Here is a 245000-nt window from a genome sequence, read left to right as displayed (position 1 = left end):
TACTCGAAATCTCCAATGACTGCATTTGAAGGATGACAGACTCATGAACTCGTGCAACATCTTGAAGGACAGTAAGGGTTCCGTCCTGGGCTTTCTCCAAAAACTTCTTTCGGAGTTCCGGATCTCTGCACTTTTCAATCAACTGATCCCGGATAGCCTCATCCACTTTGTCAAACTCACACGAGACAGCTTTTTGTCGAAGGCGGCACACAAATTGATCGATAGTTTCGCTCTGGAGTTGTGCCATTTGTCGGAAACCGTGTCTCTCGAAAGGTACGTTCACTTTTGGCGTAAAATATTTGTCAAGGATGGCTACGCAATTGTCGAAGTTGTTCTGAGCTTCGTCTTCTGGTGCAAGCGTGTAGAAAATTTCTTGCAGTTCCATCCCGCCTGAGTGCAGTAATAGAGCCACTTTTTGCGCTTGATTCGTAATACCTTTCGATGCCACATACAAATGAAAAGCACGTTTCCAGCGTTTCCATCGAACGGAAAGAGTAGTCGGTTCTCCCTTGGGGTCGAAGCAAGGTAAACCACGAACTTCAAGAGTCTTTGGTTCGACGATCGAGCTCGGCGCTGGCGGCGTGTCGCTGGTTTCACCTCTCTCGGTGTCAGGCATGTCGCGAAATTCAATTTAAGGATCCACAAGAACCTTTATCCTGCTTTATCCTCGTCGCCAAATGTGGTGATGGCCAATAAATAAGCAGATTAACACGGATTAAACCTTTTGAAGTGTTTTAATTCACTGCACACGACTTTTACAACACGCCATGCTTTCCGCTCCCCGAGATGCAACTCGAACCTACATTACACCATGTATGCGGCACGAAATGTCTCAATAGCCTAAACACTACACAGATGACCATCTGTGAACATATAGTTACTGTCTCCACAAGAAAGGTTATTAGTTCAAAGACACACACCACAGATAAATACAAGTATAAAAAATAATTTTGCCTAGCCAAACTACATGATGAGCTTGTTCAGTCAAAATAATACAGTCTAAGAAGTTGGTACTCGTAAGCTACTTTGGATGACTTATATTCATAAGAAACTGGAAGAGATGGTACACATTTACCATGGTGAAACAGAGATTCCTCTTATCTGTACTCTTTGAGATAGCTTGGAGAAAAAAAAGGAACTGAATATGTGGCACTTGTTGAACAATTCTTTGTCAAGTTTGAAGGCAGCATAGCTTAAGAGGAAAGATTCCTTGAATTAATACATTAAAGTAGTTTGATATCTTCAAGTACGTATCAGAAAGCCAGTCACTGTCTTTCTTAATCATGAATAAAGGTTGATTCTACAAATGATACCTTAGACCTCTGAAGTTTATAAAATTGATGTAAGTTTAGAAATCAAGATGATATACCTACAAGAGTCTTCTTCTCTACCTTGTTGCGTAACCTGTGCCCGGTTTTTTTTAAACATCTTAAGATATCAGTGATTTTAAGAGAGAAAAAATTTTCTTGTATCTAAAATCTCTTTGAAATTGTCTTTGGTGGGGTGATTCATGATAACAAGATAAGATGTTACTGAAAATATCCCATCATTATAGAATGCTTAAGGCAAGTTGGCCATAAGCCTCAAGCAACTCTTACATCAAAAACAAGTCCACCACACAATCATTCACTTCCTTTCCATCCTCTAAAGTCTCAAGGTCCATTTCCAAATTCTCTATCCTACCCAGAGTGGGTGGCAGTGGAAACACAGCATAACTCTAATGATATGGGGTAATACAACAGTTAATTTAGTTTTACAACTCTTAAAATTTCACTTCTATACCAACTACCTCTACATATTTGAGGATGCTTTTCAAATAGATTGGGCATATAGTAAATGTGCAAAATTTATATGTTGTCCTGGTGGTATAAAAGCAGAAATTTATATGTTGTCCTGGTGGTATAAAAGCATAAATTTACTATTGGAAGAAGAGTTGATATGATTGCATGTGACTATTGCTTTTTAGTGTTTTGCAAAATGTTTTTACCTTTGTGGACAAGAGATTGCTTGTAATTCCCTGCAGTAAAATTAAAGATTATAGTACACATGTTTCACCAAGTACTCCTGATTGCTAATTTCCAATAAAAAAATAGAAATAGACTTTCACGTCGTCCTTACCTCCCGCCATCTTTTTTTTTTTATTATTATTTTTTTAAAAATATTAATGTATTCAAGAAAACCTTCAAAAATCGAGATTTTCATGATTCAAATTACTAGTGAAAATCACTTAAAATATCTTGGATGCGGCCATGTCTCTGCTCAAAATTACTCCATTTCCATAAAGTTTATTTGTTTAGGGGTATATATAGAGGTGATAAAGTCGGTGTGAAGTTATGTATGTATAGCAAGGAAGGAAGTACACTCTTTATTTAAAGAAATATAAGGTTTACGAAACTTCATGTCCTGCAAATAGCTACAATGCTAATCTAGGCAGGACAAGACTTTAACTAAAGGCGTTATTAAATTACATAAGAAAAAAGAAAAGAAGAAATACAAAAACATACAGAAAGAAACACCTTACATATGAATTCAAGTACAAGGGATTTTGTTATTTGAAAAAGACTAAAATTACAACTAGAGGTATATACAATATATCAGGTTAACTTCACAAAATATTCTATTAAAAAATTAACATTGAAATAATTATCTTCATTACCTAGAACATTAAGGAGTAGTGATTTAATTTTTTTTAACGAAAATTAGAAACGTTGAGAGTCTTAACAGAAAGTGGAATAGAATTCCAAATAGACACACCGATTCTAGTAAAAGATTTTTTCATTTTTTCAGTTCTAGAGAATTTGACAGAGAAGCATTCTTTTGCGTATAATCGCGCATTATAAAAATGTTCTGTATTGATTTTCGCAAACTTATCGAGAAGGCTTTTAGGAGCTGTCTTAGCATGAACGTCATACATTAAATAGCTTAACTGTTGAAAGAACAAAGACTGCAAAGGAAGGCAGTTTGATTCAATAAAAAAAGGGATTGCATGGTCTCTGGGTTTAGAAAAATAAATCAAATGCAGAGCACGTTTTTGCAGAACAAGTATCTTATTGAGGTAGGTTTGTGGACAGTTGCCCCATGCACAGATACCATAATTTAAATAAGGAGAAATAAGTGCATGATATAAATTCAAAAGAAGACGTCGTGGAATGTAATGCCTCATGTTAGCAATTATTCCAACCGATCTACTAATTTTGTGACAGATAAAGTCAATATGATGCTTCCATGATAGTTCAGAATCAATCATTATACCCAAATATTTAACAAAGTCCTTCATCTCTAGAGTTACTCTAGTATTTAAAGTTGGATTAAAAATCTTAATTTGAGGAATGAAAGGCATTCTTTTTTGGTAGGGACGAAGAATGACATAATTAGACTTTTTGACGTTGAGCGTTAGTTTGTTAGCATTAAGCCATTCGCTTACTTTCTCAAGTTCATTATTGACAGTTAGTTCAAGAGTACGTAAGTTGTCATTTGCACAAGTTAGACTTGTATCATCTGCGAAAAGATAAAAAGTAAATTCCTTGGAAGATTTATGGATGTCATTAATATATAACAAAAATAACAAGGGTCAAGGTACAGAGCCTTGAGGTACTCCACATACGATCGTTTCAGTTTCAGATATGCATTTGTCTATTTCAATAGACTGTCGGCGATCTGAAAGATATGATCTAAACCAAGAATTTATAACTCCTCTTATTCCATAGTGTTCAAGTTTTGTCAAAAGAATCTCATGGTTAACAGTATCAAATGCTTTCTTAAGATCTATAAAAATTCCACGTGAGTACTTTCTATTGTCCATATTAGAATGTATGGTGTTCACAATATCAAGAATCGCGTGCTGGGTACTATGTTTATTGCGAAAGCCATATTGTAAATCATAAAGAATATCATTCTTGTCTATAAACTTTATCAGTCTACGATATAAAATTTTCTCAAATAAACGATTATAAATTGATAACAAAGAAATAGCCATGGGAAAGAGATATTTTGTATCAGTATTTCGCTCACGATGAAACAGGCAAATGAGAAATGGGGACTATGACTGTGATCTGTTAACATCTTGGGAAGCGTGCTACTGATTCTGGTGAAGACATTCTGGCCTCATATTATATTTGAATACACAATATTAGGGTCACAAAATGTACCTGATGAAATAAATCCAATTTGGAGTGCTGATAAAAGTACACTTGCCAAGCCAGGCGTACGCGGGAAACTACCAGCCAGTGGCTGACTTTATCAGTGATCCATATAGAAAAAGGCAGTAGTGAGTCCAGGGACTCACACAGCCAAAATCCATTGAGTCCCTCACACAGGAGTGTGAGTCCCACACCCATTGTTATATGAGTTGTACCTATGAATAACACACACAATTAAATGAGGTTTGTCTTATATTAGTTACTTTCAGTCTTTGACATACAAATCATGAACAACTTTGAGCAGGTGGCAATCTCAAAATCTAATTCTTAAATCTGAGCTCATAGATCTGCCTGTCCTTCCCTTTGCACCATTTTTCCAGGGCATCATCAAAATTAAATTTAGCTCTCTCTGGGCCAAGTTTGACTCTCATCAATTTGTGCTGGACATCAACTGCTAGACGATTTCTCAATGGAGTCTAGATGTTATTTTGAACTGAAAAGCCCATTTCATAGCCGGCAGTGTGTACAGCAGATGTCAGGGCAAGCTGAGCAAGTGTGACAAGATTTAGGAATGTTGATTAGGTGCCAGAGCTCCCACATACAATCACTTGGGTACTGTTCTGTAACCACCACTTTCTTTAAGAGGTTCCATTCTTCTAAAGCCTTGCCAGAGTTAATCAGAGGTGGGGTTGTTTTCTCCTTCTGGGCACCATTCTCCTTCCACTTTGAGGTCTTAGCTATGTCACAGTGGTCACAGAGGGTTCTAACCTCTTTCTGCCCATACTCTTCAAGTTTTTCAGATGATAATAAGCTTATGGGCCTCATTAATAACACAGCATAGCAGGCCAGTAGGTCATCAGAAGGGAATCTACAACAATAGAAGTACTAATGAATAGACAGTTTCCATCTTGTACAGCAGTACTGTGGCAAATGAAGTGACAAAAGCTGATCAACCAGAGTAAAGTGATCAACCATTCAACTCAGTACATGCTTATTTCAATCTGCTCTTTATCAATGTGAAAGTTATACAGTATAATGAGCATTATGGAAATAAGTCTTTGAAACTTTAAACAATCGCCAAATTACTATATTTACACACTATTACCTATATTTACAACCTATAAATGAAGGTTGCAAAAATCAAACAATTCAGTGTTCTACATTAAATAGCTGAACTTAAACAAACACACAGAAACTGGTAACAGAACACTACAGCAACATGATCATTGATGAAATAATTTTTATTGATAAATGAATGAGATTAGTTGTTACCTTGATCAGTGCCACATCTACATTTTCTTTCTGGAAAAACTGTGAAAGAATAGTTACTGGTGCCATGGCATCCATCTTGAGGTATGTCATTGAAATGAATCTGTCTGTGGCAATCTATACAATAAATCAATAATAATCAATAAATCTATACAATAAATAAAGTGTATTAGTTTGTGAATAATTATAGACATTTTTGTACTCTAGTTTAATCTAAAAAGCAAGAGAACTTGCTTTACGTTTAAGACCAACAGCTTTTGGGTCTTTGTTGCCTGTGCCACCTTCTCCCAGGTAGGTTAGCAAACTGTCAAGGGTTCTGAACACAGCTGTTAATGCATTGAAGTAAGAAAGCCGTTGTACAGAGTGCAGTTCTTTGTAAGTAAGGATGGGATCCTGAAGAATTTCTTGAACTTGTTTTATCTTTGCTGCTCTTTTACTACTGGCCTTAGAGTAGTAAAACAGATCAGTTAAGATTTCTTGATGCTGCTTGAGTCCTGGGATGTCCACAACAGCTTGTGAACTGCAAAGGGCCAATTTGTATGCCACACAGTGGACATTAACAAGAAGGGGATTTTGACGCTTAAGGATTCCAGCGACACCTGCAAAAAGATCAATAATTCATTTGTAATCTTAATATTTCTGGTTTGAAGAAGAGGAAGAAAAAAGCATGGCTGTACATAAATATTGGTAGAATTCCCTTAATAGCACAAAACATACAAGTATACTTCTTGACTTGTATCATTTATAGCTACCTTGAAGTAACTTATGATTGAAATTTTTTTTTATGATTTATGTCGTAATTTTAAATAAAAACTCTCGAACTACCGAGTTATCTCCTATTTTAGCATCACAGAAGAAACCGGGATCCAAGTACCAATAAAGCAAAAATACTTGAAAACAAACCCTTTTCTTTTCCCGTCATAACTGACGCCCCATCTGATCCAAGGCTCATGATTTTCTTCGGCTGAACGCCTCTCTTACCAAACTCCGCCAACACTGCATCTGCTATTCCTTTCCCCATGGCATCGTGACATTATATGTTTGTTACAAAATGAGTGCTTGACTTTATGTCTTCAGATATAATCTGAGTATATATGGAGGTGTCTGTGCTTTCATCAGCCAGGGCAGTTACTATCGGAGATTTTTCCAAGTTTTCTTTCAGTTCGTCATCAATTACATCTGAAAGGCACTGTAAGGTATCATCTGAAGTTGTGTAAGAATTGTAACTGATGTTGGTTTGTTTCAAAATCGCTGTGTCCTCAGGCCCCAAATCATGAAGAAGTTCAAGTAGCGATTTGAATTTTACCAGTGGGATGCTCTCAATACATAGCCACTGTACACATTTAAAAAGCACCAGGACGGCTTTATTCTGCTTTGTTTCGCCTTTCCTTTGGGGTTCCTCGAATCACTTTCTTATCTCAGGGCCTTGGAGAGCCATCTTGTGTTCAAGGAGACCAGCATGCCGATTTAGCATGGTGTTTTGAAAATTTCGGCACTGGGCTTCCTTACTCATTTCGTTCGATTTGCTCACCTCTGAACAAACTTTACAATACATATAATTTCCATGTCAGCTCAAAAAATCTTTGTTCCTTACATTTTGCAGATTTTGTTTGTGCTGATTCTTCATTGTCTTCGCATCATCCTTCTCTATTGCAGTTGCTGCTTCTTGTTCTTGATGATTACTTGCTTCAGGCCATTTTCCAAATGAGAGCTTTGTCTGCCCTCCCAGGGGCTTAAGTTTTTTCTTCGGTGGCATTTAATTTTCAAGAAAAACTTTGTCTGCTTTATGAAAGCAAGCAGGAAGAGACAGAAAGCACGTGTGGAGGTAATCAGAAGTATTGTAAACTTTCTACTTTCTACCCATGAGTGGCTGAATCGACTGGTGAATAAAGAGCCAGTAAGGACAGAAAAGTAATATAGTGAAGTACCTTAATTCCATGAGTTCATTTATCTACACACATAACTCTGCATTAGTGGCACTTGATAATTTTGGAAGTACCGTGTTGGATGCTCCTGTTACACTTTGGCATTTTGGGAACTTATTGAAGTGTTGACAGACACTCTTTCACAGCTACCATTGCCACCTCTGCATTGTTGTCATTCTTAACTATGGGTATGCCTTCTAATCTGTCATCATTTACTGGTGTGATGGAAGGTAATTTAGTGTTAACAACTGAATTGAAAACGTAAATTGGCCACCATAAAGGGTGAAAAAAAAGCTGGCATTTCGAGCGTTAGCCCTTCATTAGTGCAATTGGAGGAATTGTGGGTTGATATGTAGAAAGTGGAGCTACGCTATTGGTTGGAATATGGTAATGAGAAAACATTAGTTGAATGAAAAGTGCTCGTTGATACCGTGGGGATTAAGAGTGCCGATTTGAAGGATAAATTTTTGTTCTAGTGTTTTGCGGCTTTCCAAACTAACCGGGTGTAAGGAAAGGCCACAAACTGCCATATGTTGTTTTGAATGATTAGGGAGATTAAAGCGTCCAGTCACTGCTTTGAATGCGTCCTTGTCATTGGTTTCTATGTTGTGAAGGTGTTCTTGGAATCGGCCACCAAGTCATCTTCCTGTTTTGCCAATCTATAACTTATTGCTATAATTTTTACCATCAAAGATTTTTTCAACTGGGTCATCTTTGCTGTCACCACCACACTTTCCCATTCTTTCGTGCTGTTGAGAATTTCCAAGGTGCTTATTGGGTTTTGCTTAGCGGCAAGTGGTGTGATTTTGGCCTATTGGAAGGAGTATTCCGAGTTGTGAGGTGTTGTCCCATTTTTGTCCAGCAGATATCAACCAAAATTGTTTAAATTAATGATAAAAGCATTAAACTTTGCCACAACACTTATGACCCTAAGACTAACATTTTCTGATATAGGGACAATCCAAATTACCTTCTGGTGAGGAGAACCACGCATGTCAGAAATTTGTTAACATGGAAATGAGGTTAAGAATTAAAAAATCCTCCTTAGCAACATTGCTTGGGGAAATTTGCAACAAAAGCCTTCAAACATAACAACCAAGTCATTTTCTGTCTATTTGTATTCATCTTATGCTATTAAGCTATCCTTTATAATACAGTATATGGTTTGAACCCAAGGGTAATATGTAATATTGTAGTTTGATCGTCCAGGTGAGTGTAGTACTGAGAAGGACTGTTCTTGGTAAGGTGACTGACATTTCGACAACCTGAGCAGAAGTCATCATCAGAGTTAAGTGAAAGGTTGTTGTCAGTCGAATGTACCTAGTCCGGTCAGTTTTTCCATGATGCTATTGGCTGTAAGACTCAAGTGGCAAAGGTCAGTCATGATTGGTCGGTTTGTATCCGTTAGTGAAGTTAGGTCGTTCTGTTTGGTTCATTTGTAATGTTAATGTTGTGATTTCTACCTGTTTCACTGATGTAGGAGGTGTGGCAGTCGGAGCAATTGATCTTATATACTGCTCCTTGTCTGTTCCTCGGTTCGTCTTTGTCTTTGACGATAGTCAGTAACTGATGTAGTGTGGTAATGGGTTTGTGAGCGATGCGGATATTGAATGGTTGTAGGATGTGTGAGATGTTCTCAGATATGCCTTTTATGTATGGTATAGTTGCTGTGGTCACAGGAGTTGCGTTGTTGTTAGCTTCGGTAGTAGTAGTAGGTCTGTGAGTGTTACATTGAATGAAGTCTTCGTTGAAGTTGTTCTCATGAGCTCATTTTACTCTTCAGATTTTCACAGCTCTAACTATGGTAAAGATTTGGTTGTACACATGTACTGTGTCTGGAATACTTTCAAACCAGGCAATTTCATTACCAAGAGGTCCAAAGTTAACTAGTTATAACAATCTTAAAGAGTGCATCCTTATTTCCTCAATGAGTGTGTTAAAGAAGTTGGAGGATGCCCCAGGTTAGTAGAGACTGACTGTGGAACTAAAAATTGTGTTATTGCCAGTTTGGAATCATTCTTCCTTGGGCAAGACCAGGACCAGTTTTCTGGACTCGGAAGCCTTGGATATGGGACCTCAACATCAAACCAACAGATTGAAGCTTGGTGGTCTATCTTTCAAAGATTTAGAAGTGAATGGTGGATTAGTCTGTCTAAAGACTTGGCCGGTTATGTAGCATTTCAGAGTGGTAACCAGAAACATATGTTTTGCTTACAATGTTGTTTCATGGACCTGATTCAAAAGGACCTCAATGAAGTAGCAGAGCTGAGGAACAGTCATACCATCACACCCAACAGGATGGCAGAATGTCCTTAAGGAGTACCAGATGAGATGTACTTTTTGCCTCAGAATTCAGTCGGATAGTTCTTAGTACTTCCTTCCAGTAGCATGAAGGATTCCTTGAGATAAAGTGGACAGAACTTGGCAGCAAATTTCTGACGACAGCATGTGCGCCCATTAGAGATTGCAGATAATTGTCATCAAAATACTTTGTTTCATTATTTGCCAACTCCAAAATTGACCGCGTACTCAGTGCAGTGTGATGGTCTTCATTTCTGAATAAGATGATTGAAACCGCCCTGGCCTCAATTCTCTAAGGGCATCATCCGGATACAAGGTTGCTGCTGCATTGTCAATGGAGAATTGGTTGGCTGCAGCAAATATATTGAATATAATGAGATAAATTTCATTTTATGCAAATATAAATTGAACTTCTCTTTTACAATTCATGTCTTTCAGTGCTGAGAGGAAGTCACCATGCTCCTCAAGGAGTTTGTTTATTCATTTAATCTGAACAGGAGACAACTTGGGAAATCATATATATTCTAGTTAACACTAAACTAGAAAACAGTCTCTATTACAGATACGCAAAGATACTGAGCATGAAATCCGTCAGAAAGCCAAAGCTGTCTTTGATGGAAATTTTCCACTTCCTATTCCACGGGTTTGCAATTCTGCCGATTGAATTCAATTGCTATCGGTAAAATTTTAGCCTCTTATCAGAAACAGAGTAGAAACAGTTTGTTGTTAGTGTGCTAAAGAACAAGTCAACCAGATTTCCAAGTCAGGCGTAAGAAATTGCCCTCAACACGTGAGATCAATTTCTTTGCTCTGCGGGCGTGAAACTTGCGCACAATGCATGAGAGCTAGCAGGTATAATAGTGTATATGAGAAATTTCTTTTCTAGTGTTGAAGTTAACTACAACTCTAGTCTCGGCATCACTTTGTGATCTGTGAAACCACAAGAGGCAAAGTGATCTGTAAAACCACTAGGGGCAAAGTGATCTGTAAAACCACTAGGGGCAAAGTGACAAGTACAGTATACTTTACCTTTACTTAGAATGTATTCAAGATTTGAATGAATGGCTACAGCTAGGTTATATAATACGTATAACTGACAGGCATGCAACTGCTAGTTCATATGATTAGCATTCAAACTTAAGTATGAAATTCATGTCTTTAATTCATTTGGTGCAACTGACCATGACAAATAACCTAAATTTTGTATGATGAAAGACTGTTTCTTAATTTTTTTTAATGCCAAAAAAATGTTACAATGAAATCCACTGTTGGATTATTTTATAAATTACGGCAATGAATTCCATGCAAATCAGAAATGACTCTCGCAATGTTGGGATACTCAACAAACACAATTCATTGTTTTAAAATGAAAAATGTCTATGAAATGGACCTCATCATTCAATAATGTACAACAGAAAACAAATTTCATGGAAATCAGCAATGTCTCTTACAATGTCTCTAGTTGGGATCAAAGCCAATATAAAATTGCTAGTCAAAAAATGTAATAATTAATAACTACAGCAGTAAGCGAGCCTCATGCAAATCCTATTAGAAAATAGTCTATCTACTGAGTATTCAATCATAACATATTAAATCTTCATTCAATCAATTGAATTGTTCACTTTTCCCGGCAGGTTGCAAACCACTTTCTCTTGTGGTTAAAGAACACGTTTTGTTTCTTAGGGCTTGCTTGACTGCAGATGCCTCTCCCCCTTGCTTTACTGGAAAATCTGGAAAAAAAAAAGAAACAAAAGAACTTAACTTACTGGACTTGTGCATGGAAACAAGGTTGTGTAACTTTGGAAAGACTCAGACCACAATAAGTAATTCAAGATCACTTAGATTAAAGGAACTTAAGAATCCTTACTCTGAGTTTTCCTCAGTTTTCTATATGGATGATCTCAAAGAAAGTCTTGGAAACTTGCACATGTTGTTCAACATGTACATTCTGATTCCCAACAGTAATAAAATGACAAAAACACTAAATGCTATGTACTCACCCAAAATGGAGGAAACAATGTCAGCATTTAAGCCCTCTTTGGTATTTGCTCCAGTCAAATTCTTGCCCTCTAGTTCAGAATTTTTATAAAAGCAGCTGAGCAGAAAACATGCTGCTGAAGTTGGGCTGTTTTTACTCTTTGCTGTGTTAATATGATCCACATATAAGTAGACACCTCTACCTTTTGATAACTCAACCACCCAAAAAGGAAACACAAATTTAACTTTAAGGTTTACATGACAATCACGTCCTTTATACTTATCTTGTATCATGTTTTTAATGTTAAATTGAGGTAAGGCTATGGTGAACATTTGAATTTTAAAAGTGCGTGACCACTAAAGCAGTTCAAGTACTTTCAATTGATATCGGTAACCATGTAAGAAATGATTTAAAACTCTAAACAAAATCTCTTCACATTGTATTTGATGGTCAGATATGCCTCTGAAGCTCAAATTATAAAACAGCTATAAACTGAATAACATAAACTTTACAATCGAATTGCCAGGTAGGCCTGAAAGCATTTACCTTGAAGTTTGCTGCCCAAATCTCGGAGACTTACCCAGGTTTAGGGAGCTCTTCATAACAACCATTCACTACAACAAATAAATGGATTACGTTATAGCTTTAGTTACATCATTATTATTGGAAGATTAAACGTAGCAATCAATCTGTGGGTCAGTCTGTTGGACTGTTACCAGGATTGGTCATAAGTATGTAAGCGTGGAAAAATCTTCTCCCCCTCAAAATAATATTCATATCTTAATAGAAGCATCACGATATGAAACAATATGATGCATCATTAAAATACAATTTGCAAGTGTTGTAACCTTACTAAACTGCTTTAAAATGGTTTATTCCCTAATTTCAGAGTTACTGTACCCTTATACAAGTGAGGTAGACTATGAGCAACTGGTACCCATCTTTTCCCCCACAATTAGTCAATCTAATGAGAAGCCAAAGTAAAGGCAGACAAGAAAATGTTCTGCATTCTCTATATTATGATTTAATTTATGAGTGCTAATCATGTTAAAAGTAAGTGAAATTACCTTGAGCCTTGAGTTGAGCAATATCTTGATCTTGTGTGGCTATAATTTCCTTGTACTCCTCGCATTTTTGGCAGCTGTGGTAGAACATGGACCTAGGCTTTTTTCCACCCACAACTGGCCTTGGAGAAAGTTGTGGTTGACTCTGGCTGAAATCCCTGGGTCTTTTTCCACCAACTGTAGCTCTAGGGGTCTGTAAAGCTGATATGGCAGAGTTGGGAGGGGGAGGGGTTGATTTAAAGCTGATTTGTGAGAGTTGGGATGGGGATGAAGGTAAGACGAACATTCAGATATAATATATCTTCCACCAAAGTATTCATCATCCATGGGCTCAGCATTGTCATACTCCACTTCATCAGATTATTGATAAATGGCTGCTTGCTTTCAACATCCAGAATTCTTGCTAAAGGGTTCATTTCTGCAAGTATGTAGTTATCCCTTTCCTTCAAAGCAGCTCTTTCCTTTTCCTCTAAAGCCTTTTCCCTTTCCTTGTTTTCCTTAGCCTTTTGTTATTCTGCTTGTTTCTTCTTTCGTTCTGCTTTCTTTCTTGCAAATTGTTCCACAACAGCTATTTTGTTTTTTGTGGATTCTTCATCCTCCTCCTCACTGCCATCCTTTTTCTTTGTTCTCTTTCCCGTTCTTTTTTTTTTGTTGTTCATTTTGTTGGGGGTTTTTCAATTTCTACGTGACAACTTTTCTTTTCATCACTTCCTCTTTATCACCTGTAAGTTAACACATTTCCAGCCGTCAAAAAGATATCCTCTTACAGTAAAATGAAACTTCAGTTGCAGCCACCAATCACATCACAAGTTTGAAACACAAGAATTTGCATTTGTTTGTGATCTTGTTGCCCCCTCTCTCATCTATTTGTTGCTAGTTTGAAATTATTTTATTAAATCCTATCTACAAAATATACAACTTGCAAGAGGCACACCAAGTACCAGTAGTTTGTCACTATCCCTGTTCCATTGATTTGGGATTACAATATCCAGTTCTCTCCTTAATTACCTTGATCATGACTTTCAAAAAGATTTTGAGAAAATGGACCATGTATCAAAGTAGGTGGCACCATTTCTATCAATGTCATGCCTCCATGCTGAAAACCGAGCCACGAGCATTTAAAAAAAAAACTGGCTCATTTGTTTAGAACTTATTTTGGCAAACCTTTCATTTATCATAAGCATACAACAGCAAATGTATTCTCCATGTATTTCTCATTAGATTACGAGTTTATACCAATGGCCGTTTTTATACTAGAGGACGCATTATCCGTCCAGACGGATAACGCGTCTCTTGTGGTATGCGTCTAGTGTAAAGACGGGACGAATAACAAGACGAACTACGAAAGACGAACGAGATATTCCGCGTGGCGAAAAAAAAAAGAATGGGCACTAGTGTGCCTTGTTTGGCGGTCAAATTTAAAGATGGCGGCCGCGCTTGAACTTCTCAAATTTTTTTCCCGTAAGAGAAAGGCAGAACAAGAGTTTTTAGGTCACCAATATAGGTTAAAGGAAGAAATGGCAAAGAAACGTTTTCGTAGGGAGATGGAGTTCGAAACTGAAGCTTCACAGCCCGCTGTTATGTCAGCAATCGTGATTACAAAAAGCGACAGAAACGAGTGTGGTCCTGATGAGTTGAGGAACGGAAATTGGTGGACAGACGGATATCAAAACTGGGATGAAGAATCTTTCAAGAAAAGGTTAAGGGTGTCTCGAGACACTTTTGAATTTATTCTAAGCGAAATTAAAGACCTTATCGTGAAGGAGCCCACTCATAAAAATATCAGTAATACTGCAAATTTAAGCAACAGTTGTACACGTTATAGGAAAATGATTCTTGTGTAAAAAAATTTTCTTCTAGCAGACTTAAATTTTCTGAAAAAAATAACATACAATGTATGGAAAAAACTATCACAAACAACAGGGCAGATTCAAGGAAAGGTACAGCCATAGCCACTATGAAGCAAACATCCCCACCACTCCCAAAATGCATTATCAGTTGCCTCAGATGTCCAGGATGTCCAGGCTGTCCAGGCTGTCCAAGGAACAATTTAAACATTAAATAAGTTTTGCGTATTCAGATTAATTACTGCTAGGTGCATTATTTTGTGACAACGTACTTTAACAAGTTATATATTTTATATCACAAAAGCAAATAATTTCTGGTGTTATCGCTAAATGGGATATCAGATCAAGAAAGTATAAGGTTATCAATAAAGAGTTTAATTTTGGCTGAAGGTTTTTCGAGTTATTAATTTGACCATTCACTGTACGTTGTAAAATTACAAAGCAAAACACTAAATTTAGGTTGAAAAACACTAAAATACTTACTTACCTTCGCTCTCAAAACGTTTTTCACTTTATTGCTGTGAAAATTTGAGTTTGTGTTTACTACACGCCGATGTTTCTTGTATACTCCAATATGACGACATAAGCTAGTGGCAAAAAAGGTCACGCAAGCAAGCAAAGGCCTGGGCACAAATTCAGTAGGCTTGGCTACTGAGTTGAGCCTGGTTTCTAAGCTCCTTCAGAAAGTGATCCCAAAAAAAATTTTTGCCACTCGCATGAAGCCTCACCCTACTCCGCGTGCTACCCAGTTGGCTTTATGTCTATACAGACTAGCACACGGGTGCACGTTTTTGACCGTTGGATATCTCTTTGGGGTTGCAGAATCAACTGCTCACATCATTTTCCAAGACGTTTGTAAGGCCATTGTGGGATGTTTGTATGACAGATTCGTTTACCTGCCAAGAAATCTACAAGAGTGGAGTCAAGAACTGGAAAATGTTCTGGGAAATTGGGAGATTCCTTGTGTTGGGGCGTGGGATGGGTTTCATGTTTAGGTAAGCACTAAACTTAAGAACTTTTACAGTTACAAGAAGAGGTATTCAGTTACAAACATGGGATTCATTGGTTATAACAAGCGTTTTATGTGGGCTGCGGTGGGCGCCCCAGGATCCACACATGACTCTAGGCTTTTAAGAAGTTGTGGTATTTATTCTGACATCGAATCTGGTCACGTGCTTTCGAACAGGTCTTTGAATCTTGACCCTCATGGGGAGATTCCGTTTACCACTGTGGGTGATTCAGCCTTTCCCAACCATTCCTGGCTTCTAAAACCATACAAAGATGGAACAAGGGTACCTAAGCAAAGGTATTTTAACAGGAGACTTTGCTCTGCAAGGGTAGTTTCTGAACATGCTTATGGAATGTTAAAGGGGCGGTGGAGAATTCTCTACAAAAAGACATAATGTCATTTAGACAACATTTCCCTCATCATCATGACGTGCATTGCTCTCCATAATCTTTGCATCCACCGAAGTGATCCCTGTAACCCCAGGTGGAGACTTCAGGTCAATGAACTCAATCTGATTCGAAATGGAGATGCCCAAGCTGATGATGGAAATACAACAAGAGAAGCCGTTGCCAATTGGTTGTGGGATATCAGAGAGGAAAGAAATGCAGCCCCTTGATTCTGTATTCAAATTAATAACAAAGGCAAAAACTGAGAAACTGAGCTTTAATTGATCCTTAGCAGATTTGATGGAAAACAGGTTTTGTTACATGTAAATAGATTCAAATTTGATATTCAAAATATTTTTCAAACATTTTCCCTTCACAATAGATATAGGAAATAATATTTGTTGATACATTAAGTATGAACCAGAAGTTTTGCTTTCCTTTCATCCATTAGTGTAAAAATTACTGCTATTTCAAGTTATTTTAAGTAATCTGGAAGTAAAATACTCTATGCTAAAGCAACCAAACAACTAGATAAACTGGTAAAAAGGGGGGAGTAGGACAAAACCATAGGGAGGGGGGTCAGGTTTATTTTTTATATGAAAGGGGATGGATTATTCTTGAAGGCAGTATAAAATGACATGTATTTAGGCAAAAATAGGAGGACAAACAACAACAACAAAAATGAACATGAAGTTCTTATATCAACTAAACAAAAACAGCACAAAAGAAATACTTAATTGTCGTTCTCAAAAACCGAGGTTGGTTAAAAGCTTGAGACTACTTAACAGTCTGATATGAATTATTGGCTTGAAATATTATGATGAAAGACTTGAACTGGTATTTTTACCTACTTGACATAAGTTTTTACATCATTTCAAGTCTCTCAATGGTATTTCCAACCAATTCATGACAGTCCAAAGCAAAACAGCCTTGGTTTAAAAGAATAACAAGTATTTTTGCTGCTGTTTTCTGGTTTATTTGTTGTTGGAACTTCTTGTTAACCTCATCCTCATAGAGGGCATACTGGGGTGGGGGTTGGGGGGGGGGGGGAGTCATAGCCTGAAAAATAAAATTTATTTGAGAGGTGAGTCAAAAAGTAAATGAAAAATTTTCAGGGGTGGGTCAAGAATAAAACTTATTGCTTAAAAAAAATTCCCTCCCCCACCCTTTACACAAATAATGACCAGTCCCTAACCAATACATCCAATTCTATAGAAGTGTTATAAAGTCGTAGTTCCGTTAAACTTTGTAACAATGGTTTGTTTCAATTACAGAACAGTAATGATGTTAGTGTCTGGATCACTGGTTACATTTTGGTACCTTTATCACAACTGACAATAAATGGATTACAAGTAAACACAACTGCCTGTAATAACATGTCTGAGGTTTCAAAACGCAAGAGGAAAGCTCATGCCCCCTTAAATTCACAGTATTGCTCAATAAAGATAAGTGTGATAGAGGACCCTGTCTATAGAAAAGAAAAGTCCACCACCAACTCCTCCATAAACATGAGTCCCCCACCCTTAATGGAACTCTTGCTAATACTAACGCATGGATCTTTGATCATTCTGGCTATCCATGTCTAAAATGTGGCTATCTTGGCTACCACTTGCCACTTGATTGGTTGGAGGGGTATGGCTATATGGCATTGGATTGTAATAAGGTACAAGAGGCTGCACAGGCATTGTTTGTTGTTGGAGATGCTGCTGTGCTCCTTGGGGTGGAGGATTTGAATATTTCATGATGATTTGAAGCATCTTTAGCTCATGCTGCCTATTCAATTCGGCTTGCTCTTTCTGAAAAGCAAGAAATTCAGCATGCCTTTCTTTGTCTGCTTCCATCATCTTTTCACAACGCTTTTGCTGTGATTCTCCAAGTGCGTGAAAACTCTTTGCGATCTCATTTATGGCCTGGGACTGACTTCTTACTCGTTTGTTACGACCTAATGGTTTTACGTCCAATGAATTTTTTAAAACTTTCCTTGTAACACCTTCGGTTCCACTCTCACTTGCGGAGGTTAACTCTTCCTCACCATCATCTTCCTGATAACTGCTATGACTTGTTTCTGTCTGCTCTTCGTCACTGTCTGTGTCTGAATTCTCATGAGAAAAAACATCTCTTGCTTTGGAAGCAATTTCCAGGTTACCGTAGGTGTCTGAAAAAATTGGATTTATGATTTTGTACCACTCAGGCTCTTCAATTGGTGACTTACCACTACCTTTCTTGATGCGATCCGTGTATTTACGCCATTGATCTTTTATCCACTTAAATTTCACTCGAAGCTTTTCAACATCAATTCTCAGATGAGTTAAAGCCTTTTTCGATTTAGACTGACGATGTTCTCTGTCATTTTCTTCTTTAAATTCTTCGGAGGATATGCGCTCCTCAAAGGCTTTCTTTATATCCTCGAAGACAGGTTTGTTTGCAGTCTTCTTCAACGCAAGCGTGTCCAGTTTGTAAGCAAACTCGTTTGTTTCGTCTGCCAGAACAAGGGCGAAGTACTTGAGCTCTGTTTCTGTCCATGGTCGACTTCGCTCTTTTGCACTTGACTCCGCCATGTTGTTTTCTTGGGCGGATAACCGCTGGCTTTTTTCCGACACGGTCTCATTTCTTAACGTTATTCGTCCGTTGCCCGTCTTTACACACAAAGACGCATTATGCGTCCAGACGAACTACCTTTCGAAGTGCGTTGTTCAAGACGCACTTCAAATGAAAGTTCGTCTAGACGTATAATGCGTCTTGTGCCCGTCTTTACACGAGAGACGCATAACCGGACGAACTACAAATGTTTGCCCAAGTTCGTCCAGACGGATAATGCGTCTCTAGTATAAAAACGGCCAATGAAACACATATTGAGTGATAATTTATAAGGCCATTTTACTCTTCCGTCTTAGAAAACATTGAAACTTAGAATCTTAGGATGGATGTATTAACCACTCTGCAAAAGCTGTATATTTTTCAGCAGAGTGAGATGGAAATTTTTCCCGTAGCTTAAAAGGTGGCATGCCAAATCACAAGGAAATGTGGCCACAAAGCTAACTCAGAGTTAATTCTTTCAGATTTGCATAGAAAACCAAAATCAAACAACTTAGCTCTGTGTCACAAGATGATAAAAAAATGTGCTCAGACTCACCACTTTTCAAAACAATTGTGGACTAGTAGAAGGTATCCCCATAGTGTGCCTCTTTAATGCCATCCTCCCTTGTTCTGAAGTCGTTGTCAGTTTTGATGTCTAGAGTACCATCATCTACAAACTCAACCAAGTAGTACACTGTACAAGCTGGAAAAAACAAATTGATAGAAAGTGTTACGTTTTAAAAAGAAAGTTAAATAGTATGAACAGAAAGTTTTATTTTAAATATGTGCTCCTAAATCAAATTAAGAGAAAATCAACCGGTGAATGATCACTATATGCTCTTATCTCTTAAGTTCTGAACCCAAGGATTATTAGTTGAAAGTTATTAAATTTTAGCGATAAAATCCTTGTTGTAGGGCAGAAGAGCAATGTAAGCTTGATAATTTATGCATACACATTCTGACGTGCTTCAATTCAGTATGACTATAACAAAGGATAGTAATTCAGAGTTAACCCAAAATGTCTCAAACCTTAATCCTCCAATCATTTGGGAGCCTTTTGCAATCTTCTAGAGTTGGTATTACCTTTCTTTGACACACAATAAATATATAAACACATACTGTAGCTTCTACTGTGGCTGAATAACGTTTAGTTTGGGCCAACTTAACCTTTGATACATGAATTTCGCACTCTTTACTGGGCATCCAGTGTGAAGGGGCATTGTGGGTCATATCGTTATTGGGGCACGTGGGTCATGTTAGTCACTGAGGTCATTCAGGTCAGCAATTGAATGAGCGAACATGGCCGACAACAGTGAGATCGCTATAGGTCCATATTTGAAACATTTATGTGATTCGTCCACATGTAATGTTCCAAGAACTACGAAATATAGATGGAGCAAGAAAGCTAAATTAGTGAGCGAGAGAGAGGAGAGCTACCCAGAGGAAAGAAACCTAAAAAAAGTCACATCGATTTTAGCAACACGACTTTTCAAGAATTGCACCGCTTTTGCCCCCTCACTTTTTGAGTTTGCCCCCGCCAAGCTGAGCTCACCCTAGCCAAGCCTCCAAACCTCTTGTTTAGTAACTCTCTAGCAGACATTTCTCCCACTTGAACTGAAACTGGGGCTGATGTGAGCTCAAGGTGTGGCACTGTCATAGCTTAAACTGGAGCTATGCGACCTTTCCCCACAAGGAATTTACAATGGATGTCACCTCTCATTCTTGACTCTAAGGCGAGTCACCTGACTATAGCCTGTTGCACTGACATCCGAGAAGCTGTGGATCTGTCCTGAGATAACCTTACCAAAGTTCTTGGGCTTGAGACATTGTTCCATAAAGAATTGCTCCAAGTTAGGCAACTGGCTTTTCCACTTCACCCAACGCACACAGAACTCTTGGCTGATTTCATCATCCCAACTCAACTTCAAACGACACAAATCCTGCTATATCTTCTTTCCCACCAACAGAAAAGGTGCAGCTATTCCTAGGGGGTTGTAGATAGAAGATATGTTGGACAAAATCCCTCTTAGTGTTAGCAGTTGTTCTTTTATGTTGATTCTGAAACTGGACATGTCAGACTCGATCCCCCACTGAATGCTAAGGGCCCTCTTGATTCGATAATAGTTGTTGCCTAGTTCCAATGATCTCACTCCATAGGCACATGCTTCTTCTGGAATACTTTCAAGAACGACCTTATTGTTACTGAGGAACTTGGCCAAATTGAACCCTCCATATGCACAAGCACAGTCAACACCATGCATTCTTTCGACAGCTAAGTCTACTGACTCTTCTGAACAAAGACAATTGTTGACATAGAAACTCTTCAGAACATCAGCAGTATCTGCACCAACAATCTTCTCTACGTCATTGGCATCTTTCTGCAACGCGAAGTTTGAGCAACTCAGTGATGAAGACCAGCCAAATAGGTGAACATTCATCTGATACTCCTCAAGATCCTTTGTTAAATCTCCGTCAGGCCACCATAGAAATTGAAGGAAGTCTCCCTGGCTTTCTGGCATCCATCAAACTTAATGGAACATTGATTTAATTGTCACTTGCAGACACAATTCGACCCTAGTGAAATCTGGTCAGAACACATAGGAGTCAGTTCGTCAAGTTTGGCCCTGAAGCAGCTTGTTGTTTAGTGATTTGCCTTTAAATCTGGTGCTGCAGTCGAATGCCACCTGATCTTGTTAGGTTTCTTGGCATGGTAAAAACCATGGTGGGGTATGTACCAAACTTGACCTGTCTTTGCATGCATAAGATGTGACAGTACCTTCTGAGCAAAACCATAGTCTGCGTAAAACTTCTCACTCTTGATAAGACTCTTCCTTAACCAGTGTGCTCTTTGGAGGACTTGCTCCCTGTTGTCAGGAGACCATGGATCATCACTGTGAAGTGGAAGGGAAATCTCATAAAGAAGATCTTCTAAGTGCTGAGTTCCCTGGCAGACTATCTTCAAAAACCTTTCGTCTTTTTGTGAATACTCTTGCTCTTTGTCGTCCATTTGCTCGGTGAAGTCCAGTTCAAACATTTTATTCAGTGTTTGTGGTGTGACCATCTCTCTAACTTTGGTCTCCACCATGAAGTGATGACCGTGGTGTTTCCCCGAACCAACTTCCTTCGCAGCAACTCTACAACAACTTACAACCGGATGCTTTGTACTGCACATGTACAGGGACCCATTATCACCCATCTGGCAAATGTGTTGATTGCAAAGGGACCACCCTTGTCACTCACTAATATACCTGCTGGTTCAAGAGCCTTTGGGCAATTCAAGCCAATCAGAAGACTGATCCTGGCATTGGGCGACTGTGGAGGTAAATCTTCCAGTATGCTTCTAAGATGTTTCCCTATGATGGGCAAGTTCAGGTGTAGGGATGTTTTCGGGCATAGAAAGGTCCTCTTTAGTGAATGTCTTCAGCAACTGCACAGGATGATCACCATTTAAATCAGTCACGACCAATCCATTCAAGACTTTGGAGTTGTGCAACTTCACACTCTTGATGGTCTTCACCATCAGCTGCGTCTCCATACCATTCACCTTTAGCATGGCCGTGATATCACTGAGAATGTAATATATTGCTAGTGAACACGAGGTCAACAACATGGCCGCTTCAACACAACTTTATTCGGCAATGTATTCTGGGTACATACTCAGTAACCCTAGAGGGTACTTAATATATTACACTGCTTTCCCCTTACAAATAAGATATCCTTACAAGTAACACAATAGTAGCTATAACATTCACTACAGGTTCAGTCGGTCAACAGGTTTCCTAATTCTCTCTGATCGCCTCAGAACAACCGGCGATGGTGTGTTTACATTCTCTTCACTAATACTAGAATTAGGCTCATTATCTTTATCTGAAAAAGTGACTGGTGGCTGCGGCACCCCGGATGAAACTTGGCTATTATCTACACTTAGAGTAGGTTGCTCACACAGTTCTGGGACAGGTATGTCCAACTCTCTAGTTTCATGTGGCACCTGATCATGTGCTTTAATTAAATGATCAACATGAACATATCTGGTCTTATAGCCAGTCTTAACTAAATACGTTCTGGGTCCATAGACCTTAACTACCCTTCCCAGAATCCACCTCTCAGTATTGCTACGGGCTTGAGTATTTCTCACTCGAACTATGTCATTCTCTGCAAACAGCCTATCTTGACGACCCTTTAAATCCTTATATTCCTTCTGCTTATTTTGTTTACTCTCTACGGTTTTGGCTAGATCAGGTTTCACTAGAGTTAAACGAGTACGCAGTCTACGTCTCATCAACAGTTCTGCTGGCGTAGCACCTGTGGTGCTGTGTGGGGTGGTACGGTATCTCAAGAGGAAGTCTGCTAGTCTATGTTTGATAGACCTTCCCTTGTTTCCCTCTAGAACTTGTTTGACAAGCGCCTCCTTTACCACCCTGACTGATCTCTCAGCAGCACCATTTGATTGTGGGTGATAAGGAGGAGTTAGGGTATGTTTAATGCCATTTTTATACATAAACTCAGCAAACTCACTTGAAACAAATTGTGGCCCATTATCTGATACCAACTCCTCGGGCAAACCATGTTGGGCAAATATAAGACGCAACTCATTCATGGTTTTCTCTGTGGTGATTGAGGTCATGTGCTTAACCTCTATCCATTTTGAAAAACTATCAACCACCACAAAAAAAAAAATCAATCCCTTTCTGACAAAAATCAACATGAATACGCTGAAAGGGTCGCGTGGCCCATTTCCAGGGTATCAATGGGGCACAAGGTGGAGAGGTCCGCACATCCTGACACACTGAGCATAGTTTAATCTTTTGTTCAATTTCCTCATCCATCTTGGGCCACCAAACACAGGTGCGTGCTATTGCTTTCATTGCACAAATGCCTGGGTGCTCCCAATGCAACTCCTCCAACATCTTTTCCCTAAATACTGGGGGAATGATCACCCTGGAACCCCAGAGAATGCAATTTTGTTCGCAAGAAAGTTCATGTCGACGGGTGTAATAGGGTTTTAAATCTTCATCATAAACCTCTGGCCACCCCACCATGACCCAATCAAGTACCTTGCTTAACCCTGGATCCATCAATGTAGCTTTCCCAATCTCTTTTGCAGTTATGGGGAAATCTTTGTCAATGGCACTTACATTGTAAATCTCACTCTCACTGCCAATCTTAGACTCTTCATGGGGTAATCTAGAAAGGGCGTCACAGTTGCTGTGCTTCTCGGAGCTCCTGTACTCAATGTTATAGTCATATGCTGAAAGGACAAGTGCCCAGCGCTGCATACGGGCAGCTGCAAGTGTGGGTATAGCAGCTTTTGGGCCCAAAATAGCCAACAATGGCTGGTGGTCAGTTACTAAAGTGAACTTTCGTCCATATAGAAACTGATTAAATTTTTTTACCCCGAAAATAATAGACAAGGCCTCCCGTTCAATTTGAGCATAATTTTTCTCACTTGAGCTGAGGGTACGTGACGCATATGCTATTGGCCTTTCTTGACCATCTTCCATTACATGACTAAGCACTGCCCCCAAACCATAACTCGATGCGTCACAAGCTAACTTAAGCTCACGATTTAGATCATAGTGGACCAACAGCGACTCACTGGTGAGGCCCTCCTTGCATGCCTCGAAAGCTTTCTGGCAGTCATCTGTCCATTCCCATTGAATATTTTTCTGCAAAAGCCTATGCAGAGGTGCTAAGGTTGTAGCCAGCCCTGGCAAAAAGGAATGGTAATACTGAACCATGCCCAGGAAGGACCTTAATTCACTCACATTCTTTGGGGCTGGGGCTCTTTTCACTGCACTGATCTTCTCCTCCACCGGTTGCAGGCCTTCGGCACTTATTCTCAGACCTAGATAAACCACTTCAGGTTTCAAAAACTCACATTTTACCAGTTTTAAATGCAAGTTGTATTGGTGTAGCCTGTCCAACACATCAGCAAGTATCTTGAGATTCTCTTGCCAGTCATTGCCCCCTATCAAGATGTCATCTTGTTTACAAGCACATTTTTCAATTCCCTGAAGAATTTGATCCATTTTTGCTTGAAAGATTTTTGGGGATGACTTGACCCCATAGGGCAATTTCTGGTAGGCATAAAGGCCTTTATGAGTGGTAATTGTCAAGTACTCTTGACTTTCTTTGTCAACATTCAGCTGGGCATAGGCATGTGATAGATCAAGCTTACTAAATACCTTAGAGCCAACCAGAGCAGCATACAAATCCTGAGTGGTAGGTAAAACATATTGCTCATCTTCAACTGACTGATTGATAGTGGATTTGTAGTCTCCACATATTCTGACAGTGTTATCAGCCTTTGGCACTACCACAATTGGGCTAGCCCAAAGTGACCTGTCAACTTTCCTAATAACACCATGCTTTTCTAGTTTGTCTAACTCTTTTTCGACTTGCTCTTTTAAAGCGTATGGAACCCTACGCGCTTTCACGAATACAGGTTTTGCATCGCCTCTCATAGTAATATGGGCCTCAAGGCCCGTCATACCTTTGTAACTCTCAGTAAACAATTCGCTATGTTTAGATAGCAACTCATTCAGTTGACTATCAGCACTCCTAGGGTCTCCCTTGGGAACACAAAATATCTCACCCCATTCAAACTTAATGTGCCGCAGCCAGTTTTTACCAAGTAAAGTAGGTTTTGCATCATAATTGGCTACAAGAATGGGTAGAGAGTATGGTTTACCCTTATACACTATGTCACACTGCATTTCCCCTGACACATCTAGTAATTCACCCGTGTATGTCTTAAGTGTTACTTTAGAAGGAGACAGAGGCTTGTCTGCAAACCTCTCTAGATATTCACTTCTACTCATTATTGAGAAATCTGCAGCTGTGTCTAACTCCATCATACACAGTTTACCATTGATTTCCATTTCTACAGTGTACCTATTGCAATTAGGCTTGTGTTGGTCAAGCGAATTCAGAGAATAAATTCCTAATTCCTCATCCTCACACTCATCATTGCCTGATTCTGAAGCCTGTACACTATGAATTTTACCCTTTTTCTTTTAATCCTTACTGCGACAAACAGAAGCTAAATGCCCAATCTTGGAGCACTTGTAGCATTTTGCTGACTTAAATTTACAAGACTGACCTGAATGATTACCCCCACACCTAGGGCATGACAATTGTTCAGTGTTCTTCCTTTCAGTGTTTTTACTTCCTTGTTCTGTCAACTTGTTTACTTGAACAGTTTCACTGCGTGAAGGGTGAAATTCTTGGGTGTTCCTGTCTGCCATCTCCATGGTCTTGGCAATACTGCAAGCCTTTTCGAATGTGAGGTCATCTGTGTTCAGTAGTTTGTTTTGTATCTTCGGATTGTTCAGTCCGCATACGAATCGGTCGCGTAACGCCCGATTGAGGAATTCACCATAATTACAGTGGACCGCCAATCTCTTCAAAGCCAGCACATAATCGCTAACTGATTCTTCGGATTTTTTATTTCGCGTGCCAAAGTGAAAACTTTGTGCGATTTCCAGGGGCTTCGGGTTGTAGTGTTTCTCCAAGACTTCCACAATGTTAGTGAATGATACGTCCTTCGGTTTAGTGGGCGCCAATAAGTTGCTGAGGGTTGTGTATACCTCCGGCCCCACTTCTGTCAGGAAAATGGCACGTTTCCTGTTCGCTACCACAAGGTTGGTGGCGGCGCTTCCCTCTCCTGTTGTCGTTACCATGTTGTTGGCTGTAAAGAACATTTCCATCCTCTCGACGTAGGCACTAAACGTTTCACGTGCGACGTTGAACCCGCCAACACGTCCAAATAATCCACTCGCACTAGTGCTGGCCATCTTCTATGCCACAACACACACAGCGTTGTCCAAAGACCTTGCACTTTTGAATGACGTGGAAAAACGACCGATCCTCGTCGTCAAAATGTAATATATTGCTAGTGAACACGAGGTCAACAACATGGCCGCTTCAACACAACTTTATTCGGCAATGTATTCTGGGTACATACTCAGTAACCCTAGAGGGTACTTAATATATTACAGAGAACAAACAATCTGGTACTACAGGCATTGAGCATGGCGAAAGTGAGGACTTCTCTCCCTTCAGATTTGAGCCTGACTAGAACGATGGGATGGGCAGAAACGGATTCCTCAGTACCTACGGCATTACAGATATTCTCTTCCACTTTCTGTATGGGCATTTGATGCAGAGTCCTTCTGTTGCAGAGGAGGGTGGCTCAGTTGCTTGGGGGCCTCTTCGTTATGGGCAAAGTTGTCATCATGCAGTCCTGTAGGATGTCAACGAGAACACTTCTAACAGGTTTTCCGCTGGACACAACTGTGAGCTCTATGTCCAGGATCGTAACAAGCAAAGCAGAGTGCTTTCTCCTTAAGAAAGTCTTTCCTCTGCAACCAAGATTTCTTTAAGTAATCCTTGCAATCGTGTAAGTCATGACCCTTGCTACAGAGTACACAAAAGCTTGTGGGCTTGTGGGAGCCCATCAGTTAGTCAGCGGTTACATTTGTTGCGTGATTGGAAACGTGATGAGAGATACGAGTACGCTCCCCAAAGGTTTTAACTTGCCAGGGCCTTTCCCTTTGTTGGTACGATCAGGTCTATTAGAGGGACCATCCACGCGATGCAGAGCTTCTCCCGAGAAAATGGATTGGTTGCAATTCCTGCTTCTGCTGGCACAAAGTTTATGAAATTGTCAAAGATGGTGATTGCTCCTCTTGTGGTTCTTGTTTATTTGCTTCTCAGTTCCATCAGTCTTGAGGCGGAAAAGTAAGTTTGGTCACTAAGCTCTGCAGATTATTAGGATGATTGAGAATAGACAGGAAAGTTAGAGTTGACATGGTGCTTTGGCATTGGCTGAGGAAGATAGAAAATCTGTCTAGCCCAAGCTCGTCTCCTGGTCAGATGTACGGCCACTCGTTAATCTTCTTAAGAAAAACGTTCAATTTAATTTTCTCACCGACATCAACACAATCAAATTGCACCCATACAATACCTTGATTGTTTGCCAGTTTGCTGTAGTTGAATAAGTTTGACTGTGTTAGCAGCACCATTTGTCAAGCCATCACGAGTTCTTATGTTAATAGATATGTCTGTCCTTTCACCTACTGCAAGGTTCAATAATGTATGTTTTGTTTGGTTGATTAGGTGGAGCTTCTTTAAGAATTTTTTTCCTGAGAGTGTGAGATTGAGCTCCAATGACAGTGTCATGTGCTTTGATTGAGTACTTAGGACCAGACATAGCATGGTGAACTCTGTCTTTGAAGTTATTTACTTTAGCATTTTGTATGAATAAGCGAGGTGTATCAAGATATTCAGTGCCGTTGGAATCTATTAATCTCTCTTCAAACTTCATAATATCTTGGCAATTATGTTTACCTTCTCTTAATCTAATTAGCATTTGAGCAAACATTTTACTCTCTCTTTGCCTCATAATTTCATGCAATTCAAACATTCTAACATGTTCTTGGCAAAGGTTGGGTGCAAGAATAGAATACTCTGAATTATCTAGGTCTCTAAATATATATCCATCTATTACTGGCTGAAGTTGAAAAAGGTCACCTATAGCAACAATACTCACAGTTACAAAGGGTAAATGACCTCCCTTAATATCTTTACGTCTGTTATTGATTTGAATATTAAACATACTGTTGCCTACCATGGAAATCTCATCGATAAATATCAATCTGACACCACCTACTGTATTTACTGGTGTATAAGTCAACCCCCCACTTTCGCGGTCAAAAATCGGATTTTTCATCATTTCTAGTCAAAGAAGTAAAATTCAGACAGATGGAAATTTCCCAAAAAGTTAATCTCTTATTTCTGAGAATGTATTGAAAACACAGGGAATTCAAAAAACAGCAGAGCAAAACGTAACTGTGCTCTGTGAAGTTTATTAGCACTTGTTTATGCACTTATCAGCGGCTATCCCGGGGGGTTGACCCCAGGGAAGCCCCAGGCATTTGCAAATTCCACCTACCCAGGGCCAATATTCTTCCACAAAAGCTACCACTGTCCCTCCCCTGGGGAGCATAATTTGAAAGGACCCCCAAATTGTAACTTACTTTCCTGCATAATTTTCAATAAAAGTTTAACAATAGTATATACAGTTAGCAAAAATAGCTAGTCCACCTGTTTTCAGCACACAGTGACGTTCAGCTTTATACCTTGTAAGTCATAGAATGACAATTTCAACGCACATACACTTACTTTGTTCTGTGTTTACTATACAGGGCTCTACAGGGCTCAAAGTTAGACATCCCAAGTTGCTTTTTGCCGGTGACTAACTGGAATAAAGTAGCGGCAAATATTGTGTGTTTTACGGCTCTGTCAGTCTCAATTTTGAGCCTTGACAATTTACTTGCAATTGAAACAAACAGATTCTTTTATTTTCTTTCGAAATCTTCACGTAGGGTCCATGGTACCAGATCTCGCATGCTTTGCCTTGTTTCTTGTACATGTTCATGAATCTGTGAAAAAAAAGAATTATTATTCTTTTATCTTGTGGAATAAAGATAACTAATACTGCTATCTTAGTAACTGACTAAGCGAGTGTTATTGCTTGCCCATACTCCTCCTTCTCGCAAAAGCACCAAACATTTTCAACAGTCTCATTTTCACTCTGGCTTCCTGTATTATCGTCAATGTGACAAAAACAAAGTAGAGGGAATGTTCACGCACCTGCCCATAAAATAGTAACGTTAATGACATAAAAAAGGTAATTGAGCACATCAACATAAAATTGAACATAAATAACATTTTCCCTGGGTTGCTTTCTTACAGGAGCACTCTGCGGCTCTTGCCTTTTGTCTGGATACAGTGTTAACGTGCTCGACCCACATGTGAACATTGGTCACTGGCAGACAGCAGTTGTCCGCCAATGCCAGAAGCTCCTCGTTGGTGAATGTTGCATTTTTCTTAGCTTTATCATTACTGGCTTCTTCAATGACACTTTTGGGTACTATTGAGTATTAAGTCTGTGAAGTAATAAACCATGGTCGACCTTGTCAAATGCCGCAGAAAGATTAAGCAATATAAAACAACAGTACAACCACGATCCACAGTACGTAAGATGTCGTCATGAACTCTCAGAAGGGCAGTCTCAGTGTTATGCAATTTCTTGTAAGCAGATTGTAATTTCTCATCAAGCTTGCTGTCATCAATATACTGCACAAGTTGTACCACAACCAATTTCTCAATCAATTTAGAGGCGAATGGAAGGTTAGAAACAGGACGAAAATTCTTAAAATCTTCAGTATCTAAATTAGTCTTCTTTAACAATGGAATAATCAAGGCAGTTTTGAGTGAGTTTGGCATAAGAGCCTCATCTAAGGAATGATTTACAATACCCGTTATGACTGGTAGCAACCTTGGTAAACATTTTGTTAGCACAGAAGCTGGTAGTTGATCGAGAGCACAAGTTTTCACTCTGGAGGATTTAATAAAGTTAGCTATAAGGTCGGTAGTCAAATTTCATCTGTAAACTGTGGCACATAAGGGCAAAGAGTAACAGACCTACGAATGATTGGGGCATGATTGTCGATCATGGATTGAAGAGTGGAGTTGAATTGATCAAAAGCTAATGAAAAGTCATCATTTAGAGGTGATCTAATTAGCACACAGTCTTCCAAGTCAGAGGAGAACTTATACATGTCAATGGCACGTAAACGTTGATTATTCTTGAGAACAATGCCAGCCCGCCACCAGTAGTATGTAATCGAGGGACATGGTGGAAAACATATCCGTCTGGACAAATGTCACAGATGTAATATAAATCCTAGTCGACCCAGACATTTAGACATTTCCTTCAAATTCTATGAGATATCAGCCAACAAACTATCCAGCTAAATTGAGACTCGAAATGCAGGCTGATGCATGGAATAAAGCAAAAGACGCGAATACTGACACAAACAAATCATTTAAAATCGTTGATTCCTTCAATAATAAACAAGTTGATGAGTCACACATTGCGTTCACGTTTTCTGATTTGGAGGGATCTCTACAAAATAGATAGGGTCAAGGCAGAGAAATCCAGGCCATTAATACTTGGAGAGGGGATTGTCGGTGACATATGATCATGTATCACCTTCATTAACATCAAGAGTTTTAGAGGCAAGAAACACTTGCCATGTGTTAGAAAAAGATCACTCAACCGACAGTTAGCACAACAAGTACATCATCCACCTTCCCAATACTAAAAATTGAATCTATTTGAAACTTTCTTTTCATCGCATGACAATTCAATGCAAGACGTTTGCAAAAAAGAAGGAGCAACTCAATTTAAAAATTATGACTACATTAACTTATATAGTATTTAATAAAGTTACCCAAAAACAGGGCCCAATTCAGTATCCGAGTCCGCTGAATACAAGTAGTTTGACAGTATATTTGAGATTGTGATCAGTGTTCGCTGGCTGGATATAGGGTCCGTTTGATACAGGTTTCTTTTTGCATCAAACTGTACCTTGGCACAAGACCTTTATTTCGGGAAAATGCAGACTACTATCACAAATGCATATGATAAGTTAATTGAAACAGAAGAAATAAAATATCGTTTAAAAACACAGAAAGAGAAGAAAAAGAAGACACAACGATTTCTGAGAGAAGTGAATTCTTTTCCTTACCTCCAGTAGAGTTTTACAGTCAGCAAGCGTTTTCCAAATCGGTGCCCCCTATTTCCTCGCTTCGCTTGCTATATTTACCAAAAGTTCCCTGGAGGTTCAGAGATTTACACCCATGGCATCAAATAATACTCACAGTTGAACATAAAAGAAGTATTGATTTAGAGAGGGCAAACCACAGCAAGTGTCAAGGGTAACCGTTTTTATTGCAAACTAATTATAGAATCATTCGAGAACGGCAACACGTGTTACCGTTTTGATTTCATATAAAAATATTTGGATTGGCATTCAAATCCTTCATGTTCTCCTTTTACATGGCACCCGATATGGACCAGTTTAAGATTCTCCCTTGTGAAAAGCAAGCTAAAAAAGTACTTCCAGTTTAATACGCTTTCTTTCAGCGGCCTGGATAATTGCTGGAAAAATCTGTCGCGACTTCTCAATTCTGGAAGAGGTTAAAAATACACAGGGTGAGGCGACAGACCAATTAACAGAAAATGAAGAAAGCAAGATTTGATTCTCCTCAGGAAATAATAACTTGTCCTGCACGTGTGAAGTTAACAATGAGTTAGGCACTCTCGTTTCATTCGCCAGCCACCTATATCTAACGAAATAAAATGTCCGGAAACTTCCCTCAGCAGCTTGGTAAAAAGCCCTTGAAGAAACGGTAACAAACTAATTCAATTAATAGAAAACAATGTCACACGTATAAGCATTTACTTTAGTTTATCGCTACAAAACACACTGATTGTCAACAGTGCCCCTAGTATAAACCTTCTAGGCGCTTTTTCTTAAACAGTTATGCCTTTTGGGTGGATGTCAACCGACGATTACGACGAGTCTGCTCCCAACCTTTGAAGGTGGAGAAGGTGTATTGTCCCAAGTCAACATGCAACGTAATGACCCCTTTTTAAAGCCGTCAGAATGTGGCACATTTCACGAGTGCGGAACCCTTTGTAACTGCAAACTGCGAGGATTTGCGGTTCAGTAAGCATAGGAAGGACATAGTTATCCTCTATGCTCTTCCTCGCCCGACCGTTTTCTGCAAAACTTGCTTTCGTGAGAGACTTTAAGACTGCACGAGTCCCAGGAAGTTCAGACTTAAAAAGAAGGGTGTAAATGTCTGGCATTCCAGACTTCAGGAGACACCTAAGTGCTAGGCCTTGCTTCCACTTGAAATTACGCAGTTTAACATTCAAAAATAAAAATAAAAATAAAATTTTGCTGCGCTCTGATCAACGATAGAGACTATAAGACCTCTTCTTGCCTTAAGTTCGCCTGGAACGGTCACCCCATCACGACCTTCGACTGATTAAAAAATTAGGAAACGTAAAACTTTACACTCAAACTATTATAGTTATCATTGCGGTAGAATTGGGGAGTAAGCTCACACTCGGCTCAAACATTGTAAGAATGTTTTATTGTACTTTCAAAACATGTCTAGCACTAACGGCTATGAAGGGCTGGAAACTGAACACTGAAATTCTTAATTAAAAAAAATTAAAGTAATGGAGAACAATACTTACACATGATCGAGGTTCCACGTACTAAACAGGACTCTGCTCTCCTTGCTACCATATGGATTGATGGTGTGCAGGTGTGAACAAGTTTTTTCATTGTAAGGCCCCTCACAGCTGAACCACCCCTTTTCACAACACAGACGCAGTTGGTCATTAGCAGATCTAGCAAAGTAATCACCAAAATATTGACGCTTTTTTAATTCCTCTTGAAATTGCTTTAGGGTGCTCGATAGGAGAGGCTGAGCTTTCTTTGACGCCTGAATGAAAGATATGTGGCGGTCAATAAATAATATGTACTTAACCATAAGCCCTTTAGAGGCATTAATAAACACACGTGTAAGTTCGTGATTTTATAGCTTGACCAGCATGTAATTTTTCCACTTTATAATGTCGTGATGAGATATTTCTAATCTCCTGAGAGACTTTGATAATCGGAACTTAAAAGAGTTGCGCTGCAAAAACTAATAGCGGCCACACAAATAAGGGTGATTTCAATTTCAGTCAATCTTCTTTCTCCAAACGTTGAGGAGGTCAGCATCTCCACTTTAGGAATTTTCATTGATCCCATTTGTTGAAACTCTATTTAATTTCAGTCAAATTGCTGATCATTCGGACATATTGTAGGGGCTCTGTTGAGGAGGAAGGTGCTGCAACACAACGCCATCTTGGATTTCCGGAGGATAATGCCCTGTTAAAAGGGCAAGGGTGCTCATAGTACCCTTTAGGGATAAAATACTTTACCATCGTAAAACCTTTCAAGTACCTTTAAGGTTTTAAATCGTAAACTGATGACACGAAATCTCAGGGCTCGTACAGTATGATTTCGAGTGAGGGGACTTAGAGGCGAACTCGTAAGCGTCAGCCCTTGAGGGGAAAATTTTGATTTTCACCCCACTTAAATGACGGGAAATGCTTTGAAAAAGCAAACGAGCTATTCAAATTTAACCTTTGCGTGCAGTTTCTGCGCTAAAGAAGTTGATAGGAAACGTTATCCCATCCGTAAATATTACCATCACTGATGTTACTTCTAGAGCAAACAGAAATCTGCGATCAATTTTGTCTAGGCTGTTACGATCGGAAAATACGTTAGATAAGTAGTGAAGATAAGGTCTGTCTCTTCTTCTATATGATTCTTTTAAAAGTATTTCAGGATGATAAGAGAACAAGTATTTCAGTTAATGCCCCTTGTTGCTAGATTTACCGGAGTAAGCTTGCTTATTGCAATACCACTTTATATCATTTTTCCTAGTCCTACCGCTTCTAGCGCTATGTTTACACTGGCGTATTTTGATCCAAAGCGAATGAAAACCGAAAGTCTTATTTCGCTCTCATTCAGTGATTCAGGGCGAGTGAGAGTAGTCCTGAAAACAACTGATGTGGATGAAAATGACCAACGTTTCAAAAACATGAGCGGCTTAAGTTATCGAAATAACAGTCGTAGTCAATGGTAGGAACTTGTAAGGATATGATCAAATGTAACACCTTAGGTTCAAACCATTTTTCTTCTGTTGGTGTTGTGGAGGTTAATGTACTTGTTATACTTTAATCATGGTGGTATTAAATTTCCTTCAACACACCGATTTTCCTAAGAAATCGATACATTTTGGAAGAAACTGAGCTAACTGCGTGTAGTCTAGTTCGTTAATAATCATTTAAAAAATAAAACTTTTTCTAAGAATCTATCTAATGTGGCTTTTAACAGAAGTGAGTAAGTACTTGTACTATCCTTCCATCAAGTGATTTTGAAGGACTGTAAGCAGATGGCAAGCTCATTTGATTTACCCTTCGCCACAATTTTTAGTGATGTAGAGATGACACAAAACCAGTCCAGTCAGTAACTTCCTACATGTACATTATTGAAGTGTGCCATGCATTAGCTTGAGTAAGAAAACAGGGTTATTACTCGTATACAACTGATTCATGTATCTGATTGGAAATAAAAAATTACCCAAGGGGACAATAAACTAAACCCAAAATCCAGAGTCAATTTTACACCCTCCCCGGCCCCAACCCTGCACTTTTGACACCCAGCCTCCCCCCTACCCACAAGGACTGGCTCCCTGGCTAGGCTGCAGCAATGCACTAGCATGAAAACAGCTTAGCTAGGCAGCTAAGTAAGTAAGGAAAGAAAAAGTTGGAATCAAATTGACCAAAGTTCCTAAAATTACCCTTCCCCTACCCCTACCCCTACCCCTACCCCTACCCTTACCCCTACCCCTACCCCTCCCCTGAGCTTTAGAAACAAAGTTGTTAGCCATCAACTTTTTGATAGGTCGTCCCTGGACTGCACCTGGGTACCATCCTTGATATTAAACCCTCAGTAGTTTCATCATCAAGACCACCACCAGCCGTAAAGCAAACACCTAATGAGCAGGTTTTTTCAAATCAAAACAAATTCATATTGCATAATTGCACAGGGAACTTACTTTCTCAAAAGAATCCTTTGCATTGGAAAAGTATTTCCTGACTCTGGATTTTGCAGCACTTCTCATGGCATCTTCTTTGGTGTTGAAGGATTGGCTAAGACCATTAAACCAGGCCTCATCTTCACTACGTTCCTCTGCCTCGATATTATCATCTAGACGATTGACAAGTTCCAACATGACAGTATACATTTCGTTTGACTTAGAACCATGCATAACATCATAAATCTGTTCAATGATCTCATTTCGCCGAGACATAGCTCTGAAAATCTTCTCAGTAGCATTCTTCAGAACAGTCACATCTGAAAATGCAATTAAAGACCATATGGTACAAGGTTCAGCATTGTATTTCAGAAAATTACTTTCGTATCTATAATTTTAAATGCTTGCCCATGTTTAGGAACTTAATTAAGATGGTTTCATACAAGGTTCCCCTACATCTGATTTTTTTTTTGACAATTACAGCACCATCATTGAGAGAATTCTTTGGATTCTAAATTTTATTTAGGTAGTCATTCATTTTACTAAAAAAAGATAATTTTCATAGTGACATTGATAAAAATAATAACACCAAGTAGTAATGATAATAGAACAGAATTCAAGAGTAAAGTTTTAAAAATCAATTATATGTATACAAATGAGAGAGTGAGCAGAAACACTAAATTTCTGAGTACTTTTTTATGCCTGGAGACATATACAGTTTAGGAGTTGGCCTCCAGATTATTAAATCTTACACAGAAAACGAATGAGAAAACAGACATAATAATAATCAGAATGAGGATTAAAGCAAGACACTTGAATCTCCCATTTTAAAACCAAGTAAAAAATCAGTTAATCTCTTGTAAGTTTCTATTCTATAATAAAAGTAGGACCTAATGCACCAGCAGTATGGTATCAAAAAAACAGAATAATTCTTATAAAAACAATCATTAGAGGTGCAATCCTTAAATAAGTTTTTCCGATGTTCTGACCAACATTAAGGCCATCTTTTACATTAACATATTTGCATGTAAACAAGTAGTATGCAGTGCAAGGGTTATTTTCAGTATCAGCATCATGGTAGTATTCAAGTATGGGCTTAGTGTAAATGGGCAGATCTATCCATCTTCTACTGTATTTCTTTACTCAATTCAACCAACAAAGAAAGGCAATTCAAATATTGAACAGTGCGGTCGGTTAAATCTCTCACGGGGGGGAAGGAGTCTCACAAAAAAATTTAAGCAAGAATGAAAAATACCTTTAAATTTCGATTATCGAGTGATACGATTTCTTAGCATAGGGGTGCCCAGTCGAACAAATGGAACAAATCGAATTGAACTCACAGGAATTAGGCACCATTGTCGAACATTTGATGAGACACCCCAGGTGAATTAATAATTATTAGCTTTCTCGGTAAGGGAAGGTCAAAGACTCAAACCGGCTATATCCTGGTGTACCGGTTAACCAAAATATGTCCTAGTGTGCCGGTTGACGAAACTTGCGTGACATTGGTCAATCGAATAATAGCGTGACAGCTAGATAATTTGATAAATAATTAATGCTTTGATAATAAAATGCAATAAAATGCCGGCATTGGTTAATTGTTGGGTTATTTGGGTTATTTGAGTCGTTAGGATCTTTTGGATCAGCTGGGTCATTCGGGCCAGTTGGGTCACTTGGGCCAGTTGGGTCACTTGGGCCAGTTGGGTCACTTGGGCCAGTTGGGTCACTTGGGTCAGTTGGGTCACTTGGGCCACTTGGGCCACTTGGGTCACTTGGGCCACTTGGGCCAGTTGGGTTATCAGTTATCTATAAACCAGGTGAATTTTTAATCGCCGATTTCCCGCCACAATTGCTAAAATACAAACGCTGACCTAGGCGCCTGTTGGTTCATTCTAGCTTTTCCCGCCATCAAAGAAGGTGCTCACAAAAGTTACGTAGTTAGTTTTTCGATATTCGACATATCATGGACACTCAGAGTAATGTCACATCTACTGCGGAACTGGAATCTCAGCAGGGCCAAATTATTCTTTCTATTGAAGAAGTTGTACCCCAACGCCTTCGTCAATGAATGACGGCGTTCGCTTGTAGCAATGGCACAACGAGCGAGATGCTACTTTGTTCAGCTCTGGCGTCTACGAGCTCTTTGCTCGGTCAGACAACACTGAAGCTTTTTGGTTCCTACGAGGAGAAGGCAAACCGTCATCTGATCGCTACTGCCCCTTCTGGAACGGGGAAAACACCAGCGTGCCAGAAAGGATGCGTGGAGCCAATCGTGGTCCATGTCGAGGAGAAAATACAGACCAGCATTGTGATTGATGAAACATCATCAAGCGGCCTATTCAACCATTTCCTGGGAGGTTAGTTTTTATTTGACATTGACAGGAGCTCCTAACATTGATTATTATCTTTTGAGTATAGTAAGCTTCAGCTAATATTATAAGACTTAATGTACCACTGAAAGAAAAAATTCCTGAGAAATAATTTAATTAACAGATTTCACAGATTTTTTAATTGCAAAAATTGCAGATTTGTCAGTTGGTTATGCAACTGAATTTGAGAAATTTTCTTTAACCCTTTAACCCCTAAGAGTGACTGGCATTTAATTTCTCCTCACAATGTCATTCCTGAATCACATGAAGGTCATGAGAAAAAAGGAAATGATCACTAAGTAAAGAAATTCTTGACTGTTAAACAAATTGTCCCTGTCAACACCATATGAAATGTATTAAGAACAGTATGGAGAATATTCCTATCAATGCTAGGGTGTAAAGGATTAAATGATTTTCTAGAAGGACTACTGTGATCAGTATTATTAGGACTATTGTGATCAGCTATGAAATCATTTATCAGCCGAGACTTGTTACAAATAGATCGAGCATTCAAAAGGCAAAAATCCAAAGGTACAATGGTTGATAACTTAGACCGCAGTGGATTGTTTTGTAGTTTGAAGTTTGTATGCAATCTCGACATTCCTGAAGCCATCGATAAACAATCACGACATTCTCTTGCCAAGAACATTATAGAGGTTTTTGCAGAGGTCATTTTTTTTGTCTATTGCATGCTTAATACCACGATATTTGCATCTCGTGGAGTCACTTGGCGAAAAGCTTCATATGTGATGAAGAAATTATACCCGTTGTTTTTTAAACAGCCTTCTACACTAAGCATGCAGTAGCATGAAAAATAAGTTTAATTTTTGAGTCTTGTAATTATGGGGTCAAACAGTGGAATGTAGAAAACTGTTCCTTACGTTCACGGAAGGGATTATTGTTGAATCAGTAAGTGATCCATCTTCTGGCAATGAATACCAATTTGTACTAAAGTAAGCAGCAACAAATTGTTTTCATTCTTTTAAAAAACACCATAAACTACAACAGCTGTTCTCTATTTTAAAACTGTTTTATATGAACCTGGTTTAAGAAACTGAACGAAATGCCTATATATAATCGGAGCAGTTGCGTTACAGAATATTATGACATCATTAGGCAAATATAAACAGTTATGTGAGGGCTATGATCTTTTTAAAACAACAGCAAATGCAATCTGACATAAACTTTGACTGTACTGTCATATAACCGAGCTTTCCACGACAGGTTTTTTTCAAATCAATTTAACCCTAAAACCAAGGAATGCTTTAGTTCATCGGTCAGTGTGTATGGCAATGATAAGTGCAAATTATTTGGCTGGAAGGTTTGGATTTCTTCCAATAATACATTTTCGGTTTACATAGTAATGCTTGTTTTCAATTTTCTTGATCCACTGATTTGTCTTGGATATGTAGACATAATCCTCCTCTTTGTGTCTAAGGCAATACTGGGAGTCAAAATTCTGTCCAGACGTGTCAACAGCTGTCTAGGATTGTGGCCCATTCTTCAGGTCAACTCTGCAACCAGTACACTTTCGAATGTTTCCGCTTATTTAAATGAGCTCAACTGGAGTGCTCTCAGTGGGTCAAACAACTGGCTTCTCTGGTCTTGGATTGGTGATATGTATGAGCTTTACCTTCAATTCATTACCATCAGAAGACTGCACTGAATATTACAACTGCGTACAGTCTGGAGGAATGTCTCTCAGCAATTCTCCCAGGGTTTCCCTCTCTGTGAGTACAACAGATTCTTTTGATTTATTCCTTAGTGGTTTGACCAGGTTTCTTCCCTGCCTGGCGACTTACATTTACCACTGATGCTGCTGTTAAATTACTTGTTTTGTTTTCCAAAAGGTACAAGGTAACAAAGCACTGGAGGTAATGGTTGTCAGCAGCCAATGAATGAGAACATATATGGTGCATCAGACATAGTTTGATGCTCTTCTGGTTTGTAGATTTAATGAATGTAACCGAAGAAGTTACAATTCATAGACCCAACGTTTTGACACTCCTTTCTACTGCCTTCATCAGGGGTGATCTAAACGCTGCATATATGGTGCATCTTTAACTGGAGACATGGGGTGCAACAAACATATTTATCTTGTAAAATTTAAAAAACGATCTCTGGCAGCCAGAGATCGTTTTTTAAATTTTACAAGATGTTTTATCCTGGCTGCGGCCCCTCTATCTTTTCAAACATATTTATGTTCATCAACACACTTTATAACATGTGGCTGACTTCCTGACTCACTGGGAACCATATGGGACTTGTGTCCATGGAAACCTTGATGGATGTTACCATTGAGGATTCTCTCCACTTTGACGTTCGATGCAGATACTTGGTCATCGAGGAACTTTTCAGTTAACCTCTGAAGTTCCCTTGTAAGGGAATCGGTTGGAACTTCATCATCGTCAAGAGGTTTCATTGGAACAACTGAGACATAGTCAAGAAGCTGCCTTCGTTTTGGAGGGACTTAGGGCCCAGAAGTTTGGAGGCATTTTTGCATTGTTGTACTCGTCCTTTAAGACGTATGGACCTGACATTTCTGTAAACGCTTTGCCAATATCGTGATGTTGTTCCATCACAAATCCTTGAATATCATTGACAACCTGTGAGACATCTTTCCTTTTGTTTTCCATCCAGGTTTTCAGGGACGCATTCATTGACTCAGGGCAGTTGTTGTCAAACATGTCTTCCTCTATGCCAACTTCTTGGAGAAGACTTGGTCATCAGTGATGGAAAGCACTTCAGCCTTGTTTTTTCGAAATAGAGAAAGAATTTAGCATCTTGAGACATCTTTTTCTTTCTCCTTTCTTCCAGCTCCAAGTCGTTCCACGTTACTTTAAGTTTAGAGAGATTTAAGTCAAAATCAGCACGGCTGTTACAGTTGACCAGTTCCTCTTGCTGTTTATCAACAAAAAATCTTTGGCAACTGTTCTGTAGAAGCTGTCAGAGAGATGTAGATCAGATTTGATCTTGTGTTCAATGTTCCTGACAATATGTGGTAGACATAGGAATCCAAAAGCAAAGGGAAATTCTAAGTCTAAGGCCTTGATCCATCAGATCCATACGCTTTAAGTGTGTTCCGTAGCTCTAGGCAGGCATTTGTCATCTTTTGGAAAAGTGACTGATAAGTTTCCCGATTTTTTTTTTGGCACAGATCATGACTGGTCCAATCACAACAGGTTTTTTGCCACTTTCATGTGATTGGAGTGGCATATGTCAGTAAGTTGTAGCAACAACATAAAAATTTCCAATGTGAAGCGTCATATAAACACAAAAGGGTGAGTTGATATTATTGTCTTTTGTACAAAATTTGGCAATGTCAGATATCTACTCCTGCATAAAGAGGATAATGGTAGGGCAATTGTCTTCCACAGTTACTCCTCTACTGATCTTGGATTAAGTTTGGATGTTATGTATTTTCCTTGGCGTTCGTTTCTTGGGAGAGATGACTTGGATGATGCCATAAACCCCCCAGGCTTTGTCAGTCCCACGGTCAGTGGCAATACCAGGTCAGGCGGGGAAATCTGACCAACATGTCCCAACACACCGACACTGCACCGGAGTAGATTCTATTAAGCAATGTCTTACAAACAAAGTCAACAAAAGGTCGACATGAAGGGTTTTTTCTTAATTCAATTGATGGAGGGTAAGCCGAATGATAGGATACCCCTTTAAAGGTACTCCGAAAGGGGGAAAAGGAATCTTCCACCTAAACCTTGTGCCGAATCCAACGTAAGACCTGAGTTTGTTGAGGGCTTGGAACAGTGCCTGCTATTTCTTCCCATTGTCCCTCGTGGCTGTGTAACTCCCCAGCACAAAAATGATCTGGATCTCTGAATTGTAATTCAGAAACATTACCAAGGGCATCACCCTGAATGATTCGTCTGAGCCTTTCTTCTGGAAACCTTGGCCCCCACATACTGGCCCCCACATACTGGCCCCTACAGGGTTTCCCCTCCAGTCAGCCCAAGACACTTGTTTGGGAAGTGACTGGGCTACAGCCAGGACCGAGATGTCAAAGGATGGATCAAACTCCCATTTCCACACCAGATCAAAGGAAGCCTAGAAAGGAAAAGGCAGGACAAACAGGTGTGGGTGGAGATTTAATTAACAGCATAAAAGGAAATAAAAGTATAATGAGGGGAAGACTCAAGGGCCAGCAGGTGGTGACAATTGTGACCTAGAATGACCAGGAGGGTATTTTGAGACCGTTTTCGCGATTGTCTTTCGCTGCAGTCCTCAGGGTGGGATTTATCATGAGAAAAGACAGTTCAACAAGCATTTATTCAATCATCAGGCATTTATTCAATTATCAACCATCAAACATTCATTTGATCATCAATTATTCATTTATTCAATCATCAATTATTTAACAAACAGTTTCACTTATCGTTTCCTTGTTTATTATTTGCGTTGCGCGGGGAAGATTCAGCAAGATCCCTCTTCCTCTTAAAACAGGTTGCTCTAGTGTGGCCAAACCTCTGATGGTAATAGCGATGAAAAAATTTATATGGGGCTAGGGTTGCATCGCGATGAGGAGGCCTAGTAAAATTACGCTCTTGGCACCTTCGGGTGTGCTTGTCAACCTTGGCTTCTATTTCTAAAACCTTCTCTTGATCCTTATCCCCCAAAAGGGTGAGAAGATAATCATGGAACTGGCCGTCGGAACTAGAATGGAGCTTTGAACAAAGGGTCTCACAGGCCAATCTTTGGTAGTTGGCTCGATCATGTTTGCTGTCTTGAGCAGCATCCTCTATGGCTTCAATCAGTTCCATTGCCTCGAAACGGGAGAACTCAGCAATAGGACATGCGGACAGGATTCTAACTTTACCCAATAGGCTCTCCAAGGACAGGGTAGTTAGTGACTCTACCCTCTTTTGCAACTCAGTAAACTTCCTCCTAAGAGTCTGAAAAGGATCACGGAAATACATTCAAATATCTGCCAGAGAGCTCAAACAGTCCTTTAAAACCACCACACAAAATTGGTAATAATGACAGTTTAAGAACAATAATATTAATAAATGGATCCTTGCTGTCCAGGTTATGTCTCAAGAGAATGAAACCAGAACAATAATAACCTAAAATGCCATTAATGATCATCACAACATTCTTCGCCGAGAAATCGTAGCACTAAAATTGAAGTAAGTAGTGAACTTTACACCATAAAGACCAAAAACGCCTTTAATCAACTATGAAGCACTAAGCTGAGAAGAACAGGTGGATTCACACGAAACTTTGGTTCTCAATCACGAACTATTAAAGGTGCAGATGCATAGCGCAAAAGTCACATTACTGAGAAAAAAGAATTATACTTCAAAGGAATTATATCACCAAAACATCAATAGTAAAACCCCGAACTCCAAACAAGAATCACTCTGAGCATACTCATCAGTGAACATCCAACATTTCGTTCGCCTGACGAAATAATCATGTCATCTAAAGTACAATCAGAACACTTAGCTCAATTTTTTTTGTTTACAATCCATTGTAAACACACTCATTAGTGATCATCCAATCGCTCTCCAGACGAAAGAATCATGTCACCAAGAGAACAATCAAATACTGAGCTCAAACAATATGCATTTTAAACACACTTTTTAGTGATCGTCAAATCGCTCTCCTGACGAAATAATCATGTCACAAAGAGAACAATCAAAAACCGAGCTCAAACAACATGCACTGTAAACCCACTCATTAGTAATCAACAAATCGCTGTCCTGGCGAAATAATCAGGTCACAAAGAGAGCAATAAAAAGCCGAGCTCAAACAATATGCAATGTAATTAACAAATAGAGAGGCTTTCACTGAGCTCTGTTCTGTTATAAAGCACGCAGGAAGCGGCTAGAGCACGAAAGAAGTGTAGGGAGAAACACGAGACGTAGACGTCTTGTTCCCAGAGAGGACAATCAAAACCGAGCTCAAACAATATGAATTGTAGACACCATTAGTGATCATCAAATCGCTGTCCCGACGAAAGAATCATGTCACTAAGAGAACAATCAAAAACTGAGCTCAAACAATATGCACTGTAAACCCACCCATTATTGATCATCAAATCGCTGTCCCGACGAAACAATCATGTCACTAAGAACAATCAAACATTTAGCTCAAACAATATGCATTGTAGACACCATTAGCAATCATCAAATCGCTCTCCTGACGAGAGAATCATGTTACTAAGAGAACAAATACTGATCTCAAACAATATGCATTGTAAACACACTTATTAGTGATCATCAAATCGCTTCCTGACGAGATAATCATGTCACAAAGAGAACAGTAAAAAACCGAGCTCAAACAATATGTATTGTAGACACTTATTAGTGATCATCAAAACGCTATCCTGACGAAAGAATCGTGTCCCTTAGAGAACAATCAGATACAGAGCTCAAACAATATGCAATGTAAAACCCACTCATTAGTGATCATCATACATACATACATACATACATACAAAACCTTTATTTAAGTGTCTAATCGTTCTAGTGCCTATTGGCACTAATTGGGGACACCTTAAAGACTAAAAAATCTAATTAAAAACTGAATCTTAAAAGCAGGAAAATAACATTATTCAGACTAAGTGCTCCTCTACACTTTAAAACTAATACCCCATTCACACCAGCAAAACATGTTTTGTTAAACTGGTTTTCATTGAATGAAAATTATAAACAGAGAACTGAAAAACTCGATTTTCCATTGGATTCAAGTACTTGCTAACTTGCATTTCCAATGTGCTACATTCAAGTCAAAAATATTCGGTTAAATAGTTTCTATGAAGAAAAAAAAAATTAAACTGTGTTTAACAAAACAACTTTTAAACATGTTTAAGCTTTGGTGTGAATGGGGCATAAGTTACAATTTTACTCAATAGCACTTTGTAGCAGGGTGCTGAATTTACAATGTAATACATGAGCTCGGACACTAAAAATGAATATGTATAAATATGCGTACGTCAAGTTAACTTAAGCATAAGCGACATTCACTCCCACATCCTTCGAGAAATGATGTTACATCCTTCTTACGTATAGTTGTCCTAAAAGTTGCCAAAGTTCCAATATTTCTCTCTTCCTTGCTTAATTTTGACCACAATTGTGGTCCAAGAAATCTAAGAGAATGTCTTCCATAAGTAACACTTTTAAACCGAGGTAAGACAAAATCTGCATTTCTTAGGTTGTATCCCTTATTATTAGTATTCTCACCGTTGATATTAAAAATGTTTGCAATTTCGTTCGTTGTTAATTTGTTTTTAACTTTAAACATCAAAATTAGTATATCCTGCAACCTCCTATTTTGCAAAGTAGTTAATTTAGCTCTTTTTAGTAAGGCGTCATAACTTTCGGCAGTAGTATTATACACTAATCTTAAGGCTCTTTCTTGTAGACGCTCCAATTTACGATAATCAGATGCCGTGCAAAGGTGTAAGGTGTGGCATGATAGCTGATTTGTACAAAAGTAACTTGGCATTTACTGGGATAAGATTTTTAAGCCTTCTTAAAACTCCGATCATACCGGCAACTTTCTTACACACACTACTTAAATGATCTTTAAAGTTCAGGTTTTCGTCTAAGGTTACACCTAGGATCTTGATGGATTGTGACTGTTCAACTTTTTCGCCACTTATATCCAGATCAGCGTTCCTTTCACCTTTTGGATTTCCCAAAACCATAGCTTGGTATTTATCGCAATTGACCTTTAAAAGATTATCTTGATACCATTTAGTCATCTTCTCTCCATTGTCCACCAGTATCTTCTCCACTCTTTTCATTGTTTCATGTGCTACAAAGACCTGATGGTCATCCGCATACATCGAGACATTGGCATCTGATATTACGTTAGGCAAATCGTTCTGGAAAATATTCCACATAAGTGGGCCAAATGTGCTTCCCTGTGGACATCCTCTCTTCATCACAACCCAGTCGCTTATTACAGAACCTATCCTTACTCTATTCTCTCTTCTCTGAAAATATGATCGTATGAGCTGTATGGCTTTGTCAGAGAAATTGTAGGCTTGCAGTTTATTTAAGAGTAATTGAGGGCTAAGAGAGTCAAAAGCCTTGCTCATATCCGATGACAATATACCGACAATTCTCTTGCTGTCTAGTTCTGCTCTCCATGTTTCGGTCAGCCTTATCAGCGTGGTCTCACAGCTATTCTTTATACGATAAGCAGTGATAGCATCACTGAGTCTGTCATCCATAACCTTACTGACTTGTTGGCACAGCAATATTTCATAGACTTTATTTACGCATGACAGCACCGTGATAGGTCTATAGTTTGTATCCCTTTGTTTATCATCCTTCTTAAGTACCGGTATCCATTCTCCACGCTTGAGCTTTGCTATCCATTCTCCATTTCTAATTGCTTGGTTAAAAATCACAGCAAGAGACGAAGCTAACTCAGTGGCGCCTACTTTAAGGATCTTAGGGTCGATCCTGTCATATCCCCTTGACTTATTGGGGTTTAGCTCGCTCATGACTTTTCGCAATTCTTCGCATGTAATTTCGTTAAATTCAAAGTGGTTTTCATGTAAATCTCTCTTGATAGGATTAGTCGAAATATTAAGAAGAGAGTTGTGATTCATGAAATCACTCTCTACACAGTCATTTACGTGGTCCCCTCCAATTCAATCAGCCATAGTAGAGAAAAAATTAGCAAAGTGGTTAGCTACTTTGGTTTGATCCCCCTCCAACACATCCTTAACTTTCAAGCATATACCACCGCTGTTTCCCTGTTTGTTCTTGAAGTCAGTGAATGGTCTAAACGTTCTATAGAACTTTCTTGGATCAGACTTGACATTATCTGATACTTTTTTCCAATACTGCTTAATTGCTTTTCTTCTTTCTTTGGTGGCTTCATTGCGCCACTTCCTCTGCAATTCAAAATTGTCTTGTCGGGTTTTTACTGAATTTCTTTGAGAAGCGTCTTTTAGCTTTGATGGCATTTTTCCACTCTCTCGTCATGTAAGGTACATTATGTGCCCATACTTTTATGTCCCTAGTAGGTAGATGATCATCCACAATCTTATTTAGCAGTGCCTCCCATTACTCGTAATGTTCATCAACAGATTCGAAACTCTCACCCACATGCCAAGGGGCCATTTTCAGATCTTCTTTGAACTTCTCCTCATTAAAGTTCTTATAGCTCCGTACCTTCAGAATTCTGGTCTTGTGTTGCACTGCTCTCTCCTTCAGCGATGCATATACCATATGATGGTCACTAATTTCTGGGTTGTACACACCTCCTTCTCGAAAAAAATCTGGTTGGTTTGTTAGAATAACATCTAGCAGAGTAGAACTGTTCTCTGTGATCCTCGTAGGTTCTTTGATCAGACATTCTAGACCATACACTTCCTCAAGATCACCTAAAATTTTTCCTTCCTTATCTCCTGGTCTGAGCTTAATGAGATTCAAATCTCCCATAATAATAAAGAACTGTTTCTGAAGGGATATCCAAGAACAGATTTCATATAATTCCTTTTCCAGAGCTTTATAGTAGTTCTTCCCAATAGCTTTCGGAGATCTATAGATGCCCATAACGATGACATCCTTACCGCCGAATTTAGATTGGATTGGTAGAACCTCAAATGTTTTAAACACCTTTGGTTGCTATAAACGCTTCGATGGAAGTACAGATGAAAAATATGCTATCAGACATGCCATCAAGTGAAAAAAAAAGGTACTTGAAATAAAACCAACTGTACCACAAGAAAAATTTCCTGATAATCTTTAGATGCATGTTCCCCTTCACAAAACAACCCAGACGGGGAAAAACTAACTCACCCAAATCTGAGCAACTATGGAAACTTATTTGAACAACGGAGCATAAATTTGATCACACAAAAGACAAAAGCACAGAAGAGTCGTTACCAAGAGTTCTCCCTGAGCTAGCGGTTGTGCTGACTGTGCTGGTTGTGCCGGTTGTGCTGGCTGTGCTGGTGGTGCTGGTGGTGCTGGTGGTGCTGGTGGTGCTGGATGTGCCAGTCGTGCTGACTGAATAGGCATTTGTGGATCTGCCATCAGAACTACAGGCAATCTTCTTCACTTGAAATTCGAGGGTTGTAGGATAGGAGTCGTCAGAAGCTCTTCCAGGCGCCTGATCATGTTTGAAGGGCAGAATGCCAGTGAGAGTCATCTTTTATCCCTATTTAACATCCCTAGAAGTTGCCAGACTCAATGGGGTTCGTTAACACAGTTTGTATAGGTAATCACATAATTTCGAGTGCAATTTGGAATAAGTAAGCACGAGTAAATTTTTTTAAAGACTAACAAAATTTGTGGTCTTTGAAAAAATTAACAAGTGCTTGTTTATTCCAAATTGCACGAGAAAAATCATGTGATTACGTGTTAATAATATACATGGAAAAATACGAGATGGCTTGTCATAATTAAACATAAGCAGAGCGCGCGCGTCAAGTGCAAAAATCATTTATTCAAACCTTGCGTTCGGTCAAAACAACCGCTTACGATCAAAATAATAATAAATATTGCAATGATATCTTCACATCTTTAAGGTGCAAAAAAGTTCAAAGTCCGGCTAAACAGTTCAAGGAATTGTTCAGTCTGTGTCCTAATCACTTTCGACGAAATGGAATCGTCGTTTCCGAGGTTTAACCATGTTTGTATTTAATTTCGGCGTGTGATCGCTCGAGCAAAGTGTTAAGCTGGGTCGGCTCGTAATTTTCGATTTCCTCGGCAATTCCCTTCTCTAAACGCCACTTTTTGCAAACCGACAACCAAAAAGCAGTGCTTTTTACAGTGTTTTCGTTGTTTAAGCTGTTTTTCAGCTGCGGTGGCGAAAGAAAGCCTACTTAAAACACCGGCCATCGTTTCGCTCGCAAATTTTCAAATTTTCAAATTTTCAAATTTTGTTGTGACATCCAAGGCTCGCATTTGATTGGCTATCTGTGAGTTTCTTTGATTATTGACCAATCAGAATGTCTGATTTGTTTCTTTCTTTGCACTGAATTAACCCTCTTCTGCACTGAATTAACTCTCTTCTGCACTGAATTAACTCTCTTCTGCACTGAATTACCTGAAAACTGCATTTATCTTAACCAATCAGAACTAAGTAATTTTTCCATGTATATTATTAGAGAAGAAATACCTCTGAGATTAAGTCTCTGTGCTTCATGTCGAGTTCAGTGAATAGCACATAGGAGAATTAACATTTACAGTAGTACTTTTTGAAGATTCAGGCAAATGTTTGTGGCATGAAGTGCCACTTTGATGACGACCTCCTAAGTCGCACCAGGTATTTATTTTGTAGAAAAGGTTGTGGTTATTCATCATAGTAAATAACAACAAAAGCTAAGTTTTTTCGTTTGTCTCATGCTGTAGTCATGTGTGATGTAGACTGCGACATTTCGACTGCTTACTGCTAGTATTCAGGCGATGAGGTCAACTGGTTATGCATGATCTTATAAAGCATGATGCTCTGCTGTGATTAGTTGTTCTTTCAACAGCTCTGATTGGTGCATTTCGATCCTTGCTGTTCGCTCAGTGATTTGCTCCCTCGGCGGTCCGCTGTCGCAGGGCTCTCCTGTTGTTGTGTTTTTTGATTGTGGGCATTCACGCTTCTGGAATTTCTATTCTACTATCCCTGTTGATATTGTTATGGTGAAATTGCTTTTTACAAGTATTCCACTTCAACTGGCACTACAATGTACTGAGACTGCTATCCTACAATCTACCGACCCTCTACCGCTACCGACAGAGGACATTATGGATTTACTAAATTTTTGCCTGATGTCAACTTACTTTCAGTACAAACACTACAAACAGTTACACGGTACAGCTATGGGGTCTCCAGTTTCTGTTGTTGTAGCAGAAATTGTGATGCAGAACATCAAGGAAAGCGCCCTTTCGACTTGCCCACAGACAATACCACTCTGGTTACGCTACGTTGATGATACTTTCGTTGCCGTGCGACTCGACGAAATCAACGCATTCCACCTTAACCACCACCTTAACTAACAAAACACTGACATACAGTTTACTGGAAAGGTCGAAGAAAATGGTGAACTACCTTTTCTAGACTACTTGATAAGCCGTGACGACAATTCACTACGCACAACAGTTTACAGGAACCGACACATACCGACAGATTACTGGACGAGTCATCCTACAACCCGACATCACCCAAAGCCACTACTATCAGGACTCTTACCCGACGAGCACAATTAGTATGTAATACGACAGACAGCTTATCCGATGAGAACAAGTTCCTTAACTGTGTTTTTTCAAAGAACAACTACAACGAAGACTTCATCCAACGTAACACTCACAGCCCTACTACTACTACCAAAGCTAACGACAACGCAACTCCTATGACCACAGCCACTATACCATACATAAAGGGCATATCTCACGCATCCTACAACCATTCAATATCCGCGTCGCTCAAAAACCTATTACCACAGTATGTCAGTTACTGACTAACATCAAAGACGGAGACGAACCGAGGAACAGACAAGGAGCAGTATATAAGATCAATTGCTCTGACTGCCATGCCTCCTACATCAGTGAGACTGGCAGAAACCTCGCAAGTAGACTGACCGAGCACAAACAAGCGACGAGGAAAGGCGATGTTAACAATCACATTGCTGAACATCACCGACTTACGAACCACACTATTGACTGGGACTCTGCACGATGCCTAACCAACAGCACTAACTACTTTCAATGACTGACCCTGGAAAGCTGGTTTACTAACTTGGAACAGACTCCCCTCAACAGGTGTCAACCACTACCGGCACCATACAAGCAACTCATCCACGACATTAACATTACAAATGAACCGAGCAGAAAGACCTAACTTCACTAACAGATCCAAACCGACCAATCACGACTGACCTAGCCACTTGAGTCTTACAGCCAATAACAGCATGGCAAAACTGACCAATCAGTGTGCACAAACCGGACTAAGTACATTCGACTGACAACAACCTCTCACTTGACTCTGATGATGACTTCCGTTCAAGTTGTCGAAATGTCAGTCACCACTACCAACAACAGTCCTTCTCAGGACTACACTCACCCGGACGATCATACTACACTATTACATGAGATCTTAGCGTAGTCTCCGACTAGAAAACAGCGGGTATGCCTTGTTGTTGTAGGCAACAGTGAAGCTGTTCGGACAGACCTTTGAAACAAGGTGAAACCGCACTAGCTTTGAACTCGTTGGCAGGTTCGGCACTGTTGTTTGGTTTTCTGGTCTTGGTAAGTTTCTGCAAGAAAGAAAAAGGATAACCATTAGAAACCAGAACAGATGACAGATGTTTTTTCTCCTCTGAGATGACGGAGGGTTTTGTTACGAGATATTTGGCGCGCTCGTAAAGGCACTTAACAATACCGCGTTTTACTGATTAAGGGTGGTGTGAATCATACACTAAGTATTGATCAGTGTGTGTGCGCTTCTTGTATATGCTGGTGGTGAGGTGGCTGTCAGGTTCTCTTAAAACTGCAGTGACTAGGAAGGCGAGTTTGTTATCTTTCTCTGTCTCCATGGTGAAGTGGATGGAAGGCTGCTGGTTGTTTAAATGCTGTAAGAAGTCATCTATGTTTTCGCGATCCAGGATGGTAAAGATATCATCCACATAGCGTTTCCAGATCCTAGGCTCGTAGGATGATGAAACTCTCCATGAAGAGGTTAGCAATAAAAGTGGAAACTGGACTCCCCGTCAGTGGCGGGGCTCGTAAATCGATCCGTTATATTGGAAGTATGTGGATCTCAATGCGAAGGTCAAAAGGTCAGCGATCTGTGCAGACCTTGGTGTTCAAGGCTTGGGTTGTTCTCGAGTTTCTGCAGTGCGGCTTGTACAGTGGTGTCGATAGAAACATTGGTAAACAGCGATTTTACGTCGAAAGATACCATGATATCGTTGTCTAAGATCGTCTCATTGCTGACAGTGGATACAAAGTGGGCTGAATTGGTCATGGTGTACTCTGACTTTCCTGTTAAAGGAGACAAGATGTTGGCTAAGTAAGCGGATAAATCATATGCAAAGGTGTTTACACACAACACGATAGGTCTTAGTGGTACATCGACCTTATGGATCTTCGGTAAACCGTAGATTCTAGGCGGCTGTTTATGTCGGGGTTTGATCTTGTCGTAAACGGCCTCTGACAGATATCCGCTTTGCTTCAAGATAAGCAGCTTTTCAGACGACTTTCGGGTCAGACGGTCTGTCAGATCTTGGTTGAGGAGCTGGTATGGTCCGTTCTCAATAAGCGTAGACATCTTAGCTCGGTAGGTGTCGGTATCCATGACTATGCCAGTACGCCCTTTGTCCACTGGGAGAACCATGATGGACTCGTCTTCTTTCAGGCTTTTAAGTGCATCTCACATCTCCTTCGTGATGTTAGGCTCTGGTGGTTCCGCCCGTTGAAGGATACCATTAACAGCTCTTCTGACAGCATCCGCTTGTTCGGCATCGAGTTGTCTTATGGCTGCTTCAACCTTGGCGATGATATCTGTGATAGGAATGTTCGCACGAGTTATGACGAAGTTTAGTCCTTTCTTCAGTAGGGCTTTTTCGGCATTGCTAAGGGACCTAGAAGATAAATTAACAACCCAGTTAGCTTTGTCAACATACAGTGTATCAACCGGTGACACAGCCGCCTGTTTTTCTCGAATAAGTTTTTCAAACTTCTGCTTATGTCTGTCTTTAGTGGTGTTGAAGACTCATTGGATGTTGGTCTTAATCTGCTCTAGTATCCTGTTGGCGTTGTTTGTCTAGAGAGCGGATGTTATGCTCTATGCTGTAGATTCTGTATCCTTCTTTGCATCTCCTTTGGCCTTCTGTGTCAGCCTGAGCCATTCCCTTAGGAATCTCGTGGATGCGAATTCAGCGACTCTGCGTGCGCCTTTGGTCGGAACTGGCGGTCAAACTCGTAGATCTTTAGGAACAACGCGGTTCTTGATGCACCTTGTTAGGAAGTTGAGATGGTTAGTGTAGTGTGCGAGCTTGCTCGAGCAATGCTCATGTCAATGAATCAACCTTAGGGCTGTGCGCCCATATATCTGGTTAATTTTGTCGAAAAGGTTGGGGTTATTCATCATGGTAAATAATGATAAAAGCTAAGTTTTTTTCGTTTGTCTCACTAGTCTTTTTCAGGCGGTTTCATCCTTTCTTAATTTAGTTCCATCCTTTCTTAATCTAGCTGGGGGGTATAGAAGGCGGGTTCACATTTTCTTCCGTCCCCTGGAGTAGCGTGTTCACTCAAGTAGAAAATATGAATAATTCAAACAGAGGACAATATAAATATTCAACACCTAATTATCAAAAGATTAGCATTAGAGATCATAGATTTCTTGCGAAGAATATTTTCGGTATGTTAGAGAAGGATGACCAACAAAAGGGGACAGATTTACGAGAGAAACGTACCACATGCTTACCTTTTTCTCCGTCGCCACTTTGGAAGCCGTTCAACGGTACTACCCAGTCCCTGTGGTCTGGAACTTTCATTTTTAAGATGGTGGTGATGTTACAAATCATGTGGGTCTTTTAATGTCATTAGGGACTTTAAGCAATGAGAGTGGGAATGGCGACGGGGACTCCAAAACCCGCAAAAAAGACTCATGATATCTTTGAAAGAAGTTCGAAATCAACTTTTGATTAGCCACGATGATGGTGTGATAAACGATAAGGAACTTCTACTCCTGTACGATTTAAACAGGTCCGATAATGTTGATCTTCCGAACAATTCTTATCCTGGTTTTGACTCCAATGATTTGGAAGACGACGAGTGCCTTTCAGAGTTTCGCTTCTACAGGAACGACTTACTACTTCTGGCTGAAGTATTGGGGATTCCTAAGGTAGTGGAGTGCTATCAAAAAAGTATCTGTACCGGATTGGAGGCTCTTTGCATTTTTCTAAAGAGATGTAGCTATCCTTGTCGATATTCATACATGATAGCTTGTTTTGGGAAGCCTGCTCCAGTGTTTTGCATTATAAACAACTACATGACAGAGCTTTGCAGTGGAATGTAGCGTCCTCAACCCTCATTCACTGGAAATATACAGTAATGCCATAACAGCCAAGGGATCCCCCTTGGATAACTGTTTTGGCTTTATTGATGGGACAGTTAGACCAATAAGCAAGCCTGGCCAAAATCAGCGCGTTTTCTACAATGGTCACAAAAGAGTTCACAGTATAAAATTCCAATCCGTGGCATTACCAAATGGAATTATCGGAAATATGTATGCTGATCTCTCTGCAGCCTCGGCTTTCTCACATATTTCTTCAATTGCTGCATCAAACTCCGAGGGCTCATCAACTGCTATTCCAGTGGCCTTGCTTTCTTCAGCAACCTTTCTTTTGTGTTTGTTTATTAAAACCAGGTTTACATGGTCTCTTACAGACCTCACAGAAACTGAGAAACGGGGCTCAGAAACTGCACTCAGGTTTAAGGGAATTTCTTCCCTCAGTTTCGCTCCCTCTCTACTTTCCTTTGGCTGGCTATATGGATCAACAGTTAGTATTTGTCTTACTAAAAGAAGATTGTGATCTTTCGTCCAGTACATTGGAGTAGTCGACCTTAAACGTAAACAAAGTCGATTCAACTCCCAGTACAAAACAGCTGACTAAACACACTTATCATAGGGTCACCTTTCAACTTTAGAAAAAATAATAACCTGCAGAATACAGGGCAACTTTTCATGGTTTAACAAAGTGATGAAAGTTATTTATAATAGTCTCCTGGGAGTATTTAATGTTTAGATAGCAGAGAAGGCAAAAAAAAAATCATGTTTTCAGCCAATGTAAAAGTGACTTGTTTCACGTCGTGGCCGAACGCTGGACGTCAAACTTTTTCCCACTTGTCATGTGCAGATGATTATTTGGATTTTCCCAGAGAGCCTGCGGTCCCCATCGCTGTCCCTGTTGCCGTCCCTGTTGCCGTTCCTGTTCTCGTTGCTTAAAGTCCCTGTTAGAGACAGCGCGTCACCCAAGCCGAAAATAGACTGGACACTGTAAGGTAATTGGAAGGGAAGTCTGGTTTCGATAAACAACAGCGCCTGTCGCCTAGTGCAGCTTCGCATGGTGAACAAACACAAACTATTTTACATTGAGATATCGGTTTACGTTTTGCTTAAAAAAGCCACTCCTGTTTTCAAAGAAATGACACGTGATTGTTTCATGAGAATTCATCGTGAAATGTAGTTTGCCTTGAGAAAAACATGGAATTGAGCGCTCTAAGAATATCAGAACACTTAGAGTTATGTCAAGACTACCTCACCACATAGTAATAAATAATTACAATTAATTCAAACTTCTAGCGTACTGCATATTTTGAAAACACCTTTGTAAAATAATTATTTTCAGGCTTTGTTTACCGGTTACATTTACTAGGGCATGGTATAATGTGAACTAGCTTACAGCTTTGAATGGGATTCTAATGAAGGAAACTCAAGGACAAATATTTGCAGTGGTTAAATGAAATATGGTTTGGAAAAAGCCATCTGTATACAATCCTGCAAAGGTAAAAGTTAACATCTACTTTAGAGCTCAGTTGATCACACTGCCACTAAGAGTGTTATTGTATAGCTATCACTCCCAAACCCCCATCCCCCATACATTGAAGAGCTTGTGTACCTGGACATGAGACAGATTACTAATTAATTCAATTTGAAACTTGGTATGCAGCATTCGGCAATTACTGACTCAGCAGACATGGCTACAAACATCTTATCCAACCAGTACCAGTGCTTTATTTACCCTACTGAGTGCAATTGGAGAAATGTGTCTAATCCTTCTACGTAGACTGTAATATTGAAGTTTGGTTCATGGCAGTAATTATAGCCACAGTAACTGGCTCTTTGAGATCTTGACTTAGAACTATGGCTGAAATTTTTGCCAGATATGAATCGGGATTATGGGAATAAGGACGTCGAGGATTTGAAATAAGTCAACAACAGCCAAGATCGCTATTCAAGTTTATTACACGAAGCAACATGGTCGACTCACATGGCAGAAGCCCTATAAAACAAAGGATCACGGGAGAAAACGCTTTACATCAAAGCATGATGGGAAACACATTCAAGTGCTATCAAGAAGATACATTTCTTATTCCTTTCACTATGGCAATCACTTGTGATTCAGTATTTACCCTGATTTGTGGTGATGATTTCCCTTTGCCCCAAGTCAGGTGGAGAGTTAACTGTTTGGCTCCCCCCCTGCGACAGTGGCAGACAGGAACACCCTAGTGCTGGCCTGTTTATATTGTTTGCAGATTAAATCAGCAGATAAATTGCTGCCAACTTTGTACAGTTGATGGTTTCCACTTGGCTTTCCTTTGTAATAATCGAGGTATCTAAAGATAAAAAACACAGTTACCAAGATAACTTATTGATAATATGTAAAGCAATCGAACTAGTTAACTTACAATCAAACCCTGAAGACCGTAGAGACTCGACTAGATAAGTTTTTAAATAGTATTTATCACGCATTTTACGCAAGCTACTTGTAGATTTTATTTGTAGTATTTTAAGTTTTCTAAGTAAATGTATTAATGCCTTATTTAGTTAATATTATCAGATTATTATAGCATTGTTTTTGTAGTTATTGTATTATTTTATTTTCTGATTAAAATTGGAGTATTCTTCAAAGAAAGCGTAGTATGCAACGTGGCAGAGTTTGATGCGTGATCATGCATAGAAAGAGGCTGTCTAATTAGTTGGTTGGTGACGACACTTGGAGCTAGTGTTCTAAGGGATCAAATATTACCGAAACCACAAGTCTTTGTAAAACTGTTACAAGGGCTTATATTCAGCACTGAATGGAAGACCGAATTAGTTAAAAAAAGATACACAGAGGACGAAATTTTGTAGTCCATTGATCATCAAAAACCGCGGTCTAAATTGGACTGCACTTGAATGACCCTTCAGGTCAGCTGCTGTCACAAATACGAAGCCTACTTCACATTGATCTCTCGCCTTGAGAAATCTCGATTTAATCCTCAACTTTGTGTGGTTGCGAATAAAGGAGATAGGTTTCCAAAGAAATTTTGGTACTGCGTCGTTAGGAGAGTATAACAGGGTAATTTAATATCATCAATACTGAATTACAATTTTGTGTGGTTGTGTCAGGATGATTGTACGGAAATTGTTGAATTTTTTGCCGGTGTGTTTGATTGATGACTGTTTTGTTCGTAGTGTTCTAAGTTAGCCATCAAATGAAGTTAGCGAGTTTGAAATAGACTTTATCTTAGTAGCGCAACCCTCTCATTGATTTGAGGTGGAATCCCTGTGGAATTCACAACATAAAAACGCGCGACTAGCACTGCTCCAGAAACATCAGTCCAGGACAACCAGCTGATTCAGTGAATAAAAAATATTTTGCGTAGAAAAGTGGGTGAAACTAGAATTTAGTCAACATTTAACGCTCGCCATTGTTCGGTCTAAGCTGGTGAGGTGCTGAAAGAATGTAGACCATATTTGTGGAAAACTGTCTTACTCACCTGGTCGCCGTGATTTCGGGAATTTCCCGTTTTAGGTGCGCCACCATAGCGTCTCCGCAAAGCCTCTGGTCGAACTTGACCTTTTTGTCATCTGGGGTAAGAGTTGGGTTTTGACTTACTTGCGCAGTGTCGTCCACCCAAACGAATGTTCGGTAGGGCTTCGCGCTCGGTAGCCCGCCTGCAATTTTTGAGTCCTGTGAACCAACTTGTGCACTGGGGTCAAAAATTGGCCCGATGGCTCCTATACTGTGATCACGAGACATTTCAAAATTTGTTTGCACAGATGAAACAAGCTGTCACAGGGAGCGAAAAGAACTTCCCCCATTCATCTGAAAAGTAATGTCACTTAAAGAAACGCCCACAGTATCAACATCAACGTCATATCCGAAATGATGATTACTGAAGGTGTGACATTTCCAATTTTTATTTTTTCATAATAGGGTGTATTTAGGATCCAAGGCTTAGTACGAGCTGGTGAACGTTCTTGAGATTTTATGAAATTACATGTCAGTCATTTCAGATTCGATGAATGGATTTTATGAGTAGATTCTTCCGTACTCCAAGTCAGAATTGCGAGTTTGTAACTCCAGGAAATCATTATGTCACTTGCAGTTAATTTCTTACAAAGAGGTGGGGCACAACAGAGAAAAAACTTTTATTTAAATTAATTTCACTGCGGGACGTGTGCTATGAATCATTCACAGGCTCTCTGTTCGAAAACTCGAAGTACAGTTAGCGACTGATAAATTATCGAAAAATTAAAGGGAACTGTAACTGCCCGTCTCTTGGAAGGAAAACCTCTCTTTCAACGCTACGATGTGTGTACTTCAACCTGATGGTTGATGAGGGTGAAGCACCCAAAAAGTCTTCAAACCGGTTGTGCAGAGCAAACAATTGGTCTACGATGTTGTTTTCGATGATACCCTTTACTGCAGTTTATTATACCACTATTTCGATATTTCAACACATTAGGGCAGAATGTGCAACGGTTTTACACGAGAACAAGGCAGAAATACGGACTGAAGGCGGAGCAACCGAAACTTTGGTTGTGTGTTTGTGTGTGTGTGTGTGTTTTTTTTTTTTTCAGGCTCTACTTTTTGAGCAAGAACTTTTAAGCGCATTATTTTTTTTCTTTTATGTGTTGTTTTGTCTTTCGCGTACGCCTTATGCGATCAATTCGATGCTATGATAATGCCGTGCGATACGTTTCGAAAACTATTCGCCAAAATATAAGAAAATGTAATAAAACTTGAAAATATATCCTTTAGTCAATTTATGACAGATAACAAGAGTGCCCCCACGGGACTCAAAATTGGTTTCGTACACAGCTAGGTCGATGCTTTCCCTGTCAGTTGAGTTTCTTACCCACACTAATAAAATATATCTTCCATGTTAAGTATGTTAAAGTAAGGTCGGTATCTTATTTTAAAAAGCATTATTACCTTCGTAACTGAGGGTCTCATTGGGGTGAGGGCTTTACAGATAACGGTTAGAGATTTGGTCATTTTATGGCTCACGGTTAACTTCCTTCCTTTGCGAATAAAAGGAAACAAAATTACCATTGACTTCTTTTTTACGACTAACGGTTAAAAATTGGTAAGTTTTTGTGCCTATCTGCCTTTTTTTGGCCATTTTAAAAGAGCCTCTTAGAAATGTTTTGTTTACGTGCGGTCCATTTTTGATACACCACCACCAAAGGGAGAAAAAAAATCATACATACAGTTGCTGTTATTGTAAAGGTAGTCACAAGTAAGAACAAGAAAACAATAGACTTTTACACCTACCTTGTGTTAAGAAATAATTTAATTGTTTTTGTCAAGAAGTTTACAAGTACACACAACTGAATGAGCCATACTACTTTGTCTGAAATCTCGACAGATATTGTTAAATTACCTTTGCAATTAAACATAGTTGTGTTCCGGAATGGTCTTGTAAGAGTTTTTGCGCTCATCTGCGATATTTTTTGGCCGCGTTAAGAGTCTCACCGATTTACGCCTTTTTTTACATGCCGTGTAAACTATTTTCAAGTTCGCTCCACGTTCCATATGCTTACGGTTAGACTGTTTCCGGTTTAACCACATCTTACGATTACGCCCGACCTACAACGTCAGTTCATTCAAACAACGCTGGAGTATTTCCCACCATAGCAGCTTACAGACCACACTGATTATTCTGCGATTACATGCTAGCGGTGGCTAGCGTAAGGTAAGCTTACGCGTGAACTCATGTGTCAGTAACGTACTGGTTTATTCACAAATATCTCCAAATGTTCAAAGTCCGTACGGCCACGGACCACAAAAATATAACACAGTTGCACAATCCGAGGCACACAGTGAAAACTCACAATCGACACGTTCCTTGTTTACATAAAGGCGATGCGAGTGGTTTTCTGCAAAAAATATAAATGTCCAATGTCTTATATGTTCTTCAAAACGCTTACAAATGTCCACAAATGTCCACTTACCGAACTGTATGGCCTCTCGGTTTAAAATAAACGAAATAAGCTCTGTAAACTCCGTATTTAATAACAAATAAATCTGGCACTTGAAAGCACATGGCGAATACAACAAGATTGCTCGTGTGGTCACGTGACCGCAAAAATGACAAAATCCTACTCAGGGGAGTCGGGAGTGACATCATGCATGCATGTCAGGTTTCTCGGAATGTCAGAAAATTCTCTTGAGTACAGCAACCAAGAAACAGTGACAGCAAATTTAGTCTTTTGATTGGACTCTTAAGCGCGGTGAAATAAAAGGAACCCATAAATTTGAATCTATAGAATTTAGGAAGTCATCAATACTAGCCACTTCCCTAAACCTCGAAAATTTTTTAGGAATATTTCGATTAAGTTTCAAAAGTAATCTAGGATCTGGGACTACCCGAATTCGCTTTGCGATTGTCATAAAAGAGACACAAACCATCTCAGCCAACCTTATTCAAAAGTAAACCTAATCACGTGTTGCTCGCATTTCCCGCGTTTCCAGCAGTTTTCTTGTTTTTCTTTGCGTCCTCTGATTGACTCTCGTGAGTTCCTTTGATTCTTTTTTGCTAAAACTCAGAGCACTCGAAATCCATGTTCTCTTTGTGTTTTAGTGATACCTTGATGCTGGAGCCAATGATTTTGCCTGACTGCGGCCACACGTTCTGCAAAACGTGTATTAGTAGGGTGCAACAAAACCCAACTACCAGCCATTGCCCCCTTTGTAAAAAGCCAATGTGGAGTTCCACACAACGGAAGACAAACTTCACCCTGGAAAAGCTGGTGGAGAAGAATGAGGGGAGCATCGAAGTGGTAGCACAGCACACCTGCCCCGATGCCTTCATATCCTGTTCGAATAGGTCCTGCGAACGCAGTATTTAAGGAAAGGACGAGCCAACCCATAAGGGGGAACACCTCCAACAAGGAAATTCATCTTGAGAAGACTTGCCCAAGGGGAGAAATCCGTTGCCCTCTAAAATGCAGGAAGCGTCCGAGAAGGTCTCTTTGTGGTCTCAAAGCGTTGTACATTATCATTTCAAACTGAACACGAAATTCTCTTGACGTGTGTAAAAGAAAACACTTTGAAGGAGATGGAGTAACACAACAAGAAGCAAGCAGAAAAGTACGTGTCACTGCTGACAGAGAAGAGTGAAAAGCTCTTAGACTTATTTCTTAAAAAGGTAAGGCTGACCGAGGCTAATGCTCCTAAATGTTTTCCCCTTTCGATCTTTAATTGTTACTTAATAGCTAGGGCGCAAGTCACAGATTTTTGAACAGTTGTACAGAACTTTGAACAGATTTCTGCTTTAAAAACCATCAGTCGAGACTGAAAAAGTTGACTGAGTGGATGGTCTTCTGGTTTCCTTTAGAATACGATCTCGCGAGGATGATATAAAAAGATACAACTTAAGGCAGACTTAGAGAAGAGGGGGGGGGGGGGCGAGAAGTGGGAGTGGTCGAACCTTTATTTTCTAACGCTTACAATAATCCCCCAGTGAATTTTTCCTTTCACTGTACTCAGAATGACGCTGATTCGATTTCTAACACAACAGAACACGAATGACTTGACCAAGAGAACATAGCAGTAATGAATACTTCTTCAGCAGTAGTGAAAAAAAAACTAAATAGTGCTCATTGCTGCGATGTTCGCTTTCATATTCACTGCGTGTGTGCGCGAAGATTAAAAACAAAATAAAATTTTAAAAATTTGTTTCAGAATTGTCATCGGGTTGGCAAACCTAGTAATCATTGAGCTGGAGCCAGATCTTCGCCAGTGGGAAGGTGAGACCTTCGGGACTGAGGTTTCCTTGGCAACACTGGAAGGAGAGGCAAAGAGAAACACCGGGTGGTTTTTTATGTAAATATTTATTGAAAGGTTTTCTTTTTCTTTGTAATTTTTCAGTTGTGAAATGAACATGAACACTGCTACCTTAAGTTGAGTGACTCGAGTTATTTTCGAGAATATCGATAATAACTGAATTGCGTCAAAATTCCGCTACTGAAGCTCAAAATTTCAGACAACTGTCGGGGCGTCGCGCCACGAATTGAAAACACCTGTACCGATAAAAAGTTCCGAATCTTGAAAAACAATATCAACATGTAGAGAAAGATGTTTTTCATCTTGTCACGGGCGTGGGCCAAAGAAAAAATTCGGAGTCCCCATGAGGAATCGAACCTCAGACCTTCGCACCACAGAGACTTCCTGGTGAGCGAGGTCTATTACAAAGTTCATTTGACACGGGTCCAGCATACTGTTGGGATCAGCAATGTCGATAGTGTAATGTCTGTAGATAGAAATAAGAGAGTTGGTAAGTTTTGAGCTCGGTAAAGAAATAGATAAAGTATCAAATACAGAAAATCAAAGTATCAAAATATGGAAATGGAGGAAGTATCACATATACATTGACAGCAATTTGAGCAATTCTTGACCATTTATTTTCACAATCTAATTGGGGTTATCGTACCCCTTCTAACTAGTTTAAAACTAAGTCAAAAGTAACGCGTTAGTTAACCATGTGCTACAAAAAAATAACTGACCGCAAATCTGGCTTTTGGGAGGCGTAGAGTATTTCTTTTCTATCTCCGAGGGAATTTTTGGGGAAACGATCCAGCGCGATTTAATCAAATTTGAAAGTTGGAAAAATTGCGCCGATTTGACGGTGCCGTTTATTAGTCGAAAAAGTACACATACACACGCAAACTCTTATTGTTTCGCATTTCATGTCCAATCTAAAGCTTGACATAATATCATCTTACCTTCCGTGTTGCTGTATCAAAAAAGTAAAAAGACGAAGCAGTCCTGAAATTATGGCATCGCTGTCCCACTAGCGATATAACTTGGCGGGATAGTCAGCGCCTCTTGAAAATTAGTTGTTTACAAAGTTTGAGGCTTCACTATTCACTTTTCGTTGAAAAGAAGGTTGTATCTTAGATCTAAGATTTATTCACATGCAGTTAGTACGACAATGGCATGCACGGACGGATAATGTTAGAGGACTTTTTTGCGAAACAAAATAATGATGTCCTTTTCTATACTCGAGTTATCTACATTTGAAACTTTAAGTAAGTGTTTCAGGGCCGTAGCTAGCTTGAGGCAAGACGAGGCGATTTTGGCCCAAGATTGACTTTTCTGAAGAAAAATGCCACGGAAAACGCTTAAAGGAGCATTTCTGAGGCTCTCGATTTCAAAATTTTCTCGGAAGGAGGCCTTGGCTCGTCTTGTTCTGAAGTCTGGCTACGGCCCTGTGGTTTGTTATGTTTTGGAAAGAGTTTTTAATCCAAAAAAATATCTTAAGAGATTGGAGTTTATATTTGCTTCCCTTTTTTCAATTCAGAAAGAAGTGGAAGAAGAGATAGAGAAGGAGCCTCATGAAGTCTGTTTACTTTAGTAAAGCGAGTCACCGAGAGAAAAGATGAACGACTTCCTCACTTCAAGGGATATTTGTCCAATCCGCCATTCTTTAAGAAAACCGTAGGTAGAGGCATCCGAACGGACAAAACGGCATTTCACCCGAAAGGCGCGACAAACTGTTGATGCATGTTAAAATGAAATTATCTCTGAGGACCCGGCCTGAAATGCTACTCTCTTCGCTTATTAAATCAAAGCATGAAGAAACTAATATCGACCTCTCCCTGGTGGATTGTCTCACCAAATGTTATAACAAATGCGACTCACTGGAGCACTCGAAGACAGATTTTGTCCATTTGGCAGACAAAATGACTTTTAAGGATTTGAAGAGAAGGATGCCTAACTTGTCCAGGTACCGCTTTAACATAACTAGGCATCATTTATTGCTCTATGGTCGCGGCTTTTAAGGTTCCTTCTGTTAAAGGCACGAAGATGTATATTGCTCCACAGAAGCTCGATCATTTCTTGTCATTTACCACAAGTACTCACATAATACAAGATCTACCTTTTGGCGAAAAAACATTAAAGCTTTCATCGAATGTTGAATTAAAGATTCCCAATGTGATGAGAAGTCTCATACCTGAGCAAATTGTATAGCAGTATCTTGGCTATTACAAAGATGCCGTGGGTTTCACGCCAATGGGTCGTAGTATATTATGCAAATTTTTCAGTGTATGTTCCGCTTTCACGAGGAAATCCTTGCACGGGTTGGCCTATGTTCCGGCAGCCTGAACCAAGGCTTTTAACGAATAGGAAAACTGAGGTGGTTGACACACTTGAAGCTGACTACGGTAAGGGTTTCACATTTCAGATGTTGAAAGACATGAGGCAAACAGAGAGAAAGACATTCAAGAGCTGACCGAGGAAGTAATGAAGACTTTCGCCCTTCAGCATCCAATCATGTATGATAAATACGACATCTGTGAAATTGTGTGCCAGCCCAAGCTGTCTAAGTTTTCCGTAGGAATGCTACGGGAGATTTGTACCGCACTTGAGCTAGACGTATCTTCAACAACAAGCAGGCGCAAGCAGCCCTTAAATTAGTTGACAAGCAGGGACTAAATGTCTAATGCAAGCCTGCGAAAAGATCTGCGCCCTGCCGGCAAATCTGACGGATTACTAACGTACCTAGCTGAACGAGAAGTGCTTCTTTTTTAGGCTTTCTATAAGAACTAGTCATTTACTACTTAAATTTCTTAACCTGGAACGAAAGATTAGGAGACGAGCACAACAGGGGTTTGTTTACTTTCTTTTTTCCGGTTAAATTTATGTAATTTTTTAGAAGTGGGCGTAAAGTGCTGGTCATACTATCGACAAGCATATGTTAAAAGTGTCATTACGCACCATCTACACTCTATAATATTTATTACCATGTAATTCTGTGATGGCTTTGGACCCAACTCTATTTAAGGGGGATAAATCACTGCTTGTTGATTCTTTTAAAAGCCAATGTTTTAAATATACGATTTCAGTACAATTAACGCTCAAGGGACATGTATGTTGCGCCTTGATGTGAGGTATGCCTTCTCGCACACGAGTCTGCAGTATAATCTGGTGCAATGATTACACTAGGCGTTTCTTGAGTTTAGAGATACGCAGAAATGGTTCTATCACCCGCAAACGTAAACTTTTTCGGACCACTGCCTGGAAAATATAAATGTGGATATGAGAACGTGCTACCTGGTTCGTAGTCTTACTACCGGCACGAATAACTTAACAAGGCATAGCCGCTGGGGAAGAAGTAGCATAAATGTAAATCTGGCGAACGTTGGCTAGTACAAACATTTTAGTGAAAGTTGTGGTTTTCCAGTTTTGACCCTAATACAGCTTCTTTTTAATAAACAAATATTCTAGCAATGTACTTTGCTCTAATCCACATCTGCAGTGATGGGCTATGTCCTTCGCAGATCTTTCGCTTTATCCGCCTAAATCAATGATACAAATACAATGATACTTTTAACTATGATACATATAATTATGGTCGGGTTAAGTGATTGCTTGCTCCTGTTTCTTTTATTTAAAACTCGACCTATATGTTTCATAGTCCAGTGTTCCATTTTTACGGAATTGTCGACTACATTAGACCTCAATTTGAATTCATAAGCGTTATTCCGCTCACGAGAAACATGTTTCATAAATAGCAAAATCCCGCCTTCATTTGTCTGTTCGCAGTTTGGTTAGGAACTTACATTAAAGCAAAGTTCTCTTATGTGAAGTAATTATGTTCTCCTTTTCAACGAAGTTGGGAATGGAGAAACCTCAAATCAAAGCCCCCAAACACGCTTTGTAAGAGTAAGATCAGGAGGCGTTGATTATCCTGTTAAGTTATTTTGCTTTTGTGTGAACGATGCCGTAATTTCAGGACCATAGCCCTCTTCTTTAAAACAGTTACATGGAAGGTAAGAGGATATTATGTTAAATGCGCTGTATGATGGACGTAAAATGCGAAACAATTGAGCTTGCGTGTATATGTGTACTTTTTCGACTGATAAACGGCACCGTAAAATCGGCGCATTTTATCCAACTTTAAAATTTGATAAAATCGCGCTGAATCATTTCCCCAAAAATTCCTTTGGAGAACGAAAGGAACTTCTCTACGCCTACCAAATTCCAGATTTTCAGGCAATTATTTTTGCCGTAGCACATGGTTAAATAACGGGTTACTTTTGACCAATTTTTGAACTAGTAAGAAGTTTATAGGTCGGATAAATTTAATTAGATTGTATAAATAAACGGTCAACATATGCTTTGATATTGGTACTTTTCATCAGTTCAGGTGTTTTCATTATGTGACGCGACGCTCCGAGATTTGACTGAAATTCTCAGCTTCGAGAGCGGCATTTTGCGAAATTCAGTTATTATCGATTTTATAGAAAGTAAATCGATATTCAGCCAAACGAAGTATGCAGTGAGTTGTTTCACTCAAAGGCCTACCTAACTTGAGAATATGAGCCAAATTGATCTTTTGGCTGTTGCCACCATATTATAAAAATGTTCGAGTTTTGGCCACATTTTCTCTTAAATGTACGCACACTATTTGTCCATTGACAAATTTGCGCCTAGAAGATGCAAGTTAGCATGACACACCGCATTTGCTGAATACTTCAACTTCGACAGATAAGTTTTCCTCTTTCTTTAAAAATCTTACCCGATCGAAAGTGTTAGTTGCGTCATCTTAAAGTACAACGATTTGTTAAATCGCTATCGTTCTTTCCAACTAACTCATTAAGTTCTGAGTTGTGATTGGGTGAGTCTATGTGAGTAACCAATGAAAATCTTTAGCGGGTTCGTCTTACACTTAACAGGTTGTGATGGGTGCGTGTAAGGACCGATAAAACCTGAAAACTTGAAAGTTCAGTTATAGAGAGGAGTAGGAAAATGAGCGAAGAAGTAGAGGAGAATGGACCTGTTTTCCTATCATTCAATAACCTTGGCGTAAAGATTAGTAATCGTGAAGTTCTCCAAAATGTGAGCGGGAAGATTCGGCCAGGGGAAATGTTGGCTGTGATGGGCCCCAGTGGTAAGTGGTGACAACCTTTTATACGAGTTGAGTTAAGCGTCGTGGAAATAACAAGTATGTATACATCGACCTAAGGCTGCTTATGTATGTGACTGGTGATCGAGTGCATCGGAACCAGTAGGTTTTACTATTATAACCATTTTTCCATTCGATCATGAGTCGGCAGTTTACAATGATGTGAGCTAGTTTTTCTACTGTATTTTTGTTGTTTTTAGTAAGGCTCATTATAAAGTAGAAGTAAATACTCTTGGAATTTACGACTCGAGGTTGAGAAGAAACTCGATTTTCCTGCTTTTGAGGAGCGCGTTACTTGACTAGACTTAAATTGGAGCGTGTCGAGCGTGTTATGTAATACGGAACGAGGAGAGATTATCTCATAACTGAGTAAATTATGTGTTTATCAATGTAAAGTCCTGGGGTCGACTCGGGGTCATAGCTTAGCACTACCTTACCACTGGAATTTGACTCCAAATGGTATCTTTCGTCACTCATGTGCTGTCCTTGTGTCGAAAATTTCACATGGCCACCATTTTGAAAGGCAAAAAAAATAAGGAATGACTCAATCGCTATCTAGAGGCTACAACTCAGTTTAGGAGCGAAATGCATTAGACAATTTTTCTTCCATGGAGGACAGATCAAGAGAATTTTACCTTATCTCTTTAAAGAGGTGGTGGAAGGTTTGAGAATATTTTGATTTTGGACTTTAGGCAACACGAATATGTTGATTGAAGTGCATGACCTCAGTTCGTTTAAGTTTGTGTTGGGTCCAAAATTTAATATCTCTAGATTTTGATCACCTTTGCAAAAGCTGGGACTCTGCACCCGCTGATTAAACATTCCTGTCTATTTATTCCTCTATCTTTTCTACAAAAATTCAACTTAATCCAGTGGCTGGCCTAAAAGAGTGTTTGGTCCTTGAACTAATAATTCATCCCCTTTGACCCTCTGAGTGGAAGGGGCATAAGCCAGACTGCAAATTCTCGAACTTATCATCTTGTTCTATATTTACTTGGGCAGGTTCTGGCAAAACAACACTGCTGAACACTCTTGCTGGAAGATTGTCTCCTGATGATGGTGAAATTTTTCTTAATGGGACTAAGCTTAACCGGAAACTCAAAAGGAAAATTTGTTATGTCTTACAAGATGATATTTTCTTTGCAAACCTCACCCTGCGAGATACTCTAACAGTAAGAATAATTTAGACAACCTTTTTATTTTCTGTGTAGATACTGAGCCCATGAAGTTACCCTTTTCTGATGAATTTGGATGTTTTGCAATTATGCTGTTGATAAAATTAATTTAATTTGTTATTTTTTCTCAGTTTTCTGCAATGCTCCGTTTACCAGATACCATGTCAAAGGTGCAAAAATTGAATAAGGTATATTACTTCAATTAGATTTAAGTACAGAATTAAATTCTTCATCTTTACTCTGCCACATATTCTTTCTTTGGGTAGATATTGGAAGATCTTTGGGTGTGCATAAGGAATGTAGCTTACCATGTACATGTCCTCTCAAATGATCTGTGATAGGTTTTATTTCTTAGTTTCAATGACCCTTTTTATGTATTTGAAACTCTTCTAAATTGCAGGTGGAAGAAATAGTGGACAACTTAGATGTCAGAAAGTGTTTGGATACAAGTAAGAAAATGTTAACTGTTTTGATGTTGATCTTAAGTGCACTGTAGGTTTCCAACAAAAAGCTTCATGAAGCATTTAAACTATATATGTCTGGACTCCAGTCTTTTACTTTGGTTTAAACTATTTCAGAGATTGGAAGCCCTTTTGAAAGAGGACTCTCTGGAGGTATGCAACATTTGAAATGTTTCCCAGTATTACTTGTATGTACACTTAGTAAGCAATTCAGCTGAAATACAAATAGTGGAAATCTTCAGAACTGTATAATTCATTTTAGTCTGGGTGAGACTTGTCTCTTGGATGTGCAAACATATTGGCAGGTTCCACATGTTTGCTGACTTTCCCAATTAGGTCAAGATTTAGGTCTCTTGAGCAAGGAATTAATTTCATTTATTATATGTTAAGTACCCAAAATGCAGTAACTTAAAATTTCTTATTCACAAACAGAAGACCATGCAATTGTATAGTTGCTTGTTTTGCTAAACTGTGAAGAAATGGCATTGAAAGAACTGAGAAACCAAGCTATTTAAATTATTCAATAAAATTTATTCAATCTGTAGAAGAGTGACACTTGAAGGTCTAGAGTAGCACATACATTCCTATGGTTTATTAATTTCAGTTCATTTTATGGTCCATAGCTCAGCTACAGGAAGTAATATTTTATTTTTAGGGAGCATATGAAGTTATAATTTTTTTCACAATGACAGTTTTTCACCTAGTATTTACACATAGTTAAGATTTCCAAATCGTCATATTCCTTACTACCTTCCAGGTGAGAAAAAGAGAGCAAACATTGGCTGTGAGCTCATAACAAATCCTTCCTTGGTTTTTCTTGATGTGAGTTTTTCTTTTTTTTTAATATACCTTTATCATGCAGTGCCATCTTGGATTGCATGGCTCACCAAATCAAGGCTGGATGGGCATAAGGTATAGGGTTTCACATTACAGTGTTTTGAGTGAAGATTACAAGCAAGCATGACCCATGATCATTGCTGCATTAATATCTTGCAAATGATTTATTGAGATCAAAATGGGTTGCAGCATGTGACAGGTGAGCTGTTAAAAGCACATCTTATTAGCAATCCACTTTCCCTTTCTATTGAAGACTCAGCCAGCAGCTCTTTTATGACTATTGAACCAGATTGAACCGACAAAGTTGAAGAAAGATTAATTCTCACCACTTTTATTTCGTTTGTTGTTATTACAGAAATTAATGCAGCAATGATCGTAGGCCAAGCTTGCTGTAATCTTCACTCAAAACACTGTAATGTAACACAACCCTATACCTTATGCCTGTCCAGTCTTGATTTGGTGCGCCATGCAATCCAAGATGGCAATGTGTGATAAAGGTGTATTTTCTTACAATTTTGATGAAATGTTGTCACAAAAAGGAGATTGATTTCTAATTCGAGATAGGAAATTCTTATTTTTATTTTGCCAGGAACCAACATCTGGGTTAGACTCTAGCAATGCCTTGAACCTTGTTAAGACTCTGAAGAGCTTTGCAGCCAGAGAAAAAAAGACAGTGGTAACCACCATTCACCAGCCATCAAGCCAGATCTTTTACATGTTTGACAAGGTTTTATTGCTATGTGGAGGAAAGGTTAGACTGCAAGAGCTCAGACATCAGAAGTTTGTTATTTGTTTGCACTAGTAACATTTTTGTTATTCAGTGATAGGATTTAATCAAAACAGCTACACAATTTACATTATTAATAAAAACTCGTGGAGATTTTTCTAATGATGTTTATGAATCTTTGTAAATTATGGCTCAAAAAATGTAAATTATAAAATCTTAATTTGTCTATGGAGGTTGAAAAATTTCACCAATAATCCTGAACATTAACCAACTTGTCTGTTATGGAGCTCATGTAAGGAAAACAGGCTCCTTCCCCAACCTCCATGTGAACTATGTTGACTGTGTAGGTACAAGGTATAAGAATTAGTATCCAATCAAATCAAGGTGTTCCTAGATAGACAAATGAAGTGTCTTTGAGAAGATTGGGATTGGAACAGTTAATCATTTTAGACAAAATCTAAAATACTTTATACAATGTACTAGTATTAACAATTACTTGTACAATTCAACATTTTCGGGAGGGTTTTGAGTGTATGTAGCATTCTTACAAACAGTATGAATTAATAAGTATTGCAGCTAAAAGAGAGGCATTTTCTTCTTCAATTTGCTCCACAGACTTGCTTCTTTATTTGTTTGTGTTTTTTTCAACAACAGGTTGCATACTATGGCAAAGCGAACAGAGTTCTTGATTTCTTTGAGAGTATTGGTATGGTTTGTGATGCACATTTCAACCCAGCTGATTTTATATGTAAGTGTATGTTGTACCAAATGATTTATAATGGTTAAATAATTGTGTAGTTCTGCATATTAATTTTATTTTTAGAAACTATTTCCATATTTTTCGATTCAATTGCTCTCTATTCTCCACCAGTGGAAAAGGTGACTGAGGGAGAGAAAGTACAAGAAAGGATTGTCCGAGGTTGGGCTGAAAGGTTGGTGAAGCTGCTTTCATACAAGAGACATATTCAACAACAGATTTCTTTTCTTGACTGTGAACTGGATATCTTATATGTGAATTGTGGTTTAAGAAATGAACATGAAAACAGGTTCAAATTCTGCACAGGCCTGAATTTTTTCAGGTCTTATTTCCATTACTGCTCAAGTAGTGTTCATCATTGCAAAGATCGCTTTCATATCCATTTCATAAACCGCTGCTTACATATATGATTTTAATATATTCACAATCATTTATTCATCACGTTAAGTGTTTTTTTCTAGCCAACATAATGACAGTTGGCTTGTTAGCTCAGTTGGTAGAGTACTTCACCAGTATTGCAGATCAAATCTAGTACAGGTCTTATTTTCACTACTACTCAAGTAATGTTCACTGCTGCAAAGATTGCTTTCATATTCAGATTTCTTTCACCTTGACAGTAGTTTAATTACTTTGCATTGAAATGCTGTACACCATGCAGTTATAATTGAAATAGTTGCATAGTCCTTAAGGCAAAGAAACAGATATTTATATGTGTAACATCAGACAGAAAAGACATCAGAAAAACTCAACAGTGTCAAGTGAGTATAGACCAGGAAGAACTGATGCCTCAAGTCCTACTCCAGAGAGCAATGACGCTGACGAGGCACATGATATAGCAAGTAGAAGCTACAGAAGCTCTGAAAAGTCGCTTGATCAGAATGCTTATCAGAAAGATGGGCAACAAACAGCAATTGAAGAATTACCAAACACAGAAGACACGTCTGGCCATTTTCATCTAGATCTGGTGCATGATAATTCTGAAGTCCTTGAAATAGAAAGTGAGGCATGTTCTGCAGGGAATAGATATGAAGATTTAAGAGCAGAGGTGTCACAGGCCGTCAACCAAAATGTGCTGAACGATTCTCCAAGGCTGGATGGTGAAGCTAAAATCACATCAAAGGAAATGCTGAACATGAAAAAAGAAAATAAAACAGTGAATGGACACGTACCTTCAGGTATTAACGAAGTGCGTTTAGAGGTTTGCGAGAGGATTGACGGTTCAAATCGTTTGGCCTCAAGTCCCAAATCATCTGTATCGAAGACCTTTTGGAAAAGCAGGAGAGGTTCGCTCACTAAATCTTCTGATCTTCTCCCAAAAGTCCACACATTGGCTCGGGTATCCTCGGTAGATTTTCATGTGTCTGTTGTCACATATATGCGTAGTACCTCGAATGATTATTCCAGAATAGATATTGATGATCAAGATGATGAAGATGAAGATTATTCATCGCCATATTCTGATATTTCCACATCATGGCCTACCAGTTTTTGGACACAATTCACAGTTCTCTTGCAAAGAACTTTTAAGCAGTCCAAACCTGACATTCTCTCCAAACTGAATTTCACACAGGTAGGTATGTTCCTTTGATTCCTAAGGGTAAAAGGCCAAAAAAAAAAATTGTACCTCAAGCCTACCAAACAGGCAAAAAAAATTGATTTTCGACGGAGCAGAGGCTTAAGGGCGCGGGAAGCATGAAGAGAAAACCGGAAACTCTACACCTCTTGTTTGGCACTTGAATCTTGTGCTTGCCTCTGACATGGATCCTCCCTCCTGTTACAAAGCTGATAAATTGATAATTGTAAAATTAAACGAGATTTATTTGAAGTCAGGGTTTGACTGAGATTCTACCGTAGCATTTACAGGAATGAGACATGGTGGGATGTGACCTCCTGTCCTACAAATGGTACAGTAACAATCTTAATCAAACAGACAAGTCTCGTTAATTTTACAATTTTATCCGGCATTTGCATTCAATCAGAGTTTGCCTGTCGCCTTTTGCAGCAATTATCCGGCAAATGGTTTCGGAACATTTTGCTAAGGAGCTTAGGAAGTTGTGGGTTTTTTTTTATTATTATTTCCCATTTTGAGCTTTTGACTCGTAAGCTTTTTCAGTTCCGTGAGTTTTCATCTTTGTCCTTCTGCCCGGGTTTATCATGGTCGCTGACTACTTAAGCCTTGAGCAGTTAAATTTCCTCCTTGTCGGAAACGTTTTGCTCTCACGTGGAGCTAGAGAAATCTTTGGCGGGAAGGTCATTTTGCGGTTTCTGACTCCGTCTTCCAGCGCCCTTACCCTTCGAGGAAGGGTTTTCCTCCAATTTATCAAGCCTTTTAGTTATATTTAGTATGCCTGATTAAAGGTGCTTGACATCGGCTGAAGACAGAAATATCAATCTTAATTGTGGGAGGCACGGCTGCCATGATTACTTAATTTTTTTTTCTGTGCCTTTGTCGGAAGTATCTGCATAAACCAGATCTTCAGCTAATAGTTTATCACCGTTAAGGTCCCCACTATCGTCTGTCAGCGGCATGATGCCGTAGAGATGGAAATCTCGACGGAAGGCACGCCTGAGGTAGCAGTGAGTTGCATCCTTGCTATCTGACGTGACCTCCGATTGTACGCAAATACGTGGTAGAATTTAAATAAACGAAAGAAGACTTTTTCTATAAAATGTTATAGCTTGTAAACAAGCCTCCAGTTGGGTTTGAAAACATAAAAAGGAAATGTGAAATGAAGCAGTTGGCCAAGCTAACTGCTTCACTCGCTGAACACTTTCATTTTGCTTTCGAAATGTTATTTCTCTCCATGAAGGAGCAAAGGAGCGCCACCGTACTTTCTTAGCCTAATTCCAATATATGTCAGACCTTTTTTTGAAAGCGCTGAACATTTGATTTTATAACCTTATTTTCAGCATATACTTCTTGCTTCCATAATGGCCCTGATCTGGTTTCAGCTTCCTTACAAAGAGCAGAGTATTGAAGACAGATATGCACTGGTATGTTAATGTTGTTGTTATTGTTGTCATTCATTGCTTAATCTGGGAGAGGTTTTGAATTTGATCATAAAGGAAAATGTTTTGAGGATATATTGATTCCGACAATTGTATCTTTGTTTTCTTTTTTGGCAGCTATTTTTTTGCGTTGTTTACTGGAACTTTACTTCCCTCTTCAGTTCACTGATGTCGTGTGAGTATGTTGCACTCTATTTTTAATGAATAATCATTTTTATCAACTTTAGTTTGACAGTTTGATTCTCTCTGAGGCTGTTTTCTGTCATTTATTTACTTTTCTTGGCTAACTTTCAGTTCCTAATGAAAGAACTGTCGTGAGGAAAGAACGAGCTGCCGGTTATTACAGACTGTCTGCCTACTATTTAGCCAAGTCGTTAAGCGAATTACCGCTGATCTTATGTTACCCGACTCTGTTCATGATCATTGTGTATTGGATGGCGGGACTGAACAGGAGCGAGGCTTTCCTTGGTACACTCTCTGTGGTTTTGTTAACTGCCATCACAGGGCAGGTGAGACGTTTTTCTGGTTCTGTGTGCATGATCATGAGAGGTGTAATAACTAAACAATTAATGCCCCTTGGAATAGTCTGCATGTTCATTCAAATACAGTGCCTAGCCCAGTCTAAACGGGTTTATCTTTCACGGTATGTGGCGGAATAATTTAGCAGCCTAAAAAGAGTACTGAGGTTACCTGCGGATTGACTGGCATCCCGTCAAGATGAAGGAATAGTAATACTTCTAGCTGTAAAATTATGCTAGCTATAAAATGTAGAGAAATTGGGGTACACCTCTGCAGTACAGGCTCCACCCTCGTTTTAGACCTTTAGCTGGTAATGCTCTAGTGAGTTACACGTAGCTTACACGTGTTTCTCTCTGTACTTTCCTAAGTCATGCGTTTGAAACTATAATTGTCTTACTGGCATAGGGTTAGAGTTAAATCATTATTACGACCCGCTATGAAAATCACAACATAAAAAAGTAAAATTAGACAAATGTCTATCATTCTTAATAACAAAGGATTACACTGTCTAACTTTCAGTTCTCTTTCGCTCGTTTATTTTAAGTTTACTTTCTTTCTCTCTTATTTTGTAATGATTCCGTGCAATTGATGCCGCTTTGATGTTCAGTCTGTAGGTTTGTGTATCGGTGCAACAGTAATGGAGTTCAAGAAGTCAATGGTAGTCGCTGCTGTTTATGGCCTGGGTTGTATGTTGCTGGGGGGATTTTACCAGAAAAACATACCGTCTTGGCTATCTTGGTTCCAGTACACTGCTTACATAGCTTATTCGTATGAAGCAGCCCTTAGCATTGAATTCAGCACTTCTCCCACATTTAGGTAAGTTATTACACTTTGTTTTCGTTGTTTCTCTACGGTTACCGTAGTAACACAACAGGCTCTTTGAAAAACCCTGTATGTGTCTATAACTTTAAAAAACGAGTTTGATAATCTGGTTTTTTTATTTTTGAATTGTGATTAATATATCAATATTTATCTTTCTGTGGTTAGATGCAATATTTTTTTTGGAATCAACCGGCGCCAAGTCAGTGTGTGAAGTCGGTGTCGTTGTTATCTTAAAAAAATCTTTCTTACCATGTGCAGATGCCAAGGGGAAGACTCATCATATGCTGGGTGCAGGAACAATGGAACCACTATAGAGGGAATAGAAATTTTGAAAAAACTGAACGTGTCCAGAGGTGTAGGCGAGAATGTAGGCGCGCTTTTGGTGTTTATAGTGGTTTTCAGGATTTTGACATATCTTTCTCTGCGCTATCTTCACAAGCCGAAATGACGAGAAAGTATCTAAGTGTGACTTGGTTAGCCGACGGGTCAATCCGTGGTTACGTAGTGTTGTCTAATTGAAGCTGGGGATGCCTATTGGGAACTTCCATCAACAGAAAAGTGGAGTAATTAAATGAGCCTCTCGTTAATGTAGAGATAGATAATGCAAGTTTAATATCCAAAACTTAAAGAAAATATCATCACAATAATGACTTGAGAAATAAAAGGAAAAGGAAAACATGCCAGGATTGCAGAGGGAGGTTGATCATGGACTAGTTGTATCAGCACCACTGGAAAAGCATGGAAATAGTACTATTTTGATGCAAGTCTTTTGTTAGTCAAAGGTATCGAGTTTCTCAGGGCGATCATCCTTTTAATGTGGATGTGCCAAACCACGTTTTAGCGAGCAGTAGTTTAATTAGATGAGGGAATCACTTTGTGTAGGAATAAAACAAAAGTTTTGTCGTTATTTCTGTCGTTTTATTGTCAAATTTAAAGGATAATAACTTGAACATGGTAACCAACATTTTATTCGTTACAGGTAACTTTCACAAATTAACCTTTTAAGTGACTTTAAACAGTGAATATGTTTTAATATTTAATATACCTTCAAATATGTGCCGTGTTAGTCACCAGACATTAAGTGTCAATAGATTATTTACTGCTTGTAACAAAGTATTCAAGTGAAATTAGTTTTCTAAGGAAACAGGCTTCGGTTTATGTTTCAATAACGGACGTGTTCTTATGAAATCTCAGCTTTCCGTGTGGATTCAAAGTCATCGACTCTTTCCAACTCTAATCCTTCTCGCAGAGCATTGCGGGCTGATATTAGGGCACCCTCGATCCAGCCTCTCAGCGGGTGGTAAGCCCCGCCAACTGGAAACAGATCTTGCCTTGAGAAGGGACGTTTGGACGACTTTATTAAAGGTCAAAGTAAACCATTGAGAGAAGAAAGTTTTGAAAGCTGTTTAGTTCTGTAGCTATGAACTCGCTCGTTTGATTGAGAAAGGAATGAATGAAATTTCCAGATCGATATAATACGTATAGTATAGCAGTAATTTCACATTCCTTAGGTAAATGCTAATTTTATGTCTCTGAATGATTATCAAAATTTAGCAGCAACATTGAAACATCAACTGAGTTAGAGTTGTAAGGGTTACGTTGCACTAAACACTAGGGTCCAGTAGTAGTAGTAGTAGACTTCGTTAGGTTTAAATCATACTTATTCGGAGTGAAAAGAGAGGTGCTAGCCTCTTCAGGTGGGGGAGGCTTAATATTAAGATCTACATCGTATCTCTGCTTCTGTGGACAACGATGTAACCAAAGTTTTACCACTTCATGGTTACAGTAATGTCTTTCTTCACAACCATTGAGTAACATTCCCTTATCAACCTAATTTACATCCTTACAGTGCTTGCATAAATCCATCTTCCCAATATTTGTACATCGACTGCAAAGGAGTTGGAATGTCTACACCAATGGAAAGTCGTTCAAGTGCCTTGGGCATCTCTTGATCCATGTAATCCTTAGAAGAACTCCTCAATAACTTTCCCCATTTCACATGGCAACGTAGCTTCCTGTAACTTATTTGAAGGCAACATTGGAACCGCGTGAGCTAAAGAGAGTGATTCGTTTCTGTTCACTATAAAATTAAAAAGCTGTTAAAATTTATTTTAAATGATGGATGAACGAAACTAAGTCGGAATTCAGTGCTATATTTCTGTTGTTTCAGACTGCAAGTTTTGAAACCTGCAGTCTGAAATGTTGGTTTAATGCTGCTCGGGAGTGAATGCTTAAGGCGACATTTCAAAAGTCTAGCGAAAATCAGCTGAGGGGGCTGAAACCAAGACTTTGCAGAGATGACGAACTTTACGTATAGGGCTAATTTTACTCTTCATTTCTCACGGAAAAGTACCGCTATGAAAAAACAAATCGTCCCACTTAGATGAGGAAGCAATAACATGAAAACAAATGCGACGTACGAGATTGTTTTAGGCGGCAACACATACTTTGTTGCAAGGGTCACATTGATCAAACGATGAGGATAACTTCGTGATAATTATTTCCACGCAAAGCTCGATGGGACAAATATCCAACTCCTAGCACCAACGGTAACTATGGCACTAGAGGCAAGGTCAGTTATAAAAGCCGAAGCATATTACATCCATTTCCTGATCTTTTAATCTTAGGTGACTGCATATCAGACATATCCCATGACTGATTATTAAACGATAAAAGTAGTAATATATCTAATCGAAAAACATTGTAAGGGTTTTCCATATTGATGTTGGAAAATGAATGGAAGTAATATATTAGCATAAGCCATTCAGTAAACATTGTAATAAGCCAGTTGATCATTTCTTATTCCTTTTGACGGTCTTATCTTACAGGTAGAGTTTGGTTACCTTTTCCTTATTTGTACTTGACATGGAGACAGATGTCTTTGCGTAAACTGCGGTTTGCAGCTAGATATCGGTATATTTTCATTACGTTGCTAAGAGATGATTAATTACTAAGAAAATTACTCTACTTTATAAACATCGCGAAGGTATCTACTTAGTGTGCAAACTCCGCTCTGCATAGTTTAGCGTGATTCGCTAGTTAAGTGTAAAAGTATGACGAAGGTTAGAGATCGACAGCTCAGTAAGTGTCACCTTTATAAGCGGTGACCCACACTTTCCTACAGAGATCAGAGCTAGTCCCCGTTGTAATAACTTGAGTAATAAGAGTGAATAAAGAAAGAGACAACAAAACAACGAGTGTTAGAGTTTTACTTCTAACATGATACGAGTTATCGTCGTCATGATAGCCTTACTGGATTTTAATTGAATAAAATCGCAAAAACTTCTCTTTTTCGAAGTATATAATACCCAGAGATATAAATCTAACTAAAACAAGCAAAAACTGAGTGAATAGATAGGTTAGTAGATAAACCAATTTACATGATAATGAAATCACCCATAAAAACATAATTTTCGGAGTTTTTGAATCAGTTACGTATCGGTTTGGCAATGCTAGCGGTACTTACTTGAAAGGCAGAGAAAAGCTCTCGATACCCTTGTTCCTGGAGGTCTCCTACAAAAATTAAAGAAGTAAAGAGTGCGGACCTCTCATGGCCTGGTTCTCTGATTACCTATCAATCACTGACTGCAGATATCTGGAGCTGCGGCGGACTTAAACATTCCACAGCATTCAAGTATTTGGCCGGTTTTATGCTTGAGAAGTATATAATGAATATCTTAAACATGTCGCAACTAAGTTATCTCGGAAACAAGAAATTCTTTCACGAGTGAGACTGTTATTCACAGGAGACTCTGCAAATCGCTTGTATAAATCCATGAATCTACCGCTGCTGGAGTACTGTGACGTCACCAGGCATGGCTGAGGTTATGAGGTTATGAACCAAATCAAAACCGAACGTGCGCAAGAAAAATTAGATAGATTTGTCTAAAAAACAGTTTCATGAATTGTCTGGTGATGCCATCAACGAACAATTAGGATGAAATCCGCTTACCGAGAGACATGAGGGCCACAGATTAAATAGGCAATAAATGCCTTCACTGAGGGGCTGTTCCCGTTTTATTCAAAAGTTATTTTAACATCAGACGCTGATACATTCGAGATCAAGGCACGAGATTCAGCAAGAAACTTTTCATCGATAAAATCGACCCTACAGTTAATGATTCAGGACACTAAGGACCGTTATACGGCTAAAAAATCCATCTTTTATTAACTAATATGTTTAATTATGCTAATGATGAACGGCTGTTTCCATTTCTGAAACGAAAGGCGAAACCAGAAAACAACCAAACTAGAGAGAAAAGTCTGAAAATTCCAGAAGCAGAGTGTTCCTTCATATCAAGAAATGCCGTAGGCGAAAGAAAAGTAGAATTCGTTCACTTTTTTGTTAAAAAGGCCATATTGGCTTGTGAAGGTTTGACAGTCAACTGATTTTTTTCATAACTCAACAGAAGAACTCTTCGGCAAGTTCTTCTTTATTCAAATCGCTGAGTTGTCTGTAAATCCTGTCTGGTGAGGGTAGTATGTTTTGTGGAATTTGTTCTCCGCTTTGATATCTTTTTGCATCCCCTGAAAATTACAAAGTAAGAAATCGAGTAACTGAACTGAGAATGATTGGCCGCCATGGCTAGAGGAGAATGAATTGGTTCAATAGTTGCTTACAAATAATATGCATATAGGAGGAAGAAACGGTGCATATGCATGCTTTACGGTGCCAGAGACTCACTAATTCATGTTATGGATAACCTCTCCTGATACCTCGGGTTGTCAATGCCCAAAAGGAAAGGCCAGAAAGGTCCTCTTTTCTTTTCAGAACTGAGGTAACGTGAAGTTTATGTCGCCCTTATATACAGGGATCTTTAAGCTGAACGTTGCATTGCTCTCTGAGATTCTTACCTTGTGCTCCAGTTGTGTGTGATGCCTTGTGTCCTCGAGATGAGGGGTTTTCAGTCAGGAAAACTCTCTCTGGGGAAGTAGAGGTGAGATCAGATTCAGAATAGCTGTGGTTGCAAAGCCCTTGAGAAAGTTCATCGTTGACAGCATATGAACGTCCCCGACGAGGTGATACGATAAGATCCCTGAACTCTGGCTCATCTAACCTGCGTTGATCGCTGCTGCTTAATACTGATTCGAAGCTCCTAGATTTACCAAGGTGTGGAGAGAAGTCCAATGACAGCTCTTCATCAGCTTTAGTTCTCCGAATGTCAAACAATGCCCCAGTTCTTGGATCAGTACCACGTTGTTTCTTTGTTGAATCGTAGTTTTTTGGCTTTGTTTTCTTTGAAATACTTTCAATACAGCTTGAAAGGGGCGCGTCCAGTGAACCATCGTCCTTCGAAAGTGACTGAGATCGCAGCTTCCGTTCTGGCGCTGATGTCCTCCGAACCCTTTCAATAAACGAACTACTCCTGGGTGAAAATGGCAAGAAAACGGAGGGAGATTTTGATCTATGGTTGTCGGTCAAAATTGGTGATTTCAACGTTGCTGTGTTTATATTGGAGTTCTTGTCAACTCCAAAATGAGTGACTTGGATTGTGTGGATTGGTGAATGTTTGTGTGATTGCTCTTGGTAAAAGCTATTCCTAGAGTTTACATAATTTTTTCCAGTTTTGTCTTCCATTGACTTCATGTGTCCATTTAAATATGTTCCACTTCCGTTGTTACAGTGACTGTTGGGTGTAGTGTCCTCTGTTAATTTCTCTTTGCTTCCTACAGAAAGTATTAAAAAAACACACTAATCAATGAGAAGCGCACAGGATGGGAATTCGCTATTAGTAAAGGTCCCTTACATGATACAGAAACTTTTCCTTCTTCTTCATTCTTCGACCACTGACCACGATTTGACAAGAAATTGTTTGCATATAATCCTTTCTCCAGGCTTATTACTGGGAAACAAGATTTCCATGAAAAATCTAGTTACATGGTTTGATTAGAAGAGATGGAATTGATTAATATTTATTTACTTCTTTTTCGTTGCTCGAAACAAGCGTTCGACTGCAGCCAAAAAAGAAACTCAGCTTGTGACATTTAGCGGTACTATTTTCCATATTGGGTGAAACGGCATATGAGCTAATACCCTTGATTGGGACCAGTCAGGACACTAGAAAATTGCGATATTTTTCAGTTTCATAACTGCACTATGCGCTTTAATAGGGGAGATAAAAATTACACGCTTTCTGGAGCATACTTCGCCTTTTCTAGTTTCCAGTGAATTTGGAACTTTTTTTTCAGTTTCATGTACTTAAAAGGTCAAGTGTAACTCTTTGTGTGTGTTGGTACGGGCACGTTTGTTTTTCAAAATAAAGTTTGTTTTAGAGATGTAGGACGATTCTTCTTTTCCCACTATTGCTTCTCTAAAACAATATTATACGATCTAACGCGTTACTTACCAGAAGCATCTTGATTCCCCCTCTGCTTCTCATCTGAACTAACTTGAATTACACTTTCTGTGCCCATAGACACTGCAATTAGATGGGTTTCATCAGAGGTATTTTTGAGGCCCCTTTCAGTCCTATTACCTTGGTAGTTATCATCAGATCTGGTGATAACTAGATTTCTTTGAACATCAACTGAAGATGCCATTGAGAACTGTTGTGAGTCGGATGTTCCTACGGTATCATTCTGCGCCTCGGTTTCCCCAAGGGCCAGTTCTGCTAATTTTTCCAACTCCACCTCATCTTTGAAAGAGATGCGCTTCTGGGTGAGTCTGGGCCGTTTTTTGGCATGACGTGTGGCAGGAGTATTATCCAGTTCACAAGTAGTATTCATAATTCCAGCCTGTTGATACCCGAAGCTCCCTTCGTATTCATTGCTGTCAGCATCAATTCCAGAATCATTATAGCTGGTAAAAGAGGGCACGTTCCTGATTTTGTCGCTCTCGGTCGGGCTTTTACCTGGTTTATTTTTATCTCCTACATAGCTGGTCCGTGAGCAAGTGGACAATCTTCTGGTGTGTTTCCATGGATCTGAAAATATTGAGATAGGGAAAATATGATAAAAAATTAAAATTGCAGATCTCATGATCGAAAACCTTGTGGGTCGGTGGGGCTGGTCACGTATATGGACGTAAAGAGGAGTTTTGCCTGCAGGTGGTAAACTACGATTGTGTAATGACAGCGATAAAAATGGTTGTCCACTTACGATGGTGTCACGCCACAAGTAGGGGTGGTTTAAACGTTCACGTGTAATATATAGATTTAGCCAAGCTTAAAAGCGGAGCTCGCATTTTTTTTTCCCGCACGTCTCAAGGGCACAACGCCTTGCCCCGGCCAGGACTAGAACCCGGGTCGTCCGACTCGGAGCCCAGTGCACTGACCACAGGACTACTGGACAAAGCCGTGGCGTCGGCGTGCCCGCAGTACAGTTGACCACGCTTGTTAAAAGTAGCGCCTTGTACGGTCGTACATCCAAATTTTTTCGGCTTGATGGGTTACTACTATTTTGTACAATTATGGGGCTACACTCCGCGAGCTCCGCTATAAACCAATCCATTATTCAACAAGAGGTGTCTCTACAGGTCTTTAAGATCTTTGCATGAGGTGGCAAACTTCTCCTAGTTATGAAAGGAGGCACCACCATCAACATCATCAGTGAAATAATGGAACTTTGATTTTTTTATTTCCGAGAGTTTGATTTTCATCGAGATTGCCAGGTTGTTGTGTCACTCCTACGAAATCTACACCGCTGGGAGGCTAAAGAATTTTCATAATTTCTACTTAGCATCAGAGGATGACAGTTTCATAAGACTTTGGAAACGAGACTTACTCGCAGGGCAAACGGTGACAAACACTGAATTCCCGATGACGGAAAGCAGGGTTAGCTTAGAATGTATCGGCTTATTACACTATCTCTGTTTTGTTTTGTGTTCTTCCTTGCTTGTTTTTCCAAGTTACCATCTTAAGATACCTAAACCTTCATATACAACACTAAGGCCAAACACAAAATCGTAGTTGACGTTTCCCCAGCTGGAAGTGGGTGTACATTGTATTTGGCATACCTTTCATGTTATAGCGAAAACCGCAGCAGCAGCGAAGACATGTGCATATAATAAACAAGTATCCTCTCCTGTATGGCTTGCACATAGCTGCACCAATAATTGGGTTTAAAACAGAGTTTAAAACAGCTAACCGCATCGACCAGAAGTGTGCCAAAGGAGGGATTTCAAACCAACCGCTCACGTGTTGAAGAACGACGATCTGATAAGAAAAAGATGATCACTTTTCCATGACGCCCTTACGATGTTCAATCAAAACGACCGCTTAAAATATAATAAACATTTCCACATTACATGAAATTCGAAATTTGCTCATCAAATTCATGCATGAATAACCACTCCCTTAACTAAAGGTACATGTAGAAGTATTTGCGCTCACGTTATTTGTTTTACCAGTGGTTTTGCGTAGGAGATGCTCATAGAGGACAAAATTACATAGCCCCTTTTAGGCTCTCTGTTAGTTTTATATGAGCTCAAGAATCTCTGTGTTGACTTGTTTCCAAACTATTCCAAGCAACATCTAGTCAAAAGTTCACTTAATCCAAACATTGCGGCAGCAATCCCCTTAACGCGAAAACAAGGAAGTATCAATCATAATTTTTAATAATCTTTTACTGAAATCCCCTGTTATTTGTTTTTGTAAAGCATAGTTTCATAATTTTCCCAAAAGCGGACAATCCAAGTTTTGACACAACTTTATCTAACAATCTTGCAGATGGGAGGAGTTTCATCTTTCTATCTAGCGCTATTGTAAAAGTGTTCGTGGGTATCATTAGGATAGGACAAATTGAAATAGAATGGGGTTTAATGATTCCAGAATTATTTTTTGACGATGGTTTTCAAATGTGTAAGTCAAGTTCAATTTATTTCCCGTCTTTGTCTAAGAACATTGCTTTTCAGAAAATGATATGGAATCAAATCGTTGAAGGTAAAACGTAAGTCAAAATATGAGAAAACCTTGAAGATACTGTTCAGGCAGGTTGGCCCGATGTATACCGAACTGGATCGAAGTATCCAGTTCTGATCGATCCTCGGCTAGGTCACTGTGCTGTGTTTATCAGTACACTTTACTCTAACAAGGCCTCTTCATACCTAGGACTACAGATAGGCACTGGCAGCCTGTAGGGTAAAACTGAAAAAGTGCTGGGGGTAAACAGCACTAAATTATTCTGACGCTTCATACAATGCAAAGTGGGACAAGTTCCGGACGTGCGGGCCCTTTCACTCGTGTTTGTTAAAATACCAAGGATTCTTAAATTGGTTTACGTTACTCTCCATATCAGATTAAACATCTAGGATATACATTCATTTACTACAGAGCATCTTCTTTGGGTTATCAGGAAAGCAGAAACCACAGCGCTCCTTTGATAACGCTTTTATTCAAAACGGAGGGAATGCAAACTGTGTATCATTTAACACAATACGGAAGGAAGATCTGTTTTCTGTCATAACAATTGAAACATGAGACAAATGAGACAATTAATGGAACTCGACCTTTCTCACGCAATTTTCTGAGCAAAGATCGGCTTGATGTCGAGCCAATTTTCCAACTGTCACAATTTACCAATAGTCGCTTAGCGAAGGAGACTGAGAAACACGCGACAAATGAGACTATTGAATGGACCTCAACTTTCAACACGCAATATTCTGGGCGAAGTTCAGCTTAGCGTCTTTTACAGGTCACCAACTGTCAGCTAAAATGGCCGATTTATTTTAACACCATTAAGAAATGAAAGGAAAAACATTAAAACAACAGGAACCAATCAGGGTACTTATTACAGAGCAGCGAGTAAGAAAAATATTTGCTATGCAAAAGATGCGAAGGCTGTTAAGGTTACATTAAGGTCTCTGTCAGGTTCTGCGCATAAAACTTCAGCTTCAATAGCCTTTCTGACATTATTATGATTTTCGGTTGCTCTTTTCAACAATAATCAAGCGTATTTAGTTTGGATCTCGCTTTTCCGTTTTCTATACATATTCGCGTTAGGCCACATACGGAAAATAATAGCATGCGAACTATTCTATTTTATTTATAGCAGTTAGCTGTATTTGTCTAGTCAGTCGAAGAACTTGCTTGTTGCCATGCATATTCTCAGAATCCCCGTCGTCAACGATTTCATTTATGATAATAGAACTAGGCCTAGGAGTTCAGTTTGCACATGTGGGGATATAAAATGAAGATACAAAAGGAAGTATATTTTGCCTGAGCAGGTTTACGAAGAACTTCATCGACGAACGGTTTCGAGACATACAGAAAGTGAATGATTGCACCAACAATCGAAAGATGTCGTGTCATATTCGTTTGATTTCTAAAACTTAAAGGATCAATTGATAAACATTGCAAAACCCAGCGAAACCCTAATAACGATTTTACTCTGGAGAAACTCAGAAAATACTAAACATTGCTTTGAAAACTGCTTTCATCGTGAAGAATACATCCATAACAATAGCATAAATCGGGAAGGTTCCTTGAAAACGGTCCAAATCACATGATAGCTAAGGATGTTAATCAAAGGTTAAAAAAATACACAGTCATATACAAACTTACCAAGAAGAGAAGCCACGATACACAGAAGGCCACCATCATAACGATCATAAGACGAGCGAACATTTGGTTCATCTGTTGTCTTTTCTTGTCTGAACCGTCTATGTCATGTGTGGATGTGGACATTCGACGTTGGCGACGCATTAATCCTTTGACGCTATACATGACACGTGTGTAGCAAAATATCACTACAGCTAGCATCGAAAACCCGAGGGCCAGAATAAAGATACTGTAACCCATACTAGCAGGTCTCGTGGAATCGAAGTCAAAATGGCAAAAGCTGCCGTTGCTATAGGACCTCATTTTACCGATCCCTGTCAAAGGCAACATGGAGTGGGCTCCACTGAAGAAGAAGACTCCAATGATTATGTAAATAAGTCGTTTTTCCGGGAGATATTCCTTATACCTAAAAGGCATACACATCGCAACATATCTATCAATAGCCATTATTGTCATCACGAGCATTATTCCACAGTTTAGCGTGAAAGCTGTCCAACCAAAGATCATGCACGACGGCGATCCTTCCTTCATTTCGTTGCCCCTCAAATATGCTACTAGAGTCATGTTTAGTGGAATGAGCGCCTTTAGTAGATCTGCAACGGCCAATGTGAAAATCAAAATATCTGGATTGTATTTCTGTTTGAAGCGGACAATCACAATAATTGCTAGAGTATTTAGCATGATTATCAAAACCTCGAGAACCAACAAGGTGAATCCTTCTGATTTACGAATTTCACTCATTGTGTGATCGCTGGCTGCGCTAATTGCCCTCCGGGATCCAATTCAAATTCTTCGGTGACCAGTAGTAGTAGTAGCTTGTAGTTTTTTCTCCAAGGTAAACATAATATTTGTGTAGTGTGGTTCACATACTCTGTATTCGAGCCCAGCCGGAAATTCTTCGACCGAGTTCTCGACGGCAAAGGATAAACACTCGCCTGATCCAGCGATATGAACCGAAATGTACTACTCTTAGGGTCTTCGGGGCAAGCTCGGCATACCGTATCACTTGTAACGCAAGGCGTCAACCGCGCAATAACTAAATAACAGGGATAGCGTTGCTTTAAGCCGATCCAGAAAAGTCACAGAATGAACGGCTACTTGTCACAAAGAATCAGTGCAAGAGAATATCGCTCTTCATTGTCTGTACAGAAAGACCTTCAATCCGCTGCGGTTAGCGCTGTTAAAAGTATCTGTCTCCCTAAGACGTCCGGACTGTCGTGAAAACATGCATGTGCATCTTCAAAAGGTGTTAATCTCGGTTTTAATGCCTGGTCTTTACTGGCTGCACAGGACGCTAGCTATCGTATTCAAATGAATCACGGCTTGTCCTAAATATTGACTTTCAGTCGAAGAATTTTGTGGTCCTTGACAGTGGTTTGTCATATTTCCGACAGATATTTGTGCAAGAGCAAACAAAGCCCCCGAGGTCTTGACACTGATTGTTATTTCATAATTGGAAAGCCGCCTCGACCATATTTTGAAAGACGTCGCGGTTCTTAGAAATGTAATCTTTAAAATGTTCTTTCGGCCTGTGGAATCACTACTTTTGCTCTATAATCCTCAATCGAATTACTTTCAGGCTCAATGGAGTGGTATTACCTTAATAGGTAGAGAAACTGCGTTAGAAATAAGTCGCGATTACTAGCGTTACCGGAATTCAAAGCGACGAAATGTCATCAAAGTTTAAACATACTAATCATACCTATATTATCCTTTTGATGAGAAACTCAATTTAAAAAGCCTCTAACAGGACCGAATGTATTCCTTCTAATTAGCGTTTGTAACCAAAACAGATTGACCCCAAAGTCTGACTTAAATCTTTCCTGCTTGATTTTTGTATTGTTCTAAATCCCCCCTGATTCACTGCTCCCCGCTGAGACATGAAGATCAAGCAGAGGAATTGCTCTTAAATGCCAAAGTGTTAGTACTTTCCATTTATTTTTAGAGGTTGCAGAACACTGGGTAAAAAAAAATAGGAAGGAATCTTTCACTGTAAATCTTCCTAAATCATCGGTTAAAGCGGCTTCTAATTGTTTTGTATCGAATTCGCTCGTTGTTCGAAAACACGTGTGAAACAATGACTCAATAAGAGGCTCCTACTCTCATGGGTAGGGTCAGATAGATTATGCCGTCGTGATTTCGGACATAATGCTATAATCAGAACATCGAGCATGATGCCGGTATAATGACTAAACTTCTTTAAAATTCCCTAGACTAACAGTTCGACAAGAAAGATATTCTGAGATGTTCTTAGCAAGTTTAACCTTTTGGTGGTCGGGATGAGTGAGGGTTGAGGGCTCCTAAAGCTATTTTTTAATTGCGATCATAAAGAAAATTTTGAGAATAATTTTTGGCATATCGTTTTGTCTTCAGGGGTGACGCTCTAAAGCATAATGCTCAAATTTTCGAGCATGATTTATCTGACCATATTGATGGGCTGGTGACATACGACTAAGTTCTTGCCCTCTATTCTTTCCGCTGTCATAGCGTTTTGCCGGGTATCTCAGGGTACGCCCGTATCTCAGGGTATGCCCGCCCGTACCGTACCCAGAATACCAAGATTTTCGGTATCCCCTCCGGAACACCAAAAGTCGATAATATTGAGAGAAAAAAGAAGACTAGGGAAAGTAACATGGCGTGCATTTCAATATGTCGTGTACATAAAAATTGCTTGCAGACGTCAAAAATTGCCTTCCAAAGCTTATTCTCGCACTCGTGTGTGAAGCGAAGTGTCCATTTAATTTGTGGTGAGATGTCTTAAAAAGACCCATCAGTCAGTAGTTTTAGGTGGGTTTTTTCACATGTAAAATATTTAGGAGGTAAATGGGTATCAGTTAAATGTGCCACAATACAGAAGGACGATTTTGCTCAGTGATAGGTTTTTCAGTCTATTTCACGTTTGTCTTTCACTTGAAACTGAAAAAATGACTGAACACTGGTGCTTTTTTATTAACTCTGGGGCTGTGAACTATCATATATAATTTTTCTGACTTACTTACTATTTGTGTGTGTGAAATATTCTTATTGTTCCACTGACCCTTGCAATGTTGTCAGAAGTTTACCACAAGTAAGAAAAGTGTCTTGGCATTTGTCTTTGGGTGTTAAGAAATCTTGGGTAGAATTGCAAACTTAATTTTGTTACTTTGTTAATCATAAAATAATAATAAATAATAACTGACTCTCAGCTCAGGTCTGTTCTTAGTATGTTCTTAAAATGTTGGTTTATCTCAGCCTGAATGTTCTATATTAAAGGTTCTTATGAAAATATATTGTATTTTACCCATGCAGTTGATTGGAATGGTCAGCAGTTTTTGGTCTTAAATGGACTTGATTGACTAAGTAGTAAAGCACAGTAAAAAAAGGAAGCAATCTTCATTTATATTGTAACATCAGTGAAACATGTTACATGTCAATAGTAAATTTCTTTCACCATTTTTCTCACTTGTAAATTTCTATTATCATTATTACTATATAGGTTATTAGGAACCAACATAATGACCAACTCCCACTTGGCTTCTTAGCTCAGTTGGTTGAGAACTGCATTGGGATTGCAGAGTTTGTGGGTTCAAATCGCGCACAGGCCTGAATTTTTTTAAAGGACTTATTTTCACCACTGCTAAAGTAGAGTTCATTACAGTGAAGATTGCTCTCATATTCATTATTACTTTTGTACCAACTTTGTTAAATACCATATTTTCTTGAATAAGTTTTCGGGGGCTTATTTAAAATTTGACTAAAAAGGGGGGGGGGGGGAGTGCTTATTTGAAGGAGGGCACTTAAAGGCCCATTTCCAACCTTGATGCAATGCAGTCGTTTGCTTTTGTTTTGAACCACCGCTTTTGTTTAATAGCACCTCTGATTGGTCAGTTATTTTTTTACCTTGTCACGTTGTCTCAAAATACCTTCCGTGTTTTCTTCGATGCGCTTGAAGAGCTTGTCAAAATAATTGTGTTTAAAACAGTTCTATACGTTTTAATCCGGTATGGAATTAGATGAATCCATTGATTTAGTAGATTCCGAGGCAGTAAACGCTTATGGATCGGTTGTTGCGAAGAAGGAACACGAAAATCTTTGCGAGCATTTCGAAGAAGTTGAAAATATTGATCCCCCACGTTTTCATTCGATCATCAATTTTTTTAAATTGAAGTTTGCCATCTTAGTAGGACCAAGGGTCAGTTGAAGTTTCCTGCCCGTGGAGAGGAGCTTGCGCTCGTTGGAAAATATTCTACCTTAATTTACAATCCTCAAGCGCTTCTAGAAAGTGAAAAACTTCCAACGTTGTCCGTTTCGCTAACCTTGTACACAGAGTGCGAAGAGATCCAACCGTGACACCAAGAAAACTTTCACCGGACACCACCGCGCACGGTCTTCGAATAACTAAACGTCCGGCAGTCTAATATTTTTCCATATTTCTCTTTGAAAAATACCAATTTCTATTGGAAAATATTTTATCTTCATTTAGAATCCTCAAGTGCTTCTAGAAAGTGAAAAAATTCGAAGGTTGTCCTTTTCGCCGACTCTGTTCACAGAGTGGGAAGAGATCCAAGCGTGACACTTAAAAAAATTTTCCTTCGGATATTCTACCGGACAAAATTCAAAATACAGTAAGGAAACTGTAAAATGACGGACGGCGAATGTATTTACCGTAAAACAGTTGACTATATGTCCAGGATGGCTCTTGAGAAAGACAATTTTAGAGGTTTTCAGCGATCAGAGAATTTCGTGTTATAGGAAGTCGGGCCGAGGCGCGCGTTTCATCAAGATTGGAAATGGGCCTTTAATCAAGAGGAGTACCAATTGAGTTTTTCTTTCAAAGAACTGTAACTTTGTTTTGGCTAAATCTTTAGAAGAAAAATGAAAACTACAACATGATTCACCCAGACGTAAAGTCAATCTTAACATCTTTTGTTTTTTCTAACAAAAGGGGAACTATTATTTGCTTGAAAAACAGGGAAGAAGCCAAGGAGTATGACAACAATGCGATTGGAACTTACAAAATGAAGCATATGCATAGCGCTAACAGTTTGGAGCTTGTTGATCACATTGTGATTGAGCTGTAATTCCTTTCCTTTGAATGCATCCTAATAACTTTATAATCATGGAAATTTCTTGTCCTGAAGGCTAAAGAATGGTCTCGTTGTGCCTTAGAAGTTGACAGCATTTACCAAAAGTGCAGCCATAGGACAAATATTGAAGGAACAGATGAACTACATAGTGGAACTTTGCAAGAACATGGAGATGGAAATAACTGGAACGGAAAAAGCTATTCTACTTTACTGATACCACCGTAGTTGAAGGCCCAAAAGTTACAAATAAACCGGCATTAGAAACAGGTTCTTTTTTTGTATCCTGGCTTATTTGCAAAAGTTAGGAATGAAGGGGCTCTTATTCAAGGGGGGTGCTTATTTGACATTTTGGCCAAGGAGGTGGAAGCTTATATGGGAGAGGGTACTTATTGGAGCATTGACACTTATTCCAGGAAATATAGAACTGGTAAAAAAGTATATTAGGTACTTTCTACCCTTGGAGATCAAATATTGTGAAGGGATGCTCAAATCCCTAAAGAAAAGAACATCACCTCTTAAAATAGAATGTATTTTTTAGTGAGTGCTTGTTCAACAGTTTTTCATGATTGAGTTATACAGAAGACAGCAATCCAGGGTGAAAGGAACACTGACTTGCTTAGCATGCACCTAACCAAGAAGAGATACCCAAATACTCAGTGATATGTGTATTCCTTGGAAGAAGGAAAATCTTCCTGTTTTCACAGACTGCATTCAGTTGGTTTATCATATTTTAAAAGTACATTAAAACTGGGTGCACCAAGATAAAATAAAGAATCAGTAATCTATCCTAAGATAGAAGGAAACCCCTTAATCCCAAGTGATGCAGGCATTCCTACCAACATTTTTCTGACTTCCTGGTATTCTAATTACTAAAAACAACCATTTTTCTCTCTTTACACTGGCACAGTCATGCAAACAGGGAAAAAGGAATCACTGTTTTTCCTCAATGTTGTTTCAAGCAAAATCTTGTATAAAGAAAAAAAGAAATTGTTTTATTTTTATCCTGTGCAGAAGTGAGGTGTACCCAAATCCTCTGTTATATGGGTTAATCCTACCCCAAATATGGAGTATGTCTCAATTTGCATGTTATGTGCTATATTAATTCCTGTTTTGTATAGTAGAGTACAGTTATTTACCTAAAAGATGAAGTAGCCTTACTGGTCCACTCTGGGTCTAAACTTGGATGACTGTGGTATTTTTCACATCTTATGAAGAACATTTTCTGATCCCTGTTTATTTGTATTGTCATAAGAGTGTGATCTAGTGAAGAAAAATTACTACCTGGCCAACCATGAAGATTAAAAGTTGGGAAGGGATAATAGAATCCTTAGTGATGTAAGAATCCCTTCCATTGGTGTAGCTGCTGAGTTCTTGGTTCCCCTGGGTTAGCCATTTCTGTATCATCTTATATTTTTTGATTGTTGTTATTTCCTTTTTCCTTATTTGTGATTTTTTCCCGAGTACCTTTACTTTTTACATTTTATGGCATGCATGTAAATAGGGAGACAATGTTGCTCTTGAAAAAAAGGTTTTTTTTCATCCAAATATGAGCCATGACATGCCTTCTATTATCTGTGCACTGGCTGATTGTATTATTATTTTGTTGTGTTCACTCCTGAACACTGGTAAGCTTCTTACTCTTCTTATTATCTATCAGGGAATAAAAAGCAAGCAGTCAGATTGCAGCATTTGTGATCGGATCTCTTGTAGATTTATATCATACATACATGAATTATCTAATTATAATAAATTTACCGGAGGAGGGAGAATTGTTTACAGAGAAAAAAATGTGATTTGAGGTGTGCCTGTCATTACTTTGAACAGCAGCTGGATTTGCTCACTTGTACTTACCAATATCCTTTATGCAAACCTCATTGTACACTGAACTCTTAACATAAATGTAATTCTTTTTAAATTTGTTGACTTCTAGGAAAAATAAAGCAACATAAATTGGAGATCTCAAACTGCAGGAGAATGCTGTTGTGAGAGTCTCTAACTACAAATTTTCAACGGGGGCCAGAACTAAGTGGGCCTTCAGGCCTTTAAAACTACCCACCTGCTACTTTTTACTATTGATTTGTACAATGTTTTATTAAAACCACTGATGATGTAAATCCTCCAATTTCTGATTTATTTAGAGACATCTTTTGTGAGGATCAGGAATTTGAAACTATACATTAATATACAGTACTTATTTCACTATGACACACAAGAACTAAAACTTGGGAACAGTATCCACTCTTGATTGCAATGCATTCCTTGCCACCCAAGAAGCTAATCCAGGCCTGCAAAAAACTGCCCTTGCCTGTAAAGCAAGTCAAGGTCTGAATTTACTCTACAGAAGGCAAAATCCAGCAGTTTTGTGTTAAGACAACTTTCTTTGCAAGCTGTTAAGTGACTGTAGTTGTCAGGGAATGTTTCCCTGATGCAATGTATTTCACGAGCAAAAACATTTACAAATCAATTTGACGTTACTTTTGCACGACATAATGTTATTTTGACAATCATCTAAGTAATAAGTAAATAATAAGTAATAGGTAATATATTACAATAGATACATTTTCATTCTTGTCAGGGTAGTGGGTCTTGTAATGGACTTCCAACCCTTGAATTGGCCGCACTATTGTTACCACGAGGCTATTGAATTTCATATTAACTGACATCCTATATACACCTCCAAGGGTTAAATATGGATGATTGTTATTTCTACTCTCCTTAACATTCTCTTTGAGATTGTAAGGCGCCTTAAATAAATATGTCAGTGAAAAATTTATGGATAAAATAATTCATTTTTTGAGGAAAACAGCAGTTAATTGTTTATAAGATAGAGGGCAAAGGCGGAGGTGAATAACGCATGCTGTTAGGCACTGGAAGCCATTTTCGGTGTTATGTTCGAGTCAACGAACTGTGAAATGCGCGAATCATGTAACTGAAATTTAATTTTTGCACAACAACGCCAAAGCAATTAAACCAGCTCTACTAAAACAATATTCGCCATGAATGGAATTATAACACGTTCAGGCAAAGTAGCCTTTTAAAATGTTTTCTAAATTTTGGTCATAGCCAGGGGCATGCCCTCTGTCTCAGCCAATCAGCATTTAATAAGTTGTCCTCCACGTTCTACATTTTTTTATCATTAACATATCTTTATGCATTTTGTAGTAATGGAAATGATGATGCTTAATTTTTTAGAAGGAATCTACTCAAGTTAAAGGCCCGGCTGTCGCAACTCTACTAATAACTAATAGTGGACGAGCGTCAAAGGTACTGATTGTAAGGTCATTGTTTCAAATCCTTTCGAAAGTAGTTACATTTTTCTTACTTATTCGAAAATATAATCTTTTTTCTTAATCAGAAGATTCGAAGTGCATTGTCTATATTTCCATGTCAAGCTTTTTTAATTAAAGGTACCGCATCATTAGGACCCTGGAGTTTATTGGTCGCAATCTTGCTCTTCTAGCTTCTATTTGTGTGGCATTGCCTTAGGTGTTCCAATTTATGAGATAAAATTAGTTGTGTTGCACTTCTTTCTAAAAGTTGGCCAAGCAAGGAAGGACTCACAATAACTACAGGTGTAGTGGATTTAAAAATGGCCAGACCTAGTGACATAATATCATCTGGGGAGGCCAGTAGTTCAAGAATAAATTGGAGAAAGGGGGCCTCTCAAGCGAAAGGTTTTATCCTGTTTACAGTTGACATAGAATAAGGGATATGTCCTGAAAAAACTAGACTTAAGCACCCTAAATGTGGGTACGTGTTCTAATTACGTGTCTCAGTTATTGTGCCAGACCCCCACCGTCTTGTTTCGCTTCCCGGCTTAAGTTCCGCGGATTCATGCCATACAGCAGTACCTGTGAGAGCCTGTGTACATGTGGGTTATGAGTCTTTTTCCATTTATGTGTACATTAAAGGTGTACGTGTATTTCTATTCACTTTTTGATTTTATTTTAATGTGGCTATTGGTCATATCGAAAATCGTTTTTGTGCTTCGTGTGGGGCTCCAAATTTCTCTAAGGACAAGAAATGCGCGGAACCACCGCTTAAACAGTCGCACTCCATATTTCCCCAATGAAAAGTACTCTATTACTGTTAGTGATAACTTCAAATCTGATTACTGTCCTCTATGAAGCATGACGAATGGTAATCATCTATCTGTTTTGAATTTTTTCTTCAGAAGATACAACCGAATTCGAACATTCTTCCTTAGTCAGTGTGTCACCATAGCGGCCGTAGACAGGTACCAGCAACGGTAAACACAGAGGCATATCAAGATTAACTCAATGTGGCTAATATGTTCTACGCTTGTTCATTGTAGGACTCATAAACAACGGAATTTTATGGATTAAAGGTGAGATTACTTATGTGTGGCCTTTTCTGTTCCCGTTCTGTACATTAACAAACCCGAAGAACCGAACTTTCAAACAGAGTTATGTCATAATAGATTTTAGCTTTTCCGACATGTTTTACTCACAACGTGTTACTTATGAACGAAGGTTACGCTCCGGGTAAAATGTCGTTCTTTATTTCACAATGTGAGGGAAACAAAAGAGTGACTTAATCACTACACGGAGCAGATCCTGAGGGAGAGTCTTAGCGCCTGCCCAAAATTGTAACTTCTGTAATTTTCTCGGGAGTGGGAAGCCAATTTCTCATCAAAACACAAAGTTAGAGGCTCAGTTGTTGGCCATTAACAGTGAAAGTTAATGGAAAACAACCGACAACTGATCCTTCAATCTTCTACTGGGTGACACGCTTTCTCTTTGATCTTTTCCTTACACAATACGTAGATGTACACTAGGCCTTTGAGCGACATGGAACATCCAGGTGCCGAAATGAATACTGTATGTGTCATTCCAAATTGATTAAATGCGACTTTGATTCAGACAGCCTCATTAACCTTAAAACGAGTATGTATTAGGCTGTCCGAATGACCGTAAAAAAAAATTTACTGATTAGTGAACAACGCCGAGTTGTTAAAGACGGGGTCAGAATATGGCTATGAGACACTATTTTTAAGAAACGAAAAGATTTCCGATATTTGAAATTGTTGGTTTCTGACCTTGTTGACCTTGCGATACCAATATTTCCTCGACCCAGCTACGGAAAGAGCTGAGCTTTGGAGGGAAACAATACGGACTCGCGCAACAGGCAAATGGTGTTTAGGTAACATTTATGACGGTCTCAATGGGGGGAGGGGGGGGGGGTATTTTTATCTGATTTTGATAGATGACGGTACTAAAATTCATAGGGCCTTTTTCAGTTGAATTTTCTGGCTTTTGATGGTTGACTTTTACTGAATAGATGTTTCTGCGATGATTTAGAATCACTATTAAAAGTTGTTCAATAATTTTGAATAAAGGGTGTGGTGTCTTTTCCCGCGTATTTCGTAAAGCTAGAATTATGATAATTTATTTTCTTTGTGTTTTGTTCTCCTAGCAGGGTAAGGTAGGTTAGGTTCATGCGAAAATTAAAACTCGTTGCTTGTTTAACCACTACTTTCCTGAAAGTCGCATTTATTTTCTAAACGGTAGCATAAATGGTTGAATGTATACATGTCAGACGTAGTTTATGAATTAAGATGCGTGTCGATTAGCCCCAAATATAGAGGAAACGTGACTGCAGTTTTCTTCTGATTCGTCTTTACGGGTACACGACGAGGGATAGTTTGCCTTTGATAGAACTTCACGGGGAGTATGTTTCTAAAGAAATGTAATACTTTGTAGAATATTACAAAATAATTTTGTTTTATCAGCTGAGTTGATAGTCGGTTGTGAATATATGGAAGTCATATATTTGAACTGTGGTTAAAGACGTGAATATGAAAGCGATCTTCGTAGTAATGAACACTACTTAAGTAGTAGTGAAAAGAAGGCCTTCTTTTCACTTCTGCTTAAGAAGTGTTCATTACTGGGAAGATCGCTTTCATATTCATGAGTTGATAGTGTAAATCGGCTACTGTAAAGAGTTTCTAATGCTTACGTTTCGAATTTTAGCCCATTATGAGAGCCAAGGGCAACAAAGGGCTAACGCTCGAAGACCAATTTGCATTATCGACTCAGTTGATTAAACCTATTCAGTCCTTTGTCAGACGAAGTGAAGCGTAACAACTATGACCTCTAGCCGTGATTAACTACTATTTTCAAACAATACCTTAGTTGCCGATATTATAGGTGCGAAAAACATCAGCAGAACTCTGCAGTTCCGATTCTTCTAGCCTTGAACATGGTATAGCAAAGTCGATGGTCTCTTTATACAAGAACTCAATCCCGATACAGGCTCGTGAACGAAGCCCATAAGAACCAGAGTCTGTGTTTCACGCCTCCTTGTTTCTTTACTTTCTTCATTTTCTCTTCTTCTAACGTATTCGTCAAAGCGCTACTTACTCAAATATTTGCATAGGCTTCGCACAGGGGTTTACCTGCAGTTTTTCAATTGGCGAGAAATGACACTACCGCATTTGAGGTCGCTTTTTATATCGCGAGAATTCATTGCCACTTCACTCGACCGAAGTGCTGTTCTCGCTCTATTATCCTGGAGACAACTTCCCTTTCTCTGGGAAATGTCACTTATGGTAAAAGTTCCATAAAACGGATTGACTTGAAAGACAAATGCGGAATAATAGGAGGTGAGTGTTCTCCTTGACTGCCCTCTTTGTGATTCCCTTAGAGGGACTCATTCGAGATGCTTTGAAATTACCGGTACTTAGCAAACTGCTATCAAACGTCTTGTTTAAGATGATAAACGACTGGGAGGTTTTCCACTTGGGTGGTGAGAATAATTGACCAATCGATGTTTTGAGCGAATTCTGGTTTTATCTTATGAGACCCTTACCAGACCCTTAAACAAGGCAATAGACTGTTGTGTAATCTGTGTTAGAGTTCCTTATGAGCCACTTCATTTTGTCGATTCTTTCGGCCCGTTGTCTTCTCTTACTTCATTGCTTTCTTTTACTTCTTGCACTTTGTGCGTTTTTGAAGTTCAACAACATTTTGAGCGCCCGGTTTGAACGATATTCTGAGCAGGCAATCCTTTGCACTTTATCCCGAAATCAACGCGTGAAACTGAGCATGACATGAAAATGCTGAATTCTGGGAAGGAATGGTGCCAATTGTCACAGGCGAATAATTAGTTCAACGCGGACTGAATTAATATTGCACTGTCATGTTAGGCGAGTGCCGAGCACAATTTATTCGCCAGTCGAATTTAAGTCAAATCCACTGGATGAAGGTTGTTCAAAAGTCGACATTTTCCTGTAAATAATCAAAGAATTATTCGATTTGGCAAATGGATATTCCAATGTGTGACACAGCAATGCAGTAAGTTGATCCTTATTCTATAGTCTTGACGATCTCGTATTCGACTATAACTCCATATCGCATTTCTTTTTCCTGAAACAAACTCGTGGAATTAAAATTGTTGGAACAGGACAAACCAACATACGGCAATACGAGGGTTAAAATGTGCCTACAACGACATGTTATGCTCCACTTGAGTTAAATCAACGGCCTCTTACGAGCAAGCTCGAGCAAATTTTCTGTCTGATTGATGATAAAAACTAACGAATAAGATATTCTCTTTCACTTACCATTCTTCTTGCATAAAAAGTTAGTGGTTGTGCTTAAGAAAATTTTAGTTTTCTCGAACAGAAACAAACAAGAAATTTATTCCGCATTGGTTTATTCAATATAAGCAGCAGTAACCAAAGTCTCAGGTCATTGTGGCCTAATATTTGCCACAGGAATGTAAATTATCTTTTGAGAATACACCAAATAATCTCTTTGATTTTTTCTGTTACCCTCAAGGAGTAAAGTCGCTGTCGTATGGGACTCAACTCTCCGAAATGTCTGGAAACATTTTTTTTCCCATAAATAAGTCGAGAATTTCCACTTTCGTAAATGCTTTGATTCACTGATGCATGCTTTTACAACTTTACAACTGTCACGGTAAAACGAAAAATTCACGGCAAGTCAAAGTTATCTTACGGCTAACAAAAACAACTAAAGGAAGAACAAAATTTACCCACGACGAAACAACTTTCCGAGTTTAAAAGGAGTTTAGTCAGCGGTTGTCATCTGCATTCAAAATGATACGTTGTGTATTAGATAGCAGTTTATAGAGCCGTTGATTTTAGGTACTTTGTGGTTTGTCTTAGACAACTTCGACCATGTGTTATGATTAGTGTGGCAGTGACTTTAGATCCAAAAGAGAGGTAAATGCTACTATTTTAGATAGGAAAACTCACTCACCACTTATTAAAAGTGAAACCTAACCAACTTTTTTTTTTACTATTTTTATTAATATTACTGTTATTGTTGATATTAGGACATTACTTTTACTATTTAAGTTTGTGTATTAATGATTACTGGCTCTACTGAAGTTTGACAAGAGGAAATGCGGTGTATTCGGCCATGAATAATATTTCACCCGCTGTTCACTAAAAATGCCAATCTCTCTTGTCGAAATTGTATTTCCCATTGATCATAGTTATAGACAAAAGTCAGGGGCATTCATTTGTTGTTCCCCATCGTTCAAACTTTTAATGCTTTGGTTCATTTTGAGGCCGTGATATCTTGTCTCGTGATTTGGCTAATTTATTTGGAAAGACTCCTAGAGAGTTCTGTCGGTTTGTGAGAAACAATAGCACATAAAAACAATAGACATTTAAACCTTTCCTCATGAACAACTTTCGCGTTTTAAGTACCAACGTACGTATGTATGGTTATTTCCTTCACTTCCTTCACTATTCTTATAAAACATGTGGTCTTCGAGTATTGGTTCCATCTCCATGAAAAAAAGTAATAACGCAGAATGAGAAACGCTTTCTACGGCTTCTGAGAGTTCACTTTCTGAAAGACTCGCGGATTTTGCAAATATTTTTTTTTCTCTCTCAGATAATCAATGATGAATGTAGAGAACGCCACGAATCTTACAGAAGGACAAGGACGCCTCCCATCAAAAGGCTCACTGTCTATTCATCAGAAAGCACTTTACCTATTTTGGTTATCAGTTATATCGCTGGCAGTTTTTAGGAAGCTTCTGTTCTTTTTCAAAGTGCCAGCCATTCATACGTTTCGCCTGATAGCTTCTGGTAAGTCTGTCTGTCTGTCTGCCTGCCTGCTTGCCTTGAGTTCTTTCCTCTGTGAGATAATTTCACTTCCCTCGCCTTTTGTGACTTTATAATAAAAGTAAGGGATTTTAAAAATGGCCCAAAATCATTAAGTTGAGCTGATAGGTCCCACACCACTGATTTTTTGCTGAATGTCTCCGTTCACACACAGTTTTGACTAACCATAATTAACTTCATCTGCATCTAATTAAATCTACAAAAGGATATCAAGTATGAAGACCCTTCTGAGAAGCGTTTCCTATAGTTTCTTTCTCAAAGATCTCACTATCTTTTTTCTTATGATTTCCTCCATAAGATAATGAAAACTGTCAGCTTGGATGGGCAGAAAATGGTGACGTACCGCAACAAGCTGTCCAGAGTAAGGAACATCACGCTATTGTGCAGGAGAATGATGTCGGAGCAAAGTCTGCATCACAAGCACCTGGTAGTTCCAGACCGTCAGTGGATCATTTTCTCTACACTGTGGCTGTATTTGGGTTTATTATGTTCTTCTATTATTTGTGCGATGATGAACACTATTTCCCCGTCACTGAACGCACGTACTCACGAGACTTATTTTGGTTTCTAGTCCTCCTACTTTTTGCAGTAAGCGTTGGAATGACGAGGAAGGAGACTACAGACAAGATTTTAAACCGAGAACAGACCGAGGAGTGGAAAGGCTGGATGCAAGTCATGTTTGTGTGGTATCACTACTTCAAGGCTGCAGAGACTTACAATGCCATCAGGGTGTTTATTGCTGCTTACGTTTGGATGACTGGTTTTGGTAAGTTGGTGACTTTTTTCAGTCAGCTACATTACGAATCTTAAGTACATACGTTCTTGAGACACAAAAGGCAGACAAAAAAACTATTCAACCGAAAAAAGAGTTGAATTACTCCTAGCGTGCTTTCTGTGAGATCAAACGATCAGCTGAAATGAGAGCGAAGGAGAAGAAGGAGGAAAAAATTAGGAATTTCCGATAGAAAGAACTCTCAACCACAGCTGGCGTTGAGTCTCAAAAACGTAGGAGTTTTTCAGTTCCCTATTAGAACTTGAAGGGTTGAGGTAAGATAAAAAAACCACTCGGCAAAGTGTAAGAGCACAGGCAGCCCAAGGTCACGTCTTGAGGAAAACTAAACGGTTAATTCATGAAAGTGTCACGCGTTGTGTGACTCGGTGTTAGGAGAGAAGCCGTTGAGAATTTGAACGTTATAAGGAATAGTATTAGGAACGATATATGGTCTATTTACACAGAAGAATATTTCGAAATATGAACATTTTACACGTAAAATCAATAAAATTTATTCATATCTTGTGTGTCCGCGGTGGTTTCTGGCGATTTCTGCCGTTTAAGCTTGTTTTGCCATCACTGTTCTTGTTATAAGTCGTCTTAAAACAGGAATAACAGTGATGGCAAAACAAGCGGTAGATATCACCAGAAAGTGCAACAGATACACAAGATGTGAGTAAGTTCTATTGATTTTACGTGTAAAATGTTCGTACTTAGAAATATTTATCATTGTAAAATGCAAATTTCGTTCCCCATACTATTCCATACAAGGTGTTGAAATTCTCAACGGTTGCTCTTGTAGCTTAACACCATGTCACACAACGCGTGACGCTTTCATGAATTAATCGTTTGCTTTCTCTCGAGAAGTGAGCTTGCGCCGCCTGTGTTGAGAGTGAACTTTGTAGAAATTGTATGCTGGGAGGCGAGTATTGACAAACGAGACAAGTTTGCGATCGGTCTGAAAGCAAACGTAATGAATGAAAACTTTAAGGAGTAAACTAACAATTTTTGAAGAGCTCGAGTATTGTGGGAAGTAACGATCTCATGGAGTGCTTCAGCACAATAAAGGCATAATTCAGGGCTGAATCATACAGCGATATGTAAGGAACATTGCGGCACGTTAGACTGATATTGAATAAAACTAATGGCCTACAGCTTTCGTCTTTGTTTTGATCACGATGTCAGCCTCCTGACTTTCCAGTAATTTTTACTGAATGATTTCGATATCCGTAGATTTTCTTTTCTTTTTGGTATGTTAGATTTGGAATGAAATTTCTCATTTGGAGACTGATGTGGTAAAACGGAAATTTAAAATAAAACCGTCTGCTCGTAAGATTCCAGATTTAAATTAACGCAAAAAAAATTGTCAATACCTGTAGTTAATATTTCATGGTTAATCTCCTTTTCACTTTTCTTTTTGTAAATACATTATGTATCTCTTTCCCTTTAGGTAATTTCTCGTTTTTCTGGGTTAGGAGAGACTTCAGCCTTTACCGAGTGCTCAAGATGCTTTTTCGACTTAATTTCTTGGTGGTAATAACATGTTTGGTGGTACGCAATGAATACATGTTATATTACATCTGTCCAATGCACACGTTTTGGTTCCTATCTGTCTACTGCTTCATGAAACTTCTGAATACTTGGAATGAAGACCCAAAGAAGATGACCGTAAAATTTATGATATATTTCCTTCTTGTCTTTTTAATGTTTGACGTACCAGGTGTCGGAAATGTTGTTTTTAAACCTTTGAGCTTTATTCTTAGCTATGAGAATTCTCTTCACGAATGGATGTTCAGGGCGGGGCTCGACCACTATGCCACTCTCCTGGGCATGCTCTGTGCTTACTTTCATCCCAACTTTGAGCGACTTATGAGATATTTGGACGAAAAGTCGTCTGCCAAACGAATTGCCATACGGTGCGGAATTGCATCCGTTTGCCTCACAGCCTTTGCTCTCTGGGTGCGGTACATCTTTGCACTAGAAAAGTATGAGTATAACAAACTCCACCCATATTTTTCCTTTGTCCCTCTGCTATCATACATTTTCTTACGGAATGTGTTGCCGGTTTTTCGAAAGTACTATTTTTACATGTTTACGTGGCTAGGGAAAGTTACACTAGAAACGTACATCTCTCAACTGCATATTTATCTCCAGGGTAACGCTAAGTTTCAGATCTCATTTTTCCCTGGATACCCACTCCTGAATTTTGCTTTTGCGTCTGTTCTTTACCTTTTCTTGTCATATCAATTGTTTCATCTAACCGTTGATATCAGTTCGTTTCTTATACCCAAGGATTACAACTCTTTGATGAAGACGCTTGCTATTGGAATTGTGTGGTTGACGATGTGCTACTTTGCAGGGTTTAGTCTGACAGGATTGTATTTTTCCTAAAATAATTTGTTCCTTGTTCACTTTGATGGATACCACTCCATATACAATCATTCGCGCGACTCAAACAGAATACACACCAGTATGACCGCAACTAGTCTCTTTGAAAAGAGAATTTATGGCATAAAAGTAAACTGAGTTAAGGGGGCAAATCGTGAACCAAGTTTAAGTCAGTAGTTTAAATTTTCCTTTATTTCATAGATCTCTTATCTAATACATAAAATTTCAAATTTTATTATATAGTTCATTCTTTACAAAATAGTCATTGACCCAATTTTCAAATTTCACTTAATCAAAGGAAATAATATTGTACCTACAGCAGAGTGCCGTTTGAGCGCGCTAAGTACGTTTTATTTCTAACGCTGGGAAATTAAGGAGAATCACGTGTGTTTCAATAAATATATCATATAAATCCATCCAGCCAGTAATCAGGTAGCATTGTAACTTTATATTGACGACTTTTGACTTTATACTTACTCTCATGCATCATCCACATGTACGCTTTGTTTAGAAATTACAATAAAGCATTGAGCCGTGAATTTAATTAAACTGGGGATAAATAATAGCAAAATGACTTAAGAAATTCGAGCCTTAAGGTATACTCGGGTTAAGCAATAAGTGAGATTTTTTTTCAGTTTACCTTCGAGCAAGCATTACCTATTGTCAAATTTGTACATACTTTTTTTTTGGCATACATGCAGAATATTCCGCGCACACGCAAAAGCTTTCATTAAGCATGATATGCATAGTGTGGATTCATAACGAATGCTGATCATATATAACAACCATGAAATAATCAAAGAGACTGAAAACAAAACACCAAAGTGCTATTGTTGTGCACGATGAGCGCCCATTAGGTAAATTTGACAGGTGGGATACTTGGATATTTAAAACATTCTGACATCTCACCATATTTTCTGTTAGTTATACTATAAATTTGCCTGGAGTGTCGGGTGGTACTGTGCAGGCCAATGCTCGTTGTCTCATTTGTTCCACTTATCTCCTACGGAAACAGCGGCAAATTCTTCAAAGTCCTTAAAAAAAGGAAAAACAATAAAGTTGAAGCTTGTGACCGTCAAAATTGCGTTAACTCCTTAATAAATTCCTCAACAAAGTAATTGATGTAAATGAAAAGGATTTAAGGATGAAAAATTTTGCAAAGATGGGGTTGCCGTTTTCTGTGAGTCCATTTAGTTGTGCCCAAGTTTTTTGCTTTGTTCCTTTCGTCCGTACATACTGATGATGTCAAATCTACTGATGATGTCAAATCTTAGGCTTCTCATACACCGCCAATATGGTGCGAAATTCATGGTAGGTCAACGCTAGTTGTTCACCTCTTCACCTCTTTAATAAAGATTCTTAAGAAAATCTTCTGGGTTTTAAGTTCAAGCCATTTTTGGCTTCTGATGTCAGCGTGTGTTCAAGATGCCCGAGCAACACCCCTGAAACTATAGGTGGCTATATCGCAGGAAGTTCACAAGGGCGGATTTATTGATGGGGTTGAAGAGAACGGTGCCCTAAGCTAAACTTTTCAAAGTTAAAAAAAATAATACATACCTTTATCTGCGATAGAGCATTCAACAAGCTGGCACGGTGGTCCTCCAAGCCTTTCTCCGAGTTGACTGATAGCTTTCGCAGTGTAATTTCAGACGCACCCGGCTCCGACGCAGTAGACATTCTATGCCTATCTGTGACTGTTTTCCCGTCTTCCACGTCCTTTTCGTCTTCAGTGGGTATCTCCACGGAAAGGTTGTGAAATGCTACCTTAGAACCTGAAGCGGAGAAGCGCTTCCTCCTTAACTCAGCACTATCAGCTAAGTTAGGTCTCGAAAACGATTGATCGCCTGGTGCGCCTTCTGAGCTTACTGAGATTTTCTTTTCCAAAAATTGTTTCTTTGCAAAGATGGGTGAATCTTTCAAACCCGAGTCTTCCTGTGAACCCTCAGAGGACCAAGAAACTCTACCATGCCTGAAAGGTTCACCTCCACCTATCTTTCGACCGCCGACGGGTGAGATTTTTCTGAGTTCTTTCTCTAGCACAGCTAAGGATACAGCCGTGCTTTGCCTTCGCACGGCTTCCAACGTTTCCTGTGTCCTTGGGACCTCTCTGTCTGACTTATCCTCCGCCGACCCCTGAGAAGACGTGGACTCGGAAGGAGAGTTTTTAAATTCATTGCGTTTTTGTTCTACTTGAATTCTGTTACTCGAGCTTTTGGCGAAAGAGTGCTTCCTCACTGTTTTCGTTTTCATGACGTTAATTGTATCCAATGCTTGCGCTTCGATCTTCTTGTTATCAAGCAAGTCTTTTTCAATTGTCTTCAATTCCCGATTCACTTGTTCAAGTCTCTCCTCAACGCGATGTCTATCCTCAGTGCTCGCTGCCTCATCTTTCCCCAGAAACTTCTTCACAGTGTTTTTCTTTTCTTGTGTCTTATTTATTTTCTTTTTCAACACATCTTTCTCAAGCGTAAGTGAGTTTCGGCGCTTCTTTAATAGCGTTTCCTTTTTCAGAGTTTTGAGTCTTTCTTCCTCTGCAAGTTTCTCAAACTGCTCTATAATCTTATTAGCGCCTAGCTTCGGGGAAGATGGACTAATTTCTGTATTCGCCCCTTGTGTCCTCGACAAAGACAGAGTTCTACGCTTTGTTTCGTCGATCGCTGCTTCTCCACTTGTGGGCTCAGACATCACTCCATCCGGGGTAATAGAAGCAGAACGACGCTCTTTCAAAGCCGCGGCCGCTGACCTCTGCCATGCTCTTTGGGCCTTCTTAACTTTGTCAAATCTCTGTTGCCCTATCTGTTGCATCAACTGCTGATCTTGGAGAAGTTTCAATACGCCATCAAGTGATGTGGGTCTACAAGCGAAAGTACTTGGCTTTGGCAAACCTTCACTAGGACTGTTTGTTGATAATGTTTCTTCGATTTTCTGCGACCCTACCGGAGAGTTAGAGCTGGTCTCTTGAATCTCGTCATTTTTCTGATAAATGTCGGCTGGGGACTGATCTGTCGCACAGAATGAGGAAGTTTGGCCAACATCTCTGGATTTATGTTCTGTTTCAACATTCACTACATCGCTGCGTTCACGTTTAGAGCTGAAAGAGTAGATCGTAATTTGACTTAGTCATTTCAGTCGCAGTTGTCTCTTAGTTGAAGGCCCTAAGGTGCTTAGAAAAGACAAATTTGAGAATGGTGTTCGTCCGATCAAGGAGGAAATATTTTCTATTGACATTACCATTCTCTTGCTGGTTATTTAAAATGCTTTTTAGTTTTGGAAAGGAGACCATTTTAACCCTAACAGAACTTCCAAATAATTTATGCCGTTAATTTGTGAACAAAAAAGGAAGAAATTTTGCTTGGACGGGGAGCTTGCTGATTTCTGCCAACTTTCCCACTCGCTATCTCTGAAAAAGTATGGTTCATACCACCAGTTTTCCATCGTTTCCAATAATTTTACCAGTCAGCCTAATCAGTATAAATTCCTTGTTACTCAGTTCCACTTCGCTCTGAATTACATTAAGGGTCGTCCATATGTGAGTATTTCATTTAGGTACAAACCTTTCAATGGCGTCTGCTTCTTCTGCTACTACCCTCAGCAACCTCATCCAACTTAACATCTCCTTCTCCGAATCAGCGGCAAAACATAAATCTTCTTTTTCTGAAGGAACATTCAGTTCAAAACTAAACTTCTTAGTTTTTTTGCTGCCGCACCGTACTTCGCATTGTCTCAGGGGGATCGATCTCGTTGGCACCATTTCATCAGGTCGTCTGAACAGATGCAGTTTATCCTTCTGTAACACACACCATCGCTTTGTCCACAGCCCTTTACCACTCCTCATAAAAAGACAGGAAGAGTGTTTCACGTTCGCAATAAGTTCCTGAGACACTTGCACATTTGGTACCGTGCGACTGCGACGTTTTCGCTTGCCAGGAAAATGGGCGATGGCTGGTATGGCGTTAGAGATTGAGCGGTGAAGTTTACTTCTGGTCTTTCTCTCTTCCTCCTGTATTGAAGAGAACCAACGCATTTTAGTGCTAAGCTATGTTTATTACTTCCCATAAATTTATTTTGCAGTAGACTGACATTAGACTCGCGATTACAGCTTTTCAAGGTTTCAGCACATAGAGTACCTGCTCTCCTTCGGAAAAGGATCGCCATCTTTCAACTGGCTCAGGTTGCAGCGGTTCATTTCTAGCAGCAGATTCGCTCTCATCACTCTCTGAGTTAGACACGTCACCAGCTGTAGACGGCTGAAAGACAAAAAACATCTTGCTCAGAATAAGGGACTTCGAAAAATAAGAGGCTTTTCCTGATTTACCCGAGGTTCAATAATCGCAAAGCTCATCGAGGTTAAATTTTGATTCCCCACATTACAACTGAATTAACACCTTTTGTCGACCTCTGATACTTCAAGCCACTAACCCGAGGTGATGGATTAAGCGGAGTGTTTGGTCTCACAGGATGACCAGTTGGTGATGTGGGCGCCTCTTCTGTCTTCTGAAACACGTCATCTCTATCGATTGAATCACCCTGGGTTTTACCCAGTAGGCCTCGGTGTGTTCTGTCTTCGTCCGTTGAGCTCCAAGTTAACACTGGTCTTCGGGGATTCTTGGGTGAGTTAACGATGGACCCACTTATTACCTTCTTCCACTCATTGTACTCTGTTTGAAAAGGGTAAGAAAATTTACGTTAGTGTATCGATTAAGAAACTTCGATGCTAACATACAGTTCTACTTAACGTCTTAAAATCATTGTCTTCTCCCTCATTGTTGTTCTTTTGTTTACATCCTGAATTAAATTACTTGCGACCCTTATCAAATCTGCATATAAATGGGCACTAAAAACATAAAAGCAGTTAGTGGCAATCTCGTTCGTGCGATTTCTTCATCCACACCTGATTCGCTTTGGGCTTGCAAAAAGTGTGTTCTCCCAAGAGCTCGACGTATCTCCATGACAAACGGTCGTTGTTGATCGCCCCTATCTTTCACCACACAGTTGCTGAGCTTTAATTTCACCACAACTGAGTCCTCGCTGTCTTTATCATCGTGTATATGTAGAGTATGATTCTCAAGTTTTACCTTAAAAAGACAAACAAATTTAAAAAGAAACAAATGAATAGAAATGTTAATCAAAGAGATCGTTTAAGTGATGAATCCGGCTCACGTCAGTTCGCTCTTCTCGTTTACTGGCAAAGCGGTTCTCAGGACGGGGAGAAGGCGAGACTGAACTCGATAAGTATCGATGGCAAGGTTAATATCGACTCATCGATAATATTACAATATAACAACATATTTGGGCGATTATCGATCAGATCATATGTAATCATATCAATACTAAAAATAAAGGCTTCTTAAATCGCATAGATTTCAAATGACTGCTTTCAATCGTGATAAATTGATGAGGCCATCATCAAAGGTAACATTCTTAAAATGTCGTTAAGCTTCATATATTGCAGCAGGCGGTCTGAAACTGAAATATCACTTGCCTTGCCTTTTTTTCCTAAACGTTCTATTGGCTGCACCTTAAACACGGGTGAAAACTTGGCTCAAACTTTACATTAAAATGTATCTTTCTTCTTTGAAAGAAAGAAGTTTCATACATCAGTTTTCATCAAATTCAAAGTCGATCGATTGCCCTTGGTTATGATTGAGGCATCTTAATTGATCTGAGCTGGATTATTTTAGCTAGTAAGGTCGAATATAGCACCAAAAAGGAAGATCGGAGGAAAAGGTGGGATAGAGGAAGGGCAGGCAAAAGAACTTTTTCCTATATACAGTATATTACCCATGCCGCATATGAGAAAATGTCTACCAGATGGTACGATAAGGCATAATAAACTATTCGGTCAAAGTTACTAAGCCAATATGATAAACAAGTTCAACGGCTACCCATAAAACCCGCCCGTCACACAGCGGCGAAATTAAACAGGACCAATACTATGAGTTTTAGTATTGCACGGAGCTAGTGCAACCGTTAATGAGTCATTGTTGTTTTGATGTTAACAAAATTGCATAACAATAACAGCTGGTTGTCACGTCAATAAAACTTGTGTTAACACATAACTTGTGTTATCTCGTCGATGTTGGGTCGCAGAATTAAACTACAAAACAAACAAAGAAATTCGCTGCTTGTAACCTTATTTGTCAAAGGTCCAAGACTACTTCATGCAAGCTTCAACACTTAACAATGGTAAATTAGCTTTCAAATGCTCCCTCATAATCAACACCTCGATGTTAGATAAATGCGGCTACCAGCGTCTCCACAAAAAAAAAATCAACTCGATAATAAGATGTGGAAAAAAAGAAGCGTTTTATGCCACTAACAATGTATTAAAGAAAATTATGGTAACTGCAAAGATTTAGTCAGTTTGCGAAAGTGTTACAGGTAATGATGAAAAATTTTCAGTTTTCAATTATAGCTTAGATGCAAAGCTTGTGATGATTCAATACCCTCCGTCTCGGCTACTTATACTTTGGTTAAATATGCAGATGCTTAAATGTCACCAACTGTACAAATAAGACTAACATACCCAACATTTAAGCCACGTATCATCTTCAACGCGTTGATTAAGAAAGCCTTCCATGGTATGAGAAGTGGTTACTTCGAGTGTACAGCTTTTATTGGATCTCCGCTCCACAGTTGAAGAACCTGGAATAATAAGATTCCAGTACAATGCAAGGCCTGAATACTTGTAGTCGACAGGATGTCAGTAAAAATCCTTACACGTTTAGCATGGAAATAAATTTCACAAAATATTGTCCTGACAATGAGGGAGTAGTTAATAGTTTACGCCCACAATTTTAAACTCCTGGCAGCACGTAGAAGTGTAAATGACGTTGGACACGATGTTGAATATATTGGGCGAGTGTTGTCGCTAAGTGCTAGGGAGTTTGGTTTTAACGCATCATCAATTCGCACAAAAATTTATGATATTTTGGATCGGTTGAGCGGCCAAACTTTCTTCTCGTTTATGTCAATGTTTTTAAAAATACTCGATTTTCTTCGATTAAAGTTTTAGCCACTTTAGGAGAAGGAACCAAAAGAAAAATCAGTCACAAAACAGTATCAGCAATTTATCTAAATTGTTATGTAAATGTTCGTGTACACATTTTGGGAAGACACCGAAGCCAAAAATAAGGGAAAGACGGTATAATGGCAGTCCACAAGCATACTGAGGAAAGATGAACCGAAAAAGTTGTGACTTCGCCAACACTTTAAATTAAAACAAAATTTTTAATAAAAGGTGAAAACGTTGTGATACAAAGACTAAAATATCAACAAAAATTTTAGTGCTCGGTGCAAACAAACTCGAAATAAGCACATTTAAGATGTCCTTATGCAAGATTAAACCATCTACTCTAAATTCACCCGAAGCCTTGTATGACCTCAATTTCATCGACCTTCTGCCGCCTCCCTATTGTTTTTCAAGGATAATTTTTTTTGAGATCTCAGTGCTTAAGGAAAATATTCAGTTTCATAAGAGTTCTCACTAGGGGATAAAATCGGCTTTTCTGTGGCACCTGTGCAGAAAGGCTGTTCCCTTACTTTGATCAATCGATCAATGTGGTCTACTAAACTCACCTGAATCATTTCCATGTTGTAAGAAAATGAAGCCGCCTTCTACACTACCAACTGTTGTAACATCTGATGCAGGAACGGCTAATTCACCAACGGGAACAGCTTTGGGTTTCGACTTAGTGAGTTTGTGTCCAATTGAACTAAATAGAGACGTCTTCTTGGTGCTAACGGGAGAAGAATCCTTGCTCTCTTTGACTAATTCCTTACTCTCTGGAAGTGAAGAGCTTCCTGGTATAGACCTGTTGGAGAGAGATCTGGGAGACATGCCTGGGGTTTTCTCGGGTGAATCTGAAACGGGACCTGCATGACAAGGAAGGAAAGTGTAATTTTTATTGTAAAGAGCGAACTTTCCCACGGAGATATTATCGCGTCGGACGGGCATACTGATATAATGTGTTTCAAGTGAGAAAAAAAAAACAAAAACATAGCAAAACACGCACACACTCACAAAAACAATTAAAGGCAGAGGAGAAAGCTATCCTAGTACGATACCCCGGATGTACTTTGCCCATAGGTGATTTTCCCGCCGAAAGAGAAGCGCGAAAACACACAATCTGTGTATTTTGTGTTGTTTTTCCGGTAGAAAAACGAAACGGAAGGCAAAATTAGAAGATAAAAGACTTAAACAGTGAGTAAAATTAGTTTATCAAAACAAAGACATTCATAGCTGCTTTATTATCATTATTTTTAACGTATGGTTCAGCGTAACTATAGTTTTTAAGGGATGCCATCTTGTAACAAAAACTAAGAATTCAGCAGTTTAAAGGCGCTCGAAAGTCACTCACTTGGAAAATTCTCAATCGATTTTATTTCGTCATTTAGAACCATTATCCATTCCTCTTGTTCAGCGTCATTTTCTGCGGCGAAAAGCAATTCTTCTTTTTCACCCATCAACACAAATACGTGCTGCTTGTCATCAGGTTCAGTGCCTTCTATCACTGGTTTTACTGATGCACCACGCAGAGGAACCTGGAGCTCAGCAGTTCCTATTCCGAAGTCTTTGTAACAAAATAGAGAAAGCTCTTTGACAACACACCATCGATTTTTCCAATTCATTCCTTTCTTTCGAAGTAGATATCCCGAAAATGTGGTGCTTTGAGAGGAAGTCAACTCACGTGGAGTTTTAATGTCATCTTTACGACCTGCAGGCAACAACAATTAAAAAATAACGAAATGGAATAATTTTATGCACTCACACTCTGGCATGAGTAAGAATTCAAACCACCTCGATATACAGTGCGTATTCGAAGAGTAATCATTGAATACTCTGGTACTCACCTTTCTTAAAGAAAGAGCCTGTTATCCTTGACTTGACACGCGAAGCTTTAGAAGACAATGAATCAGCCAAGGAGCCATGCCTTTTCACTTTTGAGCCTGGACTTTGAAGGTCTGAGACTGACAATGACTTCCCTTCACAACTGCTGACTGATAAAAAACTTCCATCTTGGTGATCTATAGCAGAAGTCATTTTTGACAATTAATGACTTTTTATTTGCAAACAAAAATTAATTTGTCACTGCCCTGTGATAATAAAGACATGCGAAAGATCCGGCACTATGATCTTATGATTTTATTACATTTTTGGAATAGACTGAGTGTATTTTCAACATCTTATATTTACAATAATTGATTGATTGATCTATTCATTTATTGGTTAGTTTAGCTATTTATTCAAGTATGTTTGCTGTTTTTTTCTTTTCAAGAGGAGCCTCCTCGCTAGGGAGCATAAAACCATATTTTCATCAAAATCTGCAAAGGTAAAGTGAATGACCTTGAACTTACCAACTTTGTTGACATTATTAGAAGAGTAAGTCTTGAAAATGCTCTTTTTCTTTTTTCTTCCTTCAGGAGAAACCTCACACCCTTGTATAATGTCTGGTAAAATCTTTGATTTAAAAAAAGTTTTTCAGTGAATGAGAGAGAAACATTGCAAGTCACATATTTTACCTAGAAATTATTGACTGGCAAGATATTCAAATGTAAGCCAATTCCTTTTTTGGCAGAGAAAATAGAATTAATTAAATCAATAGTGCTATTCTCTATCCGTTACCTCTTGCAGTTCCCTAAATGACTCGACATCATCCAATCCTGGTGAGAGATCATTATTCATAACATGCATTTCTTCTTCATCTTCTTCAACACCAGACATTTTCCATGGAGAAAGAGACCCCGTAACAACATTATCATTATTATCACTCCCACTCCTGCAAGGTTCCGAAATTCTGGTTCCCTCAAGGCAAACAGAGACCTTCCTTCTCCGGGTCTGATTCTGCTTTTCAAGTTCTTCAGCACAAGGGTTACTTTTGTTGGGGTCTTTTTCAGACTTGGTCAACTTAAGGTAAGTATCATATGAAATAGCTGGTTGATTCTCTGGTGAGTCTGGACTGCTATCATCCTCTAAAAGTCTTGAAAGGACATAGTTTATCACATATACCCACTCCTGTCTTGAATGATCTTCTGTTGTTGCAAAAGTGATTGTCTCATGAATTCTTGGAACTGATAGAGTAATGGGGAACATTCTGCTTTTCTTTCTATCTGTTGGAATAATTTTTGCTCCCTTAAGGGGAATCTGAAACAACATCTTCGTCTCAGACCTATGTCGAAAACATGTTAAGCATTGGTCATTGATGGAAAACCATCTTTTGTGCCATCCTGGATGTTCTCTAATGTACATCACACCACTATGAAGTTCTCCAAATTCATTTGGTTGAAGGTCAAGTGTCTGAACAGAGTAGTCCACGAAGACATTATCTCCTGTGAAGTAACCTTCTTCATGACCATTCACATCACTTTCCCAGCCATCAAGCACTTCAACTTCTGCACTGCTTGTTTCTGAGATTATTGTGTCTCGAGACCAAGCATCCACTGAATCCAGCATGGGTACTTTGAGAGTATCTTTATGTGATGTTGCATCTGACTGAGGCAATGAAGTACTACATAGAAAGATTCCTCTTTCCTCAGTGCTATCTGTCCTTTTGTGACATGGCAGTATTTCTTCACTTTCCTGCAGGTAATGAGAACTTTATTAAAAAATTGTTACATTTGTCACTCACAAAGCCCAAATTTTTCAATGTTGTATTTCTTTTGGCAGGACTGGCAAGATATTAGAAACTCTGAGAAGTATCTAATGCTAAGATGCAAAATTATGAAAAACTTTGTTAGGACAGGAAACAACACATTTCAGGAAATAGTACAATAATTCAGGTTTAGATTGCATTGTAGTCAAGCAGCACTTCATGAACTTCTTTATCACAATCATAATATTTTGGCTCTGAAATACTTATCATTTAGTATTCTAAAATGTTTTTGGCAAAGTATCAACCAAAATTTCTGTGTAAATTGTCACCTATGTATGGGAAGAACTAAATGTAAACCTGTCAACTTTTCTTGGTCTAGTAATTAATATTTCCCTCACCTAAAACCTGAACTTCCAAAAATTGTTCAAAACAACTTCAGTGCTTCTTTTACTTCTCCCAGCTATGCAATACTTATGACATGACGTTATCAGGTCTAAAATCAGTTCACTGTAAACAAGTTCTGCATATTTTGTGCATGATATAATCAAGGAATAACACTGAATTCAGGTTACTCTTGTAAAAGAAACCAGGATGGTCAAAAGATGAGAACTTAATTCAATCAAAAAATGTGTGGTCTGCTTTTTTAATTAATTTTTCCCTCCTCAAGAAATGCATTGGGATGATAATGTAAATGTAATCTGAACTCACATGCTGGACAAACAGCAAACTAAGTGTTAACCTTTAGGGCAGTAGATGTGAAATGTTAGATGTAGCAATTTAAAACTGTTAACTGATTGTAGAGGTAAGAGGTCAAACATGCTGCTGCATGACACATTAAGATCAGGTATGATGTTGATTGTGGATTGTTGTTTAAATGCAACAAAGGACTATTCTAAGGATTGAGTATATAGTGTGACATCGCTTCTCTTAGTTCTATCCAAATCTATGAAAGATTGCATGAAACCCAACTTGGATTCTTTACAACATGTGTGAAATCAATTATTTTACAGGGATGCATGTTATGTTAAAAATGCATCAAACGTCGCAACCACCATGTCACCCCTCCAACTTTCATACTTGTCAACCTGGCTGAAAAAATAACATTATTATCTATACTGCAACACCCTACATGTATGTACCACTGTTAAAGATTCATGTTGCAGATTAGACTCTTTCAATAAGATGTAACTCAATGTTGACCTCAGCCCGTTAAAAAAAAAAACAACAACAACTGGAGTAAAGTTTAAGATAAGCTTGAAGTCAACATTCCCTTAACTCCCCAATGAAGAAACAATATATGTAAAAGAAACAAATTTTTTTGGATGATGCACATGGAAATCTTGCTAGTTTGTAACATGCTTTCCATTTCGTGAACAGCTCAAATACTTTAACTGTTTAAATTCTTTAAATAAAATCCAACAAAGAATGGAGGGAAGAAAGGTCTTGAATAAGACCGTTTTAAAAATGAATGGTACGATACTTCTTGACAATTACTTAAAAAAAAAAAGAGCCATCACCAGTTGAATACGGTAATTCGCTGAATCGTCTTTTTTCAGACACATTTTTGCATAGAGTGAAAATTTTTGAGTCCAGTCACACCAGAAGAAAAGCGCTTTAATTATAATCAAACTTGAAAAGAAATTGAAAGAGTTTATTACTTTCATCATGAGCACCGTTGAAATGCTTAATCATCCCCTCGAATTAGTCTACTTAAAAAATTCTGTGACAATCCGGTGGACATACTTGACGGAATAGCAATTTAAACATTTCCCCCAGTTTTTAAAGATTCAAAAATCCCAAAAAATTTACGATAATTATAATAATAATTTTAAAAAATTTAAAAAAACCATCAAAAACGAAAACAAGCCAACAATGAAAGATGAAACATCGCGATTATCGCTAATGAGTGATTTGAAATCAATTATCTCTAATCTCAAATTTAATTTTTGAGGCAACCAGCATGGACAAAAGATAGCGGTAAAGCGGAAAAACAAATGTTCTAGAATTGGTCTCCATCTTGGCGTCAAGCGCACTTATAAATGCTTCACAGTCCTTTTGACCTACCCGCTAAAAAATTCCCAGAGTTCCTTTACGGTGGGAAAATAACACCATAATAAAGGATTACCGAGACCTTTTATCAGCAACTAAAACCAATTGTAGTGAAAAGGTCAGGCAATTATGCTAACCACACAAGCAGTTAGGCGGAAAATAGTAACAGCGACAAAGAAGCTAAGAACCAAAGTTAAAACTGCTTCAATGAATTCTAGTTTGGATGAAGTAGCTTCTACATGCGCACTTATCCAAGTTTCTTGATAGCCCGAATGCACAAACTTTTACTTGGGATGTACGACAACGTTCATTTATTTTAACTATTCGATTAATAATGGGGACATATTTTTGCAGGGAAGTGCAAGAGTATGTAATAAATGTCACTGCTTCCTGCGAATACTACTTCACTAATTAGTATACTTCCACCCACTATTACACGATGAAACGTACGCGATCGTTCGAGTATGAAAGACAAAGAACACCAGGTAGTTAACGACTACTTAAGTCTTAGGCCTTTCCCACTTCCTTCCAAGAGTATTATCAACCAAAGCTTGTGGTTTACCGTCCAATGAATTAATTATTTTCCTTCTCAAGAAAGCAATAAATGCACGAAACGGATAATTGTCTTATCACACAGTTGCGGATGCTCTTGATATCGTCAAAGAGATTCGAAATGTCAGTATAAAACCACTACGCACTGACACATGGCTGAGCAAATGCCGAGGAGAGAAAAGATTCAACCATTGTAGCGGACAGAAATAAGAAAAAGAATAATAGAAAAAGATCTGATCATCATTCACATCGTTCCACACGCCCGCGACCGATTAACCATTTAACCGTAGTGGACAATTTAACGCATACTGCCTACTACTTACTCGCACGCGCTTAAATACAAGGCAATATTCACTGCGATCATTATCCCGCAGTTAACAAACACGTTGAAAAGAATAAATAAATACCTTTTCGTCTGGTTCAGCTGTTTCTTCGGGCCAATGCGCTTGCTCTGTGTTGTCGTGCGAGTAACCTTTGTTGAAAACAAGGTCGTCGTCTGACCGTAAAAGTTGCGAATGTTGTTGAGGTGATTCCTTGTCGTTACTTGTCACAGTATTTATTTCATCAGATTGAGGGGCAGATCCGAGGTTTTTAAGAATACTCACAAATTCAAGCCGCAAATTTTCTCCTTTTTCGCTCAGATTTTCCGCCGCTAAAATGTCCTCTAGGAACTCGTGTACTCCAGGTAGAGCAAATTTAATCACTATAAAAGAAAAGGCCCACTAAAATTATAATTGATTTACTAAGCTGAAAAGAATAATTATATCAGACCCTACATTTATAGTCCTAACATATATTGGAAAAATTAAAAAAAAAAAAAAAAAAAGACTCCATCCGAAATGAATGGATTGCAGTGGTGCGCGGGATTCAACAAAGCAAACGAGTGCGAGGAATCTGAAGGGATACGTATCGACGGGTTCTAAAACATCAAAATATCCCTGATCTGCCAAGACTAGCGAACACTACCTGCCAGTTGGTGTTGCTCAGAAAGACCTTTGATAAAATCGTCAACATTCATCTCATTCGCCAAGCATGAAAAATCATTGCTGTGAAACAAACATTGCTGTCCTCCGCAAGGTCGCAATTGAAATAGGAGCCACACAACAAGTTGTACATTTGAGTCTCCTGCGGAATGTACACACGACGGACAGTTCGCCCCACTGTTGTGTTACCGGATATCCTCGGCGCCTCAACCTCTGAGGACAATTGTCTCGAGAATGTGACAATATCTGAGGAGCACTCTTAAGCTCGTATGCTATATATAAAGTCTCTTTTCTGACTTTCCTGATAATGTGTTACAGAGTTAGTGGCCTGCATACATACATTTTCAGCATCATTAATTTCTGCTCATCGGACAGCCACTTTGTTATCTACCTGATGATTGATTTTAGTGCGCATGGCAACGGAGAATTAACAATACAACTGTCAAAGAGTTATCAAGTTTGTATTAACTTGATTATTTGTCTTTCATCTCATTGGACACAAACACAACAGACTTCGGTTACTAATTAAACAGCGCGGGTTGAACTATTATTCAACATGACGACACTGTAGTTACAACGGCTCAAGCGTATGGGAAAAAAAGCAAATAAAGTGATGCTTCCAAATCCTTTCAAAGAGTTATAACATTAAACAAAGCTTTGCACACGACACAAGAAACGATGACTGCGTGCAATTTAAGCCCGCGTGAGGCAGCCTTCCTCTTCGCCTGTGATATCTTGATCTTTTTGCAACACGCACCGTAAAGACTCGAGGACGCTTGGCTTAGAGCGAGAAGCAGTTTTCTTTCATATTTTAATTTTCTGTCAAGGACGTGAGAATGAAGTTTTACCATTGTTAAGGCCGCAAAGTCAATACTGATTTATTGAGCGGAACGGCCATATATCGACGATAAGTAGCCCTACACGTCTGACTAAAAAACCTAAATTCGTAACCTCAACTTCACGGGGTTCTCAAATGCCAATTAGTATCAAAGTGTTTTTTTCTTCGTTACCTATTCATAACAAGAAATTGTAAAGTTTAGCAGGGACTGTTTGGTGCGGTTTGGAACACACTTTTATTCTTTCCGAATTCTTGATGCGCTCTTCTAACGACTTCTGAACCGATAAGCGCTGTCATTAGGGATGAACAAGAAATGCAAAAGTGCCAGAATGAATTTGTGCAATTTATATTAACTATTGAGTTATGTCCTGCGTAAGGAGGACCATATGGCAAGGCAAGGTTACTAATGTAAGATAGCGAGATAGCACAGCATCCTAAGCATTTGCCAAAGCATTTGTTTGTCTCGCTGAGATGTAATCACTTTAGCTGGAATTACTCAGTTCTAAGCTCTTTTGCTCAATAGATAACATCAGATATCAGCTTGAGAACGTCACTTACCGTTAACAAAGACGCGTGGTTCGTTAAAAAGGCTACAAGAAAGATGTGTCTGTATTCTTATCAATCGCACGCTGGGAAACGTCGTTTTTGGACGTATCACAAAGAAAACAACTTCTTGGAGGCAATTAAGTGACGTCAAGACGTCATGCTCGAGTTGAAGGTTTTTATTCCCTCGTAACTCACAAGGGATTTCATTTGAAAAGAAAGCATGTTAGCTGACGCAAAGGTCTATCATATCATTCCTTTTGACTAATCATTGATACCGCCACCGAATTTAGAAGTCTGCAGGAGTTGTAAAAGCCTGTAAGTTTTCGTTGCAGGATTTTGCTTAAGCTTATCATAAAAACTCTTAGTTTTTACTTTAACTCTCTAACATCCTTTCTCTTCTAGAATGTGAGCTATGCCTGCTCTTTTGTCTGTTTCAAATTAAGGAAAGAAAAGGAAGAGAGATCATGTAGCATTGTTATGGTGTTAATTGCAACATTCGTGATCGCCGATGAGACCTCATTCATGCAAGTCAACGACGCGTAGCGTCCGAAATCAGAATTACTGATTTATTTCAATTTCGTTAAAAATATTTCCATTTTTTCGGAAAAAATAGATTACTTTATTTTTTTCTTTGTTTAGATATTCATAACCCAAACATACCAGTGCCAGAGAAACGAACAATTAGTATCTTGTACTCTTAGCAGCGCATAGCAACGTCAAAGCAATGGCTGACTAACATACTGGCCCCAAGGTTGTGATAAGAAAGGTAAATAGTTACAAATCTACGTTATTACTTGATTGTTCACTGCAAAAACATCGGAGCCATTAAATTGTTGATCATAAACTTCTGTTGTCAAGTTCTCTATTTTATCGTATTTCCTTAGACCCCTACACAGTTTTTTTTGTTTATCAACCTTCTGAGTAGAGTAGTTAGTGAAAAAACTTCTCGACGGCGCATTGCAGCCTCTAAAGTTGCCAAGTATGAGTGATCTGTTGAAAACCACAGAGGATGTAATTCCGTAAAGCAGTGATACTTTACAGACTTTTATGTAATGGAGGGGACGAAACTTCTCTCTAACCAAGCACTGGTCCATACCAAGGGTTACATAGCTACGGAGAGGTCTTTTTTTACGCATACGGAAGTAGTTTGCGTCGAACATGACCATTTCAACTAGCTTCCTCCGGTTTGTTTATATGGGGCACTAATGACATTTATCGGGAAATAACATGCAAGGCGGATCTTTTTTCTTGTTTACCCTTGTTTGCTGACAGATTCTTTGTTTCTTACAACCAGAGCTAAGCGAATATCCATTGGCTTGTCATGAGGAACTAATCAAATGAGATCTGACCATGGCAGAGCAAACGGGGCTCATCGGGGGTCAAGACAACTAGTGAGAAAAACTAGAGAGACACCGTGTCTAGTGTACGTGGCGCTTCAGTTCGGCCACGAAAGAAAGATAACTAGTTGATTTCCGGCCACTTGTTGACGTAATGCTTTCGCTTGACTTCGTTTGTTGTGCGCTAATAGATGAAGAGCAAACTATTGCACTAAACATAATCGTGAGTGAATGAAAGGCGGACGGTAACCAACTCCGGATTATTTCGTGAATCACGAACAAATCTTATGCTCGCACTCCGCATTTAGTTCGCTAATCCGCTTATGGCATCCAAGCTAAACGAGCTACATTTTTCGGGGAAGACATTTGGCACCTTTCGTGCTACTTTTGTAGACTACTAAGGATTAAACTGCAGGTTGTCCGAAAACAACGATGGAATTAAGTGTTGCTGTATATTTCAGACAAGTTATATGAAGGGCATAGTACTATATAGATATAAATGAATAAAGAACTCCCTCTTGCTCCGATCGACCTGCTGAGGTAAAGACACTGAAATCAGTATACTCCCTTTCATAATTTTGTTCTTTTATAGCTGAGTTGAGCCCAAGAGCCCCCTTTCTTTACGGTACCGTGACGAACAATAGTCAGTCGGTCGGCTTCTGCTCAAAGACATGTAAATACCACAGCAATGACACAAGATTCGCCTTGGAGTAAACCGACGTTTACTCGCACAAAGGGGTGGTTTAAATAATCCAAAATTATGTCATCACTAGATTCTAACATATTCGACTCGTCATCATAGGACAAACTTTATTGTCTGGTCTTCTGTTAAACGCTAAAATCAAACTCTTGAGATACTTCAAGTCACGACCATTAGTAATGAGTTAAGAATGTAACCCTTGCCCTATTTGCTAAACGGCAGCCCCACGCCAACACGCAATTCAGTCCCACGGCCCGATGTAATGTAGTCAAGGCGGCAGATGGAAAGCCATGTACAAACTTTACATTACGTAATACCTATAAAGGAGGGAAAATTACCCATGGACACGGTTGAAAAAAACATCAGACTAAGGCTTGCCTGAGGTTTTATAAGTCTTTTATAAGTCATACGACTTCCGTGGATTAAGAACAGGAAGTCACTTGCTCTTATTGTAAGCGGGAACGAACGTGCGCCTGCCGATGACGTTATAAATCATTCTTACCAACTTAAAAAAACAAAAAAACTTGTCACGTGCGAAAACTGATACGTGACCCGAGCAGAAACTTCCTTAGGTTTTTCTCTGCTTTCGTTTTCGTTTGATCATTTACCTCTGTGTTTTATCGTTTTAAATTCATTTTAATCTTATGATTTAATAAACCTGAAAATAACATTTCATAGTTCCCCGTCTACAACGTTTTCATCCAACCCTTTCCTGGCGCCTTGTTGTTTCTGTCCATTGTGTGGAAAGTACTTTCAAATTTTTCTTTAGTTTCAGTCTAATAACCATGTTTCCTTTTTGGCTTTAACTCATACATTTTTCCTTTGTGGCCTTTTTTTTCGCTACCTTTCTGGCGTGGAAATTAACGTACAGACCTAGCAGTAATTAACTTTAGTAAGCTCGTTAACCGCTAGTATTTGCTTTCCGAATAAACATGTTATTCTGATCATTTTCCATTGGCTGTTTGAAAAATTGCCGCTCGAATGACCAATCTGGGAATTAAAACTTTTGTTTGCGGCTACTTGATAGTCATCTGCCTGACTTCATCATCGTCTTTCTTCAGGTGAGATAGCTGAGCAAGGCTACAACGCGTTCGCAAAACTGTGAAAACAGTTCCCGAATCGTTTACTTTCGTGAGGAAATGTACGATTAGTGAGCTAATCCTGTACGTTAACATCCTTTTCTGCTTTAACCACATGTTAAACGCGTTAGCTAATCCCTAAAATAAGTGATCACGTTCCTGAAGGGTTCTTCAGAGGTTAATTAAATACAAGAATGCCGACTGATATTGCCTGAAAGGTCAAAATGGATTTTCTCTCTGTTAACCTGATGCTCCATCTATTACGTATACGAGAGTTCTTTTCACGGATTAGCATTTTGTTGAGGCTGGGTCTTGATTGCTGACCCTTGATTGCGAAAAAACAAAACAAAAATAGTCTAAGGAGTGAGTGGCGTGGTGGGTGTGCGCGAAATAAAGCAGTCAATGTTCACTGTCGTATAGTTAAAAATAAAAACCGTAGTGGTCAGCAGTGACCGTGACGTTACCTTTTTTCACAAAAAACGTACCCCGTGAGGTTAGAAACCTTCCATTACGACTGACTTAAGATATTATTGTGGTAGCTGTCGTTATCATTAACACTACATTGCAAGGCACTTTAGTCATCCAATAAGGATGCAGTTGCTTGTTAATGTCACGCTCGAGACGCAACTATCAATTCAAAAAAGTGCACCATACCCTCACGAACTCACTACAAACTTATTATAAATTTGAGGAACCAAGAACTATGAAGCTGTTAGTCTCACCGGAAAGTCCTTACCATCAATAACAGTCAGAATTGCAATTGAAGAGAAGGACGAATACGCATTGTTACAAAGTTCAATTATGAACTTTGCACAGTTAAAAAGAAGACTTGACGGTTCTCGCGTAAATATGGAAAAATCATCTACTCTCTACCATGGCCATGGACATTTAATGTTGTTTCACTGAAAGACTTTTAACAAAGGTACGACTTTACAACTCTGAATCAAATCGATAGTACGTTACGCGAATGGATGATTCACCTTAATAAATGTAATATACGGTCGAGCAGACAACAGTTAAATTATGTTAGTCGGCATACCGTAGAATCCCAATTTTAAGTCCCTCTCGAAGTCTAATCTTGTTTGATTACAGATTGTAATTAATACTACAGCTTTAAATTTTTTTTTCGTTTCGTTTCCTTTTGGTATTAGCTTGCCCCACCCCCTTACTATCCCCTATCACCCCATCAACGTAAGTCACATGGAACGGCCTCTCGGGACAGTGTTTCTTCCGAGGCCTCATAACTGGGATTTTACACTTGCATGACCTGAGCCAATTTACAACTGCATCTACCAGTAATGATCATAATTTGCACCTGCACCAGCGATGGCTTGTTGTCCAAGGCTTTCTGAACAATAAGGTATTTACATTTCACTTTCCTTGACTAAATAAAAAGCATATTGGATGGGCGAAGAAGTGACCAGTTCTCTTTCAGTTTTTGACTGAAAACAGTTTTTTACATTAAAAAGGGAAGACATACATAAAAATCCTCCAAAGTGTTACAGATTTCTTTTTAACACACTCATATCCGTGATTTTCCACAAGCTGTATACATCAGTTGAGATAGTAGTTACTGATGATGAATGCATCATGACGTTCCTTGGAGCACTCTAACGTAAAGTGACTGAGGAGGGCTTCGTAATTCACTTATCGGCAGAGCCAAAGCTTTACCGCAAAAAATATTTCATTGAGCTCGAGGCTGACGTGGAAATGATGTTCTGACCAGAGCTGCAGAGGAAATTGAATTCTAATTTGTTGCTGCGAAGAATCAAACATGGCAATCCGTTATTGATAGGTTACGCTGTCTCTGTCTTACGTTCCAATGAAGACACTCGGCCAGACTTACAAACCAGTCCGCTATCTGATTTTCACTATTTACACACGGCACAGGGTAAATAGACGTCGTAATTTGAATGCTGAAAAGTAAAAACAATGGTGAACTTTGGAAAGAGAGGATAGTTCCTCCTAGCTGAGGTCGTCACTTACGTAAATTTGACAACAAAATTGATCTCTCCTCCTGCTAGCACAAGTCCTGATCGACTGATTTTGCTGCCCTTCGAATGAACGGCTTCACTCAATCCGTATGCGTGCAAAAAAAAATGTACCTCATCTCGATATGCAGTTTCCGTGACACAAGCCTGGAGAGACTTATGAAAAATGGCGTGTCGATTGTCAAACATGGCCAATTTGTGGGAATGACAGCTCAGTTCTTTTTCTCGATACATTCACTGTATATTCTAACTATATTCTGCACAGTAAATCCACGAATTCACCATAGTGTCACTTTATATGAGAGGTGTTAATTTTTTTCGTCCCGAACCTATACCAGATCTTCTAAAAAACATTATCTGTACCCACAGGCAGCCCAAGTATAAGGAGAGGTATTTTTTATTGAGAATTTGACTGTATTTTTTATTCCTAGGAGCGGTCGTAAATATTTCCATACATGACCTTATTTCGCAAGATGATCGATATCATCTCGTAGCTGGAGCTATGGCTGCCTGTGCTGTACTTAGTCTAACAGTGAACAAGTTAGCTGGTGTCTGAAACGATGACTTGAAAAAGACACAACGCATGAAGACAAAGATGAATCTTTACCTGTCTCCCACGTGAAGTTCTTGTCGCTGTCTTCCATCAAATGAGGTCCAAGCTGAACTTCTGCTCTCTGAACTGACTACAATCTATAGTTGCATAGAGAAAGAGAAAAAGCAATTCTTGAGTCTAACATTGCTTACTTACAAAACAGAAGCTTTTGTTTTTTAACTGCTCGTTCGTTTGTCTCATTTAAGTTTTCCAATTTTATAAGCTCTTTATACCTTAAGTTCTACTCCCGCCGGGAGGATGATGGGCCTGAATGAGAGAGAGTGCGGACAGACAGGAGTAACTAAGATTCCGGCCACGCTGGGGTGAACCATCGAGGCTCCTGCAGCTACTGCATATGCTGTACTGCCAGTTGGGGTGGAGACGATAAGACCTGCAAAAATCAAGGTTATTAACAACGTACATGTCACGGTCATGGGAATGAATTCTCAAGGATCAACTGCAAGTTGATAATCTAATCAGCGTGATTCCTTTGAAAGCTTTTGGAAATTAGTATGCAATACACCTTTGTACACTGACGATCTGAGAAAATAAATGACAGAACAGGATGAGTGTGAAGGAATAGCATCTTACCGTCTCCTTGTACGGATGTGATGTGGTGGTCATTGCAATATATTTCTAAGTTTGTGAGGTACGAAGACGGACCACGGTCAACGACCACCTCGTTCAATACCTGTTGGGCAAAATCACATGTACCTATCATTAAAAAATAATTCAAGAAAGTAGTATACCAAAAAAATAAAACTGGACTAAAAAGTTAAAGGAATTCACAGAAGACGGAAACGATTAAAATCCGAATACTGATGGTCAGCACTCTAATGTAAGACTGCAGTAAAACATCCACATGCACGACAAGTGGATTAAGAACCTTCAGGCAAATGTGATGAATAAAGTACCCATTAAAGAGGAACTACTTCAGCCTACTATAATTGAACAGGTTCTTTATTAAAAAATAATAGTAAGTATCAACGTTAGAAAACAGTGGCTTTTGACATTTATTCCATAATCTCGATTTAATCACCAAAAATACTACCTCACTCCTACATGCACAAGCCCCATCTGGTTTGAGAGTGCCCCCTCTTAGTACAGGTGGAATCAAACAATGAATTCTCAAAGCCTGTACACTATTACGCAGGTCTTAATTGCTTTTTTTTTAAATTGCTTTGTCTTTTTCTGCGTGTTTGTTTGTTTTAATTTTTTTTTTACGACAAGCTTAAGGCAAACTGTCATAAAACTCTTAACAAAAATGCTGGGCTCAGAGAAGAACATTCGTTATTTTAAACCCCTAATTAGGTAATTAAGCCTTTTTGCGGAGAGTCGAAATCTACAACAACAACTAAGCAGCTCCTAAACCATGAGTCAGTAATATGCTACAGATGGACAAACCAAGTGACGTGTCTTTTCCTTGTCACGCTTGATAAAGTCACACTGGAGTCTGCTTCTTAGAGTTAAGCCCGCACGACCTGTAAAATTCTCTACGTTAACAATATATCAAAAGCAATTAGAAATGCGAGTAGCTTAAGGACTATTCTCTCCGTGTAATGTTCCCTCATCATACTGATGTTCCCCTAAGGAGAGAAAACAATGCTACCATGGTACAATGAATTGCCTCTGAGTTCCCTTCCATCACGGCCAATTCCAGGCATGAAAGCTTGAGTCAATTTGAGTATATTTTAAAGAAAAGCTTGTTCTTCCTGGAGCCCCTCTTAGGGCCACAAGAAGTCAAACTCACCTTCTAAGATTTTGGTTATTTTATCTCGAAAATCTTGAAATCTAAACGACGTGAGAAATCCCAAAGAACCAAGATGAAATGCCATAACAGGAGGGCAGCTGGACTGTAAAAAGCAAAATGGCACTTGAGTTGTACTTTGGCTTTTAGTCTGCTCTTATCATTTACATGGGTTACAGAGACTTTGCTGTTAGGACTCTCTTCCCACCCACAGAAGTCACCTACAAGACTGACAGTCAGCTGTACCGTCATTAAAAAGCGTTTTGACACGATTTTCAAGAGTTCAGTCTGAGGAGTGGTTGTCATTTGGTATTCTAGATAAACCGAACGGTTGCTTATTGTGTCCCCTTCATAGCAATATTTTTGGCTCGTCACTGATCAAAGCACGCGAAGAGAGCTATTCCTTTAATTATCTTTAAAGCCCTACTCAAGACTCGGACGAGGGCTGTGATGCAGCGCACTTTTACTGGATCTAACATTGCACCAGTCTCTTCACTCAGGCGGTTCACCCATACATTTACTTCTTTGCACAATCTGGAGAGCAATTCATGCTTTCTTGGTCCACTATGTTTCAAGTTGGAAAGACACAAACGATCTTGTAATCCACAAACATCTTTAGCAATAATCGAAAATTTATCAAATACCATCGACTACCGACACAAACTATTTGGATACTCACCTGAAACAAAGATGAAGCATGCAAAAGTGTTCCATCCCCTCCCATGCAGATGACAAAGTCGATTTTATCATCTAACTGGTCGCCTGAAGAGTTATCAACAGAAAAGAAATCAAACACGCGGTTATGCGTGATCAAATCACCGCATGTAATGAAAGTAAAGGTGCTCGTCTTTCTTCATCCGCAGACGATGAGAGAATATCTATTGCTTGGTGATAAATGGCTTATTTAGCATCTTTTGTTTGAAAAAAAGATGCTTAAACCAACAAAACGTTCAGGTTCGATTCAGTTTGTATGCATACTTTCATTCATATAGATAGGCAAGACAACTTACCCTCTTTAAAAATGCACATTTTCGATCTCACACATGTAAATTTTTCGTCTTTGCGTACTAGTAGATCCCGTACAGCAGATTCTTCAGCGTAAATAACCATTTTTCTCTCCTATGAAATTATCAATAGAAGATAGAAAAGGTATTCAACATCCAAAATGATGTTTATTTCATACATAGTGAGATTTACACTGTGAAGTTCGTTCGTGTCTCCGATTGGACGAACGATGTATGTCACAGTTGTTCGCCTCCAATCTTTGAATTGAAATGTGAAAAAAAACTCAGTAAGTACGAAATAAAAACATCATACCATGGAAAATGCTTGAACGATTTTTATTCACGAGTTGCGATGCATCAAAAACTCACTCGTTCTCCGCGCTCCGTCGTTCGTTTTTTCGATGCATCGCAACTCGTGAATAAAAATCATTCGTGCGCACTTTCCATGGAATAATCTCTATATAAACTGTATATACTCCATTTGGCGCTAATTTAATGCTAGAGTATTTTTCCGCGAACAACCGTGCAGAGAAGAAAACGTTTGGGAGAGCGAACGTCGTTGAAAACTGCTGCTAAGCCTCGAGGAAACAGCCGATTATGTCCAAGGACAAATATAAACGGATTATTTCAAGCCAATTGGGCGCTAACGTGTTTGTTATCCCTAAAATCTAATTGGCAATAAATGTACACATGTTTGTCTCGTCCTCTGTATACCAACAGGAAAACATTCTCCCAACTTGAGTCCATTTTTGTAAAGAAGACATTTACTACACTGAATCCTTAGTTTACGGAAAATTGGGGGATATCAACAAATATTCTCCAGTTTTAGCAAAGATTTATATTCACCTCAGACGTGACATACCATAACATGCTGGTTCTCTAAAACATAGTACAATCAACTTTGGCCTCACCTCTGTGAGCCATCGGGTGAGTTCCTTAAAGCTTTCCGTCACCTCCTGATCCATTAGTTTTTTTATTACTAGCACATTCTGGGGTGGCTTGGCCCAGGCCAAGAAGTGCTCCGAGGGGTCTACATGGCTGCTATAGCAGGAATATGGAGGAACGAAGTTGCATTTGGTTAAACATATTTAATCTGAGAGAAGACTGACATGACCCAGACGTCAATAGTAGTACTACCTCATCTACACCATGGTCTGATTTGAGACAAAAGGAAGTTTGATGGTTTGTTTGAGATTTCTCCTGGATTTCAAGCAAATATTTAGCTTTAAGCCCACCACAAAGTCGTTCGTCATTACGTGATTAAGTTAAGAACATGCAAAGGCTATTATATATCTTCGTCTATAAAAAAGGTTTAACCCAGTTTCATTTGCAATACAGTTTCAGGAGGTCCGTCATCATAAAACCTCACCACTAGAATATTGTTAGTGAGAAAGCAAGTTTCAACGATAAGATATTCACGTTTGTGTTAACTAATGACCACCCAGCACAACGTAGATATTCCACCTGTGGTATTCGAAGAAGACAAAAACGCGGTTACCTGCCTGGAAGCGAGAATATTTCCGAAAATACAAGTATATCCTAAGGACCGATCCGACCCTAAAATCAGTACTGAACCTGTATTTCCAAGAAACTATTAATCTGCGTAAATGACGTCGGAAAATAAATTAAAAACCCAACAGGACACGGAACAGTTCAAACTTGGGGCTTTACTTTTGATGGGAAATTGCCTGAGCTAATGTGTCCAACATACTAACCATTGGCACTAAAACTAACAAGAAAACTAAAGAACTATTAGAAAGGGTTATTTATTAGCTAAAGCACATTTATTCAGTGAACGAAAAATAAATCGCTGCAGGTGAGAGCTATGTTTACGAAACGTCAAGGGCTATTCAAGAGAGGCTGAGAATAGATGTGTAAGGTTTCATTCAAACTTCAAACGACCGCACCCACGCAAGCCTTTATAACTTAAACAATTAGTTTAACGGTTAGAGTGTAGCAGATTTGCGTGTCTTGTGTTTGTCCTTCTTTGTTCTTTTCATAAATATCACGTCATTAAACGTCATTGATTTGAGTTACCACAAGCAACGACATAAAAAGACGAAATGAAAAAAAAAAAAAAAAAAAACCGACTTAAAAACATTTAAAACAAACGAGAACGAACAATATTGACAACACCCTTGATTGACAACTATTACTTTGGTTATAGCAAACAAAAAATCGTAACCGTGACGAAAGTAGTTCAACATGCGGCCTTCATTAGCATAGTCACTGAGATTGTTATTGTTTTCTCGACAAAATATCTTGTTTGTGTATCTAAAACAATGAGGAAAAAGTTTTGTACAGTCTCCAAAAAATTAAGAAGATAATTTCGTTTATTTAAATAAAAATCTATATTTGTATGTTCAATTGAGCCCTTTTATTATTTGGCGCTAGTGGGGATTTCAAAAACGTGTCAGACTAGTTACAGAACTACTTATGCATTAGAGACAGAAGTTGAGAAGATATTTTACCAGTTTGTGGAAGCCTCCTTTGAATTTCTTTGATTCTGGTCACTTGGAAACGGCTCAAACTGATTAGTCGGCTTCAAGTTGAATTTCCCATTTATCCATTTGCGATCCCGATGGTCATTTTTCCTCTGCAATTTCTTTGCCGAAATAGCCTTCATAACACATGAACAGGGGAAGACAAAACCATTCAGAGACGATGATTCCATAACGCGGAAAACTATCTCAATCGACACGAAACATGAATTTTAACAAAGCTTGTTTCCGTTTTGTAACACGACGTCAAATATCACTCGGCGTAAAGAACGACGTTCGGCCGGCTTCTGATGAGCTGTGTGTGACGATCACTCGCCAAAACGTGAGGAGCAAATGACGCCCGATAATGTGTGTTGTTATGAATATTATCAAATTAAATTAACATCATTGTACAAGCTAGTGAAGAACCAAGCTTTTATCAATTAAGAGATCAAGCTAAAAATCAATACTCCAGATTTAACCCGAGGTTCTGAATACGCACATACAAGACGTATGTTCTACGGGTTCTACGCAAATTCAACAAGAAATATACTGATAAGGCAAGTCGTTCAAATTGATTTCCAGAGACAATCGTGACAGTGGTCTAAACACTGACAAGTGGATAATTGTAAATTGACTGGCAAAGCGAAACGTTTAAAATTTCGCAATCCTTTAGGATTTATGAGGACTATTTCATAAAAAAAATAGAGCACTAAGTTGACCATAACTGAACATTCTCTAAGGTCATGTTCATTACGCAAGCACACTTCTCTACAATCCAATGGAACATAAATGAAAGTAGGCTTTTTTATAATTCAGTATGAGCTATGGAGAAGCAATAATTCAAAATTTAGGACGCAATATGCCGAAATATCACACCTGGGGTCTCTTGGTAAAAACCTAAAAATAGTGATAACAAAACGAGAGGACACGAACCGAGGACTTGGTGGGAAGAAGTTTTGAAAATCAAAGCCAATATCATTTACCAAACATATATCATGTTTGAAATGAGCAATAATGATTTTTACATAACAAGCGATATTCCCAGAATGCTATTTGCTATTCTGCCGCTACACCAGTACGAAGAACAAAAACAACTAACAGAAAAAGATGTGAAAGTAGCATTAAAAAAAATCATTTTCAAATATCATCACCACAGAAGGTAAGGAACAAATACTACGAAGAGCAAAAGCAAAATGATTTTGGTACTCGTTTGTCAGTCGCAGAGAATCCAATGACGTCAAAGTGACTAAAATAAGAATGACTTATCGACTGATTAGCAGAGGAAAGATGAAGGTAAAATTTCCGAACAGCCCTATACTACATTACACATTCAGTTCTTGGATCTAGAAAACAATGAAAAGAACAATACATTTCCTTTGGGAAAACAGATTTGTTTTACAATAGTATCTCAGGGGCTGTACGGAAATTTTACCGAGATGAATAACATAGGAGCGACTCTTACAGGTAGGATGTCAGATGATAACGAAGTTTACAGCCCAGTTGTTTCTAGGCATGCTCTTGGGCCTAAAGGGACTAGGTTACGTAGTGAGCCTGCGTGAACACTTAAAGGCGTCAAATCTCTATTGTTCCCATCGTTATTAAAAAGAAGCAAAGCACGTCGGTGTAAAAACCGACAATCACGTGGTGTTTTTGTCACGTACTGTTGAGAATGATGCGAGGAAATTAAAATTCAAAATGTGGCAATTCTCGCTCTCTCTCTTAATGAAGTTATGTTCCGACTGTCTCGGGCAAGAATAAGAAATATAAGCAAACTCTCAAACACTTTGTGGTCTACGTAAATACAATGTAAAATACAATGTAAAATTTTTTAAATTGAAATTCAAGCACTTCAACATTGCATTTGATTTAATATGCTGTAGTATTTAATACATTTACCCACGAATTGCTTTTGTATTTTGGGGTAAAAAACAGCAAGTGTTTTGATATCGTAAAAGTGAAACGGAACCTTGCATGTAAAGCAGGAGAGAAATCAAAATACAACGTCTTCGCAAAAAATTTGTAATGAGTTGATAAAATTCCGCTTACAATAATGGGTAAGCGATGTCATTGTGTGCCACAATAGGCAAAATACATCTTTTACACGAGTCTATTGATGCCCCTGTTGTTTTTGGTTAATGGATAAAGTTATTCTTTATAAAAAAAACGTCTGACTAACTTTCTTTGCATGTGCTTTAACGATTTTTCATAAGATCAAGATAATTCAACACCATTCTCCTTATAGGAATTTCGAATGCAAACAACCGCCAAGAGCTAGTCATATATATATCAACCAAGAATCATTTACCTCGTACATGTCCAATAATACATCGCTAAGAGGCTTACAATCACGAACGCCCGTCTTCCTAACTCGGAGCCAATTCGGCGGATCAAGATCCTAGCGAAGTACAACTAGTTTTTCACATGATAAAAAAATGGGTACAATATACTCGTTCATGATTCAAATTACGCAGAGCAAATCTATATCGAACCAATCAGTAGGAAACAATACTTATGAAAACTGATAACGAAATGACTAAACGAAGATAAAATTTTCGGTTGAAAGTGTTAAATAACTTTTGGTTCCATATTTGCTATGTATATGGAGTATAATTTAGCCGTAAAAAATTCACGGGGACAGCGGTGCTTTTTTTTTTTCCCGGTAAGGACAATGACGATTCAAAAATGATTCACTGAACCTCCCATTCCATTTACAATGCCACGATGTCGAAACTTTGAAAAGGTTTACCACACTGTTTTAATCAATATTGTTTCAAATGTTCGGCAATTAATTTTGAAAATAAGTTGTGGTCGACAGAGATAAAACCAAAACTTTCGACGCCAACATACCTCCTAAAACATCGTGGAAGTTTTTTAGAAAATAAAACACTCTCACTTTCGATGGAGGAAATTCAAACACTCTTGATCAATAAGTAAGATAGTGCAAACTATTGACCAAAAATTGGCAACAAACTAACTTCTCCAAAGAGGACGTCCGAAAAGGTATCTTCGATTACGAGTTGTTGGATTGCGGGACTAACATACGGAGGGTGGCAATCAAAGTGTGCCGCATCTACCACAGGCATCTCATGCTCACGCCACGAAAAAAGCGTAAAATATTTACAAAGAAAGCGTCAACCGTTGTGTAAGTCTGTGGGTGACCTTCCAATCGACATAGTGTTTAGGTTAAGTAATCTATTGCATAACTTGCACCTGTTACAAAAAGTCATGTACTGGTGAAACAGGAAGACGAATACGTGACCGATTCCATGAACACTTTCGCGAAGCAGAAAGAAATGACAAGGATGCATCCAAACCAGTCACTGGACACTTAAAACTTCCTTATCATTCTAAGCAGCATTTAGCAGTTTACGGCCTTTCCCTACATCTCTAGGTAGTTCGAAAAGCGGCAAAACTCTAGAGAAAACATTTCTCAAATTGTTACTCTTAAACCGCAAAACTCTAGAGCAAAAATCTCTCAAATTGGTACTCTTAAACCCCAGTATATCACCGAACGCTTTTTATTCAACTAATTTAGTCTTGTTTTTATAGTTACAATGTTCCCGCTAATAGCGTACTCCATTTTCTGCATAAAAAAACCCACACACAAACCACAATTTTTTCATTCGCTTTGACGAAGGGCTAACGCTCGAAACTTTAGCTTAGAAACTCTTAACAGCGGCCAATTTACGTTATCAACTCAGTCGAGAATACCAAATTACCAATTCAAATTAGCTGTCCTCGAGAAAGGCCGCTATAGAGCACAACAGAGAACGACGCCCATAAAAAAAGGCACCGCATGTTTGATGTTACCTACATAGAGTGTAGCTTTTCCGCTTCCATTCTCTGTTAGTTTTTTTTGCACGACCATTTTGTTTTCTTGGGATTCAGTATTTTTTCTTTTGCATAATATGGCAATTTCGCGAAACCTCGGTGAGCCTTTGCGTCGCTACCTTCGGAATTTACCACCAACCATGATCAATCAGTTCCACAGGCGCTCGCCTAACACTCCATTAGTTCCCTTTGTGTTAAATTGTTCCATTAAAACGCAGTAAGCTGGACTTTTCTTGTTTTTGTGTCAATCACAAATTAAGGAAAGTACACTGACGGCCCCACAACGAATATGTGTGCCCTGTATGCTTCTTGGAGGATATTTCATTCCCTTTTAAATTCCAACCAGACCTCTAAAATGAGGTGTTCTTTGTATCTGTGTTGAAACATCTTTTTCTTGTTGTTTCTTTATTTACTGCTTTGCTGCCCCTGCACAATTTTTATTCGGCTCTGTTAGCTTCTTGAGTTTGAAATTTCGCTTTTCATTGATGTTTAAATTGTGAGTCTTTATAATAGGCTATTTTCGATACATTAAAATTCAACCATGGCTCCGAGGCTTGGGGGAAAAAGCATAAGAAATCACATCGAGGTTGAGGGATCAATATTTAAATTCTTTGTTTTATCCCCCTTAGCCTCGACGCCATGTGTAACTTAGATTTTTAATACATCGAAAATGGCCAATTAAATTCTTCTTCTCCTTCATAATGACATCATATTTTGCCGATAAACTGGTGCTCCCCAAAGGACTGCCCTGGCTTTACTAAGTATTTCTTAAAGTAACTAACCTGCTCTTCTTTTCATCTTCCCACAGGTGTCCTTTCCTTCCGAAGAGAAGTACAGGTGGAGGAGGATTTATTGATCTTCTCCTGGATCTGCTACCTCCGCTTCTGAAAATTGAACAATTTAACTCTTTCAACGAGAACTTATGCAGATCGCAACTGAGATCAATTTATTACGTATTCTATTAAGTATCGGAGTTATGGTGAAAGCCCCACCAATTGAATATTGATGAATGTCCACCAAATTCAAAATTGATTTTTAAACAATTTTTGAAGAAAGAGATTAAATACTGGAGAAGTGCGGAACAGGACAACAGTCAGTCAGTTGAAGAATGAAAGTGAAACTGAAAGCAAATTGCAGCATATTAATTTGCGATACTATTGCTCATTCTTTTGTATTTCAACCCTTTTAGCGTCAATGAAAGCTGATCATGCTAACCATTTGTATGATCCCTGTATGACAGCTATATTAAATGATAGCCATTGACGAAAGGCTGACTTCACTGCACACTCAAGGCTGGTTGATGCAGTCATGAAACTTCACAGAGCATCCTTGATTTCCTTCATCATTGGGTATACAGTTTCTATTTCAGCTGGCTCCTCTCAAAATGAAAATTCAGTTCCATCCACAGACTTGAGCTTTCATCGATAAAATTTTGTGATTTCATTATAGGGTGTGTGTTGAGATAGTGGGAAGATTAAGATAAATTTTTAAGATAAAAAGGTTTTTTTTTTCATCTTATCTTTCCCAACAACTTCATGTACATTATGGGTGTGTCTACCACCCTTAGGAGGATCCCATAAACCTGCCACCGACTATAGCTAGAGAAAGTCTGGGAAAGCTGACAAGTAACAGTGGAAAATTTACAAGATTATGGTTTCTACCACAGTAGGGACCCTAAACATGATTTCCGGTCACTGACCACAGTGGTGAAAATGTTATACATGTGCAATATTGACCAAGTGTTAGGTCGTGATGGCTGGGTATTGGCCAAGTTTTTTCGCATATTTATGGACAGAGATGAAGGCGAGGTCCATAATGGCTAATATCCAGCCATCTTGCCCGAACAAGCCTGGTCAATAAAGGATTTAATATATACCAAAACAATTTCATTCTATAAGAATCATGAAAGACTTGTTTCTTTCAAGAGCTGAGAAAAATAGCCAACTGTGTTTGTAGCACAATAGGCCCACAACAGTCATTTATTTTTTTTCTGTTTTTACTGTCTTCTGTCACTTTTTGTGACTCCCTCACAATATTATCCAAAAATGATGAACTTTGCTAGTCCGCTCTATGCTATGTTTTTCTTGTGCAGGATCAAAGTAGGAAATCATGAGCAGGCAAGATGGGCCAATGACAAACACAGGATTTGTTTCATATTACCCATGAGTGCTGCCAGTGATGTACAATGTAACACAAGATGTATATTGCATATTGATAATCACTGGAAAACCTTGATATTATCAAATAAGACTGACTGCTTATTATGTTTGACCCACAGTAAAGATTATTTTCAAGAGTTACTTAAGAAAGCAATTGACATTAGCTCTTGTTTGGAAGGCATTGTTCTGATTTTCAAGTGACTAAAGCCTAATTTCATTTCTTCTCAGGTTTGTTTCAAACAAAGAGACAACTTCTCTCTAAGTCTCATTTAATTCCTAGAAATAAATAAATATCACTTTTAATTGATAATACTCCTTTCTTTGGTTCATATTTCAGACCTGTTAACTTCTTTCTAACACTTGGTCTTACTAACACCTTGGTCCCTATATCACATTATTTTTTCTTTCTCTTTTATTGGGGAAAATCCAATAAAAAAAATCCGTACATAATTATAGCACTTATAAAGTCAAGGGAGTAAGGATATTATGCACTGACACCAATTTTTGGTATGACCTAAGGAGTCTGGTTCCCAGAGAATGTGCAATGATTGACATATGGTTTGATGTTGAATTGAAACACTTCCTTTTTTAGGAACACAGACTTGTGAAGTATTTAATGAAGAACGCAATTTTGCTTCCTCACTACTATTTGAACCTATTGAAATATCTTTCTCCAGTTTTGTCATCTTTTGTGATTGCTTTGTTCCATCACCACAAGCCTGTAAACCCATCATTATACAAGTACTTAAAATCTTAGGGTTGGTTATTCACACAAGCCCTAACCCAATTAATGGGCCTCAGGCTTTCTCTACAAGAGGGTTGATTTAATTACATTTCAGCTTTCTTGACACTGTTCTCAGAACAAGTGTTCAGGTAAAAGACTCAGCTAAATTGAAGATTGTCTAGGACATGAATTTGTTGAACAATGCCAAAACTTTGCTTAAATAATCAGGCTGTAATGACCAACTTAATTATCTATATCTTTCTGAAAGTGATTTCAGAGATGTGCAGTGAGTTACCTGTTCCAACCATCTTTCAAAAGGCCACACAACCAACAATGCATACAAATATCTATTGCTTCAAAATCCCAACTTTCAAATTGGATAATAGTGAAAAAAGTGATTGTAAGTCCCATCAAAAGTGGTAATTAACTACCATGCAAGTCTGGGCTCTAAACCTTGTGATCGTTTATCAGTCATGATGGGTATTGAAAAAGAAAAAAGAAAACAAAAGATGCTACATTCCATTGTCATTGGGTATGAGAAACATGAGTATGAGTACTTCTTGCACCATTTTTTTCATAAATTTTACTCTTCCAGTGGTAACAGGTGAAGCCTAGCCCCATAGATGCCATGGTCACTTCAACTATATGCATATAAAATTCATCAGCTTCCAACAGTTTCAAATTTAAAATCTAAAATTTAAAATTCAGACATGCCCTACAAAAAGCAGTTTGCTGTATTGTATTTGAGACAATCTTGTTTAATCAACTGTGTTGATAATGTAAATTGGTCTCCATGAAAAGTCTCTTGGACTGGCATCTCAAGCATTAGCCCTTTTTCAGAGCGAATAGAGGAGGGGTTAACTTGCAAAATGTCAGCTTTAGAAACTCTTAATGGTGGCCAATTTACATTATCAACACAGTTGATAGTGTAAATTATAACGAGGCAGCACTTCATCTTCTTCAGAAACTTAATCCCCCCTTCATTTTATTGTATATGGACCAGCTTAGTATAAATTATCTATACAGTTACTGCTAGATTTGAGTTGTCTTCACTGAATTGTTATAATTGTGCCTGCACTGCTCTACCTTTCATGATGGAATGTCTCAACAAAGTTACAGTTATTCATATGGAGTTGTCCACTGACAACACCACCTCATCTGTGGTGGAGCATCAGACCATAAAAATAAGTTGGTCTGGAGTTTGAATCAGTATGGACTGAATTGTTTTTTGACCCACACTTCTATCTTCTTTTATTTGAAGTACAAGCTTAAAATTTAACCAGATTAAGCCTGATTGCAATGCCTTGGTCAAGCAATCCTTCTTAAGAGAAACTTTCACCTTAAAAAAAATTCATGTCTGTCAAGAGTTAAATAACCATTAACCTAGCTTAGTAATGCTTTCATAGGACTTTTAAAATCCAGACTTTGATTTTCAATGAAACACTCACAGGTTTTTCTTTAACCAATGTTATCATGGTCTGTGGTGAGGATATTTTAGCTGTGATCACACTTATGTGTCCACCTGCGCCAGTTCTTTAGGGGAAATGTTAAGTTTGCAAGATCAAGGTAACTGAACATTCTTTTTTATTTGCCCCCCCCCCCAACCCTGCACAGCTTGATATGTTTCTTGTAGTTAAATTTCTCTCACACACAGGTGGTCCAATATCCACAATCACTGCGGAACTTAATTATCATAATCATGTAGTTTTCAACAGATTCCTTCAGATTCAGTCGGTGCAGACCAGTTCTTAATCAAAGAAGTACTACATACAATTTCGATTATTGGAGAAAAAACTGAGTCACTTCCAATAGATTGTCCAGAATTTGACTCAAATATCAAATAGCTTTGCAAACAGCAAGTCCGTTCAAAACACGTTAAAACAATACTTCTAGTAAGTCGAATGTATACATTAAGACAGCTGTTTTCATGACTTAGTAATTATTGTACTCATTGCAGAGCCACCAACATTTCTGCTCCTCAGTTATTATGTTTTGACTCTTTTGACCACTTTTGGAGTCAAATTTCATCGGCACTGTTGGTTGTGTTTAGGAATTGTGAGATGGACAGGAAAGATGGTGCAGTAGGTATCACAAAGCAACGTTACATAAACACAACATGGGCACGACAGTCTGGGAAATCAGCTTTAGACTTAGCTGCCAACTGTAACGATTGTCAAGATTACACACTTTGTGAGAAACAAACACCGTGATAATTTTATACGATAGACAGTTACCGGAATATATGATTAGGAACTACCGGTCGAGTATATTCTTCCGACGCTTGTACATGTAAAAGTTCATTCGCCCACCAAATCGCCTATAACACTTACCCAAGTCGGTAGCATCCATTAGCATTACATACTAGCCAGGATGACGATTTTTCGCTATCTCCAGCTGATTCATCATTTTCTCTTAAACGTGCTGGACCTGGAGCGCTCACTCTCCTCGCCATTTCTTGTCAACAAGCTCTCACACTTTCGAATTACTATGGTTGCGAAGGTCTGGGGCTACATGTAAATCACGCACTTCCTTGGTTACGTAACCAAATTTCGTCCTCCACAAAGGCAGTATCAACAAACACTAAACATGAATATCGCTTAAGTTTTTCCGTTCGTAAAACGTGTGTAAAGAGAAAAAGTATGAGTCAGTGAAAACAAGGTGAGGCTTTCTTGTTGAAAATTGGTTCGTGTAATAACCATGTTGGGAAAATGACCTGAAATCCCATACAAATCCGTGTGATCTATAGCCATATTTGATATTGCGTGACGTAAGTTACTCGTTTCTCTGCACTCACCTGATTGACAAAACGACGAAGTGGAGATATGACAACTTTTAATAAACGGATGCGTTTACGCACGTAGAGGTTCATTTCTACGGACATGATATTCGTGAGGCGCGTTCAAGTGCGTGGAAAAAACGCGACAGTGGAAATATAGCTTTAGTTAAAGAGGAAAATGTCCTATGCAAAGAGTGTGGCGATAACTGCGAACGGATCTTTTCCTCAAATGAGCATTTTGAGTTACTATATTTCTTAGGGCTACTATTAAATTATATTTGTGTGGTAGGAATAGGACCTATCGCCTTTCTTTTCCACCCAAAATACGAACTGGAGCCATGACACAAGACCTGAGAGAATCTTATGACATCAATTTTGCGAAAATAAATGTAAAACGCAATGGAGTCAACATTCATGAATTCCAGGTCAGTCCAATGAGTCGTAAATACTTACTTTTTCGCGGTACTTAATTCCGATTCGTGTCTATAAGGAATAAAATTCGTAAAAAGACCAAAGATCACGTCTGCATTCAAACCATAGACATCGCCCTGTCATGATGTTATAATTAGCAGCTATGGCTAACATCGAAGCAAACAAGCATGTCGCGGTGATATTGCCATTACCAAGAGGTCAGTCAAATATTTGGAACACTTTGCCATCAAGAGGATGATGTAGCCCAGAAAAGCTTAAACTCCATTGCAACATACTTTGAGTAACCAATATCTATTGCATCTGTTCATCGACTTGTTCCTTGCATTCACTCCTTAAATAGCTCATCTCGGATAGCCATCAACGAAACGAAGATGAATGTAAAACAATGATTTTTGACTCTGATCGGGAAAACGATTTTACTGATCGATCTGAAAAAAAAACTTGAGCTTCATTTTGAAATATGAAATATAATGTATCCGAATTGATAGCAGATGTCCTTGCTGCCTCATTCTTTCTGATTAGTCGATAAGGTATTGGTTAAGAAGGATGAAATTGGTAAAGCTGTCTATTGGTGGGCCACCCAGCCAGCATGTCAGTTTGTCAGTCAGTCAGTCATGATCAGTCAGTCAGTCAGTCAGTCGGCTAGTCAGTCAGTCGGCTAGTCAGTCAGTCATTCCCTCAGCCAGTCAGTTAGTCCGTCAGCAGTAGCCCATTACTGAATGGGCTCCTGTCCGTCAGTCAATCAGTCATTCAATCATTCAGTCATTCAGTCTTTCAGTCATTCAGCCATTCAGTCATCCAGCCATTCAGTCATCCAGTCATCCAGTCATTCAGTCATTCAGTCATTCAGTCATTCAGTCATTCAGTCATTCAGTCATTCAGTCATCCAGCCATTCAGTCATTCAGTCATTCAGTCATTCAGTCATTCAGTTATTCAGTCATTCAGTCATTCAGTCATTCAGTCATTCAGTCATTCAGCCATTCAGCCATTCAGCCATTCAGCCATTCAGCCATTCAGCCATTCAGCCATTCAGTCATTCAGTCATTCAGTCATTCAGTCATTCAGTCATTCTGTCAGTCAGTCATTCTGTCAGTCAGTCAGTCTTTTGGTCGGTCAGGCAAACAATCAGTTGATAAGTTAGCCAGTCAGTCAGGCAATCAGTCGGATGTCTATTGGTCCATCCGTTTGTCTTTCAGTTCATTCATTCGGTCGTCCAGTCGCTCGGTCGGCTGGTCGGTAGGTCAGTTATCAGCCTATTTTTCAAGCTAGGCAGCGAGTCCCTATGTCCTTGTTTTAAGCTTATAACAAGCATCAATCATCGATTGATCGATAAATGAAGCAATCCTTTAATCGTTGTTACTTCCTATACATGACAGGCAAAAGTTGGATAACAATGTTGTTAGTAATTTAGAATTAACATATATTTCTTTTCGTGTATTTTATTTGTTTGGATCATTTTATTCCTGCATTCTTCCTCCAAATCCTTTCCCTGTGATAGAGCATGCCTTCCTGTCAGCCACCTGCAAAAATAACAAACAGTGAAGCCGTATTAATGAACTAGTTGCCTTTAAAAAGTACTCTGTCATGCTCCTTTCTTGATTTCACAGCTCTTGTTTTTTAATTTATCAACTGCGCTCATTGCAGAAGAGCTTTAGCTCGGCGAGAAGTAAGTATCATCCAACAAAGTGTTTTACTCTTGACTTGTACTAAAGCCAAATGGTGCTTGAGCAAATCATTGTCATTCTTGCTTTCATTGCTTTTGTTGAGCCGTTTGATGATGAAGATGATGAAGCGTGTTTTATGTTACTTTATGTTGTTGTTAGCGTTGCTTGTGGGTTGCTCGACTTTTTACTAGAGTCCAAAATGAGAGTGACAGAAGGTGAGAGCAAGATTTTAAGGAAAGGCTACTTACACTGTCTACAGCTTGCTTGGCAGTTCTTCTTCATTTTCTTGGTTTCGCAACTGCGGAAGAACATTTCCTGTTTCTTACACCACCTGTGACTTTTACGGTTTGCGCACCGCGCACGCTTTTCAATATCGTCGAAAACTGGTAACATGTCTGAGAGATGAAAAATTCAAACTGATCAATTGCTTTGGCCTGAATTTAAATAAAAAAGCACCAACATAAATATGCTCTCACTCTTTTCATTGCTTTGCAAAACCTTTGATGGAAATTTTCCAGTTATCGTTTAGCGTGTTTGACAACGAAGAAGAGAATTAATTTTTCTTGAAATGTACATGTGTAACAGATTTTTAACGTCATCGTGAGAGAAGTTAATGACAACAAGGCTTGAATTTGAGTGACATTTAATAAAACCTCCTGATCTTTAATTACTTAGTTTGAGGAAACGGTTGAAGTATTTTCGATCAATTATTCGAGGAATATACTGATTGAGTTGGTGATGAATGAAACTCACTCTTTTAGTATTTTTCTGTGGCTGATTATTTATTCATGCAGATATCTATCACACGGTGTCTTCGCCTTCACACATTATTCGGACCCATTAATTGAAAATTTTATCTTTTTCCGACATCGCATGTAATTCATTCTGACAATGCTTTCTAAACATGAAATAAAGGATTAAATGAAACATCTATCAACCGGATTAAACTCACCTTCGAAAAGCATTTTAGTAATGAGACTACTCTCCTTTTGAGCATTTTCACTATCATCAAACTTTGCGGTAGCAATTCCAATAAACATGAACAGGATGAGAGGGAGACAGCACATTCTAGTGTGAGGCATTATCGCTGTCAGTTTTTGCCGTCAGGGAGGGCGAATTTCCACCTGTTTAGGGAAGATACAGCCTTCAGTATTCGAATCTTTGTTTTCACTTGACTTTACTTTATTTAAGTTAGTTTCATTGGAATTTTACGTATATAACTGGCAGAAAAACTTCTCCTTTTTCATTTATCAAAGTTGACACAATCGCAAAAACGTATGCCACGATCCATAGTTTTTGGAGTTTCCTACATTTCATGCACCCATGAAGCTACTTGCAGGTTGAGAACCATTTATCGAAAAGTTTTCAGAAACTCTAAGCGTTACAAGTCCTTCAGTTATTTGGAAATTTAACAGTCTTTCCAATGAGCTACCTCTGTAGAAGTCAGAGATTAAGAAGTCTTGTATAACAAATTCAGTTGATTCAGTGAGTGTGACTAGTAAGAGTGTTCTGAGTTCGAACAAGAGCAACGTGGATATGATTTAAGATTAAAATTGTCAGAAAACCCTACCGGAGTGATTGTCATATTAATTCTATGTTAAGAGCTGAAATAACTTCATACAAACCTACCTGTAAATCCGTCTGGCTGGCTTTGGATGGAAATGAAAGACACGATCGCTCATTCTATTTATGTAGAAAAATGGCCGCACATTTCCTGACCAATGTGCCATCCAATCCAAATCAAACTACACTCAATCAGAAAAAAACAAGCGATATGAGGTTACGAAATCTTACCAGAAGCAGTAGAACAGGAACAAACATGACACTGACATCCAAACAAAGCCGCCTTTCCGAAAGATAACTTTCAAACTTGCTTGGAGGTAAATTAAAGTTTGCAATGAATTATTTAGTGAGTTTTGATTACATGTTGTTATTTTATTTCAAAGTGATAATATGAGCAACTTAAGGAATTTTTTAAAAGTAATATTGAAATAAGACAAAAATGAAAACAAAAATAGAATGAATTGACAGTTTGACAAAGTGTCGATTTTGTCAAGCCTCTAATTGCAAGTGACCGGTTGAGCAATTGCCATATGGTCTTCACGCCCACTTCAATTCTTACCAGCTTTCTTAATATTAATGTTGTGGCTGTTTTATTTGAGTGAGCTGAAAGGTTTTGATTGCGCTTTATTGAAATTGAAATTTCAAATCCGCAGTAACTTAGAAGCATGAGTTGTTTAATGTCTTTGGCATAAAAAGTTCTCTCATGAAACCGTGTGACCTTCATTTCAAGTTTCTCTAAGATATTGAACACGTGTTTCGATGACTTACTGGTATAAATTAGCGAAGTCTAGTTCGGAAAAGTAGAGACAGATTTCGTGAAATGTAAGCTGGTCCAATTGGTAGCTGGTTTAGGGGAATGTAAAGATATACTCATAGTTCTGAGTACTAACTGTAGCTTTCCTTCTCAGAACAGGCGGACCTCACTTAAACCTTAAAGCAGCTAGATTTTAAAGATAACCCTGAGCTTGTATACACCTTACAATTAAATATCATTTAAAAATTAACACAATCTAAGAAAAACTTGCTTCGGAAAATTCTACGAGTAGATAAGAGAATTATTTGCTTTTAGGAATTATTCAGCCACACCTATACTTGTGGGCCTTTGTTTTTGCTTTCGAATCGGAAATATTATTAATGATGTATCTGGTATGAATTTTGCTTATTTATTCATTCAATTTTTTTCAAGAAAACCTCCCTCCTCGGATCTGTGCAAGATAAAAAAATTTAAAGCATTTACTTTAAACCATTGACGTTTGATTAACGCTGATGAGGTAAAGGTATCATTTTGATTGTTGTTTTTTTTAAAACAGCGTAAAAAATTAGGGAATGTAGTTTCACCCCAAACGAATCCTCTCGTGAGGCTTTATTTGAATATGTTATCTATATTTTTTTCACATTTCCATATTAAGCTCGTCAAGCTTGATCGGGGAGGAGGGGTTGAAATTTTCCTATTTTTCCATCGCCCAGAATTCAGCGACATATCCGGGACTTTCATTGAGACGCTGGCGCTAAATTTAAAAGCTAATTAGAAAACGATTGTCAAACAATAGAGAAAAGGGCTGAAAATGTTGAGGAAGACTTACGTTCTGTTCGTTTACGGATAAACTACTTTTCAAATGCTACTTTTACCATATGGCTTTTAAAGAAGAAAGGTCAATTGAACAGTGTATCATTCTCACTTTGCTCTTGCGCTTTCAGAAGAGTTCGCAAACTTGCCTAACCATTCTGACAATGGTGAAAATGCTTAGAAAGGCCACTGGCCTCATTATGGATCCATATTAGCGTTTTCTGTAACAGTTTTCACAGCTATTTGTCTATTTGTGCTCCCTTTGCAAAAATAAGTCCATATAACTCCACTATTCTACCATTCCTTGCGCGATTTTTGCTTTATTGACTCATTGTTAGATTTCCAATAAGATTCATTTGAAGATAGAAAAAGTGGTTGTTGTAAGAAGCCACATTTTATTTCAGTTCCATTAAATGCATTCATCAAAAAGATCTGTTTCACGATGACGGCAAGGGTTATCATTCTAAAATGTGCATACTGATGACATCACGTTCGAGAGAAAATCATTATTTTCATTATTTGTTAACGGGATTAATAAGACTGCTTTACTTGGTTTTAAAAGAACAATAACTAGGCTCGCTAGTTATGAAAGAGCTCCATAAATTCTGCACAATCCATTACAGAAGTTTTGGCATCTTATTTTAAACTCTTCAGTTCCTTCGTAACATGCTTCATTGTAAAGAAACTCGAATGTGCAAAAATGGATGTCGCTTGGATGAGGACACTTCGTCATCCCAGGTTCTGTAGAGAAAAAAAAATTATGGGTTTGATAATTCTTAGAATACCAATTAAATGAGATAAAGAAGTGATGACGATACCTAAAAATAAAAGGAAAACTGAGCATAGAATGTGATTTGTTTCACCTTGGGAGAAGAGGGGGGGAGGGTACGGTTACACGTAGGCTATATAGTTCGAACAGGCTCTCTGATAGACGCCGTGAATTTGCTAAAATGTAGTCATACTGGATGTCAGGCTTTCTGAGAGCACTCACAACTTTTCCTTTGATACCTTTCGTTATGGTCATCAGAACCGTTACACAATGATAAATTGTAAATGCACCAATCACGCACGATAGACACGATGCCTAATACCTTCCTTTCACCAAAACAGTTTAAATACTCTTGGGAAAGAATGAAAGCTTATTCTTCCAGCTACTCAAAACGTTTGCGTAAATTTGTCTAAGCTATTTAGTAGAATTTCTCTCATTAGTTCATTGATTAGTGCCTATGCTGGACAGCACCCTTAAAATGGTATTTAAAACCGTTCAATATTTCAATTCGTCCTGCAAATGGCGTGCACTGCATTTCTAAGCAAACGTCCAAATTTAATCACACAAGAGCAACTTGAAACAAGTACTAGTGAGGTTCAAATAAATTTTCCACAGCAATGGCTTAAGAGATAGTTATGAGGGAAACAGAACTGCTTCTCTGTCAAGGTAAAAAAGAGCTCGCGGATGAATTATTTTGCTCATCGATAAAACTGAAATCAGCAGATCAAAAGTCATCTTCACACAGAGTTTTAAAAAATCTTACATGTTCAGAGTCACGCTAACGTCTAGATCGTGTAAGGAAGATGAAGCTACAATACGACCTTAATCAACAGCCGTGAGTCACATGAAGTAGACCAAAGTAGAAATGAAATGGAGTTTCTAAGATAATTGATAAAGATGATGACTTTTTAAACAATGCTTTTGTTCGATGCCTACTAAAGTGTGGTAGGATCGAACCATCAAAGAATAAACGTAACAAAAAACAAAAAAAAGAAAACGTGGAACCGTTTTTAGACAGCTTAAATCAGTCTTAGGATCTGGCATTTAAGTTCACTCATTTTTCTGACGATAGATCATTGACACATGGCATCATAAGGGGAAAATTTCATGCTCAGGCTAAAGACCAAGTGAAAATAAAACCTCATTATTTTCCCCCGTGGAGGCTAATGAAGCTTTATATTTTATGCATACTATATGTACTTAATGTATGCTTATGATTATAATGAAATGCCATTCCTTTCTTCCTCTTCTCGAAGTAGGCTAAGTTGCATAGCGCATTCATGCTTGAGTCACAAAATAACATAAACGGTACGTCAAGTTTTGTACTTAAATCTGAACAAGAGAAAACAATGATCCCATTTTCTCTGGATCTGAAAGAGTTCACGCATAGGGGGTAAGAAATTGTTTGAGAAGCTCGTGGTATAATTAATGTTAAAGATATATTTATTTTAACTGCGGTGTTTACAAGAATTTCCATCCCTGAGGAAACCTGTGTAAAATTGCGATAATTTTTACGTGAGATTCTGATATCGTCAATCATGATCAGCCGCTGATACTTCAATCGCCTTGCGTGCCGCACTGTCAGGTTGATGAATGAATGGCAAAGCGTTCACCATTCTCAATCCAAGGTCGCTTGTCCAATTTTCTTGTCGGTTTAGGGCTATGGTGTTTATATGATAAAAAATACATACATGTTTTCTTTTTGGTATGGAATTTCTCTTCCCGTGTTCAACTCGATATCTGACTCGCTCGTGAGATATCGAGTTGAACACCCTAAAAGAAATTCCATACATACATGCGCCCATTTATTATTCTCAATTCATGATTTAAATTAAGTTTTTTGCACTTATTCATTATTCTCAGTTTGAAATAATCTGTTCGATTTATGGGCCGCTGTTTTCTTGATTAATTTATGAAAGTAAATTTTCGAAAGTTCATAACCACCGGAGGGAGTGAATTTTCATGAGAAGCGTACGATTTTATCCGTGAATAAAATTTTGAAAGACGCATTATTTCAAATATTCCTTAACTCACAATATGCAACGATATTTCCCGGGTTAATTTGGAAAAGTTGATCGGCATCGACTGGAAAACGTTTTTTGGTGGTTTTTTTTTTTTAATGTGGACACGACCGGCTTGCATTTGATATCTTTAAACGACTACACATTGACAGCAAACCGCACAAAAGATTTTTTTTTAATTTCTCGTTATATAACACATGAGCCAATACTTTATGGGTTTGAATTGTGTCTTAGCTCTATTGTCTTTTGATGTATTTAAATATCTGAATTTTGGATGATAAATTATCTGTTTTTCGGTTTTAAAATAAAGTTTTAAAATGACGTACCTTCCAGTAATTGCCTTGTGCCTGACACGTCTTGCGACAATCTTGTTCTTAAAATGGGATGGGCGAAAGAACCAAGCATCAGAGAAACAAAAATATAGAGAAAAATAGCGTGCTTTATCATAGTAAGGCGATTGATTTGACTCCGTTTGGTCAGCTGTTGAGATAAGGGTTAAACGAGAAAATTAATACTGCAACACGAACAAAAAGCATCGAAAGCTATTCCACGATATCTCGTAAAATGTTTAATATTAGCATGGTCAATTTTGATGTAGCTGGTGGCACGAATCTTCCTTTCGTGATTTCCTTAATGGTTTTCCACCTACTTTTTTTTAAAACCTATTTTAGAAAGGTACAAGTTACTTAACCACGCAAATGCTTTTCCAATTTCTGAGGCCATAATAGATATGGTAAGATCACTTTCGTATTCGGAAACTACTTCATTCTTCACTTGTGCCGTTAAACACAAATTTGAAGGATGGACCTTGCTTTCCGTAAAGGAAAGTGAAACGTTTGATTCATTTGGACGAGAAGGAAAGCGAAATTTTTGAGGAGGAAATTTGTAGCGTATAGTGTCCAAAGTGAAAATCAGTTGTGGCTTTGAAAAGGCGTACGTAGGGTCTAAGAGGTTGTACTTACCTAGCTCTCACGCTTTTGACGACTGAACAAGGTGTGTAGGGCTAGAACATCAACAAATCGTTTTTCTGTTGCTGTGGACTTGATAACTAACTGACTTTTCACCTGCCCCGCTGATTATTTCGGTGTACATCTTAACTATAATTACTTTCATTTTTCACACGTGTCAGCTAAATGAATTATCTTACCGGCATGTTAACACATGCTGTACTACCAATAATAGTGGAGTTCCTCAAAAGATTGTGATAAATGCAAATGGCCATATAGTCACGCCGATCAGGTGATATTTTTTTCTGAAGGCTTATGTGTGTGTACAACTCTCACCGACTTGCCAAACTGTGTATAAGCTCGCCATTTTCTTTACAGTCAGAACCACTGCATTTGGCTAAACTGACTCCGAAGAACTCAGTGGGCTCTCGGTTTCATGGCGATAGTTGGATAACTACTTTTACCTGTTTCGGTCTGCAAACAAGTCGTTTTTTTCCTGAGAACTTCACTTATAGAAATGCAAATCTCGCGTTTGTTTTTAAAGAAATGGTGCTCTTTTGTTTCAACGGTCCTAATTTTCAAGAAATCTAATTTTCACTTACTGCAATGGGCTTCTAATGGTATAGTAAAGAAACTCAAAGGTTTTTTCAAAAAGCGAAGCTACTCCGACTGAGGAAATTATGATCACGCTTGAAAATTGAGAACGATCGTTTTTAATAAGTTATCCTAATTAGCGGCCCTAACCAAAAGTGAACTTGTGTTTTAACTTAAAGGCGTCATCATGCATTTATAAATATTGGCAAAAGACTGCTGGAACCAGCCGCTTTTCGTAAAGTATATTACCATTTTTATTCATCTTTTTTCGGTTCGTACCTCTTTATACCACAACGGCGCAAAATTTCAAACCTGCCTGGTTAAACGTGAGTGCACCAGCAAAACAAAGCTTAGCTCAGCTCCTTTGATCGAAAACAAAACATACTATTCAAAAACCACCTGTGCCCATATTATATGAGGAAAATTAAGTACACCATGGATATTGTTGGTGGGCTGTTTACCGCGTTCCAATTCCAACCACTGTATACTGAATTGAAAAAAAATGCAGCAGATAGTTGCTCTAATTGTGTTACCCAGACTCCCACATGTATTCCGCGTCATACTCATCCCTCATAAAGTATAATAGTACCTCTAGTACGTGACAAAATTTTTAAGTCTTTGGGTTTTCTGATCAAGTCCGGCTTTACTGAAGCATGTTGTATTATTGTGTCAATATGATTTCTAGCTTATGATTACAACTGTGAATTTGCAGTGCTCTCATTCGTCACGTTTTAATAATGAATGCATGAATTGCTTGCTTGAAAACGGCTTCTACCACAAATTCCCTCTGTCCTTGAAAAAGTAATTTTTAGCGACATAAAACTGAGCTTGCAACTCATATCATTGCTGCCCATGTAAGCATTTTTCATGACAACTTTATTGCTGCACACATCATGTGGTAATACATTTTTGGACAAATTCAATTCTATAATGTCTTAAGATATTTTCTTAAACTGGTTTTAAGATTATGACGCCAATCGGTTGGCTTACTGTAATTAATGCAATATTTAACGGTATTAACTACATACAGTAAACTTAATGCATTATCCTTGAAAAAAAAAATGATGGTTTAAAGCAGTTCTCTACAGAACATAATCCCACCTTGGACCTCTGTTCGCGTAACAAGAATGGATTAGTGGAGGCTTTGTTATTCATAGAAAATTCAATCCTTTTCTCACATTAATAGGTTTATATCGATTTACCACAAGTTAAATTTTGCAGGAGTATCCACACTCGTGACACAATCAATCCAAAATTGTTCTCCTCTGAGAGGTGTTTGTGTAATGCACATTCAGTGATGTTAATCAATAATGATTGAGAAAGCATATATATCCAGAGATTCGTCTTGTTCAAGTACACGGCATTGAGGTAAAAGTTCGTGCACAATTAAGTCCAAGCTGATACGATTAACATTTTGTGAGAGTTTTGCACAAATCCTATTAGTACTGGTTCTCCTAGCCACGAAATTCAGATGATTGCATAAACTACACAACCACCATTATTCGCCAAAGAGAAACGTTTCGAAGCGTCATCGAATCATGTGAATCCACATCGCCTAGGTTAGAATGTTAGAGATCTGTATCCTCTACGACAAATACTTTAAAAGTGACACTGTTTAAAGTGTATTCTTGTATTGTTGATCGTTCTTGTTCGTGTAGTATCTGTAGCAGCACCTTAGTTGCTTCAGACAAACGGTTTTTTCGAGATAAGTCATGAGAGTATCGGTTCCTTGATAATCTCATCGTCATTTTAGGTACTGTCTTAAATTCGAAGTCGGCGTAGTCTCCTTTCCTGTCACTTAACTTTGATCCCACAGTTTCTTTAAGAAGATCGCTGAGGGCGGGCGAACGAGTCGGAGATAACTTCTTCATTTGCGTAATATAGAGTAGCAGGAGCTTTTATAACACCACGTCAAGTGTGTTGTAAGACAGACCGTGAATGAATACCAGCTTCTTGTCGAATAACAATCAGCAACGATGATTTTGCTGGTTGTCAGGAAAAAGACCAAACCAAGTTATATGCAAGCCCTCGTTTGAAAAGGTACTTCGCAATGCTTCGAGAAATTAAAAGTTTTTGTTTGCTGAGCAAGGTTGCATTGTCTTTCCTGCTAACTGAAGCGTGTAACAAAAGATGTCATCTGAAAAACCCTCACATGGTATTGTTTAAATTGAAAAGCAGAGACTCTCATTACATACATTTTTTGGGTTTCCATGACGTTGATGAATTCCACTGCGTGCCAAGCAGATGACACTTTGGCTTGTGTCTAGCCTCTCTTGTAATTTATGTTAATTATGAAAGTGGAAGGTAATGGAAAATTTCTTTGTTTTGGGGATTTTTGCTATGCAGTATAAAAAAATCAGCGTTCGTCTGTGTTCTCACAAAAATTCATTCGCCAAAGAGAGAAGGCGCAGCTAGAAAAACATTAAAGTGATATCTTTCATGTAAGAATGCGAGTAATGTTGTTCTTGGTTTCATATTATACATATCCTTGTCATCGAGTCTTAAAACATGTCAAACATCTTGTTAGAGATCAGCCTTAAAAAGAAAACCGAAGGAGTCAAAAACAACAAAAAACTAACACGACACTTTTGATAACGAGCCGCGTGGTCTAAAGCTACAACCATTGTTATGGCTGTAAATATTGTTGTTTTCCGTTCATAGTTGACTTGAGGGCTCCTATTGTGGACTCGCTGTGAAAGATATTTTTCCAAAATAAGTACCTTCAGAACCAGGTCTTTCTTTTCCAATATCAGTCCAACAAGCCCTCTCTTATATTGAGGCAATCTTCAGAAACTCCATTTCAGGATTCCATTACTTCCTAAAGGTAACCTAAGTGCTTTCTTATTGAAGTAGATAAACAGACGTCAATTATTGCACTGGCTGGTTAACTGACTCATTCATCTTAAAAGGGGAACAAAAACATATTCGTCCTATCCAACTCATTCCGTAAACTTTCCATAAATTTTTGCTTAATCCGCCGCATTGCATGCATGTAGTTCTATAGAGTGACGATGGCTCTGGTATTTTATAAATCCCACTCACTGAGCGTGAGTAAGACTGTTTTTCAGTTCTTAACGTACCGACTGCTGAAGAATGTACTCATTATACATTCGAATCTGGTGAGGCTTATTTTCAATCATGCAAGGATTTGTGTATATGTTCAACTTCATCCTTGTAGATCAACAGTTCTTCAAAACTGGCTTGTTCATAAAAATTGTAACCTACTGGGAAGTGCTTGTGAGTGTATTGGTAGTGTGCCCTTGTAAAATTTGTGTTCCTGCGAGCTAGGGAAGTAAGGTCTACCCCTTGAAAATCACAATTCCTTACCAAGTCAATGTTAATTTGGAATGATCGTTTCCCTGTTGCAAGCACTTTGGCCTTAAAAAACCCCCTTGGGCGAGTAGTTTACTGAGAATTGAAACAGCTAGGTTAGGCCGCCCTTTGTATCGCAGAGTTGACGGGTGCAGAGATGTGCTACTCCAGATTTAGTGAGGGAGAAAATATCATTGTGAAACGCAGAGGAGCGTCATCTCAAGTTGATACTCCTTTGGTTTTGATTTGGATCCAGTGAATGACATCGTGGATGGAGAGTGCTATTTAATTAATGGCGTGATTCTCAAAGAGAGCGTAACTTTTTGCGGTAGAAAAGGTTATCACACACCTATGGAAAACCATGATCGTTGTGGGAAAAATTGAAAACCAAGATAGCATGTATTTTCTCTTGTTGAAAACGTAAATCTAGGCACACTGAGTCGGGAGCTGGTTAACAGGAATAATTAGACGAACAAGCACTAGCCTCACTCCTGATAGAGAAACGGCGATCTTTGACATGGCAGCAATTGTGTTCTTAGGAGACACCCTCGCTCTAGTTATCTCCTTTCTTGTGCACGTGTTACCTTGGCAGCCTAAGTAATAATAATAATAATAATAATAATAATAATAATAATAATAATAATAATAATAATAATAGAGGCCTACAAGTCTAAACAACTCAAGTCGGGGACGTTCCGTGCAACACCCTGGTTGCACTACTGGTCAAAGACGTTTGGGGCTCAGTGAAAGACAAATGTCTTGCTTTTGCTCCATTTTAATGAGAGCAAGACGGAGAGCATTTTAACACTGCTAATAATGACGAGAGAAAACCAGAAAATAAATTTGTAGTCATTCGTTCTATACTTGAGATGAACGTGCTTCGAAAACTTTGTCTTGTTTACTGATATCGAAACAAACTAGAAGAATCTGGTGTTTTTAATGTGGAGGTATTGGAACCGATGGGAATTGACTCTAAGCCTTAGCTAGTCTACTCGGTTAAGCCAATATTTGGTCGCTTTTTAGGGAATTGATTTCTAAACTAGGCTACAAGATCACTTGGACACATGTTCGATCTCAAAGATTCTTTATTCTTCTGATGCCGCATCCGGCGAACGTCTTGTGGTAAGCCTTTGACTAATTGTTGAATAGTTTAGGGCAGAGCGTGATCAAGAAAAAATCAAACAATGTAACTGATATCTTTGTTTGGATTAGATAATAAACCCTATTTGCATTTTGCAGAAAGTGACCCTTCATATCTTGGCTTTGAATCCGTCGCATAACTGAACAAACATAATTATGGAGCTTATGTGTCCTTACTGATCATATACTCTGACCTCCTGTTCTAAAAACCAAACCGCAATTGTAAAATATTTTTTTCTGAAAGCAAGGCTTAAACTTAATTGGATGTATCAAAACTGTTTAACTACTCTCCGGAAGAAATTTTTTATCGCTTTGTGCGATTTTCCGCTCCAAATGTTCATGATCATTGAGGCTGGAAAAGGAGGGAATTATCGAGAATCAGACAGCAGACTCATAAACAGACCTCTGAAAGGAAAGAAAAAAAAGCATCGCCGCCCCCAGCTCAAAAGGTCATTTACGTAGTTGTCGCAAGATAACTGCTGTCGTAACTTGTCTATTGCCTTGAAGCTCAAGCTTGTGATTTCAGTTAGGCGATATCACACACGTCCGGGATTAAGCTTTTGTAATCGGCTTTTGGCGTGGAAACATTCGGTAAGTACTGCGTGGTTACCTACATTAGCTACCACTAGTTATATATAGTTAAGAAAACTCGAGCGTCAATCAGATTTTTTGGAACAACATTCTCGACGCCACTTCAAGATGTACTAAAAATTTAAGTGCTCTCACTTTTCGAAAAGAAGTTGTGAAAGTTACCGACACGCAATTTCGAATTTGTCTTTTTTAAAATTGGCAGGATACTGAGGCCTGTGATCCATAAGTTCAGCGTTCATCAAATTGTGCCGTTGACAGCACTGCACATCTAGCGGCGAGTGGATGGTGGTATTCCTTTAAATCATGGCAGAACCACATGACATGCAAAATAACAAAAACGCAACCAGAATACTTAAAATGAAGTCATGCCCTGAAACTTTGGGATGTTTTGGATTTACTCGTTTCGTTGGAACAAAACTGAATCGACAAGAAGAATTTGACAAACTTTTGCAGAGTACGAGGTACAACCAGCTTGAAGAACTTTATTACGACCATGCTCAGCGATCAAACAAACCGAAGCTCGCTAACGTGCTTCTCCAGATACTTCAAATTCAAGAAGTTGAATCGATTCAAGAGTATACTGTGAACGGAAGTACCTTCAAGGTACACGTCATAGAAGACACAGAGCTATAAAATATGACTTTTGTAACTTTTCCCACTCATCTTAAGGCAATATTTTGAAGAGATCGAAAAAAAGCAGTTTAGCCACAGGACCCATTCAGTGTTTCAGCAAGATACAACATTGCACCCTATTGCTCGAAAGGATTACCGCTGGGGATTTGTTCTCGTGTTATTCATGCCTGCACTTTTACGCGAGATTTCTCAAACATTGTCTCAAAGACCGAACAGCTGTGAAAACATGGCATGACAAAAATAAATCTAATTACTCAATCTCTACCAAGTGACAGAGGATAAGTTAATGGAAGTTAATGAAAGTACTTCAATGCGGGGTCGACCTTCTTTGTGCGTTCCGAGTTTGGTGTGCAAACGTTGTTAAGGATGAAGCCGAATAGTTTATAGAGCACATAAATAGAGCTTTGAGTTTCAAGCAAGAAATGAAGCGACTTTATCCAGGACATTGTGAAGCGTGTTTTAAGTTGCTATTGGCTTTAAGTGAAACTCAACTTATTTGCCTTTTTAGAGAACAGATTCGTTATTTCATTAATTGTCTTTTTTAAGTGGTGAGAAGATTACAGATGTCATCCTATGCTTTTTAATAGTTATTTCAGATAAAACCTCGTGTTTGAACTGTTATTTCAGAGAGGAATGAAATAAGATTGTTTTCGCATTGAGGAATATTTTCCAAACAAGATGAGACAATACATGACAATGTCTATTTTTTACTGTAAACTTTCGTAAATCAAAATTGAACATACACGATCAGCTGGTCTGAATTACTGAAGAGCGAGCCAAAATGTTTCACCTAGTTTCCAGGACAAAGGTCAAGTATATTTTTTTTGCATGTTTTTAAAGAGAGATCGCTTTTGTTTATTTTAAAAAGGTAAAGAACTGCTTGTACTGAACAAAAGATTGAATAAATATTTGTTTTTACAGATAAAAATGATAACAGGACTGATTTTATGCTCAACAGTGAAGAGCTAGCCTGTTAATCGCGTCACTTAATCGTACCTAAGAGAACAATTGAGGAAAACATGGTGTATTTTAAATGCTCCAGTTCATAGATTTCGTGGCTGTAGATTCCTAATGATCCTGGAGTTTGCTAGCAGTGAATTATTCTTTTTCCGGTACGCCTAAACGTTTATCAAAATATAGATTTTCTCTAGTGGTAAGAGTTGTGATATTACGGATAAAGAAATGAACTATAATAGCTTAATAATCTACATGAAAAATAACTCAGTTGTGATTGGTTAGGAAAGAGTGCAGTTCTCATGTAACACAAATGCAGATTTGAAACAGTTGAAAATGGTGCACACCCGAGGTACGCTCAAAGCGTTCACCGGAGGTTTTAAAACGACGGCATTTGGGTTCTTTTAAACGCCAAGCCTTCATAATTGAGGATGATTCCGACTGAACAATTCATTTTTACAGATTATTGTTCACCGAATTTTCTTTTTAAATATTTTTGAACGGTTTAATATCAATCGTCATACGTTTCCAAGTTTACTGTTGAGTAACTTTGAAGTGACAGTCTTAATAGTGAGCCCAAAAGCTCTAAGTAAGATCTTGAGAGAAACTCCAGACTTCTTTGGAAACAATAGAGGTATTAAACGGCTAAGAGAAAAAACCGTTCAACCGTATGATCCAATGAAAACTTCATCAATAGGCAGTATTTACTAAAACAACTACCTCCCCAACGCTCCCTGCGTACCTATAGTCTCCCACTTCTCCCTGGGTAATAACAGTCTGCCTCCCACCCCTTCCTGAATATCGATAGACTGCATCCCACCCCTCCCTGAGTACTAATTGTCTGCTTCCCCTCACTGATAGTCTATAAAACGGTCCAAAAGATGATAAAAAAAAAAAAATAGTCCAGAATAATTCAGTAGTCTAAGGGTCCAATGGTTCGGTCCAATGGTCCAGTCTATATTTTTATTCAATCTCAGATAAAATTGGGCGTCGAAAGTTTGCGATTTTGAGTGTTGGTTACGTCGCAGATGATGGTTCCTCGAAAAACTTAAACGCTGGTGATAGCGCGAGAAAGCGTGATTTTTCATAAGGCGTAGAATAGGAAGAAAAACTATCGCACTCGACAGTCGGAGAAAGAGACACCAGCAAAAAAAGGTGTGATTTTAAGAAGAAGCGAAATGGGGAGGAAACTGTTTTCGCTCGATCAATAATGACGCCAAAGTCTTTGGATTATGTCGTAGAGATTATCTTGTTGGGCTTGTGAAACATCATCGTGCAATAGCATAATTTTCAAGAGAAATGCTCGACTGGCAGCATTGCGAAGGTCTTCGAATCCTCAGATGATAATGAAGTCATAAAGAGGGTTTACTGTTTGGCTCGAGCGTCAAAAGCGGCGCGAAAGCGTGATTTTCAAAAGCCTTAAATGGCCAAAAAATGTTTCTTTGGTAAAATAACAGCAGCGCGAGGGTTTTTAAGATTTTAAATGTTCAGTAAGTTGCAATTAGGATGTAATTTTGGCTCGGGCGAAACTCAGCTTTTTACAGGTGGCTAAAGCTGGTCTTGCAAAACTACTTTTAGTTCGAGACATTTCCATTAAACCTTTAAGTCCCAAGATCTGATTGCTAATTCTCCCCTCCAGCTGCTACACATTTCCTTCTGAATAAGTTAAAAGAATTTAGTGCTAGATCAAGATAACAACCTCTACCTGATAAGTTTGAATATTCTCATGACCTGTTTGCTGGATGATGTTTAGATATTGTAGGGAGAAGTTACATGTTAATCACTTCTGAGGGTAAAGGGTTAACATTCATTTAATCTCATTGCACATAAGTTTAAAGTAAAAATGTTATTTTATCAGTCGTTACCTTCCACGAGGTGCCTTTAGACATCTCATCACCGAAAAGCGGATAGATTTCCATGACTTTTTTGCGAAGATCTCATCGTGAAAAAGACTACCCTTGTGTTAAAAAGCTAGTGAGCACCCCTCAGAATCAAGCAAACAAATAACCGGCGGCTAAAGCTGGTCGAACTGTGTTTCCTGAAATTCTTGCAGAACTCTCTTCTAATGCGAGACATTTCCTTTAACACTGATTCACGTGGAAATTGCAGATGAAACCGAAGTAAATATGTTATTTCATCAGTCGCTTCTTTCCACGAGGTAGAAATGTACATGGAAGTTGTCATCATGGTACATAGAGCTTGTCATGATGAGAAAACAATATCTTGCCCATTGTGTTTTGATTCGGATTTGATCCGTGCAAGCTCATAAGGTAGAATGTATCTTATTCTCTTGTTCCTGTGAAATAAAGAAAATCAAAATCTATCTTTCTTGAAAAGCTCAAGCCAGCGTGTCCATTTAAGCTGGAAAATTGAGCTCGCATCGTAGGAAAAACGTCCTGTTAGTAGTTGCAACTATGCCTCTCTGGGAGCCGGAGGGCTGCAGCTTCTTTAGACGTTTCATCATTTCGAGAGCACTGATAATGTATGGAGCTATTCACGTCACGATGTGTCACTTGAAAAATCATGCATGGAACATCGCGCTTGTTTTCATCACAATATCACTGGCGGTATGCATTAGAATGATCTGTGCTTTTGATAAAATTAGCCCGCGGCTTGTAAACTGTTCGTAATCACTGTTATTATCATCATTATTGCATTTTCTAATTATGTCTAATACCATAGCTGTTATGTACATGAGATTTTTCAAGGTTGAAGTGTTAATTGTAAAAGCAGGCTTCAAGGGTTTACTGTTGCGACACTTGAGAACCGCTTGGACATTATTATTTTTTTTTTAGCTAGAGCCTGTTTACATCTTTAAACAATTCTGGAATTAGTGTGAGTTTTCACACTTAAACACTAGCGAGAACCTATTCAAACAGAAAACGTACTCACGATAAGCTAAACGACGTCCAAGATAAATGTTGACTTGTTTTTATGAACAATCTTTCGTATATTTGTAAGACCATATTTCTGCCCTCCTCAGTACGTAATCAACATACTCAGTGGTTATTGTCATGTCAATATCTAAAGGACCAGTTGTATGGAGGGGCTCTTAGGACCGGAAAACAAAGTCAGACGATATCAGATTATCGGCTATATTTGTCCTGACGTAGAATTGAACACAATAGAAAGCAGAATTTATTGTTTGATACTCAAGCGGTGGCGAGTATTTGGACAGGAGAGAGTGAAAAATATTGAGGAAACAGTGCTGCAGCATCTGGAGAAATTTAAATCTGAAATTCGAAGCCAAACAGTCGAAATTTTAATACCGGAAAAAAAAAGCAAGGAAGAGCGAATATTTGACCAGACGACCCCAGCGATCTACTGGCAATTAAATTTTCGGGGACGTCACACTGATGTAACACATACAAACAAGCCACGCAAAGTTGCTGACTTTTCAAGGATAATTAGTGCCAAGAAAGAAAGTGTGCCTTGATCATGATGAAATCATTTTCTCGTCGTTCCTCTCCTTTCGCCAAACGTGATGACGAAGTCGCGCCGTTCACAGGTGAACTAAAGAAACAGCGACCCCAGCAACATGCATCTCCTCAAGAAATAAACTTCGCGAAGATTAAGTCTGGGGACCGTCTATTGTCTCCTACGACGGAGGACAACAGATTGAAGCGCAAGTTCGAAGCAATTGATGTACTACTCCAGATTTTACTTCATCAAGACGAATTGACTTTGAAAGAGTACACTATCAACGATAGCAAGATTAAAGTCCTCGTCATAGAAGATACTGAGTTCTGACACTGCTGTAGACGCAGCATAGGAGCAACAGACAAACTCCGAAGTTCGTTAAAGTCTTAATCTCAAAAAAACAGAGCAACAACTTTAATACTTTTAAATGATATTTGAAGACAGCTTAGAGTATTTAGTCGCACGTGGCGCCTAAAGTCTCACGTGTTAATAGCTCAAACCGCGGATTTCAAAGTCTCTACATTTCGAGACAAAAGTAACGCTTCCTTTCCGTAGGAGCTGGAAAACTTAAGTCATTTAGCTTATTCTTGAAAGATTCGATGAAGACATTTTAGTGACTTCTATTCCTAACCTGTGCTGAGTGTTCAGTTGCTATAAGTTGCGATATGGCCGCTGTCTTTTTATTGCTTTCATTTGTGTCCGGCTTTGCTGATGCTATCGGGTCCCTGTTGTCACCTGAAACTACGTAGCTGTCGTCTTTCGGACATACGACATAAGGAACTGACGTCTAAATAAAGTTACTTTAAACTTACTTTAGTAGTCATACTTTCAGTGAACGTGAACCTAGTCAAAACAATACGAACATTTAGAATCGTAAAAACTCTTTTGTCATTTGAAACGTTTCAAGGTAATCATCACACCGTCTGTTATTCACATCTGTATTTCACAACATTGTCAATTACAGCTATTCCGTCTGTGTTATATATTTGAGAAGTAAAAATATCTTGATAAGAATGAAAAGCTCATTTATTGTATTTGTTTCAAAATTATCTGAATGATACCATATGTGTAGCCAGTATCGTTGATAAGGACACGAAACGAAACATTATATTCACTCTCACATGGCTTACGTGAAAAATGACAGCCCCAATATATATTGAACATCTATTGCCAGACTTCTAGCAACAATTGGAAAAAAGAAAAGAAAATGTGCAGTTCTTCCTGTGGTGTATAGAAAAAGGAATTAGGATAAGTATTTTTTATTTCTTTCATCTCATTTTCTCCATTTAGCTGTTGAAATTTGGGTCAATTGAACACGATGCTGGAATACGAGAGATTTTAAAGTTTCGACTTAACTTAATAGGCTTTGATAACTTCTTGCTGGTTGAATTATTACCTCAGTGTTGGACGAAGCTGATATCGCGATAGATGATATCGTGTGATTAGTCTCGACGAGACCAAACAAGGGTAGTGAGGAAGAATCAGATTATTCTACACGTTTTTAAAAAATTAACATCTGCTTTGATAAGTACTGGAAGCAGCCTGCGTATTCAAACAACAGCACCTATGATATAATACTAATCTCATGCAACCACGGAGAAGAAATCGTTTCAGACGCTCAGGAAGAAAAATTTAACCCTGTCTTGGGATCGGCGGAATGACTTGCCTTGTAGCGAGTTAAATTTTATCGGAAGAGGGATCTCTTGGGATCGGCGAAATGACTTGCCTTGTAGCGAGTTAAATTTTATCGGAAGAGGGGGAGGGATGAAGGCGAGAAGTGCGGCAAGACATTTTAGCTGCTCATCCCAATCCTTAAATTAATTACTTGCTCTGTCACACCTTACTCACTAACTGAAAGCCTGAAACACGGTCGCAAATTGGGAAGCAATGAAACTAAACTGTACCCTTTTGTGACCCAATGACCACAGATGTACCAGACTTTTAACAAGTATTATTTAATGTATTGTTAGAACTGAGCTGCCATATCTATCGATTTTATTTGGCAGCACTTGGTCCCCTCTCACGCGACGGCATTACATTCATACCTGAGATATATAAATTAGGTTTCGTGGAACTGTTTGTAAGTTTGCGGTTCACAAGGCTCTGGTGGTAGTGCTCGGTACAGATTTGACTATAAATTCTCTTCTGTAGCACAAACAAACCCAGCAGCGTTTTATACTTTAACATTTCTTTTAATCACGCAGTCCACAGAAGTGTTTTTTTCAATTTTTCGAAGGAATCACACTCAACTTGGCGTGAGATATAGGCACGTGTACTATAGTTCTGTATCTTCGAGAACCTCAACTGTAATCGTATGTCCTGCCAGTCTATAAACTGCCTTTGTGTTGATTATTTGCTCCTGTAGAATACGGTGAAGAACGACCAGATACTCCTCTTGGCTAGCAGCACTCGAATTTGGAAGGTCATTCTCTTCTTTGCTCTTTCCATTTTCAGAATCTGTTGATGTGTTCGACAAGTCTCTCGTTTCGTCCACATCTGTGGGTTGTTTTCCGCTTGCGGAGGACTTTCTTCCTTTAAAGAAGGTACTCAGTCTGTTAGCTTGGGAATTCCTTTTAACACCAAGCTTCATCCTTATAGTAAGGTTTAACTTTTGCTCATCAAAGGGCATGTTTTGATCAAATGAGTATCAGTTAAGCTAAGAGAGATGTCGTCCGTGATAAGTTGACTTTGACATGCTTGACAGAAACAAGCCATTTATTAGTATGTTCGCCTAATTCTTAAACTGCTGAAGGAAACATCTTTTGTGTCTTTTTTAGGTATCAGTCTTAATTTCGTCTGTCGTATACATGACTCAGAAATCTCTGGCAGAAAGGAAAGCTGTCGAATAGCCAAATTGATGTTACTCTCACCTGAAAACATAGGAGCTTAAATTAACAGGATATTCAATCATCGTATGACCACAATGAACGACATAATTCTCTAATTATATCATCGTATAATTTCTAAGCAAAATGACACAAAATGGTGTGTGGTCGTCTTAGTTTTTTTTCTTTTTAGATAAGTCTGATATCGGCAAAGAACTCGATGCAAAAGGTCAAGAACGTAATTTGCTTTTAGCTTGGGCCCGGTCGCCGGATTAACCGACTGAAATTGTCCCGTAAAAGAAAATCTCAATTATGTTTTCCAATATATTATTTCAATCGAGAGATTGAAACATATCAAAAAGACATGCCATCTAATTTTGTAAAATTTGTTAAGTCGATAACTGGGAATGCTTCATGAAACATCATTCCATGAAGGTAATGAAAAATATGTGAATTAGCAGTCGTGATCCGACTAGTCGCTCTTCACACAACCGTTCCTATAAAAGAAAAAAAATGATATGTCTGATGGTGAAAGAGGGTAAATACTCCCCCCCTCTGCGTTTCTTTTCCGTCTATTTCAATAACCACTTGTAACTGTGACTTCTTTTTTTTTTCTAGTTTCTGTTCTCTTGGAGGAAATTTTGAGTATTGTTATAAAAGATCAAAACCGGGCTTTCACGCCATTCAAAATAGATCAAAATAAAAAATAAAAACCGTTCAATCGATTTAGTCTAGAATCTGGAAATAGAAAGAAGCTAGATATGTTAAGACTCTCGCCAAGATTCAGGTCACAGCAATTTTTCTTACGGAAGATATGAGGAGAAACGTTTTTCCCAAATTTATAGAGATTTGTATGGAGCCGCCATGCTGGTGCCCACCTAGATGGGCACCAACATGGCGGCCGGAAACCAGCAGAAACATCTGTCACTGAGTTTTGCTACAAAAGCGTGAATTTATCTCTCTAAGAACCCATAAACGTAACAATAATACTTTATTCTAATACAAGAACTGTTCAGATAGCTGAATTTCCTTAAATAAGTCACCTTTTAAACCAACATAACAGCTCTCTCGCTCGTCATGTAAAGGCCACGTCACGCAAAAGCTTAGAAATTCAAGAGTAGTCTATCACTAAACCAAGAACCCATTTGGAGTGAAAATTTGTCTGAATATTAGTTTTTAGCTGCTGTAATACATCATGAAAGTAAAATCTCAGGAGGATCAATAGTTCTGAAGTCTGAAATTTAGTGACGTCACGTGAAAACCAGCAATACAATAGACAGGGTGATTAATCATGGTCGCTATTGTAATAAAACTTTTGCACCTTGCAATACCTGTCACACTTTGTCAGTAATAACAATTGTTGCACAACGTGTGAATTAGATGTAGTCTCACTTCGTTATAACAAGCTATCACTTTGAAAATTGTTAGGCTGGTGAGAGATCCTATGATAATTATTTAAATTATGCAGAGCATAATATTCCCTTTTCGATACAATACGGTCCTCAGATGTTGTTACAGTCATTCTTTGGGATGTTATTCAATGTATCATACATGACTTCTCTCAAGTTAAGAGGTAAGTGGTGTTGGGTTAAGCGTTTTGCGTTGGCTGGTTTTGGGAAACCAAGAAAAAATCACCATCTTCTCTTGAGGAAACGTATACCAGAATCTCTGTCTTTTCTCAATCGTAATACGCAACCTCCTTTCTTGATTTACTTCTGAAACTTTCTCTTCTTGTTTTTTCGATATATATACGATAGTATACGGCATGCAATATACATGCTTGGGTCTAGAGTAACAAGAAAGCGTAAAAGCCATTCTGATTTACAAAATCCCTGAGCATTGGGAATTAGACTTCCGAAAAGCTAATATTTAAGGAGCATTGAGCCGAAAATTTGCATACTGAGTTGGTGAAGCACGAATTGAGTTAGTTTTTACGCTCAGTTAAGATTGAAATGTATCGCACCTCGCCATGAAGCCTTTGCATTGGCTGCTCAGTTTCGTAAGAACGAGAAAATGCTCTTAAATGTTCTGTGATGTCCAACATTATGTTCGAGCTTGTTGTATTTGTAAATGGAGGCTAGGTCTTTCTTCGTTCTGTCAAAATTGGGGCTAAATAACAGCAGACCATGTTATTCGAAGATTCATCTGACCAATGGGAATTTTAACGAGGTAGTGTGTGGACAGATGTCATGTATTATGGGCCTCCTTTCTCATGAAACTAACTTTCATGACATCAAAAAGTCAATTCACTTGGTAAATTAAAAGAAATAGTTTTTCATTTCGTGTCAAATCAATTTGCTAGTAACATGAAGTAAACGATGATTTTTTTTTCGGCGGCATGAACTCAAACATCTCAAAGACGTGGGGCATAAAAATGCTTGATTTTGGAGTTTCATGCAATTCCATGGTAAATGCCGCAGAAGTCTTGTTATAAACACAATTCCAATTTATTGAAAGAGCTAACAGCCCGATAACACAGATGAAGCTGAGTAAATACGAGTGACAAAAAGTCATACAAAGCGAAGATATTACCAAGTTAAAGCTAGATTGTAAATGATGTTAAATGTCCCAAAAACTGGAATTATTTTGGTCGCATTTTAGCAGCCCATAATTCGAGTCTACAACTGAGTCAAAGATGGTCGAAACCACGGTCTATATACAGGTAACTATTGGTTTGATATATTTGTGGTCAAATTATGTTAATTTTTACATATTTGATTAGTTTTTAAGAAAAAAAATGCACTTTACCCAGCAAAGAGTTCCAATTGAGAATATAATTTTTTTACTCTTAAAACCTATATTGAATTTTAAATGCAGTTTAAAAGAAATTTAGGTAAATCCATCAAATTCTCTCATGGATCTTAACTTGGTTTTAAAAAAATACAGTTTCCTCTAACATTTTAATTAAATCAGTCAAGGAAAACTGAAAGAAGACCTACCTCGTCTCGAGGTTTAAAGCTTGCAACAGAGCAAAGTTCCCTTTTTTATTGTAAAATTTGGGATTCTCTTCGTAGTGTAAAGTGTTCGGTAACGGAAAAGTTGTGAATGATAGCTGTCTTGAGAGTTCCATAAAATTTAGAGGAGAGCTTTCTTATGACGGATACGCGAAAAAAAAAATATCGACCTTTAATCATCATTTAACTTCACTTTCACCTAAAGCTCGATGGAAAAACTGACATAGATGAAAATACAACTCTAAGGAATAAGTTGTCATGAAAAAGGCTATGTTACACAGTCAGAAACTTTCTGACTGAGTAGATCAGGGTAAACTGGGAGTGCTAGGTTTTTTACAGGTGGAAAATTGGAGAAGTTGTAAGAAAACCTATGTAAAAAACCGACAGATAAACTGCAGCAATTTGTCACACCAGGTTGAATCGGGTACACATGCTCTCGCAATTACGACATCCCTGCTCCCGATGTCGTAGAAAAAAACTATACCAATAATGTTTATGTTGTTTATTCTCAAAGTTCTTACTAGTTATGATAAACCACAATTTATTCATAATCTACCCGTATGCGTTTTTGTTTAAAAACAGCAGTGTCACCTTTTCTAATCCTCAAGTCTTTCTTTAATAAAGTTAGGATAGAAGAAGGAAAATAAATTGACAAACTGATTGGACACATTTCCTAGCATAAATTAAATAGACTTTAAAAAAACAAAGGGGTGACTCAATTAACACTAAATTACCAGGAAGTCATATCCGTGATCGGAAAGATCAATTGCAAATAAAAGCGAACATTTTTTCGCGGCTCATCGCGTGCGATGACAGCGTGCAAGAGTTTATAATATCTTGCCGCGAGATATTCCTTTGCCTTTCCTTCCATTAACTTAGAAGTAGGCTACATTTTCCGCTGAAGCTGACTAAGATGCAACATTTCGTTTTTTTCGCCGGGAGGCACTTGTATTATAGATGCTCCTTGGTGACGGAAATTTTTACCGAATCACTCAAGTTATTTAGAGCGGATGTCATGAAAATGGCTTACTTTAATTTGCGAAAGGAAACAAATCTAAATGAAAATCTGTAAAGAAGGAAGGATAGATCGATCAGTTCACCTTTAGAATGGATTGCATGAATCAGTGTGCTAGCAATGTGAAAAAAAGAATTGCGCCTTTAAGCCATAAAATGAAAATGTGTAGTTTGGAAAATTATCTGACCCTTTATGTAGATGTGCTATGCCGGTCATACTTCGTTTCACCACCATGATGTTCGTGGTCGATGAAGAATTCGAATGCGCGACGATCAAGTTGGAAGCATCACTTATTCTCCCGCAGCAGGGAAACAAGACAATAATCGCATGCCATTTTCCATTGTTACAGCGCAAAGCTTCGATGAGCTGCGGAAAAAAGGGTCCGAACGATAATAATAGTTGCGATTATTTGCTAGGTTGCGTATGCAATCCACACTAGAGGTGAACTGACCAATCCATCTTTCCGGCCGGTGGAGTCCTTCGCACAAATTCTCGTTTTGCAAATTATTGATTTTTATTTCTCGAATCACAAATTTCTCATTTCAAAAACTATAGATTTCCATTTCGTTTCGTCTCGTGTCGCAAATTACAGCCTCTGAGAGAGACATGTAATTAACTTTTGTTTATTTTGGAATTAAAGCATGAGTTGGAGAGCGAGAACTGCTTTTTTTAAAACATCGCTTTGTATGAAGGTACCAAGACTGTCTTTTTATTAAAGCCGTAGACGTTGAAATTGTGAGAGCGCTTGTGAATACTATATGCATGTTCTCTGCCGTCTGCGCAACCACTGATAGGAGCAAAAGGAATAAGAGAAATTTGGTGTAATTTTCTACACAAAGAGAAATGATAAATAACTTTTTGGTAATTCGCGATTCAAGTAAATTATAACCACTAAGTATCATTTACCACTAGCACAAGTATATTTAAAAATCACACTTAAGAGGATCGAAAAGGGGAATTAAAAATTTTTCCCTACCCAAGGTTCGAATTGCGGCGATATGTACACTAATAAGGGAATAACATGACTTTTTGAGGGAATATTGTTTATTTGCGCCCGCGTAGTGTCGCGCGAGGGCCGCAAATGATACTACAAGGGCGCAAATAAACAATATTCCCTCAAAAAGTCGTGTCATTATCATTATTATTAATAAACAAGGCCAAATGATATCAAGAATGCGAATTTTAATAATACAAGCTAAGTGAATGACGAATTCAAAGTCACTTCAAATCATCATGTAAGTGTTGATTGAACAAGCTATTAAAGAATCAACTCAGTCCAGTGAACTTATTGAAAATTACCAAAAAAATGCTTAAAATCGTCTATAAATAATAGGCATATCACAAAGTTAACCTTAAATGATGAAGCAAGAACCAATCAGCTGTAGGGCTGATAATGCATTAGCAGCCCGCTGTCAGTCTTTTGCGGCCCGCTGAGCGTGTGTTTTGAAGAGGCCGATTTTCTATTTGGCCGCGTATAGTGATAATAATATAGTGTTTTATATCTTACTTTAACATTCCAGTCCGTGCAATTGTTTTGACGCCTGTTTCGCATTTACATGACAACAAAACAAAGAAATATAAACTGCTCAGCCCTTCCCAAAATTTTGCTCAACCAAAAAAATATCAGTGGAAAAAATGCTCCAAATAATTTGTATGATCCGCTGAAATACCCGAAAAAGTGACAGGAGCATTTATTGCAAGTGCATCCTCTCCCTCCCCCCCCGCCTCCCCCCCCCCGCACGGATGACAAATATAACGAATGACAAATATAACGGATGACAAATATAACGGATGACAAATATAACGGATGACAAATATATCCAACCATCCCTCCTTAGTAATGAATCGTAAAAAAAGGGTCCAAGAAATGATCAAAATGGTCTAAAAAAACGGTCCAAAAGAAAGTCCAAAAAATATTCTAAAAAATGGTCCAAGAGTCTAATGTCCAGTATATGCCCAAAGGGACATCTGTCGATATCTCATTTGAATAACACACATGTAATGCTGTTAATCACACATGGACTTTAATATGAATGTCAGTCATCCTATAATTTGTCAGAAAAATTTGACCAAATATAGCACAATGAATTTCACGAGTTTTTTTTGTGATAGGTCAGACATCAACAAATGACAAAAGTTAGAAAAAAACTTATTAAAATTTTCACGTAAAGGACATGACACATATTCGGGTTCCTGATAAATTATTCAAGTCACAAGGTAAAACATGGTTCTTATTTTCGTGAAACTTACCAGGCGACAACTGAGAAAGCTTGACTGCTTGATGAAACACAACGAGGTAATGAAGAATTCCCAATTTCGTTTCTTCCTTTGTCGAAATAAGCTATCGCATTTTCTATGGCTCTGTCACTTTTTGTCCTCAGCTATTGCTAAAGTAATTCAGTTGGGTGTAATCCAATGCATCATACACGACCTGTCTCCCAAGTTAGAGAGGCAAGTTGTGTTGATTTACGCGATTTGGGAAATGGATGTAGGCAACGCAGTATTAGAATCTCTATCTTCTTGCAAATCGATGTTCTTTCATATTACGAAATATAAGAATTATTACTGTTTGATCTGAGGTATTAATATTGGCCGATATGAAAATTTTTTTGCATTGCACAATTCAAAATCAGTCATGTTTCAAATGTACTCGGACGAATGATGCATTCGTGATAGTCTGATCACGTAGGCTAATAAGCGATTTTGCGCAGAGCTTTTTAGTTGATCTGTATACTATAACAATTCAACCATTAGGACTTGCGGATTTAAGGCAGAGTACCAAATCTGAACAAACTATATTTTAGCAAGTCAAAATGAGACATTAGATTTCCTCTTCTCAAAGCTGGAGGAAAGTAAAGCGTAGCTCGTTAATGTTTGAAAAACATTTACACAGAAAGCAGATGGATTCAGGAAATTTTGGTGGCGCGATGATATTTTGTGCAAGTTGAGCTGTTGGATGAGTCATGGAAACCTTTGCCTAGTTTTTGCATTGACAGTATTTTCTTAAAGTTTCTACTTATCTTGTTAGACGTTTTTGTGTGTTGTATCGAGCCCGTAGGGCTGTCAAAAATACGAACAACAAGTAAAAATAGTCAGCGATCCTACACACTAAAACTTTTAATAAGTTAATTATAATCCAACTGCTTTTTTTTCTAGCTAAATCTTTCTCCTCATTTCTCATGAAGCGGAAAAAGCAAAGCGGATAGAGAAGCGTACCGCGCAGCCGACTAGTTTAACAGGTTATTTTTAAATTTCAAAATAACCAATTGTCCAAATAACCGTACGATATCGCAGGATATTTTTACTCTATTCGCGAGTTATTTGTATTCTACTTTGTGCAGTTGGACAATAAACAAAAATAATCCCTGTAAATGACCTGCTTGTTTGATCAAGGAAGCGTTTTAATGCGTTTAATTCGGTAACGAAAACTCGTGAATATCTACTCTTCAACGGTTCCACAAAGTTTACAGTGCTTTGATATAACAGATATATGAAAAAAAACAAAGACAAAACGAAACAAATAATAATCAATTATTTGAACTGACATCATTGACAGGTCATGATTGACAATAAGATAGGTGTCACCAATCTTATTCAGGAAGGCGTCAGGAATATACTTCTGCATTTAGGACAGTGAGAGGGAAACCAAAATATATTAATCTGTCTTCCCTTCTGCAATGTCAAGCTTTTACGTCGGAATTTGGGTCTGAAGCCAAACCTGGGAAATTCAACGAAGTGAAGGACCTTAAAGGAAACCAAACCATTGAAAACCACCTGCTAACCGTATTTGCACAGGTAGATGTACCAATACTCAACAAGGCAATATACGACAGCAGTGGCTGCGTGGAGCTGAGTTTGAAATCGTGAAACAAACCCATCCGTTTTCGCCCATGCCCAAAATTGCAGGAGAAACATTTCGTCAATCAAAAAATGACAGAGAGCAATAACCAAAAAATCAGTTGTCAATCAATATTTTGTTGAATGTACCTTCATTGGTCAGTTTGAGAAAGACGTCTATTTTCATCCCTATGAGGACACAGTCACAAGCAAGCAAATCTTGTGGCATCTTTACTTAGCTGTAAAATAAAGAGTTTACCTTCTGATTCTGCGTTCATTGCTATAATTTTTATAAACATTTTATTTGAAGATGGAAAGTTGTGCCTCAGCTCATCTCCATCTTTAGGATTGTTTGGCAGATCTTGGGCACCGAAACCGCGTCTTTTTCTGCAAAACAAGCAATTATGAATCGAGATCAATGAAGGGGTCGAGTCTTTGCATTTTATTTAAAATGAAAATGAGTTGTTAAGCGTATTACGTTCGCTTTCCTATTCTTTCGGAAGTCGCAGATAAAAATATATTTGAATGAAGTCAAGAAATATGGCATCTGTAGTGATGAATTCGCGGTTGTAATTCATTTTATCCTATAAACTACGGTGAAAAAATACGATATTTTTTTCACGTGTTTGATATCGCCAATCAGCTGCTGACACGTCGCACAATAACTGACACGTCGCACAATAATACCTTTCAGAACTGTTTTGGATAAGTTCAATTTGGTATTTGGATTCAATTCGACTCTTTTCATTCTATAGTGTAACTGAAAATTTGCATACTTAACAGATGAATAAACACTCAGTTAAGCTCGAATCGAGTCAGTTTGCATTTATAGTAAAGTCTAAGATGATTTGCACCTTACCAACAGGGTCACGATGTTTACTTCGAAATTTTGCATAAAGAAGAAACCTAGAGCGCCGCGGTATCCGACATTATGTTCGAGCTTGTAGCGTCTTTAAGTGGAGGCCATACTCTTCTCTCTCTGTCATCAATTGGAACTAGATAAAGCAGTCTATGTTATTCGAAGGTTCCTCTGATGAAAGGGAGTTTTTACAAGGCAGTGTTTAGACAGATGTTAGGCGTCACTCATCTCCCTTGTCACGAAGCTACCTAACATGACACTTCAAGACGTTAACTAACTTGGTAAATAAAAAGAATAATATTTCATTCCCAGTCAAAGCGATTTGGTATTAACCTGAAGTACGCAATGAAATTTATTTTTTAGGTGACAGTAATTAAATGCAATGGGTCATAAAATTCTTTACTTTTGGACTTGAGTTTGTTTAGAGTTCTGAATAATTCCACTTTAAGTGAAGGAGAGAGTGGGTAGAACCACGATTCCAATTTATTTAAAGAGCCAAAAGTCCTATAACACGGATGAAACTGAATAAATATGATGAAAAAAAGTCATCCAGAAGAGCCATCTGTGGGCGAAGATATTACGAAGTTAGAGGTAGATTACTGGTGATGTTAAATCTCCCAAAAACTGGAATCATTTTTGGTGCATTTTAGCAGCACTGAAATCGAATTCACGACTGAGTGAGAGAAGGTCGAAAGTACTGTTTAGATACAGGTAACTACTGGTTTGATATATTTGTGGTCAGTTTATGTTTGTTTTTAATTATTTGAATATTTGCGTAAAAGAAAAGCAACTGGGTCGTATTTTAGTTCGCAAAGTTTTTAAATCGAAAAGCTGGGTGCTGTTTGTTGCGAATCTAAAACCGATATAAGGAACGATGGGCTGTCCTTTCAAAATTAAGGTAATTAAACAGTCCAGCCAAGGAAAAAAGGGAGAGAAATAACTTTAACAGCAAGGTTTTGCTGACACCAAAGCAAAACCTTCGTTGATATCGTAACATCTAAAAGATTCTTGCCTCAGAATTCGGTAACGAAAACTCGTGAATATCTACTCTTTAATGGTTCCATAAAGTTTACTGTGCTTTTATATAACAGATACATGAAAAAAACAAAAAAACAAAACAAGACAAAAAAGACGGCCTTTCGTTATTGTTTGACAGCACCTGCAATGGACACTCTTAGATGAAAAGATGCACAGTGCGTAGAGAATTTATTCTCAAAGACTAACTGCACTCAGGTATAATAATACTCTTTTTATAGATCGACGTGATCAGTTGCAACAAAAAGCAACCCTTTTTTGTGTGCTTCGTTGCGTGCAATGACAAAGAGATATAGCTTTTAATTTCCGTTTAAGAGCAACATGACCATCTTCACCCTCAAAGCAAGCTTGGCCGCAGGCGACGCGATTGTATGGTCGTAGCACAAGGTGCTAAAGAAAAGGGACTATCGTAAATAGATAACTGAAGGACTTCGAAGGATGAAAACCAGCTACAATTCAGTTTGGATATTCTTCAAGTCTGGGCGGTTTAGAGATGACTTACTTAAGATAAGACTCATTTGTACAGATGATCGATACGTACATCAGCGATTTCCAGTTCGCCTTAAACTCTCTTAGCTGAGTGGCTAGTATCATAAAATGACGCTTCCAGAGTTTCCACTATATCTTAAGCTTGTTTGATGCACCTTTTATCATCACGCTGATATTTTAATGGTGACACTTAAACAAAGCCAAAATGTTACGTCTTCCGGCAAAGTTAATTGAGTCGCGACATTTTATCTTTTTTTATTCATGGAAATGTCTAAACTGCCCAAAGAGCAATTATGATTGAAAAATTACCACAGCGCTGCAAACTTTGCATTATAACAATCACGGACACAATTTGAATGTATTCGTGATTATGCATCATCAGCATGATGTGTTTAACTTGATCACTTTCTATAACAGTAAGATGTACGGAGAACTAAAAATATAAAGTGAGCTTGTCTTTACTACGCTCCTTCTTATAACACTTTAAGCTTAATGCATTAAGGAACACCTCGCTTGTTTTCAGAATATCCATTACTCACAGATTGAAATACGCCTGTGCCTTGGTTAAATCTATGTTTTAAATTTTCCCTTTTATTTCCTCCTGTCGATTTCAACGATGGCAGTAACCAGCCAAACAAATTTATAGTGTTTTTTCCATATGGTGCTTCTGTTCTATGCAATTTTCTTACACGGTGCCCATTGCTAATTTACTTGTATCTCAGAAACCTACGATTTCACATGGTAACGGATGAAGATTATTTTCATATCAGAATTCGACTGAAAGGGTTTTGAATGTGGAAGCAATCTTCGCAGTTATGAACACCACCTAAACAGTAGTGAAAATAAGGCCTGTACGGGATTTGAACCCATGACCTCTGCCATATCAGCGAAGGTGTGGTGAAGGGGTTTTATAAGGCGGCATTAAACATAGCATTAATACTCTTGTTTCTAAGGTTACTTTACAGTCCATTAAGGAGGCTCCATGCGAACGAAGCACGAGCTAAAACTGTCAACATGAAAAACAAACATGGCGGCTCGATACTATCGCACGATTGTTATCTGAAAAGGTGTGTTAAAACAGTTTAGCTCAATACAGTTTTTATGTGATGGAATCTAGGGTTTCCAGCAACTACACGCGTAATATTCATAGGCCTTTTGCACCTGAAAAAGAGGTCAAAAGAAAAGAAAACACCGTGGGAAAGATTGCCAAAAGGCGCCAGATTCGAAAGTCTCCGCGTGCTCAGACACCGAAGTCCTATTCCATTAAGTAATGTTTTGCGACAAAGAAAATAGGGATCTTTCGAGTAAGATTTATCACGTTTCCTTCGGTGGAATTTCCCAAGATTTGCTGGACCTTTAAACATTTGTGCCCTCTCTAGTGCCTGTTAATAACAAAGATTTATAATACCAAATTTGAGACTGAGGAAAAAGACACAAAATTGCAAATAGTGAGGAAACTGCCTTGAAACCCCCATCAGTTTCCACAAATTGTGACAATTTTGAGAGATTCACCAAAGCAGATTGAAGAAAATCAAAATCAAAGGCAAAGCCAAATTATCGCTGGCTTTCCCTTCGTGAAGCCTTACCTTAATAACGAAAACCATTTTGATAATATTTACAACAGCAAACGATTTTCCGAACCTTGTTCATTGCCATTTGATAGCTTTTAATGATTTTGAAAAGCGAAAACATAAAAATTTTCCAGAAAAACATTACGCTGGCGCGCGCCCCAACATTAAGCAAAAACCCTGTGGAGTCTCCCTAAAAAGTAGTCGACAGTAACAGATAATTGAAGTCAGAAATGCCATCCATGGCAGAATGAATCAGTTTTTAGTTTGTCTCTTCCATTTTCTTCTTTTTTCTTTTATGAATTTCCTAAACATAATAGGGATATGTCATGGGGGACTGAAAGCAAATAAATGGATATTAAAATTCCGTGTAATTAAAACTAACCTCCCTGATTATTGATATGTGTAATTGATATCACCATCCAAAATACAGAATGGTTTATGAAACACAAAGAAACTTCCTCTTCCTCAGCTTTTTTTTGCTTCGGATTTCCTACACTGTCATTCGTTACTTAGCGAGGAGTTCCACTCAATACGTAAATTGGTTATAAGTGCTTTAAGCTTTTCGGAAGTCTTGAAAGTGATAATGGTTACTTTGCTTGTATAGATTGGCTCGAAATATTAATTACATCCGTTATTTTCAGTTGCAAATATCAAACCAATTTGTTTGCTAATAAGATTTTTATCTTGAAGATGCTGATTATATGCTGGTAGAAAGTACTTTCAGCGAAGATCGCGGAAAAGTAAGAGGATCTTAAAAGCGTCCTATAACTGGCGATATGCCATTTTACAGTTATAAGAGAATCACCTGTGCCACTCTGTTTTTGCTAACTCTAAGACCTTTCTGGGCATCAAACAGTACAAGTGTGCTCTCGCCAGGTAAGATCATAAATCCGACAGGTAAAAGTATAGAGCAGTATCTGAGGGCAGAAAAGCAGAAAAATAAAGGATCGAAATAGAGACTATTATGACCATAAAAAAGTCATTAATTTTGACGAACGTTTCGTTCGCATGCACTTTTCAATAATAATGCCGCACACGTCAACGCTCCTTTAGCGTGTTTGGAAAACTGTTAGTCAACGAGATAGCTGTCGAAATTATTATGAATTTACACACGTTTTGCTTTTAGGAATTTTGGTTCAATCATTTATTCACTGCATTTGCCGGAATCGTATCATTTATGTTACATAAAACAATCTCTGTTATTTTTCAAAGAGAAGAATGTTTTATCATTTTGATCAAATCAGAAGCCTGTTACCTCAAGATTAAATTAAAACGTTGTTTAACATTCAGCAGTAGATTTCAGACTTACTCACTAATGACACCTCCGGAGATTTTTCCATTGCATATATCGTGTTGTTTAAATACGGACAACGTCCTTAAACGCATTTAACGGAGCATTGTTTCAGTCTTACCAGCGAATGCCTCACTGGGGAAACTGTTTTACAACTTGTAATCAGCAAATTTAACCTCTCTCCAACCCCTAAGATAGAAAGAAAAGAAGAATTTCGGTTTTAACTGCCTTGATTATTCAAAGAATAAAAATGAGAATGAATTTGAAAACCTTTCTCTGGCAATAGTCATTATCAAAATTATAGATCACAAAGCTCACATAAGTGTTTAACCTCGATAATCTGCACATTGTCATGGTAACGTTTAAGACATGGATTTTTTTTCTACAATTCAGACTGCGATTTCGATAACTCTACTTTATGCAATTGGGAAAATGACAAAACAGGGATAGTGCAGATTAATTGGATTGTACGGTCAGGGACCACGCCAAGCCAATGGACTGGACCTCAGTCTGACGTGTCAGGTAACTGTTACAAAAAGCGCAACTTTAAATGCAAGAATTACATATCTTAAAATTGCCAGACTTAGCTAATGGAGTGTTACACTCATCGCTGTTTAGCTTTAATTCTTTAATAAGTAAGTGCCACAGGTTTCTAATGGTACCAAGCGGTTAGGTTTAAGATTTGCAAGCATGCGATCTTCCATTATATACATTATTTAAAGATTAAAGGCTTTGTACGTGATCAACTCGCAGAGGCAATTTCGTTAGTGTTAATTTCTCCACAGGCCATGGAAGGTATGCGTACGTGGAGGCCACTGGTCGTAATCATGGTGACAGGGCTAGACTTATAAGCCCCAAAATGCAAGGTCCAAAGTGTTTGTCAGTTTGGTACCACATGTATGGTAGTTCAATGGGGAGCCTCATCATTTACCTGAAAACAAATGACAGTGAGATGATACAATGGATTAAATCAGGAAATCACCCAGACCAATGGATGCAGGCAGCCGTATTCGTTAATTCGTCTGTTGAATATCAGGTGACTTATTCCTTATTCCCTCAAGGTTTACTTTGATAAAATTGTATCCAACGCTTTTGACTTCTTCACCTGAGAACTCTAACCTAGTGAATCCCTTTATGAATCTTTTTTTTTTTGTATTGTTGTTCTAATGTTCAAAATTGTCCTTAAGTCTTCCTATTATCTTTAAAACAAAGAATCGAAATAGTAACAAGATACGTGTTACAATGACCTTGATGATAAAATGGCTTCCTTTTGATACGTATATACATGTATGAGCATGAAAAAAAAAAATGTCAGTAATATGTGCTTTTTATTCATTAACACAAAGTGATTAAGATGTACTTTACCTTTCAGATAGTGGTTGAGGCTATCAGAGGCTGGTATTTTGCAAGCGATATCGCTATCGATAATATCATTTTGTCAAATGGAAAATGCCAAAATTTAGGCAAGTGAAACTGTTGAAAATTCTAATTATATTCTTTGAAGAAGACAAGGTAGGGTCACGTGTCGTTGCTGTATAAACACTGGCAACCCAATAGTCAACCCGTTGTATTTTCATAAATTACACTTTTTAGATTATTGATTTACTGCGAGATGTTAATCAAACTGAAATATAACTCTATGATCGCTCCATTTTTAATGTCAGCTCAGAGAACTTCGTCTAATTCAGATCTAGAATGTCTCATTTTAATTGAATGCGTGAATTAAATACACCTTCTCTAAGCCTATGAATTCCTCTGGTTTTTAAATTGGTACTTAAGTTACTTCTACCCTACGGTGATACACTGAAATTGCGCTGATGAGATTAATTTTCACGTAATTAATTTTCTCCTATTTGTTTGATTTAGTCACAAAAAACTTGCATGCGTACATAAAGAGCAATTCTGCGAAGACTGTGGCTTTCAAGCTTGACAGAGTTCCTTGTCATAGTGGCTGGATTCATCAGTTCACGATGGAAGCTCAACAGACCAGGAACACCTCTGCTGACACAATGTATTTTATTTACCCGGTGGACTCAGCTCATTGTAGAAATGTTATATCTCGAAATATTTCATTGAATGATCTCGGATGTCTCCCTTTTGACTTCTTTTATTCTTCAAGCGCTCACCGAGAAGGTTACCGCAAAGTTCTGCTCATTAATCGAGGCCAGGATTCACCTCTTGAGGTTACACTAGATGATTATCAACCTTGTTGCGATCAGACGATTCAAGAATGGTTTTTCGCGAATATTTCATTACGCGGTGAGTCAATTTCCAGGATGGCCAAAAAAAATCTTTTAAACCCAGAATGCAATCGCATACCACGTAGGATTTATCCTAATGAGGTAGGCACGATGGTTAATTAGAGCTACTTTAAATTTTTCAGAACAAAGCTCCTGTCTTCCTGGGTGGCGCAGATCAAATTCCAATTCCTGTCTCCAAGTGCACTTGACTTTGCCGAAGACTTGGGATAACGCCAAATTAGACTGTTACAACAGAGGAGGGCACCTTGTTGTCCTAAAGGATACCAAAATTGCTCAAAAAATATCTGAAGTCCTCGATGAATATCTAAATGAATGGGAAGCCTATTACGTAGGAGCCCACGCTGTCAGTGACAGCCAATGGATAACAGTTAGAAACGAGATTTTTCCTTTCGATAAATTCCAATCATTATGGGGTCCTTACGAACCATCTGGAGACGGATGGTGTGGTAATATGATAAACGGCGAAAAATGGAATGGTGCTTGGAAAGGAAAAGGCTGGCGAATTAATGATGTAAATTGCTTTTCAAGACAAGGATATATCTGTGAAAAGAAAACCTCAATTTCCGGTGAGGATAAAGTCTTTTTAAAACAAACCAAGGGAAAACGTACCATCAATAATGATTTGTTATTTCAAGATCTGCTGAGAGTGTGCAGCAACCCTATTCAACCTGTGCTGGGACACACCAAATTTCGTATTTTTCTTTGTAATTGAAAAGTGAAAGGAATAGTAAGATCTGGTAATGCCATTGCAAGTGCATTATAATTTTTTTTAATTTCCAGGAGCGTCCTGTGAAGATGGCTGGTTTGAAGTGGAAAAGTCGTGCTTTAAAATATTTGCTGGCGATGTTTCCGTGGACTGGCAAACAGCCCGTCAAAATTGTCAAGAACAATCAAGTGACTTAGCCATTGTGGATACCGAGATTAAAAGAAAAGCGATGGACACGCGCATTAACAAAAAAGATCAACATCTGCCAAATGTTGATATTCAGGTCTTTATAGGAATACTAAGGCTCGGTTTGTGGCAGTGGCTTGGAGATGGACACATCTCAGCAGATAGCTGGCACCAAGGATACCCTCTTCGTTCTCCAACTCAACATTGTGGGTTTTTGCAAAAGCGTTCGCAGTGGAAACTTCTTCAAAGCCAGTGCAATTTCCGAAGAAGCTATCTGTGTGAAACAGAGGAGAGTACGTATATCAATATCATCATTTTACTATAATCTTGTCACCATAGCAAACAATTGATTGTAAATTCCCCCCTCGTTTTCCGCTCATTTCATTGAAATGGCAAAAGTCGCCATCAAACAAAACAAAGAGCTTGGATCCTTGTCGTTTTTGTTTATGTTTATTTGCTTTGTTATTGGTCGTTTTTTTTGGGAACATTAGCTTACAAATTTCTGATATGTTGGGTAACTTTCGCCATTTTTTTTTCCAATTTAGGGAATTATATTGCTAGGCGACCAACAGGCAAGTCGTTGCACGCGGATCTCATCGGAACGTCTGCCCAAGTGGTTGATGGAAATATCGCTTCTTGCTTTACGATGAAACGAATAATAGTATGTAATTTTATTCACATTTAATTGTTTGATTTCTAATTCGCTTTACTATAGTACGCTCCAGAATTAACTCAAAATTAGTTTTAATTTGAACCAAACGAGACTTAACTGATGTTCTTCTTTAGTCCAACGACGAACCTCTTTGGTGGAGTGTTACTCTGGAAAGAAAGGCATTTGTTTACAAAATGTTGGTGTTAAACAGGCCAGACTGCTGTTTAGAACAATTTCCTAACCTACATGTTACATTAAGAAACCGCAAGGAATTTGCTTTAGCAAACTGCGACGTTTATGTTTGGAGGACAGAGTATAAGAGATTGATGATGTGCGAACCGTCTATTGAGGCTACGAGTGTAACCATATCGGCTCATGATGTCGCCAGTTTAACTCTCTGTGAGGTTTTGGTCACTGCGACGGGTAAGGTGTTTTTCTACTCTCTTGGGAGTAAAGAGTTAGAATTAAGAGAAGAAAAGTCCGAATATACTATCCTGCTCTACCTTTCCGAGAAAACCCACTTAGGATAGTCATCTGTATCATTTCTCTCGCTGTTATATCATTGAGTACACGGCATTACCTCTGGAATTCTTTCTGGCCGTTTCCATCTATTAGTTATGGCATTCAGTTAGAGTTTTTAAGTCTCATAAAGAAAATGGGTGAGCAGAACTTTGCATGCTTTTAGATTTTGATAATATTTAATTGGAACAGGGTTAAGAACTTATTTTTACAATTTTGGCTCCTTTTTAACTCGTGAATTGCGCGCATGCGCAAGAGCGAGTTATAGATACGATGTGGGGAATGGCATTCGCTCGCTCGCTCGCTCGCTCGCTCGATTGGTCGATTCCTGTAAACTTTTTTTAGATTTTAGGCTTTTGAGTGCATTTTATAGTTTTTGGCGAGCAATAAACAGACGGAATGGCGACCTTTGTTGCTAAGAATAGTGGTGGGGTGAAAAAGAAGCCAATGATAATCTTAAAAGAGTTTTTTTTTTCGTTTTAGTTTCAACAAGCGGCGCCAGCGACTGGCAGGCATGCAAGGATTCACACTGAAATAACAGAACAACCTTCGTTTTTCATAAAATTGTAATTTACAATCCTTGAACTTGAAAACAATCCGAAGATTCATTGAAAATATCACTTACTGCGAAGCGCTCGGAGTTTACAGATGTTCAAAAGCTTTTTCTGTTATAGCGTGAGATTGAGGACAAAATTGATCATTACGTTTCGTCGCGTGTGTTTTTCCTGTGAGAAGCAACAAAAGATGCCGGCGACTGACGAAATAACAAGTTAACACGAAAATCAGATAACACCTAAACAAACTGAATTTTAGCTACCGATTTTCAGTGAATTTTTAAAGAACAATTTTCTTTTAAGTTCCAAGACAATTTGAAGATTCAACATACAAACAACGTACTAAAATGCGAAAGTTACACACCACAAAATTGATAAATAGGCCTGAAATGAAATTCTATCTTGTTATTGATCATACGTTGCCTAGCACGTGACCTAAATCTACCCAGGCGGAGATCCAAAATGACGGTGGCAGGCTTGGCTTAGTTATATCACTCAAAACTCGTTCCCGTTTGTCTCATTTGATAAAGAGGGAATCGTTAATGTTTTCATTAAGACAGTATTGCCTTGATTTTCTAATATTTACAACGAAAGACAGTAAATTTCACTTTTCACCCACATTTACTTCCAACCTTTTCTTTTGAACCAGAGACAAAAATGATAGACGTTTAAAACACATGACATCATCCACCTTGTCAAATGTAATAGCATGATCATTTCAATTGTAATGCCTTCTTATCCCAACGTTACTTTGTTTCTTTGCTACATTAGCGAACACTGAACTACTGCTCGTACTCTAGATATGACAATCAACCACAAAATTCCCTAAACCAGATAACATTAAACATAATCTAAAAAATCATGTGTCAATTCACGAGTTTGCTCACAGAGCACTTTGATTTTACAGGCTATGAGGTAACTGCCCACGGCGTTCGTCAAGAACTTTGGTATCAGATACCTTCTACAGCAGTAGAAAATTTGTTAGATGACGGGAGGTTTCCGAAAAGTCCAGATGCTGTCAGGATTCTTCAAAATTTGGATGCGGGGAGCAATTTTCACTACAATTACGGACAACGCCTTGCAACGTACCTTCAGGTTTGCTGAGAATAGTGTTTCAAATTTGTAATGGGAAATGAATAATGTTGAAAGAATTCCGATCATTTTGAAAGCTACAAAAAAAACTTGAATAATCCCTGCAAAAATTCAATTTAGAGGTATATGATAGAGTACGTTTAAATTCCATCGATTGACGTCTTAATAATAGTGCAATTCGTCTTCGCATTTGTAAGTATGGGTGTATGTATGTACGTGTGTATATATATGCGATATTTAGACAGGCTGGCCCTGTTTAGCTTTGAGCTGGCTCAAATGGGGGGCTGTACAAACAATGACAAGGCCAGAACACGGTACCGCTACGTTCCCTACTCTTTGCAGGAAGTGAGTCCCCTAATAGCCAGTACAGAAAAAATGCAGGAGACAGGCCTACAATTTATCGTCCTTATACGAGAATACTAAACATTTGTAGATGTCAAAGAAAAGGCCTCAGTTGTTTAAATACTATTACGGTATAATTTAACCGACAGAAAGAGCGATATTCTCCAACAAACCCAACTACTGTATTAAAACAACTTGTAATATTATTTCTAAGGAGCGACTCCTAATGGCGGTACAGTGATTATCCTCGATAAACTTATTTAAGCCCACCGCTGTCTATATCTAAGCTCATCACTAACACATACTCACCGCTGTCTCCAAAGTTCCCTGAAATGAACAATCTTCCACAACTAATTCTTTCTCGGTATAGCTTTCTAACCGTGTCAGCCACTCCCGACCACAATAAAAACTGCTATTACTACACGACTGAGTCCTTACATGCATTTACAAAGGATTCTAGAAATTTTTAGATATTTATCTCACAGTTATTATCCCAAACAAGTGTTAGTCTAGTCTGGGGTTTGAACTTTGGACCTCCCTCACGGCAGTCCGGCGCTCTACACTGCGGTCCACTAGAAAACATTTCATGCTTAAACAATTTTCTCAAAAGGTCCCAGAAAATGGAAATTACACATTTTACGTTGCATGTGACGATGCTTGTCAGCTATGGCTTCACATGCCCCAAGTGAACAACTTGGTGGATGAAAACGATGAAGAAACAGGCAAGAAGCGTTTGGCTGAATTAAAGTCGGGCTACTGGACGGATTATAATCAGTGGAATAAGTAAGGACTATTTCTTTGATTTAGTATTTATACACAGTTGTGAGTGGAACGTTACATTGCTTCTTAAGCAAGGGATCTGATTAATATTTGTTCGTTTGTTTGTTCTTCACACTTGGATTGAGGAATCGATGAAATTAGAACCATCTTCAACATTCTTCACGATGAACTTTGTAAATTGAAATTAGTATTTTATTATTTATGACTGGCAGTTTTAGTTCTCAGGAATTTTTTTTACTGTATCCAGGTACCCTTCATCGCAGACTTCTGAAGAAATTTGGTTGAGTAAATGCCACTTCTATTTCATTGAAACACTCATGAAACAAGGAGTTGGGAAAGACTGTTTGTCAGTGGGAATGAAGTTACCAAACGGCACTTACGAGCGTCCCATTCAAAAAGCACACTTGTTCTGGGTTCGGCCTGGTAAACTGGATAAACTAATGAATACACTACTGGTTATTAAAGTGGTTTATTTATAGTATTAATTTTACTTAGTCAAACATCAAAGTAACCACAGCTCCCTTTTTTATGAAGATTGTGCTCTGACTACTAAACTGTCTTTGAATCAAGCTTCGAGCAATGTTATTAGCAGTTTTTGTGAACTACTTTGCTGTCGTGAGAGCGTTCAGGAAAAGCAGATCAAGCAAATTAAGGAAGATGATTTTTCATCTCTTTATTTCCTGCTTGGTTCATTATTGCTGAGTATGAATTTGGGGGGTTTTCGTTTCAGGAGTGACTTATGTAGACTTTGAGATGGACTTCCTTCCTAAAGTTATCAGGACTGGTCAAGAGTTTTCCATCCAGGGTAAGTTTAAATTATTACAATCTTCCCCTCCCCTCCCCCCCACCCAACATTAAAAAATGTTCACCCAGATAAAAGGATTTGCATTAAAGGTAGAGACAGTCAATTGTGTCATCTGTACATGGGAGGAAGTATCAAGTTAGGTAACCCCGGTAGCAGATTTCAATAGAGAAATATGGCGACAAATATGCAGCCTGTTGAGACTAAAGCAAGGAAAAATTGTACTGATGTCAGAATAGACCTAAACACATCATAACAAAATAAATCGTATCATTGCGTTAAAATATTTGAAGATACTTTAATGGATATTTTTAAGTCAACTTTTATTTTTACCCTGGTACAGCTACTTATAAACACTGTTGTCGTGGATTACTTTGCCCAATGTGTCCGATTCAACTTTACTTTGAATTTGCTGGGAAAACAAGTCTCGTTGAAAGCAGCTTGAAAGTGGATTGTCAAGAAAAATATTTCAATACCACACTCGAAACTGTGCTTCAAGAGGGAATCTATTTCTTAAACGTAAGTCAGGATCAGTGTTTCATATTTCGGTGAAAGATCTAACTTACAAAGGTTTTTTTTAAATCAAGGCAAGACAAGGGAGAGCCGTAAAAGCTAAGATGATTCCTGCAATGTGATTGGCTACCTAGGCTAAGTATTCAGGCCAGAATTGTAGGCTGGAGGTCAAGCTGACCATTATCACATCGTTTGGTGACACGCTTAATTAGGAAAAAAACCTGCGTTCATGATGAGCAATGAGTTCCAAACTGAACAGTAGAATAGCCATCTTAGCTTATCTTGAAATTCCTGATCGACCTTTCTTCTGTTTCGATTCGTGTTTTCTCTTTGCTTCGGTATCGTAAATGAACTCGGGTACAAATCAGGCGTCTATGTGAAGTTCGATGAAAAGTACACATTGTTGTTCAATTGGATACTACTTCATCGATCGTTAGAATAAATGAATTGATGTTTGAAAATATTAGCCTTTGGGAACTATGAGCTTCATTACCTAGCCTCTCCTTACCAGACAATTTAAAAAGGTTACTGAAAATAGTGCACGTGGGACATTAATTTGGCCGTGTAAACCTTTTTTTTCACCTGGAAAGTAGGTTCACATTTTGTTAGATATCTATTCTTCATGCGAAATCTAACGAGGAATTTTCCTCTAATATGACTTCAATTCCCAAAGTATTTACCGGCTCATAGTTGAGTACCTTACTGTGTGGGAATACAAAGCCATAACATCCTTTTAGGAACCGTTTGAGGCTTTTTTAAACACTTCAATTTCTTTTAATTTCATAATCTTTCCCTCAGATTTCATATAGATTGGAGGAAGAGATATCACATTTAACTGAAATAAATAGGCAAATCGGCGAGGTACATATTAAAGGTAACACAAGTTTCAGTTACTAAAAAACAATATTCCTTGCCTTTTTCTTCTTGCCTTTCTTATTCTCTCAGTTCGTTCCTTTTTTTACATTTTTTTTTCTTGAATGCCTAATAATGTGGTTTCCCTGGTTTTTGCTTATTTCTTTTTGGCTTCGTCAATTTGTTCATTCATTTAACCAGGGTTTTTCTTTTAATGATTTATGTGTGAGATCGTTCACGTATCTTTAACCACACTGATCGTTTCTGGATTTATATGTGAATTTTCCTGACCTTAAATGTGTTATTGCTTCCATTGCTGGTATTAGTTTTGAAATAGTTACCATAGTAATGATATTACAGCAATGAAAATAACGATAACAATGATAATAATAATAACAGTAATGATAATAATAATTTTGATAATTATAACAATTATATATAGTTAATAAGGATGATTATCAGTTTTATCTTTTTCTCCTCTGAAACTTCTTCTCTTTAATGACGATATCACATCCTTCAAATAAAATAATAAAATTGTTTCGTCCTACGGATAGCTTTGGAAATCAATGGTTGCAGATTCACTTCTGACTTGTGTTCTTGGATAAATACCGATCAAGGATGGAAACTTGCAATTGAGTCAGGTAAAGAAGAGATAGAGTGACGCTCGTACAGCCACTTTTTGGTGGGAATTTTGTTGTGGTCTTTATATGTATTAGGCTATTTGATACCTAATCTTGACTTTGCATTCAATTTCTTCTTCTAAGATGCGTAATAATTCAATGAGCACTACAAAGTGCTATTGTTTTCTTCGAGATATGTGATAGTTTTATGAGCACTATGAAGTGCAATTATTTTCTTAACTATTTTGATACATTCCCACTTTTCTCAATATCGACAGGGATCCTTGTTCACGAAAGCAACAGACCGGCTGTTCTTGAGAGTCCCTGGATAATCACCAATTCTATGAGCCAGAAACTTGGGTTATGTTTAACCCTCTCTTACTTTCTTCCGACTAATTATGGATCTATTAGTATTATCCTGATAGCGAAGGCAAATTCGTCAATTTGGAGTCTCACTGGGTACCAGGGTAGTGCCTGGCTCAATGGAAAAGTATCAATAATGACAGACGAGAATTTTAAGGTATAACATTTTTAAGCTTACCAAGTTACTTTTGCATGTAAATCCACCAGACGCGTGAAAACAACACTCTTTTAGCGCCTTTTACTACAAAAACTGATAGAAGTATGAACGTTTACTTCAGGGTGTAATTCAGGTGCAATTGAACAACGGCAACCATTAAAACAACAAGTTATCAAGTTTTTTATCAAGCTGTTGAATAAAGCAACTTTTTGTTACCTGCAGGTAAGAATAGTTGCTGAGGGGAAACAATCATCAAGTCAGCACAGAACAGCTGTTGATAATATAACAATCTCTACCAAAACATGTGAGCGATCTCCACCTCATAGTTCACCAGGTACGGAAAACTGGTTATCTGCTAATATTCTAGTTGTGCCAAGTGGACTCTCAGTGTGTGACCCAAAAATTTATACCTTTTAATGGTTTTACACATGGAAAAAAATTTTAAAAAATTCATTTCGTTTGAAAAATTGACTCAACTTAAAACTAAAACTTTATTTTTAATCAATCATTAGAGAAACGTAAATTGAGGCAAATAATCGTTCCTTGTGTGTATTGTGCTCGTTAACAGACTTCACTTGTAAAGCTAACAGCTTCCAGTGTGACAACGGACAATGTATTCACAAAGAATTGGTTTGCGATGGTGACTCTGCCTGCGTGGACGACTCAGATGAAAAAAATTGTAACTGCCTTACTACTCAGTTTATTTGTCCAACTGGAGAATGTCTCGACGAGAATGACTTGTGTGATTCAAAGCAGGGCTGCAAGGACAAATCTGACGAATCCAGATGTGGTAGGCTACTTTTGAAATGCATTGTTTTCGTGGAGTGTGTATTTAAGGTATACAAGTTTTGACGCGCTTCGTGCCCTATCTATTATCAATTCTTGTTGGGTTTGTGCAATAAATTGTATGATCACGACTTTGTGTGTACCAATGTGCCACGACATATGTTGGCTGTAAATGTATTCTATGAACTTACTAAAGAAACGGCTGAAAGGATCTTCTTTCAAACCAAGCATTCTAAAAATGGGAAAAGGAGCAAATATATTTAGAATATTTTCCTTTTTATTATTATTATTATTATTATTACTATTACTATTATTATTATTATCACTTTTTAACAGAATTTTGTTTTGCAGAAGGAAGCAGCTGTCCCCAAAATAGATTCTCCTGCGCTGGTGGTGAATGCCTTCCATGGTCTTTAACATGTGATTTTAAAAGAAACTGTGAGGATGGTACGGATGAGCCATCTATATGTGGTTAGTGTTTCCTTTAATGCACTTTCAGGTTTGAGCAAAGAACTGTGGATGATGTTGGTTTGTCTATTGCACCTGGTGTCATATGGATCATCATGATTCATTGGAAAGAAAGTAATTTCAAATAATTTCACACACTTAGTTATGTCTAATGGTTATGAAACTACGCTACTTTTCTGATTTCACGTTTCAGGTTATTCAAACTGCTCACTTTTAGCTTTAGGATGCGCAAAACCTAACTACACGCACGTTACATCTCCGCATGCATGTAGTTGGAACAGAGGTAAGATGCCTGGATTTTCCTATAGGGATGGCCACAACCAACTACATTGTACAAGTTAATATTCTAACTTGAGCCACGGCTTTAAGCAACTGTTGAGTGCAAATGTTTTAGCTACTCGTGCTCATCGATAGAAATCAATTGCACCTGTTTAACTCTACCAGCAACGCCAGGCTATTACCAGAAAAAAAAATAAAACAAAATGTCAAATAAACTCAAATGATTTGAAAGCTGTGATATTGCCGATCAAAGAGGGGTTGGGGGAAATTCCACATTCTGTCTGATAGATTCATACTCTGCTTATCTTGAAACCGATGTATTCTTTACATATCAAGACCACAACGACTCGTTGCTCCATTTTAAATTCCTATTACAGTCGTATGAGGCCAGACAGCCCACCGTTAAGGCAACCACTGGTACAAAGCTTAATCCCTGTAGCCAACAAAATTGTCCCCTATTTGCTCATCTTTTTTTTTCTATCTTTTGCTATATAATATATTACATATATTATAATATATCGATTTATAATGTCTTATGTAGCTAAGTGCGACTTCCAGGATGGCCTTTGTGGATTGACAGAAGATTCCAAAGTTCGATGGAGCATTGGGTCAGGTTCAACACCCACAAAGGATACTGGACCGGACTATGACCATAGCACATATGGACCTGCAGGTGGGTGCTGCCGAGAGGACAGTTAGCTGTGTAAGTAAGTTAGTAGGTATGTAAGTAAGAATCACCTTAAAATTTAGATCAAGAGGAAAATGTCCTTATCAATCGCGATTTTGCAAAACTTTTGACAATAAAAATGAACGGTAAAACATGACTTTTCGACCAAACTTCGGTCATTTTCAAGTGAATGTCACGATGAATATATATATGCTTGCAAGAAGTAAAAATTTTTTTGGAAATGTAAACAAACAATCAGAACATACAAAGAGAAGAAATAATTAGAAGCTAATTAGAAACTAAATTAAAAAATAAAAACTGACGAATTGAGTCCGACAGCACATTGAGAGCAGGTCTCAGTTCTTAAATAAAAACATTTCATAAAGCAGGCAGTCCAATTTTTTCGTACACTTCTCTAAAAAACGAAAATTCTTTGTAAGATCCCTTGGGGCCAAAGAATGCTTGTCGCCAAAATGCTTGCCAATCAATGAAGTCGCTTTTCTTTTTTTTTGAACACGTTGGTGCTGATGGCCGCTTGTAAAACCCACATAACCTGCATCACACAGGTCACACTTAAATTTGTAAATAAGCAGCCTTGCGTGACATGCCCATTCAACGCTAACGTTACCAATGGTATCCAAAGGGTATGGACCAATGAAGGATCCCCAGTGTAACAACATTACTTCGCATTTTGAAGAGTTTTGTTGTTAGCGAGTTAGTCATGCAAATTTTGTGAAGCTCGTCAAGCGCATTGTTTGTAGGTAAAATGCTTCTTCAACGGTTGAGTAAACTGTCGAATCGCCAGGACACAGGTAGAAATTGCCTAATATCAGAGCCTTCGGCATGTCATTGGTGCACAAGCCAAACAAACATAGACCTAGCCCTGATCCTTGTGGGAAGCCGCAAATCATAAGTAGCTCTTCCGACTGAGGGGAGTTCACAACCGTTACCTGTGTCCGGTGATTCAGATTACATGTAAGCCAAGAAAGAAGATTGCTCTCGATTCCAAATTGGATCTTCACTTTATGTAACAGGGTATTATGAGAAAAGGCGCTGTCCACTAGATTGTTATCAACAGCTTGTATCCAACTTTCTTTAAGTCTTGGGCATAAGTAAGGGTTTCTTGAAATTTCTGTTCCCACCGCAAGGATATTTAACAGTCTTTCCTTCATCCATGGTTTGGATGAATATCTCCTGACTTTAAAGGCAGTTGAAACGAGCCAACAGCCCCTGTGTTTTGCCGGAGTTTTAGTATCGTAAGCGTCCTTCGCCGCGTGTACTTCGAAGAAAGAAGAAACGATAAAGTATCATCCGTGTAATTGAAAGTCAGGCCTCACTATCACTTGCGCTTGAAAATCAAAAGGTTGTCTCGTTGATGCGAAACCAAAACCAGGCATAGAACCAGAATAAAAGATCAAAGACAAGTCCAAATAGACTTAACATTTACGAAGCAGAACATCACACGCATCGCCGCCATCACACAAATGATCACCCTCTAAGTTACTTTATAGTTCATTCATTTGAATTCCATTTGCTTTTTCACAGGAAGGTACATTTATCTTGAGGCATCAGACTATGGTGCTGGTGACGCTGCCGTCTTGACTAGTTATGCAATCGGTGCTGGCATAGCAACATGTGTGCAGTTTTGGTATCATATGAAAGGAAAAGACGTGGGCAGTTTAAATGTAGTGATCCTGAAGAATGACTCAAGGATAATAGTATGGAGTCAAACTGGCCAGCAAGGTGCTGATTGGCTCTTTGGTCAAGTTGGATACAAAGACGTTTTTAACAGCTACAAGGTCTGAGTTTCGCTATTACTGTTCACAGTTTCAAAGGGAATCTCAGTCATTTGTTCCTTTTGTTCTTCCGTCATAATGTTTTCTTTGGAATACAAATTCACACCAATGAACTAGTTCTACTATATATCAACTTTAACAACGATGGGTCCAACAATCGATAACGATTGCATGTATAATTTTTATTATTCAAATCCTGAAAAATGCTTTAAAAATTATCTCTCCTGTAGATTATGATAAAGGGTGTTCGTGGAAATGGTGTTCATGGAGATATTGCTTTAGATGATCTTCTCATCCTGGATGGAGAAAATTGTCAAACCGTATATGGAAATGGTTAGCTTTCTATTTCATCCCATGTTTCTTAAACTGAGAAAGATATAATTCGTTAAAAATACATTTAATGATTTGCAACGGCGGTACTTATGATGAGTCTTCTGTTTAAATCAAATCATCTAGGATAAACGCAACGACTTACTTACAAATAGGATTGTGACCGAGTGTAAGGTTTTGGTTTTAAGTCATGCTCCACATGTACCATATAGTATCTCCTGAATCAATTAAATTTTGCTCGTCAAAATAGAACAGTTTTATAAGATTTATAAGATTTAAGGCTAAGAAATGTATCTCTCTTCTTCTGCTCAAGAAAACCCCGGATGTCTATTTGAGCAAGGTCATTGCAATTGGAAGCCCAGAGGAACATGGCTGATGAGCAAGTTTTCCCCTTTGAGATTCTTCTTAAGGGATTGGGAAGGCACAAGTGGTAGGTCAATAGTTTTAAGTCATATCAATAAATAAGAATTGAAAGATTTCAAAGAATGCAAGAACAACGTTTTGCTCCTATTCTTTAAAGGCGGTTTTACTTATGACAAAGGATGTTCAAGTCTGGCTAACGGAGGGGCAGGATGTTACGGAAGTTTAACAAGCCCACATATCTCCGCTAGAGCGGGTTGGAAGTGTTTGCAGTTTTGGTACTACATAAGTAAAGGAAGACCTTCTTCTCTTCAAGTGACTTTAATTTCTAACGACGCACAAATGCATTTGTTGACTTCCACTAAGGCAGGAATCTGGACCTTTGCTCGTTTGCCCATCATTCCATCTTCAGATTCCTACCAAGTAAGTAAAGCAGATTTGAAGACACGCACTTGTAGAGAATGTAATTAATTTCTTATAATGCTTTTATAGCGTTTTTGTCCAAATTTTACTAACTACTAGTTAGACTTCTAGACTTTAGACTTTGTCTTTTTGGTAATCTCAGTATTTTCAAGGAGCTTACCATGTGATTAAACAACAGCTATGAACTACCAGCCAGTCTTTCAGTCATACCAGGTATCAGATCCTGTCAGGCCAAGAGATGCTTTATTTACAACAAGCAGTTCGCATCTTTCACTTCGATGCAACTTTTCAAGGTTAAAGCTTCAAATTCAGCCTTGGTTACGTCTATTAGAGGTCTTAAACGTCATCTATTTTGGTTTAACAGGTTTCATTTCTAGGATTGAAGTCTTCAAAAATGATGACAATTGCCATAGACGATGTTGTATTTCAAACTGACAGTTGTGACATTATACCCTGGAAAGGTTTGTAGCACATTACGACATTGTACATCTTAGCACGCCTTGGCCTGCACGATTTGTTTCAACATTCGTAAGTTGCTACAACAATATGGTTGAAGGATTTCTTCATTTGAAGTTTTGCTGAATTTAAAAAATGCGTTTGATGTTTTTTCTATGAATGGGCTTTGGCGAACTACGCTGTCAATTTGCTAGTGGTGACTTTCCAAAGATACTTTTATAACTATTCAAATGTTTTAATTCGTGGTAGAGGTTATTCGTTTGCCGTTTTCACTCTTAAATTCAATTCTCTTGAACAGAAATCAATTTTTTTATGAGAGATACATTTCTCTTCTGAGAAGAATTTATATGTTCAGATTCTTCGTCCTCAGAGGAGAATTATGATTCTAAGGAAAAGAAATGTGGTTCTTTAGGAAAGAACTGTGTGTCTTTTCTCACGGTTAAGAATTCTCATGAGAGTAAGCTTATCTATGTCTGATTCTTGCCATTAGAATACTAGTTTTTCCTGCGAAAACAAGATTCTTTTGCCAAGAACCAGTCGATAATGTATTCTTCTGAGAGGAAACACTGCTCTCCTACCAAAATGATATCCATTTATGCAGAATCTCATATCTTAAGCAAGAATTACTGCTCTTCCCTCTAAGTTTTCGAGTCTTCTCCAAATAATTTTGTCCTTTACTCAGTTCTGAATATTATTTTTTAAATTGATCACAAAGACCCTCGTTCGTCTCCAGAAATTGACTGTGCTCTTTTAAAGAATCACATTCAAAAGGACTCCTGCAGAAAAAATATTTGAGCTCATCTGGAGACTTAATATTCTGTTGCGCTGAACTACATGCCTTTAATGGATTTTTTATTTATCGAAAGGATGTTTTCCCACTAACACAGTTTATATCACTGAAAAGAATCTCATTTTATCTGCTTTTATTTTTTAACATACAGTTAACAAAACATCAAATTGACTTAGATATTCATAATGTTTACATTATCAATGAACAACTAGGTCAATATTTACTGTATCCCCAGATCATATACCAGATCCCAGATCATATATAGGGCCATTGACTGTTACAATCTTCAAAGTAGTTGTTGTACATCAATGGCTAGCGTGCCAATTGCAACCCTCAGTCCTACTTTTCTGTTCACAAACCTAATTGAAAGGGGAAGGGGTTGATTATGAATATAATTTGTTATGATTTATACGTTACTTTGTCCAAAAATTTAAAGAAAAAGTATGATTACGTTCAGAGAATTCCTGTCTTCCCTCTTTGACTTAAGTCTAAGTGTCTTTGAGCTGCGCAATCAGCCATTACAAATCAGTGTGCACTTTTTTGCTGTTTCCTGTAATGGTATGTAATGCGATGATTTATAATACGATTTTATTAAAAAAAATTATTAGTTTTATTTGAAAAACTGTTTTTCTGTCGCAGAGGAAAGTAAAGACTATGGAAAAAATCCTTTTAATACTGGTTATTTCTGGAAACTAGATGGCACTGATAAGGATGTAAGGTATCATGCATGCAAAGAAAAATGTTATACTTCATTTTGTAGAGAGATTCAATTTTCAAAAAAAAAAGTTAGTTGCAATTGAGGCACACATATAACACATCTCAACATAACTCACCTTGAGTGAGAAAGTCACGCATTCTTCATGTGACAATGCATAATCTGTGTTCACTGGCCCCTGTAGTATTACGTTGATGGGCCACCTAGTTATCATTGTATCACGTTAAAATGCCAGCGATATAAAAGTTGTAGCTTAAAAGGGATAGAAATAATTTAAAATTATCAAGTTTTTTAATAACGAGATCTGTAGGCGTACGCTCGATTTGACTGATGCTTTCCTTCTTAGGCTACAAAGAACGGCTGCTTACAGAACTGAAGATGGAGTTACATCTCTGCACCTCGACGGCCAAGCTGGTTATGCAGAGATTCCAGCAATTAACATACGTAGAAGCAACTTTAGCATATCAGTCCGTTTTAACCTTCAAGACATCCAGTCGTTGCAACATATTTTATCTGATTGGTCAGCACCTTTCCAGTTCCGACTGTATGTATCTAACAGCCAGGTGCATGTTACTTTGCGACGAGGGGGAAATGTACAAGACTTGTTACTTATGTCTAGTTCCGGGTTTGTATATTACTTGGTTCATGTAGCTTCTCATTTGTTTTATCAATTTGCTCCGTTTTTTCTTTTCTTCAATTTACATGCTTATTATTCTGCTAAATTGTTCCTACTCTTTTTTGGGGGGGGAGGGGGGTGGTTGTGTTCCATTTCTATATACTTCAAGGAGAAAAGGAATCCTGGATGCTACTCCGAATTACCACAAATTCGCAAAGCATCAAGCAGAGGATATTTAAACACTGTTAATTGAAACAAAATTGTTCTCTCACACTCCTCTGGCACTATTTTTCTTTCAGTGCCACAACTGTAAATCGCTCCGAATGCTCTTAAATCTTATTGGTAAATTTTGAGTCTCATGCATCATTTATGGCCACTAAGCAGGAAATTTTAAAACAGTTGTTTAAATTACAGAAGCAATACTGAATTGGCTGATAAGCGCCTAAAAATGAATAGAACAATCCATAATGATAGACATAGTTAAAAAAGATTGCATATTCAATTATTGATGAATTTCTGATTAATTTTTTTCTGAAAGACATATCCGAAAAAATGAATGGATGCACTTGGTATTTACTTGGAACCGTCAAGACCTCAAAGGAAAACTTTATCTTGATGGACAAAGTTTTGGAGAAAGTACTTCCACTTATACAGGAGCGGATATTGATCTTAAGCTGACCACTCACACAGCATATGAAATTGGTCTGAAAAAAGACACAGGGGAAGTACTGCGTGGTTCATTAAGGGATTTGTCTGTGTTGTTACGCACACTGTCACCAGGGGATGTTTTGAAATTGTACAGTAAGTTTTGTTTCCTATTTTTGTTTTGAAGCGTTAGCTCATTAACAGTGGAGCTTTGGCAGCTTAGAGTAAAGGGAGATTTAAGGTAGTTCTTGTGGAGCTTCTAAGACACTCACTTAAACTTTGTTTGTAAATGTCAAATGAACATACCCAGGCCTTAGTACAATGAATTATCTTTATTTCAAGCATGTTTTGTTTTGGTTTACATTTACTGCGTGGGGCGTTATTTAACGTCGATAGCCAACAATAGAAATATCAAACTGAGGTGTTACCGCCCACCTTTACATGTTGAATTTAACTTTTCTTTTCACGTTACGTCAGTTTTTGAAACTGTCCAGCTCAAATTTCCCCTTAAACAACGAATAATGTTTTCAAATGTGTGTTTGAACTCTACTATACGGATAAACTTACAATATAGTATTCAAGTTTCACTGAACTCAAAATTAAAGAGTCAGTGTAAGATAAAAAAACTCGTTAACCTGTGGGATAATAAGTGGCGTTTTCTAGAAAATAATATTCACGTTTGCCTTATCAATAAATCTCCGAAAGATAGCAAGTAAATCAAACGTGCTGATGAGAATGGTGATGATTATTATGAATGGTGATGATTATTATGAATGGTGATGATTATTATGAATAGACCAATAGTGAGGTAGATGTTCCTTTGACCTCTGTGTTACCCAGGACCAACAAGAGCGTTCTGTCCAGTACAAAGTACCATTGATGGATGCTGCAAATTCTCTTTTTCACACAACAACAAGCATCGCAATTCTTGCATGGGTACAGAGACCTTGGGGTGCCAAACCTCTTCAATCGACAATATTTCGAAGTGGAGCCAGTGTGCCTGTGAGTAAAGAAGCTAAAATAGCTTTCATGCACTTTGAAGACAATTACAATTTGAAATATCTTATCATTCCTTCACACTTCTATCCATTTCTTCATTCTTCCATCGGCCCATCTATAGCTATCATTCAATCCACCAATCTAGCCATCGCCCATTTAGGTATTTTTAATTTTTCCTTTCTTCTCTTGCAATGTTTATTACCTTTAAGCTTTTTATTTCGTTTTTTTACCCACTTTTAAATTTATCTGCACCTCTAATTTTATCCTTAATGATGTCCTCTTTATTGCATGAGCGGCGCTTAAATTTTCAAATGTATTGAAAGGGTTTTTATCTATTACTCGCAAGTAAACGGCGGCTGTTTAGAGTTTCGTCAAGGCTTTTGTGGGTGGGTCAATTCCAAGAAGAGCACCACGCCATGGAAGCAAACGAAGACAAATGAAGAGGCAAGAGTAGCCCATGTCAAGCCAGGTAAAAACAATTTTTTTTAAAACTCATGCAAAAACGTTCATAAAACTAGGTTATGGTGGAATTGTTTTTGTAGGCATACTCAGAATTTTTCTTTCTTTCTCTCTTTCTTCACCTTCTCCTTCTTTATCATTTTGTTTTATTTGGCAATATTCTCCGCCTCGAACTAACAATTTTCTCGTTTACTTACTTGTAGGCGTTGAGAAAGAAAGCAGTTACCAACTGAACTTTACCGCTAACCATAGCGGCTATGTAAACATTACTGATTTGCCTGATCTCGTGGCTTTCACTGTCTGCTTCTGGATGAAATCGTCAGACGATACCAGTGCAGGCACTCCGTTTTGGTACAGAGTGCGCTATGAAAAAAAGGGAAGATACGTTACTGCGATTGCGCTAATCGACTACAGAGGATTCTATGTCTACACTGGCGAGACAAAATCGTACGTTTCTTTCGTTAATCTTTCATGAACAAGGCTTTAGCTTTATAATTGCTTGACTGATTTCAGTACCTTTAAAGTCCGAAGTATCCTTGAAAAGGTATTTGCTTTTCTAGTGGTAAATTTTTATCTTAACTCTGAAATGTTTAAAGAATGCTCACAACAGGGAAAGAAACAAAACTGAAAGAAAGGTATAATTAAAATTGTCTTAACTAAGCAGGAAAAGCCGGAGCGGAATTGGAATGAGCTTGTTATCGCCGAATTCAGGAAAAACGATAATATGTATATTGGGAAATATATTCTGGTTGTAATTTTCCTTTTCTTATCTGGGTAACAATGACGAATCTTACCATGAATTGGTATGTTTGATGAATTTTTATATACGTTTTCTAACTTGCCATTTACGATACTTACAATTATAATTCTTTGGCATAAGCCAGTACGAGCTCAGATATATCGCTAAGTTTAAATGACCATTCATTTGTTTCAAAATTTCCAGAAGAACTTGTGAATACCGGGATGAATGGGTGGGATGCTGAAAAAGAAACGCGGTTTCTCTTGTGGCCTCTAGTAGTTAATTCCGATGTACAAGCAAGGATTATATAGGAATGCATTAGGCCTTCATACCAGTAATTTGTACTACTATGGTATTCCAAGGCATTTATTGATCTCAGGTTGACAACAAATCTATGAAAAAGCAGTATGAAGTATCCAAGAATATTAGTTAGAAAATTACGACCAGCCTCTAGATAACACTTTCCGTTTTCTTGGTAAATTATTATATACTTTACAGGAAAAGGACCAGTGTCAAAGCAAACGACGGCAAGTGGCATCATATTTGCCTGGCGTGGAAGTCTCCAGATGGAATATTGACCTTCTACTTTGACCAACTACAACTTCAAGGGCGAGGATTTTCTGCAGGTGAAAAAATTCCAGGTAATGACGATGACATACAATACTACGTTCGGTCCGTCCGTCATAACCTCGAGCGTAATAAGTTCCCGTCCGGCCCTCCCACTCAGTCAATACGTGCGTGGTAACAAGACATCCTGGAATGTGTCCAAAACCTTGACTAAGCCCTGCATCTAGCACAAGAAAATATGAAGAGAAAAGGAAAAGTAGACTGAAAGGATCATTGAAAAGAAGCCCTTTACTTTAAAAAAATGCTAGAAAAGGTAAACCTGCACTATACCTATATTCTTTTTAACAGGTAAAGGTGAATTTGTGGTTGGACTAACAAAAGATCAAGCAAAATTAGACTCAAAAGCCGGCGAATTCATTGGTATTATCAGCCACGTTAACATATTCCACACATTTCTCGATAACCACGTGATAACCTGGATGTCGCACGGCTGTGGCGAGGATTTGATGAATACCATTGTTCCCTGGTCCCAGTTTACGTATGGTTTCATTGGAGACGTTAACATTCAAAGACCAATGACGTGTAGGGACAATGAGGGTTGGTGCATAAAGCTCTTTTTAAATACTGGCGACAAAAGTAGCCCCAATGAGACTCTCTGTGTGGAAATGTAGGTTTCATAGTGTACTAAGCGAACCACAGGTTCGACATAACTAGGACTTGCCATTAATTTTGATCCCTGTCAGCAATGTTTATCGAGTACCCTTTATTGAAATTTTTCATTGATTTGTTGTTAGTTTAGCTCATGGATTTTTATCCAATGGCCATCAAAGCGAGGGACGCTGTGCACTAAAATAACCAACGACAAATCTTATTTTAATTCTCAGGTCTCCGCATCATTGTGTTAGCAAACCGAACATCTCCATCTCGACAAGTATCCGTGTTTGAAAGTCCGCTTTATGAGCGATCTTATGATGCACACAGCATCTGTGTATTATTTAGGTATATCATACATGGTCCTGGAATACGTTTCCTTCGTTTTTATCAACAAATGGACCTTGCAAACCATACGAGACGGTTAATATGGGCGGCAAACGAGTCTAACAACACGGAAGGAATATGGAAGTATGGCAGAGTAACCCTGCCAAGTATAACTAAATACAGAGTGAGTAAGCTAAGTTATGAGAACGACATCATAACCGATACCTTCTTTAACTCTTAATTTTTTGTTGAGTTTACAGTGGAAGTAAATTATCGGATAGCGCTGGGCGCTAGACTGATCAGAAACATTTCGTCTATCTTCTCTTTAGCGTGAAAAAGGTTGATATATAAGTGCGTACGCGCTTGTCTTCCAGCCCCCGGGTGATCATTGTCTTGCTCCTGTCTTTCTTAGATTCTTTTGAACAATAAAGTTTAATAAGGGAAATCAATCGATAATGGCTTCTGCTGTCCAGAGCAGATTTGTGCCACAAAATACGATTCAGTGCCAACAAGAGACTATATGTACTTTTAGTGCCCCAAGAGATGTAATATTCTCTTGGTGCCAACAGCTAATTGTGAAAAACATTGAAGAAGTTTCAACTTTCAATTTTCAGTTAATGTAACATATTTTATTGTGCTGATCACGTTGCCGATGAAGCAAAACATTCAGCTGTCTCAACAATGTGCTTCAAATAAGTATGTGTATATAAAATGTTCTCTGCTGCTGCCATCTTCTTAGTTTTGCCTTCATAATTTATATTATTCAGATGGCGAATGGTTACATTTTCAGGTTTCTTTTGAAGCAGATTTGGGCAGGTACCCTGGTTTTGTTGGTGTAAGGGGTTTACAAGTACAGCCTGGATATTGCCATCCAGTCCCACTTAGGGCAACGCAAGGTACATGTTCACATGATGCTGTACTTTTCTTTTTTTTCTGTTGGTTTTTTTTGTTTTCTCTAGCACTAAGTGCCAGCTATTTAATATATGTTTCATGTTGACTAATATATCTTCTCTTGGTGTAGTTATTTATGTATTTCATGCAGTGTTAGTTTAAAAGGAATATTAAAAGTTGTGAGTCCCTTCGAGGTTAGCACCGTCACCTTTAATTGCTTTAAATGGTCAACATATTTATTTCTGTATTTCATGCAGTGTTAGTTTAAAAGGCATATTAAAAGTTGTGAGTCCCTTCGAGGTTAGCACCGCCACCTTTAATTGCTTTAAATGGTCTACATATTTTTTCCTTGTTGTCTTTTAGGGTGCAATGGAAATATGACCAATTCATCAGGCTTTATCTTCTCTCCACACTTCCCCGGTTATTATCCGCCTCTAACTCTCTGTCGCTGGACTATAAAGGTTGCTCCGGGAAAAAATATAAAGCTACGATTCTTGGAATTTCAGTTAGAAGATCACCCATCTTGTTATAGTGACTACATTGAGGTTTATGATGGATACGAAACTAAAACAAAAAAACTTCTCGGGAGATATTGTGGCCTGCGATTTCCAGACTTTCTTGAATCATCGACGAATTTTATGTTAATTAAGTTTGTAAGCAACGACAAAGTTACAAGATCTGGTTTCAAGATGCACTACACATCAGAAGAAGGTAAAGGACTACTAAGTTCAAGCGCACTTTACAAGACCTTCCCTTAACACAAATAAATCATTGTTTTACGGTTTGAGAGACAGGCTGATTGGCGAATGTTGTGATGGATGGAAATGATGAGGATAACGATTACGACAAGAATAACTTTCACAATAACGATAGTTATAGTTATAGTTTTTTGTTGTTAAGTTCTCATAGCAAAATTGCGCTCAATAAAGTAAATAGAGTCGAATGACACTTAACAGTAGTTTGTTTTCCTCCCATAGCTCTCCTTGGGAATTCCAATTGCGTCAGTTTTGAAGGTAACATGGAATCTAAAGTGTTGATTTGAACCAGTGGAGCTCTAAGGTCTTCTCGATCCAGTCAAACTTGGACCCCACTTTTAGTCGTGATGTTACCCGGAGAGACCTGCTGTAAATGAGTTCTCTCGCCCAATCCTTCTCAAATTTACTGGTGCTGTACTGAAAAGGACAGACAAGTTTATCTAAAGTGTTTTATGCACTGACTTTATACTCGCGATTGAATAGTCTGTCTTCTGTCTTCTTATTCTTCTAAAGCAGCTTTATTTCTCTCACAAGGTTGCCCTTCAAGCTGTGAGTGTAATATCATCTCATCTAAGCGTCATGATATGGTGATCACAGTTAAAAAAGGAAGAGAGTTGAAGGCCATACCAGAAAATATGCCTTCTAATACAGCTGTAATGTAAGATATGAAGCGCTTCGTAAGCGGTTTGGTGCTTTACAAAGTTTAAATGAAAATGAAGGTTTCAGATATCTAAGATGAAGGAAATGTTAGAGCTATTTTAACATATGAAAATCTATTTGCGCTTATAGAAGAGGATTGGAGATAAATTTTTCCTTTCAATTTCTAAACATTTTATAAGTACCCATTGATATCGTGATAAGAGTACTGGTTATTCATTGTGGTGAAGTACAATGATGATAAAACAATATTGTTTTCTGTCCTTGTCTTCACCTCCCTTGATGATCAAAGCGTTTTGACTGCATACTTGTGGTAATGTTTGTTTGTAACTTGATTTTAAAATATCACTTCTTTCATGGCAGATCGTTCCAGAACAATAGGATTTCGTATCTACGCACGAATCAATTTTCTGGCCTCTTGATGTTGACTTACTTGTAAGTATACTCTAAGTAAATGCTGATATTGTAAATGCGACTTGATTATTTATTTTTGTCCAGTCCAAATGATTTAACAAATAAAGAGGCCTTAACTGTGGTCTGTACTGCTGTAAGTACGCGTGAAGCGACTAGAGCACGAAAGAAGAGTAAGGAAAAACACCACACGTAGTCGAGTGTTTCTCCCTACTTTTTGCGGAGCGATCCGCATGATCGCAGTCGCTCAGACACCTGCATGATTAGTATGAATTTTTACAGTTATGCCAGTCTGGCTATATTTTTCATAATTCCTGTTTTGCTCTGATTTGCTTCTTAACACTATATTCTATACGAGCGTTAGCTGTGTTTGATTTTATTACCATACAAAAGTTTGCAATCTAACTGAGCGTGAATACCTTCAAATCTCGGACTGTCCATTTCGTTTTCCCCTTGAGGATTTTCGTCTCTGTTCGCGTTATAATAATGTAAACTACAGCTCTTGGCATGTTTAAAAATCTTTGATTGGCTCTTCTGTTGCTACTTGCCGGCTCGCTTGTTCCGAAATTTCACTTTCAATTAACGAAAAAAACTAAAGAGAAGTCCCGGAAAAGGTCAGACATAGTACAGTTTGGCAGATGGCGTGACAGCTTTAGCTAAGCTCTATGCTTTGTACTCTGATAGAGCACGCTCTTTTAACCAATGACAGCGCGCGTTATATCTGAACTTTATTGTAAAGGTCTGTAGAGTGGTAGTTAGAGTCGCAAAAATAGATGTGTTCCTGTACAACAAGTAACCTAAATATTGACTGACATGCGGGTGGTATTCAGGGCCGGGGGCAAATAAATTTCATCACTTCTTTGATGAAAAGTGAAGAGCACGAAAATAGATATACGTTTGACCAGAATCCCTAGTTTGTCTTTCAGCTAAAGAAAAACATTTCATAGGAGGCTCTGAAGGACGCTCTTCATCAAAAGATCTTATCTTGGATGATGTGAAGTTTAAATAGCTGTTCAAAATATTATAAATGGTGATAATTTAAGACAAACGAAATCAAAATATGTACCGTTTTTTGTTGCTTCTTCCAGGGACTTGAGTCAAAACCGTCTCTTCAGAATCGAGAAACGAGCGTTTGAACATGCTGTTTCATTGCGTTCTTTGTAAGTGTATGGTTTGAATCGAAATCTTCCCATCTATTTGAACTCAGAGAAATCATAAATATCTTGCTTATCTCATTTCCTCGGTTCGAACCGTATGTTATGGAACCTTGTTTTTTTCAGCTCGGATTTAAATCCGAGCCGAAAAAACTCGTCCGTAACTAGCAGTACGGAACTCGAAGTAGGTAAGTGAGAAGTATGTATTACTACCAGCAGAAACATACGTGCAAGTTCTTACAATGGTTTTGCTTTGGCTTTCATCAAATGAGGACACTACTTTTTTTTTGGCTGGTCATGACCAAATAATACTTTAAATTGCTCCTTTTCTGACATGTACATTTGCGAAGCTAGAAAGCTGTAGTAATTACTTCTTGTTTTTAAAGAATATTAAAAAAATAATCATATCATTATTTTCTAGGAAACTTCAAGGAAATTTCATGAGGACTTTACCAGGTGGAATTTTCCATAATGCGTCAAATCTTCATACTTTGTACGTATGATAAGTGAAAAAAAAATCATTATTCACTGATGTGATTTGGTTAGTAAAAGTAATAAACAGGTGACCAAACAGATAAATGAAACAAAACTGATCCGCTGCCTTTGTCCCCTCTTTGTTTTTCTAATCTAGGGACTGTAGTTTAAACTTGATAGAGGAAATATCATCGACAACACTGGCTTCACTGGCAGCTTTGACTACATTGTAAGTAGATTTTTAAGGCAGGATTGCCATCAACAGTATGTAGATTCAGTGAAGCTTTAACTCGAAGGGTCTGTTTGCTAATTTGCAGGGCCCTCATCCTCAATTAGAACTGCCCTCAGGATTTTGAAAAGTGTATTTATAACAATTTACGATCAAATTATTATTTGTAAAGGAGAAGTGTTGCAATGAATATCATCGATTACACGACTCAAAAATAGTGCACCTTGAATAAGATGACTACAAATTTTTCATGTTTTTTTTCATAGGAGCTTCAGAGAAAACCGGATAAATTCTATAGATATGGATGCTTTTAAGGGAGCCCGGAAGCTACAATACTTGTAAGTTCTCCCGTAAACTTTTTAGATGTTTTTAATGACTTGGTTATTATTTTTTTTATTTGATTTGGTTTTGAGTTTTGGTTTTTTTAAATCTTTTACTTTTTCTCAAAACTCCATCTTGATCTGGCAATATCTTGGCAGGTATCTTCAAAACAATTTGCTGGAAGAGCTGAGTGATAATACATTCCTGGGCTTAACAAGACTCAAAGTGCTGTAAGTGAAATGAGCTGCTCTGCAAATTTGCTTTTGTTGATTTTCTTGTTTATGCTTTTGCTTTTCCTGTTTTTTTATTTTGTTCGTTTGTTATAATTAGCATTATTACTAATATCGTAACCATTATTATATGAACTATTAATAATTTTATTATTATTCAGAAATAAGCATACATTAAGTAAAAAATGGCATTTGTCACAAAATATTTTAGTTTAGCTATTTAGCTGTTCCGATTATAAATGCTATCTAACAAATAAAACTACTGAAAGTATGCATCTAGCACCAACAGTTATTATAAGTGAAAACAATTGTGTACCCGATTATTTTTTTCTCAGGTCTCTTCGTTACAACAAGATAAAAAGACTGACTTCCAAGACATTTGCTGGGCTTACCTCATTGGAGAAATTGTAAGAATCACTTCGTTGTCCGAATTTGGAAGGGGAATGTTTGGATTTTAATTCAAAAGGCATACATAAAACATTTCTTAAATCACAATGATGAAGTCATTATTTAAATCCAGGTTCATAGTAAATTTGTACGGAGATTAGGCATCTTCATTTTACCGTCCTTTTGAATATTTCATTCATTTTTCAATGTTATGTTACACACATATATCTTTGTTTCAGAGATTTACGGAACAATTCTATTAGTTTGAGAGACTTTTCACCTGGCGCCTTCGATGAACTCCACAGTCTTAAGGAAATGTGAGTCCTTGTTAGCTGGACTAATATAAATCAATTGAATAAAAATAAAGAAATGATCTTCGCATTTGAGCTGCAATTAAAGTAATCGCAGAAACGAAGCCTGAAAAAAATTCAGGCTTCGACGGAATTCAAACTTGTGATTTGCGTATAATAGTTTGGCACCAGTAGCAACTGAGCTACGTGGTCTGAATTTTTTTAGTTATACAGGCTAGGTTTCTTTCAGACTTTAAATCTTAGGAAGTGTCTGGTTACAATCGTTTTAAAACCTACAAAACACTGTTGCTAAAAGTCAAAGCATACCCACTATAATCTAATAACTGGAAAAAAAAAAAAGTAATCTCGATTATCTGAGAAAAATTTTGTTATTGATTCTAAATGCAAACAACTCAAAAATTGCTTCTCAAACGGTTGACTGGGTGTTATTATCATTACTTTTTCAGCTTCCTTGACGAGTTCATCCTTTGTTGTTACGCCGAAAAAGCAGCCCCTGGTGTCGGATGCATTTCGCCGAAAGATGAATTTTCTAGCTGTTCTGATCTGATGAAAAACAAAGCGGTCCAAGTGTGCATTTGGATTTTGGGGCTGACCGCTCTTCTTGGAAATCTCTTCGTCATTTTGATGCGAGTAATCGTGAAGGAAGATAACAAAATACACTCATTTCTTTTAACGAACCTTGCAATTTCAGATCTTCTAATGGGCATCTATCTGCTTATTATTGCTGTAAAAGACGTACAATGGCAAGGGGAATACTTTAAGCATGACATCAATTGGAGGTCAGGAGTAACGTGTGCATTGACTGGAGTGCTGTCTATGGTATCAAGTGAAGTGTCCGTCCTAATGTTAACACTCATTACCACTGATAGACTAATCTGTATCGTTTTTCCTTTCAAAATGAGACGCATGAATCGTGGGAATGCTTACATTATTGTGGCGGTTATCTGGATCTTCGGAACTCTGTTATCTGTGATTCCAATGTTTGGGTTGGATTATTTCTATGACGATAAACGATACGTAGGATTTTATGGAAAGTCTGCAGTTTGTCTTCCTCTCCAACTGTCGTCAGATCGTCAAGCTGGGTGGGAATATGCTGTGGGGATCTTTATTGCTTTGAATTTTGCATCATTTGTTTACATCCTCACTGCATATATAGTCATGTTCTTCTCTGTCAGAAATGTCGCTAAGAATATCAGGTCAACGCACATTAGCAGAGAATCGCAAATGGCGAGAAGAATGGCTTTTATCATTCTGACTGATTTCCTCTGTTGGATGCCTGTAATTGTCATTGGGATGTTGTCACTGATCGGAAAATTTCATGATCCTGAAAAGCAAGCTTACGTTTGGATTGCCGTGTTTGTCCTCCCTGTAAACTCGTCCATAAACCCTATACTATACACATTTTCCACTCCTTCGGTGAAGAGGAAGGTTACAGAGCAGAAGGACAGGTTGAGAAGTTATTTTCAAAGAAGTTCACATCAGTGGGAAGGATCTCCAGGTAAATCTCATTTTATCAATGCTTTTTTTTCATACAAATTAGATACATGTTAGAAATTAGTTAAGGTATCCGGCTGTCTATTAAACACACTTGGTGTTTTTGTCTTCTGATTGGTCAGTGTCGCCAATTATCGGAAGGGAGAGTTATAGTGTTTGTTGTAACTGGATAAAAGGTTACACATTTCTTAAATAATGCGGCACGTACTGCTGCAGTTAAATCGCCAGAATACGTTAAATCTGCAATGTAAACAATATAATCCAACTTATCTCTTATGTAAAGTGTAACTACAAAAAGAAAAGTTTAGCATAAAAATACCCAATATTTTAGTCCATAGAATAACTAGGCAGATGAGTTCAGTTATCATAATTCTAACATGAGACAAAACCTTCCGTTAGGGTCACGAGGTACTTCACTCAGCTCATTAGTTCGTGGACTCCCAAGTGAGTCACAAAAAACGACTTTGTCAACCTTCAGCCTCTCCCCAATTCCAAGCATCTCCTCTCGTCCATTGGAAGAGATACCAGAATGCGAGGAACCTGAAACCGATTTAAACCTGATTGAAACACCAAGTGTCTTTTCGGATGAGACTTCACATTCGGTGGTAAGGCTGATAAGAATTGCCCGTTTTTGGTCATAAATGTATATTAAACTCATCTCCATTGAAATACCAATGTTTCCGGAATGGATGATCATTATCGATTATTGTTTTAGAAATACGTATATTCATATTGATATTGGAAATATATTTAAATCAATGTCATGATTTCTAATGCTCGTCCGAAACGGGCCCCCCGAACCCCTCCCCTACATTCGCCACTGAAACCAATGAAGCCAAAGCCTCCTCTCATCCACCTCAGGAGAAATCCGCTCGACTCAAAAACAGCAAAAAGAAATTTTGCACGGACTCAACCTTTTATAGATAAAAATAATTACAAGGAAGTCATGTAAAGGAATATCTATCCGCTATTCATCCAGAAACGTGATCATGATATACTGCAGTTCTACTTTTTTATCAATTCTTTCAGGGTTTTGTTGTGGCGTGGTCTGGAAAGAAAAAAGACGTTTCTCTGCGTTTGGTTAAGCATTTTTCAAAAGCTAAGGAGGAATCTTGGAAAAAGGAGACAGAAATAGCCAAGGAACTCAATGGAGATGGCGAAGGGCATCCAAACATCATCAAATATTGCTGGAAAGCTCGAAGTAGGAAGATAGGCGCTATTTTTCCGATATAAGGCGGTTTCCGTTATATCTAGTTTAGATGTTATGAAGGACAAATAGGCTGAAAATAGGTTACATATGGCTACGCCTGTTTAAGGCCAACGCTATTCACATTATGATGAGGTTGTCTTCCCATGCAGTGAGACATTTGACAATTTTTAAAGGGAAACGCTTGATTGCAATGATCGTCCTTCGCAGTTACATAGGATCACCAAGGCTTTAAAATGATTTTTCTTCTAATTGATTATTTATTAACAAGTGAATTTTGACAATACATAACTGGTTACTGATTTCAGAATTTTCCGAATCTTTTTTCTTTTAGCTGAACAATGCAAGCTACATCACAAGCGAGGGAAATTTCTTCGATTAAAGAAAAGTTGTTTGTAAGTTATTTAAAGAGTGAACGAACCCGTATTTATCTCCCAGCTTTTTTTTTATGTGAAATGTCCCTACGGTAGGAATTCATTCTTTTTTCTTCCCCAGAATGGCTACTCTATTTTGTTAACATAAGATTTCAAATGTGGAAAATTTAAAGGTAAAAGTAAACCTTGCAAAGTATATTCTCTACGAATTATCGCTGAAATTTCGGTATCAATCCAAAATGTGAAAGAAAATCTTATCTTCAGGACACTGTCACTGAGTTAAGAGCTCCTTCAGTCAATACAGTTATAATATTCCTAATACTTATCTATGTTATTGATCTCAATCACAGTTTGCTTTGCTATGACTTTACTTCGAGTAAGACGTTGGCTGAGTTCTTGAATGACAACCGAGTTACTCTAAACCTGGACCTAGTCTTAGTTGTGGCCATTGATTTAATTTATGCCATCGAATACTTGGAACGAAAGGGTGTTATTCATAACGAAATAACAACTTCCCACGTGCTGATAGGAAGAGGACTAAGGGTAAGATAGATTATGAACTAACTACGATTCATGTTGATGAATTTTCGATGTTACGCACTCTCTGATTGGCTGATCGAAACACCAGGGTTTATCACATCACAGCTGCATGCATGGTAAGCTACGAATTTAACCCGGATAATGAAGTGTCCTTTCATGCGTCAATATAAGGGCGATAAGAGGTATAATTACAAATATCATTAAGGAAACAGACCACACGTGTCAGTCAACTAAAAGAGTCACACCCAATCCAACTGTCTGTATTTATCTTTACGAGCTCTATCCAGGTAAATAATGTTCACTAACGCTTGTATGGTCAGTAGTGACTGTCATTGGTTCTAGTTGTCTCAATTAAAAGGGTAACCTGGCGAGTAAAGTGGAAGATTCCCTTTCCTGCACTTGAAAGAGAACTACAACAAGTCGTTCAGCCTAACTGGTCAATTTTTTTTCCAAGTTCAGTCAGTTCCCGTTTTTAATAGTTTTAAGGGTTTAGTAACTTTCACCACCGCGAGATTTAACATCAGAATATTCCATAATCAATGAATGTAATCCGCAAGTTCGATAATTTTCACGCAGATGCCCCCGATAGCTGCTATTCTTGGAGGATTTGGTTCGGCCCAGTTGATATCTCGAGACTTTCCTGAATCTACAAAAACTGAGCATGAAAGGAAGGACATATTAGGGAAAAACATCCTTCAATTTGGTTTCTTGTTGAACGATTTGATTAAGAGCTGCAACGAAGATGAAGAGGTGGCACAAGTAGGTTGAACATTCAAACTTATTGCTGTAAAAAATTCAAGGTATTTTTTATTTCGGGCTGAACAGTTCTTTGTAGCTACGAGTGTGTCGTTGATTATCCGGCAAGGTATACTTAACCAACGACATACTCTTTATGTGTGTCACACAAAATTCGCATGGATTTTCCTTCGTGATCCACAGGTTTACAATAGTCTCAATTGCATTTATCAACTCGAAGCATTGCGTTTAAGCTTTAAGAACGGTAAAGTTTACCACAAATTGCAACAAGGAAGAGATAAATATCACTTAACTATTAAGAATTTTTAGAAGTATGAAACATTTTTTCATAGCTCAATTACACTTTAAAAAATTAGCACCTAACATTGTTTCCGAATACCATAACAATTCTACATATCTTGCATGACACGCCCTATGCTACAAAAAAACTCTGAAGGTGAAGCTTTAACCTTCCCTAACATCAGTATGCATATTCTCCATACTACTCCAAAGACATTTCCAAGGGGTCTGACAGGGAGAATTTGTTCAACAATCAAGAGCTTCTTTAGTTAGTGACTATCTCCCTTATTCTCATGACCTTAATGTTTGATTCAGGGGTGACGTTGTAAGGAGAAATTAGATGTTAGTCACTCATTAAGGGGTAAACATCCTTCTTCACGATATATAATTATGGGACCTAGGAGGGATGATGAGCCTATCATTAAGTTTGACGGTCTGTGGGTAAGAAAACAAAATACACTTCTCTTTTTCACTTTTCTTTCTCACTTTTCTTTTTTCTTTTCCTATTGTAGCTTCGAGAAATGATACAATTGTGCTTTGAACAGGACCCGGATGTTCGACCAAAAGCTTTGGAACTTCGAGGCCTTCTGGAAGAGCTGTGGTGTCGCAATGATATCTGGGATACAAATTTGTAGTTATTAGCGATGCAGCGGTTGGAAACTGTTTTTTTTTTTTAACTTCGTCCTGTAAGAGGCGCATGCTCGGAGACTCATTTACGCCCAAAATGCATTGCGTAGCCCCTGGCTCATCGAAATGATTGTCCGGTGTTGAGAAATACTTTCAGTTCCCATTTAATCTTTCATGGGATTTTAATTTGTTTTCGGCTATCGTGAATGGAGTTAATTTTCAATGATATCATTTTTTTTTCGTTGGGGCTCATTACTCTTTTCCAAACTTATTTTGTTGCGTGCGTGATTTGGGTGTGCGTTTTAGTTGCTCACATAGGACGAGTCTCATTCCCCTCCACCATGCACCAGTGTCAAAAACGGATTTAAAAAGTCGAATTTACTTTAACTGTTCCATACCTTTGGTCAAAGGAGACATAAAATAGTGTTATGGGTGCTTCTGTTACCAGAGGGCTTTAAAAGTAACCAATCAAGCGTATATTGGGCAAAGGTTTTTTAAATGTATATTTACATCATGATGTCATCGTAGTGACATATTTAACAAAAGTTAGGGGCAAGAAAACAAAATGAAAAAACTAAAAGAAGAAAAAAGAAAAACCGATTGAGAATGGGCGAACCAGCGGTTTGATAACTACGAGGCGTCATAAACATCCTTCAAACGTTTTGCTACCGTGCGATCGGTCTGAACGCGACAACTCTACAGACAATTTTCAGTTAAAACTAGAAAGCATCCTGTATTTCCCACTTTTTAAATCTTGCAACAAATGCGATGAAGGGCTTCTTTAAAATGATTCAATTTAGGGGAGTGTTTTAATTTTGTTACATACAGAGGAAGATAGAAGTCTCGGTTCAAATTACAGTATTCAAGTCTCTTTGAAAAGTCGACGCCAGGCTTTTTGGAAGCGTTTCGTTTCGCACGCTGCGAGAAAATGTTTGAAGGATAGCCAACTCAGTAGCTTCCATTTGGAGCGAGTAGCCCTTGCATTTGTCCCAGGACATTATTTTTCCTCAAAGCCCACAGTTTCCTTTGAGCTTTGCTAATTAATGGAGAATGTTCGCTTCTCGGCACTAGTAATGTCCGCGGACCGATATGAGGGTCAAAACGGCTAACGGTTAAAATTTTGGCTTTTTTATGACTAACGGTTAGTTTCTTTCCGTTGAAATTAAATAAGAACTTTTAACTGTTGACATTTTTTACGACAAACGGTTAAAAGTTGATAATTAACAGATAAATTTGTTCGCCGTTTCACGGCGAACGGTTAACCCTATTGAGACCTTCATGATCAGATATTGCGCCAAATGGAGGCTCTTGTTTATACTTACTGTCATTAGCACGGTACTAGCTCTTGCTACAGAACAGAAAGTTTCCTTTCGTGTCTCGTGATTTACATGCCCATTTTGACGATCCTATTTATGCTGCGTTGCAATATCGATAAGGAAACCATAAGAACTTCCGTCACACAGTCAATATGCTCATTGATAATACTGCCATGAACTTAAGTTTGGTACATGAAAGACAAAAAAGCGTTTATTCAGCTGTGGTTCAAACAAGGTTTCTCTCCTATTCCTCTAAATACGAGACAATGTAAATGAATAACTGACTAAATGCATAAATGGATATGTAAATAAAAGAATGAATACCTTGATAAGAAACCATAAGAACTTCCGTTATGCAATCAATAAGCTCATAAAAAATACTGCTATGATTTCGAACTTAGGTTTGGTACATGAAAGACAAAAAAGTATTTATTCAGCCGTGGTTCAAACAAGGTGTCTCTCTCATTCCTCTGAATGCGAGAGAATCTTCACAAATAACAGACTAAATGCATCAATAGATATGTAAATAATTAGTATCTGTACAATGATAGCCGTGATCTCATGAAGGCGTGTTCTCGATACCGTAGGATTACACAGAATGAATTAACTCAGTAATAAATAAAGGCAACACCAAATTTTAATGTCCCATATGTTATGTGTAGAATGTGAGCAAAAATTGACGAAATAAGTTTTCGTTTTTTATTTTAAGCATGTTTTAGGGAAATCGGTCTTTAAACTTTATGACCTGTAACGCGCGGTCACTTTTACAGCCGCTGTTTTGTCGATGTTTTGACTTCAAACACAATGAACTCTTTGGGAAAAAACTAAACATTTTGCAACCTTCCCTGATAACACTGCAAACGAATGGCAAATAGAGTGACGGTCCGATCAGCCCCTCTTTGCCTAAATGGTTACGAAGAAACAGATGTTACGCAATAGATTGACAGATTACAAGTGGCATGCAGCTGGCACACAGTTAAAAAAATGACACCATCATTGACTGACGGACTGAAGAAGAGGAAGATAATGAGTCAGCACAGTCATGTCAACTTCGCGAAATCAGTGTCAAATTATATATATTTTGAGTCAGCAGTTTTGAATTGACGTCAACAAAACGTTTGCGTATGCAGTGAAGGTTGTTATGATATTTGAAGGATTGTTGTTTTTTTTCTTCTTATTCATTAGCCTTGTTTATAGACATTACCTTTGCACCTGTGCTCAGCGATTTCATTTTTTAACGTGATTTTCATTCCGTTTGTTGGATTTTGATTTATATTTTATACCAATCTCTGCTAAGCCACATTTCCTGACTCTTTAACCGGTGAAGATCACCTACTTGACCGTGTAAAATTCTATTAACGAATCATTTGTAGCCCTAGATCATCTAAAGAACTATTTAAATCTAATATTTCTAAGTTCACTTATAGAGGTCACTCAAACTGCACGATACAGTGTGAATTTTGTTTCCGTTTCACTCCTGTTCTGAGCCTGCTGAGAGGATAGTGGAATTATATTTTTTTGCTAGGAATTAAAATTATGTAAAGTAGCCCTCCTTCGAGCGAATTATTTCTTTGGCCAGTATAAAATAATGGATATCTCTATTAGCATCTGTAGATGCTTAAAATAGCTACAAATACTGTGTTGAACGCGAATTTCAAGTATCCGTAGTTGCATCACATGATCAAGTGCTCATGTGATTCAACTAAGGATACTTGAAATCCGAGAACAATGTAGTATTAATCAGACCTTTTGTATTGTTCTATTCATAGATTGCATTGAGTAAGGTTATATAACTAATTATAGAGTTGCTGGTTATATAGTTGCAAACCGTTTGGTCATGATTAAGCTCGGATGCCTGAAAGAAATGTATCTTTCAGTGCTCGTGGTTTTATCAGTTCTAGTCTCAGCCAGAGCCGCTGTTCTCTCTTCTGAGTACGTTCACTATGCAGCTTTGGATCCGAAAGAGTTAATGAAGCTGTACTGGACGGTCGACTGGGATAAGGAAACCGTGTCTTTTGCTGTTGAGGCGGCAACTACAGGATGGGTAGGTTTTGGAATCTCGTCAGGGAATGGCAAGATGGTGGGTAGCGACATGGTTATTGGATGGGTAAAGGACTCCAAAGGCTACTTGACGGTAGGTCAATTGTAAGACTATTGCTCATCGTGCATTCTCGGTTGACATTCCACAGATACTCCGCACGGATTTTGACACTCGCGCAACTCGGAATGTCAGGGATGCTAGGATAATATCTTAACATTTCTAAAAAGTACTTACAGCTGAGGCCGCTTGCGTCCCCTCATCTAATTTTGTTGTCGTTGTTATGATTAGAAAAAGCATCAATTCACGTTCATTTTGTTGCACAAGATCGTCGGAATAAGCCGCCTGTCACTATATCATCTAATCATTGTTTACAAAATAATGAATAATGAATAACGATGTAATGAATAACGAAGCCTCGACGGTCCTCCGTTCTGCGTTTTGTATAAAGCATGCTGGATGAGGCTAGAGCATGAAAATTTCTTCTTCTGCTCAGTTGGTTTCGCCATATTTTCTTGTGACGTTGCAATTAATTCTCATTTTTTGGAGGGAAAGAGGGCAACAAGCATCCTTGACACTAGTCAGTGTATGACAGGGATCACAATTCCCTCTCATGTACTGTCTTTTGAATCCATTTATCTACCGGCAGTAAAATGTGTCTCCACCAAATTTGTGGGGGAAATTTGTTATAAAGATTGAATAATGATGCGAGTTCGTAACAAAGCTGTATGGTGATTTTTCTCGAGTATTCATTCATTAATTAGGCGTGCGTGATGATCACATTTTCATCACATCAGCCTTTGTTCAGAAACAAGAGATGATCTCATCTTGTTCACAAATAAGAGACATTATTCATATCTTTATTACAAAAATAGACCCCTCATTTGAGAAGATTCGTTAATTACCTCATAAAACTGGAAAAATCCCGTTTCTATGATTAAGGTCGATGGATGAATAAGAGAATTTGCTATAATTAGTTTCGTTCAGCTCGTAACAAGTTTGTTTCACTGCGGTTAACGCTTTCAAGCGAGATTTTAAAACGGTTCATCATGTTAATTTTGATGTTATATTTGTCTGAATGGCACAAGAAGGAATGCGGAAAACGGAATGACGTATACCAAGAAAATAAGTTGTTTGTCGCAGGTGTGCCGCTGGTGTGCTGCAAGGCACAAAACTGGGCCCCTGGCTTTTCATCTTAATGATAAATGACTTGAGAGTTAGTAAGGTACGTATGTGGAAGTATGTGGACGACACCACTATAGCCGAAATTGCGCCTAAGGGAGGCCGAAGTAACATCCAGAGCGTCGTCGACGCCGTCTAGGACTGATCTCATGAGCAGAATATGCAACTCAGCGCGGATAAATGCAAGGAATCGACTATTTATTTTAAGAAGAACAAGCAATCATTCGATCCTGTAGTAGTCGGTGGGAAGGAACTTTCTAAGGGGCAACGTGCTAAGATATTAGGAGTTACGATATCGAAAGATTTTAAATGGAACGGGCATGTATATGAGTCGATAAGAAAAGCAAATAAGCGCTTGCATTTCTTAGTGCTCCTTAAGAGGGCTGGTGTTAGCCATCAGGACATTATGCAATTCTATTGTGCAGTTATAAGATCAGTATTAGAATACCGTACACCTATTTTCCACCATAGCCTTCCTGAATACCTTAGTAAACACCTCGAGTGCGTCCAGAAAAGAACCATGTCAATAATCGCGCCTTATTAATCGTCTAAACAATCCCTAGAGAACTATGGACTCTTTACTCTACGCCAAAGACGCGATGATCACTGCTAAAAGCTATTCAGTGGCATCGCCAATTCGAGCGATCACAGTCGCGTCCACTAACTTCCCCCCACGTCATCAAGGTTCATATAACTTGAGAAGCAAAAGAACTTTCAATCTGCCACGATTTCACATCAACCGTTTCAAAAACTCATTCATCCCGGCCATGTGCCAACGAGTAAATATATAGCAATGTTTCGTAAACTGCAGTGCTCGTAGCTATCTCACGTCATATTGCTATTTAAAATAAAAAACCGAACTTACTTTAGACATACTTTACATGGACACGTGCCTTATTAGTACATGGGTATGAAGGAAACTGTCCGAATCGACCTAGCTGGGCACGAAATGACTGAACTGTTTGAGGCTCTCACTGAATGGGTTCGCGGCAAGTAAAGTTCGAGATGTAGCATTTTGGCGCCACCCATCACATCCTTAGAGAGCAGTCCATTGACTGTCCACAGATGTACGAGCCTATGATGGAGCTGCTGTAAGTGAATGATTTGCCCGGGCAGCCTTTGGAAAAGCGTGCGGATGATAAACCGAGGGGTTTGGGAAATTTACATTGATGTGTAACCTTTAAGTAATGTGTATCCAACTAAATAATAACTCTATTTACAGTAACGTTCCCTTCATGAACCTCACTATTTATACCCTGATTTGAAAGCAATCATTTGTTCCCTTATTATCACACATAAAATGAAAGTTTCGCTTTTGTCTTCTTTTCAGGATCGTTTTGCTGATGCAGAGAGTCTACCGCCCTTGGACTGGCAAAAAAACTACGATTTGACTGGCTGGGAGGAAACAGACAGCAAAACCGTGTTGAAGTTTAAAAGAAAATTTGACACCTGTGATCCTAAAGATAGGAAGATTGAAGTATAAAAACCAACCGCTAAATATTTTATATTCCTCGTATTTTGTATATGTTTGACTTTATAAAGTTATTTTTCTCCAATTGAGTATGAAAGGATGGTAACTTTAGTGCTTTTTCCTTGCCACTAAATGCGCTTTTGTTCTTCACGTTTCTTTCAGCAAGGTACCACAAAAGTCGTTTTTGCTTATCACACAGAAGACCCAAAGTCTGAGAATAACATCAAGAAACATACCTTTAGGGGTTCAAGGAGTATCCTTCTCCTTAATAAATTGGACAGGAAAACTGTGGATGAGAAAGGATGGAAGCAATTCGACGTTTTCAGTTATAATGTGGGTACATGCTTTTGATTATTATTACAAGAAGCTAATCTTTTCTTCACGAAAACTTATTTCTGTCCCAAATCACAGTTAAAAATTAAATCCTTGATAACATCATATTACAGGTTACAATTCCCAAAAAGCACACAACATACTGGTGTTCTCTCGTCAAGATCCCGGAAATCAGAGGCAAACACCACATAACAAAGGTTTGTCATTACACTGATGTACTTTATTACTAGTCAATTGTTTTCAGTGTCTTTTCCATCGTCTTTAACTTGTTATTGTCACTATTCAGTTTAATTTTATGCTGATCAAGTCACCCATGGGTCAGCTAGTTATTCATTTGGACCAAACTTAAGACGATTCAACGATAAAACCCTCCATTTGGCACTTGTGGGCTTTGTCGCCCTACACGTCTTTCTCATCCAGAGTTGACCTTTAGCTTTATTTTCACAAAATCGTTTCGTCGTTTTTCATACATATTGATAATGGTCAACTATAAATTAAACATTTTGTTTGTTACGCGCATTTTTCTGTTACCCGATGTAGCTCCTCTAGCTTGTACTGAAATTTCTCTCATAGGACGTTTGAAACTTCCCCTGAGATAAGTCTGACCACCATAACTTTCATCATTTTTCAGTTTGAGCCAGTAGTAAAAAAGGGAAACGAAGGCATCGTGCATCATCTTGTGGTCTACGCATGTCCAGGGAACTATAATGACAGCCATTATGGCTCTGGGTATGATTGTGAGGATCCAAATATGCCACTAAGAGAGTGTTACGGCTCTCAAATTGTTGTAGCGGCGTGGGGAGTTGGAGGCGAGGTAAGGAGTTTTGGTTGATGATACTCTAGATGAAGTAAATAATTTTATTAAAATTGAAATGCAAATCAAAACTATTTGTATTTATCTTAAAAACCCACCACGGCATAATTAGTGATCTCATTTACTATTTATTTTGTTAACGCCTAGGCATTTTACTATCCAACGCACACTGGTTACCCGATTGGAACGGAAGATTCACCAAATAATTATTATCTAGAACTACACTATGACAATCCAGAGAATATTGAAGGTCAGTGAATCTGTCCCTGCTGTTGATATTAAGCTGCTTTAAAACAGCTCTTTTGCTGTTATTGAGCTTCAAAAAAGGCTGTGTTCTCACATCTCAATCGTTACTTTGTTTTAAAGGACGAAAAGACAATTCGGGAGTTCGTTTTTACTACACTCCCCACCTCCGTGACTACGATGCTGGTACAATGACAGTCGGAGAAGCAGTTACCTCGTATATGGTAATCCCGCCACAACAAGAATCTTGGTTAACTAAAGGATATTGCCCCAAAGAGTGTTATCAGGTAACTTTGTCGCAGATATTTTGCTCTTTGAGATTTGGGAACTGTTTGTGTGCCGGCATTTCTCATCGAAAGAAATTTTGCTCAAACACCTGGAAATGTAATGCATAAATGTGTTCCCACCTTGATCTACTTCCACCCTTTTTCAGAAAACGTTAGAATCGACAACACTTCCAGAAAAAGGGATAAAGGTCTTTGCTTCTTTCCTTCACACTCATCTACAGGGTTATTCCATTATTGATGTCTACTTAAACTATTTCATATTCTTCCTATTTCCAAATACATAATACATACAAGCTAGAAAGAACTCATTGTTGTCTCAGACAACATGCTGTGCAGTTGATAAAGTCTAATCAGTCCATTGATTTTTTTATTGAGTCATACTGCTATACTTTTCCATTAGGGCGTGCAACATGGACGAAACATGTCCGCAACGGAGTTGAATTACCTGAAATTGTCCGTGATGACAATTATGATTTTAATTTTCAGGTAAATGAATTAGTTAACGCTTCTTTATCTCCACTTTAAGTTTGCTTTGTTATTCATATACGTATAATCGATTCTGTGGTGAACTGCTAGCGACGGGCATAAGTGGGCCTACATAGTTATTCTTGAAAACATTCTCAGAAAAAGAAACGGAAATTTTGACCATAGTGGAGAAAGTTTAAAATTTCGTCGAATGCAAGAACAGAAGCATGCACTGTTGGTTGTACAATTATCTGGAATGTTCACCCCTATGATAGTATCACATGTAGCATAGTGGGAACTGCTGCTCCTCTTCTTCTCCAAATGTGTCATGACTCAATGGTATAACATAATGATACAATTTCCCATTAAGTTCCATTATAGAGACTCCATCACACAACTTGTATCCCTCCAGTTGCCTTATTAAGTTAGATACAGTAATATTTCGAACTGTTCTACGATAGTCCAGGTACAAAGGATGATCTTCAGGTAAATAGGAACCAAATACTTTCACAGTAAAGCCAAGACTGTCATCCATAATAATTTCCAAACGTGGCAGAACGTACGGATGCACGGTTTTCTTCAGCACAATTTTGTCCTCAAAGATCTCCAGGCTCCAATCACCAAGGCTTTTTAGGCTTTTAACTCGTTGGCAGAGCTCTGAAAATCCCTTGTAGCAGCTGTGTGGTAAAGGCCCCTCGTTACATTGTACAACCGAACGTTCAGGACGTGGTGAAGGCTTCCTGCTTTCATGGCTTTTCTTAGGCATGTTCAGCTTCGGCAAAGCTTCAAATTTGGGCTTCTTTTTGGTCATTTTCGCAGATTGATCTATCAAAGAAAAGATAAAATTGTCAAACTTGGAAATAGTCAAACCTATCCACTTTCAGAACGAACTTCAAACAGCAGCAACACTGATCGGTGAAAACTAACTCGAAGCAAATCCGAAAATTTAACAAGAAAATATAGATATGTACTTACATATTTCGATATCTTCGGGCGCAAAATGTTTCTCACAGGTATATATTCTATCGCTCTTCAACTGTTCCCTGAAGTTCTGATACATTTCTCTTGTCTTTTTTATCTCACCAAGCCATTCGTCTCGCCATGTTCCATGAGCTTCGTCTTTTGCCACAGGCAACTTCCAAATACCAATTCCCTTCGTTCTTCTGCACGAACCACAGCCAAATACTGAGCAATTAGCCCCTGGCATAACTTTTATATTTCTTGCAAAATGACAACCATATACTGATGAAAATTACGGAGAAACCTAACACATATCGCACAACTAACAAGAAACTACTCGACGGACGCCATGATCGTTTGATAAATGTGCACTGTCGCGATCACGTGACAAGGCAAAAATCAAAACAAAGACATCGGTCTTTGAAGCTCGCCGGCTTTCATAACCAGTCTCCTCTACTAACTATGCATGTAGTCACTTTTATAGAAATATTCCTTCATTCGTTTTTATCCCTTCAATCAGTTAAAAAATCGATCGGTTACCTGATCTAATTATCATAAAGAAAAGTTAACTTTCCTTTCGCAGGATATACAAATTTTAAGGAAGGAGGTTCACGTAAAACCGGTGAGAGCCACTTAACACATTTTACTTTTAAGAAGAGTTGAAAATCTTCTGATGCAAAGAAAAGGATTAAAAAATGTTAAATACATTTGCTCAACGTTAAATGCCTTATCGACATTAAGACATGAAAATCAAACATTGCCAAATATATTGACTTTTTTTTGTCTTTTAGGGAGACGATTTGATTCATTATTGCAAATATCAAACTATGGACCGCGATAAGCTCGTAATGGTAAGTTGACTGCAGGGGAAAATGCATTATCATACACATTATGATGGTATATTTATAAAACACGTATGATGTAGCTCTCTAGTAGTTAACTCGCTCAGAAGCACGTCAACAGTTTTTCGGCAGTAGTTTATCGGAAACTTACTTGGCGCTTACTTTAATCACAACCTTGGAAAGCCCTATATCTTCATCTGCCTGCCTGAGGATAATTTATGATTTGTTTTGAAGTTGTTGTACTTTGTTATACAGGGAATCCCATAAATTTAGTACCTTTAGTAAGCTTGTACCTCTTTTGGTCTTCAAGGAAAGTTACGGGATTGAAGCTCCTCAGTTGGGTATCATATATTACTATCAATCATTGCGCTATAACCTTGGAGTTTCCACGTTGCGAAAGATCTGTTGCTATTTTGTTCATTTATTTAATTATTTCGTTTTATGCTTCATATATTTAGGGTGGAATAGCAACCTCTCAAGAGATGTGCCTAAACTTCTTATTTTACTATCCAAAAGAGTCGAATGCCACGTTAAACTGCGTCAGTCTTCAAAGAGACCCAGTACAAGACTTCATCAGAAGTAACATGTAAGTACTGTTGATATTCCTAACCGGCAGCGGACTTTTCTCGGAATTGAAGTTTTAAGGATGGCGCCTGGAAATTTTGGATGAATATTTCTTTTAGCGACTGTTCATTTATTCGATCACTATTTGCTTATTTCTGATGGCAGCGCATCCCTCAACGTGACGTCTGAGTGGTCTAATCCTCTTGTTGGTGCGAATGTTACTTGGACGAAAGAAATGGCGACAGACTTGCAGAGGAGATACAACGAAGCTGAAACATTTCTTGTACCTTGTCTTTGGGTAAGTAAACCCTCCTACTCGGGTATGTCATAAATCATTTCCTTAAATTTTGGTATATCATCAAAAAGGTAAAAAGTGGAGTTAAGAAAGACAGCCTGAAACCGACACTGATGTTTTTTCCGTTTTGATAATTACAAAGTACGTTTTTTCAACAGAAAAGTGTCGCATGATTTTCGGATTTTTCGAGTCGTTTATCTATATGCTAATCGATTTAATTTCGTATTTGACAGGGAAAAATACCTGGCAACAGGTTGTCAGTGCCAAAGATAACCCGTTCTCTACCACCAAAAGAGTCAAAGTGTGATCAACCAGCTGCTGCCTCTGCCATGGTGACTGCCTCGCGTTCTTTGTTTCTTTCTTTGCTGATGGTGTATTTGATGTTGCTGTAAGATTTGAGGTGGAACTTTTTTCTTTTTTTACGCATGATAAAAGAAACCGTATTTTAAGATAAACATATAGCAAATTAATAAACAGTTTGGTAGTTCTTATGACTTTGCACATGTGTTCATGATTCCCTTTTATTGTGTTGCGATAAATCTGAAGTCGGAGATCTATCGGGAAGACTATCTGTTTTTTTAAATATGATTAGATGAATCAATTTTGACGGTCTCCTCGTTTTTAGATCAACTTGTAACATTAGAGATAAATGGTGAAACAGTGTGTGAAAATTAATGATGATAAATAATAGCACTGTTTGGATACTTTCACTTCTGATCCGGCATTAGGTTAACAAAAGTAGTTAGAAAGTACAAGAGGTGTTAGTGTGACACACAGATGCGTTCAAGAACCGACGACTTCTGCATAGCGAAGATGACGCATAGATTGTTAATCCTAAAGCCTATATACGATGTACTGCACCAATTAACAGACAATAAATTGGAAGCAGTGATTTAACGAGCTTTAAACAAGATTACACCCTTCCCGTCGTAGTTTCACCCTCGGAAATCTCTTCCATACAAGAAGGTTGCACTAAACCAACCACAGATTATGCTCCCCCCTGACAACCAACAAATTATCGCTATTTCATGCTTCTCTGTAAAAGTTAGCATCAACAAACTGGGGCATTAGCTGCTTTTTATTCCAGCTATAAACGCGGGATATTTATGTCGTTAGGCACGATTAATTAAGATGGTATTGGGGATTCAATCTATCTGATCCTCCGTTTAAAGTTCTGGCTTGATCAAGGGAACTTACTACCAGGTAACCAGAGAAGTTTATCTTCACATTCACCTTCATTACTGTTCCTCTTGCGGAGTCTCCTTTGCGATTGCCGGATTCCATCCTAAGCACGTTATTGCCATTTCTAATCCGAAATGAGCGCGTTATTCTGTTGAAGATCGAAGGAATAAGTGTGCTGATGTAGTCGGCTTTAGCGTTTTCTTTAGGGAATAACTTTATCTCCCTGTTTCTGTAACCTATTATGTAACCCGGTAGTAGTAACCTATTATGTAACCCGGTAGTCTCTACGAAGTCTAACTTTGGAACAAAGGAACAAAAATTTTGTCGTGAGGTGGCGGTTATTTAAAGTACCAGCAGTGTGACTTCTGATTTTTCCGAAGGGCAGCGCATTCTTCTTAAAAAAAAAAAAGAACAAAACAGAACAACTAAACAAAGCAACATCAATAACAACGCCAAGATACGTACAAATAAAAAGAGGTAACTGAGTCAAAGCATAGCAGTTCTTAGGAAACCAAAAGCTCATGTTCAGATTGATAACAAAACGAAACGAGTGATACAGAATGATTAGATACAAGTTTGCAGAACAGCTGTTTTTAGTTATACAGACATTAATTACGCCTCTGTATAACACTGTCAAATATTGTGTGCCCGGTTGATTTGTCACGTATTTTACTTTGTCAAACGTCGTGGAGAAGTTATGTAGCATCTACGCTGCGGCTTAGCGGCCTTCGCCTTGTGAGGAGTGTCAAGAGAGGGAAAAAGGCCTAAGTGAACTGTCCACCAGGGTAAGACAGAAATGTTCGGTGTGAAGAGGCGGTCGTTGTGGAGGGATGGCCGTCAGCGTTGGTTCGACCTCGTCGTGGGGTAAGGTGTGTGCCCAATCACAATGAGTTTGTGATCCCCATGTGCATCTGTCTCTTAGTTACGAAACGATCTACGTAATGGTCAGTGACGTCCTCCAGGTTTAGTTGTCAAAAGAGCAACAGCGAGCTTAAGGCGGCAACATGTTCTCCTTGGTGTTGATGGCAATTTCAGCTTTGGTCCCGGCCAACGGCGCTGAATTGTCTGCTGAGTTTGCTCACGAAGCAGTTTTAGATACCTAAAAATACCGAGAAAATGAAACTATTCTGGACGGTGAATTGGGAAAATAAAACCGTATCCTTTGCCGTTCAGGCAGCAACAACAGGGTGGGTTGGTTTCGGCATCTCTTCGGGTAATGGAAATATGGCCGGAAGCGACATGGTTATCGGATGGGTGAAGGACTCCAAGGGTTACCTAACGGTAAGTGAATTTTTGCCGAAAGGACATTAGTCACGGTGGATTTCTATGCAGAAAAAAAAAGGTTAACAAAGAAAAGAAGGAGTTAACGCCATCACGACATCCAGATTTAGATGACTAAACAAACAGCCAAAGCGACGTTAAAAACTGCATTTTTAGCCATTTCTATTTGGATCAAAACTTCCAACACTTTCAAACCAGTGCCTAAATTTAGGACGTATTCGTAGTTGCACGGAAACATTAGAATTTAAATGCTGTTCAAGCAAAGGTTTGCTCTTCTGTGAACATTGTTTACATTATATAAAAGTTCACACGGCAACCAAGTGGACAATAAGACATAGCTTGATGCTACTCTGGTTTGCAGGTTTAATGAATGTAACCGAAGAAGTTTGACATATTAACTCCGCCCACGCTCCTTTAAATCGTTACGATGGCGGTTTGCTTCCTGACGCCTATTTTGCACCTCGTCAGAAAAAAGGCCGCTTATTAGTGATCATATAAAAAGGACCTCTTGTTGCAGCGTTTAGGTCACCCCTGATGAAGGCACTATACAGGAGTGTCGAAACGTTGGGTCTATGAATTGTAACTTCTTCCGTTACATTCATTAAATCTGCGAAACCAGAGTAGCATCAAACTATGTCTGATTGTTTACATTGTTAGCGAGTAGCCCTTGCATTTGTCCCAGGACATTATTTTTCCTCAAAGCCTACAGTTTCCTTTAAGCTTTGCTAATTAACGGAGAATGTTCGCTTCTCGGCACTAGTAACGTCCGCGGACCGATATGAGGGTCAAAACGGCTAACGGTTAAAATTTTGGCTTTTTTTATGACTAACGGTTAGTTTCTTTCCGTTGAAATTAAAATAAAAACTTTTAACTGTTGACATTTTTAAAAACAAACGGTTAAAAGTTGTTAATTAAGGGATAAATTTGTTCGCCGTTTCACGGCGAACGGTTAACCCTATTGAGACCCTCATGATCAGATATTGCGCCAAATGGAGGCCCTTTTTTATACTTACTGTCATTAGCACGGTACTTGCTCTTGCTACAGAACAGAAAGTTTCCTTTCGCGTCTCGTGATTCACATGCCCATTTTGACGATCCTATTTATGCTGCGTTGCAATATCGATAAGGAAACCATAAGAACTTCCGTCACATAGTCAATATGCTCATTGATAATACCGCCATGAACTTAAGTTTGGTACATGAAAGACAAAAAAGCGTTTATTTAGCTGTGGTTCAAACAAGGTTTCTCTCCTATTCCTCTAAATGCGAGACAATGTAAATGAATAACTGACTAAATGCATAAATAGATATGTAAATAAAAGAATGAATACCTTGATAAGAAAACCATAAGAACTTCCGTCATGCAATCAATAAGCTCATAAAAAATACTGCCATGATTTCGAACTTAGGTTTGGTACATGAAAGACAAAAAAGTATTTATTCAGCCGTGGTTCAAACAAGGTTTCTCTCTCATTCCTCTGAATGTGAGAGAATCTACACAAATAACTGACAAAATGCATCAATCGATATGTAAATAATTAGTATCTGTACAATGAAAGCCGTGATCTCATGAAGGCGTGTTCTCGATACCGTAGGATTACACAGAATGAATTAACTCAATAATAAATAAAGGCAACACCGAATTTTAATGTCCCATATGTTATGTGTAGAATGTGAGCAAAAATTGACGAAATAAGTTTTCGTTTTTTATTTTAAGCATGTTTTAGGGAAATCGGTCTTTAAACTTTATGACCCGTAACGCGCGGTCACTTTTACAGCCGCTGTTATGTCGATGTTTTGACTTCAAACACAATGAACTCTTTGGGAAAATCCAGTCGCTAAACATTTTGCAACCTTCCCTGATAACACTGCAAACGAATGGCAAATAGAGTGACGGTCCGATCAGCCCCTCTTTGCCTAAATGGTTACGAAGAAACAGATGTTACGCAATAGATTGACAGATTACAAGTGGCATGCAGCTGGCACACAGTTTAAAAAAATGACACCATCATTGACTGACGGACTGAAGAAGAGGAAGATAATAAGTCAGCACAGTCATGTCAACTGCGCGAAATCAGTGTCAAATTATATATATTTTGAGTCAGCAGTTTTGTATTGATGTCGACAAAACGTTCGCGTATGCAGTGAAGGATTGTTATGATATTTGAAGGATTGTTGTTTTTTTTCTTCTTATTCATTAACCTTGTTTATAGACATTACCTTTACACCTGTGCTCAGCGATTTCATTTTTTAACGTGATTTTCACTCCGTTTGTTGGATTTTGATTTATATTTTATACCAATCTCTGCTAAGCCACATTGCCTGACTCTTTAACCGGTGAAGATCACATACTTGACCGAGTAAAATTCTATTAACGAATCATTTGTAGCCCTAGATCATCTAAAGAATTATTTAAATCTAATATTTCTAAGTTCACTTACAGAGGTCACTCAAACTGCACGATACAGTGTGAATTTTGTTTCCGTTTCACTCCTGTTCTGAGCCTGCTGAGAGGATAGTGGAATTATATTTTTTTGCTAGGAATTAAAATTATGTAAAGTAGCCCTCCTTCGAGCGAATTATTTCTTTGGCCAGTATGAAATAATGGATATCTCTATTAGCATCTGTAGATGCTTAAAATAGCTACAAATACTGTGTTGAACGCGAATTTCAAGTATCCGTAGTTGCATCACATGATCAAGTGCTCATGTGATTCAACTACGGTACTTGAAATCCGAGAACAATGTAGTATTTATTAGACCTTTTGTATTGTTATTCATAGATTGCATTGATTAAGGTTATTTAGCTAATTATAGAGTTGCTGGTTTTATAGTTGCAAACCGTTTGGTCATGATTAAGCTCGGATGCCTGAAAGAAATGTATCTTTCAGTGCTCGTGGTTTTATCAGTTCTAGTCTCAGCCAGAGCCGCTGTTCTCTCTTCTGAGTACGCCCACTATGCAGCTTTGGATCCGAAAGAGTTAATGAAGCTGTACTGGACGGTCGACTGGGATAAGGAAACCGTGTCTTTTGCTGTTGAGGCGGCAACTACAGGATGGGTAGGTTTTGGAATCTCGTCTGGGAATGGCAAGATGGTGGGTAGCGACATGGTTATTGGATGGGTAAAGGACTCCAAAGGCTACTTGACGGTAGGTCAATTGTAAGACTATTGCTCATCGTGCATTCTCGGTTAACATTCCACAGATACTCCGCGCGGATTTTGACACTCTCGCGCAGCTCGGAATGTTAGGGATGCTAGGATAATATCTTAACATTTCTAAAAAGGACTTACAGTTGAGGCCGCTTGCGTCCTCAACTGTAAGTCGTTGTTATGATTAGAAAAAAGCATCAATTCACGTTCATTTTGTTGCACAAGATCGTCGGAATTAGCCGCCTGTCACTATATCATCGAATCATTGTTTACAAAATAATGAATAATGAATAACGATGTAATGAATAACGAAGCCTCGACGGTCCTCCGTTCTGTGTTTTGTATAAAGCATGCTGGATGAGGCTAGAGCACGAAAATTTCTTCTTCTGCTCAGTTGGTTTCGCCATATTTTCTTGTGACGTTGCAATTAATCCTCATTTTTTGGAGGGAAAGAGGGCAACAAGCATCCTTGACACTAGTCAGTGTATGACAGGGATCACAATTCCCTCTAATGTACTGTCTTTTGAATCCATTTATCTACCGGCAGTAAAATGTGTCTCCACCAAATTTGTGGGGGAAATTTGTTATAAAGATTGAATAATGATGCGAGTTCGTAACAAAGCTGCATGGTGATCTTTCTCGAGTATTCATTCATTAATTAGGCGTGCGTGATGATCACATTTTCATCACATCAGCCTTTGTTCAGAAACAAGAGATGATCTTATCTTGTTCACAAATAAGAGACATTATTCATATCTTTATTACAAAAATAGACCCCTCATTTGAAAAGATTCGTTAATTACCTCATAAAACTGGAAAAATCCCGTTTCTATGATTAAGGTCGATGGATGAATAAGAGAATTTGCTATAATTAGTTTCGTTCAGCTCGTAACAGGTTTGTTTCACTGCGGTAAACGCTTTCAAGAGAGATTTTAGACGGTTCATCATGTTAATTATGATGTTATATTTGTCTGAATGGCACAAGAAGGAATGCGGAAAACGGAATGACGTATACCAAGAAAATAAGTTGTTTGTCGCAGGTGTGCCGCTGGTGTGCCGCTGGTGTGCCGCAAGGCACAAAACTGGGCCCCTGGCTTTTCATCTTAATGATAAATGACTTGAGAGTTGGTAACGTATGTATGTGGAAGTATGTGGACGACACCACCATAGCCGAAATCGCGCCTAAGGGAGGCCGAAGTAACATCCAGAGCGCCGTCGACGCCGTCTAGGACTGATCTCATGAGCAGAATATGCAACTCAGCGCGGATAAATGCAAGGAATCGACTATCTATTTTAGAAGAACAAGCAATCATTCGATCTTGTAGTAGTCGGTGGGAAGGAACTTTCTAAGGAGCAACATGCTAAGATATTAGGAGTTACGATATCTAAAGATCTGAAATGGAACGGGCATGTATATGAGTCGATAAGAAAAGCAAATAAGCGCTTGCATTTCTTAGTGCTCCTTTAGAGGGCTGGTGTTAGCCATCAGGACATTATACAATTCTATTGTGCAGTTATAAGATCAGTATTAGAATACTGTACCCCTATTTTCCACCATAGCCTTCCTGAATACCTTAGTAAACACCTCGAGCGCGTCCAGAAAAGAACCATGTCAATAATCGCGCCTCATCAATCGTCTAAACAATCCCCAGAAAGCTATGGACTCTTTACTCTACGCCGAAGACGCGATGATCACTGCTAAAAGCTATTCAGTGGCATCGCCAATTCGAGCGATCACAGTCTCGCCCACTAACTTCCCCCACGTCATCAAGGTTCATATAACTTGAGAAGCAAAAGAACTTTCAATCTGCCACGATTTCACATCAACTGTTTCAAAAACTCATTCATCCCGGCCATGTGCCAACGAGTAAATATATAGCAATGTTTCGTAAACTGCAGTGCTCGTAGCTAGCTCACGTCATATTGCTATTTAAAATAAAAAACCGAACTTACTTTAGACATACTTTACATGGACACGTGCCTTATTAGTACATGGGTATGAAGGAAACTGTCCGAATCGACCTAGCTGGGCACGAAATGACTGAACTGTTTGAGGCTCTCACTGAATGGGTTCGCGGCAAGTAAAGTTCGAGATGTAGCATTTTGGCGCCACCTATCACATCCTTAGAGAGCAGTCCATTGACTGTCCATAGATGTACGAGCCTATGACGGATCTGCTGTAAGTGAATGATTTGCCCGGGCAACCTTGGGGAAAGCGTGCGGATGATAAACCGAGGGGTCTGGGAAATTTACATCGATGTGTAACTCTAAAGTAATGTGTATCCAACTAAATAACAACTCTATTTACAGTAACGTTCCCTTCATGAACCTCACTATTTATACCCTGATTTGAAAGCAATCATTTGTTCCTTTACTATCACACATAAAATGAAAGTTTCGCTTTTGTCTTCTTTTCAGGATCGTTTTGCTGATGCAGAGAGTCTACCGCCCTTGGACTGGCAAAAAAACTACGATTTGACTGGCTGGGAGGAAACAGACAGCAAAACCGTGTTGAAGTTTAAAAGAAAATTTGACACCTGTGATCCTAAAGATAGGAAGATTGAAGTATAAAAACCAACCGCTAAATATTTTATCTTCCTCGTATTTTGTATATGTTTGACATTATAAAATTATTTTTCTCCAATTGAGTATGAAAGGATGGAAACTGCCTCTAAATGCGCTTTTGTTCTTCACGTTTCTTTCAGCAAGGTACCACAAAAGTCGTTTTTGCTTATCACACAGAAGACCCAAAGTCTGAGAATAACATCAAGAAACATACCTTTAGGGGTTCAAGGAGTATCCTTCTCCTTAATAAATTGGACAAGAAAACTGTGGATGAGAAAGGATGGAAGCAATTCGACGTTTTCAGTTATAATGTGGGTACATGCTTTTGATCATTATTACAAGATGCTAATCTTTTCTTTACGAAAACTTATTTCTGTCCCAAATCAAAGTTAAAAATTAAATCCTTGATAACATCATATTACAGGTTACAATTCCCAAAAAGCACACAACATACTGGTGTTCTCTCGTCAAGATCCCGGAAATCAGAGGCAAACACCACATAACAAAGGTTTGTCATTACACTGATGTACTTTATAACTAGTCAATTGTTTTCAGTGTCTTTTCCATCGTCTTTAACTTGCTATTGTCACTATTCAGTTTAATTGTATGCTGATCAAGTCTTCCATGGGTCAGCTTGTTATTCATTTGGACCAAACTTAAGACAATTCAACGATAAAACCCTCCATTTGGCACTTGTGAGCTTTGTCGCCCTACACGTCTTTCTCATCTAGAGTTGACCTTTAGCTTCATTTTCACAAAATCGTTTCGTCGTTTTTCATACATATTGGTAATGGTCAACTATAAATTAAACATTTTGTTTGTTACGCGCATTTTCCGTTACCCGATGTAGCCCCTCTCGCTTGTACTGAAATTTCTCTCAGAGGACGTTTTAAACTTCCCCTGAGATAAGTCTGACCACCATAACTTTCATCATTTTCATTTTTCAGTTTGAGCCAGTTGTGAAAAAAGGAAACGAAGGTATCGTGCATCATCTTGTGGTCTACACATGTCCAGGGAACTATAATGACAGCCATTATGGCTCTGGGTATGATTGTGAGGATCCAAATATGCCATTAAGAGAGTGTTACGGCTCTCAAAATATTGTAGCGGCGTGGGGAGTTGGAGGCGAGGTAAAGAGTTTTGGTTGATGATACTCTAGATGAAGTTAATAATTTTATTAAAATTGAAATGCAAATCAAAACTATTTGTATTTATCTTAAAAACCCACCACGGCATAATTAGTGATCTCATTTACTATTCATTTTGTTAACGCCTAGGCATTTTACTATCCAACGCACACTGGTTACCCGATTGGAACGGAAGATTCACCAAATAATTATTTTCTAGAACTACACTATGACAATCCAGAGAATATTGAAGGTCAGTGAATCTGTCCCTGCTGTTGATATTAAGCTGCTTTAAAACAGCTCTTTTGCTGTTATTGAGCTTCAAAAAAGTCTCTTGGGCTGTGTTCTCACATTTGAATCGTTACTTTGTTTTAAAGGACGAAAAGACAATTCGGGAGTTCGTTTTTACTACACTCCCCACCTCCGTGACTACGATGCTGGTACAATAACAGTCGGAGAAGCATTTACCTCATATATGGTAATCCCGCCACAACAAGAATCTTGGTTAACTAAAGGATATTGCCCCAAAGAGTGTTATCAGGTAACTTTGTCGCAGATATTTTGCTCTTTGAGATTTGGGAACTGTTTGTGTACCGGCATTTCTCATCGAAAAAAATTTTACTCAAACACCTGGAAATGTAATGCATAAATGTGTTCCCACCCTTGCGATTTTTTCCCATTTCATCTATTTCCACCCTTTTTTAGAAAACGTTGGAATCGACAACACTTCCAGAGAAAGGGATAAAGGTCTTTGCTTCTTTCCTTCACACTCATCTACAGGGTTAGTCCATTATTGATGTCTACTTAAACTATTTCATATTCTTCCTATTTCCAAATACAAAATACATACAAGCTAGAAAGAACTCATTGTTGTCTCAGACAACATGCTGTGCAGTTGATAATGTCTAATCAGTCCATTGATTTTTTTTATTGAGTGCAGATTCATAAAGTCATACTGCTATACTTTTCCATCAGGGCGTGCAACATGGACGAAACATGTCCGCAACGGAGTTGAATTACCTGAAATTGTCCGTGATGACAATTATGATTTTAATTTTCAGGTAAATGAATTAGTTAACGCTTCTTTATCTCCACTTTAAGTTTGCTTTGTTATTCATATACGTATAATCGATTCTGTGATGAACTTATAAACTACTAGCGACGGGCATAAGTGGGCCTACATAGTTATTCTTGAAAACATTCTCAGAAAAAGAAACGGAAATTTTGACAATAGGGGAGAAAGTTTAAAATTTCGTTGAATGCAAGAACAGAAGCGTGCTCTGTTGGTTGTACAATTATCTGGAATGTTCACCCCTATGATGGTATCACATGTAGTCACTTTTAAAGAAATATTCCTTCATTCGTTTTTATCCCTTCAATCAGTTAAAATTGAATCGATCGGTTACCTGATCTAATTATCATAAAGACAAGTTAACTTTCCTTTCGCAGGATATACAAATTTTAAGGAAGGAGGTTCACGTAAAACCGGTGAGAGCCACTTAAAACATTTTACTTTTAAGAATAGTTGAAAATCTTCTGATGCAAAGAAAAGGATTAACAAATGTTAAATACATTTGCTCAACTTTAAATGCTTTATCGACTTTAAGACATGAAAATCAAACATTGCCAAATATATTGACCTTTTTTTTGTCCTTTAGGGAGACGATTTGATTCATTATTGCAAATATCAAACTATGGACCGCGATAAGCTCGTAATGGTAAGTTGACAGCAGGGGAAAATACATTATCATACACATTATGATGGTAAATTTATAAAACACGCATGGTGTAGCTTTCTAGTAGTAAACTCGCTCAGAAGCACGTCAACAGTTTTTCGGAAGTAGTTTATCAGAAACTTACTTGGCGCTTACTTTAATCACAACCTTGGAAAGCCCCATATCTTCATCTGCCTGCCTGAGGATAATTTATGATTTTTTTTGAAGTTGTTGTACTTCAGGGAATCCTATAAATGTAGTACCTTTAGTAAGCTTGTACCTCTTTTGGTCTTCAAGGAAAGTTACGGGATTGAAGCTCCTCAGTTGGGTATCATATATTGAATATCAATCATTGCGCTATAACCTTGGAGTTTCCACGTTGCGAAAGATCTGTTGTTATTTTTTTTCATTATTTTAATTATTTCGTTTTATGCTTCATATATTTAGGGTGGAATAGCAACCTCTCAAGAGATGTGCCTAAACTTCTTATTTTACTATCCAAAAGTGTCGAATGTCACGTTAACTGCGTCAGTCTTCAAAGAGACCCAGTACAAGACTTCATCAGAAGTAACATGTAAGTACTGTTGATATTCCTAACCGGCAGCGGACTTTTCTCGGAATTGAAGTTTTAAGGATGGCGCCTGGAAATTTTGGATGAATATTTCTTTTAGCGACTGATCATTTATTCGATCACTATTTGCTTATTTCTGATGGCAGCGCATCCCTCAACGTGACGTCTGAGTGGTCTAATCCTCTTGTTGGTGCGAATGTTACTTGGACGAAAGAAATGGCGACAGACTTGCAGAGGAGATACAACGAAGCTGAAACATTTCTTGCACCTTGTCTTTGGGTAAGTAAACCCTCCTACTCGGGTATGTCATAAATCATTTCCTTAAATTTTGGTATATCATCAAAAAGGTAAAGAAGTGGAGTTAAGAAAGACAGCCTGAAACCGACACTGATGTTTTTTTTTCCGTTTTGATAATTACAAAGTACGTTTTTTCAACAGAAAAGTGTCGCATAATTTCCGGATTTTTCGAGTCGTTTATCTATATACTAATCGATTTAATTTCGTATTTGACAGGGAAAAATACCCGGCAACAGGTTGTCAGTGCCAAAGATAACCCGTTCTTTACCACCAAAAGAGTCAAAGTGTGATCAACCAGCTGCTGCTGCCTCTGCCGTGGTGACTGCCTCGCGTTCTTTGTTTCTTTCTTTGCTGATGGTGTATTTGATGTTGCTGTAAGATTTGAGGTGGAGCTTTTTTCTTTTTTTACGCATGATAAAAGAAACCGTATTTTAAGATAAACATATAGCAAATTAATAAACAGTTTGATAGTTCTGATGAGTTTGCACATGTGTTCATGATTCCCTTTTATTGTGTTGCGATAAATCTGAAGGACGGAGATCCATCGGGAAGACTATCTGTTTTTTTTAAATATGATTAGATGAATCAATTTTGACGGTCTCCTCGTTTTTAGATCAACTTGTAACATTAGAGATAAATGGTGAAACAGTGTGTGAAAATTAATGATGATAAATAATAGCACTGTTTGGATAATTTCACTTCTGATCCGGCATTAGGTTAACAAAAGTAGTTAGAAAGGACAAGAGGTGTTAGTGTGACACACAGATGCGTTCAAGAACCGACGACTTCTGCATAACGAAGCATACTGGATGACGCATAGATTGTTAATCCTAAAGCCTACATACGATGTACTGCACCAATTAACAGACAATAAATTGGAAGCAGTGTTCTAACGAGCTTTAAACAAGATTACACCCTTCCCGTCGTAGTTTCACCCTCGGAAATCTCTTCCATACAAGAAGGTTGCACTAAACCAACCACAGATTATGCTCCCCCCTGACAACCAACAAATTATCGCTATTTCATGCTTCTCTGTAAAAGTTAGCGTCAGCAAACTGGGGTATTAGCTGCTTTTTATTCCAGCTATAAACGCGGGATATTTAAGTCGTTAGGAACGATTAATTAAGATGGTGTTGGGGATTCAATCTATCTGATCCTCCGTTTGAAATTCTGGCTTAATCAAGGGAACTTACTACCAGGTAACCAGAGAAGTTTATCTTCACATCCACCTTCATTACTGTTCCTCTTGCGGAGTCTCCTTTGCGATTGCCGGATTCCATCCTAAGCACGTTGCCATTTCTAATCCGAAATGAGCGTGTTATTCTGTTGAAGATCGAAGGAATAAGTGTGCTGATGTAATCGGCCTTAGCGTTTTCTTTAGGGAATAACTTTATCTCCTTGTTTCTGTAACCTATTAGCGCCCGGTATATTAGCAGTGGACTTTTTATCCAAATCAGTTCGAACTTCTCTACGAAGTCTAACTTTGGAACAAAGTAACAAAAACTTTGTTGTGAGGTTGCGGTTATTTAAGGTGCGAGCAGTGTGACTTCTGATTTTTCCGAAGGGCAGAGCGTTCATACTTCTTAAAAAAAAAAAAAAAAGAACGAAACAAAACAACTAAACAAAGCAACATCAACAACAACGCCAAGGTACGTACAAAATAAAAACAGGTAACTGAGTCAAAGCATAGCAGTTCTTAGGAAACCAAAAGCTCATGTTCAGATTGATAACAAAACGAAACGAGGGATACAAAATGATTAGATACAAGTTTGCAGAACAGCTGTTTTTAGTTATACAGACATTTATTACGCCTCTGTATAGCACTGTCAAATATTGTGTGCCCGATTGATTTGTCACGTATTTTACTTTGTCAAACGTCGTGGAGAAGTTATGTAGCATCTACGCTGCAGCTTAGCGGCCTTCGCCTTGTGAGGAGTGTCAAGAGAGGGAAAAAGGCCCAAGTGAACTGTCCACCAGGGTAAAACAAAAATATTCGACGTGAAGAGGTGGTCGTTGTGGAGGGATGGCCGTCAGCATTCGTTCGACCTTAGTTTCCTAATTAAGGAGGGCAGTTCTGGAGGTCGTGGGGTAAGGTATGTGCCCAATCACAATGAGTTTGTGCTCCCCACGTGCATCTGTCTCTTAGTTACGAAACGATCTACGTAATGGTCACTGACGTCCTCTAGGTTTAGTTGTCAAAAGAGCAACAGCAAGCTTATGCCGGCAACATGTTCTCCTTAGTGTTGATAGCAATTTCAGCTTTGGTCCCTGCCAATGGCGCTGATTTGTCTGCTGAGTTTGCTCACGAAGCAGTTTTAGATACTTACGAGAAAATGAAATTGTTCTGGACGGTGAACTGGGAAAATAAAACCGTATCCTTTGCCGTTCAGGCAGCAACAACAGGGTGGGTTGGTTTCGGAATCTCTTCAGGTAATGGAAATATGGCCGGAAGCGACATGGTTATCGGATGGGTGAAGGACTCCAAGGGTTACCTAACGGTAAGAGAATTTTTGCCGAAAGGACATTAGTCACGATGAAGTTCTAGGCAGAAAAACAAAAAGGTTGACAAAGAAGAGAAGGAGTTGACGCCATCACGACATCCAGATTTAGATGAATAAACGAACAGCCAAAGTGACATTAAAAACTGCATTTTTAGCCATTTCTATTTGGATCAAAACTTCCAACACTTTCAAACCAGTGCCTAAATTTAGGACGTATTCGTAGTTGCACGGAAACATTGGAATTTAAATGCTGTTCAAGCAAAGATTTGCTCTTCTGTGAACATTGTTTGCATTATTAGCAGTATCAGCACAACATTGGCCTGTTGTCACGATAACGTGTCTGTAGATAAAGGTAAACTAATGCATCTAAGATTTTTTTGTTATTTAAGTTATGCAAAACAGTTTCGTATTATAAGTCGTTGTTGGTGAGGGAAATCAAAAAGGAGGAAACCAATTGCCTTTTTAAAGAGTTGGCACCTCCAAGCTGTGCATTTTTCATTACAGAATAGTCTGCAGTTGAGCTGTGAATGAAGCTTAGCTTAAAAAAAAACATAGTTAACCACGGTTAGTTTTTGATCTCGTTTTATTGACTTGTTTTTGAAGGACCGGTTTGCTGATGCCCAAAGCTTTCCACCGTTGGACAAAGAAAATAATTACAACTTAACTGGGTTTGAGGAAAGCGAAGGGAAAACTGTGTTGAGATTTAGTAGGAAATTTCACACCTGTGATCCTCGTGACAGGAAGATTGAGGTAATCCTTAACATAGCCTATTCGTTTTTTCCCGTATCAGTCAACTCGGCCAAAATATTTAATCATGGCTAAAAAAGTATTTGTACTGCCTTTTAAAGGCAGTGTCACTGTGTCTGAATAAATTGTATACCATGTTGATATAATGTTTATCGCTACATCATTCAAATGTTCAGCGCTAATTAATTATGTTCTCTTGTTTTTTTTTTTTTTAAGGAAATAAAGTAAATTGGTATTTCACTGTTTACTCTTTTTTTCATAGGAAGGCACCACTAAGGTTGTGTTTGCATATCATGCAAAGGACCCCACGTCTGAGGACGATATGAAGAAACATACATTCCGAGGGTCGAAGAGCATTCTACTTCTTAACAACATGGACAAGAAACAAGTGAACGAAACCGGGTGGCAGCAGTTTTACATCATAAATAGAAATGTTAGTCACAAATAAAAATTATTCTTTAAGTGTTCTAAATTGTGGAGAATGTTGTCGAAAGCGAAGAGTGTCCAGTCATGGAATCTGAAGCCTACTCAAAATAAAAATACCTTTTTTTCAGGTAACAATTCCTAAAAAGCGCACAACGTATTGGTGTTCTCTTATCCAACTACCCGAGTTCAAATCAAAGCATCATATTACAAAGGTGAGTACAGAAGTGCAAATCACTGCAATAAAACCTGTTTTCATCCGTTTATTTCTTCTTATGGTTAAGTGACTGATCAATGCAGAAGGCCACCGTGTAAATTCTTACGAAAATGATTCAAAAATATGAACTTGAATGTTTAGAAATGCGTTGATAATAATTAGTTTAGACGCTCCAACTGAGTTCTCCAAGGAAAGGCAATTTCTTAGTCGGTGAGATTTAGTGACATTGCAATAACTTTCGACATTTCATTTACGCATTTCAAAATTCTCCACTTTTGATTAGTCGTGTCAGAAAAAGCTACACCTTTAAGTGGAATGGTTAGTTAACGGCGGGTTACGAAATGTCTAGGAACAGGGAAGAACCTAAGGTAGGTTTACGAAAGGTGTGCTGGTTGGCCTAAGGTTTCACAAACGTTTGGTTCTTAGTGGCATTCTAGAGATTTTCTTGTATCAAGCAATCAATAATTAGAATTAAAGCGTTCCACTATTGATGTTGGTGTCGCTTTCTCAAATTTTCAGTTTGTTCCTCTTTTATAGTTTGAGCCATATGTAACACCTGGAAACGAAGGCATCGTGCATCATTTACTCGTCTACGAGTGTTATGGGAATTTTAGTAATGCTACCTTACATGGTTCTGGCTTTGATTGTCATGAAACACCCAATATGCCTCTAAGACATTGTTACGGCTACAGTGTCGTTGCTGCTTGGGCTGTTGGTGGTACGGTAAGATATAAAAGTTATAAATTGGAATCGCTCACTTTAGGAAATTAACCAGTTCGGGCCATAACCATTTCTGGATATCGGTTTCGAGCTTTGTGATTGGGTAAGATCAAGACCAAAACAAAGCAAATTTGGCCGAGAGGTGCTGGAAATAAGAAGAAGCTGATTTTTATTTTTTTGTGGCGGCCATGTTGTAATGCAGTAGTAAGCTGAAACAAAATTCGCTAATAAGGACTGGACGTAAGATACCATTAAAAATATTCGTTTATTTCAAACATTCAACATGCATGTCCTCGACATTCTCGCATTCTGGAAGAGTAAAGCGGATTCCTTCTAGCACAAATTCTTTGTAACGCTGTGGTCCTTCCACCAAGAGCGTCACAGAAATAAAAGCTCCTCCGCCAGCCTGTTTGTATCTGGAGAACTTCTGGGTAGAGCTTGGCCTCGATGTTACTGTCCGTTCTCCGTTGATTTCCCTATTTTGGGTTACAAGAAAACCAATCAAATAAGGTTGAACCAAATAACGCGCACTGATAACAATTGGGACGAGTAAGGTGTGAGATCGCGGAATCGGGATAATTTCATTTCTCTCCAGTATAGGTCGAGGAAAGACAATATCTTGCTTCTCTCCGATTTCTAAACAGACATTATCAATTTCAGTCCATCAAGCCTTTACGAAAACGTAACAGTAAAGCAAGAAAACAGTAACTTACCCTTCAATTCCTGGATATTTTGCCACATCGAAGCAAAGCATGCAGCTGTATGTTTAGAAAGTGCTGAACCGTGCCGATCTGCTGCCCTTTGACATCTTCTAAAGTGTATGTCTTTCTCTGCGATTTGCTGAAAATCTGGACTTCTCGTAGAGCCTCTGGAATGCGTTCCATTTCTCGTGGAAGAAGACAAGCCAGTGCATGCGAGTCATACGTGTTGTCGTCTTCACTTTGAATAACAAGCGGCGTTCCACGTGGAGCTTTGATCTTGAAATTATGATACCTGGAAAATAAACGCCAATAAATACATGAGTAGGATAAAATGATCGAATTCAATGCAAGAGAATCATACAAGGTATTTTGCGCGCTATTGATCGATTCGCGGGAGAATCTAGGTCTCAGAACACTACAAATTCGGTCCTACAGCTTTTAGTCAGCAATAATATGTCCTTTACAATTACCCTTTGATTTGAACACCCTGTATAGAAAGTTTGTTTAGGTAATCACTGCAAAATGTGGAAGCACGAGCGGTGTTTCTAAACGAGTTTCACAATTACAGACAAGTCCCTTGTGGTTTTAGACGAAAATTTCACTCTCATCAGTTCGTGTAGTTAAACTCCAACCTTTGTTTCCGGAATGTTGTAATAGAGACACTTCGGCAAGGCTTTCCACGAATGTGATTTCTTTATTTCATCTTCATGCCGCTCTTATCGCACATTTCCCGGATACGATACCTGAAGATGTGAGAGCTCAGTGAACGAATACCTCTTTGTTTTATGTTTGCCCGAAGGAGAACTTACTTAATCACATTTATGTGTTAGATCCGTGGTTTCCTGAAATTATTTTTTAGTGTGCATTCGCCTTGGCTGAATGAATCTCTCTGATGTCAAGATCCACATTGATTAGAAATTTCATCCAGAGCTCCGATTTAAAAGATTCTTTGTTTATGGCACTGAACCAGGTTCGTGGCAGATTTGTGCCACAAAGACGACAAAGTGTCTCGAGATACTGAATGTGTTCATCCATGCTGTTGGCTTGATCTGAAATTCACAATGTAGGCTTATAAAGGTCCGATAAATAATTGTCCTTTTACTTTAAATTGGCCGGCCACAACGTATGGTTAAAATTTATGGTTTACACGATACTCCGATGGATCTGAACAAAGGAATCCGTCTGGTAGTTTGCAGACTAACAGACTTTCAACATTCGTGCACTCGAGCAAAAACCTCGTGCACTCGATTGGAATCTTGACAAATTGGAAGCAAATTTATTCTAGTTTTTTAAAAGATTTTTTTTAGGAATCAAAAAAATGTAGCATACCTGAAAACCTCAACTAAATAGAGGTTATTCCTCGATCGAGCCCTTCGCAACATGGACCTCCACCCGACTTTTAGGCTGAATTTTTCCTTCTCGTCATCGCGACCACCATCAGTTCTTTGCTTGTTGTGTGTAATTGCTTGTCTTCTGTAATTTTGCAAGGTTTCATGGGATATGGGTAGGGAACTAAGTCGTTAGGGCTCGAATAAAGTAATGAGTGAGTTTCCTCGATGTCCCACTACGACATCCATGTTGGTGACGTCATCAAGTATCCAGAAATGGTTATGGCACGGACTGTTAACTTTTTGAATTTAGAAGGTTTTTGGTTACTCTTCCCGAAAATTTTTTTTTTTTTTTATCAAACAGGCATTTTATTATCCACCGAAGGCTGGGTATCCAATTGGTACGTCGGACTCGCCAAGAACACTTTTGCTTGAGCTACACTATGACAATCCCGATGAAATTGAAGGTTAGCACCTCACACTTTGCTTTTTTTATTTGTTTTAATTTTTAATTAAGAAATAGAAACAATGAGATACGTCGTATTTTGCTCTCATCTATAAAATATCTCATTCCCTCGATATTTTATATTTTTTGTCAAATAGGACGAAAAGACAGCTCAGGGGTTCGTTTTTACCACACTTCTCATCTCCGTGAGTACGATGCTGGGATAATGTCTGTTGGAGAAAGAATAAGTAAATTTGCGATAATCCCACCAAAACAGGAATCTTGGTTGACTGTGGGTTACTGTCCCAAGGAATGCTATCAGGTAAATTGTCTCAAACGTTCACAATCACTTTGCGTTTTCATGAAAATTTCTAATTCATCTTCATGCAATCCAGACTTCCAAAAAAGGGGAAAAGAGGCAATATGGTGAAGCTGGCTTCGAAAAGGGGAAAAACACATGTGCTTTACAAATAATGATTTTACCTTTTTTTATACACGGTGCATTTAAGTTTGCACAGTGCCTAGGAACGTGTGTCATAAATTTACTCTTGCACTTAATGTAAAGCACCTTTTTTCTTAGGAAGACCTGCAGGCGACTAAGCTCCCTGATAAAGGAATAAAAGTGTTTTCTGTCTTTCTTCACACCCACCTGCAGGGTAAGTGACCTTGCTCTGCTTTTGTTGTTTAGAAGTGGTGGTTATTGTTTGTTTATATTTACGCCTGTCTGTCTTATGTTTTCACGTTCTATTGACAGTCGTACTTCATTATGGAGCCAAACTTAAATATAACTGAGTTTTTGTGTTCATCCTCAGGGCGTGCAACATGGACAAAGCATGTTCGCAACGGAATTGAGTTACCAGAAATTGCAAGAGATGACCATTATGATTTTAACTTTCAGGTAATTTATACTTCATACCAATGGTGCGACTTAATGTGGCACACGATTCACTATTAGCATTTAGCGAATGCACGAGAATTGTAATACATGGCTCCTTTCAGAAATCAATTTGCATTGGACATTGCTGGCTGCCAAGCTGCGAAATGATCTTATTAAAAAAACTTTTCTTCATTTCCAATAATTAACATTTACCTGTTGTTTCGCAGGATATACAAGTTTTGAGAGAAGAGGCTCACATCAAACCGGTTTGAGAAAACTTTGATTTTAGTGCCACTTTTTTCTAGAATTATATTTTATTTTAGCTCATAAACAAATAATAATTTATATGAGTTAGAAGATGTGTCCCATTGATTTATTCAATGCACTCAAGCTCTCCACGCGACCATTTTAAATTAGTATCTAAATGCGCAAATGTGATTGAATATTCTGATGGAAGAACAACATTGCATATGATAATTTTAAATTCCTTTTTTAAATAAAATTAGATTAAGTTTATGTGTGTTTGATCTTTTCTATCAGATCGGGATTTGAAAATTCGCCTGCAAATGATCGCCACACATTTGTGACATAAAATTTTTATATTCCGTTTTCTTGACTGACGTCTTTCTTATCCTTCAGGGGGACGACTTAATTCATTTCTGCAAATACGAGACAATGGATCGCGATAAACTCGTGCAGGCAAGTGCGATATCTGAGCCCTCAAAAATCACTGATTAGTCTCTCCAAGAGTATGGGCGGCATTCAGAATTCAGATTGGCGTTGGTTTTCTCGTAGCAGTGACACCTTTCTCAATCCCTATTTCAAGTGATTGCAACAAAAACATGCCATCGTTGATTTTTGCTATATATGCTTCATGACAGAGTGACAGATGATGTACTCCTATTCCACCTACAGGCTGGTTTCTCCACCACTCAAGAAATGTGTCTGAATTACATGTTTTACTATCCTCGAATGGTGAATGCCACAGCATATTGCTCCAGCTCTCTACGTAAGCCAGTGTACGACTTCATTAAAGAACACTTGTAAGTGAATTAATACATACTTGTTAAAGTAAACTTGTTAAAATAATGTTAAATTAGACCTGGTCTGCTGCTTAGAAACCACCCTAATATGTTAGTCGTGAAAATAATCAAAAAGAGCCTTAAAAGTGGGACAACAGCTCAAATAAAACCAGTGTTGCATGCTTTGCCAGCTTAAATCTTTCGCATTTCTCAACAAGAAGTCGTTTTTGGGAGCTATGTTATTTAATAATCACCCATCCCTGTTTAATTTCACAAGTACTGGCATCGTCTATGAATAAAAAAAGTAAGAAGTTTAACACTGAAGTATTGGTATTCGGAGCATTGTAATTATTCCATAGATATGCTATTTGTGTATTTGGTTCAATCTTATACTGTCGTGCTAAGGTATCCCCCCCTGAAAGGAGGAAATGAATTTCTTTTACAAAGGGCTCTATCATAGCTTATATCCGCGTATTTCACTCTTCACGTGAAACGAAATGATCCGTCCAGCAAGTTTCTTGAAGGTAATAGAACATTCAGCATTGATCATGACTGGCATCCTTTCTTTGCCAAGTCATCAAGAAGCTGGATAAATCTCATTGGCGTTCTAGTCAACTCACACAGAAAAATGACCAACCCATGAATTTAAGCACGTAACTGTATTTACATTGCATCCTTATATATGTCCTTATAACAACCTTGAGAACAAAAAAGTACGAGAAGAGTTGAAGAACACGAAGTGGATGATAAATACACATCATTACACCAAAAGAAGCGAACATGATTGCGGAATTAAACCAAAAATTGTTTAATAAATCGTATAGATATAGCATGTCTTGTTTTAAGCAATGTTAGATTTGAGTCTATTTTTAATTTAAATCTTCTTTTGTTTAGCCCATCCATGGCGGTGACAAAACGGCCAAATCCTCTCATTGGGGCAAATATCTCATGGACGAAGGAATTGGCGTCAGACTTGAGGAAGAGACTCGATGAAGCAGACACATTTTTTTTACATTGCCGCGCGGTCAGTAAACTCAGGAGGGGTCACGACACTCGCTAAAGTTTACGTTACCATATAGTGCCATTCTTAAGGGTGATAATGAGATCCCGACATAATGTGCATGAAAAGATGTCGAAATGATAAAACAAAACAAATAATGAGTGTATGATCATGGGTGTGTGTGCTTGTCTATTGGGTGGAGGGGACCCTCTTAATCTGGGATGGTAAATGCCTGGTCATAGGCATAGTTTTCATCGTAATCGTAGTTTTCTTTATCTTCAATCTGATTCAGTATGCAACAGTAAGTCTGCCACCTCCTTAGAGGAGTAAAAGTAAGTGTACAGCGCTGAGTCTCCTGTGAAATATTGTTAATGTTTTCCTTCCCAGAGATCTAACAACTATCCGATTCCAAAGATCATGAAGCCCTTACCTCCTAGACAATCCAACTGCCGCGAAAGAAGCACAACACCGGCCCCTCCAGTCGGAAAAACGGCCCCTACAGTCGGAAAAACGGTCCCTCCAGTTGGAGACGCCTTCTCGGTGACGACATCGTACTCCACAGCAATATCTCTGCTCATTAGCTATTTCGTGTTCATGTGAACGATCAAAGATATGCTATCATGATCACCGTTAAAGACTGTCTATCACAAATTGCTAGAGTTTACAGTTAAACCAATTTTTGCTCCATATCTTAACCTAGAGATGATCTCTTAGAGGATTAACATTGCCATAGTTGACATAGATATACATCACTAACAGCATTAGTGAGCTTTTTTTTTATAGAGGCGTTAACGGCTAAGGCAAACGGAAAAATAAACTCTGATTTCCCTCACCTTGTACTTGGTGTGCTCGATTACTCTATAATTCCCTTATAAAACAAGTTCTTGCATACTGCTGCACAATATGGGGTAACTGTACAAAATAACAGTTGAATAAATTGTTACGCCTACAGAGACGCTGCGCCAGAGTGATGCTAGATGTTAATTTACAGGACAATTCAGTTATGTTATTTACCAAATTAGGTTGGCTTTCCATCGACGACATCATTCGCGCAATTTCACAAAATCGGTAACGACCATGTTTAAGAATATCTTTACTTTCACATTGACTTCACTAAGGTTAGTCAAAACACTACACGAGAACCTCACAAAGAAATCATCTCATCATGCTTATGAGCAAGAAAAATTAAGGCCTCAGAAGATTCCATTCCAGTGCCACTCGTCGATGGAACGGACCAGAACCATCTCTTGGAGATACGAAGTCACAGAGGCGCCTTTTAAGTCCCCTTCACAGAAAAATTAGACTGGAAAAGCTCTGTTACTGAACAGCGTGTTATTGAATACAAATATTAACTTGAATTTACCAAGCTTCTTTTTCTTTTCCTTCAGATTTGGTTTGTTCTAGTTTTAGATTATCAAAGGGGGGATTATGTAAACTATTGAGTTATCATTAATCGATGTTACCCTCGTTAAATAAAATTAATAATAATAATAAGAACTATCATTATCCAATCATGTCCGACCAAAAGAGCACAAAAGAAAGAACAATATTATTAAAAACAATATATGAAAGTTGAAGAAATTAGTTCCTGCGATTGAAATTCTTCACGCCTTACGCATGAAGATTGAGACAAGTGATTTTTAGCGAGTGCTCTGTTTTGTCTAAGGTATAAACTAAGTTTCTTTAAATACTCTTGATTGAATCTAATTTAATTGAATCTAATGCGTAACAATGGCAGCGATTTGTCACGCTTCGAAAAGCTCCCGCTACTCTGTGACTTTGTTGGCTCTGTATGGCGTTTTTTATGTTGACCAAAATCTACTTACCAAGAAACGTACTGGAAACCTGGAAGCACCGAGAGACGACAAATATAACCAGTTATCGGACGAAATTTGGATCTCAACCTGAAAGAACACAGAATCAAAGACCACTTTGCCGTGGAAAACGAATTCTTCTTTTTCGAGTGCGCCACTCAACCGATGAGCGGAGCTGGTTTAACATCCAATGACTATAACATTGTGCAGATATTCAACTTAATTCAGGCCTGATAAAGTTTCTCTGTAACGAAGGTGAGAAGAGCGTTCGAAACAATCAGAATGCGATGTTATGTTCTGAATGTGGTCTATGGATTCATCAAAGTGCCTCAACATGTCGACATTGACTTTTAAATATTTTCTTGAACGACCAGCAATCTATTTTGAATGGACTTGTCTGCTATGTTCTCTACCGAGATTGAAAGACTAATTTTTCCTTAAAAATGAAGAAATAACAACAACCGAAGGAAAGTACACAAATCAGCTTCTACAACCTAATGCAAGAGAGACGAAGAACACACAATTTCACTCCCAGGAGAATATGGCAATTAACAACTGCGGCCAACAGGAATTTGATGTGCTCTTACAAGAAAGGCAGGAACATTTCAATCGGATACTAATGTTCCATCTATACATCAACAGTCTCCAAAATAAATTTGATGACCTGAAACTCCTAAATGATGAGATGAAGTCGCAAATTATTTTTCTCTCAGAGATAAAGATCGACAAGTCCTACCCGAAGAGCTAGTTCACCGTTTAACGGGTTACATGTATCGAAAAGACAGAGAGAAATGGCCTATTTTAACTCTAGTCAACCCTCGAAGGAGCTGAAAGTAACGAAGAAATACAAAACACTCCAGATTATTGCAGTAGAAGCTAGACTTGGCAACAACGAAGTCATTTTCCTTAGCATATAGTGATCCTCAAAACAGTCGGATCACCAACCAGACCTACATTATTTAGAACGTGTAGAGGAGGAACTGAACGACGTCTGTGAGTGGGCTTCCCTCAAGAAACAAATATTTATTATTACAAGTGATCTGAAGCTGGACAGGCTAAAAGCAGAAAGCAGAGAAGGGAAAATACTTGCGACCTAGAAGAAGTGAATGGAATGCAATATTTAATCACCGGGCCGACGAGGATTAGGCCGACATCAGAGACACTGCTAGACGTTATTTTAAACAACAAATCCAACGTTTTCAGGACGGAAGGCTCTTTTAACTCAGAGATATGTGATCACCACCTCATTTATGGCATTTTAAAGCAATCTGCATTACAGTATAGACGGAAGACCATCCCATTAGAAGCCTGAAAAACGTGGAAACGGTTCAGCTTAATGAAGACTTGGCAAATGCTCCTTGGACTGTTGGAGAAACTCGCAATGCCATCGTTGACCAATATGACGCATGGAAAACCATTTTTGAAAGTGAACTTGACAAATATATGCCGAAAAAGAAGATGAGAGTTAGACAGAAAGATGTGACACATATGACGGAAGAATGGCAAATGGCAATTAGGAACAAAAGGAAATATGCACAATTGTTTGCCCAAAACCGAACTCGAGAAAACTGGGAGTTAAAAAGGAAATGGCGAAATTTGGCCACTAAATAGAGGAGACGTGCTATCAAAGCTCACTGGGCCCAAAAATCAGATGGACTGAGGAGGAGACCAAGGGATTTCTACAAAAAGTTTAAACCTTTCTTAAGTGACAACAGCAAAGAGGAGACAAAAATTGCCATTAGGATTAACGAACGAATTGCAACAAACCAGAAAGTAGTGGCAGACGAGCATGGAGACTACTTTTCAAATGCCACTGATAGTGCAAAGGTAACGAATTTAGTTGAGAAAGACTTTGAAAAACACCTGAGTGTCGAGAGCATTCAGCAAGCTTATCAAGGCCTTCAATATGGATTTAACGAAATTGGCTCTGGTGAAGTGGAAAACGAACTGAAAATGATTAAATCAAACAAAGCCACACGGTGGGATGTTAACTGCCAAAGGTCTAGTACCCTCCTTAACAAGTCTCTACAACACCGGAAAACCTACCGCAAGCCAATCCACAGAAATACCAGATCCTTACTATAGATCCACATCCTTCCAAGAAAACCCCTGTATATGAATTGACGATGAAATTCGATGGACTCGAAATTAAATCAATTGATTATCTCAAAATTCTTGGCGTAACCATCGACAACAAACTGACATTTAGTTAACATATCAGTAATATTTGCAAGAAAACGAGCTGTAAAGGTTGGGGTGTTACTGGGACTACTTAAGTTAATCCCAGGGTCTGAAGAGTTACAGCTGTGTCTGTCTTATATTTCGCCCCACTTTACATATTGTGATATTGTATGGCACTTTTGCAAATCATCCGATGGGAAGAGATGGAAAGAATTCAAGAGCGGGCACTCAGGGCAGTCTTTGAATCCAAATCGGAGACCTACAGCGAGCTACTAACAAGAGCAGGTCCACTAGGTGTGCCTCAATAACGGTTACAAAACATCGCCATTTTCATGTATAAAGTAAAAAACGGACTTATGCCCACTTACATTACAGAAATATTTAATACTGAAAAGATATAATCTTAGGAACGCTGATTTCAATTTTTCCACGTTTTCGCACAGTATACTATGGAAAAACACTCTCTGTGATACTTTGAGCCCCATCTTTGGAATAAATTAGAACAAAGTGATAGACAGAATCCTAATTTAATGAGTTTTAAAAAACAGTATTAAGAGCAAAGGTATAATGTATACACATTTATGAGCGTCATTATTCCATCATGTGGTGCAAAAAGCAGTTTATGAATCACAATAGCTAATGCAGTGACCTAGATATACTGTAGTCCAAAAGAACTGAGCAAAATTGTTCATTGTTTGAAGAGATTAAATTTCTAGAGAAACTGTGGTGCTGCGTCGGTGTGGAGATAATTCAGGTTTATGAAATAAGTTAGGACTCGGTAACGAGTTTTTTAACTTCATGTTTCGAGCGTTAGCTCTTTGATCTGTCCTCATTCGGTGGGTTGGTCTTAAGGTGATTCCTCATGGC

At 38.3% G+C, this 245000-nt stretch overlaps 14 protein-coding genes, 9 long non-coding RNA genes and 4 pseudogenes across 36 annotated transcripts; 13 read left to right on the top strand and 14 right to left on the bottom strand.

The window, feature by feature from the left end:
• Positions 1-20438: 20438 nt before the first annotated feature.
• LOC113664693 (uncharacterized) lies at positions 20439-21014 on the bottom strand. The gene has a single exon (XM_027180319.2). It carries the CDS (start codon positions 21012-21014, stop codon positions 20439-20441), a length of 576 nt encoding a protein of 191 aa, XP_027036120.2.
• Positions 21015-21639: 625 nt separating this feature from the next.
• On the bottom strand, positions 21640-27823 carry LOC149041244 (uncharacterized; annotated as a pseudogene).
• A 3455-nt stretch (positions 27824-31278) lies between these two features.
• LOC149041243 (DNA fragmentation factor subunit beta-like) lies at positions 31279-35356 on the bottom strand. Its single transcript, XM_089213760.1, has 3 exons — positions 35038-35356; positions 32618-32868; positions 31279-31536 (listed from the first exon to the last, which is right to left on the bottom strand). The coding sequence occupies exons 1-3, from the start codon at positions 35290-35292 to the stop codon at positions 31455-31457; spliced, it is 588 nt and encodes a 195-aa protein (XP_089069886.1). The 5' UTR covers positions 35293-35356; the 3' UTR covers positions 31279-31454.
• Positions 35357-49108: 13752 nt separating this feature from the next.
• LOC149041242 (uncharacterized) lies at positions 49109-50201 on the top strand (annotated as a pseudogene).
• Positions 50202-51069: 868 nt separating this feature from the next.
• On the bottom strand, positions 51070-52857 carry LOC149041241 (uncharacterized; annotated as a pseudogene).
• A 113-nt stretch (positions 52858-52970) lies between these two features.
• Positions 52971-53898, top strand: LOC149041240 (uncharacterized). Its single transcript, XM_089214707.1, is given in 3 exon segments — positions 52971-53355; positions 53358-53375; positions 53378-53898. Coding segments are annotated over 3 exon segments (924 nt in total).
• Positions 53899-58912: 5014 nt separating this feature from the next.
• LOC149041238 (uncharacterized) lies at positions 58913-63304 on the top strand. The gene is made up of 4 exons (XR_016179095.1): positions 58913-59053; positions 59942-60508; positions 61045-61185; positions 62663-63304. It is a non-coding gene; the product is annotated as an uncharacterized LOC149041238 (long non-coding RNA).
• On the bottom strand, positions 59077-59439 carry LOC149041239 (uncharacterized). Its single transcript, XR_016179094.1, has 2 exons — positions 59313-59439; positions 59077-59237 (listed from the first exon to the last, which is right to left on the bottom strand). It is a non-coding gene; the product is annotated as an uncharacterized LOC149041239 (long non-coding RNA).
• A 2720-nt stretch (positions 63305-66024) lies between the features above and the next one.
• LOC113678169 (uncharacterized) lies at positions 66025-75485 on the top strand. 2 transcript variants are annotated; one of them, XM_027195036.2, is made up of 15 exons: positions 66025-66256; positions 67274-67443; positions 67578-67634; positions 67847-67895; positions 68025-68060; positions 68665-68729; positions 69334-69495; positions 70126-70219; positions 70343-70403; positions 70952-71798; positions 73139-73222; positions 73355-73412; positions 73532-73746; positions 74364-74572; positions 74837-75485. In XM_027195036.2, the coding sequence occupies exons 1-15, from the start codon at positions 66115-66117 to the stop codon at positions 75024-75026; spliced, it is 2439 nt and encodes an 812-aa protein (XP_027050837.2). In that variant the 5' UTR covers positions 66025-66114; the 3' UTR covers positions 75027-75485. The 2 variants fall into 2 exon arrangements, with proteins under 2 accessions (XP_027050837.2, XP_027050838.2); XM_027195037.2 differs by lacking the exon at positions 66025-66256 and adding an exon at positions 66675-66933.
• Positions 75486-78553: 3068 nt separating this feature from the next.
• LOC113678170 (uncharacterized) lies at positions 78554-86651 on the bottom strand. The gene is made up of 5 exons (XM_027195038.2): positions 85078-86651; positions 82533-82731; positions 80926-81501; positions 79433-80245; positions 78554-79105 (listed from the first exon to the last, which is right to left on the bottom strand). The coding sequence occupies exons 1-5, from the start codon at positions 85813-85815 to the stop codon at positions 78981-78983; spliced, it is 2451 nt and encodes an 816-aa protein (XP_027050839.2). The 5' UTR covers positions 85816-86651; the 3' UTR covers positions 78554-78980.
• Positions 86652-93317: 6666 nt separating this feature from the next.
• LOC113678173 (uncharacterized) lies at positions 93318-102973 on the top strand. Of its 3 annotated transcripts, XM_089180132.1 has the most exons (6): positions 93318-93404; positions 94315-94377; positions 94456-94488; positions 99032-99228; positions 99563-100030; positions 101487-102973. In XM_089180132.1, the coding sequence occupies exons 4-6, from the start codon at positions 99039-99041 to the stop codon at positions 102425-102427; spliced, it is 1599 nt and encodes a 532-aa protein (XP_089036258.1). In that variant the 5' UTR covers positions 93318-93404; positions 94315-94377; positions 94456-94488; positions 99032-99038; the 3' UTR covers positions 102428-102973. The 3 variants fall into 3 exon arrangements, with proteins under 3 accessions (XP_089036258.1, XP_089036257.1, XP_027050842.2); XM_089180131.1 differs by lacking the exon at positions 93318-93404 and adding an exon at positions 93980-94011 and having other exon boundaries at positions 94315-94488; XM_027195041.2 differs by lacking the exons at positions 93318-93404; positions 94315-94377; positions 94456-94488 and adding an exon at positions 97231-97456.
• On the bottom strand, positions 102599-118070 carry LOC113678171 (uncharacterized). Of its 2 annotated transcripts, XM_027195039.2 has the most exons (14): positions 116584-117004; positions 116025-116320; positions 112050-113003; positions 111782-111884; positions 111278-111451; positions 110785-111141; positions 110003-110299; positions 108951-109069; positions 107316-107499; positions 106844-107082; positions 106552-106671; positions 105979-106424; positions 103982-105515; positions 102599-103458 (listed from the first exon to the last, which is right to left on the bottom strand). In XM_027195039.2, exons 1-14 carry the CDS (start codon positions 116633-116635, stop codon positions 103408-103410), a joined length of 4926 nt encoding a protein of 1641 aa, XP_027050840.2. In that variant the 5' UTR covers positions 116636-117004; the 3' UTR covers positions 102599-103407. The 2 variants fall into 2 exon arrangements, with proteins under 2 accessions (XP_027050840.2, XP_089036256.1); XM_089180130.1 differs by lacking the exons at positions 116025-116320; positions 116584-117004 and adding an exon at positions 117997-118070.
• LOC149041237 (uncharacterized) lies at positions 118059-119892 on the top strand. The gene is made up of 3 exons (XR_016179093.1): positions 118059-118299; positions 118624-118750; positions 119279-119892. It is a non-coding gene; the product is annotated as an uncharacterized LOC149041237 (long non-coding RNA).
• A 2078-nt stretch (positions 119893-121970) lies between these two features.
• LOC113678174 (NAD kinase) lies at positions 121971-138971 on the bottom strand. Of its 5 annotated transcripts, XM_089180133.1 has the most exons (12): positions 138861-138971; positions 137962-138227; positions 133531-133632; positions 127346-127472; positions 126441-126549; positions 126110-126192; positions 125434-125536; positions 125088-125164; positions 124275-124374; positions 123917-124074; positions 123699-123781; positions 121971-123016 (listed from the first exon to the last, which is right to left on the bottom strand). In XM_089180133.1, exons 2-12 carry the CDS (start codon positions 138081-138083, stop codon positions 122869-122871), a joined length of 1212 nt encoding a protein of 403 aa, XP_089036259.1. In that variant the 5' UTR covers positions 138084-138227; positions 138861-138971; the 3' UTR covers positions 121971-122868. The 5 variants fall into 5 exon arrangements, with proteins under 5 accessions (XP_089036259.1, XP_027050844.2, XP_089036262.1 ...); XM_027195043.2 differs by lacking the exon at positions 138861-138971 and having other exon boundaries at positions 127346-127475; XM_089180136.1 differs by lacking the exons at positions 133531-133632; positions 137962-138227; positions 138861-138971 and adding an exon at positions 131223-131379 and having other exon boundaries at positions 127346-127475.
• Positions 138972-140162: 1191 nt separating this feature from the next.
• LOC149041236 (uncharacterized) lies at positions 140163-142278 on the bottom strand. The gene is made up of 4 exons (XR_016179092.1): positions 142134-142278; positions 141457-141628; positions 140753-140899; positions 140163-140360 (listed from the first exon to the last, which is right to left on the bottom strand). It is a non-coding gene; the product is annotated as an uncharacterized LOC149041236 (long non-coding RNA).
• Positions 142279-144009: 1731 nt separating this feature from the next.
• LOC113678175 (uncharacterized) lies at positions 144010-147545 on the bottom strand. The gene is made up of 3 exons (XM_089180129.1): positions 147387-147545; positions 146751-146904; positions 144010-144375 (listed from the first exon to the last, which is right to left on the bottom strand). Exons 2-3 carry the CDS (start codon positions 146869-146871, stop codon positions 144218-144220), a joined length of 279 nt encoding a protein of 92 aa, XP_089036255.1. The 5' UTR covers positions 146872-146904; positions 147387-147545; the 3' UTR covers positions 144010-144217.
• A 3001-nt stretch (positions 147546-150546) lies between these two features.
• Positions 150547-152519, top strand: LOC149041235 (uncharacterized). Its single transcript, XR_016179090.1, has 2 exons — positions 150547-150789; positions 151418-152519. It is a non-coding gene; the product is annotated as an uncharacterized LOC149041235 (long non-coding RNA).
• Positions 152520-152877: 358 nt separating this feature from the next.
• Positions 152878-154569, top strand: LOC149041234 (uncharacterized). Its single transcript, XR_016179088.1, has 2 exons — positions 152878-153008; positions 153211-154569. It is a non-coding gene; the product is annotated as an uncharacterized LOC149041234 (long non-coding RNA).
• A 7752-nt stretch (positions 154570-162321) lies between these two features.
• On the top strand, positions 162322-175389 carry LOC149041233 (MAM domain-containing protein 2-like). Of its 3 annotated transcripts, none has more exons than XM_089180126.1 (5): positions 162322-162413; positions 173291-173476; positions 174285-174413; positions 174677-174927; positions 175264-175389. In XM_089180126.1, exons 2-5 carry the CDS (start codon positions 173377-173379, stop codon positions 175360-175362), a joined length of 579 nt encoding a protein of 192 aa, XP_089036252.1. In that variant the 5' UTR covers positions 162322-162413; positions 173291-173376; the 3' UTR covers positions 175363-175389. The 3 variants fall into 3 exon arrangements, with proteins under 3 accessions (XP_089036252.1, XP_089036253.1, XP_089036251.1); XM_089180127.1 differs by lacking the exon at positions 162322-162413 and adding an exon at positions 163385-163502; XM_089180125.1 differs by lacking the exon at positions 162322-162413 and adding an exon at positions 166990-167105.
• A 367-nt stretch (positions 175390-175756) lies between these two features.
• On the top strand, positions 175757-208056 carry LOC113678177 (uncharacterized). 2 transcript variants are annotated; one of them, XM_089180117.1, is made up of 51 exons: positions 175757-176150; positions 176275-176718; positions 176933-177337; positions 177590-177705; positions 177831-178119; positions 179677-179864; positions 180868-180986; positions 181231-181406; positions 181714-181788; positions 182129-182304; positions 183097-183172; positions 183705-183791; positions 184049-184290; positions 184513-184624; positions 184859-185080; positions 185428-185547; positions 185738-185827; positions 186365-186496; positions 188036-188289; positions 188517-188619; positions 188930-189046; positions 189137-189399; positions 189764-189860; positions 191285-191363; positions 191707-191985; positions 192515-192777; positions 193462-193623; positions 193967-194089; positions 194283-194526; positions 195317-195459; positions 195734-195982; positions 196270-196547; positions 197154-197259; positions 197618-197965; positions 198232-198267; positions 198544-198667; positions 199030-199101; positions 200166-200237; positions 200653-200724; positions 200863-200934; positions 201201-201272; positions 201414-201485; positions 201821-201892; positions 202112-202189; positions 202630-203681; positions 204077-204282; positions 204707-204878; positions 205219-205279; positions 205609-205801; positions 206375-206557; positions 207346-208056. In XM_089180117.1, the coding sequence occupies exons 1-51, from the start codon at positions 175862-175864 to the stop codon at positions 207466-207468; spliced, it is 9198 nt and encodes a 3065-aa protein (XP_089036243.1). In that variant the 5' UTR covers positions 175757-175861; the 3' UTR covers positions 207469-208056. The 2 variants fall into 2 exon arrangements, with proteins under 2 accessions (XP_089036243.1, XP_089036242.1); XM_089180116.1 differs by having other exon boundaries at positions 180814-180986.
• On the bottom strand, positions 192939-211300 carry LOC149041232 (uncharacterized). The gene is made up of 3 exons (XR_016179091.1): positions 211052-211300; positions 194277-195608; positions 192939-193621 (listed from the first exon to the last, which is right to left on the bottom strand). It is a non-coding gene; the product is annotated as an uncharacterized LOC149041232 (long non-coding RNA).
• On the top strand, positions 210483-219167 carry LOC149041230 (DBH-like monooxygenase protein 1 homolog). The gene is made up of 14 exons (XM_089180123.1): positions 210483-210910; positions 213327-213473; positions 213630-213800; positions 213914-213997; positions 214432-214614; positions 214762-214864; positions 214981-215144; positions 215291-215366; positions 215545-215630; positions 217153-217191; positions 217361-217420; positions 217870-217997; positions 218141-218273; positions 218504-219167. Exons 1-14 carry the CDS (start codon positions 210614-210616, stop codon positions 218660-218662), a joined length of 1830 nt encoding a protein of 609 aa, XP_089036249.1. The 5' UTR covers positions 210483-210613; the 3' UTR covers positions 218663-219167.
• On the bottom strand, positions 215485-216958 carry LOC149041231 (uncharacterized). Its single transcript, XM_089180124.1, has 2 exons — positions 216585-216958; positions 215485-216434 (listed from the first exon to the last, which is right to left on the bottom strand). The coding sequence occupies exons 1-2, from the start codon at positions 216814-216816 to the stop codon at positions 215887-215889; spliced, it is 780 nt and encodes a 259-aa protein (XP_089036250.1). The 5' UTR covers positions 216817-216958; the 3' UTR covers positions 215485-215886.
• A 785-nt stretch (positions 219168-219952) lies between the features above and the next one.
• Positions 219953-221871, bottom strand: LOC149041229 (uncharacterized). The gene is made up of 2 exons (XR_016179089.1): positions 221747-221871; positions 219953-220776 (listed from the first exon to the last, which is right to left on the bottom strand). It is a non-coding gene; the product is annotated as an uncharacterized LOC149041229 (long non-coding RNA).
• Positions 220419-240970, top strand: LOC149041227 (DBH-like monooxygenase protein 1). Of its 2 annotated transcripts, none has more exons than XM_089180122.1 (14): positions 220419-220733; positions 233262-233408; positions 233668-233838; positions 233960-234043; positions 234583-234768; positions 237159-237261; positions 237398-237561; positions 237820-237895; positions 238052-238137; positions 238344-238382; positions 238756-238815; positions 239032-239159; positions 240033-240162; positions 240526-240970. In XM_089180122.1, exons 1-14 carry the CDS (start codon positions 220569-220571, stop codon positions 240736-240738), a joined length of 1752 nt encoding a protein of 583 aa, XP_089036248.1. In that variant the 5' UTR covers positions 220419-220568; the 3' UTR covers positions 240739-240970. The 2 variants fall into 2 exon arrangements, with proteins under 2 accessions (XP_089036248.1, XP_089036247.1); XM_089180121.1 differs by lacking the exon at positions 220419-220733 and adding an exon at positions 232267-232655.
• On the top strand, positions 221358-231069 carry LOC149041228 (DBH-like monooxygenase protein 1 homolog; annotated as a pseudogene). The gene is made up of 14 exons (XR_016179086.1): positions 221358-223880; positions 226301-226447; positions 226588-226758; positions 226872-226955; positions 227395-227577; positions 227725-227827; positions 227952-228115; positions 228280-228355; positions 228550-228635; positions 229024-229062; positions 229233-229292; positions 229737-229863; positions 230007-230139; positions 230374-231069. The product of XR_016179086.1 is annotated as a DBH-like monooxygenase protein 1 homolog (transcript).
• On the bottom strand, positions 235014-240719 carry LOC113674537 (uncharacterized). Its single transcript, XR_016179087.1, has 3 exons — positions 236099-240719; positions 235479-235758; positions 235014-235241 (listed from the first exon to the last, which is right to left on the bottom strand). It is a non-coding gene; the product is annotated as an uncharacterized LOC113674537 (long non-coding RNA).
• Positions 240971-245000: the final 4030 nt, after the last annotated feature.

Source organism: Pocillopora damicornis, chromosome 8 (assembly GCF_964200805.1).
Source record: "Pocillopora damicornis chromosome 8, jaPocDami1.2, whole genome shotgun sequence".
In the NCBI taxonomy this organism is placed as follows: Eukaryota; Metazoa; Cnidaria; class Anthozoa; order Scleractinia; family Pocilloporidae; genus Pocillopora; species Pocillopora damicornis.
Note: the sequence above shows the minus strand (reverse complement) of the source record. Positions and strands in the feature narration are given on the sequence as shown.

What these genes read in the sequence shown, in the direction of transcription:
- LOC113678177 (XM_089180116.1), top strand. Translation starts at nt 175,862, where the DNA reads ATGGAAGCTCAACAGACCAGGAACACCTCTGCTGACACAATGTATTTT. An exon ending in ATCTGACGAATCCAGATGTG is followed by an intron (nt 185,081 to 185,427) that starts GTAGGCTACTTT and finishes TTTGTTTTGCAG; the next exon opens with AAGGAAGCAGCTGTCCCCAA. An exon ending in TGCAGGTGAAAAAATTCCAG is followed by an intron (nt 195,460 to 195,733) that starts GTAATGACGATG and finishes TCTTTTTAACAG; the next exon opens with GTAAAGGTGAATTTGTGGTT.
- LOC113678170 (XM_027195038.2), bottom strand. Translation starts at nt 85,815, where the DNA reads ATGAGTGAAATTCGTAAATCAGAAGGATTCACCTTGTTGGTTCTCGAG. An exon ending in TTTTCGCTATAACATGAAAG is followed by an intron (nt 81,502 to 82,532) that starts GTATGCCAAATA and finishes CAATATTTTCAG; the next exon opens with ATCCATGGAAACACACCAGA. An exon ending in ACACACAACTGGAGCACAAG is followed by an intron (nt 79,106 to 79,432) that starts GTAAGAATCTCA and finishes TGTAATTTTCAG; the next exon opens with GGGATGCAAAAAGATATCAA.
- LOC149041227 (XM_089180121.1), top strand. Translation starts at nt 232,386, where the DNA reads ATGTTCTCCTTAGTGTTGATAGCAATTTCAGCTTTGGTCCCTGCCAAT. An exon ending in GTCCCAAGGAATGCTATCAG is followed by an intron (nt 237,562 to 237,819) that starts GTAAATTGTCTC and finishes CTTTTTTCTTAG; the next exon opens with GAAGACCTGCAGGCGACTAA. An exon ending in TCTTCACACCCACCTGCAGG is followed by an intron (nt 237,896 to 238,051) that starts GTAAGTGACCTT and finishes GTTCATCCTCAG; the next exon opens with GGCGTGCAACATGGACAAAG.
- LOC113678171 (XM_027195039.2), bottom strand. Translation starts at nt 116,635, where the DNA reads ATGAATGTTGACGATTTTATCAAAGGTCTTTCTGAGCAACACCAACTG. An exon ending in CATTTAGGGAACTGCAAGAG is followed by an intron (nt 111,885 to 112,049) that starts GTAACGGATAGA and finishes TTTAAATCAAAG; the next exon opens with ATTTTACCAGACATTATACA. An exon ending in CCTTTTCCGAAGGAGAGCAG is followed by an intron (nt 106,425 to 106,551) that starts GTACTCTATGTG and finishes TCTTCAATACAG; the next exon opens with GAGGAAGAGAGAAAGACCAG.
- LOC113678169 (XM_027195036.2), top strand. Translation starts at nt 66,115, where the DNA reads ATGAGCGAAGAAGTAGAGGAGAATGGACCTGTTTTCCTATCATTCAAT. An exon ending in TATTGCTATGTGGAGGAAAG is followed by an intron (nt 69,496 to 70,125) that starts GTTAGACTGCAA and finishes TTTCAACAACAG; the next exon opens with GTTGCATACTATGGCAAAGC. An exon ending in CAACCCAGCTGATTTTATAT is followed by an intron (nt 70,220 to 70,342) that starts GTAAGTGTATGT and finishes ATTCTCCACCAG; the next exon opens with TGGAAAAGGTGACTGAGGGA.
- LOC149041243 (XM_089213760.1), bottom strand. Translation starts at nt 35,292, where the DNA reads ATGTCTCGGCGAAATGAGATCATTGAACAGATTTATGATGTTATGCAT. An exon ending in CAAAGGATTCTTTTGAGAAA is followed by an intron (nt 32,869 to 35,037) that starts GTAAGTTCCCTG and finishes TCTTTCATTCAG; the next exon opens with GCGTCAAAGAAAGCTCAGCC. An exon ending in ACGTGGAACCTCGATCATGT is followed by an intron (nt 31,537 to 32,617) that starts GTAAGTATTGTT and finishes AACCTCTTCCAG; the next exon opens with AATTGAGAAGTCGCGACAGA.
- LOC113678174 (XM_027195043.2), bottom strand. Translation starts at nt 138,083, where the DNA reads ATGGCGAGGAGAGTGAGCGCTCCAGGTCCAGCACGTTTAAGAGAAAAT. An exon ending in ATGCTTCATCTTTGTTTCAG is followed by an intron (nt 125,537 to 126,109) that starts GTGAGTATCCAA and finishes TGCTTTTTACAG; the next exon opens with TCCAGCTGCCCTCCTGTTAT. An exon ending in GAACTTCACGTGGGAGACAG is followed by an intron (nt 123,017 to 123,698) that starts GTAAAGATTCAT and finishes TTTACTTTTCAG; the next exon opens with CATTCAAATTACGACGTCTA.
- LOC113678175 (XM_089180129.1), bottom strand. Translation starts at nt 146,871, where the DNA reads ATGATAAAGCACGCTATTTTTCTCTATATTTTTGTTTCTCTGATGCTT. An exon ending in CACAAGGCAATTACTGGAAG is followed by an intron (nt 144,376 to 146,750) that starts GTACGTCATTTT and finishes TTTTCTCTACAG; the next exon opens with AACCTGGGATGACGAAGTGT.
- LOC113678173 (XM_089180132.1), top strand. Translation starts at nt 99,039, where the DNA reads ATGATGAATGTAGAGAACGCCACGAATCTTACAGAAGGACAAGGACGC. An exon ending in GTTTCGCCTGATAGCTTCTG is followed by an intron (nt 99,229 to 99,562) that starts GTAAGTCTGTCT and finishes TTCCTCCATAAG; the next exon opens with ATAATGAAAACTGTCAGCTT. An exon ending in CGTTTGGATGACTGGTTTTG is followed by an intron (nt 100,031 to 101,486) that starts GTAAGTTGGTGA and finishes CTTTCCCTTTAG; the next exon opens with GTAATTTCTCGTTTTTCTGG.
- LOC149041231 (XM_089180124.1), bottom strand. Translation starts at nt 216,816, where the DNA reads ATGCCAGGGGCTAATTGCTCAGTATTTGGCTGTGGTTCGTGCAGAAGA. An exon ending in GCCCGAAGATATCGAAATAT is followed by an intron (nt 216,435 to 216,584) that starts GTAAGTACATAT and finishes TTTCTTTGATAG; the next exon opens with ATCAATCTGCGAAAATGACC.
- LOC113664693 (XM_027180319.2), bottom strand. Translation starts at nt 21,014, where the DNA reads ATGCCAGAAAGCCAGGGAGACTTCCTTCAATTTCTATGGTGGCCTGAC.
- LOC149041230 (XM_089180123.1), top strand. Translation starts at nt 210,614, where the DNA reads ATGATTAAGCTCGGATGCCTGAAAGAAATGTATCTTTCAGTGCTCGTG. An exon ending in ACTCCAAAGGCTACTTGACG is followed by an intron (nt 210,911 to 213,326) that starts GTAGGTCAATTG and finishes TCTTCTTTTCAG; the next exon opens with GATCGTTTTGCTGATGCAGA. An exon ending in TCGACGTTTTCAGTTATAAT is followed by an intron (nt 213,801 to 213,913) that starts GTGGGTACATGC and finishes ATCATATTACAG; the next exon opens with GTTACAATTCCCAAAAAGCA.
- LOC149041233 (XM_089180126.1), top strand. Translation starts at nt 173,377, where the DNA reads ATGCCATTTTACAGTTATAAGAGAATCACCTGTGCCACTCTGTTTTTG. An exon ending in TACAAGTGTGCTCTCGCCAG is followed by an intron (nt 173,477 to 174,284) that starts GTAAGATCATAA and finishes TCTACAATTCAG; the next exon opens with ACTGCGATTTCGATAACTCT. An exon ending in ACCTCAGTCTGACGTGTCAG is followed by an intron (nt 174,414 to 174,676) that starts GTAACTGTTACA and finishes ATTTCTCCACAG; the next exon opens with GCCATGGAAGGTATGCGTAC.